General features: G+C 42.1%; 10 protein-coding genes, 1 long non-coding RNA gene, 78 other non-coding genes and 7 pseudogenes across 103 annotated transcripts in view; 7 read left to right on the top strand and 89 right to left on the bottom strand.

The window, feature by feature from the left end:
• Positions 1-15,965: 15,965 nt before the first annotated feature.
• taf1b (TATA box binding protein (Tbp)-associated factor, RNA polymerase I, B) lies at positions 15,966-23,913 on the bottom strand. Of its 2 annotated transcripts, none has more exons than XM_041958819.1 (15): positions 23,806-23,913; positions 23,016-23,114; positions 22,642-22,729; positions 22,023-22,120; positions 21,824-21,916; positions 21,105-21,216; positions 20,572-20,740; positions 20,311-20,410; positions 19,885-20,032; positions 19,580-19,754; positions 19,438-19,475; positions 19,236-19,323; positions 17,803-17,873; positions 17,107-17,335; positions 15,966-16,767 (listed from the first exon to the last, which is right to left on the bottom strand). In XM_041958819.1, exons 1-15 carry the CDS (start codon positions 23,821-23,823, stop codon positions 16,524-16,526), a joined length of 1,770 nt encoding a protein of 589 aa, XP_041814753.1. In that variant the 5' UTR covers positions 23,824-23,913; the 3' UTR covers positions 15,966-16,523. The 2 variants fall into 2 exon arrangements, with proteins under 2 accessions (XP_041814753.1, XP_041814754.1); XM_041958820.1 differs by having other exon boundaries at positions 19,885-19,972.
• Positions 23,914-25,732: 1,819 nt separating this feature from the next.
• Positions 25,733-37,883, top strand: LOC121622188 (disintegrin and metalloproteinase domain-containing protein 17-like). Its single transcript, XM_041959076.1, has 18 exons — positions 25,733-26,056; positions 27,388-27,520; positions 27,611-27,744; positions 27,831-27,919; positions 28,566-28,746; positions 29,294-29,424; positions 29,497-29,583; positions 29,676-29,786; positions 30,081-30,225; positions 30,317-30,408; positions 30,947-31,099; positions 31,198-31,397; positions 31,523-31,626; positions 31,722-31,856; positions 33,196-33,326; positions 33,418-33,585; positions 34,231-34,287; positions 34,499-37,883. The coding sequence occupies exons 1-18, from the start codon at positions 25,966-25,968 to the stop codon at positions 34,901-34,903; spliced, it is 2,547 nt and encodes an 848-aa protein (XP_041815010.1). The 5' UTR covers positions 25,733-25,965; the 3' UTR covers positions 34,904-37,883.
• Positions 37,884-38,377: 494 nt separating this feature from the next.
• Positions 38,378-46,250, bottom strand: LOC121622009 (cleavage and polyadenylation specificity factor subunit 3-like). Its single transcript, XM_041958777.1, has 18 exons — positions 46,082-46,250; positions 45,519-45,582; positions 45,328-45,425; positions 45,066-45,194; positions 44,621-44,798; positions 44,189-44,278; positions 43,928-44,078; positions 42,946-43,121; positions 42,685-42,843; positions 42,242-42,388; positions 41,881-42,033; positions 41,661-41,769; positions 41,454-41,552; positions 40,796-40,890; positions 40,280-40,367; positions 40,139-40,205; positions 39,476-39,572; positions 38,378-38,701 (listed from the first exon to the last, which is right to left on the bottom strand). Exons 1-18 carry the CDS (start codon positions 46,150-46,152, stop codon positions 38,582-38,584), a joined length of 2,091 nt encoding a protein of 696 aa, XP_041814711.1. The 5' UTR covers positions 46,153-46,250; the 3' UTR covers positions 38,378-38,581.
• Positions 46,251-47,195: 945 nt separating this feature from the next.
• On the bottom strand, positions 47,196-73,771 carry asap2b (ArfGAP with SH3 domain, ankyrin repeat and PH domain 2b). Its single transcript, XM_041958150.1, has 28 exons — positions 73,346-73,771; positions 64,920-64,992; positions 61,592-61,737; positions 61,329-61,403; positions 60,310-60,359; positions 59,631-59,760; positions 59,447-59,532; positions 58,987-59,062; positions 58,141-58,227; positions 57,723-57,826; positions 56,258-56,327; positions 55,419-55,506; positions 55,262-55,310; positions 55,009-55,175; positions 54,656-54,789; positions 54,422-54,516; positions 54,129-54,318; positions 53,893-53,978; positions 53,497-53,612; positions 52,936-53,003; positions 52,384-52,491; positions 52,070-52,304; positions 51,496-51,594; positions 50,092-50,365; positions 49,630-49,688; positions 49,309-49,373; positions 48,965-49,084; positions 47,196-48,842 (listed from the first exon to the last, which is right to left on the bottom strand). The coding sequence occupies exons 1-28, from the start codon at positions 73,469-73,471 to the stop codon at positions 48,768-48,770; spliced, it is 3,051 nt and encodes a 1,016-aa protein (XP_041814084.1). The 5' UTR covers positions 73,472-73,771; the 3' UTR covers positions 47,196-48,767.
• On the top strand, positions 66,260-71,769 carry LOC121621628. The gene is made up of 3 exons (XR_006007657.1): positions 66,260-66,433; positions 69,908-69,984; positions 71,083-71,769. It is a non-coding gene; the product is annotated as an uncharacterized LOC121621628 (long non-coding RNA).
• A 2,649-nt stretch (positions 73,772-76,420) lies between the features above and the next one.
• LOC121621625 (NACHT, LRR and PYD domains-containing protein 3-like) lies at positions 76,421-85,922 on the top strand. Of its 4 annotated transcripts, none has more exons than XM_041958146.1 (11): positions 76,421-76,605; positions 78,098-78,204; positions 78,317-78,448; positions 79,369-79,482; positions 79,685-79,763; positions 79,907-80,105; positions 80,351-82,142; positions 82,447-82,620; positions 84,018-84,191; positions 84,375-84,421; positions 84,625-85,922. In XM_041958146.1, the coding sequence occupies exons 1-11, from the start codon at positions 76,579-76,581 to the stop codon at positions 85,167-85,169; spliced, it is 3,390 nt and encodes a 1,129-aa protein (XP_041814080.1). In that variant the 5' UTR covers positions 76,421-76,578; the 3' UTR covers positions 85,170-85,922. The 4 variants fall into 4 exon arrangements, 3 of the variants coding, with proteins under 3 accessions (XP_041814080.1, XP_041814081.1, XP_041814082.1); XM_041958147.1 differs by having other exon boundaries at positions 77,899-78,204; XM_041958148.1 differs by having other exon boundaries at positions 76,421-78,006.
• A 125-nt stretch (positions 85,923-86,047) lies between these two features.
• LOC121621626 (NLR family CARD domain-containing protein 3-like) lies at positions 86,048-95,700 on the top strand. Its single transcript, XM_041958149.1, has 9 exons — positions 86,048-87,873; positions 87,986-88,102; positions 88,310-88,388; positions 90,999-91,203; positions 91,360-93,142; positions 93,238-93,411; positions 93,753-93,926; positions 94,103-94,149; positions 94,461-95,700. The coding sequence occupies exons 1-9, from the start codon at positions 87,785-87,787 to the stop codon at positions 95,009-95,011; spliced, it is 3,219 nt and encodes a 1,072-aa protein (XP_041814083.1). The 5' UTR covers positions 86,048-87,784; the 3' UTR covers positions 95,012-95,700.
• A 3,517-nt stretch (positions 95,701-99,217) lies between these two features.
• On the bottom strand, positions 99,218-99,290 carry trnaa-agc. The gene has a single exon. It is a non-coding gene; the product is annotated as a tRNA-Ala (tRNA).
• Positions 99,291-99,586: 296 nt separating this feature from the next.
• trnad-guc lies at positions 99,587-99,658 on the bottom strand. Its single transcript has one exon. It is a non-coding gene; the product is annotated as a tRNA-Asp (tRNA).
• Positions 99,659-113,270: 13,612 nt separating this feature from the next.
• On the bottom strand, positions 113,271-113,389 carry LOC121622495. The gene has a single exon (XR_006007694.1). It is a non-coding gene; the product is annotated as a 5S ribosomal RNA (ribosomal RNA).
• Positions 113,390-114,139: 750 nt separating this feature from the next.
• LOC121622494 lies at positions 114,140-114,258 on the bottom strand. The gene has a single exon (XR_006007693.1). It is a non-coding gene; the product is annotated as a 5S ribosomal RNA (ribosomal RNA).
• A 167-nt stretch (positions 114,259-114,425) lies between these two features.
• On the bottom strand, positions 114,426-114,544 carry LOC121622493. The gene has a single exon (XR_006007692.1). It is a non-coding gene; the product is annotated as a 5S ribosomal RNA (ribosomal RNA).
• Positions 114,545-115,590: 1,046 nt separating this feature from the next.
• Positions 115,591-115,709, bottom strand: LOC121622509. The gene has a single exon (XR_006007707.1). It is a non-coding gene; the product is annotated as a 5S ribosomal RNA (ribosomal RNA).
• Positions 115,710-115,876: 167 nt separating this feature from the next.
• Positions 115,877-115,995, bottom strand: LOC121622492. Its single transcript, XR_006007691.1, has one exon. It is a non-coding gene; the product is annotated as a 5S ribosomal RNA (ribosomal RNA).
• Positions 115,996-116,745: 750 nt separating this feature from the next.
• Positions 116,746-116,864, bottom strand: LOC121622491. Its single transcript, XR_006007690.1, has one exon. It is a non-coding gene; the product is annotated as a 5S ribosomal RNA (ribosomal RNA).
• A 167-nt stretch (positions 116,865-117,031) lies between these two features.
• On the bottom strand, positions 117,032-117,150 carry LOC121622595. Its single transcript, XR_006007781.1, has one exon. It is a non-coding gene; the product is annotated as a 5S ribosomal RNA (ribosomal RNA).
• Positions 117,151-117,900: 750 nt separating this feature from the next.
• Positions 117,901-118,019, bottom strand: LOC121622594. Its single transcript, XR_006007780.1, has one exon. It is a non-coding gene; the product is annotated as a 5S ribosomal RNA (ribosomal RNA).
• Positions 118,020-118,186: 167 nt separating this feature from the next.
• On the bottom strand, positions 118,187-118,305 carry LOC121622499. Its single transcript, XR_006007698.1, has one exon. It is a non-coding gene; the product is annotated as a 5S ribosomal RNA (ribosomal RNA).
• A 750-nt stretch (positions 118,306-119,055) lies between these two features.
• On the bottom strand, positions 119,056-119,174 carry LOC121622593. The gene has a single exon (XR_006007779.1). It is a non-coding gene; the product is annotated as a 5S ribosomal RNA (ribosomal RNA).
• A 167-nt stretch (positions 119,175-119,341) lies between these two features.
• Positions 119,342-119,460, bottom strand: LOC121622498. Its single transcript, XR_006007697.1, has one exon. It is a non-coding gene; the product is annotated as a 5S ribosomal RNA (ribosomal RNA).
• A 750-nt stretch (positions 119,461-120,210) lies between these two features.
• On the bottom strand, positions 120,211-120,329 carry LOC121622592. Its single transcript, XR_006007778.1, has one exon. It is a non-coding gene; the product is annotated as a 5S ribosomal RNA (ribosomal RNA).
• Positions 120,330-120,496: 167 nt separating this feature from the next.
• Positions 120,497-120,615, bottom strand: LOC121622497. The gene has a single exon (XR_006007696.1). It is a non-coding gene; the product is annotated as a 5S ribosomal RNA (ribosomal RNA).
• Positions 120,616-121,365: 750 nt separating this feature from the next.
• LOC121622591 lies at positions 121,366-121,484 on the bottom strand. The gene has a single exon (XR_006007777.1). It is a non-coding gene; the product is annotated as a 5S ribosomal RNA (ribosomal RNA).
• Positions 121,485-121,651: 167 nt separating this feature from the next.
• Positions 121,652-121,770, bottom strand: LOC121622589. Its single transcript, XR_006007775.1, has one exon. It is a non-coding gene; the product is annotated as a 5S ribosomal RNA (ribosomal RNA).
• Positions 121,771-122,816: 1,046 nt separating this feature from the next.
• On the bottom strand, positions 122,817-122,935 carry LOC121622588. Its single transcript, XR_006007774.1, has one exon. It is a non-coding gene; the product is annotated as a 5S ribosomal RNA (ribosomal RNA).
• A 167-nt stretch (positions 122,936-123,102) lies between these two features.
• On the bottom strand, positions 123,103-123,221 carry LOC121622587. Its single transcript, XR_006007773.1, has one exon. It is a non-coding gene; the product is annotated as a 5S ribosomal RNA (ribosomal RNA).
• Positions 123,222-123,971: 750 nt separating this feature from the next.
• LOC121622586 lies at positions 123,972-124,090 on the bottom strand. The gene has a single exon (XR_006007772.1). It is a non-coding gene; the product is annotated as a 5S ribosomal RNA (ribosomal RNA).
• A 167-nt stretch (positions 124,091-124,257) lies between these two features.
• LOC121622585 lies at positions 124,258-124,376 on the bottom strand. Its single transcript, XR_006007771.1, has one exon. It is a non-coding gene; the product is annotated as a 5S ribosomal RNA (ribosomal RNA).
• Positions 124,377-125,126: 750 nt separating this feature from the next.
• Positions 125,127-125,245, bottom strand: LOC121622584. Its single transcript, XR_006007770.1, has one exon. It is a non-coding gene; the product is annotated as a 5S ribosomal RNA (ribosomal RNA).
• Positions 125,246-125,412: 167 nt separating this feature from the next.
• On the bottom strand, positions 125,413-125,531 carry LOC121622511. The gene has a single exon (XR_006007709.1). It is a non-coding gene; the product is annotated as a 5S ribosomal RNA (ribosomal RNA).
• A 750-nt stretch (positions 125,532-126,281) lies between these two features.
• On the bottom strand, positions 126,282-126,400 carry LOC121622583. Its single transcript, XR_006007769.1, has one exon. It is a non-coding gene; the product is annotated as a 5S ribosomal RNA (ribosomal RNA).
• Positions 126,401-126,567: 167 nt separating this feature from the next.
• On the bottom strand, positions 126,568-126,686 carry LOC121622582. The gene has a single exon (XR_006007768.1). It is a non-coding gene; the product is annotated as a 5S ribosomal RNA (ribosomal RNA).
• Positions 126,687-127,436: 750 nt separating this feature from the next.
• Positions 127,437-127,555, bottom strand: LOC121622581. The gene has a single exon (XR_006007767.1). It is a non-coding gene; the product is annotated as a 5S ribosomal RNA (ribosomal RNA).
• Positions 127,556-127,722: 167 nt separating this feature from the next.
• On the bottom strand, positions 127,723-127,841 carry LOC121622580. The gene has a single exon (XR_006007766.1). It is a non-coding gene; the product is annotated as a 5S ribosomal RNA (ribosomal RNA).
• A 750-nt stretch (positions 127,842-128,591) lies between these two features.
• Positions 128,592-128,710, bottom strand: LOC121622577. The gene has a single exon (XR_006007764.1). It is a non-coding gene; the product is annotated as a 5S ribosomal RNA (ribosomal RNA).
• A 167-nt stretch (positions 128,711-128,877) lies between these two features.
• Positions 128,878-128,996, bottom strand: LOC121622556. The gene has a single exon (XR_006007743.1). It is a non-coding gene; the product is annotated as a 5S ribosomal RNA (ribosomal RNA).
• A 750-nt stretch (positions 128,997-129,746) lies between these two features.
• On the bottom strand, positions 129,747-129,865 carry LOC121622576. Its single transcript, XR_006007763.1, has one exon. It is a non-coding gene; the product is annotated as a 5S ribosomal RNA (ribosomal RNA).
• Positions 129,866-130,032: 167 nt separating this feature from the next.
• LOC121622575 lies at positions 130,033-130,151 on the bottom strand. The gene has a single exon (XR_006007762.1). It is a non-coding gene; the product is annotated as a 5S ribosomal RNA (ribosomal RNA).
• A 1,047-nt stretch (positions 130,152-131,198) lies between these two features.
• LOC121622574 lies at positions 131,199-131,317 on the bottom strand. Its single transcript, XR_006007761.1, has one exon. It is a non-coding gene; the product is annotated as a 5S ribosomal RNA (ribosomal RNA).
• A 167-nt stretch (positions 131,318-131,484) lies between these two features.
• Positions 131,485-131,603, bottom strand: LOC121622573. Its single transcript, XR_006007760.1, has one exon. It is a non-coding gene; the product is annotated as a 5S ribosomal RNA (ribosomal RNA).
• Positions 131,604-132,649: 1,046 nt separating this feature from the next.
• LOC121622572 lies at positions 132,650-132,768 on the bottom strand. The gene has a single exon (XR_006007759.1). It is a non-coding gene; the product is annotated as a 5S ribosomal RNA (ribosomal RNA).
• Positions 132,769-133,814: 1,046 nt separating this feature from the next.
• LOC121622571 lies at positions 133,815-133,933 on the bottom strand. Its single transcript, XR_006007758.1, has one exon. It is a non-coding gene; the product is annotated as a 5S ribosomal RNA (ribosomal RNA).
• A 167-nt stretch (positions 133,934-134,100) lies between these two features.
• On the bottom strand, positions 134,101-134,219 carry LOC121622507. The gene has a single exon (XR_006007705.1). It is a non-coding gene; the product is annotated as a 5S ribosomal RNA (ribosomal RNA).
• Positions 134,220-134,969: 750 nt separating this feature from the next.
• LOC121622570 lies at positions 134,970-135,088 on the bottom strand. The gene has a single exon (XR_006007757.1). It is a non-coding gene; the product is annotated as a 5S ribosomal RNA (ribosomal RNA).
• A 751-nt stretch (positions 135,089-135,839) lies between these two features.
• On the bottom strand, positions 135,840-136,000 carry LOC121622515 (annotated as a pseudogene).
• Positions 136,001-136,750: 750 nt separating this feature from the next.
• On the bottom strand, positions 136,751-136,869 carry LOC121622569. The gene has a single exon (XR_006007756.1). It is a non-coding gene; the product is annotated as a 5S ribosomal RNA (ribosomal RNA).
• Positions 136,870-137,036: 167 nt separating this feature from the next.
• Positions 137,037-137,155, bottom strand: LOC121622568. The gene has a single exon (XR_006007755.1). It is a non-coding gene; the product is annotated as a 5S ribosomal RNA (ribosomal RNA).
• Positions 137,156-138,202: 1,047 nt separating this feature from the next.
• Positions 138,203-138,321, bottom strand: LOC121622566. The gene has a single exon (XR_006007753.1). It is a non-coding gene; the product is annotated as a 5S ribosomal RNA (ribosomal RNA).
• A 750-nt stretch (positions 138,322-139,071) lies between these two features.
• LOC121622565 lies at positions 139,072-139,190 on the bottom strand. Its single transcript, XR_006007752.1, has one exon. It is a non-coding gene; the product is annotated as a 5S ribosomal RNA (ribosomal RNA).
• A 167-nt stretch (positions 139,191-139,357) lies between these two features.
• LOC121622564 lies at positions 139,358-139,476 on the bottom strand. Its single transcript, XR_006007751.1, has one exon. It is a non-coding gene; the product is annotated as a 5S ribosomal RNA (ribosomal RNA).
• Positions 139,477-140,522: 1,046 nt separating this feature from the next.
• On the bottom strand, positions 140,523-140,641 carry LOC121622563. Its single transcript, XR_006007750.1, has one exon. It is a non-coding gene; the product is annotated as a 5S ribosomal RNA (ribosomal RNA).
• A 167-nt stretch (positions 140,642-140,808) lies between these two features.
• Positions 140,809-140,927, bottom strand: LOC121622506. The gene has a single exon (XR_006007704.1). It is a non-coding gene; the product is annotated as a 5S ribosomal RNA (ribosomal RNA).
• A 750-nt stretch (positions 140,928-141,677) lies between these two features.
• Positions 141,678-141,796, bottom strand: LOC121622562. Its single transcript, XR_006007749.1, has one exon. It is a non-coding gene; the product is annotated as a 5S ribosomal RNA (ribosomal RNA).
• A 167-nt stretch (positions 141,797-141,963) lies between these two features.
• LOC121622561 lies at positions 141,964-142,082 on the bottom strand. Its single transcript, XR_006007748.1, has one exon. It is a non-coding gene; the product is annotated as a 5S ribosomal RNA (ribosomal RNA).
• Positions 142,083-142,832: 750 nt separating this feature from the next.
• On the bottom strand, positions 142,833-142,971 carry LOC121622514 (annotated as a pseudogene).
• A 750-nt stretch (positions 142,972-143,721) lies between these two features.
• LOC121622560 lies at positions 143,722-143,840 on the bottom strand. Its single transcript, XR_006007747.1, has one exon. It is a non-coding gene; the product is annotated as a 5S ribosomal RNA (ribosomal RNA).
• A 167-nt stretch (positions 143,841-144,007) lies between these two features.
• On the bottom strand, positions 144,008-144,126 carry LOC121622559. Its single transcript, XR_006007746.1, has one exon. It is a non-coding gene; the product is annotated as a 5S ribosomal RNA (ribosomal RNA).
• A 1,046-nt stretch (positions 144,127-145,172) lies between these two features.
• LOC121622558 lies at positions 145,173-145,291 on the bottom strand. The gene has a single exon (XR_006007745.1). It is a non-coding gene; the product is annotated as a 5S ribosomal RNA (ribosomal RNA).
• A 166-nt stretch (positions 145,292-145,457) lies between these two features.
• LOC121622510 lies at positions 145,458-145,576 on the bottom strand. Its single transcript, XR_006007708.1, has one exon. It is a non-coding gene; the product is annotated as a 5S ribosomal RNA (ribosomal RNA).
• A 167-nt stretch (positions 145,577-145,743) lies between these two features.
• On the bottom strand, positions 145,744-145,862 carry LOC121622557. The gene has a single exon (XR_006007744.1). It is a non-coding gene; the product is annotated as a 5S ribosomal RNA (ribosomal RNA).
• Positions 145,863-146,029: 167 nt separating this feature from the next.
• On the bottom strand, positions 146,030-146,138 carry LOC121622523 (annotated as a pseudogene).
• A 167-nt stretch (positions 146,139-146,305) lies between these two features.
• Positions 146,306-146,424, bottom strand: LOC121622505. Its single transcript, XR_006007703.1, has one exon. It is a non-coding gene; the product is annotated as a 5S ribosomal RNA (ribosomal RNA).
• A 750-nt stretch (positions 146,425-147,174) lies between these two features.
• On the bottom strand, positions 147,175-147,293 carry LOC121622555. Its single transcript, XR_006007742.1, has one exon. It is a non-coding gene; the product is annotated as a 5S ribosomal RNA (ribosomal RNA).
• A 167-nt stretch (positions 147,294-147,460) lies between these two features.
• On the bottom strand, positions 147,461-147,579 carry LOC121622554. Its single transcript, XR_006007741.1, has one exon. It is a non-coding gene; the product is annotated as a 5S ribosomal RNA (ribosomal RNA).
• Positions 147,580-147,746: 167 nt separating this feature from the next.
• On the bottom strand, positions 147,747-147,865 carry LOC121622553. Its single transcript, XR_006007740.1, has one exon. It is a non-coding gene; the product is annotated as a 5S ribosomal RNA (ribosomal RNA).
• A 167-nt stretch (positions 147,866-148,032) lies between these two features.
• On the bottom strand, positions 148,033-148,141 carry LOC121622520 (annotated as a pseudogene).
• Positions 148,142-148,957: 816 nt separating this feature from the next.
• LOC121622503 lies at positions 148,958-149,076 on the bottom strand. Its single transcript, XR_006007702.1, has one exon. It is a non-coding gene; the product is annotated as a 5S ribosomal RNA (ribosomal RNA).
• A 745-nt stretch (positions 149,077-149,821) lies between these two features.
• On the bottom strand, positions 149,822-149,940 carry LOC121622551. The gene has a single exon (XR_006007739.1). It is a non-coding gene; the product is annotated as a 5S ribosomal RNA (ribosomal RNA).
• Positions 149,941-150,107: 167 nt separating this feature from the next.
• Positions 150,108-150,226, bottom strand: LOC121622550. The gene has a single exon (XR_006007738.1). It is a non-coding gene; the product is annotated as a 5S ribosomal RNA (ribosomal RNA).
• A 167-nt stretch (positions 150,227-150,393) lies between these two features.
• LOC121622518 lies at positions 150,394-150,502 on the bottom strand (annotated as a pseudogene).
• Positions 150,503-150,669: 167 nt separating this feature from the next.
• On the bottom strand, positions 150,670-150,788 carry LOC121622543. Its single transcript, XR_006007731.1, has one exon. It is a non-coding gene; the product is annotated as a 5S ribosomal RNA (ribosomal RNA).
• Positions 150,789-150,955: 167 nt separating this feature from the next.
• On the bottom strand, positions 150,956-151,064 carry LOC121622522 (annotated as a pseudogene).
• A 167-nt stretch (positions 151,065-151,231) lies between these two features.
• LOC121622502 lies at positions 151,232-151,350 on the bottom strand. The gene has a single exon (XR_006007701.1). It is a non-coding gene; the product is annotated as a 5S ribosomal RNA (ribosomal RNA).
• Positions 151,351-152,100: 750 nt separating this feature from the next.
• Positions 152,101-152,219, bottom strand: LOC121622530. The gene has a single exon (XR_006007720.1). It is a non-coding gene; the product is annotated as a 5S ribosomal RNA (ribosomal RNA).
• A 167-nt stretch (positions 152,220-152,386) lies between these two features.
• On the bottom strand, positions 152,387-152,505 carry LOC121622519. Its single transcript, XR_006007713.1, has one exon. It is a non-coding gene; the product is annotated as a 5S ribosomal RNA (ribosomal RNA).
• Positions 152,506-152,672: 167 nt separating this feature from the next.
• LOC121622508 lies at positions 152,673-152,791 on the bottom strand. The gene has a single exon (XR_006007706.1). It is a non-coding gene; the product is annotated as a 5S ribosomal RNA (ribosomal RNA).
• A 167-nt stretch (positions 152,792-152,958) lies between these two features.
• On the bottom strand, positions 152,959-153,067 carry LOC121622517 (annotated as a pseudogene).
• A 167-nt stretch (positions 153,068-153,234) lies between these two features.
• LOC121622496 lies at positions 153,235-153,353 on the bottom strand. Its single transcript, XR_006007695.1, has one exon. It is a non-coding gene; the product is annotated as a 5S ribosomal RNA (ribosomal RNA).
• A 750-nt stretch (positions 153,354-154,103) lies between these two features.
• LOC121622490 lies at positions 154,104-154,222 on the bottom strand. Its single transcript, XR_006007689.1, has one exon. It is a non-coding gene; the product is annotated as a 5S ribosomal RNA (ribosomal RNA).
• Positions 154,223-154,972: 750 nt separating this feature from the next.
• LOC121622590 lies at positions 154,973-155,091 on the bottom strand. Its single transcript, XR_006007776.1, has one exon. It is a non-coding gene; the product is annotated as a 5S ribosomal RNA (ribosomal RNA).
• A 750-nt stretch (positions 155,092-155,841) lies between these two features.
• Positions 155,842-155,960, bottom strand: LOC121622501. Its single transcript, XR_006007700.1, has one exon. It is a non-coding gene; the product is annotated as a 5S ribosomal RNA (ribosomal RNA).
• Positions 155,961-156,778: 818 nt separating this feature from the next.
• trnay-gua lies at positions 156,779-156,866 on the bottom strand. The gene is given in 2 exon segments: positions 156,779-156,814; positions 156,830-156,866. It is a non-coding gene; the product is annotated as a tRNA-Tyr (tRNA).
• A 740-nt stretch (positions 156,867-157,606) lies between these two features.
• trnaa-agc lies at positions 157,607-157,679 on the top strand. Its single transcript has one exon. It is a non-coding gene; the product is annotated as a tRNA-Ala (tRNA).
• A 448-nt stretch (positions 157,680-158,127) lies between these two features.
• LOC121622513 lies at positions 158,128-158,246 on the bottom strand. The gene has a single exon (XR_006007711.1). It is a non-coding gene; the product is annotated as a 5S ribosomal RNA (ribosomal RNA).
• A 750-nt stretch (positions 158,247-158,996) lies between these two features.
• Positions 158,997-159,115, bottom strand: LOC121622579. The gene has a single exon (XR_006007765.1). It is a non-coding gene; the product is annotated as a 5S ribosomal RNA (ribosomal RNA).
• A 1,215-nt stretch (positions 159,116-160,330) lies between these two features.
• On the top strand, positions 160,331-160,403 carry trnaa-agc. Its single transcript has one exon. It is a non-coding gene; the product is annotated as a tRNA-Ala (tRNA).
• A 448-nt stretch (positions 160,404-160,851) lies between these two features.
• Positions 160,852-160,970, bottom strand: LOC121622512. Its single transcript, XR_006007710.1, has one exon. It is a non-coding gene; the product is annotated as a 5S ribosomal RNA (ribosomal RNA).
• Positions 160,971-161,720: 750 nt separating this feature from the next.
• Positions 161,721-161,839, bottom strand: LOC121622567. The gene has a single exon (XR_006007754.1). It is a non-coding gene; the product is annotated as a 5S ribosomal RNA (ribosomal RNA).
• A 750-nt stretch (positions 161,840-162,589) lies between these two features.
• Positions 162,590-162,708, bottom strand: LOC121622500. The gene has a single exon (XR_006007699.1). It is a non-coding gene; the product is annotated as a 5S ribosomal RNA (ribosomal RNA).
• An 819-nt stretch (positions 162,709-163,527) lies between these two features.
• On the bottom strand, positions 163,528-163,615 carry trnay-gua. Its single transcript is given in 2 exon segments — positions 163,528-163,563; positions 163,579-163,615. It is a non-coding gene; the product is annotated as a tRNA-Tyr (tRNA).
• Positions 163,616-164,351: 736 nt separating this feature from the next.
• On the top strand, positions 164,352-164,424 carry trnaa-agc. The gene has a single exon. It is a non-coding gene; the product is annotated as a tRNA-Ala (tRNA).
• Positions 164,425-164,872: 448 nt separating this feature from the next.
• LOC121622516 lies at positions 164,873-164,991 on the bottom strand. Its single transcript, XR_006007712.1, has one exon. It is a non-coding gene; the product is annotated as a 5S ribosomal RNA (ribosomal RNA).
• Positions 164,992-168,978: 3,987 nt separating this feature from the next.
• Positions 168,979-184,066, bottom strand: tmem214 (transmembrane protein 214). Its single transcript, XM_041958652.1, has 17 exons — positions 183,820-184,066; positions 178,769-178,962; positions 178,204-178,354; positions 177,893-178,027; positions 177,242-177,324; positions 176,959-177,064; positions 175,827-175,908; positions 175,451-175,552; positions 174,459-174,600; positions 173,817-173,908; positions 173,581-173,629; positions 173,232-173,339; positions 172,326-172,443; positions 172,148-172,244; positions 171,373-171,541; positions 171,037-171,188; positions 168,979-170,144 (listed from the first exon to the last, which is right to left on the bottom strand). Exons 1-17 carry the CDS (start codon positions 183,968-183,970, stop codon positions 170,018-170,020), a joined length of 2,058 nt encoding a protein of 685 aa, XP_041814586.1. The 5' UTR covers positions 183,971-184,066; the 3' UTR covers positions 168,979-170,017.
• Positions 184,067-185,437: 1,371 nt separating this feature from the next.
• On the bottom strand, positions 185,438-201,163 carry LOC121621705 (microtubule-associated protein RP/EB family member 3-like). 5 transcript variants are annotated; one of them, XM_041958276.1, is made up of 9 exons: positions 201,090-201,111; positions 197,599-197,791; positions 192,646-192,713; positions 191,505-191,629; positions 191,259-191,404; positions 190,319-190,478; positions 188,635-188,750; positions 187,852-188,004; positions 185,438-186,897 (listed from the first exon to the last, which is right to left on the bottom strand). In XM_041958276.1, exons 4-9 carry the CDS (start codon positions 191,623-191,625, stop codon positions 186,829-186,831), a joined length of 765 nt encoding a protein of 254 aa, XP_041814210.1. In that variant the 5' UTR covers positions 191,626-191,629; positions 192,646-192,713; positions 197,599-197,791; positions 201,090-201,111; the 3' UTR covers positions 185,438-186,828. The 5 variants fall into 5 exon arrangements, 4 of the variants coding, with proteins under 4 accessions (XP_041814210.1, XP_041814209.1, XP_041814212.1 ...); XM_041958275.1 differs by lacking the exon at positions 197,599-197,791 and having other exon boundaries at positions 201,090-201,163; XM_041958278.1 differs by lacking the exons at positions 197,599-197,791; positions 201,090-201,111 and adding an exon at positions 192,849-197,269.
• A 992-nt stretch (positions 201,164-202,155) lies between these two features.
• On the bottom strand, positions 202,156-227,424 carry LOC121621610 (dihydropyrimidinase-related protein 5-like). Its single transcript, XM_041958107.1, has 15 exons — positions 227,381-227,424; positions 217,900-218,014; positions 216,676-216,825; positions 210,176-210,334; positions 208,690-208,869; positions 208,358-208,426; positions 208,101-208,145; positions 207,929-208,004; positions 207,654-207,810; positions 207,360-207,501; positions 207,020-207,162; positions 206,691-206,898; positions 205,078-205,261; positions 204,887-204,961; positions 202,156-202,439 (listed from the first exon to the last, which is right to left on the bottom strand). The coding sequence occupies exons 2-15, from the start codon at positions 218,008-218,010 to the stop codon at positions 202,414-202,416; spliced, it is 1,725 nt and encodes a 574-aa protein (XP_041814041.1). The 5' UTR covers positions 218,011-218,014; positions 227,381-227,424; the 3' UTR covers positions 202,156-202,413.
• A 2,377-nt stretch (positions 227,425-229,801) lies between these two features.
• LOC121622317 (DNA (cytosine-5)-methyltransferase 3A-like) overlaps positions 229,802-257,752 on the bottom strand; it is a 55,923-nt gene continuing 27,972 nt past the window's right edge. For 3 of the 7 annotated variants that reach the window (XM_041959254.1, XM_041959260.1, XM_041959259.1), the window contains 18 exons: positions 247,793-247,996; positions 247,114-247,272; positions 246,991-247,041; positions 246,514-246,621; positions 245,415-245,562; positions 244,142-244,285; positions 243,234-243,278; positions 242,286-242,365; positions 241,053-241,165; positions 239,841-240,024; positions 238,444-238,528; positions 237,203-237,348; positions 237,027-237,117; positions 236,743-236,891; positions 236,301-236,386; positions 236,132-236,201; positions 235,532-235,650; positions 229,802-234,836 (listed from right to left, as the gene is read on the bottom strand). In XM_041959254.1, coding sequence (XP_041815188.1) covers positions 234,695-234,836; positions 235,532-235,650; positions 236,132-236,201; positions 236,301-236,386; positions 236,743-236,891; positions 237,027-237,117; positions 237,203-237,348; positions 238,444-238,528; positions 239,841-240,024; positions 241,053-241,165; positions 242,286-242,365; positions 243,234-243,278; positions 244,142-244,285; positions 245,415-245,562; positions 246,514-246,621; positions 246,991-247,041; positions 247,114-247,272; positions 247,793-247,996 — 2,124 coding nt within the window. In that variant the 3' untranslated portion in view covers positions 229,802-234,694. The remainder of the gene's footprint in view (positions 234,837-235,531; positions 235,651-236,131; positions 236,202-236,300; positions 236,387-236,742; positions 236,892-237,026; positions 237,118-237,202; positions 237,349-238,443; positions 238,529-239,840; positions 240,025-241,052; positions 241,166-242,285; positions 242,366-243,233; positions 243,279-244,141; positions 244,286-245,414; positions 245,563-246,513; positions 246,622-246,990; positions 247,042-247,113; positions 247,273-247,792; positions 247,997-257,752) is intronic. The other 4 variants (XM_041959255.1, XM_041959256.1, XM_041959257.1 and 1 more) reach the window with 4 other exon arrangements.

Here is a 257,752-nt window from a genome sequence, read left to right as displayed (position 1 = left end):
TGAGGTTGTGAAATAAAAAAAGGGAAAAGAAAAACACACAGGCAGTCCGTGCATAAAAAACGGTTTCCAGGCAGAAAACACTGCCAGACTTCTGCAGGAGGAAAAAGACAAAGCTCAGCTCAGACAGCTGTTTGCAGGATGAAGTCAGAGCAAAGAACCTGCAACAGACTCTCATCACAAACTCAGCTCACAATGAGATGTTGTCACAGACTTTCATGGTGTTACATGCCTGATTTTGGACACTTTTCTTTTTCAAAAATGTTTCACATTGGAATATGTAACTCGAGGGGCTGTAGATCAAGCCGCTGTGAAGTTTCAGCTAAGTTTAAGATGCTCTCCTTACTTCTGGTGCAACATCCACAAACCTCTTCCCATCTTACTGTTGATGTTTTAAAACTCAACAGAAAACTGTGTTGGGTCTGTTACCAACAGTGGGGTGTTATCAACACAAAATGAAGTTTTGCAAAATCATTAAAAAAAAGTGGAATTGCAACAATGTGTGTATTCATCACAGGGACAAGGTAAATCTGAGTTCTACTTACGTGAAGTTTGACAAGCGAAATTTGCGTTGTTGACCAATTTCAGACGACTTTGCAGAGTTGACCTCAGAGTGAACAGCGAGCCGGAGAGTCCAAAATGGAGCATGCTATCGTAGCGTATTAGCTGTGTGTCACTATCCAGTTTGTTGAAGTTACTCTGGATATAAACTGCTCCACAACAGAGGTCTGGTTTACGTACAGTTAGGAGACAAGCCGACATCATGGTAATACAGATTACATTGTGGAGACTTATTTTCCTGTTAGTTAGTTAGTGTAGATAGCTAGACAGACAGACAGACAGACAGACAGATACTTTAATAATCTCCAAAGACAAATTTACATTTGTTAGTGACAAAGCTAGCAAGCTTGCTATCTTACACTTATAAAGGTAGGTAGCTAGGAGAGCTAATGTGACTGACTAGCACAAGCGTGTTGCTTACTGACTAGTGTGTTAGCTGTTAGCTCACCAGCTACACCCGCCCACCGAAACAGAAATCTCGGACTAAAAAATTAAATGAATGAAGCAAAGAAATTCAGTCGCATTATCTGGCTACAAAATGATTGCTTGCACAAAAATAATCACTTACTAACCTCTACTGTTAGCAAAAGTTGCTACAGCTAACGTGACAGTCGTTGAATGTTTAGTGTATTTTTGACAATGCTTTCCTGTTGTCTATTTAGCATCACCACATCTCTCTGCTTGAAAAAGACATTTTGATGTCAATATGACTTTTATACACTAAATAAAAGAAAAGACAAATGAGAAAAGCTATGAAGAGTTTTGCTAGCTATAGCAGCAAAACGGTGTTGCTTACAAAGTATGTGCATCAATCAATCAGTTAATTTTATTTCAGACCTGTAGTCCACATGAAGAAGATAAAAGAGATATGTTTAATAAGGGCTAAGGACTTTAAAAGCATAATAAGATTAAGTTTAAATTAAATCTTTACTAATTTCTTAAATCATTACTACAACACAGAGACAATTACAATTATTCAGTGATTTTCTGGAATATAGAAAACTGGTGTAAAAGAAGAAGCCTGTCAGAGCGATTTGTATTGTCTCACCTCTGAACCTCACATGCTGTATTTATGGCTGATGATGTCTTTGTTCAAGGCAGAAGGAAGGAAAATTAACCAGCATCCTTCAATTATTTTAAATCACTGCAAACTGAGGTGATAATTGGCTGGCTGTTGTCACGGAAACAAGAGGGTGGGGTAGTACCTCCAACCTGAGCCCAACTACCAGGAATAGCAGAGTAGAAGAGAATAGAAAGCATAATAGAACTGTCTCGATTTGTGAGGTGTAATGTGAGGTTTAGATTTGAACAGTAAGGATGTTTTATAAAGTGCTATTTATCAGAAATGAAGACATTTTTGGGAAATGTAAACAACAAATTAGGTATTTTTTTAAATTGAGGACATGTTTGAAAAGTGTAGATCGTATATTGAGGAGTGAGAACATTTTTGGAAAGTTTGGATATTTAGCAAAGTCAGGACATTTTTGAAGAATGGGGCGATCTTAGAAAGCAGATTGAGGACATTTTTTGAAACAGAGGATCTTTTTGTAAAAAGTGAGGATGTTTTTGAAAAGGACATAAGTGGAAAATGAGGACATTTTAAAAAGGAAAACAGCTTGGAAAGTGAGGTTGTTTCTGAGAACTCGGAAGTACAGAACTACAAACGTGTGTGTTTCAAGGTTTGTTCTGCTGCTCATCATCAGTCTGTCAAGATAAGAGCTTCAGTTAATCACCACACAATGTGAAAACAACTGAAAGGCAGAAACAAATCCTTTGCTCTGGTTCGTGTGTGTGTGTGTGTGTGTGTGTGAGGTCAGGACCCTGCACATTACTGCGGGGTCAAAGGTCGTTCCTCTGTCGAGACTTCCAAGAATCAGACCTCCAGGAACTACAGCCTGCAGCACACACAGACTCACATTGCTCACGTTTACATTCAGCCGCTGTTTGAAAATTCATCTGCTGCACGTTTTTTGTTTCATGTTAAAGGTCCATACTGCTGTTTTTATGTTTTAGAGTTTAGCTCAAATCCCCACACAGACAGACAAGTTTATTCCTGTCTATTGTATCATGTCCACTAACCAAGAGAGGCTGTGTTTAAGTCCTCCTCAATGTCTTAAAATGTGTTTGTAGTCAGTTTAACATCCAGTTTCACACTTCGGTTAACTGCTAACAGAGCCTGAAGAATCAGTACTGTTGCTATGGTTACAGGTTAATAGACATGATTTGGACTAATTTAGGACTTGACAAAGGAAACCAGAGCCGTCCTTTCAGATCTGACCAGAACTTTTAGTCCCTGACTGGTTTAGACGTGACTGTTGACTTGAGTTCCAGAGTTGAATTCACAAGTTTTGCCCTGACTTTAGCTGTTGACACGAGTCCACAGAGTAAGTCCTGACTTGAGATTGACTGTAGTTCAAGATCTTGCGATTCCTTGAGCTTAGTCCTGAGTTTAACACTATTTCCCAAGTGTAGTGCCCAAGTTTTGTAACCAGAATTAAGTCCCAAGGTTAGCCCCTTTGTTTAGTCCTGGAATGCAGTCCCAGAGTTTAGTTCCTGAGTTTAGTTCCAAAGTTAAGTCGCTGAGTTCATCCCCCAGGTGGGGTCCCTTAGTTATGAGGGAGTCCCATCCCTCAATTTAGCCCCCAGGTGTGCATCCTGAGTTTGGTTTCTAAGTTTAGCCCCGAGTGTAGTTCTTGAGTTTACTGCCTGAGTTTAAGTCTGTAATTGTACCTGAGGGTAGTCCCAGAGTTTAGTTCCTGAGTTTAAACATTTTAAAGTTCAATTCCCAAGTGTAGCACCTGAGTTTAATTCTTCGTGCTTAGTCTCTAGACTTCAGTTTCTTAGTTCAGTTCCTGACTTTAGTCCTTGACTTAAGTCCTGTGTTTAATTCCTAAATTTAGTTTCTGTAACTGTCTGGTTGAAAAACTAAAGCGCCTGATCAGGGCAGCAGATGTGACTTCCCTCCAAAGCAAATAGCAACGACCTCACTGACCAGGGACACACCCACACTGAGTATGTATGTGTATATGTGTGTGCGTCTCTGTGAAGGGGGAGGGAGGGGGACGTCCAGGGTGGGTGGGGTCACTGGAATGTAGGTCAGGCTCTGTCCGCCATCGAGGACGTGGGTGGTGCAGCGAGCGTGCCATGGCTGCACGTTGAAACTCTGGAGAAGTTTTTTCTTTTCTTTCTACAGATGAAAATACTTGTACACTTTCTACACGTGATCCTGATCACTGTGCTGCTTGTGCTACGAACACAGCGCTCACTCTGCCTCTACATGTGTATCCAGACCCAGAGAGTCATGATATAAATATCTGCATCAGTTTACATGTCCTTCTACTATACTTGAGTATTTCCATTTTGCAGATCTCCTGTTTTTTCCTTCGTTACGCTTCAAGGGGAAATATTTCCTCTGCATTTATTTGACAGCTGGAGTTTTTACTTTACAGATTCATGTAAAAACATGGGTCAGCTTTTCAAGAATTCAAGAACCTCAAGACAGAAGACTGAAGATTTTTGAAAGTTCCCTTTCTCCTTTTCTTTTTGTCTCTTCACTTGTCTTCTTTCCTTTCTTTCCTCCTCCCTTTGCTTATTCTCACTTGTTCCCAACTTCCCTCTTTCCTTGTTTGTTATATCCTTTAGTCCTTCCTCCTTTTATCGTCTCTCTCTTTGTTGTCTTCCTTTCTTTTTACTCTGTTCCATTTTTCCTACTTTTTCTTTCTTTCACCCCATCCATCCTAAAGTCTTCTTTTTCCTTCACTTTATTTTTGCTTCTGCTTTATGCCCTCTCATTTCTTTCCCCTTTTGAAAGGTGAGACCATTTTGGAAAGTTCAGATATTTTGCAAAATGGGGACATTTTTGTAAAGTGAGGACATTTTGGGATACTGAGGACATTTTTGTAAATTGTGGGCATTTTTAGGTGTTAGGATATTTAAGGACAGAGGACCTTTTTGTGAAAGTGAGGAAGTATGGTTTATATTTCTATTCTTTATTCTTCTCTTTACTCGTCTTTTCCCTTCTTCATTTCCACCACTTTCTCAGACTTGTCACATGTTCATTAATGATTAAGATGAATGGAAGACACATTTGACTATTTTTTCACATGTGCTTTGTTCACATGAACCCATCTGTTTAACCTGATTTCAGTGAAAGGAATAATGGGATTTTTTCTTCTTTTTTTTTTTGCTGAGGCAGCTGATTCCAGACCAGCACTTAAGCATCAACAAACACTTCCTGTATCAGTCTGCCCTCATTTCCTGATGACAACTAATGTGTCATCAAAAAATCTTTTCCACAAATTCATCCAAAACCACACACACACACACTCACTCACACACAAACACACACATAGTGCTCTGCACAAAAGTAAATGATTCAATAAGCTGAAGAGAGAAAATCTGCATCAGTTACAATAAAATATATCACATCTATATCTCAAACTATGAAGGTTTTATGTTTCTTACAATATCTGACATACAGTTATAGCATTTCTCACTCCCACAAATCCATAGAAAAGCTTTTTACACTGAAAGTATTTATCTTTAAAAACTGCTTTTCTCCCGTACATTGAACACAAACACGAGTGAAACTGTAATTATTTAAAATATTTGACTCTGGAGAAATCAAAAGAACAGACTTAAAAAAATGTTGGAGTTTTCCTTTAAAGCCAGCATGTCAGCAAGTTAACATCTTAGCTCTGGAGGCTAGCAAATGCTAACTCTTTTATGGTTCTGTTCAGACGCCCACAGGTCTTGGTTCAGGTTAGAGAAAGATCCTGGTCTGCAGTGACTTAAGACACAATGTGTTTATTAACAGAAAATTAACCTTTCTGGTACAAAAGGTGAGAAATTAGACAAATTAGACATACATAGGTATAACACAATATACATGCAATAACACAAACCAGAACAAACAGAGGAATGATATTAATTTGGTACAGATTGTAATTGCTTGTCTCACATTCTGAACCAAAAACACACCAAACTGTGCCGGATCTGTCTGTGACGCTGTGGTCTGTATATGAACCCACTTCAGCCTTTTGTCAGAAGTTCAGCTTCTGTTTTTGAGGATCAAACATGTCTGCTGACGTGACTGAGGGCCCTGCACTGATGAATGACCATTTCCTGTCAGACACAAACAGGAAACAACCCTTTGTACTGATGTTGTGTGTATGTTCCCAGCTTACTTCACCTTGTTTCTAGTTCTATAATACTCTGCATAAATTATGGGTGCAACTTCCTCAGTGTTGGAGTGCAGGGTATTGGCAGGTATATGGAGCATGTACCAATTTTTCACTTCTAAATCTCCTCTGATGCGTATGATTCAGTGGTGTGTTGCAGCCAGTGTTTTTCCTAGGATGGCGAAGACATGGCCCTACTTACTCTGCCTGTGATTGGCAGGTACTCGTTAGCTTTGTTGGTTGACTTGGTTAGGTTTAGGATGAGGAGTGACAATCGGCTAGGGTGAGGGTAAGAATATCAGGGTAAACCGGTCAGGGGCAGAGTAGGCAGGGTGATGCTTGAATGCAAATGAAATTAATAGGAAATATGAGGCAAAGTACTCAAACAAAAATCACTATTTCCTATGTGCGATAACGTGAACTCAACCATTGCCTTACTTTACTACTTATATTGTCTACTTATATTGATGCTTCTTACTGTTGCACTATCCCCATTGCTGCTGTAACACTGCAAATGTCCCTGTTGTGGGATTAATACAGGATTATTTTACTTTATCTTTAAAAACCCTCTTGGATTAACTAGAAAATGCAGCGTCACAAAGCAGAAACAGGCTGTTTATCTGAGCTCATGTACTATAATAATGTACTATTTGGAGATACGTGGTTCTCACAGGACAGCAAGGCTACAAACATTTGATGATTCTATAGAATATGATGCATCGCTGTAGATTAAACTACCCAACAGTGTATAAAACAGTTAAAATGAACTCAAACTTCTACAGCAGTAAAATGCACCAAATACATTAATGCAGCATTAATGTTAATCCTGAAACATCAGATATAAAAGTAAAACACTTATTGCACAGTGAGTACTTTAAATGCAGGACTTTCACTTGCAGCGGAGTATGTTCAGTGAGTTATTAGTACTTTTACCAAAGTAAAGGATCTGAATACTTCCTCTTTGCCACAAATTGTAGTTTTACATTTCTATTTTCTATAAACTAGGTACATCATGCTAAGCAGGGAGCTTCAGAGCTTCCAGTCTTTATGCAAAGCTATGCTAACCACCAGGAGGCTGTGAAGTGACTTCATGCTAAATGCTGAACTCAGTAACCTCCACCTGCAGCACACATGTGACCAGAGAAAACCTGAAACTGCAGACGCTGCAGAGGGCGGGGCCAGAGGGCGGGGCTTAGCTACAGCAGCACGTGCCATCTTGTTTACAAACCTTCAGTCAGCACACACATGCAACACACACACGCACACACACAGATATTTCCTGCATGTTCAGCTGCAGCTCTTCATCAGCTCTTTCTACATTTTCACCAAGACAGTTTTGAGATGTCAAAAAGGGGCATTACCAATATTATACAATTTATTTTATATTTACTTAATTAAATACTTCTATGTGATTGTCTTAATTAATGGATCTATGATTTGTTTTTTCGTGAAGGTTATGAAGGTTAGATATTAGACTTATTATTGTCTTACTAAATTTTGTGGAGAAATATTATTTATTTTGCATTTTGCATTTCCCATCTAATTGTTAATTGAAAAAAGTCTGTTTTTTGTTCCTGCCATCATTGTTTTCTGCACATTTTTATATATATTTAGATGTTTTTTTTGTAATCAGTCATCAATGTGTTAATTGTCTCATGTTTGAGATGTTGTTTGAGATGTTGTGAATTTGATGCCTGCTGAAGCTGCATCACAAAAACGTTGTTTCCCTGATAAACTGCAGGAACTCTGAATACTGCATAATGTTGAGCCTCATTTTTTTCTAACATTCGTGTCAGCAGTGATTTCTCTCAGATTGAGGAACAATATCTGAAATATCTCATGAATCAATATTGTTGATGTTAAAGCTGACACATTTTTTAATTTTCATACATTTATTTTTATAATCAATTTGAGTTTTGTTTTGTCCAGAAGAAGAAATCACAAATATCTGCTTCTCACAAAAGTGTAAAAACAGTTTAGTTTTGGTTAATTAAATACATTTTTTATTCCTCCCACTGAGCTTAACATTACCTTTAAACCCAAAGGATCGACTTTATTTCAAACATGGAATAATGCTTTATTTAAATCATATGATGGGAACAGAAAACATTTAAAATTGTTGTTCACCCTGAAAATATTTGTTTTTTTAAAAGTTTCAGTGCGTTTGCAGTGATTTGGTTCAGTTAATTGTTAATCACATGAGTATGAACTGATCAAATGTGAATTTAACAGAGATACCAACGTGCATGATCCCTAAATGTACAAAAATGATTATTATATGTTGACAAAGTAGAAATATATTATCTTTTGGGACTTCTGAGTATTTCTGATGTTATGTCACACAGCAGCTGCAGTGTTGAAATGTTTCTACTGTACAAAACACAAAAAGTCTTGTTTTCTTTTCATCCCAAATATGTCTTAAATGATGTGATTTCTCTGATTTGCTCTCTCTACCTCAACGTATTTCCAAATTAAAATAAAGGTTGAACGATCGAATGAAGTATTTGGTGTCATTTAGGTGAAATATTCATCTTAACTATATTTTCCAAGCATTACTAAACCTTAAATTCTAATCAAACAATTTAAGTGATGATTTCAAGAACAAAATGTGTAATAAGTGATAAAGGCCGGTGAGTAATTAGTAATGTGTGAGCTTGAATTGATAAGAAAAGGAAAAGAAATGAGTACATTTCATTTGATAAAATCATTTATTAAAAACTTTAGGCTGCATAATTGTCCTGTGATTAAATTATTGATGAAAGATGATCTTTTAGAAAATAAAGAACAACAAAACAAAATTCTAAAATAAACATTTTTCACCATTAAACATCAGAATTTATTTTGATCAGCAGTGATCAGTGAATTATTCCTATTATTTAATTTTTATTTAATTTTGATGTGGTTTATTCAAAACAAAATATGAGTGTTTGTCAGGAATAAAACAGACTTATTTCCATCATTCAGTCTTTTCAGTCCGGTACCTGTTGAATCATTCAGTGTCTGACTTAAACAAATATTACAAAAAAGGAGCCACATGAACGAACTATAAAAGACATCAAAACATGGTGATTTTACACCACTACTGTTTTTACATTTGACCATCCATTATTAAGGTACAAAACCTCTCACAGGTGAGGGAGCATCAGCACAAAGAACTCACATTTAAGTAGTTTAAAAATATCAATTTTCAAAACAAAAGTTTGTTTGCTTTAGACAAAACTGGATGGAAAACTGCTGCTTTGAAGGAATGTTAATCCCATCAGAGACCCATATCATTTAAATATTTTTGTTTTATTTTTCTCATCACATTATTAGTGATTTATTTGGTTTCAGGATGGTGAAAATGGGAGAGAAATCTTCTGGAGAGCGACGGTATGCTTTTCAGGAACTCTCAGTGTGAAATCTGGACGTTTTCCAGAGTTACTTATCAGCAGTCTGACAGCTGCAGAATGAGCTTCTAAATTAGGAAACTACGTCAACATGGTTTGTTTTCTTGTTACTCGTGTTTTCTTTTCAGGGTCTGGAAAAAGAGCTGGCAGCATGTCGACTCTCTGAGTGTTGATTTGACATTTTCCAGTCGATGAAGGTTGTTTTCAGGCTTTCAGATTAAAGCTTTTTCACAGTTCAGCTTTATTAACATTATACAACAAAGGATTGCACAATGAAATGCAGCAGTAGCGCCAAACAGTAAGAGAGACAAAACAGAACAAAGCATATTCAGTCATACACACACACAAATATGTACAATATGTGCAATATCAGTGTAATACAGGTTATGATGCAAAAAGTTGAGGCAGCTATGGAAATGAGGTTCATGTAAAGACTCACCTTTGTCTACGTGATCGTTGTCTCTTCTCAGCAGCTTTTTAAAATTAAAAAAAAACAACGACATGACAGTCAGCAGAAAAGTCTCAGCAAAGATAACGAAGCGTGAACGGAAGAAACCCTACGAACTGAGAAACCTTTAAACGTTAAACGGTTGACTGAATCCTTGTGACAAACCTGAACTAATCTGCCGAGTCTGTGTCAAGTTTTATCCATTAACGTGTAATTTCTGTCACTAAAAACAATAATTAGTCGGTCAGTTTTTCACAGCAGCAAAAAAAGAGACAAAAAAATGCACAATAAGGGTTTCAACGTTTTTACATTAAGTATGTAGTGATTAATAATATGACTAATCACATAAATAGCTATTATATCATCTTTATCTATCATCTATCATCGTTATTGTTAGATGTAGTTCTAGTAGTATAAGTACCATATGCAGTCACTCCACCGGTTTACATGACTAAATAATTATACAAATAATTTTAATTTCTTTCTTTCAACAAACATAGTTTGCAACCCAGTGAAGCTGAAACTGTTGAAACAGTCTCTCAGTGTCTGGCCTCTTCTGCAACTTGTAAATTTCTCTTTGGAGATTAATAAAGTATCTATCTATCTATCTATCTATCCATCCATCCATCCATCCATCCATCCATCCATCCATCCAGCTTTTTCTGTCACTTATCACATGAACAACCTGAGGTCAACACCTCAGACTGTCTGATCGTGTACTCTGGTAACTTGGTATTTCCTGCTCTGTTTGCCTTCAAGTGTATAGAAACACTTACTTTCAGTCCTGGTTGGACGACACACAGAGTTTTGACGAAGTCTGAAGTGTAGACCTTTAGGACGAAGGTTGATGGCTGCCTTTATAGACGTCTCATCAGACTGGCAGCTCTTTATCTTCATCATTTAAGATGTTTATACTGTTCAGTTCAGCTGAAGAAAGACTCACTATTTTTCACTAACACACATCTAACAGTGAAGACTTACTGAGACTGTTGTGATATGAGGCAACAACTCCATGAGGCACCAGCAAATTGCTTTACAAAGCATTGTGGGATTCCTGCCATACAGGACTGACCAGTGATGTGGAAAACGGAGTGTTCGGAAGTCTAACATTTTTAATGGTATGCAAATAAGGGTGAAATTTGCCTGCTATGTAGTAATTTTAAGAAAAACTATGAATAAAAAGCGATGCATGGGTGGTAAAACGGGCTGGTCTTTCTTTTAAAGTATTTCTTTAATCCTTGTTTCTAGGATCCCTGTTTTCCAGGTCCAATAGAAGTTACCTGAATGTAACCCGAGTTCTGCACGTATAATCTGAAAGAATGTCAACATGGCAGCTGTGGAAAATATAATCGAAGCCTGATACAGCCTCACCATGTGTGATATGTCTGTTCAACGTTGCAGTGGTGAAGTCTTTGTGTGGTTCGACAAACAGTGTTAGCTCTGCTACATCAGAGGGACTCTGCATTCTTTGCATTCCTCTACGAAATTTCATTGGAACTGATGCAATTCAGGTCCCACGTCCTCAATGTTAGTCATGTGATGACAAATAAAATCAGAGCCTCCTTTAGTCGTGATGTCACTATTTTCTTTAGGAAACCGTTTGTAAAGCTCATTTAACACTTTATCTAAGACTACCTAGTGTGGTAGATACACCTGGACCCTCAAAGGGAGCGCTAAGGCTTTGCTAAGATCTTCATTCTGAACTGCTTTACTTTTGTATTTGGCATTCAGACATTTTATAACGCCTCGATATGGTTTCTAAGATTGCAAAGAAACTTCCTTTATTATCTGACGCCAACATCTGATCGACCCCAGTCAAAGACCCAAAAGGGGTTTTATATTTCCAGGCTTCAACAAATACGTCCAAGATGTGCGCTGACATTTCAAACTTAATTTACGTGTTTCCTATCGTATCGTACAACACTATCAAACTGTAATGTTAGCAAACAAGAGCTTGAATGCTAACGTTAGCTGTTGTCTAACAGTAGCTTAGTTACCTCGAAATATGGCCTGATGTCCTTCTGGATTTTCACTACTCACTGTCTTTTCAGTTGCTGATCAATCGGGAAGCAGCAAATTGATAATGATTTGTCAGATCTCCTACATTTATATGAGCTCAGCAGCACAACATTAACGTTTGATAACAGCATTTGAGCTCCCCACCCTGAGCGTGACACAGCCGCCGTGTGAATATGGTCTATGTCTGTTGTTTTTTTGGATATTTGTCGCTGTACAGCAGGTTACTACACTGGGTCAAATGTGTTGACAAGCAGCGCGTGTAGAGGAGATATGTGTGTTGATCACCGTTGCCAGTTGCCGCCTGCAGCATTGTCCAGACTGGTTTCCTGATCCGGCCTTTCTTGTTCTGTCGTTCCAGATCTTTCAGGTCCTTGTCTTATCTTGAAAAGGGACATTTTGTTCTTTCAGCTTCAAACTGGGCAAAAATGAGGTAAAATAAACACGTATGTAAAGTGACATAGCAGTAAACAGTGTTTAATGACCACCATGACCAACATAATGGTCACATACTATCAATTTGCTTTCACAATAGTTTTCAAAAGCATACAAACCTGCTACGTTCATGCTATCTATAAAATTGCACAATGTAAAAGTTCTGGTCTACCAGTGAATATGGATAAATGTTCCATTAGCTCAACTTATTCAAGGCAAACTTTACATTTAATACTACAGCACATCATCAAATTGTAACGCCACTTTCATGAAAAACACAAACTTCTGGATGTACTGTATAGTTCCGTAGGCTTGGAAATCATCAACATGGCTCACCTGTGGTAAAAGACTTTTGCAGCATCTCCCACACGGCAGGTCACGTCTCTCCAACCGACGTTAAATGAAATCTTCCCAACATTTGTACGAGGAATGCGTTGATGGCTGCTTCCCATTACGTCCCTTCAGCTGCTGTCATACCGATGCTAGCCAGCTAACTCCTGTCTCTTTGTGGCCTGATAAACAATAAACTCATGAAATTCAGTGCCCCTTTTTTTTCAAGCTTTAAGATGGAGGCCTTTGTGATGCAGGAGTGGGCGTGGTTTCATCTGAAGTAGGTTGGAAAAAGGGCACCGGGTGTCAGTCAGGGCTGGTTTTTGAATTGAGAGCATGCATCGGTGAGTGGGCCTGTCACCTAAAATGACCTATGTCTGTATTTATGTAATTATGGTTCAGCCTTACAAAAATATTTGGCACAGTTTGGGGGTCTGGAGGGGGTTGCAGACCTGCCATTGACGGACGGTGTGCTCCAGCTCTCGGGGGATCATATTGCTCAGCCTTCCTGGCTGATGTTTATGACAGGATGCTGGAGGAGGATTGTTCAACCATAGATCCATCCTGGTAGTGTTGATTGCCAACTGTAAAGAGGACAAAGAGGAGATTGGACAGTTTTTATGTCGCTCAGGTGTTGTGGACACAACTAAAAGAACAGAAAATAAAAGTAATATTGTGTGGTCAGATTATTAAGTTTTATATTCAGACCCTCTTTGTTCTCTCGGCTGCTGCAGTGTCCTCATTTTCCCTCTTGGGGTCAGTTAAGGTAACTGGATTTTTATCTCATTTAAAGATGAAAAGAAAACTGAAAAACAAATTAAATAAAATGTGTAAAAATGAGTGTAAACTGATCTCAAACATCTCATCATGGAACTGTCACTTCATTTCAGCTTCACACAGACGGGAGTCGTGGGGGTTTTGGCGGCTGCCATGTTCGGTCCTCCGTTATGTGCTGCGGCTGTTGCTAGGTAACTTCAGAGCGTTGGGCATGTTGCCATGGCGATACTATAGAGAGCAGCGTTACCTCGCGTCACCTCAGCCGAAGGAAACGGCACCGTGATGCTTTCACACGCGGCTGGTTGATTCTAACATCCAGACAGATTATTTTTACCGTGTCCTCAGATGACTCCTTCAGCAGCTCACCTCATGTGGCTTTAGAGAAGAAAACATTTTGTCCTGAATTGGCTTCAGAGACTGAGACTGAGGGAAAGATTCAGTTTTTCATTGCTGCATTATTCATGAAAATGCACATATACTATGTGTCTTTCTCATCATTTAATGCACATTTCCCCATCCAGACATCAGATCCTTTACTTCAGTTAAAGTACTGTAAAAATACAACAAGTCAGTAGTATATGCAATAAGTCCTGCATTGAAAATGTTACTTAGGGAAAACAATGTAAGTATAATCAGTAGAACATACTTAAAGGATTAAAAGTAGTGATTGCATTAAAATGTCCCCTGTGACTGCTCCACCATCATAAATGATCTCATTAGATTATTGTGACTCATGCATTCATGAAAAAGGAGGATTTTACTGTTGTAGTTGGTTGAGGTGGAGCTCATTTTGAGCTATTATGTAAAGGACTGTAACTAGCGAGAAATGTGGTCACAATTATCCAGAGCCAGAAGTGACACCTTCACAATGTTTGTTTAGTCCGACCGACAGTCCAATCCTCAACATAAGTTCAAATAATTAAAATAATTCAACGGAAAAGCAGCCAAACCTCACATTTGTGAAGCTGGAGCCATGAAGCCCCTCAGCTTTGTGGAGCTTTAGGGTGAGTTCAGGTCATTGTTTATCTATCCAGACTCAACTTAAATGTTCCGGTTTGCGCTGTCATCACATAGTGTCAGAGAAAAAAACTGTAAAAAGCCACCGTACAGCAGTAAACAGAAGACAGACACAGTTAGAGGCTAGCTGGTAAACATAGCAGAGCATTTAGCAGCTAACAAGCCAGACGTTTTGCTTAGGAATTGGTGGAGACCAAAATCAGAGGTAAAAGGGAGTGAGTACTGGACTTACATCCATCATTTGAGGCAAACATGGTTCAAATAAATGATCATGTTTTTCTGAACCTGTTGGATGAGGAAATAAACAACTGCTTGCTTACTAATTCAACATTTCAACTTAAATGTAGATGAGAAGTCAGTGTTATGCTCACTACTGACTGACTACTGCTGAAAACAAGTGGAGAAAAACATCAGTTATTGAAGGTTTAAAATAAAATTCTGCGGTTTAAACAAAGTTTGGAGAAAAAAAAACATGAGTTTCTGGAGCAGAATCTGATGAAAAACAACTACAGTGCAGTTTGAGGTGAAGCCAGATTTAGCCAAAGGTCAGCTGAGGTAAATTACCATCAGCTGCAGAAACAGGTTTGCTGTATCCTGAAAAGACTTTATGTGATATAAGTGAGACTGAAGTGAGACAGGTAAGTCCATTTAATGTTTTGTTGCTCATTTTTTGATGATTTAAGAGCTTTTCAGTGAAATGTCTTTCACTTCTGATGAGCTCTTGTTGCTAAATGATCATTAGAAACTTGAGAAAACCTTTGTTGTGGCTGAGTTTATTTATGGAATTTGAGACAAAGTTGTTTGTTTCAGTTCAGTTTACATCCGACAGATGTTTCACCACTGAAGCTGAGGCTGGTCACTTGTATGCGCATAAATAAGAATAAATCAATAAACAACATAATCCATGTTACTGTTCTGTGTATTTATACCTGTTGTTCGCTGCAGTGTGTTTAGTTTCTGTCAGCATGAATGAATCTGATGCTTCTCTCTGTGTCTGTCTCCCCCTGCTGCTCACTTTCCGTCACTGCAGCTCTCTGATGTTTCTTTGTCTTCAGCGTTTTCAGTGGATCTGATCAATTCAGCTGTAAAACAAAGACAAACCAGCAGGAGAAAAATAAAATAAAATAAACAAGAACAACTCTTCTCCCTCTGGAAAGAGTTAATATTAAGAATGATTGGTTACATATGCAGGAAGCTTCAGGACATAACTAATGATTATTTTCATTATCCAGTCATCTGCCAGTTATGTTTTCAATTAATTATTTTTCCCACTGAGATATTTCTTGGAAACAGATTTTCAACATTAAGCCATGACAAACACCAGCAATGTAAAATGTCAATGTCAAAGTGAAAGTGGTAACAAAAGAATCAACCTACACAAATGGGACTGCCACGGAAACAAGATTTCAAACTGAAGCAGTGAATCACTTACAGCCTCCACCAGCCGGTCAGGAGGGTCGAGGAGTCAGCAGTCGATGGGGGTATAAAACAGAGCTGTCAATGAAATAGGTTTTTCAACAATTGTGTCTTGGTCTTTTGCCCCCAAGGTGAACCTGGGTATTTCCTGTCCAAACTATAAATGAATTTTAAAAGATTAATTCATTGTTTAAAATGTCCAAAAACATACAAGAAAATTCCTGTCAATTTCTCACAATTGCTCAGTGTCATCTTTGTTTTGTCCAAAACCTAAAGAGGGCGTTAAAAATGATTCAAATGATGAATAGCAGTTATTAATTTGGACTTGTTTGCATTTATTAAACACCTGTGTACAATCTGGTACATTATTAGTAAAAAAAAAAAACAAACAAGAGCAGATTTTAGAGCAACTTTGAACACCAGTACTGCTGTAATATGGAGCACAATCCAATCAGAAAGCAGGACAGGCTTGGGTGGTGGACGTGGATGTCAGGGGCCAGCTGAAATCCAAACACACACCTGCTAATAGTACAGTATATTACCCTGCTAGCTCCCCACAGGCTAACAGTTAATGACTATTGTAAACGATGGGAGGCGTTAGCTCCCAGGTCGCTCAGTCGCCCCAATCACATTGGACTAATTTATGCAACTGAGTCGTGATATTTTTGTCATTTAACAGGAAGAAAATAGAGGAATTTTAGATATAAAAATACTCTAAAATGACATATTTAGCATGTAAAGGGAAATAAGTAAACATTTCAACACAGAGACACAAGATCAGGACTTGGAAAGTGTCTTTTTCATGTCATTGTGTCTTTGAGGCTCCAGCTGCTGCTGAAATCAAACTGTGACATCCACCTGAGACGGTGTCCATGTTAGCTTACTGTTTGTCCTCAGCCTCTGATTTGCAGTCAACTCATAGAACTTGAACAAGAGCTGATGTTAATTGAGGGGTATTCATCTCGTTTCTCCAGCCTCTTGTCTTCTCTGTGGCGTCCTGGGCTGATCTCTGGTCCTGGTCCTGGTCCGGGTCCGGGTCTTTTTGGGCATTTTGCTGCTGATGACTCGTCTCTCCACCCTCAGCACCTCCTCGTACAGGTACGCCGGCTTCACGTCCAGCAGGAAGCTGAAGAGCTGCAGCAGCCAGACGAACGTCCGAGGCAGCGTCGCCTCCACCTCCGAGTAATGACTGCTGCAGGTCCTGCAGAGAAGAAGAAGAAGAAATCAGGACATGAAGAGTCTCAACACCTGCAGGATCTCAAAGGTTGAGTGATGTTGAGGTAACAACACTGATGTATCAAAGATATCACTGATTTATGTTGATCTGTGTTACTTTTTGACTGAAAATAGCATTTTTATACATGTTGTTGTTAATTCAATTATAATAATGTTGATATTTCCACACAAAACAAAAAAAAAGATTAGAAATAATCAAATTCATCGTTCAGCCTGACTTTAAACACCACAAATGAGTCTGAGTCCAGGTTTCACCAGTTTAAATCTGTTTTTCCCATGCTGCTACCACTTACTGCCGACCTACCGGGGGTTGCAGGGTTTGAGTACTGGGTGCCAGTATGTGGCGTTTGAGGGAGTCAGGACGTTGTGTTTCAGGGTCACAAGCCCAGCCAGCTTTGTCTGGTGCAGACTGGGACCGTCCGCTCCATCCTCGTCCCCCCAGCAGAACCTGAAACTGGATGGCTCAACGCTCTCGACACCAGCCGGGCAAGAAGACAGCTTCTCAAAACAGATCTGCATCTGCTCTGCTATTCCTGAACAGACACAAACACAGCACTTGCTTTAGTTTCTGCAGAGGACCGGCACGTTTTAGTCCACTTACTAATAAGCATCTAGACTTTCATTCCTAGAGTTCCTGGTACATGTAGCTTTAAGTTAGCAGGCTAAAACGTAAAAAAAAATAAATATCAGTCAGTTTCTCAAAACATGTGAATGCATTACATGCAGCTGACTGGATATCTTCCACCGACTGTCAACAGACTGAGACAATTAATGAGTCAATAAGCTCACAGTGTAAGAATTTGTTCCAGCTTCTCTGTCTGAAAGAACTTTTTACAGTCTACATCCCCAGGAAGGAGGCAAAGCTACTGTGTGAGGTGAAAGGGGGAGATGTTTGCCCTGTGTTGACCAATGACACCTGCACCAGAAAAACAAAACAACAGGGAGGTGTTGCAGTTGTCTTGGGTTTGTCTCAGGGGGCACCACAGTATCAGATTCTTACTTTTCCTTTTTATCACAACAGATTTGTCTCTCTTGTTCATGTGAAGAGGTCGCTTTGCTTTCCACTGTTTCCTGCGGATGAGAGGGAGAGAAACAATAATCAATGGGCATTAATGATAAAAAATACTTTTTAAAGGTGAATGATTGTCAAACTCAATCACTCACAAGACAAACATCCCTGTAAAAAAGCTCCAAAACACCTTAATCACACACAAACAAACACACACACAAAACCTTAATATAATGATGGAAAATGCCTTAACACTATTTCAAAATAGTATGTCAATAGTATAATCATGGCATCCATACAGACATCCCTTTATTATAAACCCACTCCAGTTTATGAATTTAATGCCTCAAATTTCCTTCATTTCCTGTAACCCAGCAGAGTCCCCAGCACTAATTCAGGTATTTATGGATGCATACAACTCTGGGAATGTTAAAGGACTTATTAGCAAGTTATATCATGGCATCATTTCACTGAATAAGGACAATACAGACTATGTGAAACATCGATGGGAAAAGGAGTTGAACATCGTAATAACAGAGGACATGTGGCTTAAAACCCAGTCCTCTTCTACCAACTCCTGGATCTGGAGGGACTTCTGTTGGAAAAGTTTAATTCGTTTTTTTTATAACTCCCAAGCAGAAGTCTAAACAAACTGGAACACAACTGGCCTGCTGGAGAGACTGTGGAGAGACCGTGGCAGACCAGACTCATGTCTTCTGGTCCTGCCCTCCCATCCAGAATTTCTGGAGGGAAGTGGCTAGAATTATGTCAAAGGTTCTGGGTTTTGACATCGATGTATCATTTTCAACTCTTTATCTCGGAAATATTTCCCATGGACAGTTAAATAGAACAGATAATTACCTTTTCAAGGTTCTGCAGGCAGCAAGTAAGAAAGCCATTACGAGATGTTGGCTCCAGAAAAACGCCCCCACCAGTGATATCTTTGTTAATGTAGTAAAACAACTACATGTCCTTGAACAAATGGCATACTCAATCCGACTTCAAAAAGATCTGAAAAAAGGCAGTTGGACTGTTTATTTGGCCAATGAGTGACTCTGTTGTAAATGTGACAATGTTATGTGTCTTAAATGTATGTGATGCACACAAAGGATAATTTATCCTTTGGAGGTATTGACTATACCCCCGGACCCTGACTGTTTGTTCAGTTGTTATTTGCTTTATGGAAAAAATGAAAATACCAATAAATAAAGAGTTTCCAAAAAAAAAACATTTTAAAACTCACTCTCTCACTATTGTAACCATTGTAACTTCACTTTTTAATGCTCAAAAGCTGTGTAATCCTTTGAAATCTCAGACAATATTCAGCCAAATACTCCTGTGAACCACTAAACGTTTTCACAAAGAAAGTCGAGACGACGTGAAGAAATTCAGTGAATGACGTGTGAAGGCAGTTCGTATCTCACCTGGCGTCATTGTGGACGGCCCTCTGCTGAGCTCTGGTCAGGGCGGCCTGCAGCAGCTTGTACCACCTCCTCATGTTGAACATGTTTCCTGTCGCACAGAAGAAACTCAGTTTACATCATTTTTTCACTCGGCGCTACTGACAAACATAAAAAGACAAAAAAGGAGACGACAGTCAGATCAGCATGGAGGTGAAGAACTCACCTGTGTCGTCCTGGTCACCTATTTGATTGGATAAATCCCTAAAAGACACAAACCAAAGTGACTCTTCACATGTAGCCTGAAATCCAAATTCCTCCCCTCCTTCACTGAGTGGTTAAACCTTTCAGGAGGTCATTTCGTTTACCATTCAGTGTGGTCGTCCAGGCCGAAGATGAGCTTCATGGTGACGATGATGAGGGCAGCGGCCCGGACGTCGTAGTGTGGCAGGACGGGACGAGACAAGCGGTCGACCGTGTTGAGTGTTTGATCTGCCATACCGGCGCGCTCCATCAGCCTGCAGACCCAGAGGTGGAGCTCGTCTGGACAACAAGAGAGAACAGGAAAATAATCAATCCATCACAACTGTTGAGTTTAACTCAGTTTTAAAGGATTAATTTACAGTACTCACAGTGGCATCAGTAGTACTGTTAGTATTAATGGTGTTGTTACCGGGCAGGTTGACGTCGGTCAGGTAGCGCAGGCTGAGCAGAGCTGGGTGCAGCAGACTCTGGCGGCTGATTGGAGGAAAAGCAGGAAGCTGCAGAAACAGAACCAGATTCTTAGCCTCCTTATACACCGCCTGGTGGGACGGGACACTCTGTGGAAAAAAAAAAAAAATTCACACAATTTTAGCTTCACTTCAGTGCTGTTAGCTTTTCACTTACTGTGCAGTGTTTTATTTGACAGATTGTCTGTGTGTGTTCTGTGTATTATTCAGACTGAGTGCACAAGCTAAATGCTGTTCATCTCCACTGTGTTGACGGCAGAAATCTCAGAGACAGACTGGCCAGATAACACTCGATTTGGGTGAACTGACCCTTTAAATATGACTGATCACAGAAGTGACTCAGTATTAGGAGCTGATGGATTTCTGACCTCGACTCTGAAGATGAGAGCATCTTTGCCCTCAAGCTTCATCTCATCAGGAAGTTCCTCGTAGCTGTTCACATACGGGACGTGACCTTCATTCACCAACCTGAAACCAAACCCATCAACTAAATGTTCCAGGACTTGCATTGGAGAGCTTTGCATGGCATACTTCAATCTATTTTAAACAGTTTTCAGCCTTGTGCAGCAGGAATTCATTTAAAAACAGCTGATAATGTCTTTATTGAACATTGAAGTGTGTGTTGTTACCTGAGCAGGTCGCTGAGCGTCAGCGCCTCGCGGCTCCAGATCAGAGCGAGGTGGATCAGCGCCAAAGTCTTCTCCATGCTCATCAGACCGCGACTCTGTCTCATGCGCCTCGACAGGTAGCTGACGGCGTCCACTGAGCCTGAACACACTGACAGATCACAGGAGCTCCCTGTGGAGGAGAAGAGCTCCTGTTGAATGTTAGCAAATCACACTGGTTTTCATTTTAATCAATAAAACCAACACAGCTGCACATTTCCCCATGAAAATAGCATATAAAGTGGGTTTAAATAATATCAGAATTTCAACAAATAACACACATGTAATGCTAATTGCACAATAGACCTGCAGACATCATCGTGCAGTTCAGAGGAATTAGAGTGAACGAGTTTGTAAACATAAAGTCATACATGGTTCATTTCTTGTTTGGTTTCATATCACAGGAAACAAGACGTTGAAGTTTGTCACTCAGAAATTTCATAAAGCCGGCACAGTGTCCACTGAAGTCATCACACATTTAATCTGTTCTGTCTCACCAGCGTTTGATCCGGCGGTGCTGGGCGGGTTCGTCTCTACATCGGTGTCACTGGCAAACGTGATGGTCGACTCGGCTGCGCTGTCCGTGTCCGGGTCTCGGTCTGGACCTCCCTGAGACAGAGAGAGAGAGAGAGACACAGACAGGCTGGATTTAAACCCATCTAGAACACACCTTACATGACGATTACACAGGCCGAGCTGTGAATGCACTGACACAAAAAGCAAATAGAGAATTTAATACAATTATAAGAAAATTTTACAAAATAGACATACTTATTAGAATTTGGACTAAAATATCTGACAATAATCCAACCAATTGCCCTGTATGGTAGTGAAGGTCGGGATCCACTCAGTTATCAGGACTAGATGAGACCTACATGCCGAATTCTGTAGCTCCATATAAAACAGAAAAACACCAAGCAAAGCATGCAGGGAGGAACTTGTCCAATACTGTGTGCCTTTACTGGACTCTACTGTGTTTCCTGTCCATATTCTGTACATCGTCTCTCCAGCTGATCGCTTCACATCAGTTTCAGTCCAGTTCACTCGCTAAACTTTCATTCAATAATTTAAGATGATCAGCTTTATATTTCTTAATCGAGATGTTCAGTATTTACATCAAGTAGCTTGTAAAAAGTAAGATTGGTTGAATTTAGATGCTGCTATTTCTAACACAAACAGGGAACACTGTATATTTTTGTGCACTTTGTGAACTCACCACTTTAAACTTGGAGCTCCTCACTGGATCGTGGGTGTAGGCCTGTCGACTCTTCTGCAGGTAGAGTCTCCACAGCTGACATAAAACCTCATCCTGGACCAACACACTGAAATCAGTACAGCTTCTCATCAGGCAGTTTCTGCAGGCTTTCCTACTCTAACTTCGCCACCAGCGTTGATTAAAATCTTTAAAAACAGACCTTAAAGTGTGGATTGACACCCAGTTTGAGCAGAGCGTTGGCCTGGTTCCTCAGGATAAACTGGAAACCCTCACAGATCATCCACTCACGACCACGCACTGAAAAGATCATCCAAAACACCAAAACATTTTATTTAAAACAACAGACACAAAATATAAAAATCAACTTGGATTAAGTAGCAGAAATTCTGCTGCTGTCCATTTCTCCATCAGCTCACTTGAACGAATCATGCTTCTGTATATCTTCCGGTGGCTTAATTTAAAATAAGCTCCTTCAAAATTTGGATTAGAGCTAGTTATTATCTTAATATTCATTTGAACTATAAAATGTCACAAAATGTCAGTTTAACAGAGCTCATGGTGACGTCGAATATCTTGTTTTGCCCGCGATAATGAGTCATGGATGGATGGTGATGAGTCATTACTTGCAGCCCAACATTTCTTTTAATCACTTAACTTGAATAAATCTTTTCTTTTTCTGTCTGTTTTGAATATCTGAAGCCATCAGACTGATCTAAAACAAATCTCCTTTCAAAGTATGACAGAGTTTGATAGAAACATATTTTTAACCTAGTTTAGTTTGTGTTTTAAGACTTCAGAGGAGCGACAGAAACACCGACCGGGCCTCTTGGTTCTGGTCCCTCTGCTGATGTTGGAGATCCTGGAGGACCCGGGAGTGAAGGTGGAGTCCACCACCTCTCTGGTTCTCTGAGGACGTTTGGACACATTCACAGATTACAACAAGTTCCAATTCTCACAGATGTACAACGCTGCCACCTGTTGACACACAGCAGTGCTGCAGCCAGAGGGAAACTCAAGCAGCATATTCTCAGAACAGAGCAGTTTTAGAGATGAATATTTGTCGGGACTAAGTTTGAGCTTACAAACAGCTGCTGCTGGAAAGTGTGACCCTTTACCGTTCACATGAACCCATCAGATGTTTTCTGTAACAAGATCCATCAGATCAGCTGATGTGGTTGTTGTTGTCATTTACCTCGATGATGTTGTGGCAGGATCTGCAGTAGAAACGACCCTCGTCTGAAACGCCCCAATCCACCGCTGAACACTGAGCACAGGGCTCCCTGTACCCGGCCTCAACACACACACACACACACACACACACACACACACACACAGTCAATTTCAATCATTCAGGCAAAATGTCATGTGTTTCCTGTCAGCTAGAAAACTGTAAAACTACAGCAGACCTGCAAGAAGAGAAACATTTCAAACTTCTGTCATGTCAAGGAGGCGAGAAGAAAAACGAATACTAACTACTTTAATATTGAATTGAATACTAACACAACACATCAAGACTTCATGAATAAAATGAAAATGGACTCGATCCTTGCTTGATGGAAACTGCGAATAAAGCTTAAAAATGTCTTGAAAAGTTTTTTCTAAACTTAATAATTAGTTCGGCATACAAATTGCAGACTGTGTGACAACTTAACACCATTTAAACTGACTTTCAACAGTTAGCTGGGGTCCACAAAACTTACGTTAGAGTGATGGTCATGTGTCAAAATACGTTTTAGCTTGATGTATTAGAAAACATGCGCTGATTGTTAAATTGACTATTAATTCAGAAAAAATAATCTAATTGTGTCACATATTAGTTGCAATTTGTCTTATGAGCCAATTTCGACAATTTATTAAATGGAGTTTGGTATGGACCAACTAGCTAACTCCAAGTTCGCACTCGTTATTATATACAGGGACGTAACGTTATACTACCTACCAACTTTTTAGAAATATTTACAAAAATATGCAGCACAAATTACCGTATGCTCGTCGTCCATTTTCACTTAAAACAACCGTTTACTCTGGGATCTCCAAATTTTATTTTCGGACCGACCATAGACCCACATGTAGGCTTGTTTGGAATTCACTTCTTCTATCATTTCCGGTGGTTTGAATGTACTGCGGCACTCTCCTGCCACTCACAGTCCGAATTATGAACTACAAGTTATTCCACTGTATCTACTGCAGGAGGCAGTTACGCCTATCTGTAATTTGACAAATTAAATAGATGCATTATTTGTGTTATTTTTCTGACATAAAAAATTAACTTATCATTTTTTATAACATATTGCTAATAATAAGTTAACCTTTTTAAAATATTGTTTATTATCCTTAGTGTTATTACTGGGCACCATTATTACAGTGTATATTTTAAGCACATAACAGCATAATCCTTGTCTCGTTGTTTATGGCTTTTTAATTATATATTATCAATCTATCTATAAAAATAAAAGAGGTGTCAAAATAGCAGCACAAACACATTTCCTGTTGTCTGCACACAGTTATGAAGACAGGAAACGTGTCACCTCCACAGTTTAACACAATATGAAAGAAAATGAAATTACTCATACCTGTAGTGGAAGAAGTATGCAGACCATCTACTTAAGTACATGTAGTTAGTACACAGTGTAGAAATACTCTGCTACAATTAAATGTACTCTTGCATTCAAAATATACTTAAAGTACCTAGGTAGATAGATAGATAGATAGATAGATAGATAGATAGATAGATAGATAGATAGATTTTTTAACACACGCACACTCACTGTTGGATTCGAAAGTCTTCATGATTGGAATGATAATGTCATAGATTAAATGCTGTTGATTATATTTTGCATTATTGTGTATTATTAAAAGTGTAAGTATAACATGGAAATACTCAATCAAGACAAGTACCTCAAAGCTATACTTAATATACTCAAATATAATGATTCATCATAGGGTGTCAGTGTAGTGCCTCACTCTTATCATATTATTTATTGAAGGATAGCATACACTTTCTTTTGCTCTTTGCTCACCATCAGTGTTTTAGAGTTTTTCCGGTTGTATATCTCTTGTTGTAAAAGCGGATTTGGATGAGATCAGATGTTATAAATAGACCTGCCAGATGTCTCTCAGTTATTCTCTTACATAAGATGGACGACAGACATGCTTTGCTTTCACCTAATGTACTTTAATATTTGTTGTGCAACTTTAACTCCTTTTACAGACCACACTGTAGACGTGTCGTCAAAGAACAGATTTCTATGTTCTTGTACAGGAGCGTTTTGGATTCCAGCGTGTTTGTGAGGTTCGCGACAATACGAGCACAATACGGCGATAGATTTTCAAAATAAAGAAATCCATGCAAACTGGAAGTTACATTTTAAAACAACAGCATAATAAATACCAGCAATAAATCTTGAGTGTAAAACACTAAAATACAGCTGTACTCTTAGACTTCATGAGGGTTTGTTTCCACACCAGAATTTAGTTCCCCTATGACAATTGGGTCATTCATGGCAGCTCAAGTGTTTGTGTTGGGAGGCTTTGAATTTGTTATTTTTATTCAGTTATTAGTTTTGTGTTTCGTTGTTAAGGGGATTTGGACTCAATATTTAAAATGTTTATTTTTTTTTAGATATGTATTTATCAATCCAAAATCATTCTAGGCATGTATGTGTGTATGCATTTATTTATTTATATCCCCTGGAATAGTGAAGGTTTACTTTTTTTTTCTGGTTACTTTCTTCGTCAAAGATTGATTATTTCCTCACAGTTCTAAAACTCCATCTTTGTAGAGTAGAGGTATTACTTTTACTGTTTTATTTGCAAAATGTGACGCTTTTATTATGAAGACGTAAACTGTACTTCCGCTCTGCCTATCGCGGTTCCAGCTAGCTTGACTTTGCAGTTGTGTGTCTTCCTGGTTTTGCGGACTGGACGCGTTTTTCTGCTTGTTTCAAAACACAACAAAGACTTCGACTGGACGAGATTCACCCAACTTTCTGCAGAAATGTATTTGTAAACTCAAGTTTTTATCTTAAGTATTGTTAAAGTGTGAAATCCGATGCGTCGAGACTTTAAACTGAAACAAGCATCGACGACCTTTTTTCATTCAGTCCATCCTGTGGATTAAATACCCATCAGTCAAATCAAACATGAGACAAGCAGTCACATTTTTAACAGCTTTTATCGTTTTAACGGAGGCCGCCATTTCTCCGCCTGCAGATACAGAAGAGGAGCCGCACAGTAAGTATATATAACACTTTTTAATCAAGTTAGTTTGGATAAATGTCTGGGTTGGTGCTAGCTAAAGCAACAAGCCTGACTTCACTCCGCAGTCAAAGTTAATGTAAAATATATGGAAGCTCAAACGCGCCAGAATGAAATCCAAAAGTCCAGTAAAAAGTTAGGAATGATAGAAATAAAAAAAAAACTCAAATTGGGTCACAAGCAAGGCAAAATTTAGGATTAGGATTTTCTAAGTCATAATCACATGTCAAGATGTGATAGTAAACCATAATTATGCAATAATCGTGTGATAGTGAGTCATATTCATTCATACCTATGTAATAACATCTCAGAAGCCTATTAAGACCATAGTGTATAAATAAAACATAGTCAAAATCTAATTACTTTGACTTAATAGAGCATCTATTTAGTCAAAATAATGAGATTTTGAATCCAAACAGTCATTATTTTGAAATATAGAGTTCCAATTCTTATATCCCAAGGCTTAACGTCTTAGTAGTAGTTACCGCTTACATTCTGTGTTACTTACTACTAATTTACTATCTCATATCTCATTCTTTGTAAAAAATAATAATAATAATAATAATTGAAAGAAAGAAATAAAGTCAAACTATAGAGATACTAGCTCACGTCATACTATCTCAAAATTATGAGAAAGTGAGTTTTTAAGTCATAATTATGAGGAATTAAGATACTGACACCTGATAGTAAAATTACTACTTCCCAGCTCATATTTCATACTATGTCAGAATTAGGCAGTGTTAAGTGAAGAGTTTGCAAAATTATGAGCAAGGAACATATGAGATAGTCAAGACTTTTAAAAATTTCAAGAGTCACAATTTTGACTCACTAACTCAAGTGTTACTTGCTACTGTATCTCATGTCTTTACCTCAAAAATAAGAAGATAGTAAATCAAGATTATGAAGTATGTAACATAAATTTTCAAATGAAAGTGTTGAGTCTAAATTAATATAGTCTGATTCTAATTAGAAATTAGAAAAGAGGAGATATTATGAAAAAATGCATTTTAAAGCATAATTCTGACATAACTCAAAATGATGAGATAAGTGAAAAGTAGGGATATTAATTCAATCGGATTCAACTTCATGACTTCAGTCCCTCTGGATGTAAACTACAAAGAGGGCGACAAGTATTAAATGATAAATTATCAGCATGTTAAGTAACTTTTGCTACTGTGGCTGTGACGCTCCTGACAGATTATTTACATCCAGTCATCAATATTTTGATTGGTCAGGATCTAGCATGTAGTCTGGCCAAATGTCTGAGCCAATCACAGCATGACTTTATGACTCTGTTCCCTCTGCAGCGTCTCTCAGGTCCATGCTGGATGACTTTGACGTGCTGCCTTTGTCCAGCCTGCAGACTCACTCTGTTCGCCGACGTGACGTCCAAACTCAAACACATGTGGAGAAACTGCTCAGTTTTGACGCCCTGCAGAGGTCAGAGTCCATTTTCACACAGTTTTCATACAGTTTGGTGACTCAGGGAAACTCCAGAAGGCAACAGTGTGTATTTGTATGTTTGTGTAGGCAGTTCAGACTGTACCTGAGAACCAATGACGAGTTGTTCACAGAGGACTTCAGAGCAGTGATTGTAGACGAGGACGGACGAGAGCGAAGCTTCTCGGTCAACAGACACAACTACTTCACAGGACACGTCATAGGTAACAATCAGCAGGAAACCCAAAGAGCTTCAAACAGAACATGACAAGCAAAATAGTTCATTTATGTTTTGGTTTCTCTATTTCAGGGGAGGAAAACTCTCGCGTTCAGGCTCATATAGACGACCACGAGTTCTCAGCTCACATCCTGACTGATGAGGCTGAGTACAACATTGAGGTAAAACATACGCAAAGGAGAAGGAGACTTTTCATGAATACAACATTTTGACCTGCAAAGTTTGGCAAAAAAAATGAAAAAAAAAAAAAAAAAAAAAAAAAACAGGCTGAAGGTACACATGACAGATCCACCTACACTCTGAGGGTTTGCAGAATATGCATGAGCATAATCAGTATTGGCCAGACCTCCAACAAATGAAAGAGGGAATAAAGTAAATTACATTTTGTAATTCCTGGTATTTTTAAAAACATTTTTCCATAAAACACCAAAAAAAGTTGTTTCAGTTACTGATTCAGTGCTAATGTTCCTCAGGCTGCGCTCATTGCCAGTATAAACACTGATCATTATATACAATATGTAATGATCAATTAAACCAGACTAAGAGTCTAAAGACATGCTAGCAGCTCTGTGCTGCTCTGTGTTCTTTAAGCTAAATATTAACATCAACATTTGATCTTTAGAAAACTGATCGGGTCAGGGTTCGCTTCTTGTCATAGGGTTCTGCTTTTTCAATATGAGGATTTTCTGCTTGATGAAAAGTCAGAGGATCAATAAGTTTTCACAGTTCATCCTGAGTGGAACATGCACATTAGAACTGACCAACTGACAGATGTCTGATCTGTCTTCTTCCCTCCATTGTGTTCAGCCTCTGTGGAGGTTCACGTCGGCGCCCCCTGATGGTCGTCTGCTGATCTACCGCTCAGAGGACATCAGGAACCTCAGCCGGCTGCACCAGCCCTCAGTCTGTGGCTACGTGACCTCTGACCCCAGCCACCTCCTCCCTGACATCGTTAAAACGGCCGTGTTGGAGGAGCAAGAGGAGGAAGGTCAGTATATCCTAACACTGAACTCTGAGAAGTGGCTGTGTTGAGTTGTAGCTATCAGTACTGGTCTGTGCTAACCTGGTGACAAATACAGTGCATTTCCTGTTGCTGCTTGACAAAAAAAAACTCTACTCAATTCACCTGTAGAGCACTTTTAATATAAAATCAAGAGCTTTTAATATGAAATTAAGAGCTTTTAAAGTGAGAAACAGCTTTTAACTCACTGACTTAAATAATTCTAAACTACTGTGACTGTAACACAACACTTCGTGCAGTTGTTTCAAAGGAAAAGCTGTTTACTGTACTTTGCTGCTGTAAAGACTTTTATTTTGAAGCAGCTGCAGGAAGTGTTGAGTTTATATAAACAGCACACTAGCATAAAAACATTGCTATGGCAGTGAATTAAGGAAGCATTTCTGGTCACTTCAGCAGAAACAAATCTAAATCTTTCTTTTACATCTTGATATCGTGATGTTTGAATTAATTTATCAGTTCATTGTGTTTGTTATGTTTTTTACTGACTGGGTCTTATATGTCTGTATCCGGTCAGAGTCTGTGTTGAGAGGGAAACGTCAGGTACACGATCACCTGAAGAACACCTGTCCTCTGCTGCTGGTGGCCGACCATCGCTTCTTCAAACACATGGGCCGAGAAGAGGAGAGCACCACCCTCAACTACCTGGTCAGCACACAGTCCACACTTATAATTTCACCACCGTCGCCTCCACGTTCACCACCCTGACTGTGTTTTCAGATCGAACTGATTGATCGTGTGGACGACATCTACAGAAACACGTCGTGGGACGATGAGTTTATAGGTTACGGCGTTCAGATCCAACAGGTGAGGAGCATGATGGGACAGGAAGCTGAAACACGCAGACACATTTAGACTATGCGCGACACTGAAATGTTGAACTGCGTGTCTCATGTCAGATCATCATAGAGAAGAGTCCGACCCCCGTAGCTCCAGGAAAAAGTCACTTCAACATGAGAGGAAGTCCAGTGGAGGGAAGAGACGTCTGGGACGTCAAAAAGCTGCTGGAGGTAACACGTGACAGATGGACGAGCTTTAAAATGGCAGGAGCTGTGAATTTAATTCTAAAGCAGCTCAACTTTCAAACACGTTTGATCATAATCTAAAGCTTATAACCTTAAAAACATTCTCCAGGATTCAGCAGCAGCTCAAGCAGAGCTGTTGACAACACTCGTCGACAGTTTCACGTCAGATATTGTCCTAAGCTCTATGATTTGACAAGAAGAAATAAAGAATATTGTCAGACTTACTGTATCTTTTAAACCCTGAACGTCTCCTCTGAGATCTGTTCTGTGTCCCTGCAGCAGTTCAGTGTTGACATCGCAGAGAAAGCCTCCAACGTCTGCCTCGCTCACCTCTTCACCTACCAGGACTTTGATGAAGGCACTCTGGGTCTGGCCTACGTCGCCCCGTCCAAACTCGACATCCCTGGAGGTCTCTGCTCCAAAGGTAAAGTCCTGCTGCCTCATCACAGGCCCTAAATTTCCTTCAAACATCAGGTACAGTTTAAAAGAATGATTCTGGTGTTTTTGCTCTCAAGCCTGTCCTTCATCTTCAAACGAACAAAGAGCAATCTACCTCAACACAGGCCTCACCAGCACTAAGAACTATGGGAAAACCATCCTGACTAAGGTGGGTGGGTCTTCTGAAACTGTTCACACAGTGACATTTAGTTGGCATTCACAGTTTACTGAGCTCAAATCATTTCCTTATTGTTTATTCACCCCAAACAGCAGGAATACTGTACATTAGCCATTAGCTTGTAAGCAACGGCGTGCACTGAGGATGTGTGTAGCTGTTTGTGTTTAGTGCAACAATATAACCACAAGTGGAACAGCATCACATTAGGTGTGCATTGCACCAGGAGACCCGGTGTCTCACCAAGATTTCAGTTGCATTTCTTAAGTGTGCAAATGTCAAACTACCAACAATCAGACCTACAGCAGCCCTGTGTGAAATAGTGATGGGTGATATGTCCAAATTGTTCTATCACAGTATATTTACTTTAATATCACAGTTGATGTTTTCATTTTGAGGCGGTGTTTGATAAAAGCAGCTCATTTAAAGTTTGTCATGTGGATGGAAGAACTTGGTTGGACATGTTATAGTGAGGTTGCTCTTCTCTCAGCTCCTCTCAGAGATAATGATCAGTTCGGTGTCGTCTCCACAGGAAGCAGACCTGGTGACGACTCACGAGCTCGGTCATAACTTCGGAGCAGAGCACGACCCCGACAACATCCCGTACTGCGCCCCGCGGGAGGACCAGGGAGGGAAATACGTCATGTACCCCATCGCTGTGAGCGGTGACCACGTCAACAACAAGGTGGAGGCTCTTTTCTCGTTGATGCTCAGAGGTTTTACAGGTTAAGTCCTGTTTTATTTTGAACAGAATGATAAATTAGGTGCCTCCTGTTTGTCCAGCTGTTCTCTAACTGCAGCAAGCGCTCCATAGTGAAGCGTCTGAGGTCGAAGGCGCCGTCCTGCTTCAAGCAGAGGAACATCAACGTGTGCGGTAACTCTCGGGTGGAGCAGGGCGAGGAGTGTGACCCAGGACTGCTGCACATCAACTCAGACCGCTGCTGCACCACCGACTGCAGGCTGAGAGCTGGAGCTCAGTGCAGGTTAGAGACGCTACAAACCATCCAGCTGCTGCAGCTCTGCTCACAGTAAACATCTGCTGGGAACACATTTGGACAGCTGTTTAGCAGCAGGATTCATCCACCCAACAGTCTCTCTCTGTTTGCAGTGACAGGAACAGCGCCTGCTGTAAAAATTGCAGGTTCGAGTCTGAAGGTGAAGTCTGCCAGGAGCCCATCGATGCCACCTGTAAAGGACACTCATACTGCACAGGTCAGCTCACGGGTCAAAGGTCATGGGTTTGTCCTTATTACACGTTGTCTAGAGGCTTGGAGTGACAGACTGACCTGCCGCGTCTGTGTTGGCAGGAAACAGCAGCGAGTGTCCTCCCCCAGAAAACGCTCCAAATAAAACCGTGTGTCTGGACAGCGGCGAGTGTCTGAACGGGGAGTGTATTCCTTTCTGCCAGGCCGTCTTAAAGCTGCAGCCCTGCGCCTGCAACGGTACGATGCTTCACCCGCTAACCAGAGTTCAACCTTTAAATTCTCTGAAACTATGACTCTTTGTTTCAGACACAACAACACACACACACACACACACAGCCACACACTTAGAGGCAGACAATCACTTGTTTATATAGGCAGAATGTCAGGTTATATGTGTCGGGGGAATAACATGAACAGTTTTCCTTTAGAAACATTCCTGAGTTGTGCACCAGATGAACATTTCTTATTCAGTATATTATAGACAACACTCACTCTGCATTGACAGGAGAGCTTAACAGGAAAACACTGAGTAACACTGAGCTGCTGCACCACACAATAAATATTTAGCCCAGACAATAATTGTTAATACAGCTGACAGCTGAATTATCAAAGGAACATGCAGCTACTCACCCTATTTTTAATGACTGGAACATTAGCAGCACTGTGATAACATTACATCGCAGTCCAGTCCTGTTCAGCTGCTCCACAGTCAAACAATGACAAACCAGTTTATGACTTGGACAGATTTGCAAAAAACAAATTTTGGTCTGACTAATGCAGGAGCATTCAACTCAGAAGTGTAATCCAAACACATTCATGTGGGCGGCAGAGAAGAAATAGATTTGATGATGAAACAAACCTTAAAGTACATAATTAATCTAATAATATATTTATATTTATATACTATAAATAAATAGGTAAAACAAACAGGTAAAGTTCACAGAATCCTGCAGAAATCACATTCTGTTAAAACACTTTGTGCCAATCAAGAAGACATTTTTGGGAGGTTTATGATTAGAACTGATGAATGACAATTAGCTTTTAATCCAATATGAAATAATGTACAGAATCTGCTGTACAAGAGATAAAGTTAACATCAGACTGTCTTGAAAGTGGATTTTACAGAGTCATTCATCAAGGCTTTTTGGGATTGTTGCCAAAATTCAGAAGATTAGAGCATTTATCAAAGATTTTAGGGGTGAAATTTAATTTCCCTCCATTCATTCATGAATATGAAGATATATTACAGGATACAGTGAGGTGGAGTCTGTGGAGTTTTGCTTATTATTTCTCCACTACTACACGATTATTATATGAAAATGGAAAAGACAACAGCTGTAAGACTGAACAAATGAACTCTATCTGGTGTCAGATGGGGAGAATTAATAGAAGTTAAGAGAAGATACAAACATGGACCTTACCTGAAAACCTGGTTGGACTGTATGATGCTGATGAAGTGTTCAGGATCTGAAGATAAAAGGTGGCTGCACTCGATAGGGATGAACTGCATCGGTTGAGGTTGAGCTGGTTTGTTTTACATGTGAAGTGTCTTCATCTGTGTCTGCCCTCTTTGTAGAAACCAACTCATCGTGCAAAGTCTGCTGCCGGAGCAGCGGCGGCGTCTGCGCCCCCTACCAGGACGCAGCAGGCAGCTTCCTGTTCCTGCGTAAAGGCAAACCCTGCACTGTGGGCTTCTGCGACGGAGCGGTAAGTTTCATCGACGCTTCGCTTCTCCCGCTATCCGACGCACAGACGTGAAGCTGGACATTCAGCGTTCGGGTGGATGTTGTCTCTGCAGGGGAAGTGTATGAAGCAGGTTCAGGACGTGGTGGAGCGTCTGTGGGACTTCATCGACAAACTGGACATCAACACGTTTGGGAAGTTTCTGGCCGATAACATCGTGGGTTCAGTGGTGGCTTTCTCTCTGCTGTTCTGGGTCCCCTTCAGCATCCTGGTCCACTGCGTGGTGGGTCTTTGCACATTGTTTTATTGTTACACACATCGCAGTCATCAGATCCCATCAGTCATTTTTTTATATGATGGAGCTGCTTGGTGCCAAGTCCGAGTCAAAAGACGTCTTTCAGGAGGTCTTTCAGGTCTGGATGCTGGTCTGGACTTTACTTCATCCTCACTAGTTGAGTTGGGGGCCTTTTGATAAGCCTTGCAAAGTGCAAAGATACATTAAATTCCTAGAGTTTTAAAGGGAGTCTGGTCTGATTCATGAAGCTGCGTCTCGTTAATCCTCTCAGGCGTTTGTTGATCAAACATTATGAAATATGCTAACTGAGCTAAAACACAGTATTTGTTAACGCTGACATCCAGTTTCTGTTATTTAAGTTTTCAGTAATTTTATATTTGACTCACATCATTTAATGTTTTAAATGCAGAGCAGATGAGTTCAGTCTGACATTTCCTGTTTAATCAATGATCAACATTTGCTTTGTGAAACAGATCGAGTGAGTTCAGTTCAGGGGTTCATTCTCGATTGTCAGATTTCTGTGAGCACTAATGTTAATATCTGATGTCAGCGATGGCTGTTAATCAATGCGATTCTTCATTGTTAATACAGTTTTAGGATGTTTTCACCCTCTTCATCTATTTGTACTTTCAGGACAAGAAGCTGGATCAACAATATGAACAGACCACCAAGTCTCTGTTCTTCCCCAGTGTAAGTACATATTATATTAACAAAAGGATTAATTGATTAATTATTTCAGAATGAAAATAATCGTGAAGTTGACTAAATCAGCAATCAGCAACAAGTTTTAAATCTCCACAGGTTCTTTTTTTTAAGCTCTACTTAATGGAGTAAAACATATAAACCAGCAGTTTCTACTTTAATTGTGGCTCATACAAACTGTGACTGTTATTTTTCCCAGAATGCCGAGCTCCTGAGCAGCCTGGAGTCTGCATCTGTTCGGATCTTCAAACCTCCAAGCTTTCCCACCACCAACAATCCCGCTGGGCTGCGTTTCCAGCCGTCCGGCCCCCAGCAGACCAGCACCCCTCCGGTCTCCATCTCTGGCCCCAGCCCCAATCCGGCCCCCGGTGCCGGTCAACCCCCTCTGGACAGCCCCCGCATGGCCACCATCCAGGAGGACCCCAGCCTCGACTCGCACCTGGACGAGGAGGCCCTGGAGGAGGCGTTCGGGCGGCCGGCGGGTTCGGCTCAGCGCTCCTTCGAGGACCTGACGGAGAAAAGTGTGACGAGTCGCAGCGGGAAGGCGATGCTGCTCAGACTGCAGAGACAACATCAGATCGACACCAAGGAGACGCAGTGCTGAGAGGACACACCTGTCTACACCCGTCCACACCTGCAGACACCAGGCAGGTGGAGCTACTGCTCAGATTTCAGGTTATTGTATGTCCTCAAGAGTTTATGGAGAACAGATCAGAGGTCGATTTCAGGAATATACAAATGCAAAAATAATATTATAATAATATTTTTTGATTTATTTTTCGAATACGCCATCAATATTTTGAGATCCCTGACCGTCCTTAGAATAAAGAATACATTCAATTATTTTTCTAACATGTAGACTCATTAATACCAGACCTCTTCTCCTTATTGATGAGAATGTGCAGGCATCAAAAACATTAGAAGAACTTGACATACTGTTGGACCTAAAGGTGATGCAGGTGAAGAGGAGCAGTTCAACTCATTATCAGATTTGTAGTTAATTAAGCTCAAACATTAGTCAGCAGTCGTTTTTGGCGTGTTTATAACAATTAGCTATTAGCATAACAAGCTCTGTATCTCTGTTCTGCGTTGTCGGACTCAACTATTGGCTGAAATTAATTATTGAAAAATTATTTAATATTCATATTTATGGCCAATAATGTATGTGCCATAGATCTATTACGCATCCTTAAATCACGTGTCTGTCCTCATCACGGCTTCATCGTTAAATTACAATTAATAATGAACTTTTGTCTCATGGAGACTCCACAGTTCGTAACACAGCCTGTAGTCTTCTCTAAGCAGTTTACCTGAAGCTGTTGCTGTTAGGACTGCGTATCAGTACTGCATCAGTACCTCAGTACTTTAGGCTGTAGCAACAGATTTGCTTCCTGATGTTCACACTGTCAGTCACTGTACGTTGCCTTTCTGATGGCAGTAATCATCATTTATATTTTACAGACAACAAATGTTGAACCTTCAGGTATATTCAGGTGTTGAAATTAAAAGCTTTATGAATATTTAAAGGCCACTAGAGCTGCAATTTTACAGCGACTTTTCATTCAAAAAATGAAAACGATTTGATGGCTTCAGCTCCTTAAATACATGGTCATTTGCTGCTTTTTCTCCACTTAGTTATTCTAAATATAGTTGTAGTTCATTATTTATCTTTGTGTTTTGGACTGTTGAACGGACAAGACATTTAAAGACGGCCTTGGGCTTCAGGCATTTTTCATTGTTTTACAGAAGTAAGATTTAGAAAATAACTGTCAGATTTATTGGTTGTGAAAATGTTTAGTTGTAAAGGCCAAACTGCACTGAAAGTCAGTGACGCGTGTTTGTAAATGCACCAGCTGTTTTACGTCAAACTGACTTGATGCACTGTCTCTGAACTCATCTCCATTTTGGAAAAACAGAAACCAAAAACCCAGCCGGTTTAGATTAATGCTGCTGTAAACAACCTGTTTGCATTTGTAGCATACAAACAAATGGCTGATTATCCAGTTTCATAAAATCTAAACAATCTAGAGGGAGTTTGGTTGGAAAACCACAAATAGTCATTCCTCACATGCTCATGTGATAAGATTACAGTATTTTGGGAGGATATGCAGTAAGTTGGGAGATCAGCGAGGACAATCAGATAACAGAAGAAGTGATTAGAAGTGACTAATTTTTTAAAAGGTCATAATTAAAAACTGGTATAAAATTGCACACCTGAGCTGAGTAATGGGGGGGCAGAGGGGGATATTTAGTCTGCCGTCCCGGTTTGCCCCTCAAACACACTGTTTCTGTTCTAAGACTCAGCATCAACCGTTTTAATTCAGAGGGTCTCACTGGGAATTGAACCCCAAATCCCGACAGTGTTAGTGCCTTGCTCAAAACCTAGTCAGCTACTCAAGACTCTTTATATAATACACACATTCGTGCTGCAAATAATATTCATATCTAGCCTGGTGGTATATTTCTCTTAAATCCAGTTTGTGTATAAAATATGTGTTTAAAGCACTCTATGGAAGTCCATTCCTGCCAAGTGAAGTCAACGCTCCAAATACTCCGTTACAAGTACAGGTCCTGCTTTTAAAATTCTACTTAGGTAAAACAACAGAAGTATTATCAGCTAAGTGTACTTTAAGTATTAAAAGTGAAAGAACTGTAGAATGGCCCATTGCATTAGAATTTCACAGCTGATCATGTTTTGTATGAAAAATCAAAATTGTTAAAGAAATGCAGTAAAAAAAGTAGGATTTTTTAGAAATTGAGAGGGGTACATGTAAAAAGTAGCAAAATGGAATAATAATAAAAAGTATAAGTACCTCAAAATCTGTACTAGAGTAAATGCATTCAGTTATTTTCTATCAATTACTACGAGTGTTCTCAACATTTTATCCTTTTGTTTCTTTTCCTGGCTGATTTGGGCTTCCATATTTTTTTTAATATTTGTATGATGTAAGTTTGTAGTAAAACAATTTATTGCTTTTAGACAAGTGTAATTTTTGTTATGATGAACGCCAGAGTGAAATGTTTAACCTCAGTGAGAAAACTGAGGTATTTTCAGGTTTCACATCAACTTGTGTCACTGGGAGAACACTCTGCGGTACCACTGTTTTTATCAAGTGTCAGTTTTTTTGTGTCTTGTGTCATTTTATTTTTGAACTGTTGTTCAAAACCTTTGAATCTTTTAAGTGACAATCAGTCAGAACTCTGTGTGCCTTCTCTTCCTCTGTGGTATTAAAATGCACTACAGTCAGTATTTTTAATATTGTTTATTAGAGATATGTGTTGAGTGTGTGCACTTCTGTTGACTGTGATGTTTGTGGCTGTATGTTGTTCTATGCAGATGATCATGTGCCATATTCTGTCTTACGTTCACACTGTGTTAAGGTCACTACAGATTAATATTACAGTATTAATCCATTTTAATGTCTGAGTTGAATGTGTTTACTTTATGTCCATATGTTTTTCATGTCACTGTGTTTACCTGTCAGTCAGTCTGCTGTTTCAAAGTGAAATGTTTAACTGACTGTATTCATGTGATCAAACTCTGCCACTGAACGCTGATGAGAAATAAATCTATTCTTGAATAATTCACGTCCTGTGAGATGCTTCATCATCTGGTGTCATCAGTGTGGAAGAAACTATGATACTATGAGAAACTATGGTGTTTTTTTTTTTCAGAGGGGTTGACATCGATGTTAGCCTTGCAGAGCTCTTCATCTCGTCTAAAAAGATTCTCGTTACTTTGTCACAACAGGCCCAACTAAAAGTCCACTTACTAGCTTTGCAGAGCTTTCAAACATTATACCAGAGAACAGTTTGATCAGTTGATCCGTTATTTTCATATTTCATTTTTTTTGAGCTGCTGTTTCAAAAGAACAAACTTTTATGCTTAATACTGTTAGTATTAGAGCTGAAATGAGTAATCGATTAATCAAAATAAAAAATAATCAGAAACCCTAGTTAGTATTGATGTTTTACTAAAATCTGAGTTTGCTTTCAACCGTCACAGTTGAGGGAAGATGTCCAGTCTCAGATGAGATTTATCTTGGAGGGAACAGACTCCACTAAAACTCTCACTGGACAAATGTTTATTTTTCATTAAGTTTTGCCACGGTGTTCGTCTTACATAGAAATCAGTACAAAAACAATGAGCCGAAGATCGTTGGTCCGCCTCCTGAAAGTGATTCCTTTGGAATCAGGTTTTAAACAAAGAGTTTGACTTTGTTAAAGAACGCAAACAGAAGAACCATTCATGTCAAACTGTCCATGTCAGTTCACCATCACATTACTGATGACTCTGCTCCCTGCTGGTGACATCACAGGTGGGGCTGAGAGCGTCGTACAGCCGTTGGATGGTGACCTCCACCATCTCCCTCAGAGACTCGTCCTCTGCACACGACACCGACTGGAGGACAACAGAGGTCAGAGGTCAGCACACAGGTAAAGGACTACAGGGATAACATGCCTTTCCTACAAGTATTAAGGTAACTGGCTGACATGTTCCTTCATTACAATGAACACACAGACAGTAATTCATTTTGACTCAATCCCACAAACACACCATCCTGCTGCCCCGAATATTCACTAGACCAAATGTGGATTAATCTGAAAATAGTTCCCATCAAAACAATTATTTCATCCTGTTTGTTTGCTGCTCACTGTTTTAGGAAATTACTGAAGCTTTTTTAAACACAAAACTATATATTTGTGAGGTGTTATTTAAGAGTTACGTTTTCAGAAGGAACCAATGGGAATGGAGCTGAGACAGGAAGTCAGACAGCAGAGAAGTCAGACAGTATTGAGAGACGGACTAACATGTTGCTGGTTTGAGTATTTTCATGGGATTTGTCAACAACAAGACAGATAGATATTTACCATCCGACAGTTGGTAACATGTCAGTTGTAATCATGTCCTACAAAGGCCACCAAGAGAGGATAAACCCTTTTGAATTAGGTAACAACATAACTTTTACCATTTTTTACCCACTTGTGGCAAAGACCTCAGATCAGCAAAGTCATCTCATGTTTCCTCAATGACACATTTTTACTGGGGTGTAATGAACATTTCAGCCTCATGGGGGCGCCAGTGCATCAGTAGTTAGTAGTTACATCAACAGACAACTAAAGAGGACAGAAGATACCAATGAGAGGTCTCACTCGGCTCAGATGTTGTACTCACTCTGGTTTCTGGGTCGATGAACGCAGTGACTCCGTCCACCGTCACACTTAAGTTTTTACCATCTTTAAAGTTAACGCAGTCGTCTCCAAACATGTCGCTGCAACACACACAACAGATAACAGTAAAATTGTTGGTCTGCTACAAACCAAGCAGTCTTTCTCAGACTGAACTCAGTATCTCCACATCTCCTCATACTGTACGATAAGCAGTTTGACAAGCTCTTATTTTGAAATCTATTCAGGCAGCTTTCCTCCCTTTCCCTTCACTTCTTGAATAGATACATGTTGGCAAAAGCATGTTAATGATACGCAAAAATGGTGGCTCTTTTAATACTGTTTTTAAGAAAAGACAGTTGAAAATTCTGAGAGTAAATTTACATATAATAAATAAATATAGAACTGATGAAAACAGTCAGGATCTGAATTATTTAGTTGCCTCTGATGAAAAGACCTTCAACAGTATGATCTGCTTGGGGTCTGTTTGCATTAATATATATTGAGTGCCAGGTGGGTGGGGCTTCAGAAAGCATCACATTTAAAAAGGAAACTGAACTGACTTTAATATGAGCTGAAACTTTGTTGCATTGATGCAGTCAGACTCCACCCGACCGACACTGCTGACAGAGTAAAACAAACGTCCGCTAGGTGTGTGAACTGTACTTACTGCAGCATGAGCTCCAGCCTCTCTACGAACACCTCCATGTCGAACGTTTCTTTCTTCCCTTCAAAAACTGAAACAAACATCAAACATTAAAGGGTTGTTTCTGTCAGAGTCTTTCAAAAGTCTCACATTTTGTTTACTGACATTTCTGTGCATTGGGGTTGGACTGGACCTCCAGGACCACCGTAGTGACGGCATCAGCGTACATGTCGTTGAGCGGGTTAGCGATCCACTGTGGACAGAAAAATGAGTCTCAGTTCAGTTGAAACTTGATGTTACAAATAGTGTTCTATATAACGATTGGATGGATTGTGATGAAAGACGGACATTAAGACATTCATGTTCACCTCAGGATGAATAAAATAACTTGGTGTTCCTCTGACTTTTCACCCAAAACAAATGACATTCCCATCATCTTCAGCTGGACTTTGCGTTTACTGTTTGCTAATTAGCTAATGTTAGCATGCTAACACACTAAACTAAGATGGTGAACATGGTTAACAATGTGTTAGCATACTGATGTTAGCAAGTAGCTCAAAGCACCACTGTGTGTCAGCATGATTGCAGACTCTCATTCTTGTCACTAGTCTATAATAATAATAATAAATAATATCAACAACATATATATAATATAATAATAAGATCCTATTAGACACTCACCTCCAGCAGCACCATGCCGGCCTCGTGAACCAGAGTGATGCTCTTAAAGATCCTGATGGTGATCTTGGATGCTGCCTCCACCTGCTCCACATCTCCTGAAAACACACAAACACACAGCAGATTACACACTACAAGCACTGCAGGAGATGAACTTTATTTCCAAAGGTCCGATTCACAGGAGACACCGTCTTATCCTGTAAGGTTGTAAACGGAGTGTCTTGGGGCTACACTAAATAGATTACTGGTGGTTTCTATGCCGTTGACATTAAACCAAACTTGAACTTGGCAATGCTGGAAAAAGTAGCAAATAACAAATAACAAGTAACAAATATAGTGCAGTAAAAAGTACAGTATCTAAAGGAATAAAGATACAACATCAGCTAAAGTCCATGTCCCTTTAAATTGTGCTTAAGTCCAGCACTTGAGTAAATAATTTGTCATTTTCCATAGCTATTTATATCTTCTTCTTATATTTTAATGTGTATTTTAATTCAAGATTTATTTAGTTGCCTCAGTACAAGAACTTCATTATATAGATCATTACTCTACAGAAGACAAAAAACTTTAACTTGAACACATGAAAACAGAAGAAAACAAACAAGTGAGGAGGAGAAAAAATAAATATGAATATGTGCAGTGTTACGAGTTGTTGACTCACCTGCAAGGCTGCGTAGCTGGCTGACCAACAGAGAGATGGGTCCAGTGTATGGGATGGCCTGAGTCTGTGTCACTGTGCCCATAGACAGATCTGTGTAGTCTGAACAAACAGAGGGAGGAAAACCGTCAGGAAAACCACAGCACCTGAACACAACACACAGCGATGTGTTCAGGGACGCAGCAAAACAAAACATACACAGACACTTACTGGAGAGGTCGGAGGGCGTCACAATGTGATAGTTGAAGTTTCTCTTGATGAGGATCCCAGAGACCCTCTGACCCTGAACACACTTCCTGTCAGTCAGCGAGCCCATGACCTGCAGCAGAGCATGCTGGGAGTTAGCACCACCTCACAGCAGAGAGACAGCAGAGCGACAAAACCGATCTGATCTGAAAGAGTTTAAAGCACTTTGTAGATTCAGACGTACCTTTGCCAGTTTCTCTCCTCTGAAGTTGAGTGTGACGGCCTCAGTGTTTCGCGGGTTGTGGACTTCGATGTCAACCTCATCGTTGTCTTCATACTCGCGGATCAGAGCTGCTTTCAGACGGGCCATCTCATTCTGCTCGCCGTGGACCAGAATCTGGAGACACAAAAACAAATATCAGTGTATATGCCAGCCTCTCCACCTTTAAAGGATTCTTTACACTTTTTCAAGTCTGTCTTCAAACAATAGTCAGGTGTCCAGGTGTGTGTCTTGTTATAATCAGTCCTCCTGTTCAAAGTGACAGTCTATTGCTTTACTTTTGAACCCATGTTTGTGCATGTGTGTGTCTGGGTCATGTGATTACCACGTGGGGAGGTTTGAGCGCTCTGATGAACTCGCTGGTCTGCTGGTAGTCAGTGTGAGCAGAGAAGGAGATGTAGTCCACAGACATCTTCAGGGCGAGCTTCTGACCGGACATGGTGGTGATCTCATCAGGCTCCGTCATGATGTGCTGAGACACAAACAGTTATACCACTGTCACTTCATTCACAACGTACCGGAGTGTTTTAAAGGTCACACAAATGTTTCCAGGAGAAATCTTGCTGGTAGTCAAGTTTCTTCAACAAGGTTTCTTCAGGACATTTAAGAAATCAGCTTACAGGAGAAAGCTGACTATAACCGGGATATTTAAGTTTCTTTGTGTCTTCTGTACTTTGTTCTGTGTTAAACACTATCCTTCATGGCCATTTCCTGTTGTTTGCTGCTACAGCTTCCCAGCATGCTTCAGTTCCAGTCTGATGAGCTAACCTTGGCGAGCGTTCCCTCCACACAGTATCCAGCGATGATGACTCCGTTCCTCTTGTCGGTGCACCAGCTCTCAAACAGCTCTCTGGACAGACCGCTCTGCATCATACCAGGAGACGCCATCACGACGCTGGGGCCGATGTCGTCAAAGTGGTCCATGCTCTGAAACGCACAGAGGTGTGAAACACAACCCACATAATGCTGTTGGGGATCAAACCTGTGACGTCCCAGTGACAGGACGGCCTACGGAGTGGGCTCACTGACCTTGAGGTTGCTGATGTGCTTGAAGACGAAGGGGTTGTTGATGCTGATGGCCTTGCGGATCTTGTCGTTCATGGCGTTGATGTAAGTCTGGTAGACGGCCATGCACTTCCTGGCCAGAGATGAGGCGTAGTAGATGGGAATGTCGTGGAGCTCCGGGTGGTTCTGCCAGTACTCATCTTATTTACATAAACACACACAGAGTTCACTCAGTCAGTAGCAGAAAGTAACCAAGTACATCTACTCGACTACTGTATTTAAGTACAAATTCCCAGTACTTGTGCTCTACTTGAGTAAATTCCATTTTAAATAAATACCAATGGAGCGTCACACGACTACAACGTGATTGGTCTAATTAGCTACAAAACTGAAAACACCCATGAGGGTCAGTAACAATGGATCATATTTAATCAAATGTTATGTGCGTAAAATCAAAGTAAATACAGCTGTTATATAAATAATAATTAAATACATAAAGTAAAAAGTACAATAATCCCCTCTAAGGTGGAGTACAAGTATACAGTACCTCAAAATTGTAGTATTTGAGTAAATGTAATTAGTTTAGTTCCATCACTGTCTGCAAATAAAAAGTAGCTAGACAGGAAGGAGCTAACTACACAAGCTGGTTAGCTTGAGAATGACCATCTGGACAGCTAAAGCTTTATAATCGTTAATGTATTCAGAAATTTCAGAATTTGACTCTGATCAAAATTTATCTTCATAAGATAATTATTTTAAAACCGTACAGACACATCTGAGCCAGCAGAGTATAACTGAAGGACTGCTGGGATCAGACTGTTCTCCCCATGACGACCATGGACACTGAGCTCTCACCCGGTTGACTGAAAACATCAGAGCTCATTCAGACACTGTGAAGCTTGTCTAAATCTGGACTTTGACTTGGGACAGTACTCAGGCCTTGATGTCTCATAACATCAGTCAGGAGCACAGATTGAGAAAGGCCCACAGTGTCAGGTCATCTCACCCAGGATGAGCAGCAGCTCCTGTGCTCGACCCAGAGCGAAGACGGGGATCAGACAGCGACCCTCCCTGTTCACGATGTCATGAACGGTGTTACAGAAACGAGCCTCCCTCTCCTCTCGCTTCTCATGGATGTGAGTCCCGTAGGTTGACTCCTGACAGACACACAGAAAGACATGCTTTGGTCAGTTTTCCAATGGCCTCACATTCGACTTGGTGTTTCAATAAAGCTTAAATTTAAGTGAATCTCTGCAGCTGCACTCACAGTGATGAGGATGTCTGGTTTGACGCTGGGGATCTCTGCTGCCATCAGATGTCTGTCTTCTTGACGAGAGAAATCCCCTGTGTACAACAACTACACACACACACAGGCAAAGACGCATGCACAGACGATTAACCATTTAATGATAATGAGCAGAGAAAAGCAGAAAATCCACATCACTGTCGAAACTGACACCAGAAAAAGTTTTTCTGATCCAATTAATTTTTTTCAACTGACTCATCAATAATTCCACTGATTGTTTCAGCTCCAAAGTTATTCAAGCGAATTCTACACCTAATAATTCATCTGAACCAACAAGAGGGTGGGAAGAAAACCGGAACAGCAGATCAGGTTGTAAACAAGCTGGGGAGAACAACAAAAACACAGTGAAGTAAGAAGAACAGGGTGGATTTGGACGTGTTGTTTAGGACAAACCTTTACTCCAGCAATCTCGATCATGAACATGGCGGCTCCGAGGACGTGACCAGCGTGGTAACACCAGAACTTGATGCCGGCCACTTCCTTCACCTCGTGGAAGTTGATGGTTTCGATCTTCTCCATGCTCTCCTCCAGGTCCGTCTCGGTGTACAACATGTCGTCTGCTGAGATGTTACTGCAGCAAATATCACAGATCTGCATTACTACACATCATACAAACACTGAAACACTCCAGTTCATACAAGCATGAGTATATGATACAGAGCATACACCACATGCAGCATCACAGCAGCATTTTTATACATCATTTGCGCAGAAAAACACTGAACATAACACACCAAATACTAGCCTGGTAGGTCACCCTGTGCTGAAGTTAATGTTATCAACCCCCAGATACAGTAAATAATCTGAATAATCTTACACACTAGTCTATAACTCCTACCTGACTTTGACATAGTCTGACAGCAGCCAGCGGTAGATGGCCTTGGTCGCGTGAGTCATGAAGGTGCGTCCTTTAAAACTGGTCTTCTGCAGGAACCAGGGCAGAGCTCCACAGTGATCCAGGTGGAAGCTGAAAAGGAGGGGAGGGCAAGATGTCAGTCACAGAGGAGCTTGCAGCTATGCATCAACCCAGTTGGTTGGAGGAGGAACCTGAGTGTCGTTCTGTGGTTGCTGTGATGATAGATTAAATTTTCTGAACTCACTGGCTTATGAGCAGCAGGTCGATTTCAGCTGGATCGATCAGGTCAATGTACGGTAGAGCGTCCATTCCCTCTAGTCCAGGATGGATCCCACAGTCCAACTAAACCACAATACACACAGACATTTTTACACACTGGGGTGGCTCTGCAGACAGACCGATTTTAAACTTCACAAATGATGCGACAAACCATACCATAATCTTCCGTCCCTTGAACTCCAGGATGATGCATGATCGTCCCACCTCCTGTCCAGCTCCCCTGGACGCAAACACACAGCAGCACCATCACTTTCACCTCTAACTAACATCACATGTTTTAAGTTTTAGTCTTGAAGCTAAAACTCTTCCCCAAATAACATGAACCAACTAAACTCATCCATCCAACTCATCAAAACAAATATGGGGATTAGCCCAGTTCTCTGCAAGGATAAACCCCGAAAAATGTAAATTGAACTCTATTCCACTGACACTGACAAGCACCTGATTTCAAATAATCATCAAACATGTGTTGATAACTAAGTCTGTACATCTACAGCTGTTGCATTGCGTGCTGGTACATATGGTCCTTGCCGAAATGAGAAGTTGCCTTTAAGGATCGGTCAAAACTCTTAAAAGGATAATCTTAACTATGTTTTTGCTTTTGTCCATCTACAAAAGATCTAATAAAAAAAGGCTATTTATGAATGGAGTTTGATCTGAGAGCAGCAACCATCGAGGCTAGCTAGTAAAAATAAGAGAAAAATTGTATTTGAACTCACAGCGGCCGGATAAGCAGTTGGTCACTTTCCTCCGCAGGAACTGTTACGTCAGATTTACGTTTAGCAGCCATTTTTACTCTGATAAACCTGACAAATCGGTCATAAATACAAATTAATTCATCACTACTTTAGCTGCTACCCGCGTTTGCAGAAGTTTGGCTAACGCGTCACTTCCGGCTCCCTCTGAATTATCGGTCCGTCTAGTACAGCCGGCTATAACTTTTGTTCCACCTTTAGCAGTATGTTACATTTCTTGACGTGAGATTATGAAAGCCAATTTCTGCCGGACCAGAACAAGAAAAATAGAAATGATCAAAATAAATAATAAAAAACGTAATTATTCATTCTTAATTTTTTCCCTTTTTAAGCATAATTTTTCTTAGATTAAAAAAATCATCATCAGAATTACTCTAAATGTTGGTACTGTTTCATTTTCAACTTAAAATATTTGGTAGTTTTGAATTCTGACTTTTATCATATGCCTTTTGTGTCATTTGTATACATAATAACATGTAACATAGGATAGTAGCAGAGTATTTAAATATGTTTGTGTATATTTTATATAAATGTTTGTGTATATTCACCATATATGTACATAGTGGTATTTCATTTGAACCCATTTTGTAATTATCCTTTTTTTATTTATCTAATTATATTGTGTTATGCTTGGTTTTTATAAAGCACTTCATCATCACTGATTTGAGAAGTGCTACAAAAGTAAATCTTTATTAAACTCACTTCTTCTCTTTAAACGTTTTTTATTATTACTTCCTGACACAAACTGACCTCTGCAGCAATACAAACAAAATCAGAAAAGTTCACTTTTGGGGAAAAGCATGCGTTTTTCCACATCCGGTATGTTGTACCGCTTTTATTTGTTTGTTTTAGTTTTTTATCCATTTCTATTGCCGTGTTTATTTTGTCTGAGTTTATTAAATTGCTGTGCAACAATGTTTCAATTTTGATATACCTTTGTAAAGCACCTTGTAACTTTATTCTGAAATATGCTGTGTGAAAACATTAACAATGATGATGATGATGATAATGATAATGATGACTATTATGATTATAACTACTACTAAAAGGAGTAAGGTAGAGCTGAAACCCATAGACGAATTGCTTAATTGATCAACACAAACATACTAACAATTTTGATAACAGATTAATCGTTCAACTCATTTATGAAGCAAAAACTCCAACAAGCCTCTGGCTGAAGCTTCTCTAATGTGAGGATTTTCTCTGTTTAATATCACAGTAAACTGAATATCTTTGAGTTTTTGAACTATTGGTCAAACAAAATTAGACATCTGAATACATCATTTTGGACTCTGAATGATGAAAATAATTGTTATTTGAAGCCCTGGAGGAAAAAAATGAAAGGAAAGTAAGGGGATTAAGGGATCATGAAGACAAAAAATAGTGTGAAAATAAAAAGGAAAGATAGAAAGAGGGAAAGGTAGAGTGAGTGCATCATTGTCTGTCTGTAAAATTAGATGGCTCAATAAAAATACACATTGCCTGTGTGATAAAGGAGTGATTTCGATGCTTTTAATGGCACTATGTGTCATGAGAAAATAAGAGTACAATAAAATTGTGGACGTTCATATTTAATGCTCCTCTCACGGACAGTCATACAGTTTCCCTTCAGCCAACATGTTAAAATAATATTTTTTAATTCACGTTTCCATCAGTGTTTCCAGTCAAAATCCCGTTTGTAATGATAACATTCAGGTTTGATACCAGCAGCTGAGCACTCCCCTGACTCTGTCTAACAAGAGCATACACAAGACATGGCCAAAAGTATATGGACAGCTCCATATGTAACAGTTTAATATGTGACTGTGGCAACATGTTCATTGATGTGCTGCTCTAACAGCTTCCACTCTCCTGGTTTCAGTCCTTCCTCGATATGTTGAACCTGCTGCAGGGATCTGCTCCCATTCAGACACCATCAGTGAGCTCACAGTCTGTGTTCCAGTTCATCCTAAAGTTGTTGGAGGGGTTAAAGTCAAGACTCTCTGTGCATGCTAGTCAAGCTCTTCCATACCAAACTGGGAAAGCCATTTTTATGGAGCTGTGCACAGGGAGGATTGTAATGTTGAAGCAGCAAAACAGACAAATGCAAACGTTTGTCACAAAACTGAAAGAGCACAGTTTTGTAAAGTATCAGTGTTTGTCGGAGCATTAAGATTTCCTTTCATTGGATTTAAGCAGCTAAACCAGCAAAAATAGACCAAAAGTGAAGCTCTATGATGTTTCCATTCAGAGAAATATTCAAATTTATGATACATAATAATAATCTAAGATTCTGCTGGATCATTTTAAACAAATTCCCCTCAAATTCAGCCTGACACATTTGAGAATTTAAAATAAAGTTCTGTGAGCTTGAACAAGGCACGGACAAAACAGGTAGAGTTACAGGTGGGTCCTGCAGGTTTGACCTCTCATGTTTTAAATTTACAACATCTGACAGGAGACTGAATGAAGCTCTCAGGTGGAACAAAAAGGTGTTTTGTTTCAGGTGATTTGGTGTTGCAGTCTGACTCAGGTCTCAGGTCGTCTCCAGCCTCCTGGAAGATCACTTCGAGTCTTTGTCCTTAATGTCTCCATTCAGACTGAGCTGTGCTGGTGGAGAACGGGAAGTGAACAGTAGACAGGTGGGATTTATCTCCGTTCACACCTGAAGTCACTCTGTGATGAAGTGAACAAAGGTGACAGGAAACACTCCCCGCCTCGAAGGCGCTCCTTCAATGTGTCCAACCTGAAATGAAAAGAGAGAGAACAGCTGAGTACAAAATCAGCTAAAACAATGTCTGCGTTAAACCTACAGTCAGAGGGCAGTGATGATGTATTTCCTGTTCTAGAGGTGTAGCTGTCACTCACCCACCACTCGTTGTCCTCCTCCCCCTCCACCACGATCACCTCCCCCTCAGAGAACGTCAACTCATCTGGATTATCAGCAGAACAGTTGTAGATGGCCTTCACCCTCTGAGGCTTCTGTTTCTGCACACACACAGACACACACACACACACACACACACACACACACACACACATTTACAAAGAATTATATATACTGTATATGCAGTAAGGTTTCATTTATGTTGGTTTAATGACAATAAACTAAACCAAACTACATTAACAAAAATCTATTGCTGCTGACTGTATGTTACGCTCTGTGTTGACCTCTGACCTCTCTGTTGTTGCTGTTGTGTTTGGGGACTTACAGAGTAGGTGCTTCTGGGTTTGGGTGTTGGAGGAGAAGGACTATTAGGGGATTTGGCCTGTGACCCTACACAGAGAAAAAAAACAAAAAAATAGGAAACTGTTATTCTCAGGGTTATGAACAGAAACACATGACTTTACAATCTTCTTTATTACTTAAAGGACCAGTGTGTAGGATTTAGTGCCATCATTTAGTGAGAGGCTGATAGCTGGAAGTAGTTAAAAAGCAGTTTTTGGTCTGAGACTGAAAGGGTTAAGATAAGGGTTTGGGGCTGTTAACAAGGGTCCTCACAAGTACAGAATCTGTGAGGGTGTGTGAGTACCTTGTTTGTCCGCAAATGCAGTCCTGACAGGCGGTCTTTGTGGAGGACCTTTCACTGATCTGAAATCAGACAAAATAAAGTCCAATGATCAAACCTTCCGTTAAATAGAATGATTGTAATTTATTGTACATCCATTACAAACCAGTTCAGACACTACCAACCAGTAGAGACCAGGACTGACCAGTACTGACTGGTAACAGCTAGTGAAAACGAGTATGTACCAGTACAGACAACATAACAGATACAGTCAACAACAACCAGTAGAAAGATACATCAGCAGTAGTGATCTGTTCAGACCAGTACTGTCCCATACTGACAAGTCCAGACCAATACAGACCAGTTCAGAGCAGAACAGTCCAGTACTGAAACACAAAGACCAGTACCAAACAATTATGTCCGATACTAACAAGCACAGTCCAGTCCAGTATGATCTACTACAGTCCAGTGCAGATCAGTACATACCCTGTGGGTGATTTGGGGGACTTGGGTCCTGGTGGTGGCGGCGGTCTGCTGGTCTGGTGACTGGGGACCGGTGGAGGGAGGATTGGAGCTTTGAAGTGGGGTGGTGGTGGGATGGTGGGTGCTGGTGGGACTGGAGGCAGTGGGATGACTGAGGGGAGTCCTGCTGCTGGTGGGGGAGGAAGAGGAGGGAGGGGGGTATTCCTGGCTGACAGGGTCTTGGTCTCCAACATGCTGGTCCTCTTGCTTACTGGAGGAGGAGGAGCTACTGGGAGCACTGGGAGTGGAGGAGAGAAGAATTGATTTATATTTGTTTTATTAGAAAACATCTCATTAAAATCTAAAAACTGTACATTAAAGAGTTAGAAAGCTTTACAACATGAAACATAACACAAAATTTTATTTCACAGGAAGAGAATATAAAAGTAAAACCGTAAAACACCAATAAAAATCAGACTGAAATCAAATCACACTCCCCGTGGATTGTAGTTTAATTTAGTCCATAAATCGTCAGATTTTACTGACACAGACTGAACATTACTGAACAAAAGATGCTTCTTTAATAACAGCAGCAGGTCAAACAGATGACTGTCTGAGCAAGATTAATTATTGGCTGGTGGAGTAAAGTGTTCGACCAATCAGGAGCTCAAGTGTGTGGTTCTGTAGCTCATTGAATAAAACCTAAAACTTGTTAAATCATAAATTTTTGATATTATTGTTCAGTTTTTTTCATAAAAAATGCAAAACATTTAATCATAGCTCTGTTTTTTAAATGTTACATTATATTAAGTTTTTATCATGTTTTCTTTTCTTCTTGGCTGTAGTAAACCATACTGTACAGTGCCTGACAGTACTGGACTGGACTGGACTGGACTGGACTGGTCTGGACTGGACGGGACTGGACTGGACTGGTGTGGACTGGTCTGGACGGAACTGGACTGGTCTGGACTGGACTGGACTGGTCTGGTCTGGCCTGGACTGGACTGGTGTGGACTGGTGTGGACAGGACTGGACTGGACTGGACTGGACTGGACTGGACTGGTCTGGTCTGGTCTGGTCTGGTCCAGTCTGGTCCGTACTTGTTAATATTGGTTAAAACTGATCTGTACTAGTCTTTGCTGTTCAATGCTGTCAGGACTTGGCCATTTTGGACTGTAGTGGACTGTTTTGGACAGTACTGGAGTGTACTGGGCCAGTGAACTGTAGTGGACTATACTGGCCTGTATTGGACTGTAGTGGACTGTAGAGGACTCTACTGGACTGTAGTGGACTGTACTGGGCCACAGTGGACTCTAGTAGTACTCTTCAAAGTGCTGATGCTGTTTGTGTGTCCAACACTTTTCCGGAAGCTTTTCATTTGTTCATTTTGTAATGAGCAGTATGAAGCTGACAGGAAGTGACACTCACCATACATGGACGAGTTCCTCTCAGGGGTTTGAGGGTTGGGGGGGTCAGAGGACGACCGCTGTCTTCCTACCGTTTCCATGACAGCAGGTTTGCTTTGTCCTGAAAATACAGGCCGACAAAACATCTCAGCATTTCTGAATGTGACTTTTTAATCCAAGTGGAAAGACAAAAAACAGTAACGCAAGTCAGCTTTTTATACTGATCAACTCATTCATCAATGGTGGATTAATGAGTTGATGAATCCAACTGTCCAATAAAGGCAGTAATGCCCCTCCCCAAAACAAAAACTAAATTAGCTTCCAAAAATAGCTCTGTGGCTGTACTTAAACTCAGCAATGCTTTGAGCTAATTGCTAATAAAACCTGCTCACAATGACAATGGTAACATGCTGATGTTTAGCATCATTATTCATTAGATTTGCAGGTATGTGGTCATAAACCAAACATTTGGACAAATGAAAAAAAGATTTGTTGAGATCTGTTGCAATAATTGACCGTACGGTCCCTTTGGACCTAGAGGCTCAGACCAACCAAGATTTTCTAATTTTAGTCCTGCAGCTGAATCAGCCTCTGACCTCTGTTAGGTGCTCTGGGTGGCAGCGGGGGTGTTGGCCCCGGTGGCGGCAGGTTGAAGTCCAGCATGGTGCCGTAGGTCTCGTTGCTGATCATCATACTGGGGACCTGAGGCCTCTGTTTGTCCCGCACCAGGCAGGCAGCGTCCCGGGCCAATGCTGCCAGGTTGGGCTGCATGGGGCTGCTGCCCGCCACGAAGCAGCTGACTGGACGCTCCTCACGCCGGTTAGGGATGGGCTGCAGGAAGTACACTGTTACACACCCTAACCACCCTAACCACCATGTCAATATGTTGTTTAGTATAAAACCAGCTGACCTTGTCCTCCATCTCGTCTTCACTCTCATCCAGGTCCTCATTCTGGAGACGCCACTCGTACTCGACGTGAACATGGACGTTAAACTTTCCTGTCTGAGCCTGAGTCAGCTGAAACATATGAACACATGCAACAATGTTTTTAATACATGATGAATGAATACAGCTTGGTTCATAAAGCTCCATACAGGCTAATTCAAAAGCTGATAATAAAACAGCACTATACGTACGTACTACACTATGAGCATCACAAACGTCTACTAACTGTGTTGTTGCAGCAAGAGGAAACAACAAAAAATATCTGTCACAAAATAAGGTCCACATAATGACATTTCTGAGATATCAGGAGCACCTAATTCCAAAAAAGCCAGTAAGCGCACCTTTAAATTAAAACTACTTTATAACAAAAACCTCAAAAAGTGTATTCATTTTATCACATATATAATTACAATCATAAGATAATAGTGACTTATATTTAAATGAGATGAGTAAAACTCATCTAATCTTAGATAAAACAATAAACATAAGACAAATATATTCCATGATTTGTCTTACCAGTTCTTCACAGTGAGTGTGTCGGAGACGTTTAGCGATGTCCAGTGGCGTCTCTCCAGCTTCATTCGCTGTGGAGACAAATTCACGGTCAAATGAAGCATTTCACTGAAAACTGAGACACTGGAAGCACAAGCATAAATTCTGGAGTAGTGAACATTTTCTGCATTTTTTTCACTGTTCAAGGCTCTTTTAATTTCATTATCCTGTTGCGTCCTCCTCTTCTGCAATGGTATCATGTTTTTCTGGCTGGAGAAACCTACTGCTTATCTAGATGAACCAACTCCTAACAATCGTATAACGGTACAGTGGACGGAAAAAAGCATTCATTTTTATTTCCTGTTGGTAATTTTTTTTCAAAACTGAGTTAAGATTCGAAATGCATTTGGATTTATAGTCAGCTACTGACAGTTACAGGCAAATAAAATCCAGCAGTAATGCTATTTCAGTCCCTACCTAAAACTACTTAAAAATAACCTACTCCGTATTTGGTTCCACTTGTTTATGATATGATAAAAACTAATTTAGGCTATTCACATGGTGTAATATGAGGTGTGTTCTTACTGATGGACACTGAAGCTTTTCCTCTCAGCAGCAGTTTGAGACACTCGCTGTTGTCTGTCAGACAGCAGTAATGCAGCGCTGTGCTTCCTCTGGTCGTCTGCTTGTCCAGGTTACCACTGAAACACACACACACACACACACACACACACACACACACACACACACACAGATTTTACTATACACTTCTCTGCAACCCAACTACAGTCAAGTCAGGATGGCTGTGGTTAGATGGGCTGTGGATGGTGCAAATGAGCACGTCGTTCTCACATCCAAAAAAACTTCTACAGGTGTTTGATAAAAAGAATAATAAAATGAAACATCCACACACTGAAAAATATCATGCAAGAAGATATTAAATAAAATTTCAGATTTCAGATGAAACAAGACAGTGGTTACCTGTTTTGTGCGAGGAAGTCAACGATGTGGAGGGAGTTTCTGTCACCCATACGGACTGCCAGGTGTAGCACCGTCTCTCCAGGTTCCTAACAAACAGTAAAAACACCACCATCATATAAACTGACTCACTGGCTTCTTTTTAAAAACTAAAGAGATATCAGAAAAAATCAGCATGAGAAATGAATTCTGCGACAGTATCTGATTGACAGTGACAGAAGCAATCGGTGTAGTCGTACGTGTTCGTTGGGCTGTGGGCTGGCCTCCATCAGGTCCACCCCCTCAGCGTAGACCTGGATCAGAGACAGGATATCTCTGTTTCTGACGGCTTCGTACAGAACCTGCACTCTGGACGCAGCATCAGCACAAAGCCGCTGAGCGAAACGCTTCTCTGTGTACTTTGCTGTGATGTAGTCCTTCCTCATCTGCCTGCAAGACAACACCGAGGCGTTTAATCCTTTTTCACATTTGAGATTTTCTACCTTCTACGTAACCACTGTTTTCAGAAAACGCAGCCGTGGCTGTCACTCACATGTCACTGGTCGGATTAGGTTTGGTGACGTTCTGCGCAGACAGATCTGCCTCCATGATCTCGTTGAAGCTGGCATTTCCCACATTCTTTGCCAACTAAAACACAACATCAGATCAGGTGCTGCTCCTTTAATATTAACACTAAATGAGAAATATTTAACTAATGTAATAGACCAAAAGGGTAGGACTTTATAAGGAATTCTGGTACTCAGTAACAACAGTAAAGTGGACTCACCAGCAGCTCGGAGGTTCCTAGGACATCCAGGTCTAGACTCTGGATCCTAGAGTAGTGGACCCCCATCTCCCTGTGGATCCCCGAGCACTCGATACAGATCAGCACCCCGAGGTTGGTGGATAGCCAGGTGGGAGCTGGTGGTACGAGATGATGGTTTGTTCTTTCTAGGTTTTGTTTTCAGCTTCAACATCATGTAAATATTTTGGTGTCACTGTTCACACTCTGATGAAACACAGTCATTGGTTTGTCCGCTCCACAGTCGCAGCAGTTTTAGTATTAGCAGCAGTAGTGGCAGCAGAAGTAGCAGTAGTGGCTGTACTAGTCGTAGTACTAGCAGTAGCAGTCATACTGACCAGTAGCTCCACAGTCGCAGCAGCCGTCGTTGCCGCTCATCCTCTTCACCTCTCCTACGATGGCTTTGGTTAGCTCCTGCACGATGTTGTTCTCGCCTTCGTTCTGGTCGCCTTTAAACGCTTTGTTCAGCGCCTCCTCTTTACTGTTCTGCAGCACCGACACCCAGCTGGAAAAACAGTAGATCAGATTAGATGTTAAAACAGACGTCAAAGGCGAGGCAGACAACTGTGGGTCAAGCTTTCGACTACTTACATCTGACACTCGGTTTCATCCTCAGCTTGGAAGTGGTACGTTCGGTCATCTGAGGGGGGAAACAGACAGGAAATGAGACACTAGATATATATTTAGACAGGATACAAGACACAATAAACACGTTATCTTGATAGGCGAGTGTGCGCCTGCAGCTTACGTGAGAACAGATCGAAGCTCTTCTTCTCCTCTGGATTCCTCTTCACCTGGCAGGTGAGCAGGTTGAGTTTGGCTGGAGGTCTGTTAGCCTGAGAGACAAAAAGCAGGGAGGAAGGTGAGACGCAGCAGGAGAGGACGCCTGTCATTAAGACATTATGAAATGCATAATCGTATTTGGATTGGGTGGATTGGCACAACATATGGTCTCTGTATCCATTGTGACCTGATGACGAAACCTAATTACTTTGGCGGTCCCTTGACTTTTCCTCTGGCGCCACCATGAAGTCGCCTTGTGGTTTAGTCTCAACATTGGATGGGTTGTTACGAAGTTTGGTTCAGACATTGGTGTTCCCCTCAGGATTAATTGTAAGAACTTTGGTGACCCCTGTCTCGTCTTTAGATAGACGATGCATCTCAAATCTCTTATTTTACATTTCCTTGCTTGAACCAGAAGCAGAGACCAACAAGAGGTTCAAATCACAGACCCCCCCACCCAGCCCAGGATCTATCAGGGTCAGATTTGAATCCAAACTTGTCCTGTTCCCACCCTTCTCTCTGTCATCCTTTTCCTTATGCTCTTCCTTCTCCTCCTTTTTCTCTTCCTCTGCTGCTTGCTCTGTCCTGATTGGCCGTTTGACTCTTCATGTAAAAACTTCAAAATAAAAGAAAGGAACAAAAAGAAGGAAACAAATAAGAAACTAAATAAAAAACTAAAATTAGATCTTGTGTTTCCCCAATTGAAATCAAAAATAAAACCCAGAAGGAGACTTTTTATTGGCTGAGGAGGATGGAGCGTCTCATGCAGGTGGACCAATAGGAGAAGAGGATCTGGTGTCTTACCGTGCCGTGGCAGATGGTCAGGAAACCGTTCTTCACCGAGCACTTCCTCTTCTGCCAAACTTTCCTCAGTCTGTGGAAAGGACGCAAGTTATTGACAACACATCGCTTTATTGATCTTCTTGCAGTGGTAGAAGAAGTACTCAGATTTGTTGCAGTAAAAGAAGAAATACCCTGGCATTAAAATACTCCATTACATGTAAAAATGCTGAGTTCAAATTGTTACTCAAGTAAAAGTACAAAGGTTTTATCAGCAAAATGTACTTAAAAGTAAAAGTACTCATTATGCAGAATAGCTCTTTTCGCAGTGTTATTATATTATTCTGTTTTTATCACCAACGTATCCATATAAGAGCATTTTAATGTTGTAGTACATCAATGTGGAGTCAATTTTAGATACTTTGTACACGTCTGGGTGGATTAATAGTACAGTACTCATATTATATAAGCATATCAAATGTTTTATGTAAAAGTGGCCTGTAACTATAGCTGCCAAATAAATGTAGTGGAGTGAAAACTACAACATTTCTCTTCGAAATGTAGCAGAATTGAAGTATAAAGTAGCATGAAATGAAACACTCAGTATTTGAATAAATGTACTCAGTTACATTCTACCACTGTCTTTCTGTATAATTCCCATTAAATTATATAAATCAATCAGTCGTCCATGAAACTCTCCGACATCTTACATTATGCTACTGGACAACACACCGTGAAGAAAACCAATTAAAACTGAATCAGGACTTTGTGGAAGTTTAAAGTGGTTCAAAATGTTATATAATAACACACTATGCTAGTATGAGCAGTGCTAACGTTTAACATGTTAGCATGCTGTGTTACAGTCTGGCTAATTCTGAAGACAGCTCAGTGACTCTTTGAGAAAGATGAAAAGACATTTATTTATTGTGATAAAATATAAGGTTTAATCCTCTTCAGACCATCAACGTCTGCCCCACATTTCTTTCTACACTTTTGGAGACATCTCACACTGGAGCAAAGTGGTCCAAACTGGACCGCCACCGACCACTGAACTGTCAGACTGACCGACTCTCATTTCCATTCAGACTCTGCATAGCTAAAAGATAATTCACTGGGGAGTCACAGAATGCTAACAATTGACAAACTACTGTTAGCCCTGGTTAGCCATTAGCATTAGCTTTCTGTGTAACCACTTCCATACACTGGGGAACAGAAAATGAAAGAAAATGGCACACATAAAGGCTGTATTGTAGCAGCGGTGTGAACAAATCTGCCCCCTACAGGTTGGAGGTTGGTGTGAAAGATGATTCTCAGTCATCCAGGTCGTGGTTGTTCAAGGAGGGGTGAATAGGATCTCGTCCAAGTGACCTCTTCAGTTCTAACTGATTGGTGGTGAGTCCCAGTTATTTAACCCTTGTTGGGATGGTTGATATGAAAGCTCTACGGAAGTTTTTTTCCTGTGGATTTCTGGGATATTGAGTTTACTCACCCCTCACTTTTCTTGTAGAGGACTCCGGAGCGTTCGGTGCCGTGAGCCTTGTTGCCCTGCAGCTGATGGAGGCTGTAACCTGCATTCTGTTTGGCTTGAGCGTCCTGTGAACACACACCAACATTAGCCTCCATTTATGGTCTAAAGTCCTGCTAGCATCCTGTGGAGGTCCCACAGTGCTGGATGGGCCCCCCTGGGTGGACATGGAGCCACTGCATGTTACATGTGGTGGAAAGCACTGCAAGTACAATCTTCTCTACACTTCAGAGGGAAAATTTTACACTTTTTACTGCACTACATTTATTTCAAAATGCAAATTAGTAGTTACTTTGCACATTCAGATGTTAATACAAATTCACTCACAAATCTTCTTCCGTTCAATAATGAAATATATTGTAATAAGAGTAAGAACTCTCACCTCTTTCTGCTCAGACTGCAGGGAAGCTTTCAGGACGTCTCGGAGCTGACTCAGCTGTTTCCTCTCTCCATCTTGAGTCTGCTTAATCTGAACACCACAGAAGAAGAGACGGATATTCACTACAAATGATATAAACGCTGCTGGTGACTGCTGTCTACAGCTGAGAGCAGTGTTACAGATGTTTTATTCTATTTTTCAGTGGTGGAAAGTACGTTTACTCAAGTACTGTATTGAAGTACAAATTCAGTGTACTTAAATACTGTACTTCATATGAATATTTCCATTTTATGCTACTTTATACTTCTGCTCCACTACATCTCAGAAGCAAATGATGTACTATTACTCCGCTACTTTTGCCTGACAGCTTTAGTTACTAGCTACTTTTCAGATTATAATTTCTCATAACCCTCCAGTCCAGTGAAAACCATGTATCTCCTAATGTGTTGATATTGAATGTTTCTGTTGTTTCCTTTATGTGTTGAGAAACTTCTCCTCCTTCTTCTCCTCTTGGATCAGCTGGAAAATGCGTCGTCACAGAGCTGAAAACAGGTTGTTTCTCTGAGCTCATGAAACGTTTTGGAGATACTTGGTTCTCACAGGACAGCCATGCTGCAAACATACGATGATCTTAAAGAAAATGATGCATTGCTGTAGATTAAACTAGCCAACAGTATAAAAGGTAGTTCAAATGAGCTCAACCTTAAACCTCTACAGCAGTAGAATGCAGCATCCACATTAACACAGCAGTAATATTAATCCACAAATCAGATGACCCTTTAACTCCTCACTATAATCTACTATTAATAGCTTCTCTCGTCACGATGCACTAAATATCTCCGTCCTAACCGTCGTCAGGTCTGTAGCCAGTTTCTCTACGGAGGGTTTCAGACTCTCCACAGCCTTCAGTCCGTCCTGGAAAAAACTGAACCCAGAGAAAAAAATTCAGTGGAAAATACATCTAAATGTACACACTTTAAAAAGGAACTGCACAAAATGACCAGATAAACAACAAATCTCTTAATATCTCTCTTTGATGGCGTAGAAAAAAATTACACATTAAGAAAAATCAATGTGAAATGTTAATTACATGATGATAAAATATTTCATTTCTGTGTGCATTTTTTTCATTTAATTAAAAAACTATTATTATTTACTATGGATGTCAGATTCATATGAGGTTGTATAATTTAATGTTGTGATGTTTCTATGGAGAGCCTGAATAAGAAATTATTTCTGGTGATTATGACCAAAACATGCTTTTGGATTTTATATCATTCTTATTTTTTATTTCTGCAGAGTAACGTACTTGCACTGAGCGTGGAAATACTTGATGAGGTTCTGGAGGAAGTCGGCCCCTTTCTTCACTTTGATCTCGTTCACTTTTAGTAGATACTGCAGAGAGAAACCAGAGAGGAGGAAATAAAAACATTTCTCCAACCCTCCGATTTTTTCATTTCAAACTAATTAAGGAAGCGTTTGATGGACCTCACCTCGCACATCTGCAGCTGGAAGAGCCGCCTCTCCTTCTCCATCTCCTCGGCGATCTCTCCTCCACTGAACTCGGTGCGAATCATCCCGTGCTGCTTGGCGTGCTCCCTCTTCTCTTTCTCAATCTTCGCTCTGCAGAGGTCAAAGGTCGTGTCAAGAGCTGCATGAAAGCCAGAAATACTGTACAGATTGAGATCCCTTCGCTTGCAGAGGGAACAGATGAGGGGACGAAACGCTGTCCTCGTCTCTTTAGTTAGAATATAATGTTGGTATCACTCTGGTCTGATGGCATAAGTGCAGAGAAACACCTCCAGAAACCAGTGGTAGAAAGTAACTAAGCACTTACTTTCAAGTACTGCACTGAACTACAGTTTTGAGGTACTTGTACTTTCAATTTCAATCCCACTCCACCACATCTCAAAGGGAAATATTGTACTTTTTACTTCTCTATGTTTGTCAAACTAATGACGGTAATCATAAGCAACAAATAAATTTGTATAAAAATAATTATAGTTTATAATATATTGCACATATTAGTAATAGATCTTTGCTGCTATTATTATTAGTTTTCATAACTTAAGAGTGGTGAAACTGAACTAAACTCCGTCATGAACACTTCTCAGCAGCACAGGAGGTTTAGCTTTTGCTTTTTCATTAGTGACAGCATGTTTCTGTTCTTACAGCTTGGTTTCATAATCCTTCCAGGCTTTGTCGAACGGCTTCTTCAGATCCTGAAGGAGGAGGAGGAGACGTCACATGATTAGACTGAGCCCTGACCAATCACATCGCAGCACTGATTCAGCGAAGCGAACACAGAGCGAGGACTTTGCCCTGTGAGTCATTCGGGGAGTATTTCAAGATGATAACGTGTGTGAGCGTACTGATAAAAACCACAGACGGGTATTTGGTTAGAAAGAGAGCAGCATGAGGACAATCATTAAAAACCTTAAAATACTGACTTCTAGTGTTTTGCATTGACTGGAGCTTCATCACCATCAGGACCACAATTTATTCGGCAAATGAAATTAAACTGATGGCTATGTATGTGCCTAGTCGGACCATAAAATAAAAAATTATTAATTATGACACAAATACCAAAACATTCCCTTGTGTCAGCTTGTAAGTTGTGAGGATTTCCTGCATTTCTTTGTCTTCTGCGACAGTAAATTGAATCTCTGTTAGTTTAGATATCTGAAGACGTCACCTTGGAAATTTTACTGCAGTGACTCTGAGAGCTTAACACACTGCAGCGTCAGAAAACACAAGCAAATGGATGAAGCATTTTCACCGATTTCACAACACATGAAAAAAACCCTGCAAAGTGAGAAAACGCCAACTAGAGATGCGCAGTTAATTCAGCCTTTTACTGCTGATTACTTCGTTGTGTTTTCTGTATTTGCAGTGTTTTCTCACTTTCTCTCACGTGTTGTCATATTGGTGACATTGGTGGTTCGTCTCTTTGCATGGTTATTTCTTAAACTGCAGTTTGTTGAGCTCTCAGGGCCACCGTATTTATCTTTATTTTCTAACATCTTAAAGACCAAATGATTCACTGCGAAAATAATCAACAAATTCATCAGTAATGACAATAATCGTTAGCAGCAGCTGGATAATAAAGTCTAACATGATTCAGTTCTCTTTAAGTGAGACTGTGTGTGTGTTGGAAGTTTTCAGACTGTCGGAGGAAACTGAACACAGACCCCTTTCACTCCTTTCAGGTCTCCCTTCAGCAGACTGTCCAGAGGGAAGGTGATGATGTTGTTCATGTTCTGCATCTGAAAACAGGAAGTAAACACGACATGAGCAGAAACCTCCACAGCTCACAGCTCAAGTGTTTTGTGTAAAGTTCCTCCAACGGCCAGAGAGGAGAACCTGCAGCATCCACCCGGAAGAGTTTAGGATTTCAACTGAACGTTTTGATTCAGATCTTTGGCCCCATCGTGGCGTGAACTCGGACCCTCACCAGGTTTTTGAAGAGCCCCGTCAACTCTTTGGTGAAAACAGCAAACTTGAGGAAGGCCGAGCCGACCTCCGTGTCTTCCCTGCCAACTAAGTTGTCTCCGAATTTCTCCATGGACTGGATGTACTGCTCCTCATTTTCCACATGAGCTGCAACACACAGAGCACAGATTCAGTTCAGCAAACTGAATATTAGGCATCAGGAGTCCTCAACCGCAGAAAGAACTTTATTATTATCATTATCGTTATTATTTCCTTTATAGCTCCGCTTAAATGAAAGTTAGGCCGAGCATTTGCTGTCTTTGCCCTGAAACTTTGAATAGTTTACTTCTTATTATTTGAATATCAAAGTCTCACTTAAATTCTCTCACTGATGTTTTGCTGTTTTGTAAATTCTATTTTGTTGGCCCACTCATAATTCTACTTCCTTATTCTTTTTCTTGGATCTTTGTGTTGTTACCGATCAGAGTCAATGCACTGTTATTGTTCGTACAAAAACCTGTATCAAATTAAGAATCAAATCAATTTCCTTACTATGTATGTAAATCATATATCAATAACTGCATTTGGAAACAGCTAAAAAAATTTGGTTTTGCTAATGCACTCTATGTATATTGCAATATCCAGTTAAGCAAAGCAAATATGGATGAATGAATAACCCTTGGATTCCCTAATGAGATAAATATATAGAAAATATAACAGATGTCCAGTTAATATTCTTAATTCTCAAATTCTCTTTCATGAGTTCATTCAGGAAATGAAACGTTTTGTTCCGCCAACAGAATCTTTTTTTTTTTTCAAAACAAGAGCAAACAAGTTTTAGTTTTGCTAAATGTTTTTTTTTTAAAACTGTAACACACACACACACCAAACTAATTTTCAACCTTCACACTCTGGTTCATGTCGTCACGGGGGGGCCAAGGTCAGCGTATAAAGACGGACGAAGAAGAAACTGCTCGTCATCGTAGCTTTCGCTTTGTTTTTTTCACAACCTTGAACAGGATGATCTCTCTTTGTTCCTCTTCACTCTCAAACTGGTTATGTCGCAACAACCGCTGCACAACAGACCTAGTCCACATAGTTTGGGCCATACTGTGTATTAAAGTATTAATTCTGGTGTTGTTAGAGATCTCACAGTATTAAAATGTCAACCTGCTTTAGATTCTCCATGAATAATTACAGCTGCCATATCAGCGAATACACCTTCAAATAAGTCATGGTTGTGTCACATTTATAAATACATGTCACTACAAAACTACATTTCCTGACTTCTATATGTACTGTGTTTATAGCTGCACAAAGAGCTGAGTCAGTTACTGAATTAAATCATTTGTGGACATGATTTTTTGATTAACAGCGATGTTTACAGTTTGTGTTTGACCTGTAAACTTCATCTCTAACTGAGTGCAGCAGGCAGCTTGATGATGGAAATCCAGTTTTTGCTGAGACTACATCCGGTCCCAGTTGTGCTAGCAAGGATGTTGCCGGAGCCATAAGTTTTGTTTGTTTGTATAATGTCACCCAAGTTGCCAGGATATGTTTGTGCAATCAAACGGGTTGGCTAACTTCACGTTAGCTGTTGGTGTGAGAGCAGGACGGTGTTCCACCTCACAAACCCACCAAGAAAAACCTCCTGTATTCTGAAACCTAAACGATGGTGGCGGTATGGAGCTCAAAACTTAGATAAGACAAAAGAGGCTTATTGGGATCACAGCTCAGTCACAGCTACTTATTGTGCATGACGTTACCTGAGAAATCAAAATCAAAACAAATCAGAAACTACTTGCACCAAGACAGAGAAGAGACAATGAACCCTGCCAATTCGCCCGATGAATCTATGTCTCTGTATCTCTTTTAGCTCCATTTTTGGTCTCCACCAACTCTTAAGGGAAATATTTGTCTCTTTAGCCGCTAAATGCTCCACTATGTTCACCAACTCTTAAGGGAAATATTTGTCTCTTTAGCCGCTAAATGCTCCACTATGTTCACCAGCTATTCTCTAAGTGTGTCTGTCTGCTGCCGTGCAGATCGAGCACAATAGATTTTTACAGCTTTTTCTCAGAAAACGACGGTATGAGAGCGCTGAGGGTGAACCACGACAGCAAAGTTGTGAACTGAAAGATAAACAATGAGCCAAAACTGTTTATAAAACTGTGAAGCTGCTAAATCAGCTGACAACTTTCTGAAAGTTCAGCACCACCAGGGACACCCAACACGTTGTAATTTAATTCATTGTTAATATTCATTATAGCGGCTTTAAAATGTGAAAATTTAAAATATTTTTATAGTTATGTACCTAATCTATGGAGAAATAATATCATCGAGTTCTCATGGTGTTGTTTGTGATAATATTAGCTTGCTGTGTGTATGTTTGCATCTCATTGTGAAGAAGGCCACTGATCCCTGTTTGTTATCAGGTTTAAGCAGTTTTCACTGTAGATTGTTTTGATGATATCAGACTTTCCCTTTCTCAATCTGGGTGTTTTTTTTTTTTTGCATGATTTAGCCTCTTTGTCTTTCTGTGTCAGCAGGTATACAGTTAGTCGAGGCGGGCGTCTCTCCCTCAGCATGCTGGGACAGGAGAGCAGTATGACAGGAATGTTTAGAGGTGAGACTCCACCTGCCTGAACACAGATCCATCACACTGAACACACCACCAGCTGGGTGGTAACCACCGCTACCAACACATCATTTTCCAGGACGTTCCAGGACATTCTCAATGACCTGACATATGCATCAAAGTCTCATTGACTTTTATGTGCTTTCTAATAATATCAGTTCTGTGGGGGGCCTAATTTAAGTTACTAGAAAAGTGTTTCTGATGGACTCCCACAGCTCTCTTCATCAGCACCCCCCTGTTCACATTAGATTTCATTTAAGTATTTCAGCTGTTTTCTTTACAGTCTCTGCATGTATAAGAAATATGCTCATGCATCATTCTGAACCTTCATAATGTCAAAAATGTATTGACAGTGAAAAAAATCTAATTTTCATGGTTTTTGTCACTTTTTCTTATTTCTATTTGGAATAAACATGTCCAGTGTTTGGGGACTACGATTCCCATCATGCAGGCAGAAAAAACATTTGCATGGAGCCACTTTTTAGGATGTTTATCTTTCCATTTTGGTGAATCCAAATAAAATGATCCAATGAGATGAGACAAATGATGAAAAGGTGGAGCAACAAAGCAATTACAAAGAATATTTAACAACTGGACATTTTGTCTGAGCAGGCGAAGTTATTAGCAGACAGGAAGCGACAGGCAAAGCGAGGCTTTGTGGTGGGGAACTCTGGTGTTTTTGGACAGACTGAGGTGAGACTGTGACACTCACCCAGACCAGACGTGTTGATGGCCTTCACCGACTTCTTGATCTTGTACAGAACCGATCGGTCCACGTCCAGAGCCTGAGGAGGACAAACACGGTGAGGACAGAGTGACCAGACGCCACAGCTGGACGGTGTAAAACCTGTGCACACAACACTCAGCTGAACACACGCAGATTCAGATTTTTCTTGTTTCTAACACTGGCGATTCTTAACTGAGGTCCGGCAGCAGCTGTTTTTTTTTTCTTTTTAAGCTTTAAGCTTCTTACATTTTAGCCCACAACATCACACATCAGTGTATAGATTAATTTCCTTCCATCCAGGCAGTCGCTGGTTGAAACATGGTCAGCGAGAACAGCTAGCTGCCAGTCAACACCCACAAACCAGTGATTCTGCCCAAAAAAGCCCCAAAACATATATCTGTCACAGTAAAAACCTCAATGCTCAAATCAAGCTGCAGACAGTCGAATATAACGAGGTGTGAGTTCCCTGCAGGCCGACTCTGAGCAGCCACTGAACAGGAAACAGTGTTTCAGACAAAACGGCATCCAATCAAATCTAAATCCAACGGTCCTACAGAGTTTTTGTCCAATCACGTAGCTGTATGTAAATGAGTTTGCTGAGTGGTGGCAGCGCCTTCTCTGATCAGGTGATTTCATGCAAAGTCGTTCAGTCAATTGACACAAGATGACACTACACAGATCAGTGGAGCAGCATCTTTATTCTCGTTTGTATTTTTGAGTCCATTTTCTGCAGTTAAAAGATTTTCAACCATCAGTTATCACAGAAGCACCAATAATCAACTAAACAGAAGGCATGTCTCACGTGAAATGAAAATCTCTTGCTCACTTACGTTCTCCAAATGAAGACGTTTCTATAAAGATAAAATAGCTGCAAGAATCAATGGAAATCCTGCAGAAGACCCTTAAAACCTCATCACAGACCCCTAAAATCCCCTTAAGAACCCTGGAAACCATTCAAGGATTTCTGTAAACCCTTCAACACCTTCTGAAAATCCTTCCCTAAAGCAGGTCTGGGTGACGTATAAATACTGTCATGGTATCAAAACGATCAATTCAAAGAGGAATGCACACAGCAGTGTTCAGAAACTTTTTTTTTAACGAGTCGTCAGGAGTTCCGTAAGGTTGTGAAGTCACAACTAAACAGTCACTGCCCTCAGCCACCCAGCAAGATTATGGTTGTAAAAACAGTGGTGATGTGGTACACCTTGATAAGAGAACACTTGCAGATCTATTGTTTACATAAATGTAATATTTCTTTATTAATGTTGGCAACGGCCAGCCAGATGCTAAATATTATTTTTCTTATAATTTATGGTGAAGTAAAATGTCATGTAGGAGGGAAGAAAAGAGGAAAAGGAAAGTGGAACTAAAGTTTGTTCACCGTTGCACCGCGGTGCCCTTAGGTGGGGGACCCCCTCCCTCTCCTCTCAAACAGAGATTCGGAGAAGAAATGGTGGTTCACTCCTTCACTAACTCTCGTCCAAACTTCTGTTTTCCAGGTTGGTACACGGTAGAACTTAAACAAACTGTTCCCTCCTTGAATGTACTGTGACTTATTGTGACTGAAATGAGTTTTCTTCACGTGAGCTTTCTTCGCGTGTGTATCCGAGTTAACGAGCCGCGTTTATAAGCGCGAGGTACGAGCTGTGTAAACGATAGCGTTAGCGGCCATTTAACATGTGCATCCTGTGACTGTGTATGTGTGACTCGGTATGTTGGTGTTCTCACTCCCTGACATATTTCATTTCGGTTTCTGTGGCACTTTAATATGTTAAAGTTTACACTTACAGAGTACAGTTAATGTTGAATGAAAGAGAAAAAAAAAACATTTTTAGTAACTTGCACAGATGTTTAATGGAACGTAAATAAGGGTCTGGTCTGTGTTTAAAGACACTATAAGTTGGATGATGTTTCCCTGTGTGTGTGTGTGTCATTTCATGGTTTTGAAAGTCACTTGAATATTCATTTCAATGCCAAAAAGGGTTCAAGATTTAACTATTTTATTATAAATATATAAAAGGTGCATTTGAAGTTTGCACTTGAGTTGAAAACAAATACATAACCATATTTGTTAAAATATGGAGATTTTTGCACTAAAAGAAAGTGATGTATAAGTTAGTAAATTATTATTTAGTTATGTTATTTTTATGTGTTATTATGAAAGTTATTCTTTCTTTTCATGTGAGTTTGAGTGAGATGTTGTCGATGAAACTGTGAATAGCAGAGACAACGGTACTGAGACATTTAAATTGAGACATAACTATGCAGGGAAATGTTTATTATTCTGTTTATTATAATTGCTATGGTTATCCACACTGTGTTTGATGGAATAAATAAAAAACAGAGATTCGGAGAAGAAATGGTGGTTCACTCCTTCACTAACTCTCGTCCAAACTTCTGTTTTCCAGGATCCCATCCAGGATAGTGAAGGGCAGTGAACACCACTCAATTCATTTGTTACCTCGGTTACATTTACCTTTTGAAACCCGTAACAGTGACACAGTGAGAGCTGACCAATCAGAGCAGACTGGGCTTTTGGGGGCTTAAAGGGATTTAGACAAAGCATTTCAGACAGAGGGTGAACAGAGGGGCTGCAGCGAAGGACCGAAACTGAAAATGAGCATAATATTGGACCTCAATGACCAAACAGGCCTTTTACACTGCAGGGACCAAACAACGCATAAATCAAAGTGCGTCCATTGTCTCAGGTTGAGTTCCTGAAAAACTTTGGGCAGGAAAAACAAGTTCCACTCATTTATTGATACTGATTATTAAAAGTCATTACATATAAAAAAAGAAGTCTTTCATTGTCATCTGTCCTGCAACTGAAACTAAACGAATATGAAAATGATGAAGACTGTCTCCTTTAATAATGCATAGGCAGAACACTGGTTTGTAAGAACATTTTTCCTGAACCAAAGCCTCACAGGTTCCAAATGCAGAAAAAACTGCTAAAGCATTCGAATACGCAAAAATGCCTGTTCAGACACACAACGAACATTGAAGACCTCTGAAAATGCTTCAGTGACCCCAAAAACCTTTGAAAGAGACAGTTAGTGTCAGTGTAAACATCATCGTTTCTCTGGTTTTGGTTGGTTGTGATCTGAAGTAACCACACCCAACAGTGATGTCACAGTGTACTGACACACCACACTTTACATCACTGCACAAGGTGAGAAGTCTCACCACTAGAGGTCAGCAAAAACACAGCATTTAGCAGGTATTAACTCTTTTAAGAGCTCTGTATAGCGAAGATGCCCATGAAAACCTTTCACAGATTCTGGAGTTACTTCAACACCAGAGAGTGAATCAGCCTCTCTGCACTGCAACTGTCTTCAGAATGGCCGAGAATAAATACAAATTTAATTACTGTATATACTAATGACTAAACTACATACTGCTACTTGTTTTAAGAAATGTGCTGACGTGGATGATGCGTGTGTGCATTTCTTTCGTTATCAGCTTCATCATTTCTCTGAGGATGACCCTTGTGTATTAGACTGCATGTGTTAGAAAAAGTGCCTTCGTATGAATGAAAGCAGTGAAGTGGGTCAATGACTGTACGGCAACTTAAACGTTCTTCAACTCAGAAATACTTATTCAAACAAGACAAATGCCTCATTAACAATGTTGACAGAAACGGTGAAAAGCAGCAATACGTTGTGCAAATCTACAATGAACATACAGAAATCCCCATGAACACACTGTCAGCACCACAAACCAATGATGTATAGCACTGTAAACACGCCATTACACTGTCACAAGGACAAGAACACTAACAACACCATAGTTCCCATGAGCCTCAGCGGCCATCAAGCTGTGAGTAAATTAATGCAAGAATGAACTGATTCATCAATATTAATAAGCTCAACATTCAGACTCAGCCTCACAGGTCAGTCGAGTAGTTTTCAGCTCAGTGTCTCATAGTCTGTATTGATGGCTCAACCACAAGAGTTTCATGTCACCTGATGCAGTTGATGGGAAACAGGAACACGAGTCCCGCTCACTTAGCTCTTCTACACACTGTCAGCAGATGAATCAGCTTCAGGCCAGTGTTTCCTGCAGCAGCAGCAGCAGAGTCACAGCTCAGTGACTCAGTGTTTGAAACATGCAGAAAGTCCAGTAGCTCAGTTACTGTTTGACAGAAAGTCACAGACAACAAAGACACTGCAACAACAACCCTGATTCCAAAAGAGTCGAGACTGTGGGTGCAACAGAAATAAAAACAGAATGGAGTCAAAGAGTTCCCAAGCACATGGTATAATCACCTTTATACAATCATGTGTTCACAAAGTGGTGAACCTCGCTCCATCCTCGCTGTGAACCACTGAGCCTTTCCAGGATGCTCCTTTCACACCCAATCATGATGCTATCACCTGTTACCAATCAACCTGTTCACCTGTGGAATGATCCAAACAGGTGTTTTTGGAGCGTTCCACAACTTTCCCAGTCTTTAGCTGCTCCTGTCCCAACTTGTTTGAAACATTTTGCTGCATCAAATTCAGAATAAGCAGATATTTACAAACAACTTAGTAAGAACAATTCCTTTGCATTTTGTCTGATTCATTCAAATAAATAACTTTGTTTTATCATTGTTTGCAGGTAATTAAATAAATCACATAAACAATGAGCATGACTATCGCTAGGTTATTAAGCAAAAAGGCTGACTGCATAAAAAAATGATCCGGTAGCTTTGCAGTGGTGCCAGAAGCATCAAAGAAACACAAACCCCAGAAACTCTCCCGACAAAAACAGGTCCAAATAAGACAATGGACTTATCCTTAACCCCCCTAAAGAACTATAGGACGGCCCTGAAGAACCACAAATACCTTTCAGAGGCAGTCAGTGACATTTGAACATGTTTTGATGACCGATGACACCAGGAAGGACTAGATAGATAGATTCTGACAGTATATCCATTAAAAATACATTAAAAATATGCTGAATCAGCAAATATCTTGTCCTGTTTGCAGTGTTCCCATGGAGGCACAGACAACTATCACTGGATTACTTTGATACTGAAGAAAACATTCTCAGACAAGTTCTGCAGGTAGGAGCATTTCTTTCTGATTTTGAAGCTGATTTCTGGACTTTGATGGACACTTGAGATAATGATATCTCTGAAAAGTTTAACTCACGCTGAGAAGAAGCACAACTTTTGATGCTGATTGTGTCAAACATTCAAAATAATTGGCTCCATGCTCTGTGTCACTGCTGCAGCTCAATCTGCTGACCACGTTGGCGAGCGGTCAAAGCTGCCAAACTGCAATAACTAACTTCCTGTTGTTTTTACAAGACCTGCATGCTGGCCCCAGGGAGGCACCTCACACTTTGAACACCTCTGATCTGAAGTTTGCTCCACTGCAGCTTTGTGTTGTGTTAAGCTGTGTGGTTGTTCCTGTGATCTCTGGTTCCAATTAATACATTCTGTCACCTTTAGTAGTTATATGTGTATGGTTTCAATTCTGACCTTTATAGATGAATTACTTACTAGCAGTACACATAGTAAAGCAGAACTAACATATGGTTAATGTTACAGACCAAAATAACCAACACTGCAACACCACACATTGTATGTGCATCAGTTTGTTGGCTCTGTTGGGCCCATGGTCATCACAATCAGCTATTAGTATTTCTTTATGATACTATGAATATTTAATATTTGTTTTGCTTTAACAAGTAATTTCAGTAAACTAAAGTTCTAATTCAAATATGCGTTTATAAGGTACAAAAACCTGATGTGTTTAAATACAATTTGTTATTGCTAAATGGAGTCTCTTATGGAGAATATCACAGTAAAGTACTCTAAAGTTAGGCCATACGAATATTAAATTGTACTACTATTGTATAATTTCGATACAAATTACAATATCAGTATGTCCAAAACCAAACAGTTTAAGTGTGCCTGTGACTCTAAACTGAATCTCTTTGACTGTTGGTTAAACAAAATATTTGAAAATGTCACCTTGAACTTGGAAAAACTGTTACTAATATTTACTTTTACTATGTTTTCTTCTATTTTGAAAGTTGACTTTTAAATGTAATTTAATTCTTTATTAACTCAGAAGTCTTAATTTATGGTCAGAAGCAATTAATAATTTTTCCCCTTCCTTCCTGACAAATCACCATATCAATGTTTCTTTCCAAGAAACACACAGCCGGCTTAAGGACCCTGGAAAACCAATTGGGGGCCCTGAAACCTCACCAAGGCCTCCTGAAAACCACTCAAGAACCCTCACATTCCTCTCGGACTGGCTCCAGACCTCTGAATCGCTCCCTACATCTCATTACCTCCTCTGGCACTCAAGAAAAGTACAACAACCCCTGAAAATCAGACATTTTATGGACTAAATGATTAATCAATAACAGAAATAAATGCTCCAAAATGACACCTTTCTGATATGTTACTGAGGTGATAATGAGCTCATCTGTTTATAGTCACTATACTCACGTTTGAAAATGATCATGCTGATGGTGCTCACTGCAGCTTTGACTCACATGTCTGATTTCAGACAGACATGTTGGGACAAGATAAGAGGAGTTTTAAAACTGAACATAAGACGAGACGAGATGAAGTGAAAAAAATTAGAGAACGAGTGGAAAGACAAAAGGAAGAAGAGGTGGAGAGCGGATTTAGCGGATAGATGAAAGATCCAGTAGAGACACTATAAAAGGCCACAGAGGGAGAGACGGGTCTTGTTGGGACTCGATCAGACAGGTGAGGCTCTCATTGCCCCGGGTCTGCTGGGCGGGACGTCCCAGCATGCAACAAGAGAAGGAAGACACAACACACTGTCCAGACCTGTGCTTTCTACAAACCTCAAATCACAGTTTCAGGTGTGATTCTGAGCAAATCTCCAGAAAAATATAATTAGATTGTACTCAAAAGAATCAGTGTATTACTGACATACTGTATACAGTATATATATATATATATATATATATATATATATATATATATATATATATATATATATATATATATATATATATATATATATATATATAATATACACAAGACCTGGTATGTGACACCATGGCATTATTATAATTGTTTTTAAATTGACTTTTTCGTACCTAATAAAACCATACTGGAAACATAACTCCATTTTACTCAAAATTCTCTTTAAAACATACATTCATATTAAGCAAAAATTGTTTAGGCTGATACATGTACACAAGCACATGTTAAAATAGGTGACCACTAAGAAAAAGTGAACCTACATACACTTAATTAGAACTGGACAGTGTCTAAAAACAGCAGTCAAGTGCAATTAGGTGCAGCGAAGTGTATTTTATGAATATATATTTTATTATATATCAGCAACACAATATTGGCACCTCAAAAATATAATATTTTCAAGATATTACTCATGAGTGTACATGGAAATATACATAGTAGAGTAAAAGTGAAAGCAATTTGGTACATTGATGATTACGACTTCTATGTTCCATTATGAAAAGGAGGATAACACACAGTCCCCAAGGTCTCATAAAAACCCCTGAAAATACCCAAAGAACTACTGGAAACTCTGACCCTGAAAATCCCTTTTAGGGATCCAAGCCCTGTTTGCACCTTGTATTAACATGCATCTTGAGTGATCCAATCACAAGTGGACAGCTCGAAGTACTATGCAGTAGTGATAGTAGTAATAGTTGTAGTAACAATACTTTAGACAGTGGGGCTGAGTCACAACAGACTCCAGTCTTATCTACAGTTGCATCAAAAAATTCATGTTCCTGTGTTCACAACTTCACTGTGAGGCTCTTCAGGAGGCGACCTTTAACCTTTTACTACCGGTTCCTCCTATCAGTTCAGTTAACAAACATGCAAGATCATCGCTGCATTGCAAAACAAAAGAAGCAGCTCTAAACTCTTACAAAATGTTGAGCTGCAGAAAACTGCATTCAGAGCTGAACACAACTGCTGTTTCACCATGAGGAAGTCTCTGTTCCTCTTTTCAGTGAAAAACAGCCAAATTTGTTGGCTGTTGCTGCCTGGAAATGCGTTGATGTGGAGGGCAGAGACACCAAAACACACTTTACCTTCATTTAAACTCAAAGAAACACCTTGAAACTTGTTTTCTATCTGCAAAGACAAAGTTTGTGGTTTTTACAGGTGGAAACAAACTAAATTATCATTAAGCTGTAGTTTTTATCACAGGAAGTGGCAACAAAGCATTGCAGGTTTAAATGAAATGGGAACAAATGATAACTTCTGGGTGATTTTTATTAATTTTATAAGCAGTATTTTTATGAAACTGCTGACTTTTTTTGCTCAGTGGTGGCAGTTAACACACTTTATTTAACACAAAACCCTGATAAAGTTAAGTTTATATGCATCTCATTGTTTATTTCACTGGGCGGGCGCGTGTGCGTGCGTGCACGCGCATGTGCGTGTGTTTTCTTACCTCCTCCAGAGCCGCCACCGCGTTCCTACAGTGAGACATCCGAGTGGTGAAGCTCGAGGTGGTCGGAGCTTTGTAGTCCTCATTAGTCTCCGCAATAAACTCAGTCACACTGATCAGCTCCGGCATCTTGAGCTCCAAACACGACACAGTGTCCTAATAACGTTAAAAAATATATATCTCAAATGATCCGCAGTCAGACCCGCAGCCTCAGGTAGGAGAGCCACACCTGGACTGACTTAAAGTGTCACAAACAGCCACCAAAGATCCTCTCCCGTGTCCGGTCCTCGCCCCTCCCCATATCTGAAGCGTTAAATCAGATTTTTATTAAACTCCTGGTGAAGTTCTGAAGTTTTATTCCCATGATTCGTCCTGCAAAGACAGACGCAGACGGTCCCGTCGCCTTCCTCCTCCGTCCTCCCGCTGACTCCACCTGAGGAAACTGCACCGAGCAGGGCGGAGACGCAGAGAGAGCGGAGCGGCGGGAGCTCTCACTCTGCAGCGGTTTCCTGGGACCACAAACACACATCGAGTTCCTGTCTGTCGAAGTTAAACACTGCAAATGACTCAGTGCGTTTACTGAAGGACTGCACTTTTTTGAGCTGCCTGTACTCAGTGGTGGAATAAGTATTCAGATACTTCACTTTAGAAAAAGCATCAATACAGCACTTTGAAAGTACTCCACTACAAGTACAAGTCCTGCATTGAAAAACTAGTATCCTCAAAGTATAGAAAAATTACTCAACTATTTATCAAAAGTACAAGTACTCACAAGGCAGTAAAGTAACTAGTACCTAAAGCTGTTAGAAATCAAATCTAGCAGAGTAAAAAGTATATTTGCCTCTGAGATGTAGTGGAGTAATAGTACCAAGATGCATAAAAAAGGAAGCACAAGTACCTTGAATTTGTTCAGCACAGCGGCTGAATAAATGTACTCAGTTTCATTCCAATCCTGCTTGTACTTTACACTTTGCATTTATCAATTTTATTCTAATTACACACTTAAAGTACATTAAACATTTGTTTACAACTAAACAAATAATTATAGTGTAATATTATGTATTTTAAAAGTATTTGTCTTTTTTTAATTGCCTTTTTACCACAAAAAAATATGGACATGATCAATCAGTCATCAAAACAGATGCAGATTAATTTTCTGTCAATCTACTAATTTATTGATTAATTTATTTCGGCTCTACACAGACGCCTCACAGCAAGTCCTTTATTTTTAATTGTTGAGTGCTGTATCGTCTCAAACATTGACAATCTTTGACAAGTGCCTGGAGGTGGGGGGCAGGGCCAACAGTCGAAGCACACCTGACTATTACCTTTAATGTGGCTGCTCCTCTCTTCACCTCTCTCCTCTCTTTGAGGCATCAGTCTGCTGTGTTTGTGTCTAGTTTGCCTTCACAGACATCTGATGAAGAGAATAAAACAAAATGCAGCTGCAGTTTATCAGATAACACATCTGTTGGGGTTGTTTGTTGTTCATTTATTGATATGTTGTTATTTTTTATTCAGTTGTAGATTGTTATTTCAAGATTGCCAAAAGACTTGCCTATAGAGTTGACAGCTATTGTCTGCAGGGTTTGAATGAGTGAATAGAAAAAGTGGAATTCATTATGTGCTGGTCTGTAGCCACGAATCACACAAAATCTACACTTACACTTCCTCAGACAAGGTTTCAGCCTCTGTTTTCAATCATAATCCAGTTTATAGTGTGCATCCACCAGTCCAGCAGACAGCAGCTACACACCAGAGTCTCCTGGATGATTGTAGCTCAGGTGGAGCTCACGCAGATGGGAGGGGTTGCGGCTCAGAGGTTCGCAAATGCAGCATTGGTTCCTTGGTTGAGTGGATGTTTCCCCATTTCATGCTTAATCTTTTCAACACCTCCTCAGCCTCACTATGACTCTTATGTCTCTTATATATTTAGAAAGTTGGATGCTGACACATAGTTTATACTCATGGACAGTTAAAAATCCTCATCTCACCTCCAAAAATTCAGTGTATACCCCATAGTGGCACTAATTGTACCTTTTGTTAGAATTTTTTGTGGTCATTATATAGTGGGTGTGTTACCTGCCTGTTAGTCCTCCTGTGTCATGTTTAGACCTTTATGGTTTTACACAGCGACACGGAAACAGAACATCCCTGTAACCATAGTAACTCACTCTCACCTCCCTGCTTGAGATGATGCTGGGCTGCTGATGACTGCGATCACCCTGAGCAGCGTGCATGGGAATGATGAGATGTGCACTGAGGACATGAAAGGAAACAAGGATGTGAACAATTACATAAACTATTCCGAGCTGCAGGTCAGTCAGCATATATAGTGTACATGAACCCTTCAAATAACCACATACCAAATGATGTGAAATAAGTAGACGAGCAAGTGAAAACTCATGTCTAAATTGCTCATGTTATCAGAAACACACCGTCATCAAGCTGAATGAGTTGGATCAAACTCAATGTTCTATGAAACTGTTTGAAATACAAAGTCCAGGTAACATGAGGCACACTGAATTCTCCTGGAGTAACACTGAAGGCTGGAGCTGATCTTTCAGCAGCGTCATTAAAGACATGACATAAAGCCTTTACACACTCTGCATCAGAGGATAATTTATAGCTATATACATACGTACAGAGTGTGTGAGGACAGTGTGTTTGCTGACCGTGCTTGAAGACAGTGTTTGTGTGTCACCTTTTCATCTCTTTTTGGAATTGAACTGGCGCCCGCTCAAAATCAACATTTTGGTCATCCTTAGCTCCTATTAGCTGTCGGAGACCTGACTCTGCTGTGCGTTTGTGCAAATCATACATCATGTCATCATATTCTTCTTAAGCTGGCTGATTGCTGACTGCTGACTACTGACTGCTGACTGGTTACTGGTGACGCGGCTTTGCATCTGCATACATTTTAAATGTTGGACCTTTTTGCTTTTATTTTTCTGTATTTCTGCTGTGTTCTTATTGGATGCGAGGAAAGAGGAAGTGCTTTTCCCTGCTTTCCTCAGACTGTGGTTGCTGCTGGAACCACTGGTAAGTTTCGCTTCCCATTCTGACATTTATATTTTATTGTAATAAGCAGTTTTCTCTGTTTTATGTCTCCATTAGCTCAGCAAAGTTTTTAGCCAATCATTACTGCCTGCTTTTATCCTAAAAAGTCGGGGCTAGCCAGCTTTAGCTATTTATCTAAAAGCTGCTGCTAATCTGTACAAGGACTCAGCACTCCAATGAGAAAGACATGGTTATCTAAACAAGTAAGTTTGTGTTTATCAAGCCAAGAAATCTTTTTTATCCTATAAAACAAGCTAAAATATTACTGAAGTTTGAATATTTTCTCATATTTTTTCAGTTTCAAAAGACTACAGTGATTGATTCTCTGTCTGTTGTCATGAAAATAACTTTTAAAGGCTGTATATGTGAATAAATGACTTGTGGTTGTTGTAGTGAACATGTTAGTGTTAGATGGCCGATACACAGGTAATGGTAGCTAACAAGTCACAGCAGCAACACATACTGTACAGTTTCTCAGAGTACAAAGTACACAGGCTCGCATGTCAGCCTGTAGACTGTTAAAACCTTTGGATCTCAGCTAAACATCTTCCATGTTTGTGTAGAGATACATGAAAACAGACTTCTTCCTCTGGTGAGTAAAGCCACAGTAGTTTTTACTATGAAATTGTAATTTCGATGCACCGTTCCTAAGATGAGTTATTTGAGATATTTCTCTAAAAATTCAAAGTTTAATAAAGCATGCTTAGTCTGGCTGAACTGGCAGAATTTAGCTGAGACAACACTACAAGCAAAAAAATATTATTCTATTGAATAATTTAATATCTTAGTAAAATTAAAATTCAATGAAGTGGAAAATGTAATGACTCAAAGGGAAACATCATGTTTTCAATTCATCTGGGCTCAAAGGTACTCAAAGGTAGTAAATATATTTTTGATTAAAAACACACATTTTGCTGCTTAAATGAGGTTTAAGTGGAATTAAGTTTAATGTGACTGTAGAAAGGGGTTGGTCTTCCTGGTATCCATATCCATATTTCAATAAACTCACTATTTAATATAAGACATGGGGGTTTATAAACATAAGGCTGATTTGATCCATTTAATGTCATTTAATGGCAAATAAATGTGTAAGAGCAAAATCTGAATCATTCATAAAATGCAGAAAATGTTTCTAAATATTTGAAGCACCTTAAAAGTTCAGGCCAAGCTCATCATCAAATAATAGTAATTATAATACAAGTAATACCAGTACTAATACTATAGTGTTAATAATGCTATTACTAATAATGATGATAATAATATAATTGAGTTGGGGGTTGGCAGAGGAGCAGACTCAAAAAACGTTGGCTTTTGAAATATCTTTCGGTTGTTGGGGTTTCTTTAATGTGGAATGTTTCCGGGTACACAGCAAAAGAAAGTTTTTCATTCTGTGGTGAAGCTGTGTGGTGTCCCAGTACCAGAAAAAGGATTTCTTTTTTTTCTTCCATTTTTTCTCTTTGACACTTCCTCAGATTTAGTTCTGCTTAAATCCACAGAATCTCCATTCAAACAGAAGTGATGCTCCCTGGAAGAGTGATGGCTCAAACACGAACATGCTAGAAACTTCCTCTTCAAAATACTCAAGTTATTGGTCCATGCTCTAAGTATCTGTGACAAATTAGTGACAGTAATTAGAACTAATGTGTCCTGTGTTAAGCTTGTTGCCATGAATGAGCATGTTGTGTTCGTGTGAAGGTGAATCTACAGTATGCAATGAATCACATGGAGGACCGAGAGGAGGGGGTCCCTCCCCGTAAAACCACTCTGTGTGGGGAAACTGGCAGCCTGACCAAAGCTCAGAGGTGAGATGAAGATCTCAAACTGTCCATGACTCTTCTCCGTATCAGAGCTCAGCATTCGAATCACTCCACCATCGCTATTCACATTCAAAGCTCTGTGTGTGTTGTGTTGAAGCCCAGAACAGCAGCATGGACCAGACTTTCTCAGACCTGGACCTGAACCTGAACTCAGCGGTGTGTCCATCAAGAGTGAAGCGTCCATGGAGCATCCTTATAATTTTAAAGGGCAACATTCTTCTGAAACACAGTGAGTCATCATAATGTTCTGTGAAATGTTGATCTTGTTGGTCTTTTAGCAGTTTCCCTCTGCAGCTGAACTGGTGGTTGCCTGCTCATAGTCCATTTATCCATCCATCCATTCATTCATCCATTTTGTGCCAGTTATCTGGGTCTGGGTCATGTAGCAGCAGGCTAAGCAAGGTAGCCCTTTCAGTACATCCTCTCCCCTAGCCTTGTATTTAACGCCTTCACCATGGGGAGTAAATCAATCCACCATGGTACCATAGCCTCAATCTAGGAGGAGCTGATTCACATTCAGATGTAAGTCAGTCCAGTATGCACCCACACAATTTTCAGAGCCTCAAGCATCTCGGGGTACATTTCATCCAAACTCAGCTCCCCACCAACATCAACATTTCTAACAAGACCTGCAACAAATGGAAAGAAACAATGAAATCCAAACAGGAGTGGTACCCTGACTGAACCCCAACTAATATCTACATGTTCAAGTGCCAAGACTTGTCAGTGGTCTATTCCTCCGGGGATGGATTAGATTAGAATTAGTCTCCATAATAAAAAACAAATGGCCCAACCCAATGACCCAGTGCTGGAGCTGGCTTGACTGTAGGGAAAACCATGCATGTACTTCTCACACTGGATAAAGACAACCATCTGTGCATCAAGAAATTTCTGTAGAAGATAATGAAGCCTGGTAAGATAAATTGAGAAGGTTGCAGGTCTTCTACTCTTACTAAATTGTCTGCTAATTGAGCAGCGCAGCTAGTTCAGTTACTGCTTCAAGTTGAGCTACATTAACTGTAACAGTATCAACAATTTATCAGCTAACATACCCACAGAGGTTTGCATTTTGTTTAGAACGTCAGATTTTTGCCACCAAAACTAAGAATGAACACTGCACTTCATTGTCTATACATTTTTTTCTGACAGGATCCAGCAGCAAAGACGAGGCTGTTCTGTGCCCACCTGTGTGTCCATGAAGAGTGACCGCTCCAAGGGTACACCTATTTGCTTCAGAGATAAGGACAACTCTGCTAAGCAAAGGTAGGAATTTAAAACCAACAAGCTTATTATTTCTTTAACCCTCTCAAGGTTCACATCTATTACTTCTTAGTCTGCTGGTTTAGTTTCCCTTTTCACCACATCTTGTTAAATTTGGATTTGGAACAGGATTTATCGCGATTAAGAGAACTTCCTAACAAGGTATATGTGTGTTTGTTCATATAAATATTTTAAAACCCCACAGAGATCATGAGGAGAATTCAGATGTTCCCAGTGGTCAGTCTTCACAGCAGGATCAAACAGATCTGGACTCTGTATTTATGGTGTGTAAATGTTCAAGCGCAACTACTGCTACCACCCTGACAGACTGGTCTTATTATGCTTCACTCTTTAAACCAGCAGATTTTCAGTCTGTGACGAATGGTTGGATTTTTTGTAGTTTGACGTAGATATTTCTCTGTTTCAGCTGCTCGAGGACAAAATTGGCAGTTTTGTGAAAAATGAACTTAAGAGATTTCAGATTGCTCTGAGTCAGAAGGAGAACAAGCAGGTGTTGGATGGTGAGGATGAAGAGCAATGGAGCTGCAGAGAGGCATTTCTGAAGATAACACTGCACTTCCTAAGGAGAATGAAGCAGAACGATGTGGCTGACTGTCTGATGAGCAGTAAGATGAGTTTACCAACTTGAACATGATATATGTTGGAGAGGTCTATGCACCTATACCCTGTGGTTAATATGCAGCACAGATCTCCATCTATGAATTATTTCAGGCTGCACTGAGAAGCTGTGGAGCTCTGCTGATGAGCTGATTAGACTAAATGGAAGGAGAACATACATAAAACTGATACAAAGAATTACATCGTTGAGGTTTGCATCATCTATTTATTGATTTCTGTTTTGCTTCTGCAGGAAATCAGATGTGCAAGCATAAACTCAAATCCAACCTGAAGGAGAAGTTCCAGTGTGTGTTTGAAGGGATTGCTAAAACAGGAAATCCAACTCTTTTGCATCAGATCTACACGGAGCTCTACATCACAGAGGGAGGGACTGGAAAGGTCAATGATGAACATGAGGTCAGACAGATTGAATCAGCATTCAGGAAACCAGACAGACCAGAAACAACAATCAGATGTGAAGACATCTTTAAATCCCCACCTGGAAGAGATGAACCAATCAGAACAGTGATGACAAAGGGTGTGGCTGGCATTGGGAAAACAGTCTTAACACAGAAGTTTACCCTGGACTGGGCTGAAGGCAAAGCCAACCAGGACATACAGTTCACATTTCCATTCACTTTCAGAGAGCTGAATGTACTGAAGGAGAAAAAGTGCAGCTTGGTGGAACTTGTTCATCACTTCTTTACTGAAACCAGAGAAGCAGGAATCTGCAGGTTTGAAGATTTCCCAGTTTTGTTCATCTTTGACGGTCTGGATGAGTGTCGACTTCCTCTGGACTTCCACAACAATGAGATCCTGACTGATGTTACAGAGTCAACCTCAGTGGATGTGCTGCTGACAAACCTCATCAGGGGGAAACTGCTTCCCTCTGCTCGCCTCTGGATAACCACACGACCTGCAGCAGCCAATCAGATCCCTCCTGAGTGTGTTGACATGGTGACAGAAGTCACAGGGTTCACTGACCCACAGAAGGAGGAGTACTTCAGGAAGAGATTCACTGATGAAGAACAGGCCAGCAGAATCATCTCTCACATCAAGACATCACGAAGCCTCCACATCATGTGCCACATCCCAGTTTTCTGCTGGATCACTGCCACAGTTCTGGAGGATGTGTTGAAAACCAGAAAAGGAGGAGAGCTGCCCAAGACCCTGACTAAGATGTACATCCACTTTCTTGTGGTTCAGGTAAAACTGAAGAATGTCAAGTATGATGGAGGAGCTGCTCCACACTGGAATCCAGAGAGCAGGAAGATGATTGTGTCTCTGGGAAAACTGGCTTTTGAGCAGCTGCAGAAAGGCAACTTGATCTTCTATGAATCAGATCTGGCAGAGAGTGGCATCGATATCAGAGCAGCCTCAGTGTACTCAGGAGTATTCACACAGATCTTTAAAGAGGAGAGAGGACTGTACCAGGACAAGGTGTTCTGCTTTGTCCATCTGAGTGTTCAGGAGTTTCTGGCTGCTCTTCATGTCCATCTGACATTCATCAACTCTGATGTCAATCTGTTGTCAGAAGAACAGTCAACATCCTTGTGGTCTCAAGTGTTTGGAGGCAAATCTGAACCAAAACATCTCCAATGGCTTGCTGTGGACAAGTCCTTGCAGAGCCCAAATGGACACCTGGACTTGTTCCTCCGTTTCTTTCTTGGTCTTTCATTGGAGACCAATCAAACCCTCTTACAAGGCATTCTGACACAGGCAAGAAGTAGCTCAGAGATCAGTCAGACAACGGCTGAGTACATCAAAGGGAAGATCAGGGAGAATCTGTCTCCAGAAAGAAGCATCAATCTGTTCCACTGTCTGAATGAACTGAATGATTGTTCTCTAATTGAGGAGATCCAGCAGTACCTGAGTTCAGGCAGTCTCTCCACAGATAAACTGTCTCCTGCTCAGTGGTCTGCTCTGGTCTTCATCTTATTGTCATCAGAAAAAGATCTGGACGAGTTTGACCTGAAGAAATACTGTGCTTCAGAGGAGGCTCTTCTGAGGCTGCTGCCAGTGGTCAAAGCCTCCAAAAAGTCTGTGTAGGTTGATGAACAGTGGTTCAGCAGGTAGAGCTAGTTGTCTGTGGATTTCAAAGTTGGTGATTTAATCCCTAGCTTCTCCACTTGTATGAGTATGTTTGAACAAGACACTGAACCCCAGATTGCTCTTTATTGTGAGGTCAGTGTCTTGCATGGTAGCTTGGGTAAGCGAGAGACAAACTGTAAAGGGCTTTGGATAAATGCAACCCATTGCTAAGTACCAATATCAAATACCTTTATATCACATACTGGGGAAATAGAAATCATTTAAATTGCCATGTGGTTTTGGTTAATGTTTCCTCAGGCTCAGTGGCTGCAATCTGTCAGAGAGAAGCTGTGAAGCTCTGGCCTCAGTTGTCAGCTCCCCTTTCTCTCGTCTGAGAGAACTGGATCTGAGTGACAACGAGGTGCGGGATTCAGGAGTGAAGTTGCTTTCTGCTGGACTGGAGAGTCCACAATGTAAACTGCAAACCCTCAGGTCAGGATTCAGTTATTCGCTTGATGGCCATGGAATCTCTTTGATTCCATGTATGGTATGTTTTTTTCCATGTTCTTTTTATTCTTTTTTACACTGAATGCTATAGATTTCGGCAAATCTGGTATCAGGGCCCATTTTGACACTTTGCTTAGAAATTGCTGTACTAATTTGTTGTACCGGTTGCGTTGTGGTTCAAACATAATTGCTGCCTGGAATGTATTCACAGTCATAGCTTTTTCAGTTTGGTGCTACATTTATGCACAGGGGGGACAGTGGAGCACAGACAGCATTGCCTTGACGGGAGAATGGAGTTCACATTCTGAATATCAAGTGTGGTTAGGTTATGACAACAGAAGCTCTGGGTAAGACTGGTGAAAGATTGTGGTTTCGAAATGTTTGCTGAATTAATACGTTGTGTTTTGTGCACTGTTGACCATTTCTGTTTTAAATCAAGACCACAATCTTTCCCTAACCTTGACAAAATGCTACCAGTGCCTGAACATAACCATAAAAAAATAATAATGCTGTTGCTGCTATGAGCTGATACTGTATTTAAGATCAGGTCATTTTGGCAGGAAATCAACTAGAAAAGTCAGTGAACATTTTGACACGCATTCTGTGACAACATTCTGTGACTTGCCAGAGCTGTTAATGAACACAATTTCATGTTAACAAAATATTTAATCTAAGCAGTATTACATTTTGCTGTATGGTTCAAATTAGTTGCACGTAAACACAAATCCTGGAAGACAGGGTTGATCTGGGTGTGTGATAAAACATCCAACTGCATAAGCACCTTTCTATAAAATGTCCCCTGAGAGTCCTGCTCCAACCCTACACTGCCATCCACCTGCACTGCTGTCAGCTTCACCTCCATTAGAACTGGCTGGATGTTGTCAGAAGCACTGGCAAAATCGAATAGCATGACCACGCACTTGCCCCAGACTTGACCCAGGCAGGCGTAGATGCCTGGTATACTCAACTCCAAGCCAGGGCTGCTAGGCGAACTGGAGGGGGTCTAAGAGTGGCCTGACCATGGACCGGAGCATCTCCGGGGCAAGTCTCTCCAGGGTGTTCAGAATTTGTGAGGACAATGCCACTGGTCTGTTGTTCTTGAAGCCACTGGCATGTGGTATCTTTGGCACAAGAATAAGACGTCCTCCACAGGAAGTGAAGAGAAGCAATGCTTGCCCCTTTCTCATTTCCTCATTATTGGAGCAAGGCCTTGAATTCCAACTGTTCCAGGGAAGCTGCTCACTGGCCAGCAGGTCAGACTATAGTTGTACTGGGAAACTGCTGTATGTCCAGTGTGAGTGTGGTGAGGGTATACTGGTATTAGAAAAACATCTTTTGTGAATAATTTAGGTTACAGTATGTATGTGTATGTGTCTTTGCAGGCTGTCAGGCTGTCTGGTCACAGAGGAAGGCTGTGCTTTCCTGGCGTCAGCTCTGAGATATAACCCCTCCCATCTGAGAGAGCTGGACTTGAGCTACAATCATCCTGGAGACGCTGGAATGAAGCTGCTGTCTGCTGGACTGGAGGATCGTTGCTGGAAACTGGACGCTCTCAGGTTTGGGCAAACAATATGCATCCACACCTTGTTCTTCTGGTATACTAAAAATCTAGTCAGCAGCAGTTGAACAGCAGTCAGGACTCATGTTAGCTGGAAAATCATTCAGTGTTAAGGTTATTAAATGTTCTTTTTTCGATGTATAAATAGAAAAATGTGGTCTGACTGTGTTTCTGCCTCCAGGCTGGATAATTGCAGTGAAAAGAGGTTGACACCTGGCGTGAAGAAGTGTAAGTGTGAATTAATTTTACTTCATGAGAAAAGAACACTACATACTTAATTTCTGTCTAAATACAAATTTGATGGCTGTCATATCATCAAAAATCAAACTGAAAAGACAAAATAAAATGTGTCCTTACGATACTATGTGCAGTCAGTCTGTCTGTCTGATATGATAGTCTTCATCTGTGTTGTGTGTTGTTCTCTCTATCAGATTTCTGTCCACTCACACTGGACACAAACACTGCAAACCGACAACTTAAACTGTCTGACAACAACAGGAGGGTGAAACGGCTACCACACAAACAACCATATCCTGATCGTGCAGAAAGATTTAATTACTGCTGGCAGGTGCTGTGTAGAAATGATCTGACTGGTCGGTGTTACTGGGAGGTTGAGTGGAATGGACTGGTTGCTGTTGCAGTGACGTACCGACGAATCCACAGAAAAGGAAAGGATGGTGATTGCAGGCTCGGATGGAATGATCAGTCCTGGAGTCTGTACTGCTCAAAGAAATGTTACTCTGTTTGTCACAATAGCAGAGTAACACAGATCTCCCATCCTCCTTCGTCTAAGAGAGTAGCAGTGTATGTGGACTGTCCTGCTGGCACTCTGTCGTTCTACAGAGTCTCCTCTGACACACTGTTCCACCTCCACACCTTCAACACCACATTCACTGAACCTCTTTATCCTGCATTTGGTTTTGGGCTTGGTTCTGGATTTAAGTCCAGGTCTTCAGTGTCTTTGTGTGAGCTGTAGGAAGAACTCTTTGAGTAAAGAAAGACACAGCTGACTGAAAAGAGTGGCCGAAATTGATAAATTTGTGCAATTTCACATGCATGTGCAATAGACATTTTTATTAACATTGATTAACTACTTTTATTAGTAGAAGTAGTGAAATTGTTTCCTAAGAAATGTGTACAAAGTGTACTGACTTTGTATTTGTAGAGAGAAGTTGGAGGTTTTCACATTTAGTGGCCAGTGTACAGGATTTGGCTGTTTTTTGCTGTGTCTGCATGACTCGTGCTTGTTTTTCCTGCTATTTTTATGCATCAGGTCACAACTCTGCACTTGTCTTAAACATATTCATGTTGCCTTTTTATATTTTCATTTGTTCTGGTCCTATTCTTGGGCTGTGTTGTACATTCCTCTACCACAGTATGTTTTTTAATGAATAGGAGTAAAATCACCTGATTCAAATTGTATTTTATTTAGCCTTGTGTTTTCTATTATTTCATGATGAAGAAAAAAGTTGAACTAAATGAATAACAAAGTGGCAATGGAGGAATGAAGCTTTCTGACACACTGAACCATTTTGAAGCAGCTGAGCCAAACAGAATTCATTCTATCAAGTGTTGAACATAATTTAAATTCTGACATCTGCTGGTCGACATTTGCTTTTGCAACTATGTGAAGGAATCCAAATCGACACATTACCCAATGAGGAAAAATTACAATGGCTTAATCAATGTCATGTTTGGATATTTAGTTCATTAAATGAGAGAAACCCTTGATGTGTGTGTGTACATGTCCAAAAATGTGGTGAGGATGGTTTACTAGGATTAAATTTAGATGATTTGTGTCCCCCATTGGAAGCAGTTTACCTATACATTTAACTTTAAGCTAAATATGAAAGCTCTGGGGAGTTTTAGATGAAAAAAATAAGTTGCTCTCTTCCCTTGTGATCATGATTCATCTTAGAAAATTTAGACATTAAACATTAGAGCAACAAATACAAATTCAACTCAATACCATAAATCTAGAACAACTTATAGTTGTATTGATGGTCCTCAACTCAGATGATGTCTGGTTCACTATGCCAGTGTAGTCCTGTTGTTGGTCATAAGACGTCAAATACACTGACTGGGTCTCTGTCTTAGATACACAATATAAACACATATATATACATAAATAAAACAAACACATTGACAGCTCTCAACACCTGCAGAGCATCTGCATTAATAAGCTAACTGCTTCAGGCGGGTAAGGGAGAGGAAATAAAAAAAACAGAAATACACTTGTTGGACTGGTTTTGACGTCACTCTGACATTTTTTGGACTTTACCTCTGAAGTTATGAGGGTGTGACAGTGTCTTCAGATGAATTACACACAGACACCAGGACTGATGAGGAGGAAATGAGCAGCTTCTCTTCTCCCAGTGTATCCCCTACACATGAAGGTGAAAAGTGTTTGTAAGTTGACCTGAAGTCACCAGCAGGTGAGACTCCTACCAGAGAAATCTGTAAATGTTTGATGTCATTTTGAACACATTGTGCTGTGTCATAGTTTGGTTTTACAGTAAAAATGTGTCTTGATGCTGATTGGCTGTTGCATTTATGTTGTTTTCAAGTGCAAATATTGTTAGTAATGACTACCTGAGGTAAAAGACAATGATTTGCATGTATTATTGTTGGTGCTTACAAGTAGAAGCAACAGCAGTCTGATTCAGTGCAGATCATTAATGAAAAATGTGGAGAATGTCTGAACTGGCTGAACAGCTTGGATCAGCAAGCCAGGCATGTGTGCACCATGTTAGTGACAGTAGTGAGAACTAATGTATCCTGTGATGTGAAGCACGAAATGAATGAGTGCAGCTCTCTCAGCATGTTTTATTATTATTATTATTATTATTAGTCTTTTTATTGACCTTTGACTGAAAACATGATAACACACATCACAAACAAACAGTCTTGGCTCACAGATTCACATATACAACAGGCAAATGACTCAGGAATTATATTAAGTTAAAAAAAAAAAATGACCAAGTATCAGGAACTACAGGTATATTACATTGCATTACATGAATCCTCTTGTAAGAATAGAAGAAATATCCAAACCAATATATGACATGAAGGACACCCATATTCTGCAAACTATGTCATCTTTACAATGCAATTTACATGTCAAATAATCTAAAGATACATATTCAAGTATGTCCTTATGCCAATATGTTATAGATGGGACTTTGTCCATTATCCAATTCAAGTGAATGCATTTTCTTGCACAGAATGTTAACATTTTGTCAAGTTTTCTTTTATAGGAACTTTTGGTATCCCAAGTAACATGCATAATGGACCACACGCTACACTAATAGATACGACCTTATTCATTTCCTCACCTACAATCTGCCAGAAACGCTGCATTTTCCTACAGGACCACAAGCAATGACTGAGACTGCCAGTCTCTATTTTACCCTTGGGACACTGAGGGGAAAAGTCACTGTTAATCTTATGATGTTCGGAGGGAGATATGTGAGCTATGTGTAGAATCTTAAGTTGAATTGCTTACTCTGTTGCACACACTTAAGGTTTTTGCAGTCTCCGAAGCATTGTTCCATTCGTCATCTGTGATCTTTGCATTAAGTGGGCCCTGCTATGAATCAGTTTGAGGACAGGAAGGAGGCAGTGCCTCCCTCTAAAACCACTCTGTGTAGGAAACATGACATCCAGACCAATGTTCAGAGGTGAGATGATGATCTCCAATTGTCCGACACTCTTCTCTGTGTCAAAACTCATCGCTAAAATGACTCCACTATCATTATTCACACTCAAAGCTCTATGTATGTTGTGTTTAAGCCCAGAGCAGCAGCACAGAGCAGACTCTCCTGTTCCCAGCTTTTTATCAATGAAGAGTGATCAATCTATGTTGCACCCTTTGGTGTTCAAACCTGGACACCACTCTGTCAATCAAATGTGAGTATTTAAAACGAATAATATTCTCTAAACCTGTTGTGACCACAGATATACAGGTGAGTAAAAGAAAATGGCTCCAACATTTCATACAGTTTTCAAGCATTATTTTTTTTAAATCACTGGATATCAACTTCTGCTTCTAATAGAATACAATACATAATGCAACATGTTTCTTTTTATGTGTGTGTTTGTGTTTTGTCCAAACAGGATTCATCAGGATAACTTAGACATTCCCAGTGGTCAATCTGAGCTGCAGCATCAAACAGACCTGGTCTCCATATTTATGGTAGGTAGATATACAAGCAGAGGTACTGCTGCTGACTCCTAAAGCCAAAAAATCAGGTTTCCAAGAAGGATCAATAATGGGACATAAAGGGATGTTGAAATGGAGAATCTCAGATTGTTCATGATTTTTAACCAGAAGTTTTAAACAGATGCAGAACATAAAAAAGCAGGAAAAAAAACAGGCACAAGTGACGCAGACACAGCAGCTATAAAGGTGGCTAATAGTCAACAGCAGCCAAGATGCAGCCAAATCCTGTACACTGGTGATAAGCCCGTGGGGCTCAGGGTTTTCAGGACTCTAAAGCAGAACAAAAAACTCCAACAAAAGGCGAGCACGATGGCTGAATTTATTTAACAAAGGAAGTCTCTTTAAACAGGCAAAACAAAAGGCGCTTAGGATATCAATAAAACTAAAGGCTCTTAGGCTGACAAAAGGCAAAAATACAAGGATTAATGGCTCAAGAATAAATAGGTTCACAGGGAGCACAAGACACATGAAACAATCTGGCAGAGGACAAAGGGAGACAAGGACTATATATTAACTAGGTAACAATGAACAGGTGGAGACAATCAGACAGGCGAGAAGGACACCAGGAAGTCAAGGGTCTGAAAAGGGTCTGAGGAGAGTTAGGGTTTCACAATAAGAACAGACAGATCAGCAGACACGACGAGACATGACAACTGGCCACTAAATGTGAAAACCTCCAACTTCTGTCTACAAATACAAATTCAGTACACTTTGTACACAGGCTTAACTCCCAGTGTTTGAGTGAATTGATGGGAATCACCGTGAAAATGCAGCTAAATTCTGGTAGTAAGTTCAGTTAACGTGTCATTTGGTATTAAATCGAAGTTAGGTCAATCTTTCCAGGTTGTTTTTCATTTTTTTGGAAGAAACAAACCAGGTTGAGTTAGAATTGATGATTAAAAGTAAGAGAAATGTGAATATGATATTTTTAATGTTTGGCGATACATTTAAACATTTTATCTGCAGCTTCCCTCTTAAATCTGCATTTACACCGAATGTCAAGTGATATCTAGTTTCTGGAAAAGCCAGACACTCTGCTGTATGGAGTATTCAGATTGTGGACCAACAGAAGACAAGATTCAGGGTTTGTGATGTATAATAAAACATCATCTGCATACAAGATGATTTTATGATGAAATGATTGCAAGGTGGATGTCTGATTTCATAATGCCTGATGGATGTAGTTGGGGGTTCACTAAAAGTGAGAATAGTGATGGAGATAATGGTAATCTCTTTGTGGTGGTTTTGACTGATTCCCCCTGGTTGTAACAGATGTACAATGTTTTTATTGAGTTGGTGACACGTGGCCAAAGTGAACATTAAAAGATGGTCCCACCCTGCCCAACGCCTGTTGAGCATTGAGAGTTCATTGGTTGGTGGTTTATTCCCTTTTTTTTGCTGTTTGCAATTCAAATTGATGAACAATCTTGTGTTTTCTTCGAAATGTCAACAGTTACTCAAGACAAGCTGAGTGATAAAGTTTTGAATATGATTTCTATGTCAGTGCTAATTGATAATATGGGGAAGTATTCTGAATACCTTTCCGTTTACAACCAGCAACATATCTTCAATCCCCTGTGCCCTACCCCTTATCTCAAACCCATAGACAGATCTATTAATAATTAATAGCAAGTCCACAGTTGCACACATATAAATTCAAAATCTACAAATGATGATAAAATATGCAAACAAAATACAAATATGAGGAAAAAACAAAAATGAAAGCTCAGCATCACACATCGTAGCAAGTGTTAAGGGTTCACCAGATACCACTGGTCACACACAGGAGATGGTGCTATCACTGGAAGGACAAATTGCACAGATGGCAACCAAGCAGATTTTTAATGTAGAGGTGGAGGTGCTCAAAAGTGAGTTTTTGTAATGTTAAATATAATCTTAATGTCCCAATAAAATGGTGTTTGTTGACTAAGAGGCTACCTGCTTATTTAAGATGAAAATGTTTCTTGAATTGCCACCAGACTTTTTGGAGGTCAGTTCCCAGAGGCAGGGGAAAGCTGAGCAATGGAATAGGAGAGGCTATTGAACTACTGTATGTTTCAATGCCATTAGAGCCCAGGTTGGACCCCATTTGTCTTCAAATGTGGAAACCTAATATGGCAGTTAGTGAGGAAGAGCCTTCCTGAATCATTTTTGCTGTCAAGTGTTTTGAATACAGTTTTTGGTAAAAATATTGGAATCATTCGGGACAAATATGAAAACAGGGAGGCATCACCATCTTAATTATGTTAACCTGGCCAGCCAATGACATGTGCTGCAGTGAGATGTAAATTTTCTATCATGTATTAAAAACCTGTTACTGTGATGTGTTGCAGTCAATCTGAGGGTCTGAGGGTATTCTAAACGGAAATGGTTAGTACTACCAGGCAGGACTTAATGACATAGGTTTCATTTTGCTGTCACAGATAGATAGTGGTCAAACCTGAAGGCAAGAACCTGCTGGCTAATTATGATATTGCACTATGTATATGCAAGCTTTGTACAAAATGAATGGCCCTTGAGTCTGAGGCAGATTGTTCAACAAGTTTAAGCTGAACTGTAAGTCTACATTTGACTCTTTTCCAGATGCTTGAAAAGAACATTGTCAGTTTTGTGAAGAATGAGCTGAAAAGGCTCCAGGAGGTTCTGTGTCTGGATTACCCAGACTGGTTAGAGAGTCAAAGTGAGGACGAAGAGCTGAGGAGGAGCAGCAGAGAGGCATTTCTGAAGATCACACTGGACTTCCTGAGGAAAATGAAGCAGGAGGAGCTGGCTGACTGTCTACAGAGCAGTAAGAAAGTTTTCGCAAATTTAAGATGATGGAAAGAGGAAATGGAGGCAACATGGGGGAAGTTAAATTTCCAAAATCAGGTGGTCAAATGCTTACCTTTGTCAGATGTGCTAAAGCATCCATTTAATGATTTAACTTTTTACTTCTTTTTTTCAGAGACTAGTGCTCCAGTTTGCCAACATAAATTCAAATCTAACTTGAGAAAGAAATTTCAGTACACGTTTGAGGGAATCGCTAAAGCAGGAAATCCAACCCCTCTGAATCAGATCTACACAGAGCTCTACATCACAGAGGGAGGGACTGGAGAGGTCAATGATGAACATGAGATCAGACAGATTGAAACAGCATCCAGGAAACCAGACAGACCAGAAACAACAATCAGGTGTGAAGATATCTTTAAATCCTCACTTGGAAGAGATGAACCAATCAGAACAGTGACGACAAAGGGCGTGGCTGGCATTGGGAAAACAGTCTTAACACAGAAGTTTACCCTGGACTGGGCTGAAGGCAAAGCCAACCAGGACATACAGTTCACATTTCCATTCACTTTCAGAGAGCTGAATGTACTGAAGAAGAAAAAATGCAGCTTGGTGGAACTTGTTCATCACTTTTTTACTGAAACCAGAGAAGCAGGAATCTGCAGGTTTGAAGAGTTTCAGGTCTTGTTCATTTTTGACGGTCTGGATGAGTGTCGACTTCCTCTGGACTTCCACAACAATGAGATCCTGACTGATGTTACGGAGTCAACCTCAGTGGATGTGCTGCTGACAAACCTCATCAGGGGGAAACTGCTTCCCTCTGCCCGCCTCTGGATAACCACACGACCTGCAGCAGCCAATCAGATCCCTCCTGAGTGTGTTGACGTGGTGACAGAGGTCAGAGGGTTCACTGACCCACAGAAGGAGGAGTACTTCAGGAAGAGATTCTGTAATGAAGAACAGGCCAGCAGAATCATCTCTCACATCAAGACATCACGAAGCCTCCACATCATGTGCCACATCCCAGTTTTCTGCTGGATCACTGCCACAGTTCTGGACGATGTGTTGAAAACCAGAAATGAAGGACAGCTGCCCAAGACCCTGACTACAATGTATGTCCTCTTTCTTGTGGTTCAGTTAAAACTGAATAATGTCAAGTATGATGGAGGAGCTGCTCCACACTGGATGATGATTGTGTCTCTGGGAAAACTGGCTTTTGAGCAGCTGCAGAAAGGCAACTTGATCTTCTATGAATCAGATCTGGCAGAGAGTGGCATCGATATCAGAACAGCCTCAGTGTACTCAGGAGTATTCACACAGATTTTTAAAGAGGAGAGAGGACTGTACCAGGACAAGGTGTTCTGCTTTGTTCATCTGAGTGTTCAGGAGTTTCTGGCTGCTCTTCATGTCCATCTGACATTCATCAACTCTGATGTCAATCTGCTGTCAGAAGAACAGTCAACATCCCGGTGGACTATTAAAAACTTAAATACCAAAACTAGATCAACACACTTCTACTACACTGCTGTGGACAAGTCCTTGCAGAGCCCAAATGGACACCTGGACTTGTTCCTCCGCTTCCTCCTGGGTCTTTCACTGGAGACCAGTCAGAATCTCCTACGAGGTCTGTTGACACAATCAAGGAGAAGCTCACAAACCAACAAGAAAACAGCTGAATACATCAAGGAAATTATCAGGAGGAATCCCTCCGAAAGAAGCATCAATCTGTTCCACTGTCTGAATGAGTTGAATAATCTTTCTCTGGAAGAGGAGATCCAACAGTACCTGAGATCAGGAAGTCTCTCCACAGATAAACTGTCTCATGCTCAGTGGTCTGCTCTGGTCTTCATTTTACTGTCATCACAAAAAGACAGGGACGTGTTTGACCTGAAGAAATACTGTGCTTCAGAGGAGGCTCTTCTGAGGCTGCTGCCAGTGGTCAAAGCCTCCAGCAAATCTGTGTAGGAGGACACATCCATGATATACTAACTCATGAACTTTATATTTCATTGAGAACAAACAGAAACCTTTTTATTTGTCATAATTCTTTCTTCAGGCTTTGTGGCTGCAACCTGTCATGGAGAACCTGTCAAGCTCTCTCCTCAGTTCTCAGTTGTCAGTCCTCTTATCTGAGAGAACTGGACCTGAGTAACAATGACCTGCAGGATTCAGGAGTGAAACTGCTGTCTGCTGGACTGGAGAGTCCAGACTGTATACTGGAAACTCTCAGGTCAGTAGTAGGTGTTTCTGAAACACATGTGTATTTGCTGTATGAACTGCTTTAAATTCATAACAATCTAAGGAGTGATAGTGCATGCAAGATTTTTACACCTTCACAATTTTAAACATGTTTTTGTTTTTAACAGCAAAACTATTTTGTGGGAATAATAAGGGAATCAATTATTTTGTCTTTTTTCCACTGTTTTCTCCAGGTATGCCCATGATTGTTAGATCATTGAATAAAGCATGTTGATAGTGACCCTTTAGAATTAGTAGAATAAAATCACATCATTAAATCAACTGTTTCTTCTGGTAACTCGCATTTGCCTGGATTTTGTGAACTAATTCCAGTCTGTCAGGCTGTCTGGTCACAGAGGAAGGCTGTGCATCTCTGGCCTCAGCACTGAAGTCCAACCCCTCCCATCTGAGAGAGCTGGACCTGAGCTACAATCATCCAGGAGACGCAGGAGTGAAGCTGCTGTCTGCTGGACTGGAGGATCCTCACTGGAGACTTGACACTCTCAGGTATGGACAGACAACAAGAGCTCACACGCAGTTTCTAATATGCTGATAAGATGAGGAATACAGCTTCATGTTGAATAGCAGTTAGGACTACTGCTGAATAGAAATTCAAGGTAGGAAGATTATAAAGAACCCATGCTTCCACAATCAAAGAAAATATACTATGTTTCTTCCTCTAGGGTGGAAAACTGTGGGGAGCAGAGGCTGAAACCAGGTGTGAGGAAGTGTAAGTGTAATTTTGATTTATAGTAAAATAGCAAGCATTTTTTAAATTTTGCAATGAGGACCCGAAAACAACAAGGTATTGTATCGCTGTTACAATACTTTTCTGTACTTTTGTACACAGCAATTTTTCACCAAAATAAAATTTAGTTAAATTCCTCCTGACCTGCAGCCACCCCACTACCTTCACCAACCGTCATTTGACATTTTTACTTTTGCGTCAATGAACCTGATAACACTAAAATTTTGGAAAATAAATTCAGCAGTCGTATCTCATGATTACACACTGCTGTATTGTCTTGCTCTCTCCATCAGTTGCTTGTGAACTTGCACTGGACCCAAACACAGCATACAGAAAGCTCAAACTGTCTGAGGACAACAAGAATGTGACAACAGTGAGAGAGTATCAACCATACCCCGATCACCCAGAGAGATTTGACTGCTTCTGTCAGCTGCTGTGTACGAATGGTCTTACTGGTCGCTGTTACTGGGAGGTGGAGTGGAAAGGAGCGGTTCATATAGCAGTGACTTACAGAGGAATCAGAAGGAAAGGAAACAGTGCTGACTGCAGGTTTGGGATGAATAATCAGTCCTGGAGTCTGAGCTGCTCAGGTGGTGGTTACTCTGTCTGGCACAATTACAGCGTAACAGACCTCCCACTTCGTTCCTCCTCTGTCTCTAACAGAGTAGCAGTGTATGTGGACTGTCCTGCTGGCACTCTGAGCTTCTATAGTGTCTCCTCTGACACACTTTTCCACCTCTACACCTTAAAAACCACAGTCACTGAACCTCTTTATCCTGCGTTTGGGATTGGGATTGGGTTTGGCATTCGGTCATCTGGTTCTGTGTCTCTGTGTGAACTGTAGGAGGTAGGATCTAGTAAGAATGGGTTAACGCTGACCATCCAGCTCACAGTTTCCCCAGGAAATGTTTCAGAAGCAGAGCGTTTATGCCTCAGAAGCCACATTTACAGTGTTATTTTGGGCACCAAAAAAATACAAAAGTGAGGACAACAATATCATGAATTCGGCTGTATTAAAATACAGTGATGTGATTACAGAAAGCGGCACACCAACACACGCACACACTCATAAACAAACACTTTAATCTTTGTGATTATTTTGTGTTCTAATTTCAGTCTATCCTCTTTATTAATTGCTCATACTTAAGAGAAACTGTCAAAATATGATGTGGATTCGTAGAAAATACTTTTCCTGCTCCAGTCATCTGTATGTGTGCTTTTTATATCAATCTCTCACATATATTTTTATATTACCTTTAGTTTTCTCACTGAATCACATATTTTTTACTACTAATGAATGTACATACTCAATGTCTAATCTTTTGGTATATTACAATAAAGTGCAGAAAGTTGTGTTGCATGGTTATTGACTTTACATGTCTGATTTAACTATTGATGAGTGATGATGTATGAAAGCAGCTGTTCCTGTGTCTGCTTGTTTTGGCGTGCAGTGTTTTGTTGCGTCTACCAAAATAAGCAGTGATTTGATTGAGTGCCTGTTTCCTGACTCAGAAGATACACAAGTCACAAAATGACTTGAAATAAATTTCCTGATATTCAGTTCTGTTGTATTTTACGTTATGTCTCCTGAAACCTGGACTTTGAATTGGGCAACAAGACTTTCTGGATGTCGAAAATGAACACTATTGCCAGAATAAATGCTTGCATTGCATCTTTCTGCAAACCATGAGTATGTTGAAACTTTATGATTCCTTACATTCAAACCTTACATTTCAGTTTTTAATTGTATGTTGTGACAGTGCTGTGGTTAAAGTCCAGTTAGGTTTAGGCACAAAAATCATTTGGTTACTTGTCAATGTGATGCCCAGAACTTCAAGAGACTCAGACGCAAGGATCACATGAAGATTACAAGTCCAAAAATTAAAAAAATGTAATCAACTCAAGGTGACAAGCAGTACAGAAGGTCTGCCAAACAATAATCAAAATTCAAATATCAGAGATCAATCACTTCAAAGCAACAACGGGGACAACAAAGGCTGGAAGACAAAGACAATTTGGCAAAACAGGTCACCAGCTATAAGTACTCAGAGGACTGATTGGATAATTGAGGGCAGGTGATGCGTGAGACTGGCGGGAAAGTGAACAATGACAGGAAGTCAAACTTACTGGAATGCTTCAGGAAAGTTACAACAAAATGAAACAGGAAATGCAGTGAACACGAGTCTGCGTGCATCGTCTAAGCTACGCTCGATAAGTCATGTGCCTCGGGGTCATTGTTTGTGTCTTCAGAGAATTTAACAATTTTTTTCTGGAACATTCACTTGTTCCTGGTGTAAACAGAAGAAGAGAACTCCAAGCTGTGTTGATGATCTTCAGCTCAGATGATGTTTGATTCACTCGGACCTTCTGAGGCCTGTTCAGAAGTGACTGACGGCAACTGATGATAAACAGTTTGAGCAATTCAAAGCTGTCACAAAATATAACACACTGAAGTTGAAACTGTGTCATTGGATCTTAATGATCTAATAGGATTTATACTGTTAATGTCTAACTTCAGTTCTTTGTTCCAAAGATAACAGGTCCTCTGTTATTGCATATCTTTCAAGAACGCTTCAGTTTGTTGAGACTGTATGCGAATGTCCAAACCTTTGAAAACATTCTGGTGTGGGTTAAATATTTTCTTCTTTTTCTGGTGAGTTTCCTCATTTGTTGTCAGCAACAACAGTAGAGGTGACATGTCCACTTGTTTGTCCATTTGTTTTTGTATTTTTCTGGTCACTGAGTGCATTTTGCCAGTCACAACTTAAGAGACAATAATGTACGTAAACATTATGAGATGCTAGCATTGCATAAGGCAAATTTTATTAAGTATTTATATAGCATATATGATACAAAAAGGAAATTCAAAGAGTACATAAAAGCATATTCGTATGAAACAAAACACAAAAAATACAAATTATAAAAGGATAAATGAGATAATACATGAAAAAATATCTATATAAAACTAGAATGATAAACATGAAATACAGTGGATTTAAAAGATTTAATAAGCGTAATAGCACAAAAATTTAACATTTTTAAAAGACCCTGGGAAAGGCAGCGACAAACAGAACAGTTTTAAGGCTTGATTTAATAGAGCACAGGGTTGTGACAGCCCTCGAGTGTTCTGGAAGTTTATTCCAGAAATGCAGAGCATAAAAAGTGAAAGCAGCTTCTGCAGGTTTGGTTTTGACCCTGTGTTTTGGCCCCAAACCATGTTTTGCACTTTCTTAGTTTTAGTGAGGACTCTGGCATCAGCTTTCTGAATAAGTTGCAGCTGTTCTTTTACAGAGACGTGTGAAGACACAATTACAATAATAAAGCCTAATAAAAAACAAAAGCATGAACAAGTTTCTCCAAGTTTTGTTGAGATGGAAATTCCTTAAAAGACTTCCTATATTTTTACCCAAGCTGAAATCAGAATCTTTGTGATTCATATGAAATAAGTGTCATATTATAGAAACTACACTGTGAATCAATGTTAACAACCATAAATAAACAAAGAGTAAAATCTGTTTCTAGAACAACAAAGTTTAAACTTCAGATGCACCTCAGCATTTTATTCTCCACAGTAGCTCTGCAGTTTCAGTCAGACAGATTTTCTGACACTCAACACTTAAATCAGTCTACCGTCATTTGTAAGGCCTTGTCCACAGCACTCTGGTGCAGATATTTTAGTTTAGGTTTCTTTCTGAAGATTTTAGACCTCCTGGGTGTTGCTTGTTCTCCTGACGGCAGGGAGAGATCATAGTTTAATAGAAAATTTCACAGTGACTTGAAGCATGAGGCATAATGTATTTACTGAACTGACATTTAACCTTTAAAGAACCTCTCCCAAAGTGAATATAACCCTGGTAGTAGTTATGTCTTGCACTAAAACCTAATCAGGAAAACAAATTAGTACTAAGTGTAATTGGTAGGAGGAAGGTTGGAGACAGCTATCAGTGACTAGGAAATGAAAATAAACGCCTATTAAAGCCTTATCGGCTTATGAAAGAGAGAGAGCAGATGTCAATCCGGTCAGTCATGGTTTCAACTTTTAATGTCAATGTGAAAAAAATATTTTTTCATTGCCTTTTACATACAGCGGAGGGCGCTGCTGCTCCTTCAGTGGAGACACGCTCTGCACTCCTTGCACTCTTCTGCGAACACAACTTCCTTACCGTGAAATCTGAGAAATTTGAGGAGCAAATAAACCCTGGGAACAACATCAGTGCATCTTTAACAACAGGAAACGGAGCTCATGAAGACCGCCACTGTCTGCTCTGTGGGTCCGAATGGGACACTGCTGTGGAGTCAAGACTTCACAGCGCTGCGTTGTCCTCTGAAAGAAGACGCTGGTGTCAAAGAGAACTATTGTGGTGCAGTTCTGAACTGTGGGGAAAGAAAACACTGGACAGCGCCCGTGGTTCGATCCCGGGGAGGAATGGAGAGCAGCGAATTCTTGAGAAGAATTGATGTTCGAAGTAACCACTGAGCTATACCAGTGCGGTGAACGAGGAGAGAAACTGGCCTGATATACGTGAGCCTGTGAGTTCTGCAGAGTACAGCCAGCAATGCATACAGAGAGAGACTTGGTGGTCGTCCCCTGGATCAAACCGTGGGAGATGTCGAGTCCTTTCTGTCCCTCTGACGTGACCGGCTGTCTTTCATTGTGTTAAAGACTGTGGCGACCAACATGATTACATTGACTATCACTGTAATCCGAGTTTGACTTGCAGTTTGAATATGCCGTGTAGACGTGTCAATGGTCATTTATAAATATTGTGTTTGTGGACAGTCGAACGGCTAACGGTCAAACCACCCTGAACACACCGGATCTTAGTACTTGTACTTCCGAGTTAGTACTTGGACGGGAGACCGCCTGGGAATACCAGGTGCTGTAAACTTTTTCACATGTCTTTACACACAGCTGATAATCAGTAGATACCGCTTTGGAGTAAAAGAGCAGCTAGGAGCAGGTTACCATCTTAACCATTCGTGTTACATCCTGAACTTTTCCATGCAGCTCAAAAAATGACACCTTCTGGGTCTGGAAGTTAGAAAACATTGGAGGATGCGGGCATCGATCCCGCTACCTCTCGCATGCTAAGCGAGCGCTCTACCATTTGAGCTAATCCCCCATAATGCCATGCGAACATTGACGTCATCATATACACTTCATATGCATACATTTTGATCCGGTGTAATGTTGATCTGTCTGTACTTTTTCATTCCCTACATGACGCGTCCGGGGACCAAGAGATTGTCCACTGTCGTCCAAACCATGCCAATGAAACCGAAAAGCTTTAAAGTGGCCACCAGAACATACAATAATAGTTTACAACAGAAATATTTCGTAACTGTCTGTGGTTCTATCGCCAAGTGAAAACGTGCAAACAGCAATTGTAAAAATGTCCTTTATCGAAAGCAATAGAAACTCCCCGTCGGGGAATCGAACCCCGGTCTTCCGCGTGACAGGCGGAGATACTGTCCACTATACTAACGAGGAAAGCACAGTGTGTTTAAAAATATCGTAACCTATGTGTACGTATTGTAAAAGACTTAGTATATTCTTAAAAGTAGCATGTCTTGTGTGAATTTAAGCCACATATACGCTAGATACTCAAATGCAAATACCGTAACCTTTGAAATTAAATTATCGTCCCGCTGAAACATGCATTGTTCAGATCTACTCAAGTTACCTCAGACTAAATAAAAAACAATGTTCTTCATTAGCATTGGCTAATTGTGATAGAAAATTACAGCAACTTCTTTATTTAAATAATACCACAAAACAGAGATGGCCTTTTTGTGCTGCAGCTTTAATCAGCAGGATACATTTAAGCATCAAGCAATTTTACATTTTTCAAAACCAATTGCAGCTGTGCCGGACAACACCACATCTCAAGGGCTTCATGCACACCTGAGATTTGTTCACTTTTCATTGTTTCTTGCTTTGCAAAGGAAAAACACAAGGAAAAACACAAAGCTCAAATCATATCTTCAACAAGAACAGACTTAGCCACGATAATAGCCTTTGACACATTGCTGAGGTCGGTAGTACTGAACTCTTAGTGCGGGTCGGTAGTACTGAACTCTTGGTGCGGGTCGATAGTACTGAACTCGTGGTGCGGGTCGATAGTACTGAGCTCTTGGTGCGGGTCGATAGTACTGAACTCTTGGTGCGGGTCGATAGTGCTTAACTCTTGATGCGGATCTTGACCGCCATCTGCCTGCAAACCTTGTTAAAGAAGGGGGGAAAAAAATTGAGCTGAAGCAACTAATCAAATAATCAGCAGACATAAATCAACAGAATTTTGACAGTTATAACTTTTGCAATAATTTTTCAAGCCTAAATCAAACCAGTCTGAACCCTGAACGACCACCTCTGTTTGACTCCAGCTTGGTAGATAAAATGTAGTGTTTCATTCACTTAAAGAAACTCTGTAAACATAACCATAATTTCTAGGAGACAGGGTTCATCATCAGAACTTGGGATCTGGGAAATATTGATGGTTGCAATGTTTTATAGGTTTGAAGTCTTGTACTTGTTTTATTTATCTCATTGATATTAATCAGTAATTCGATAATCAAAAGTGCTTACCGTGAAAACGACCTGTGTGCTGAACAGACAAAAAGATGAAAATGATGTGAAATAAGAATTATATTTTTAGTCATATTTGAAAATATTTGTAATTAGTGCATAAATGAGTTTCTCTTTACTTAAAAAAAAAACACAGCTGAGATGCTAGGACTACATAAAAGATTTAGTAAAACAGAATTTAGTGAAGCTGAATTTAGCAACAGTCAGTGGTGAAAATGTTGTTTGTTGATCACAGACTAAAGTAGCATGCTATTTGTGTAAAGATCTATCTCTTGAAGTCAGCAAAGAATGTATGCACCCTTGTGATTTACCTCTCCATACCCGCCTGGCACCTCTAACTGCTCTCACAACCCCGCTGAATAAGCGTCCGATAAAACCCTCCCCGGGTTCAGCCATGAGGACGACCAGTGACAACACCAGAAAGATCATAACACACTTCATCCTGAAAAACAAAAACAGATCACAGTGTCCACATCCAGAATCATTCACTCTCTACATCTCTACATTAATTCATCCATGCAGGTCGTGGTACATATCCAGCGCCATAGCTTTTCACATCTCATTCTAAAGATTATTTATTTGATTAAAACAAGATTGCAACACAGTAAACTGCTACCATCACCTTACATTTGGGCTTCACTTTTTGTACATCCATATATTTGCATATATATATATTTTTTACTTTGATTTATTTATTTTTTCTGGGTATGTATACTCAATTGTATATGTTTAACATACATTTTATATTTCATTTTACTATGCATATGAAGCATATTTTGTACAAATGATTTTCTTTATGGACGTAGAGTCGGTTATATTTCATATTATCTCTTCATCCCTTTACGAATTTATCCAACAATATAACAAGCATAAATTCACATCATATGTCCTAATGACCGTATTTAGTAAAGCAAAGATAAGGAAGAATCAGCTTTTCACCTGATCGTCAGTCAAAAGGCTCCTGTGAAAGAAAGCAAAGTCAGAAGTTGTGGAATTCACAGTTGACGTGAATTTTTGAATATAGCAGTTGTGAAATACCTGTCTGGAGTGGGTGGAGCTGAAGTCAATTTCTCAATCATTCTATTTTTTTTAATCAGCTATTTTATTGTAGCATAAGTGGATTTTGTATTGTAAATTCCCTGTATATTATTGTTATTGTGAGCGCACGCAGGGGTCCTGTTCTTCAAACGCAGGTGAACTAATTCAAGCAAACATGCTGTCATCAGGCTAAAATACTTTACTGTTTGTTCTCATCAGCTAATGTGGTTCTTTGAAAGGTGTTTGAGGATTGATTTGTTATTCCTGAATGAGGTTAGCATGATTAACGGAACGCTCTTATTTTGTAATAAAATTTCATTAATTCATCCAACTTTATCACTGCTGTACAAGTCACAGTATGTATTCATTGCCAATTCCCAGACATATATCCCAAAGACTTGGGTTAAGAACTGTATAAAGAAGATTGTACATTCTTTCTTCCTTTCCCACTCATCGATCTTCAGAAAATAAAGCCAGTTTGTTGAAGTAGAGAATTGTGAACAGTGAAAATGTGTTTCTAATTGCATTTTGCATCACCCAGTTCTGTGCAGAGATGACAAGGTGTTGATCTAATCTCAACTTCCAGCATCACATCTACCAGTTCATGTTTTTCAAGTTGTGAGAAACACTTGCTGTGGAATAATTTCATCTGTTAGGATAAGACATACCAAAACAGAATAAAATGTTTCCTAAATCTCAAGAGCAATGCAGCCTCAAACTGGTGGTATAATGACAACATGTGACACATTGCCACATATAAAAGGCTTAAAAATGCACACTTTTCTAGATTTACCACTGTTTAGGGATTTGACTATTGCAAAAAAAGGGGAAAAATTGTAACTATGGTTGAGTATATCAGGGTTCTGTCAATAGCACAATAAAATATGTTAGAACATTTGAAAAGCTAGAGAGTGGTTTTGACTGTGGGAAGTGTGCAGACGGTCATCTTATCAGATGTCAAGTCACAGTGATTGTGTTAGAACATTTATCAGCAATAAGCACACTGACACTGCAAATAAATATTGTGAGATGCAAGTCAAAGTGAACTAATGATACACATGGGACAAGGCAGTGAGGGCTCAGTGGCACCTACAGTATAGTTCATTTAGATTAGAATCAAGCCAGAAAAGGGTACAGCCACACCAGGGGACAACATCCCAGATTTAGCTTACTTACAGTAAATGCACACAGCAAACTGTATACAAAGAAGTTGAATAAAAGCATAATTCAAAACTGCTATAAGTGTCAAAAATCATATTAAATATTCTGAGCCCATCCTCACGAGAAAAACAGCCAGGTTATCACGATCCATGTTAATGGATATTGCTGGTTATTTTGGGGCTGGAGCACCCACTGGCCAACATGAGGAGTCAGACACTTGCAAAGCAGCCACAGACATGGTCCTGGAGTCTGATGAGGAGCCATCTACCTCCTCAGCCACATGTTCGTTGCAGGAGTCCTCAGGCGTGTGTGTGTGTGTGTGTGTGTTGTTATGTGTGCATTTTTGCATTTTTTTTTTTTACTTTTGTAAACATTATAAATGCTGTGAATAACATGTATACTAATGACAATACAATTTTCTATTTGTTAGAAATGCCTCAGTTAGAAATCCCACCAAATCCTGTGCCTGAGGATGAGCCTCTGTCTGCTGACCCTGCTAACTAGCCTTCAGTTCTGAGTGACAGAATTCAGAGACAGCTGGTTTGTAGAGGACCAAGTGAGGTACCTGCTGACCTTGCTTTCCCCAGGAATGGTTCTTTTTATTTAAGATTATATATAGAGTTGCCTTATTTTGCTTTCTTCTGGGATATTATTCATCTGCTTTTTCTTTGTCCTAGTTACGTTTTTTTGTATTTATTAATATATTTAATAAAGTAATTCAAATAATGTATTGTATTGTTGTGTTGTTTGGGGGTAAGTCCTTTGTTTTTGGAGGTGTTTTTTTGGGGGGTGGGGGCGCCAAGGGATGGTTTGCCCAGGGCGCTAGTCAAGCCAGAACCGCCTCTGCATATTAGATATGTACTTGGCCTGTGACAAAGGTTACGGCTGCGTTGAGAAAACAAATGCACAGAATGAATTGAGACACCTGATTGATGAGTTTTTCCTTTATGTTCATTTTTGCAAAATAACATTTATTAATAATTCTTTCTTATGTATGCCAATAAATTTAAGAAAGCAGTAGATTTTTTTAAGAATTAAGAAAATTCTACAATTTCTATATCATTATTTCCAACTTCATGAAGAGGTGTTGTTCATCTGTAAACTAGTGTGTGCAGTGCACACATTCAAAATACTTCAACAGGTAGTGGATCAACAAAACAAACTGAAGGCAAATATCAGTTTGTTCATTTTAACAAAACTCTGCAGTGGTATACAGCCATTTTTTCTAGACCCTGATTTGGAGTGCTCCAGTTTTCCTGTGTTTCATTGTCATCAATGAGACACAGCTGAGGCCAGTGTACATTGGCATGATATGAAATTTTTAATTTTTATTCATTTCCCATTGATTGTATTTTGTCTTATACGCACCATTAACTCTATGACTCTTTTCTATTCATGCTATTGTTACAGTATGTTGTAGCATTTATTATTCCAATTATTATGAGTTACATAAGTTCATGTCAAGCAACACACACACACCCTCACAAACATACTTTTTTTTTTTTTACATGCAGAATCTTAATTTTGTTACTCATCTCAGATTATTTACACTAACTGGGAACTCTTTGTTGAGAGTAAAACATTTTTCATCTGAATTAAAATTTTAAATAAGACAATATAAAAATGTTTTGGAGTGCTACATTGCAAGTTTATTGTGAACTGACAATCGATCAAATTAATTCAAAGCTTCTCAATCCATCAAGTCAACACAAACATATTTTAAAGGAGTGGTTGCCACAGTTGATAGATACTTTTCTATCTTATGTTATGTTATGAAGAGCAAGAAGCATCACTTTTGATCCAAAACATTGCTTCAGAGTGGCTTCTTCAGCCTAGTGAAAACCAGGCCGCCCCGGGCTGTATTCCAGTGAACGTTTGTCCAGCTCCTGTAGCTGGTCTTCCATCCCACGTCTCCTGGTGACAAGCCTGGTGGAGGGAGAGAACACAGTAGTATGTTCAATTTTATGAACATATATGAGAAATATAGATTGAAATTATATCACCTTCACTGTAACAATTAAATACATTTTACTGTAATATTTATTGTAGCAGTAATAGCTTCGCAGTTGTAAAAAATAATAACAAATAGCACAGGTCCTTACCCATGGATCAGCCTGCCGACTAAATAAAAACAGACAAGAGAAGAAAACAATTAAATCCGAACTCTACTTTATATCACACATTACAAAAAAACAGTGTCAGTATTAGAATGACTGTTGTTTTGTAGGCCAGACAGCCCTGTAATAAATTTAGAACAAACACACTGTATAGTAGAGGATTATGTAGACATTCATTATATTTTGTGTATATTGGCAATTAATAAGTAATAGACATTATTTTAAGCTATGTATTATGTAACATTTATTTGAGAAAAAACTATTTTTCGTTTTTTTGTTGTAATAGTAAAAGTCCAGGTGTAATTAACAGCATTAATAATGTGTGAACATTTGCCATTAAAAGACAACTTATGTCATGGCTGTACCGTGGAGGGCTCCATTGAAAAGCAATCCAAAAATACACTCTCCAGGTTCAGCCATGAGGACGACCATGAACAGCACAAGAAAGACCACAGCGCACTTCATCCTACAAATAAAGTAATAAATAAACTGAATTTCAGAGAAAAAAGAAGGCTGTAACGTCATGATATACAAAAAACAATCTTAGCACATTTTCAAGATACTTTGTCTTGTTCAATATTGAAGTATTTAGCTCGTACCTTCCACTGATTCAGAGTCAAAGATGAAAGGTTGTTCTTGGACTGAGATGTGTGATGTAGATACATACAGGTGATGTGTCCACTGATTGGTAGCTGTGCCTGATTTTATATACAGCATGCTGGGCTGCATTCATGATGATTGTGTAATTTTAGGTCTATTACAGGAAGAGCAGACATAGACTCTCATAGCAATTGTACCACAAAGTACAAGTCAGTTCACACAGCTCCTCCCATCACCATCCACGCATTCAAGTTTCAGGCTCTCCCAAGCAGCTGAATGATTCAATTACACTCTCCAGCCATGAGGGCGACCAAGGACAGGACAAGAAATACCACAGCACGCTTCATCCTGTAAAGAAAAAAAAACTTGCAACCGTCAAACACAAGTTCTCACTGCATTTGGGCATGATGAGTGATTGTTTTGTTTTGTCACGGGTTTCAACAGACTAATGCTGAGCTCAGACAGAGGAGGAGACAGGAATATGTGCAATAAACCGTTTTAATGAAAGTTCAGGCAAGCAAACCAGTGATAAATGGTAACAAATGAACAGATTTCAAAGGTGCGAAGTTCAAGTAGTTCCAGATCCAGAGGGGTGAAGGGGATCCCAGGGTGAGCAGAGAGGCGAGATCTAAACGAGGTTCACAGGTGTGGGTTCCAGTGAGACGAGGTTTTCACTTAAGGTATTCACAGATTGGGTCCAGACGAGGGTTGAAGTGGCAGGATTTCCACTTGAGGTCTCAAAGGGAGAGCAGACAGGCAGGGCACAGACCAGAATAGGCGACAGGAATCACCTGAGCACAAATACACTAACTGATCAGGCAACTGAGCACAAAAGAGGGACAAGACTGAAGCACCAAGCACAAAAAAGGGAGACAAGTCAACAAATACTGGATGATTTCCTGGGGCTGATATACTGTGTAGTAAGGTAGGGTTTGATTGCTTCACTGAGCACACCTGTGCTCAATCAGAGAGGAGGCTGGCCCAACCTGTCGGCCACATCCTGCAGTAAGGTTTGGTGTGTCTGCATGCATATGTGTGAGCATGTCAGGTATGCACACATCTGTGTATGTGCGGTTTATTTGGTCTGAATGGGACAATGACTGTGGCATTTTTTTATCGGGCTGAGCAGCTTGATTATTATCTCATCACTTCCCCACTTTTATCTTGTCACTTCCTCTTCTCTTGCGAATTGAAAGAACTAGCAGTGAGAAAGTACCAAGACAGAAAGGAAAAATAGGGAAATTGTACTTTTTGCTCTTCTTCTTATACAACAGATGTCATTGAAAACATTCTTTAAGATTCCAACAAAAACAGGCTGTGGACTCATAAAATGATTGTTTAAAAGACATACATACATGTCCAAACTCAAGCATTTGAACATGAAAGCCATGAATCATGAAAGGAGTGGTGAGTCGCATTTTATTCCTGAAACTAAGATTGGGAATGTCTGTGTGATGGAAACTCAGGATGTAACAATAAATGACATGATGACAGCACTACTACAAGCTGGATGTGGATACGGAGGGTCATAGGTCAAACAGCTTCTCTGACGAGCTGTTCGGTTTTCCATAGCTCTCTCCACTGAAGAAGCAGCAGCACCCCCTGCTTTGTGTAAAGACATGTGAAAAAAGTAACCAAGTACAAACCAAGCCCGACCCTGATCAGCTTCTGAGATCAGGCGTGTTCAGGGTGGTATGGCCATCTCCCACGGTTTGTTCCAGGGGACGACCACAACCAGCTTGTTTTTGTTGAAATCTTAAAGAGTGTTTTCAATGACATCTGTTGTATAAGAAGAAGAGCAAAAAGTACAATTTCCCTATTTTTCTTTTCTGTCTTGGTACTTTCTCACTGCTAGTTCTTTCAATTCGCAAGAGAAGAGGAAGTGACAAGATAAAAGTGGGGAAGTGATGAGATAATAATCAAGCTGCTCAGCCCGATAAAAAAATGCCACAGTCATTGTCCCATTCAGACCAAATAAACCGCACATACACAGATGTGTGCATGCCTGACATGCTCACACATATGCATGCAGACACACCAAACCTCACAGGAAAAAAGAAGTAGTAAATGAGCTGCCTCAGGACTCCATGGTCCCAGGTTTTCTCACACTAACATCTGAGAGGATGAAGAGAGCCGTTACTTCTTTCATTGTGTCATCCAGTCATGAGTAGAGTATTCTGCTCCTCATCATAGTGGTGCAAGGATTGAAATACCAATGAGACCAAATACACTGGATGCGGTTCCTCTTTATGATGATGAAGAAGACAGGAATGAACATTAGATGAATCAGACCAACAGGCAAGAACATGGGCTAAAATGACAACCAGATAGATATTACTGTGTGTAGCTAAATTTTATCTGAACTGCTGTCTAATACTGTCGTCTAAGCACTCATGGACTTGGGCTAAACTGAAAACTACAATGTTGGGATATGATGAGAGAGCAGAGCTGACTTTGGTTTGCTGGTTGAAATTAGATCAATAACTGTGGAGATCTGCAGTCTCTTCTCCCTTTTTTCCCTTGTGTGCTCCTGTGTTTTCCCTCCTTTTGTCTCTTGTCTGTCTCTCCCTTGTCTGTCTCCTTTTATTGTGCTATTGACAGAACCCTGATATACTCCACCATAGTTACAATTTTTCCCCTTTTTTTGCAATAGTCAAATCCCTAAACAGTGGAAAATCAAGAAAATAGTGCATTTTTAGGCCTTTTATATGTGGCAATGTGGCACATGTTGTCATTATACCACCAATTTGAGGCTGCATTGCTCTTGAGATTTAAGATTATTTTAGTATGTCTTATCCTAACAGATGAAATTATTCCACAGTAACTGTTTCTCACAACTTGAAAAACATGAACTGGTAGATGTGATGCTGGAAGTTGAGATTAGATCAACACCTTGTCATATGTGCACAGAACTGGGTGATGCAAAATGCAATTAGCAACACATTTTCACTGTTCACAATTCTCTACTTCAACAAACTGGCTTTATTTTCTGAAGATCGATGAGTGGGAAAGGAAGAAAGAATGTACAATCTTCTTTATACAGTTCTTAACCCAAGTCTTTGGGATATATGTCTGGGAATTGGCAATGAATACATTCTGTGACTTGTACAGCAGCGATAAAGTTGGATGAATTAATGAAATTTTATTACAAAATAAGAGCGTTCCGTTAATCATGCTAACCTCATTCAGGAATAACAAATCAATCCTCAAACACCTTTCAAAGAACCACATTAGCTGATGAGAACAAACAGTAAAGTATTTTAGCCTGATGACAGCATGTTTGCTTGAATTAGTTTACCTGCGTTTGAAGAACAGGGCCCCTGCGTGCGCTCACAATAACAATAATATACAGGGAATTTACAATACAAAATCCACTTATGCTACAATAAAATAGCTGATTAAAAAAAATAGAATGATTGAGAAATTGACTTCAGCTCCACCCACTCCAGACAGGTATTTCACAACTGCTATATTCAAAAATTCAAGTCAACTGTGAATTCCACAACTTCTGACTTTGCTTTCTTTCACAGGAGCCTTTTGACTGACGATCAGGTGAAAAGCTGATTCTTCCTTATCTTTGCTTTACTAAATACGGTCATTAGGACATATGATGTGAATTTATGCTTGTTATATTGTTGGATAAATTCGTAAAGGGATGAAGAGATAATATGAAATATAACCACCTCTACGTCCATAAAGAAAATCATTTGTACAAAATATGCTTCATATGCATAGTAAAATGAAATATAAAATGTATGTTAAACATATACAATTGTGTATACATACCCAGAAAAAATAAATAAATCAAAGTAAAAAAAATATATATATGCAAATATATGGATGTACAAAAAGTGAAGCCCAAATGTAAGGTGATGGTAGCAGTTTACTGTGTTGCAATCTTGTTTTAATCAAATAAATAATCTTTAGAATGAGATGTGAAAAGCTATGGCGCTGGATATGTACCACGACCTGCATGGATGAATTAATGTAGAGATGTAGAGAGTGAATGATTCTGGATGTGGACACTGTGATCTGTTTTTGTTTTTCAGGATGAAGTGTGTTATGATCTTTCTGGTGTTGTCACTGGTCGTCCTCATGGCTGAACCCGGGGAGGGTTTTATCGGACGCTTATTCAGCGGGGTTGTGAGAGCAGTTAGAGGTGCCAGGCGGGTATGGAGAGGTAAATCACAAGGGTGCATACATTCTTTGCTGACTTCAAGAGATAGATCTTTACACAAATAGCATGCTACTTTAGTCTGTGATCAACAAACAACATTTTCACCACTGACTGACTGTGGCTAAATTCAGCTTCACTAAATTCTGTTTTACTAAATCTTTTATGTAGTCCTAGCATCTCAGCTGTGTTTTTTTTTTAAGTAAAGAGAAACTCATTTATGCACTAATTACAAATATTTTCAAATATGACTAAAAATATAATTCTTATTTCACATCATTTTCATCTTTTTGTCTGTTCAGCACACAGGTCGTTTTCACGGTAAGCACTTTTGATTATCGAATTACTGATTAATATCAATGAGATAAATAAAACAAGTACAAGACTTCAAACCTATAAAACATTGCAACCATCAATATTTCCCAGATCCCAAGTTGATTAAAACTTATTTTTTCCAACCAATAAAACCCTCTGATGATGAACCCTGTCTCCTAGAAATTATGGTTATGTTTACAGAGTTTCTTTAAGTGAATGAAACACTACATTTTATCTACCAAGCTGGAGTCAAACAGAGGTGGTCGTTCAGGGTTCAGACTGGTTTGATTTAGGCTTGAAAAATTATTGCAAAAGTTATAACTGTCAAAATTCTGTTGATTTATGTCTGCTGATTATTTGATTAGTTGCTTCAGCTCAATTTTTTTCCCCCCTTCTTTAACAAGGTTTGCAGGCAGATGGCGGTCAAGATCCGCATCAAGAGTTAAGCACTATCGACCCGCACCAAGAGTTCAGTACTATCGACCCGCACCAAGAGCTCAGTACTATCGACCCGCACCACGAGTTCAGTACTATCGACCCGCACCAAGAGTTCAGTACTACCGACCCGCACTAAGAGTTCAGTACTACCGACCTCAGCAATGTGTCAAAGGCTATTATCGTGGCTAAGTCTGTTCTTGTTGAAGATATGATTTGAGCTTTGTGTTTTTCCTTTGCAAAGCAAGAAACAACAAAAAGCGAACAAGCATGAAGCCCTTGAGATGTGGTGTTGCCCGGCACAGCTGCAATTGGTTTTTGAAAAATGTAAAATTGCTTGATGCTTAAATGTATCCTGCTGATTAAAGCTGCAGTGCAAAAAGGCCATCTCTGTTTTGTGGTATTATTTAAATAAAGAAGTTGCTGTAATTTCCTATCACAATTGCCAATGCTAATGAAGTACATTGTTTTTTATTTAGTCTGAGGTAACTTGAGAATAGATAGATAGATAGATATACTTTATTTATCCCAAGCTGGGAAATTGCAGTGCGGGACCGCAGGTCAGTCTCCGGGCAGCAGCACGGGTTTACACAGCGCAATCAGCTGTTCGCGCATGTAAACAATGCTCCCACTGCTGCCGTCCGCAAAGTTCCCAGTTACAAAAAGTAGGGAAAGTAAAAGAAAAACGCAGAGAAGGGTAGCAAAGTTAAGTCCAGCCATTGTCACAACTCTAACGAACAGGTTGTGATTGATCAGGAAAACAGAAATAAAAAGAATGAAAGGACAAATAAACGAAACTTAAAAAACATGACGGGAGCTGCTGCTACAGGCTGCCACCTGGGGTGGCGCCAAAGCGATGTGACTGATCTGAACAATGTATGTGTCAGTGGTATGATAGTTTAATTTCAAAGATTACGATATTTACATGCAGGCAGTGTTTTCATTTGAGTATCTAGCCTATATGTGGCTTAAATTCACACAAGACATGCAACTTTTAATCATATACTTTATCTTTTACAATACGTACACATAGCCTCGACATACGGTATCACCCTATGCCGATGTGCCAGATGAAAATTGATGTGACGAGAGGTTTAAGCACCTTCCTCGTTAGTATAGTGGACAGCAGGAACCGGGGTTCGATTCCCCGACAGGGAGTTTCTCTTGCTTTCGATAATGGCACTTTTTTACACATAATGACGTGGCGAAAGACACACAGACAGTTACGAAATATTTCTGTTGTAAACGGTTGTTGTATGTTCTGGTGGCCACTCTAAAGCTTTTTGGTTTCATTGGAATGGTTTGGACGACAGTAGACAATCTCTTGGTCCCCGGACGTGTTATGAAGGGAATTAAAAAGAGTACGGAACATTATTATAGGATAATTGAAATTTCACCCTCTGACAGATCCATATTACACATGAACACAGTTTCTTCAAATGCACCTGAAAAGGCAGAATCTCTATCATGTGATGTCAACATTAGCTTGGCATTATGGGGGATTGCCGGGGACCGAGAGACTGGCTCCCCTCCTCCAATCGCCTCTCCCCATTTCCATCTTTCCCGGGCCAATCGCGCATCGCCATTTCCATCTTTTGCCGGACGGCCAATCGAGGACTGCCATTTGCATCTTTCCCCCGGCCAATCGCGGACAACCATTTCCATCTTTCGGCCGACGGCCAATTGCGGCACCTAATTTCCATCATTCCCCCCGGCGAATTGCTGAGCCCCATTTCCATCTTTCGGCAGACGGCCAATCGCTGCTGGCTTCCGTCCAGTACAAAAATAAACCCGGCAGCCGGCCGCTCTGTTTACGTACGATGCCGCTTCAAGTCTCCCGGTCCGCTTCAGCTGCTCTCAAGTTTAATCCTCTGACATAAAGAGGTGAGTAGTATTAACCAAGCCCGATCCTGCACCCGAGATCGGACGATATCTGGTGTGTTCAGAGTGGTCTATTACACGGTCTGTCGTGTAATAGACATGTCCTGTATGGACACTGCAAGTCTGCATGCTCTAACAGGGCAAACCAATCCTTGCAGTTTGTACTCGCTCTTTACTCTCACCAAACACAGAGCTTTTGCCTCATTCCATGCTGAAAGGAGTGGCGAGTCGCATTTTATTCCCGTAACAAATTCTGTGAATGTCTGAGTGATGTCAATTCAGGATGTCACCATAATATCCAAGATGGCAACCTACTACACGCTGTTCTGCTTTCCAAGTCTGTCTCCACTGAAGGAGCAGCAGCGCCCTCTGCAGTGCGTAAAGACATGTGAAAAAGCCCTTTATTTTCTTTTTTCCGAGTTTTCAAGCTTTCCCACCTGTCACAATAATCACTTCTTTTACAAAATCGGATCTCCATTCCTTTTCCATGTCCGTTTTCCATCACTTTGTCCTTTTTTCCGGTCCGGGGCTCGTTCACCAGAGTGGTTGGCCCGTTGGTATTTTTCGCCAAAATTCCAAAAGCGAGAAAAAAGACGCATCAATTAAATAGCCGACGACTGCTGGGGGGCACTCTACTAACGAAAAAAACCGTCAAAATGTTTGTGCAGCAAAAGGACTACATGGATACGGAGGGTCATAGGTCAACCACCTTCTCTTACGAGCTGTTCTGCTTTCCACAGCTCTCCCCACTGAAGAAGCAGCAGCACCCTCTGCTGTGTGTTAAGACATGTGAAAAAGCTTACAGCACCTGGTATTCCCAGGCGGTCTCCCATCCAAGTACTAACCAAGCCCGACCCTGCTTAGCTTCCGAGATCGGACGAGATCGGGCGTGTTCAGGGTGGTATGGCCGTAAGCCACTGGGCTGCCCACAAACACAACTTTTATGTGTGAACATTAACACGGCTACATTTACGTCGATAGAAAAATCAGCATATTCAAGCTGTAAGTCAAGCTCTGATTTCAGCGATACTCAATGTAATCGTGGTGGTCGCAACACTCTTTAACACAATGAAAGACAGCCGGTCACGTCAGAGGGACAGAAAGGACTGGACATCTCCCACGGTTTGATCCAGGGGACGACCACAAGGATTTACGACAGTCAACACTTTCTCAAGCACAACTCTCTTTTCCTGATCTAGTTTCTCCATGTCCCTCAGACTCTTTTGCTTTTCTCTCTCCCTCCAGCTCTTCTCCTTGGCAAAATTAATACTTTATTTTCTTTATCCGAGTTTTCAAGCTTTCCCACCTGTCACAATAATCACTTCTTTTACAAAATCGGATCTCCATTCCTTTTCCATGTCCGTTTTCCATCACTTTGTCCTTTTTTCCGGTCCGGGGCTCGTTCAACAGAGTGGTCGGCCCGTTGGTATTTTTCGCCAAAATTCCAAAAGCGAGAAAAAAGACGCATCAATAAAATAGCCCACGACTGCTGGGGGGCACTCTAATAACGAAAACAACCGTCAAAATGTTTGTGCAGCAAAAGGACTACATGGATACGGAGGGTCATAGGTCAACCACCTTCTCTTACGAGCTGTTCTGCTTTCCACAGCTCTCCCCACTGAAGAAGCAGCAGCACCCTCTGCTGTGTGTTAAGGCATGTGAAAAAGCTTACAGCACCTGGTATTCCCAGGCGGTCTCCCATCCAAGTACTAACCAAGCCCGACCCTGCTTAGCTTCCGAGATCGGACGAGATCGGGCGTGTTCAGGGTGGTATGGCCGTAAGCCACTGGGCTGCCCACAAACACAACTTTTATGTGTGACCACAAAAGGACTACATGGATACGGAGGGTCATAGGTCAACCACCTTCTCTTCCGAGCTGTTCTGCTTTCCACAGCTCTCCCCACTGAAGAAGCAGCAGCACCCTCTGCTGTGTGTTAAGACATGTGAAAAAGCTTACAGCACCTGGTATTCCCAGGCGGTCTCCCATCCAAGTACTAACCAAGCCCGACCCTGCTTAGCTTCCGAGATCGGACGAGATCGGGCGTGTTCAGGGTGGTATGGCCGTAAGCCACTGGGCTGCCCACAAACACAACTTTTATGTGTGAACATTAACACGGCTACATTTACGTCGATAGAAAAATCAGCATATTCAAGCTGTAAGTCAAGCTCTGATTTCAGCGATACTCAATGTAATCGTGGTGGTCGCAACACTCTTTAACACAATGAAAGACAGCCGGTCACGTCAGAGGGACAGAAAGGACTGGACATCTCCCACGGTTTGATCCAGGGGACGACCACAAGGATTTACGACAGTCAACACTTTCTCAAGCACAACTCTCGTTTCCTGATCTAGTTTCTCCATGTCCACTGGGCTGCCCACAAACACAACTTTTATGTGTGAACATTAACACGGCTACATTTACGTCGATAGAAAAATCAGCATATTCAAGCTGTAAGTCAAGCTCTGATTTCAGCGATACTCAATGTAATCGTGGTGGTCGCAACACTCTTTAACACAATGAAAGACAGCCGGTCACGTCAGAGGGACAGAAAGGACTGGACATCTCCCACGGTTTGATCCAGGGGACGACCACAAGGATTTACGACAGTCAACACTTTCTCAAGCACAACTCTCTTTTCCTGATCTAGTTTCTCCATGTCCCTCAGACTCTTTTGCTTTTCTCTCTCCCTCCAGCTCTTCTCCTTGGCAAAATTAATACTTTATTTTCTTTATCCGAGTTTTCAAGCTTTCCCACCTGTCACAATAATCACTTCTTTTACAAAATCGGATCTCCATTCCTTTTCCATGTCCGTTTTCCATCACTTTGTCCTTTTTTCCGGTCCGGGGCTCGTTCAACAGAGTGGTCGGCCCGTTGGTATTTTTCGCCAAAATTCCAAAAGCGAGAAAAAAGACGCATCAATAAAATAGCCCACGACTGCTGGGGGGCACTCTAATAACGAAAACAACCGTCAAAATGTTTGTGCAGCAAAAGGACTACATGGATACGGAGGGTCATAGGTCAACCACCTTCTCTTACGAGCTGTTCTGCTTTCCACAGCTCTCCCCACTGAAGAAGCAGCAGGACCCTCTGCTGTGTGTTAAGACATGTGAAAAAGCTTACAGCACCTGGTATTCCCAGGCGGTCTCCCATCCAAGTACTAACCAAGCCCGACCCTGCTTAGCTTCCGAGATCGGACGAGATCGGGCGTGTTCAGGGTGGTATGGCCGCAAGCCACTGGGCTGCCCACAAACACAACTTTTATGTGTGACCACAAAAGGACTACATGGATACGGAGGGTCATAGGTCAACCACCTTCTCTTACGAGCTGTTCTGCTTTCCACAGCTCTCCCCACTGAAGAAGCAGCAGCACCCTCTGCTGTGTGTTAAGACATGTGAAAAAGCTTACAGCACCTGGTATTCCCAGGCGGTCTCCCATCCAAGTACTAACCAAGCCCGACCCTGCTTAGCTTCCGAGATCGGACGAGATCGGGCGTGTTCAGGGTGGTATGGCCGTAAGCCACTGGGCTGCCCACAAACACAACTTTTATGTGTGAACATTAACACGGCTACATTTACGTCGATAGAAAAATCAGCATATTCAAGCTGTAAGTCAAGCTCTGATTTCAGCGATACTCAATGTAATCGTGGTGGTCGCAACACTCTTTAACACAATGAAAGACAGCCGGTCACGTCAGAGGGACAGAAAGGACTGGACATCTCCCACGGTTTGATCCAGGGGACGACCACAAGGATTTACGACAGTCAACACTTTCTCAAGCACAACTCTCTTTTCCTGATCTAGTTTCTCCATGTCCCTCAGACTCTTTTGCTTTTCTCTCTCCCTCCAGCTCTTCTCCTTGGCAAAATTAACACTTTATTTTCTTTATCCGAGTTTTCAAGCTTTCCCACCTGTCACAATAATCACTTCTTTTACAAAATCGGATCTCCATTCCTTTTCCATGTCCATTTTCCATCACTTTGTCCTTTTTTCCGGTCCGGGGCTCGTTCAACAGAGTGGTCGGCCCGTTGGTATTTTTCGCCAAAATTCCAAAAGCGAGAAAAAAGACGCATCAATAAAATAGCCCACGACTGTTGGGGGGCACTCTACTAACGAAAACAACCGTCAAAATGTTTGTGCAGCAAAAGGACTACATGGATACGGAGGGTCATAGGTCAACCACCTTCTCTTACGAGCTGTTCTGCTTTCCACAGCTCTCCCCACTGAAGAAGCAGCAGCACCCTCTGCTGTGTGTTAAGACATGTGAAAAAGCTTACAGCACCTGGTATTCCCAGGCGGTCTCCCATCCAAGTACTAACCAAGCCCGACCCTGCTTAGCTTCCGAGATCGGACGAGATCGGGCGTGTTCAGGGTGGTATGGCCGTAAGCCACTGGGCTGCCCACAAACACAACTTTTATGTGTGACCACAAAAGGACTACATGGATACGGAGGGTCATAGGTCAACCACCTTCTCTTACGAGCTGTTCTGCTTTCCACAGCTCTCCCCACTGAAGAAGCAGCAGCACCCTCTGCTGTGTGTTAAGACATGTGAAAAAGCTTACAGCACCTGGTATTCCCAGGCGGTCTCCCATCCAAGTACTAACCAAGCCCGACCCTGCTTAGCTTCCGAGATCGGACGAGATCGGGCGTGTTCAGGGTGGTATGGCCGTAAGCCACTGGGCTGCCCACAAACACAACTTTTATGTGTGAACATTAACACGGCTACATTTACGTCGATAGAAAAATCAGCATATTCAAGCTGTAAGTCAAGCTCTGATTTCAGCGATACTCAATGTAATCGTGGTGGTCGCAACACTCTTTAACACAATGAAAGACAGCCGGTCACGTCAGAGGGACAGAAAGGACTGGACATCTCCCACGGTTTGATCCAGGGGACGACCACAAGGATTTACGACAGTCAACACTTTCTCAAGCACAACTCTCTTTTCCTGATCTAGTTTCTCCATGTCCCTCAGACTCTTTTGCTTTTCTCTCTCCCTCCAGCTCTTCTCCTTGGCAAAATTAATACTTTATTTTCTTTATCCGAGTTTTCAAGCTTTCCCACCTGTCACAATAATCACTTCTTTTACAAAATCGGATCTCCATTCCTTTTCCATGTCCGTTTTCCATCACTTTGTCCTTTTTTCCGGTCCGGGGCTCGTTCAACAGAGTGGTCGGCCCGTTGGTATTTTTCGCCAAAATTCCAAAAGCGAGAAAAAAGACGCATCAATAAAATAGCCCACGACTGCTGGGGGGCACTCTAATAACGAAAACAACCGTCAAAATGTTTGTGCAGCAAAAGGACTACATGGATACGGAGGGTCATAGGTCAACCACCTTCTCTTACGAGCTGTTCTGCTTTCCACAGCTCTCCCCACTGAAGAAGCAGCAGCACCCTCTGCTGTGTGTTAAGGCATGTGAAAAAGCTTACAGCACCTGGTATTCCCAGGCGGTCTCCCATCCAAGTACTAACCAAGCCCGACCCTGCTTAGCTTCCGAGATCGGACGAGATCGGGCGTGTTCAGGGTGGTATGGCCGTAAGCCACTGGGCTGCCCACAAACACAACTTTTATGTGTGACCACAAAAGGACTACATGGATACGGAGGGTCATAGGTCAACCACCTTCTCTTCCGAGCTGTTCTGCTTTCCACAGCTCTCCCCACTGAAGAAGCAGCAGCACCCTCTGCTGTGTGTTAAGACATGTGAAAAAGCTTACAGCACCTGGTATTCCCAGGCGGTCTCCCATCCAAGTACTAACCAAGCCCGACCCTGCTTAGCTTCCGAGATCGGACGAGATCGGGCGTGTTCAGGGTGGTATGGCCGTAAACCACTGGGCTGCCCACAAACACAACTTTTATGTGTGAACATTAACACGGCTACATTTACGTCGATAGAAAAATCAGCATATTCAAGCTGTAAGTCAAGCTCTGATTTCAGCGATACTCAATGTAATCGTGGTGGTCGCAACACTCTTTAACACAATGAAAGACAGCCGGTCACGTCAGAGGGACAGAAAGGACTGGACATCTCCCACGGTTTGATCCAGGGGACGACCACAAGGATTTACGACAGTCAACACTTTCTCAAGCACAACTCTCTTTTCCTGATCTAGTTTCTCCATGTCCCTCAGACTCTTTTGCTTTTCTCTCTCCCTCCAGCTCTTCTCCTTGGCAAAATTAATACTTTATTTTCTTTATCCGAGTTTTCAAGCTTTCCCACCTGTCACAATAATCACTTCTTTTACAAAATCGGATCTCCATTCCTTTTCCATGTCCGTTTTCCATCACTTTGTCCTTTTTTCCGGTCCGGGGCTCGTTCAACAGAGTGGTCGGCCCGTTGGTATTTTTCGCCAAAATTCCAAAAGCGAGAAAAAAGACGCATCAATAAAATAGCCCACGACTGCTGGGGGGCACTCTAATAACGAAAACAACCGTCAAAATGTTTGTGCAGCAAAAGGACTACATGGATACGGAGGGTCATAGGTCAACCACCTTCTCTTACGAGCTGTTCTGCTTTCCACAGCTCTCCCCACTGAAGAAGCAGCAGCACCCTCTGCTGTGTGTTAAGGCATGTGAAAAAGCTTACAGCACCTGGTATTCCCAGGCGGTCTCCCATCCAAGTACTAACCAAGCCCGACCCTGCTTAGCTTCCGAGATCGGACGAGATCGGGCGTGTTCAGGGTGGTATGGCCGTAAGCCACTGGGCTGCCCACAAACACAACTTTTATGTGTGACCACAAAAGGACTACATGGATACGGAGGGTCATAGGTCAACCACCTTCTCTTCCGAGCTGTTCTGCTTTCCACAGCTCTCCCCACTGAAGAAGCAGCAGCACCCTCTGCTGTGTGTTAAGACATGTGAAAAAGCTTACAGCACCTGGTATTCCCAGGCGGTCTCCCATCCAAGTACTAACCAAGCCCGACCCTGCTTAGCTTCCGAGATCGGACGAGATCGGGCGTGTTCAGGGTGGTATGGCCGTAAACCACTGGGCTGCCCACAAACACAACTTTTATGTGTGAACATTAACACGGCTACATTTACGTCGATAGAAAAATCAGCATATTCAAGCTGTAAGTCAAGCTCTGATTTCAGCGATACTCAATGTAATCGTGGTGGTCGCAACACTCTTTAACACAATGAAAGACAGCCGGTCACGTCAGAGGGACAGAAAGGACTGGACATCTCCCACGGTTTGATCCAGGGGACGACCACAAGGATTTACGACAGTCAACACTTTCTCAAGCACAACTCTCTTTTCCTGATCTAGTTTCTCCATGTCCCTCAGACTCTTTTGCTTTTCTCTCTCCCTCCAGCTCTTCTCCTTGGCAAAATTAATACTTTATTTTCTTTATCCGAGTTTTCAAGCTTTCCCACCTGTCACAATAATCACTTCTTTTACAAAATCGGATCTCCATTCCTTTTCCATGTCCGTTTTCCATCACTTTGTCCTTTTTTCCGGTCCGGGGCTCGTTCAACAGAGTGGTCGGCCCGTTGGTATTTTTCGCCAAAATTCCAAAAGCGAGAAAAAAGACGCATCAATAAAATAGCCCACGACTGCTGGGGGGCACTCTAATAACGAAAACAACCGTCAAAATGTTTGTGCAGCAAAAGGACTACATGGATACGGAGGGTCATAGGTCAACCACCTTCTCTTACGAGCTGTTCTGCTTTCCACAGCTCTCCCCACTGAAGAAGCAGCAGCACCCTCTGCTGTGTGTTAAGGCATGTGAAAAAGCTTACAGCACCTGGTATTCCCAGGCGGTCTCCCATCCAAGTACTAACCAAGCCCGACCCTGCTTAGCTTCCGAGATCGGACGAGATCGGGCGTGTTCAGGGTGGTATGGCCGTAAGCCACTGGGCTGCCCACAAACACAACTTTTATGTGTGACCACAAAAGGACTACATGGATACGGAGGGTCATAGGTCAACCACCTTCTCTTCCGAGCTGTTCTGCTTTCCACAGCTCTCCCCACTGAAGAAGCAGCAGCACCCTCTGCTGTGTGTTAAGACATGTGAAAAAGCTTACAGCACCTGGTATTCCCAGGCGGTCTCCCATCCAAGTACTAACCAAGCCCGACCCTGCTTAGCTTCCGAGATCGGACGAGATCGGGCGTGTTCAGGGTGGTATGGCCGTAAACCACTGGGCTGCCCACAAACACAACTTTTATGTGTGAACATTAACACGGCTACATTTACGTCGATAGAAAAATCAGCATATTCAAGCTGTAAGTCAAGCTCTGATTTCAGCGATACTCAATGTAATCGTGGTGGTCGCAACACTCTTTAACACAATGAAAGACAGCCGGTCACGTCAGAGGGACAGAAAGGACTGGACATCTCCCACGGTTTGATCCAGGGGACGACCACAAGGATTTACGACAGTCAACACTTTCTCAAGCACAACTCTCTTTTCCTGATCTAGTTTCTCCATGTCCCTCAGACTCTTTTGCTTTTCTCTCTCCCTCCAGCTCTTCTCCTTGGCAAAATTAATACTTTATTTTCTTTATCCGAGTTTTCAAGCTTTCCCACCTGTCACAATAATCACTTCTTTTACAAAATCGGATCTCCATTCCTTTTCCATGTCCGTTTTCCATCACTTTGTCCTTTTTTCCGGTCCGGGGCTCGTTCAACAGAGTGGTCGGCCCGTTGGTATTTTTCGCCAAAATTCCAAAAGCGAGAAAAAAGACGCATCAATAAAATAGCCCACGACTGCTGGGGGGCACTCTAATAACGAAAACAACCGTCAAAATGTTTGTGCAGCAAAAGGACTACATGGATACGGAGGGTCATAGGTCAACCACCTTCTCTTACGAGCTGTTCTGCTTTCCACAGCTCTCCCCACTGAAGAAGCAGCAGCACCCTCTGCTGTGTGTTAAGGCATGTGAAAAAGCTTACAGCACCTGGTATTCCCAGGCGGTCTCCCATCCAAGTACTAACCAAGCCCGACCCTGCTTAGCTTCCGAGATCGGACGAGATCGGGCGTGTTCAGGGTGGTATGGCCGTAAGCCACTGGGCTGCCCACAAACACAACTTTTATGTGTGACCACAAAAGGACTACATGGATAAGGAGGGTCATAGGTCAACCACCTTCTCTTACGAGCTGTTCTGCTTTCCACAGCTCTCCCCACTGAAGAAGCAGCAGCACCCTCTGCTGTGTGTTAAGACATGTGAAAAAGCTTACAGCACCTGGTATTCCCAGGCGGTCTCCCATCCAAGTACTAACCAAGCCCGACCCTGCTTAGCTTCCGAGATCGGACGAGATCGGGCGTGTTCAGGGTGGTATGGCCGTAAGCCACTGGGCTGCCCACAAACACAACTTTTATGTGTGAACATTAACACGGCTACATTTACGTCGATAGAAAAATCAGCATATTCAAGCTGTAAGTCAAGCTCTGATTTCAGCGATACTCAATGTAATCGTGGTGGTCGCAACACTCTTTAACACAATGAAAGACAGCCGGTCACGTCAGAGGGACAGAAAGGACTGGACATCTCCCACGGTTTGATCCAGGGGACGACCACAAGGATTTACGACAGTCAACACTTTCTCAAGCACAACTCTCGTTTCCTGATCTAGTTTCTCCATGTCCACTGGGCTGCCCACAAACACAACTTTTATGTGTGAACATTAACACGGCTACATTTACGTCGATCGAAAAATCAGCATATTCAAGCTGTAAGTCAAGCTCTGATTTCAGCGATACTCAATGTAATCGTGGTGGTCGCAACACTCTTTAACACAATGAAAGACAGCCGGTCACGTCAGAGGGACAGAAAGGACTGGACATCTCCCACGGTTTGATCCAGGGGACGACCACAAGGATTTACGACAGTCAACACTTTCTCAAGCACAACTCTCTTTTCCTGATCTAGTTTCTCCATGTCCCTCAGACTCTTTTGCTTTTCTCTCTCCCTCCAGCTCTTCTCCTTGGCAAAATTAATACTTTATTTTCTTTATCCGAGTTTTCAAGCTTTCCCACCTGTCACAATAATCACTTCTTTTACAAAATCGGATCTCCATTCCTTTTCCATGTCCATTTTCCATCACTTTGTCCTTTTTTCCGGTCCGGGGCTCGTTCAACAGAGTGGTCGGCCCGTTGGTATTTTTCGCCAAAATTCCAAAAGCGAGAAAAAAGACGCATCAATAAAATAGCCCACGACTGCTGGGGGGCACTCTAATAACGAAAACAACCGTCAAAATGTTTGTGCAGCAAAAGGACTACATGGATACGGAGGGTCATAGGTCAACCACCTTCTCTTACGAGCTGTTCTGCTTTCCACAGCTCTCCCCACTGAAGAAGCAGCAGCACCCTCTGCTGTGTGTTAAGGCATGTGAAAAAGCTTACAGCACCTGGTATTCCCAGGCGGTCTCCCATCCAAGTACTAACCAAGCCCGACCCTGCTTAGCTTCCGAGATCGGACGAGATCGGGCGTGTTCAGGGTGGTATGGCCGTAAGCCACTGGGCTGCCCACAAACACAACTTTTATGTGTGACCACAAAAGGACTACATGGATACGGAGGGTCATAGGTCAACCACCTTCTCTTCCGAGCTGTTCTGCTTTCCACAGCTCTCCCCACTGAAGAAGCAGCAGCACCCTCTGCTGTGTGTTAAGACATGTGAAAAAGCTTACAGCACCTGGTATTCCCAGGCGGTCTCCCATCCAAGTACTAACCAAGCCCGACCCTGCTTAGCTTCCGAGATCGGACGAGATCGGGCGTGTTCAGGGTGGTATGGCCGTAAGCCACTGGGCTGCCCACAAACACAACTTTTATGTGTGAACATTAACACGGCTACATTTACGTCGATAGAAAAATCAGCATATTCAAGCTGTAAGTCAAGCTCTGATTTCAGCGATACTCAATGTAATCGTGGTGGTCGCAACACTCTTTAACACAATGAAAGACAGCCGGTCACGTCAGAGGGACAGAAAGGACTGGACATCTCCCACGGTTTGATCCAGGGGACGACCACAAGGATTTACGACAGTCAACACTTTCTCAAGCACAACTCTCTTTTCCTGATCTAGTTTCTCCATGTCCCTCAGACTCTTTTGCTTTTCTCTCTCCCTCCAGCTCTTCTCCTTGGCAAAATTAATACTTTATTTTCTTTATCCGAGTTTTCAAGCTTTCCCACCTGTCACAATAATCACTTCTTTTACAAAATCGGATCTCCATTCCTTTTCCATGTCCGTTTTCCATCACTTTGTCCTTTTTTCCGGTCCGGGACTCGTTCACCAGAGTGGTTGGCCCGTTGGTATTTTTCGCCAAAATTCCAAAAGCGAGAAAAAAGACGCATCAATAAAATAGCCCACGACTGCTGGGGGGCACTCTACTAACGAAAACAACCGTCAAAATGTTTGTGCAGCAAAAGGACTACATGGATACGGAGGGTCATAGGTCAACCACCTTCTCTTACGAGCTGTTCTGCTTTCCACAGCTCTCCCCACTGAAGAAGCAGCAGCACCCTCTGCTGTGTGTTAAGGCATGTGAAAAAGCTTACAGCACCTGGTATTCCCAGGCGGTCTCCCATCCAAGTACTAACCAAGCCCGACCCTGCTTAGCTTCCGAGATCGGACGAGATCGGGCGTGTTCAGGGTGGTATGGCCGTAAGCCACTGGGCTGCCCACAAACACAACTTTTATGTGTGACCACAAAAGGACTACATGGATACGGAGGGTCATAGGTCAACCACCTTCTCTTACGAGCTGTTCTGCTTTCCACAGCTCTCCCCACTGAAGAAGCAGCAGCACCCTCTGCTGTGTGTTAAGACATGTGAAAAAGCTTACAGCACCTGGTATTCCCAGGCGGTCTCCCATCCAAGTACTAACCAAGCCCGACCCTGCTTAGCTTCCGAGATCGGACGAGATCGGGCGTGTTCAGGGTGGTATGGCCGTAAGCCACTGGGCTGCCCACAAACACAACTTTTATGTGTGAACATTAACACGGCTACATTTACGTCGATAGAAAAATCAGCATATTCAAGCTGTAAGTCAAGCTCTGATTTCAGCGATACTCAATGTAATCGTGGTGGTCGCAACACTCTTTAACACAATGAAAGACAGCCGGTCACGTCAGAGGGACAGAAAGGACTGGACATCTCCCACGGTTTGATCCAGGGGACGACCACAAGGATTTACGACAGTCAACACTTTCTCAAGCACAACTCTCTTTTCCTGATCTAGTTTCTCCATGTCCCTCAGACTCTTTTGCTTTTCTCTCTCCCTCCAGCTCTTCTCCTTGGCAAAATTAATACTTTATTTTCTTTATCCGAGTTTTCAAGCTTTCCCACCTGTCACAATAATCACTTCTTTTACAAAATCGGATCTCCATTCCTTTTCCATGTCCATTTTCCATCACTTTGTCCTTTTTTCCGGTCCGGGGCTCGTTCAACAGAGTGGTCGGCCCGTTGGTATTTTTCGCCAAAATTCCAAAAGCGAGAAAAAAGACGCATCAATAAAATAGCCCACGACTGCTGGGGGGCACTCTAATAACGAAAACAACCGTCAAAATGTTTGTGCAGCAAAAGGACTACATGGATACGGAGGGTCATAGGTCAACCACCTTCTCTTACGAGCTGTTCTGCTTTCCACAGCTCTCCCCACTGAAGAAGCAGCAGCACCCTCTGCTGTGTGTTAAGGCATGTGAAAAAGCTTACAGCACCTGGTATTCCCAGGCGGTCTCCCATCCAAGTACTAACCAAGCCCGACCCTGCTTAGCTTCCGAGATCGGACGAGATCGGGCGTGTTCAGGGTGGTATGGCCGTAAGCCACTGGGCTGCCCACAAACACAACTTTTATGTGTGACCACAAAAGGACTACATGGATACGGAGGGTCATAGGTCAACCACCTTCTCTTCCGAGCTGTTCTGCTTTCCACAGCTCTCCCCACTGAAGAAGCAGCAGCACCCTCTGCTGTGTGTTAAGACATGTGAAAAAGCTTACAGCACCTGGTATTCCCAGGCGGTCTCCCATCCAAGTACTAACCAAGCCCGACCCTGCTTAGCTTCCGAGATCGGACGAGATCGGGCGTGTTCAGGGTGGTATGGCCGAAAGCCACTGGGATGCCCACAAACACAACTTTTATGTGTGAACATTAACACGGCTACATTTACGTCGATAGAAAAATCAGCATATTCAAGCTGTAAGTCAAGCTCTGATTTCAGCGATACTCAATGTAATCGTGGTGGTCGCAACACTCTTTAACACAATGAAAGACAGCCGGTCACGTCAGAGGGACAGAAAGGACTGGACATCTCCCACGGTTTGATCCAGGGGACGACCACAAGGATTTACGACAGTCAACACTTTCTCAAGCACAACTCTCTTTTCCTGATCTAGTTTCTCCATGTCCCTCAGACTCTTTTGCTTTTCTCTCTCCCTCCAGCTCTTCTCCTTGGCAAAATTAATACTTTATTTTCTTTATCCGAGTTTTCAAGCTTTCCCACCTGTCACAATAATCACTTCTTTTACAAAATCGGATCTCCATTCCTTTTCCATGTCCATTTTCCATCACTTTGTCCTTTTTTCCGGTCCGGGGCTCGTTCAACAGAGTGGTCGGCCCGTTGGTATTTTTCGCCAAAATTCCAAAAGCGAGAAAAAAGACGCATCAATAAAATAGCCCACGACTGCTGGGGGGCACTCTAATAACGAAAACAACCGTCAAAATGTTTGTGCAGCAAAAGGACTACATGGATACGGAGGGTCATAGGTCAACCACCTTCTCTTACGAGCTGTTCTGCTTTCCACAGCTCTCCCCACTGAAGAAGCAGCAGCACCCTCTGCTGTGTGTTAAGGCATGTGAAAAAGCTTACAGCACCTGGTATTCCCAGGCGGTCTCCCATCCAAGTACTAACCAAGCCCGACCCTGCTTAGCTTCCGAGATCGGACGAGATCGGGCGTGTTCAGGGTGGTATGGCCGTAAGCCACTGGGCTGCCCACAAACACAACTTTTATGTGTGACCACAAAAGGACTACATGGATACGGAGGGTCATAGGTCAACCACCTTCTCTTCCGAGCTGTTCTGCTTTCCACAGCTCTCCCCACTGAAGAAGCAGCAGGACCCTCTGCTGTGTGTTAAGACATGTGAAAAAGCTTACAGCACCTGGTATTCCCAGGCGGTCTCCCATCCAAGTACTAACCAAGCCCGACCCTGCTTAGCTTCCGAGATCGGACGAGATCGGGCGTGTTCAGGGTGGTATGGCCGTAAGCCACTGGGATGCCCACAAACACAACTTTTATGTGTGAACATTAACACGGCTACATTTACGTCGATAGAAAAATCAGCATATTCAAGCTGTAAGTCAAGCTCTGATTTCAGCGATACTCAATGTAATCGTGGTGGTCGCAACACTCTTTAACACAATGAAAGACAGCCGGTCACGTCAGAGGGACAGAAAGGACTGGACATCTCCCACGGTTTGATCCAGGGGACGACCACAAGGATTTACGACAGTCAACACTTTCTCAAGCACAACTCTCTTTTCCTGATCTAGTTTCTCCATGTCCCTCAGACTCTTTTGCTTTTCTCTCTCCCTCCAGCTCTTCTCCTTGGCAAAATTAACACTTTATTTTCTTTATCCGAGTTTTCAAGCTTTCCCACCTGTCACAATAATCACTTCTTTTACAAAATCGGATCTCCATTCCTTTTCCATGTCCATTTTCCATCACTTTGTCCTTTTTTCCGGTCCGGGGCTCGTTCAACAGAGTGGTCGGCCCGTTGGTATTTTTCGCCAAAATTCCAAAAGCGAGAAAAAAGACGCATCAATAAAATAGCCCACGACTGCTGGGGGGCACTCTAATAACGAAAACAACCGTCAAAATGTTTGTGCAGCAAAAGGACTACATGGATACGGAGGGTCATAGGTCAACCACCTTCTCTTACGAGCTGTTCTGCTTTCCACAGCTCTCCCCACTGAAGAAGCAGCAGCACCCTCTGCTGTGTGTTAAGGCATGTGAAAAAGCTTACAGCACCTGGTATTCCCAGGCGGTCTCCCATCCAAGTACTAACCAAGCCCGACCCTGCTTAGCTTCCGAGATCGGACGAGATCGGGCGTGTTCAGGGTGGTATGGCCGTAAGCCACTGGGCTGCCCACAAACACAACTTTTATGTGTGACCACAAAAGGACTACATGGATACGGAGGGTCATAGGTCAACCACCTTCTCTTACGAGCTGTTCTGCTTTCCACAGCTCTCCCCACTGAAGAAGCAGCAGCACCCTCTGCTGTGTGTTAAGACATGTGAAAAAGCTTACAGCACCTGGTATTCCCAGGCGGTCTCCCATCCAAGTACTAACCAAGCCCGACCCTGCTTAGCTTCCGAGATCGGACGAGATCGGGCGTGTTCAGGGTGGTATGGCCGTAAGCCACTGGGCTGCCCACAAACACAACTTTTATGTGTGAACATTAACACGGCTACATTTACGTCGATAGAAAAATCAGCATATTCAAGCTGTAAGTCAAGCTCTGATTTCAGCGATACTCAATGTAATCGTGGTGGTCGCAACACTCTTTAACACAATGAAAGACAGCCGGTCACGTCAGAGGGACAGAAAGGACTGGACATCTCCCACGGTTTGATCCAGGGGACGACCACAAGGATTTACGACAGTCAACACTTTCTCAAGCACAACTCTCTTTTCCTGATCTAGTTTCTCCATGTCCCTCAGACTCTTTTGCTTTTCTCTCTCCCTCCAGCTCTTCTCCTTGGCAAAATTAATACTTTATTTTCTTTATCCGAGTTTTCAAGCTTTCCCACCTGTCACAATAATCACTTCTTTTACAAAATCGGATCTCCATTCCTTTTCCATGTCCGTTTTCCATCACTTTGTCCTTTTTTCCGGTCCGGGGCTCGTTCAACAGAGTGGTCGGCCCGTTGGTATTTTTCGCCAAAATTCCAAAAGCGAGAAAAAAGACGCATCAATAAAATAGCCCACGACTGCTGGGGGGCACTCTAATAACGAAAACAACCGTCAAAATGTTTGTGCAGCAAAAGGACTACATGGATACGGAGGGTCATAGGTCAACCACCTTCTCTTACGAGCTGTTCTGCTTTCCACAGCTCTCCCCACTGAAGAAGCAGCAGCACCCTCTGCTGTGTGTTAAGGCATGTGAAAAAGCTTACAGCACCTGGTATTCCCAGGCGGTCTCCCATCCAAGTACTAACCAAGCCCGACCCTGCTTAGCTTCCGAGATCGGACGAGATCGGGCGTGTTCAGGGTGGTATGGCCGTAAGCCACTGGGCTGCCCACAAACACAACTTTTATGTGTGACCACAAAAGGACTACATGGATACGGAGGGTCATAGGTCAACCACCTTCTCTTCCGAGCTGTTCTGCTTTCCACAGCTCTCCCCACTGAAGAAGCAGCAGCACCCTCTGCTGTGTGTTAAGACATGTGAAAAAGCTTACAGCACCTGGTATTCCCAGGCGGTCTCCCATCCAAGTACTAACCAAGCCCGACCCTGCTTAGCTTCCGAGATCGGACGAGATCGGGCGCGTTCAGGGTGGTATGGCCGTAAGCCACTGGGCTGCCCACAAACACAACTTTTATGTGTGAACATTAACACGGCTACATTTACGTCGATAGAAAAATCAGCATATTCAAGCTGTAAGTCAAGCTCTGATTTCAGCGATACTCAATGTAATCGTGGTGGTCGCAACACTCTTTAACACAATGAAAGACAGCCGGTCACGTCAGAGGGACAGAAAGGACTGGACATCTCCCACGGTTTGATCCAGGGGACGACCACAAGGATTTACGACAGTCAACACTTTCTCAAGCACAACTCTCTTTTCCTGATCTAGTTTCTCCATGTCCCTCAGACTCTTTTGCTTTTCTCTCTCCCTCCAGCTCTTCTCCTTGGCAAAATTAATACTTTATTTTCTTTATCCGAGTTTTCAAGCTTTCCCACCTGTCACAATAATCACTTCTTTTACAAAATCGGATCTCCATTCCTTTTCCATGTCCGTTTTCCATCACTTTGTCCTTTTTTCCGGTCCGGGGCTCGTTCAACAGAGTGGTCGGCCCGTTGGTATTTTTCGCCAAAATTCCAAAAGCGAGAAAAAAGACGCATCAATAAAATAGCCCACGACTGCTGGGGGGCACTCTAATAACGAAAACAACCGTCAAAATGTTTGTGCAGCAAAAGGACTACATGGATACGGAGGGTCATAGGTCAACCACCTTCTCTTACGAGCTGTTCTGCTTTCCACAGCTCTCCCCACTGAAGAAGCAGCAGCACCCTCTGCTGTGTGTTAAGGCATGTGAAAAAGCTTACAGCACCTGGTATTCCCAGGCGGTCTCCCATCCAAGTACTAACCAAGCCCGACCCTGCTTAGCTTCCGAGATCGGACGAGATCGGGCGTGTTCAGGGTGGTATGGCCGTAAGCCACTGGGCAGACCACAAACACAACTTTTATGTGTGACCACAAAAGGACTACATGGATACGGAGGGTCATAGGTCAACCACCTTCTCTTCCGAGCTGTTCTGCTTTCCACAGCTCTCCCCACTGAAGAAGCAGCAGCACCCTCTGCTGTGTGTTAAGACATGTGAAAAAGCTTACAGCACCTGGTATTCCCAGGCGGTCTCCCATCCAAGTACTAACCAAGCCCGACCCTGCTTAGCTTCCGAGATCGGACGAGATCGGGCGTGTTCAGGGTGGTATGGCCGTAAGCCACTGGGCTGCCCACAAACACAACTTTTATGTGTGAACATTAACACGGCTACATTTACGTCGATAGAAAAATCAGCATATTCAAGCTGTAAGTCAAGCTCTGATTTCAGCGATACTCAATGTAATCGTGGTGGTCGCAACACTCTTTAACACAATGAAAGACAGCCGGTCACGTCAGAGGGACAGAAAGGACTGGACATCTCCCACGGTTTGATCCAGGGGACGACCACAAGGATTTACGATAGTCAACACTTTCTCAAGCACAACTCTCGTTTCCTGATCTAGTTTCTCCATGTCCACTGGGCTGCCCACAAACACAACTTTTATGTGTGAACATTAACACGGCTACATTTACGTCGATAGAAAAATCAGCATATTCAAGCTGTAAGTCAAGCTCTGATTTCAGCGATACTCAATGTAATCGTGGTGGTCGCAACACTCTTTAACACAATGAAAGACAGCCGGTCACGTCAGAGGGACAGAAAGGACTGGACATCTCCCACGGTTTGATCCAGGGGACGACCACAAGGATTTACGACAGTCAACACTTTCTCAAGCACAACTCTCTTTTCCTGATCTAGTTTCTCCATGTCCCTCAGACTCTTTTGCTTTTCTCTCTCCCTCCAGCTCTTCTCCTTGGCAAAATTAATACTTTATTTTCTTTATCCGAGTTTTCAAGCTTTCCCACCTGTCACAATAATCACTTCTTTTACAAAATCGGATCTCCATTCCTTTTCCATGTCCGTTTTCCATCACTTTGTCCTTTTTTTCCGGTCCGGGGCTCGTTCAACAGAGTGGTCGGCCCGTTGGTATTTTTCGCCAAAATTCCAAAAGCGAGAAAAAAGACGCATCAATAAAATAGCCCACGACTGCTGGGGGGCACTCTAATAACGAAAACAACCGTCAAAATGTTTGTGCAGCAAAAGGACTACATGGATACGGAGGGTCATAGGTCAACCACCTTCTCTTACGAGCTGTTCTGCTTTCCACAGCTCTCCCCACTGAAGAAGCAGCAGCACCCTCTGCTGTGTGTTAAGGCATGTGAAAAAGCTTACAGCACCTGGTATTCCCAGGCGGTCTCCCATCCAAGTACTAACCAAGCCCGACCCTGCTTAGCTTCCGAGATCGGACGAGATCGGGCGTGTTCAGGGTGGTATGGCCGTAAGCCACTGGGCTGCCCACAAACACAACTTTTATGTGTGACCACAAAAGGACTACATGGATACGGAGGGTCATAGGTCAACCACCTTCTCTTCCGAGCTGTTCTGCTTTCCACAGCTCTCCCCACTGAAGAAGCAGCAGCACCCTCTGCTGTGTGTTAAGACATGTGAAAAAGCTTACAGCACCTGGTATTCCCAGGCGGTCTCCCATCCAAGTACTAACCAAGCCCGACCCTGCTTAGCTTCCGAGATCGGACGAGATCGGGCGTGTTCAGGGTGGTATGGCCGTAAGCCACTGGGCTGCCCACAAACACAACTTTTATGTGTGAACATTAACACGGCTACATTTACGTCGATAGAAAAATCAGCATATTCAAGCTGTAAGTCAAGCTCTGATTTCAGCGATACTCAATGTAATCGTGGTGGTCGCAACACTCTTTAACACAATGAAAGACAGCCGGTCACGTCAGAGGGACAGAAAGGACTGGACATCTCCCACGGTTTGATCCAGGGGACGACCACAAGGATTTACGATAGTCAACACTTTCTCAAGCACAACTCTCGTTTCCTGATCTAGTTTCTCCATGTCCACTGGGCTGCCCACAAACACAACTTTTATGTGTGAACATTAACACGGCTACATTTACGTCGATAGAAAAATCAGCATATTCAAGCTGTAAGTCAAGCTCTGATTTCAGCGATACTCAATGTAATCGTGGTGGTCGCAACACTCTTTAACACAATGAAAGACAGCCGGTCACGTCAGAGGGACAGAAAGGACTGGACATCTCCCACGGTTTGATCCAGGGGACGACCACAAGGATTTACGACAGTCAACACTTTGTCAAGCACAACTCTCTTTTCCTGATCTAGTTTCTCCATGTCCCTCAGACTCTTTTGCTTTTCTCTCTCCCTCCAGCTCTTCTCCTTGGCAAAATTAATACTTTATTTTCTTTATCCGAGTTTTCAAGCTTTCCCACCTGTCACAATAATCACTTCTTTTACAAAATCGGATCTCCATTCCTTTTCCATGTCCGTTTTCCATCACTTTGTCCTTTTTTCCGGTCCGGGGCTCGTTCAACAGAGTGGTCGGCCCGTTGGTATTTTTCGCCAAAATTCCAAAAGCGAGAAAAAAGACGCATCAATAAAATAGCCCACGACTGCTGGGGGGCACTCTAATAACGAAAACAACCGTCAAAATGTTTGTGCAGCAAAAGGACTACATGGATACGGAGGGTCATAGGTCAACCACCTTCTCTTACGAGCTGTTCTGCTTTCCACAGCTCTCCCCACTGAAGAAGCAGCAGCACCCTCTGCTGTGTGTTAAGGCATGTGAAAAAGCTTACAGCACCTGGTATTCCCAGGCGGTCTCCCATCCAAGTACTAACCAAGCCCGACCCTGCTTAGCTTCCGAGATCGGACGAGATCGGGCGTGTTCAGGGTGGTATGGCCGTAAGCCACTGGGCTGCCCACAAACACAACTTTTATGTGTGAACATTAACACGGCTACATTTACGTCGATAGAAAAATCAGCATATTCAAGCTGTAAGTCAAGCTCTGATTTCAGCGATACTCAATGTAATCGTGGTGGTCGCAACACTCTTTAACACAATGAAAGACAGCCGGTCACGTCAGAGGGACAGAAAGGACTGGACATCTCCCACGGTTTAATCCAGGGGACGACCACAAGGATTTACGACAGTCAACACTTTGTCAAGCACAACTCTCGTTTCCTGATCTAGTTTCTCCATGTCCACTGGGCTGCCCACAAACACAACTTTTATGTGTGAACATTAACACGGCTACATTTACGTCGATAGAAAAATCAGCATATTCAAGCTGTAAGTCAAGCTCTGATTTCAGCGATACTCAATGTAATCGTGGTGGTCGCAACACTCTTTAACACAATGAAAGACAGCCGGTCACGTCAGAGGGACAGAAAGGACTGGACATCTCCCACGGTTTGATCCAGGGGACGACCACAAGGATTTACGACAGTCAACACTTTCTCAAGCACAACTCTCTTTTCCTGATCTAGTTTCTCCATGTCCCTCAGACTCTTTTGCTTTTCTCTCTCCCTCCAGCTCTTCTCCTTGGCAAAATTAATACTTTATTTTCTTTATCCGAGTTTTCAAGCTTTCCCACCTGTCACAATAATCACTTCTTTTACAAAATCGGATCTCCATTCCTTTTCCATGTCCGTTTTCCATCACTTTGTCCTTTTTTCCGGTCCGGGGCTCGTTCAACAGAGTGGTCGGCCCGTTGGTATTTTTCGCCAAAATTCCAAAAGCGAGAAAAAAGACGCATCAATAAAATAGCCCACGACTGCTGGGGGGCACTCTAATAACGAAAACAACCGTCAAAATGTTTGTGCAGCAAAAGGACTACATGGATACGGAGGGTCATAGGTCAACCACCTTCTCTTACGAGCTGTTCTGCTTTCCACAGCTCTCCCCACTGAAGAAGCAGCAGCACCCTCTGCTGTGTGTTAAGGCATGTGAAAAAGCTTACAGCACCTGGTATTCCCAGGCGGTCTCCCATCCAAGTACTAACCAAGCCCGACCCTGCTTAGCTTCCGAGATCGGACGAGATCGGGCGTGTTCAGGGTGGTATGGCCGTAAGCCACTGGGCTGCCCACAAACACAACTTTTATGTGTGACCACAAAAGGACTACATGGATACGGAGGGTCATAGGTCAACCACCTTCTCTTCCGAGCTGTTCTGCTTTCCACAGCTCTCTCCACTGAAGAAGCAGCAGCACCCTCTGCTGTGTGTTAAGACATGTGAAAAAGCTTACAGCACCTGGTATTCCCAGGCGGTCTCCCATCCAAGTACTAACCAAGCCCGACCCTGCTTAGCTTCCGAGATCGGACGAGATCGGGCGTGTTCAGGGTGGTATGGCCGCAAGCCACTGGGCTGCCCACAAACACAACTTTTATGTGTGAACATTAACACGGCTACATTTACGTCGATAGAAAAATCAGCATATTCAAGCTGTAAGTCAAGCTCTGATTTCAGCGATACTCAATGTAATCGTGGTGGTCGCAACACTCTTTAACACAATGAAAGACAGCCGGTCACGTCAGAGGGACAGAAAGGACTGGACATCTCCCACGGTTTGATCCAGGGGACGACCACAAGGATTTACGACAGTCAACACTTTCTCAAGCACAACTCTCTTTTCCTGATCTAGTTTCTCCATGTCCCTCAGACTCTTTTGCTTTTCTCTCTCCCTCCAGCTCTTCTCCTTGGCAAAATTAATACTTTATTTTCTTTATCCGAGTTTTCAAGCTTTCCCACCTGTCACAATAATCACTTCTTTTACAAAATCGGATCTCCATTCCTTTTCCATGTCCGTTTTCCATCACTTTGTCCTTTTTTCCGGTCCGGGGCTCGTTCAACAGAGTGGTTGGCCCGTTGGTATTTTTCGCCAAAATTCCAAAAGCGAGAAAAAAGACGCATCAATAAAATAGCCCACGACTGCTGGGGGGCACTCTAATAACGAAAACAACCGTCAAAATGTTTGTGCAGCAAAAGGACTACATGGATACGGAGGGTCATAGGTCAACCACCTTCTCTTACGAGCTGTTCTGCTTTCCACAGCTCTCCCCACTGAAGAAGCAGCAGCACCCTCTGCTGTGTGTTAAGGCATGTGAAAAAGCTTACAGCACCTGGTATTCCCAGGCGGTCTCCCATCCAAGTACTAACCAAGCCCGACCCTGCTTAGCTTCCGAGATCGGACGAGATCGGGCGTGTTCAGGGTGGTATGGCCGTAAGCCACTGGGCTGCCCACAAACACAACTTTTATGTGTGAACATTAACACGGCTACATTTACGTCGATAGAAAAATCAGCATATTCAAGCTGTAAGTCAAGCTCTGATTTCAGCGATACTCAATGTAATCGTGGTGGTCGCAACACTCTTTAACACAATGAAAGACAGCCGGTCACGTCAGAGGGACAGAAAGGACTGGACATCTCCCACGGTTTGATCCAGGGGACGACCACAAGGATTTACGACAGTCAACACTTTCTCAAGCACAACTCTCTTTTCCTGATCTAGTTTCTCCATGTCCCTCAGACTCTTTTGCTTTTCTCTCTCCCTCCAGCTCTTCTCCTTGGCAAAATTAATACTTTATTTTCTTTATCCGAGTTTTCAAGCTTTCCCACCTGTCACAATAATCACTTCTTTTACAAAATCGGATCTCCATTCCTTTTCCATGTCCGTTTTCCATCACTTTGTCCTTTTTTTCCGGTCCGGGGCTCGTTCAACAGAGTGGTCGGCCCGTTGGTATTTTTCGCCAAAATTCCAAAAGCGAGAAAAAAGACGCATCAATAAAATAGCCCACGACTGCTGGGGGGCACTCTAATAACGAAAACAACCGTCAAAATGTTTGTGCAGCAAAAGGACTACATGGATACGGAGGGTCATAGGTCAACCACCTTCTCTTACGAGCTGTTCTGCTTTCCACAGCTCTCCCCACTGAAGAAGCAGCAGCACCCTCTGCTGTGTGTTAAGGCATGTGAAAAAGCTTACAGCACCTGGTATTCCCAGGCGGTCTCCCATCCAAGTACTAACCAAGCCCGACCCTGCTTAGCTTCCGAGATCGGACGAGATCGGGCGTGTTCAGGGTGCTTAGCTTCCGAGATCGGACGAGATCGGGCGTGTTCAGGGTGGTATGGCCGTAAACCACTGGGCTGCCCACAAACACAACTTTTATGTGTGAACATTAACACGGCTACATTTACGTCGATAGAAAAATCAGCATATTCAAGCTGTAAGTCAAGCTCTGATTTCAGCGATACTCAATGTAATCGTGGTGGTCGCAACACTCTTTAACACAATGAAAGACAGCCGGTCACGTCAGAGGGACAGAAAGGACTGGACATCTCCCACGGTTTGATCCAGGGGACGACCACAAGGATTTACGACAGTCAACACTTTCTCAAGCACAACTCTCTTTTCCTGATCTAGTTTCTCCATGTCCCTCAGACTCTTTTGCTTTTCTCTCTCCCTCCAGCTCTTCTCCTTGGCAAAATTAATACTTTATTTTCTTTATCCGAGTTTTCAAGCTTTCCCACCTGTCACAATAATCACTTCTTTTACAAAATCGGATCTCCATTCCTTTTCCATGTCCGTTTTCCATCACTTTGTCCTTTTTTCCGGTCCGGGGCTCGTTCAACAGAGTGGTCGGCCCGTTGGTATTTTTCGCCAAAATTCCAAAAGCGAGAAAAAAGACGCATCAATAAAATAGCCCACGACTGCTGGGGGGCACTCTAATAACGAAAACAACCGTCAAAATGTTTGTGCAGCAAAAGGACTACATGGATACGGAGGGTCATAGGTCAACCACCTTCTCTTACGAGCTGTTCTGCTTTCCACAGCTCTCCCCACTGAAGAAGCAGCAGCACCCTCTGCTGTGTGTTAAGGCATGTGAAAAAGCTTACAGCACCTGGTATTCCCAGGCGGTCTCCCATCCAAGTACTAACCAAGCCCGACCCTGCTTAGCTTCCGAGATCGGACGAGATCGGGCGTGTTCAGGGTGGTATGGCCGTAAGCCACTGGGCTGCCCACAAACACAACTTTTATGTGTGACCACAAAAGGACTACATGGATACGGAGGGTCATAGGTCAACCACCTTCTCTTACGAGCTGTTCTGCTTTCCACAGCTCTCCCCACTGAAGAAGCAGCAGCACCCTCTGCTGTGTGTTAAGACATGTGAAAAAGCTTACAGCACCTGGTATTCCCAGGCGGTCTCCCATCCAAGTACTAACCAAGCCCGACCCTGCTTAGCTTCCGAGATCGGACGAGATCGGGCGTGTTCAGGGTGGTATGGCCGTAAGCCACTGGGCTGCCCACAAACACAACTTTTATGTGTGAACATTAACACGGCTACATTTACGTCGATAGAAAAATCAGCATATTCAAGCTGTAAGTCAAGCTCTGATTTCAGCGATACTCAATGTAATCGTGGTGGTCGCAACACTCTTTAACACAATGAAAGACAGCCGGTCACGTCAGAGGGACAGAAAGGACTGGACATCTCCCACGGTTTGATCCAGGGGACGACCACAAGGATTTACGATAGTCAACACTTTCTCAAGCACAACTCTCGTTTCCTGATCTAGTTTCTCCATGTCCACTGGGCTGCCCACAAACACAACTTTTATGTGTGAACATTAACACGGCTACATTTACGTCGATAGAAAAATCAGCATATTCAAGCTGTAAGTCAAGCTCTGATTTCAGCGATACTCAATGTAATCGTGGTGGTCGCAACACTCTTTAACACAATGAAAGACAGCCGGTCACGTCAGAGGGACAGAAAGGACTGGACATCTCCCACGGTTTGATCCAGGGGACGACCACAAGGATTTACGACAGTCAACACTTTCTCAAGCACAACTCTCTTTTCCTGATCTAGTTTCTCCATGTCCCTCAGACTCTTTTGCTTTTCTCTCTCCCTCCAGCTCTTCTCCTTGGCAAAATTAATACTTTATTTTCTTTATCCGAGTTTTCAAGCTTTCCCACCTGTCACAATAATCACTTCTTTTACAAAATCGGATCTCCATTCCTTTTCCATGTCCGTTTTCCATCACTTTGTCCTTTTTTCCGGTCCGGGGCTCGTTCAACAGAGTGGTCGGCCCGTTGGTATTTTTCGCCAAAATTCCAAAAGCGAGAAAAAAGACGCATCAATAAAATAGCCCACGACTGCTGGGGGGCACTCTAATAACGAAAACAACCGTCAAAATGTTTGTGCAGCAAAAGGACTACATGGATACGGAGGGTCATAGGTCAACCACCTTCTCTTACGAGCTGTTCTGCTTTCCACAGCTCTCCCCACTGAAGAAGCAGCAGCACCCTCTGCTGTGTGTTAAGGACATGTGAAAAAGCTTACAGCACCTGGTATTCCCAGGCGGTCTCCCATCCAAGTACTAACCAAGCCCGACCCTGCTTAGCTTCCGAGATCGGACGAGATCGGGCGTGTTCAGGGTGGTATGGCCGTAAGCCACTGGGCTGCCCACAAACACAACTTTTATGTGTGAACATTAACACGGCTACATTTACGTCGATAGAAAAATCAGCATATTCAAGCTGTAAGTCAAGCTCTGATTTCAGCGATACTCAATGTAATCGTGGTGGTCGCAACACTCTTTAACACAATGAAAGACAGCCGGTCACGTCAGAGGGACAGAAAGGACTGGACATCTCCCACGGTTTGATCCAGGGGACGACCACAAGGATTTACGACAGTCAACACTTTCTCAAGCACAACTCTCTTTTCCTGATCTAGTTTCTCCATGTCCCTCAGACTCTTTTGCTTTTCTCTCTCCCTCCAGCTCTTCTCCTTGGCAAAATTAATACTTTATTTTCTTTATCCGAGTTTTCAAGCTTTCCCACCTGTCACAATAATCACTTCTTTTACAAAATCGGATCTCCATTCCTTTTCCATGTCCGTTTTCCATCACTTTGTCCTTTTTTCCGGTCCGGGGCTCGTTCAACAGAGTGGTCGGCCCGTTGGTATTTTTCGCCAAAATTCCAAAAGCGAGAAAAAAGACGCATCAATAAAATAGCCCACGACTGCTGGGGGGCACTCTAATAACGAAAACAACCGTCAAAATGTTTGTGCAGCAAAAGGACTACATGGATACGGAGGGTCATAGGTCAACCACCTTCTCTTACGAGCTGTTCTGCTTTCCACAGCTCTCCCCACTGAAGAAGCAGCAGCACCCTCTGCTGTGTGTTAAGACATGTGAAAAAGCTTACAGCACCTGGTATTCCCAGGCGGTCTCCCATCCAAGTACTAACCAAGCCCGACCCTGCTTAGCTTCCGAGATCGGACGAGATCGGGCGTGTTCAGGGTGGTATGGCCGTAAGCCACTGGGCTGCCCACAAACACAACTTTTATGTGTGACCACAAAAGGACTACATGGATAAGGAGGGTCATAGGTCAACCACCTTCTCTTCCGAGCTGTTCTGCTTTCCACAGCTCTCCCCACTGAAGAAGCAGCAGCACCCTCTGCTGTGTGTTAAGACATGTGAAAAAGCTTACAGCACCTGGTATTCCCAGGCGGTCTCCCATCCAAGTACTAACCAAGCCCGACCCTGCTTAGCTTCCGAGATCGGACGAGATCGGGCGTGTTCAGGGTGGTATGGCCGTAAGCCACTGGGCTGCCCACAAACACAACTTTTATGTGTGAACATTAACACGGCTACATTTACGTCGATAGAAAAATCAGCATATTCAAGCTGTAAGTCAAGCTCTGATTTCAGCGATACTCAATGTAATCGTGGTGGTCGCAACACTCTTTAACACAATGAAAGACAGCCGGTCACGTCAGAGGGACAGAAAGGACTGGACATCTCCCACGGTTTGATCCAGGGGACGACCACAAGGATTTACGATAGTCAACACTTTCTCAAGCACAACTCTCGTTTCCTGATCTAGTTTCTCCATGTCCACTGGGCTGCCCACAAACACAACTTTTATGTGTGAACATTAACACGGCTACATTTACGTCGATAGAAAAATCAGCATATTCAAGCTGTAAGTCAAGCTCTGATTTCAGCGATACTCAATGTAATCGTGGTGGTCGCAACACTCTTTAACACAATGAAAGACAGCCGGTCACGTCAGAGGGACAGAAAGGACTGGACATCTCCCACGGTTTGATCCAGGGGACGACCACAAGGATTTACGACAGTCAACACTTTCTCAAGCACAACTCTCTTTTCCTGATCTAGTTTCTCCATGTCCCTCAGACTCTTTTGCTTTTCTCTCTCCCTCCAGCTCTTCTCCTTGGCAAAATTAATACTTTATTTTCTTTATCCGAGTTTTCAAGCTTTCCCACCTGTCACAATAATCACTTCTTTTACAAAATCGGATCTCCATTCCTTTTCCATGTCCGTTTTCCATCACTTTGTCCTTTTTTCCGGTCCGGGGCTCGTTCACCAGAGTGGTCGGCCCGTTGGTATTTTTCGCCAAAATTCCAAAAGCGAGAAAAAAGACGCATCAATAAAATAGCCCACGACTGCTGGGGGGCACTCTAATAACGAAAACAACCGTCAAAATGTTTGTGCAGCAAAAGGACTACATGGATACGGAGGGTCATAGGTCAACCACCTTCTCTTACGAGCTGTTCTGCTTTCCACAGCTCTCCCCACTGAAGAAGCAGCAGCACCCTCTGCTGTGTGTTAAGGCATGTGAAAAAGCTTACAGCACCTGGTATTCCCAGGCGGTCTCCCATCCAAGTACTAACCAAGCCCGACCCTGCTTAGCTTCCGAGATCGGACGAGATCGGGCGTGTTCAGGGTGGTATGGCCGTAAGCCACTGGGCTGTCCACAAACACAACTTTTATGTGTGACCACAAAAGGACTACATGGATACGGAGGGTCATAGGTCAACCACCTTCTCTTCCGAGCTGTTCTGCTTTCCACAGCTCTCCCCACTGAAGAAGCAGCAGCACCCTCTGCTGTGTGTTAAGACATGTGAAAAAGCTTACAGCACCTGGTATTCCCAGGCGGTCTCCCATCCAAGTACTAACCAAGCCCGACCCTGCTTAGCTTCCGAGATCGGACGAGATCGGGCGTGTTCAGGGTGGTATGGCCGCAAGCCACTGGGCTGCCCACAAACACAACTTTTATGTGTGAACATTAACACGGCTACATTTACGTCGATAGAAAAATCAGCATATTCAAGCTGTAAGTCAAGCTCTGATTTCAGCGATACTCAATGTAATCGTGGTGGTCGCAACACTCTTTAACACAATGAAAGACAGCCGGTCACGTCAGAGGGACAGAAAGGACTGGACATCTCCCACGGTTTGATCCAGGGGACGACCACAAGGATTTACGACAGTCAACACTTTCTCAAGCACAACTCTCTTTTCCTGATCTAGTTTCTCCATGTCCCTCAGACTCTTTTGCTTTTCTCTCTCCCTCCAGCTCTTCTCCTTGGCAAAATTAATACTTTATTTTCTTTATCCGAGTTTTCAAGCTTTCCCACCTGTCACAATAATCACTTCTTTTACAAAATCGGATCTCCATTCCTTTTCCATGTCCGTTTTCCATCACTTTGTCCTTTTTTCCGGTCCGGGGCTCGTTCAACAGAGTGGTCGGCCCGTTGGTATTTTTCGCCAAAATTCCAAAAGCGAGAAAAAAGACGCATCAATAAAATAGCCCACGACTGCTGGGGGGCACTCTAATAACGAAAACAACCGTCAAAATGTTTGTGCAGCAAAAGGACTACATGGATACGGAGGGTCATAGGTCAACCACCTTCTCTTACGAGCTGTTCTGCTTTCCACAGCTCTCCCCACTGAAGAAGCAGCAGCACCCTCTGCTGTGTGTTAAGGCATGTGAAAAAGCTTACAGCACCTGGTATTCCCAGGCGGTCTCCCATCCAAGTACTAACCAAGCCCGACCCTGCTTAGCTTCCGAGATCGGACGAGATCGGGCGTGTTCAGGGTGGTATGGCCGTAAGCCACTGGGCTGCCCACAAACACAACTTTTATGTGTGACCACAAAAGGACTACATGGATACGGAGGGTCATAGGTCAACCACCTTCTCTTCCGAGCTGTTCTGCTTTCCACAGCTCTCCCCACTGAAGAAGCAGCAGCACCCTCTGCTGTGTGTTAAGACATGTGAAAAAGCTTACAGCACCTGGTATTCCCAGGCGGTCTCCCATCCAAGTACTAACCAAGCCCGACCCTGCTTAGCTTCCGAGATCGGACGAGATCGGGCGTGTTCAGGGTGGTATGGCCGTAAGCCACTGGGCTGCCCACAAACACAACTTTTATGTGTGAACATTAACACGGCTACATTTACGTCGATAGAAAAATCAGCATATTCAAGCTGTAAGTCAAGCTCTGATTTCAGCGATACTCAATGTAATCGTGGTGGTCGCAACACTCTTTAACACAATGAAAGACAGCCGGTCACGTCAGAGGGACAGAAAGGACTGGACATCTCCCACGGTTTGATCCAGGGGACGACCACAAGGATTTACGACAGTCAACACTTTCTCAAGCACAACTCTCTTTTCCTGATCTAGTTTCTCCATGTCCCTCAGACTCTTTTGCTTTTCTCTCTCCCTCCAGCTCTTCTCCTTGGCAAAATTAATACTTTATTTTCTTTATCCGAGTTTTCAAGCTTTCCCACCTGTCACAATAATCACTTCTTTTACAAAATCGGATCTCCATTCCTTTTCCATGTCCGTTTTCCATCACTTTGTCCTTTTTTCCGGTCCGGGGCTCGTTCAACAGAGTGGTCGGCCCGTTGGTATTTTTCGCCAAAATTCCAAAAGCGAGAAAAAAGACGCATCAATAAAATAGCCCACGACTGCTGGGGGGCACTCTACTAACGAAAACAACCGTCAAAATGTTTGTGCAGCAAAAGGACTACATGGATACGGAGGGTCATAGGTCAACCACCTTCTCTTACGAGCTGTTCTGCTTTCCACAGCTCTCCCCACTGAAGAAGCAGCAGCACCCTCTGCTGTGTGTTAAGACATGTGAAAAAGCTTACAGCACCTGGTATTCCCAGGCGGTCTCCCATCCAAGTACTAACCAAGCCCGACCCTGCTTAGCTTCCGAGATCGGACGAGATCGGACGAGATCGGACGAGATCGGGCGTGTTCAGGGTGGTATGGCCGTAAGCCACTGGGCTGCCCACAAACACAACTTTTATGTGTGAACATTAACACGGCTACATTTACGTCGATAGAAAAATCAGCATATTCAAGCTGTAAGTCAAGCTCTGATTTCAGCGATACTCAATGTAATCGTGGTGGTCGCAACACTCTTTAACACAATGAAAGACAGCCGGTCACGTCAGAGGGACAGAAAGGACTGGACATCTCCCACGGTTTGATCCAGGGGACGACCACAAGGATTTACGACAGTCAACACTTTGTCAAGCACAACTCTCTTTTCCTGATCTAGTTTCTCCATGTCCCTCAGACTCTTTTGCTTTTCTCTCTCCCTCCAGCTCTTCTCCTTGGCAAAATTAATACTTTATTTTCTTTATCCGAGTTTTCAAGCTTTCCCACCTGTCACAATAATCACTTCTTTTACAAAATCGGATCTCCATTCCTTTTCCATGTCCGTTTTCCATCACTTTGTCCTTTTTTCCGGTCCGGGGCTCGTTCACCAGAGTGGTTGGCCCGTTGGTATTTTTCGCCAAAATTCCAAAAGCGAGAAAAAAGACGCATCAATAAAATAGCCCACGACTGCTGGGGGGCACTCTAATAACGAAAACAACCGTCAAAATGTTTGTGCAGCAAAAGGACTACATGGATACGGAGGGTCATAGGTCAACCACCTTCTCTTACGAGCTGTTCTGCTTTCCACAGCTCTCCCCACTGAAGAAGCAGCAGCACCCTCTGCTGTGTGTTAAGGCATGTGAAAAAGCTTACAGCACCTGGTATTCCCAGGCGGTCTCCCATCCAAGTACTAACCAAGCCCGACCCTGCTTAGCTTCCGAGATCGGACGAGATCGGGCGTGTTCAGGGTGGTATGGCCGTAAGCCACTGGGCTGCCCACAAACACAACTTTTATGTGTGACCACAAAAGGACTACATGGATACGGAGGGTCATAGGTCAACCACCTTCTCTTCCGAGCTGTTCTGCTTTCCACAGCTCTCCCCACTGAAGAAGCAGCAGCACCCTCTGCTGTGTGTTAAGACATGTGAAAAAGCTTACAGCACCTGGTATTCCCAGGCGGTCTCCCATCCAAGTACTAACCAAGCCCGACCCTGCTTAGCTTCCGAGATCGGACGAGATCGGGCGTGTTCAGGGTGGTATGGCCGTAAGCCACTGGGCTGCCCACAAACACAACTTTTATGTGTGAACATTAACACGGCTACATTTACGTCGATAGAAAAATCAGCATATTCAAGCTGTAAGTCAAGCTCTGATTTCAGCGATACTCAATGTAATCGTGGTGGTCGCAACACTCTTTAACACAATGAAAGACAGCCGGTCACGTCAGAGGGACAGAAAGGACTGGACATCTCCCACGGTTTGATCCAGGGGACGACCACAAGGATTTACGATAGTCAACACTTTCTCAAGCACAACTCTCGTTTCCTGATCTAGTTTCTCCATGTCCACTGGGCTGCCCACAAACACAACTTTTATGTGTGAACATTAACACGGCTACATTTACGTCGATAGAAAAATCAGCATATTCAAGCTGTAAGTCAAGCTCTGATTTCAGCGATACTCAATGTAATCGTGGTGGTCGCAACACTCTTTAACACAATGAAAGACAGCCGGTCACGTCAGAGGGACAGAAAGGACTGGACATCTCCCACGGTTTGATCCAGGGGACGACCACAAGGATTTACGACAGTCAACACTTTCTCAAGCACAACTCTCTTTTCCTGATCTAGTTTCTCCATGTCCCTCAGACTCTTTTGCTTTTCTCTCTCCCTCCAGCTCTTCTCCTTGGCAAAATTAATACTTTATTTTCTTTCTCCGAGTTTTCAAGCTTTCCCACCTGTCACAATAATCACTTCTTTTACAAAATCGGATCTCCATTCCTTTTCCATGTCCGTTTTCCATCACTTTGTCCTTTTTTCCGGTCCGGGGCTCGTTCAACAGAGTGGTCGGCCCGTTGGTATTTTTCGCCAAAATTCCAAAAGCGAGAAAAAAGACGCATCAATAAAATAGCCCACGACTGCTGGGGGGCACTCTACTAACGAAAACAACCGTCAAAATGTTTGTGCAGCAAAAGGACTACATGGATACGGAGGGTCATAGGTCAACCACCTTCTCTTACGAGCTGTTCTGCTTTCCACAGCTCTCCCCACTGAAGAAGCAGCAGCACCCTCTGCTGTGTGTTAAGACATGTGAAAAAGCTTACAGCACCTGGTATTCCCAGGCGGTCTCCCATCCAAGTACTAACCAAGCCCGACCCTGCTTAGCTTCCGAGATCGGACGAGATCGGGCGTGTTCAGGGTGGTATGGCCGTAAGCCACTGGGCAGTCCACAAACACAACTTTTATGTGTGACCACAAAAGGACTACATGGATACGGAGGGTCATAGGTCAACCACCTTCTCTTACGAGCTGTTCTGCTTTCCACAGCTCTCCCACTGAAGAAGCAGCAGGACCCTCTGCTGTGTGTTAAGACATGTGAAAAAGCTTACAGCACCTGGTATTCCCAGGCGGTCTCCCATCCAAGTACTAACCAAGCCCAACCCTGCTTAGCTTCCGAGATCGGACGAAATCGGGCGTGTTCAGGGTGGTATGGCCGTAAGCCACTGGGCAGTCCACAAACACAACTTTTATGTGTGACCACAAAAGGACTACATGGATAAGGAGGGTCATAGGTCAACCACCTTCTCTTACGAGCTGTTCTGCTTTCCACAGCTCTCTCCACTGAAGAAGCAGCAGCACCCTCTGCTGTGTGTTAAGACATGTGAAAAAGCTTACAGCACCTGGTATTCCCAGGCGGTCTCCCATCCAAGTACTAACCAAGCCCGACCCTGCTTAGCTTCCGAGATCGGACGAGATCGGGCGTGTTCAGGGTGGTATGGCCGTAAGCCACTGGGCTGCCCACAAACACAACTTTTATGTGTGACCACAAAAGGACTACATGGATACGGAGGGTCATAGGTCAACCACCTTCTCTTACGAGCTGTTCTGCTTTCCACAGCTCTCCCCACTGAAGAAGCAGCAGCACCCTCTGCTGTGTGTTAAGACATGTGAAAAAGCTTACAGCACCTGGTATTCCCAGGCGGTCTCCGAACCAAGTACTAACCAAGCCCGACCCTGCTTAGCTTCCGAGATCGGACGTGTTCAGGGTGGTATGGCCGCAAGCCACTGGGATGCCCACAAACACAACTTTTATGTGTGACCACAAAAGGACTACATGGATAAGGAGGGTCATAGGTCAACCACCTTCTCTTACGAGCTGTTCTGCTTTCCACAGCTCTCTCCACTGAAGAAGCAGCAGCACCCTCTGCTGTGTGTTAAGACATGTGAAAAAGCTTACAGCACCTGGTATTCCCAGGCGGTCTCCCATCCAAGTACTAACCAAGCCCGACCCTGCTTAGCTTCCGAGATCGGACGAGATCGGGCGTGTTCAGGGTGGTATGGCCGCAAGCCACTGGGATGCCCACAAACACAACTTTTATGTGTGAACATTAACACGGCTACATTTACGTCGATAGAAAAATCAGCATATTCAAGCTGTAAGTCAAGCTCTGATTTCAGCGATACTCAATGTAATCGTGGTGGTCGCAACACTCTTTAACACAATGAAAGACAGCCGGTCACGTCAGAGGGACAGAAAGGACTGGACATCTCCCACGGTTTGATCCAGGGGACGACCACAAGGATTTACGACAGTCAACACTTTCTCAAGCACAACTCTCTTTTCCTGATCTAGTTTCTCCATGTCCCTCAGACTCTTTTGCTTTTCTCTCTCCCTCCAGCTCTTCTCCTTGGCAAAATTAATACTTTATTTTCTTTATCCGAGTTTTCAAGCTTTCCCACCTGTCACAATAATCACTTCTTTTACAAAATCGGATCTCCATTCCTTTTCCATGTCCATTTTCCATCACTTTGTCCTTTTTTCCGGTCCGGGGCTCGTTCACCAGAGTGGTTGGCCCGTTGGTATTTTTCGCCAAAATTCCAAAAGCGAGAAAAAAGACGCATCAATAAAATAGCCCACGACTGCTGGGGGGCACTCTACTAACGAAAACAACCGTCAAAATGTTTGTGCAGCAAAAGGACTACATGGATACGGAGGGTCATAGGTCAACCACCGTCTCTTACGAGCTGGTCTGCTTTCCACAGCTCTCTCCACTGAAGAAGCAGCAGCACCCTCTGCTGTGTGTTAAGACATGTGAAAAAGCTTACAGCACCTGGTATTCCCAGGCGGTCTCCCATCCAAGTACTAACCAAGCCCGACCCTGCTTAGCTTCCGAGATCGGACGAGATCGGGCGTGTTCAGGGTGGTATGGCCGTAAGCCACTGGGCAGTCCACAAACACAACTTTTATGTGTGACCACAAAAGGACTACATGGATACGGAGGGTCATAGGTCAACCACCTTCTCGTACGAGCTGTTCTGCTTTCCACAGCTCTCTCCACTGAAGAAGCAGCAGCACCCTCTGCTGTGTGTTAAGACATGTGAAAAAGCTTACAGCACCTGGTATTCCCAGGCGGTCTCCCATCCAAGTACTAACCAAGCCCGACCCTGCTTAGCTTCCGAGATCGGACGAGATCGGGCGTGTTCAGGGTGGTATGGCCGTAAGCCACTGGGCAGTCCACAAACACAACTTTTATGTGTGACCACAAAAGGACTACATGGATAAGGAGGGTCATAGGTCAACCACCTTCTCTTACGAGCTGTTCTGCTTTCCACAGCTCTCTCCACTGAAGAAGCAGCAGCACCCTCTGCTGTGTGTTAAGACATGTGAAAAAGCTTACAGCACCTGGTATTCCCAGGCGGTCTCCCATCCAAGTACTAACCAAGCCCGACCCTGCTTAGCTTCCGAGATCGGACGAGATCGGGCGTGTTCAGGGTGGTATGGCCGTAAGCCACTGGGCTGCCCACAAACACAACTTTTATGTGTGACCACAAAAGGACTACATGGATAAGGAGGGTCATAGGTCAACCACCTTCTCTTACGAGCTGTTCTGCTTTCCACAGCTCTCCCCACTGAAGAAGCAGCAGCACCCTCTGCTGTGTGTTAAGACATGTGAAAAAGCTTACAGCACCTGGTATTCCCAGGCGGTCTCCCATCCAAGTACTAACCAAGCCCGACCCTGCTTAGCTTCCGAGATCGGACGTGTTCAGGGTGGTATGGCCGCAAGCCACTGGGATGCCCACAAACACAACTTTTATGTGTAACCACAAAAGGACTCCATGGATAAGGAGGGTCATAGGTCAACCACCTACCACAACTTTTATGTGTGAACATTAACACGGCTACATTTACGTCGATAGAAAAATCAGCATATTCAAGCTGTAAGTCAAGCTCTGATTTCAGCGATACTCAATGTAATCGTGGTGGTCGCAACACTCTTTAACACAATGAAAGACAGCCGGTCACGTCAGAGGGACAGAAAGGACTGGACATCTCCCACGGTTTGATCCAGGGGACGACCACAAGGATTTACGACAGTCAACACTTTCTCAAGCACAACTCTCTTTTCCTGATCTAGTTTCTCCATGTCCCTCAGACTCTTTTGCTTTTCTCTCTCCCTCCAGCTCTTCTCCTTGGCAAAATTAATACTTTATTTTCTTTATCCGAGTTTTCAAGCTTTCCCACCTGTCACAATAATCACTTCTTTTACAAAATCGGATCTCCATTCCTTTTCCATGTCCATTTTCCATCACTTTGTCCTTTTTTCCGGTCCGGGGCTCGTTCACCAGAGTGGTTGGCCCGTTGGTATTTTTCGCCAAAATTCCAAAAGCGAGAAAAAAGACGCATCAATAAAATAGCCCACGACTGCTGGGGGGCACTCTACTAACGAAAACAACCGTCAAAATGTTTGTGCAGCAAAATGACTACATGGATACGGAGGGTCATAGGTCAACCACCGTCTCTTACGAGCTGGTCTGCTTTCCACAGCTCTCTCCACTGAAGAAGCAGCAGCACCCTCTGCTGTGTGTTAAGACATGTGAAAAAGCTTACAGCACCTGGTATTCCCAGGCGGTCTCCCATCCAAGTACTAACCAAGCCCGACCCTGCTTAGCTTCCGAGATCGGACGAGATCGGGCGTGTTCAGGGTGGTATGGCCGCAAGCCACTGGGATGCCCACAAACACAACTTTTATGTGTGAACATTAACACGGCTACATTTACGTCGATAGAAAAATCAGCATATTCAAGCTGTAAGTCAAGCTCTGATTTCAGCGATACTCAATGTAATCGTGGTGGTCGCAACACTCTTTAACACAATGAAAGACAGCCGGTCACGTCAGAGGGACAGAAAGGACTGGACATCTCCCACGGTTTGATCCAGGGGACGACCACAAGGATTTACGACAGTCAACACTTTCTCAAGCACAACTCTCTTTTCCTGATCTAGTTTCTCCATGTCCCTCAGACTCTTTTGCTTTTCTCTCTCCCTCCAGCTCTTCTCCTTGGCAAAATTAATACTTTATTTTCTTTATCCGAGTTTTCAAGCTTTCCCACCTGTCACAATAATCACTTCTTTTACAAAATCGGATCTCCATTCCTTTTCCATGTCCATTTTCCATCACGTTGTCCTTTTTTCCGGTCCGGGGCTCGTTCACCAGAGTGGTTGGCCCGTTGGTATTTTTCGCCAAAATTCCAAAAGCGAGAAAAAAGACGCATCAATAAAATAGCCCAAGTGGGGGGCACTCTACTAACGAAAACAACCGTCAAAATGTTTGTGCAGCAAAAGGACTACATGGATACGGAGGGTCATAGGTCAACCACCTTCTCTGACGAGCTGTTCTGCTTACCACAGCTCTCTCCACTGAAGAAGCAGCAGCACCCTCTGCTGTGTGTTAAGACATGTGAAAAAGCTTACAGCACCTGGTATTCCCAGGCGGTCTCCCATCCAAGTACTAACCAAGCCCGACCCTGCTTAGCTTCCGAGATCGGACGAGATCGGGCGTGTTCAGGGTGGTATGGCCGTAAGCCACTGGGCAGTCCACAAACACAACTTTTATGTGTGACCACAAAAGGACTACATGGATACGGAGGGTCATAGGTGAACCACCTTCTCGTACGAGCTGTTCTGCTTTCCACAGCTCTCTCCACTGAAGAAGCAGCAGCACCCTCTGCTGTGTGTTAAGACATGTGAAAAAGCTTACAGCACCTGGTATTCCCAGGCGGTCTCCCATCCAAGTACTAACCAAGCCCGACCCTGCTTAGCTTCCGAGATCGGACGAGATCGGGCGTGTTCAGGGTGGTATGGCCGTAAGCCACTGGGCAGTCCACAAACACAACTTTTATGTGTGACCACAAAAGGACTACATGGATACGGAGGGTCATAGGTCAACCACCTTCTCTTACGAGCTGTTCTGCTTTCCACAGCTCTCCCCACTGAAGAAGCAGCAGCACCCTCTGCTGTGTGTTAAGACATGTGAAAAAGCTTACAGCACCTGGTATTCCCAGGCGGTCTCCCATCCAAGTACTAACCAAGCCCGACCCTGCTTAGCTTCCGAGATCGGACGTGTTCAGGGTGGTATGGCCGCAAGCCACTGGGATGCCCACAAACACAACTTTTATGTGTGACCACAAAAGGACTACATGGATAAGGAGGGTCATAGGTCAACCACCTTCTCTTACGAGCTGTTCTGCTTTCCACAGCTCTCTCCACTGAAGAAGCAGCAGCACCCTCTGCTGTGTGTTAAGACATGTGAAAAAGCTTACAGCACCTGGTATTCCCAGGCGGTCTCCCATCCAAGTACTAACCAAGCCCGACCCTGCTTAGCTTCCGAGATCGGACGAGATCGGGCGTGTTCAGGGTGGTATGGCCGTAAGCCACTGGGCAGTCCACAAACACAACTTTTATGTGTGACCACAAAAGGACTACATGGATAAGGAGGGTCATAGGTCAACCACCTTCTCTTACGAGCTGTTCTGCTTTCCACAGCTCTCTCCACTGAAGAAGCAGCAGCACCCTCTGCTGTGTGTTAAGACATGTGAAAAAGCTTACAGCACCTGGTATTCCCAGGCGGTCTCCGAACCAAGTACTAACCAAGCCCGACCCTGCTTAGCTTCCGAGATCGGACGTGTTCAGGGTGGTATGGCCGCAAGCCACTGGGATGTCCACAAACACAACTTTTATGTGTGACCACAAAAGGACTACATGGATAAGGAGGGTCATAGGTCAACCACCTTCTCTTACGAGCTGTTCTGCTTTCCACAGCTCTCTCCACTGAAGAAGCAGCAGCACCCTCTGCTGTGTGTTAAGACATGTGAAAAAGCTTACAGCACCTGGTATTCCCAGGCGGTCTCCCATCCAAGTACTAACCAAGCCCGACCCTGCTTAGCTTCCGAGATCGGACGAGATCGGGCGTGTTCAGGGTGGTATGGCCGCAAGCCACTGGGATGCCCACAAACACAACTTTTATGTGTGAACATTAACACGGCTACATTTACGTCGATCGAAAAATCAGCATATTCAAGCTGTAAGTCAAGCTCTGATTTCAGCGATACTCAATGTAATCGTGGTGGTCGCAACACTCTTTAACACAATGAAAGACAGCCGGTCACGTCAGAGGGACAGAAAGGACTGGACATCTCCCACGGTTTGATCCAGGGGACGACCACAAGGATTTACGACAGTCAACACTTTCTCAAGCACAACTCTCTTTTCCTGATCTAGTTTCTCCATGTCCCTCAGACTCTTTTGCTTTTCTCTCTCCCTCCAGCTCTTCTCCTTGGCAAAATTAATACTTTATTTTCTTTATCCGAGTTTTCAAGCTTTCCCACCTGTCACAATAATCACTTCTTTTACAAAATCGGATCTCCATTCCTTTTCCATGTCCATTTTCCATCACTTTGTCCTTTTTTCCGGTCCGGGGCTCGTTCACCAGAGTGGTTGGCCCGTTGGTATTTTTCGCCAAAATTCCAAAAGCGAGAAAAAAGACGCATCAATAAAATAGCCCACGACTGCTGGGGGGCACTCTACTAACGAAAACAACCGTCAAAATGTTTGTGCAGCAAAAGGACTACATGGATACGGAGGGTCATAGGTCAACCACCGTCTCTTACGAGCTGGTCTGCTTTCCACAGCTCTCTCCACTGAAGAAGCAGCAGCACCCTCTGCTGTGTGTTAAGACATGTGAAAAAGCTTACAGCACCTGGTATTCCCAGGCGGTCTCCCATCCAAGTACTAACCAAGCCCGACCCTGCTTAGCTTCCGAGATCGGACGAGATCGGGCGTGTTCAGGGTGGTATGGCCGTAAGCCACTGGGCAGTCCACAAACACAACTTTTATGTGTGACCACAAAAGGACTACATGGATACGGAGGGTCATAGGTCAACCACCTTCTCGTACGAGCTGTTCTGCTTTCCACAGCTCTCTCCACTGAAGAAGCAGCAGCACCCTCTGCTGTGTGTTAAGACATGTGAAAAAGCTTACAGCACCTGGTATTCCCAGGCGGTCTCCCATCCAAGTACTAACCAAGCCCGACCCTGCTTAGCTTCCGAGATCGGACGAGATCGGGCGTGTTCAGGGTGGTATGGCCGTAAGCCACTGGGCAGTCCACAAACACAACTTTTATGTGTGACCACAAAAGGACTACATGGATAAGGAGGGTCATAGGTCAACCACCTTCTCTTACGAGCTGTTCTGCTTTCCACAGCTCTCTCCACTGAAGAAGCAGCAGCACCCTCTGCTGTGTGTTAAGACATGTGAAAAAGCTTACAGCACCTGGTATTCCCAGGCGGTCTCCCATCCAAGTACTAACCAAGCCCGACCCTGCTTAGCTTCCGAGATCGGACGAGATCGGGCGTGTTCAGGGTGGTATGGCCGTAAGCCACTGGGCAGTCCACAAACACAACTTTTATGTGTGACCACAAAAGGACTACATGGATAAGGAGGGTCATAGGTCAACCACCTTCTCTTACGAGCTGTTCTGCTTTCCACAGCTCTCTCCACTGAAGAAGCAGCAGCACCCTCTGCTGTGTGTTAAGACATGTGAAAAAGCTTACAGCACCTGGTATTCCCAGGCGGTCTCCCATCCAAGTACTAACCAAGCCCGACCCTGCTTAGCTTCCGAGATCGGACGTGTTCAGGGTGGTATGGCCGCAAGCCACTGGGATGCCCACAAACACAACTTTTATGTGTGACCACAAAAGGACTACATGGATAAGGAGGGTCATAGGTCAACCACCTTCTCTTACGAGCTGTTCTGCTTTCCACAGCTCTCTCCACTGAAGAAGCAGCAGCACCCTCTGCTGTGTGTTAAGACATGTGAAAAAGCTTACAGCACCTGGTATTCCCAGGCGGTCTCCCATCCAAGTACTAACCAAGCCCGACCCTGCTTAGCTTCCGAGATCGGACGAGATCGGGCGTGTTCAGGGTGGTATGGCCGTAAGCCACTGGGCAGTCCACAAACACAACTTTTATGTGTGAACATTAACACGGCTACATTTACGTCGATAGAAAAATCAGCATATTCAAGCTGTAAGTCAAGCTCTGATTTCAGCGATACTCAATGTAATCGTGGTGGTCGCAACACTCTTTAACACAATGAAAGACAGCCGGTCACGTCAGAGGGACAGAAAGGACTGGACATCTCCCACGGTTTGATCCAGGGGACGACCACAAGGATTTACGACAGTCAACACTTTCTCAAGCACAACTCTCTTTTCCTGATCTAGTTTCTCCATGTCCCTCAGACTCTTTACCTTTTCTCTCTCCCTCCAGCTCTTCTCCTTGGCAAAATTAATACTTTATTTTCTTTATCCGAGTTTTCAAGCTTTCCCACCTGTCACAATAATCACTGCTTTGACAAAATCGGATCTCCATTCCTTTTCCATGTCCGTTTTCCATCACTTTGTCCTTTTTTCCGGTCCGGGGCTCGTTCACCAGAGTGGTCGGCCCGTTGGTATTTTTCGCCAAAATTCCAAAAGTGAGAAAAAAGACGCATCAATAAAATAGCCCTTGACTGCTGGGGGGCACTCTACTAACGAAAACAACCGTCAAAATGTTTGTGCAGCAAAAGGACTACATGGATACGGAGAGTCATAGGTCAAACAGCTTCTCTGACGAGCTGTTCTGCTTTCCACAGCTCTCTCCACTGAAGAAGCAGCAGCACCCTCTGCTGTGTGTTAAGACATGTGAAAAAGCTTACAGCACCTGGTATTCCCAGGCGGTCTCCCATCCAAGTACTAACCAAGCCCGACCCTGCTTAGCTTCCGAGATCGGATGAGATCGGGCGTGTTCAGGGTGGTATGGCCGTAAGCCACTGGGCTGCCCACAAACACAACTTTTATGTGTGAACATTAACACGGCTACATTTACGTCGATAGAAAAATCAGCATATTCAAGCTGTAAGTCAAGCTCTGATTACAGCGATACTCAATGTAATCGTGGTGGTCGCAACACTCTTTAACACAATGAAAGACAGCCGGTCACGTCAGAGGGACAGAAAGGACTGGACATCTCCCACGGTTTGATCCAGGGGACGACCACAAGGATTTACGACAGTCAACACTTTCTCAAGCACAACTCTCTTTTCCTGATCTAGTTTCTCCATGTCCCTCAGACTCTTTTGCTTTTCTCTCTCCCTCCAGCTCTTCTCCTTGGCAAAATTAATACTTTATTTTCTTTATCCGAGTTTTCAAGCTTTCCCACCTGTCACAATAATCACTTCTTTTACAAAATCGGATCTCCATTCCTTTTCCATGTCCATTTTCCATCACTTTGTCCTTTTGTCCGGTCCGGGGCTCGTTCACCAGAGTGGTTGGCCCGTTGGTATTTTTCGCCAAAATTCCAAAAGCGAGAAAAAAGACGCATCAATAAAATAGCCCACGACTGCTGGGGGGCACTCTACTAACGAAAACAACCGTCAAAATGTTTGTGCAGCAAAAGGACTACATGGATACGGAGGGTCATAGGTCAACCACCGTCTCTTACGAGCTGTTCTGCTTTCCACAGCTCTCTCCACTGAAGAAGCAGCAGCACCCTCTGCTGTGTGTTAAGACATGTGAAAAAGCTTACAGCACCTGGTATTCCCAGGCGGTCTCCCATCCAAGTACTAACCAAGCCCGACCCTGCTTAGCTTCCGAGATCGGACGAGATCGGGCGTGTTCAGGGTGGTATGGCCGTAAGCCACTGGGCTGCCCACAAACACAACTTTTATGTGTGACCATTAACACGGCTACATTTACGTCGATAGAAAAATCAGCATATTCAAGCTGTAAGTCAAGCTCTGATTACAGCCATACTCAATGTAATCGTGGTGGTCGCAACACTCTTTAACACAATGAAAGACAGCCGGTCACGTCAGAGGGACAGAAAGGACTGGACATCTCCCACGGTTTGATCCAGGGGACGACCACAAGGATTTACGACAGTCAACACTTTCTCGAGCACAACTCTCTTTTCCTGATCTAGTTTCTCCATGTCCCTCAGACTCTTTTCCTTTTCTCTCTCCCTCCAGCTCTTCTCCTTGGCAAAATTAATACTTTATTTTCTTTATCCGAGTTTTCAAGCTTTCCCACCTGTCACAATAATCACTGCTTTGACAAAATCGGATCTCCATTCCTTTTCCATGTCCGTTTTCCATCACTTTGTCCTTTTTTCCGGTCCGGGGCTCGTTCACCAGAGTGGTCGGCCCGTTGGTATTTTTCGCCAAAATTCCAAAAGTGAGAAAAAAGACGCATCAATAAAATAGCCCTTGACTGCTGGGGGGCACTCTACTAACGAAAACAACCGTCAAAATGTTTGTGCAGCAAAAGGACTACATGGATACGGAGAGACATAGGTCAAACAGCTTCTCTGACGAGCTGTTCTGCTTTCCACAGCTCTCTCCACTGAAGAAGCAGCAGCACCCTCTGCTGTGTGTTATGACATGTGCAAAAGCTTACAGCACCTGGTATTCCCAGGCGGTCTCCCATCCAAGTACTAACCAAGCCCGACCCTGCTTAGCTTCCGAGATCGGACGAGATCGGGCGTGTTCAGGGTGGTATGGCCGCAAGCCACTGGGCTGCCCACAAACACAACTTTTATGTGTGACCATTAACACGGCTACATTTACGTCGATAGAAAAATCAGCATATTCAAGCTGTAAGTCAAGCTCTGATTACAGCCATACTCAATGTAATCGTGGTGGTCGCAACACTCTTTAACACAATGAAAGACAGCCGGTCACGTCAGAGGGACAGAAAGGACTGGACATCTCCCACGGTTTGATCCAGGGGACGACCACAAGGATTTACGACAGTCAACACTTTCTCAAGCACAACTCTCTTTTCCTGATCTAGTTTCTCCATGTCCCTCAGACTCTTTTCCTTTTCTCTCTCCCTCCAGCTCTTCTCCTTGGCAAAATTAATACTTTATTTTCTTTATCCGAGTTTTCAAGCTTTCCCAACTGTCCGGGGCTCGTTCACCAGAGTGGTCGGCCCGTTGGTATTTTTCGCCAAAATTACAAAAATAGCGGAAACGATGTGCCCCTTAAAACAGCCCACGACTGCTGGGGGACACTACTAACGCGAAAAAACTCTACAAAAATGAACAAAAAAAGAAAGGAGGACACCAGACGCTCCACACGCTCTGCTCCAACACGCTTCCCGGTTCACACACTGTTGGCGCACGCGCTGCTCGGAGTGGTATGGCCGTAAGCGACAACACTCTCCACAAATGCAGTATTTATAAATGTCCATCATCATTGTCAGGAAAATGTTTAAAGATTAGCGCATTTGTTGCATATTTTGATAAAGAGGCGTATTTTCAATAGTGCACGAAGCATTTCCGGTGGCATTTGTCCTGTTATAGCTTGCACATTTACAAAAACTACCTCCTTCGAGCCGGATTTGAACCAGCGACCTAAGGATGTCTTGCATTGTACTCTACAGTCCTCCGCTCTACCAACTGAGCTATCGAAGGGGACAAAGGGCTGAACCGGACTCCAAATCGAACTGAACACAGCACAGAACGAACCTATTTCCTTTTCCGTGTCCGTTTTCCATCAATTTGTCCTTCTTTCCGGTCCGGGGCTCGTTCACTAGATTGGTCAGTCCGTTCATATTTTTCGCCAAAATACCAAAAACAACGAAAAAGACGTACCCCCAAAACAGCCCACGACTGCTGGGGGACACTCCACTAACAAAAACAACCGTCAAAACAACATTTATAAATGACCAAACCTACGTAGTTGAGCTGTTCTTGCCAGAAGACGATATACGACAGTCAACACTTTTTCAAGCACAAGTCTCTCTCTATATGCACTGCAGGCTGTAATCTGCAGAACTCACAGGCTCACGTATATCGGGCCAGTTTCTCTCCTCGTCCACCGCGCTGGTATAGCTCAGTGGTTACTTCGAACAACAATTCTTCTCAAGAGTTCACTGCTCTCCATCCCTCCCTGGGATCGAACCACGGGCGCTGTCCAGTGTTCTCTTTCCCCACAATTCAGAACTGCACCACAATAGTTCACTTTGACCCCAACGCCTTCTTTCAGAGGACAACGCAGCGCTATGACGTGAAGTAAGAAGTGACACTGATGCAGCGCAGTCTTTTCTGTACGGTGTAGTCGCAGCCAACAGTGAACCAAAGAAAGGGCAAAAATGATCTTCTCACAGCGGTCCGTAGCAGGATGCGTATGTGTCACGACAGCAAAGCATCATGGGGGATTAGCTCAAATGGTAGAGCGCTCGCTTAGCATGCGAGAGGTAGCGGGATCGATGCCCGCATCCTCCAATTCTTTACCTGGCAACACCCACAGCAGCAGGCCGGAAGCATCTGCAGTCTCGCAGACTACACCACACACGTCTTGAGCTCTTTCTCTACACCCAACCCAGCAGTTTGGCTGCAGAAACCAAACCCTCTCGAGCGTCTGTCGTGTAATAGACGTGTCCTGTATAGACGCTGCAAGTCTGCATGCTATATCAAGGCAAACCAGTCCTTGCAGTTTGTACTTGCTCTTTCCTCTCTCCAAACATGGAGCTGTCGCCTCATTCCATGCTGAAAGGAGTGGCGAGTGGCATTTTATTCCCGAAAATAATTTTGTGAATGTCGGAGTGATGTCAATTCAGGATGTCACCATAATAGCCAAGATGGCAACCAACTACACGCTGTTCTGCTTGCTACAGCTCTCTCCAAAGAAGAGGCAGCAGCACCCTCTGCTGTGTGTTAAGACATGTGAAAAAGCTTACAGCACCTGGTATTCCCAGGCGGTCTCCCATCCAAGTACTAACCAAGCCCGACCTTGCTTAGCTTCCGAGATCGGACGAGATCGGGCGTGTTCAGGGTGGTATGGCCGTAAGCCACTGGGCTGCCCACAAACACAACTTTTATGTGTGACCATTAACACGGCTACATTTACGTCGATAGAAAAATCAGCATATTCAAGCTGTAAGTCAAGCTCTGATTACAGCGATACTCAATGTAATCGTGGTGGTCGCAACACTCTTTAACACAATGAAAGACAGCCGGTCACGTCAGAGGGACAGAAAGGACTGGACATCTCCCACGGTTTGATCCAGGGGACGACCACAAGGATTTACGACAGTCAACACTTTCTCAAGCACAACTCTCTTTTCCTGATCTAGTTTCTCCATGTCCCTCAGACTCTTTTCCTTTTCTCTCTCCCTCCAGCTCTTCTCCTTGGCAAAATTAATACTTTATTTTCTTTATCCGAGTTTTCAAGCTTTCCCACCTGTCACAATAATCACTGCTTTGACAAAATTGGATCTCCATTCCTTTTCCATGTCCGTTTTCCATCACTTTGTCCTTTTTTCCGGTCCGGGGCTCGTTCACCAGAGTGGTCGGCCCGTTGGTATTTTTCGCCAAAATTCCAAAAGTGAGAAAAAAGACGCATCAATAAAATAGCCCTTGACTGCTGGGGGGCACTCTACTAACGAAAACAACCGTCAAAATGTTTGTGCAGCAAAAGGACTACATGGATACGGAGAGTCATAGGTCAAACAGCTTCTCTGACGAGCTGTTCTGCTTTCCACAGCTCTCTCCACTGAAGAAGCAGCAGCACCCTCTGCTGTGTGTTAAGACATGTGAAAAAGCTTACAGCACCTGGTATTCCCAGGCGGTCTCCCATCCAAGTACTAACCAAGCCCGACCCTGCTTAGCTTCCGAGATCGGACGAGATCGGGCGTGTTCAGGGTGGTATGGCCGTAAGCCACTGGGCTGCCCACAAACACAACTTTTATGTGTGACCATTAACACGGCTACATTTACGTCGATAGAAAAATCAGCATATTCAAGCTGTAAGTCAAGCTCTGATTACAGCCATACTCAATGTAATCGTGGTGGTCGCAACACTCTTTAACACAATGAAAGACAGCCGGTCACGTCAGAGGGACAGAAAGGACTGGACATCTCCCACGGTTTGATCCAGGGGACGACCACAAGGATTTACGACAGTCAACACTTTCTCAAGCACAACTCTCTTTTCCTGATCTAGTTTCTCCATGTCCCTCAGACTCTTTTCCTTTTCTCTCTCCCTCCAGCTCTTCTCCTTGGCAAAATTAATACTTTATTTTCTTTATCCGAGTTTTCAAGCTTTCCCACCTGTCACAATAATCACTGCTTTGACAAAATCGGATCTCCATTCCTTTTCCATGTCCGTTTTCCATCACTTTGTCCTTTTTTCCGGTCCGGGGCTCGTTCACCAGAGTGGTCGGCCCGTTGGTATTTTTCGCCAAAATTCCAAAAGTGAGAAAAAAGACGCATCAATAAAATAGCCCTTGACTGCTGGGGGGGCTCGTTCACTAGATTGGTCAGTCCGTTCATATTTTTCGCCAAAATACCAAAAACAACGAAAAAGACGTACCCCCAAAACAGCCCACGACTGCTGGGGGACACTCCACTAACAAAAACAACCGTCAAAACACAACATTTATAAATGACCAAACCTACGTAGTTGAGCTGTTCTTGCCAGAAGACGATATACGACAGTCAACACTTTTTCAAGCACAAGTCTCTCTCTATATGCACTGCAGGCTGTAATCTGCAGAACTCACAGGCTCACGTATATCGGGCCAGTTTCTCTCCTCGTCCACCGCGCTGGTATAGCTCAGTGGTTACTTCGAACAACAATTCTTCTCAAGAATTCACTGCTCTCCATCCCTCCCTGGGATCGAACCACGGGCGCTGTCCAGTGTTTTCTTTCCCCACAATTCAGAACTGCACCACAATAGTTCACTTTGACCCCAACGCCTTCTTTCAGAGGACAACGCAGCGCTATGACGTGAAGTAAGAAGTGACACTGATGCAGCGCAGTCTTTTCTGTACGGTGTAGTCGCAGCCAACAGTGAACCAAAGAAAGGGCAAAAATGATCTTCTCACAGCGGTCCGTAGCAGGATGCGTATGTGTCACGACAGCAAAGCATCATGGGGGATTAGCTCAAATGGTAGAGCGCTCGCTTAGCATGCGAGAGGTAGCGGGATCGATGCCCGCATCCTCCAATTCTTTACCTGGCAACACCCACAGCAGCAGGCCGGAAGCATCTGCAGTCTCGCAGACTACACCACACACGTCTTGAGCTCTTTCTCTACACCCAACCCAGCAGTTTGGCTGCAGAAACCAAACCCTCTCGAGCGTCTGTCGTGTAATAGACGTGTCCTGTATAGACGCTGCAAGTCTGCATGCTATATCAAGGCAAACCAGTCCTTGCAGTTTGTACTTGCTCTTTCCTCTCTCCAAACATGGAGCTGTCGCCTCATTCCATGCTGAAAGGAGTGGCGAGTGGCATTTTATTCCCGAAAATAATTTTGTGAATGTCGGAGTGATGTCAATTCAGGATGTCACCATAATAGCCAAGATGGCAACCAACTACACGCTGTTCTGCTTGCTACAGCTCTCTCCAAAGAAGAGGCAGCAGCACCCTCTGCTGTGTGTTAAGACATGTGAAAAAGCTTACAGCACCTGGTATTCCCAGGCGGTCTCCCATCCAAGTACTAACCAAGCCCGACCTTGCTTAGCTTCCGAGATCGGACGAGATCGGGCGTGTTCAGGGTGGTATGGCCGTAAGCCACTGGGCTGCCCACAAACACAACTTTTATGTGTGACCATTAACACGGCTACATTTACGTCGATAGAAAAATCAGCATATTCAAGCTGTAAGTCAAGCTCTGATTTCAGCGATACTCAATGTAATCGTGGTGGTCGCAACACTCTTTAACACAATGAAAGACAGCCGGTCACGTCAGAGGGACAGAAAGGACTGGACATCTCCCACGGTTTGATCCAGGGGACGACCACAAGGATTTACGACAGTCAACACTTTCTCAAGCACAACTCTCTTTTCCTGATCTAGTTTCTCCATGTCCCTCAGACTCTTTTCCTTTTCTCTCTCCCTCCAGCTCTTCTCCTTGGCAAAATTAATACTTTATTTTCTTTATCCGAGTTTTCAAGCTTTCCCACCTGTCACAATAATCACTGCTTTGACAAAATCGGATCTCCATTCCTTTTCCATGTCCGTTTTCCATCATTTTGTCCTTTTTTCCGGTCCGGGGCTCGTTCACCAGAGTGGTCGGCCCGTTGGTATTTTTCGCCAAAATTCCAAAAGTGAGAAAAAAGACGCATCAATAAAATAGCCCTTGACTGCTGGGGGGCACTCTACTAACGAAAACAACCATCAAAATGTTTGTGCAGCAAAAGGACTACATGGATACGGAGAGTCATAGGTCAAACAGCTTCTCTGACGAGCTGTTCTGCTTTCCACAGCTCTCTCCACTGAAGAAGCAGCAGCACCCTCTGCTGTGTGTTAAGACATGTGAAAAAGCTTACAGCACCTGGTATTCCCAGGCGGTCTCCCATCCAAGTACTAACCAAGCCCGACCCTGCTTAGCTTCCGAGATCGGACGAGATCGGGCGTGTTCAGGGTGGTATGGCCGTAAGCCACTGGGCTGCCCACAAACACAACTTTTATGTGTGACCATTAACACGGCTACATTTACGTCGATAGAAAAATCAGCATATTCAAGCTGTAAGTCAAGCTCTGATTACAGCCATACTCAATGTAATCGTGGTGGTCGCAACACTCTTTAACACAATGAAAGACAGCCGGTCACGTCAGAGGGACAGAAAGGACTGGACATCTCCCACGGTTTGATCCAGGGGACGACCACAAGGATTTACGACAGTCAACACTTTCTCGAGCACAACTCTCTTTTCCTGATCTAGTTTCTCCATGTCCCTCAGACTCTTTTCCTTTTCTCTCTCCCTCCAGCTCTTCTCCTTGGCAAAATTAATACTTTATTTTCTTTATCCGAGTTTTCAAGCTTTCCCACCTGTCACAATAATCACTGCTTTTACAAAATCGGATCTCCATTCCTTTTCCATGTCCGTTTTCCATCACTTTGTCCTTTTTTCCGGTCCGGGGCTCGTTCACCAGAGTGGTCGGCCCGTTGGTATTTTTCGCCAAAATTCCAAAAGTGAGAAAAAAGACGCATCAATAAAATAGCCCTTGACTGCTGGGGGGCACTCTACTAACGAAAACAACCGTCAAAATGTTTGTGCAGCAAAAGGACTACATGGATACGGAGAGACATAGGTCAAACAGCTTCTCTGACGAGCTGTTCTGCTTTCCACAGCTCTCTCCACTGAAGAAGCAGCAGCACCCTCTGCTGTGTGTTATGACATGTGCAAAAGCTTACAGCACCTGGTATTCCCAGGCGGTCTCCCATCCAAGTACTAACCAAGCCCGACCCTGCTTAGCTTCCGAGATCGGACGAGATCGGGCGTGTTCAGGGTGGTATGGCCGCAAGCCACTGGGCTGCCCACAAACACAACTTTTATGTGTGACCATTAACACGGCTACATTTACGTCGATAGAAAAATCAGCATATTCAAGCTGTAAGTCAAGCTCTGATTACAGCCATACTCAATGTAATCGTGGTGGTCGCAACACTCTTTAACACAATGAAAGACAGCCGGTCACGTCAGAGGGACAGAAAGGACTGGACATCTCCCACGGTTTGATCCAGGGGACGACCACAAGGATTTACGACAGTCAACACTTTCTCAAGCACAACTCTCTTTTCCTGATCTAGTTTCTCCATGTCCCTCAGACTCTTTTCCTTTTCTCTCTCCCTCCAGCTCTTCTCCTTGGCAAAATTAATACTTTATTTTCTTTTTTCCGAGTTTTCAAGCTTTCCCACCTGTCCGGGGCTCGTTCACCAGAGTGGTCGGCCCGTTGGTATTTTTCGCCAAAATTACAAAAATAACGGAAACGATGTGCCCCTTAAAACAGCCCACGACTGCTGGGGGAGACTGCTAACGCGAAAAAACTCTACAAAAACGAACAAAAAAAGAAAGGAGGACACCAGACGCTCCACACGCTCTGCTCCAACACGCTTCCCGGTTCACACACTGTTGGCGCACGCGCTGCTCGGAGTGGTATGGCCGTAAGCGACAACACTCTCCACAAATGCAGTATTTATAAATGTCCATCATCATTGTCAGGAAAATGTTTAAAGATTAGCGCATTTGTTGCATATTTTGATAAAGAGGCGTATTTTCAATAGTGCACGAAGCATTTCCGGTGGCATTTGTCCTGTTATAGCTTGCACATTTACAAAAACTACCTCCTTCGAGCCGGATTTGAACCAGCGACCTAAGGATGTCTTGCATTGTACTCTACAGTCCTCCGCTCTACCAACTGAGCTATCGAAGGGGACAAAGGGCTGAACCGGACTCCAAATCGAACTGAACACAGCACAGAACGAACCTATTTCCTTTTCCGTGTCCGTTTTCCATCAATTTGTCCTTCTTTCCGGTCCGGGGCTCGTTCACTAGATTGGTCAGTCCGTTCATATTTTTCGCCAAAATACCAAAAACAACGAAAAAGACGTACCCCCAAAACAGCCCACGACTGCTGGGGGACACTCTACTAACAAAAACAACCGTCAAACATTTATAAAGGACCAAACCTACGTAGTTGAGCTGTTCTTGCCAGAAGACGATATACGACAGTCAACACTTTTTCAAGCACAAGTCTCTCTCTATATGCACTGCAGGCTGTAATCTGCAGAACTCACAGGCTCACGTATATCGGGCCAGTTTCTCTCCTCGTCCACCGCGCTGGTATAGCTCAGTGGTTACTTCGAACAACAATTCTTCTCAAGAGTTCACTGCTCTCCATCCCTCCCTGGGATCGAACCACGGGCGCTGTCCAGTGTTCTCTTTCCCCACAATTCAGAACTGCACCACAATAGTTCACTTTGACCCCAACGCCTTCATTCAGAGGACAACGCAGCGCTATGACGTGAAGTAAGAAGTGACACTGATGCAGCGCAGTCTTTTCTGTACGGTGTAGTCGCAGCCAACAGTGAACCAAAGAAAGGGCAAAAATGATCTTCTCACAGCGGTCCGTAGCAGCATGCGTATGTGTCACGACAGCAAAGCATCATGGGGGATTAGCTCAAATGGTAGAGCGCTCGCTTAGCATGCGAGAGGTAGCGGGATCGATGCCCGCATCCTCCAATTCTTTACCTGGCAACACCCACAGCAGCAGGCCGGAAGCATCTGCAGTCTCGCAGACTACACCACACACGTCTTGAGCTCTTTCTCTACACCCAACCCAGCAGTTTGGCTGCAGAAACCAAACCCTCTCGAGCGTCTGTCGTGTAATAGACGTGTCCTGTATAGACGCTGCAAGTCTGCATGCTATATCAAGGCAAACCAGTCCTTGCAGTTTGTACTTGCTCTTTCCTCTCTCCAAACATGGAGCTGTCGCCTCATTCCATGCTGAAAGGAGTGGCGAGTGGCATTTTATTCCCGAAAATAATTTTGTGAATGTCGGAGTGATGTCAATTCAGGATGTCACCATAACAGCCAAGATGGCAACCAACTACACGCTGTTCTGCTTGCTACAGCTCTCTCCAAAGAAGAGGCAGCAGCACCCTCTGCTGTGTGTTAAGACATGTGAAAAAGCTTACAGCACCTGGTATTCCCAGGCGGTCTCCCATCCAAGTACTAACCAAGCCTGACCCTGCTTAGCTTCCGAGATCGGACGAGATCGGGCGTGTTCAGGGTGGTATGGCCGAACAGAACGAACAGAACTCTATATGCACTGCAGGCTGTAATCTGCAGAACTCACAGGCTTAGCATGCGAGAGGTAGCGGGATCGATGCCCGCATCCTCCAATTCTTTACCTGGCAACCCCCACAGCAGCAGGCCGGAAGCATCTGCAGTCTCGCAGACTCCACCACACACGTCTTGAGCTCTTTCTCTACACCCAACCCAGCAGTTGGGCTGCAGAAACCAAACCCTCCCGAGCGTCTGTCGTGTAATAGACGCTGGATGCATGCTATATCAAGGCAAACCAGTCCTTGCAGTTTTTACTCGCTCTTTCCTCTCGCCAAACATGGAGCTTTCACCTCATTCCATGCGGAAAGGAGTGGCGAGTCGCATTTTATTCCCGTAACTAATTTTGTGAATGTCTGAGTGATGTAAATTCAGGATGTCACAATAATAGCCAAGGAGGCAACCAACTACACGCTGTTCTGCTTTCCAAAGCCGTCTCCACTGAAGGAACAGCCGTGCCCGCTGCTGTGCATATAGACAAGTGAAAAAGCTAACAGCACCTGGTATTCCCAGGCACTGTTAGCTTTGCCTATCATTTTCCCTATCAAGAGTTTCAATCTGTCTGCTCGTACTTTTGTCAGTGTTTCATGATACAGGTTCAGGAGGCTAATGGGCCTGTACAATTCCTTACCTGGCAACCCCCACAACAGCAGGCCCGAAGCGTCTTTCGTCTTGCAGACGCTTCGCTATGCGTCGCTCTATGAGTTAAGCCATCTCTGTGCAACTGACCTTCTGGAGACTAAATAAAGAACAGCGATTTTATCTTAATCAACACAAACAGGGACAGTAATTAACAGCAACACTATCTGCACCGACATGCACTGTGACAGCAACGTTGTGCAATGACAGTAATGCAGATTTAATGTTCGTCATATAGCGTAAAAGCCTAAAGAAACTTGTCCTAGGTCGTCGACAAAATCAAATACTAAGTAAGTAAGTATAAAAATAAGTTTGCCAGCAGCAGCTCACCTCCTTATGTTGGCGGATGAAACTTGAAAGTAGCAGAAGTGGATTGGCGGACTTGAGGCGGCTACAGACGTAAACACTGCAGCCAGCTCCCGTTGCCGGGTTGATTTTCGTACGGTAGCGGAGCAGGCAGTGATTGGCCAGGGTAGAAAGATGTAAATGGCGAGCTGCGATTGGCAGGGGAAAAAGATGAAAATGAGGCTCTGCGGTTGGCTGTCGGCCAAAAGATGGAAATGGGGCTCCGCGATTGGTCAGGGGAAAAAAATTGAAATGGCAGCCCTGGATTGGCCAGTTCACTGATCATTTTCAAACATATAATTGAAAATTTTGCGAGCCATCCCAAACAGGAACGCATCACAAAACAAATTTAACTGAACTCCTTGTCACCTCAGTCAAACTGACTAAATGCAACAGTGGGTGCATTGTCTTTAGTAAGTTTTGTTTTGCTTGCAGTTTTTGTAGGTTGCATCCAAAAGTTTTTTAAAAATGTAAAAATAAAAACGATTTACCTCATTCAGCTGGTACATGAGCAGGGGTACTGTGCTCTCTCCTTTTCTCTTCACCCTCTACACATCAGACGTCAGGCACAACACTGACAGCCACCACTTCCAGAAGTTCTCCGATGATAAAGCCATTGTTGGACGTATATCACAGGGGAACAAACTGGAATCCAGAGAAGTCATCACCAACTTTGTCAACTGCTGTGGACTGAACCACCAACACATCAACGCCAGCAAGACCAAGTCGTATCTCATCCTGTCTGGGTTTATTTCTCCATAGGAACCTGCTCACTTGCCATTATCCCTTACGTAACTTATAGCAGTATCTTCTGTGGATCCCGACAGGTGTTCTGGCTCAAATGTCAGTGCACAGAGAAAAATGGGGGATCACCACAAAAGTAGAGCACTTGCTTAGCATGCTAGAGCTAGAGGTAACGATGCCCGCATCCCCTAAAACATTTGTCTCTCAAACTCCACAACAACAGGCCCAAACTATCTGCAGTCTTGCAGACCCCATGACACAACCGCTGAGATCCTTTCCTAAACCTCACAAAATTGTTTTGGTGCCCGAATCCTCCAAGCTATCTAATTTATGGACGTTTTACACCTCCTTTATCCATTCAACAGCTACAACTAAAGGTTTCACTCTCTCACACAAACACACTCAGCAAAAAAGGCCTGAGTTTTTGCTTCATTTTACGAACAACAACAATAAGAATTATTAGCACGTGCATTGGTTAGTTATTACTCACAAATTCCTGGGGTGGCAAAGGTTTAGGAACTGGGTGAGGCCTAAGGAAAGGAACGATGAATGTAGTTTCAGGCTGGGTGACAGCAACAGTTCAAACGACGTGATCGTTGAGCGGGAGACAGTTACTCTTCAATCCAGTCTAAAGAGTGTTTCCTGGTCTTCAGTGTACACTGCAGCTTTCTCAGTCACTTTACTCATCTCAAAGCTCCTTTAATTCTCATTCCAACTTCGTTTGAGTTTTTAATTAGCTGGCACATTAACATATACTAACCGCACATTGTAATATTAGCTGCTACTACTTCGAAAGAGGTGCTAAATTCGCTAGCGCGCTAATACGCTAATCACGATTAGCTCGACTTTGACGCACATCTTCGTGAAGCAGTAACGTTGCAAATGCACACAAACGGAGGTATTTACCTTATGCAGGTTGAAACAAACCCGTTACCCGTTGGTGGAACGTCGCATCCACCAAGGTAAGTGGCACAGTTAGTGCCCCCTGAAGGCTCTTACCTCTCTCCTGCGTCTATATCTTCTCTCACCAACCCCTGCCTTCACTCTACGAGGTCGCCTTTACATCCCGCCCCTCTACCTTTTCGATAGGGCGGACAAGTTGAAAACAACCAATGCAATTAACAAAATGTAAAGATAGGCAACCTGACGTCCTCTGGGACTAGGTTGTGAGCTAGCCACGCAACTCTTATGTCTACGGTCAACAAACTTGTTTGAATTTCAATCAACTTTATTAAGGCAATGACAAAATTTGTTTATCAGCCTATGGCCTTTTTTACTTTACTGTGAACTGTAATTAAACGCTCAAATTAACTTATTTTAATGTAATACTTTCATCTCCACAGAGTAATTTGTCGAAAATGGCATGTCAGGGCTAAACAACACTGAATTTAGTTTCCAGTCCTGTAATGTTTTTACCTCCTGACCTGCATACAGTATTCCTTTTAGGATGATGTCAAATAATAACTACTCTTTACATTCTGTGTTTTCAACTGCTAGGTCAGGTAATCTGATTACAATCTGATGCAGTAGCATCCTCAATTATCTAATTACATGTCGTACCCTACACTTCCTGTTCCTCACTGAGACTTGTTTTAAATTTGTACCTAGGTTAACTGGCAGTGGAGGGGGTATTGCAGATGTTTTTCAGAATCATTTTAGTTTTTGTTCTATTATCAGTTTTGAAATTTTAACTTTTGAAATTGTGTGGCATGACCCCATTTGTTGCCAAAACATTTATTGACCCCCTATTAAATATGGGTTTTCTTGATTAATTCTGCAAGTTACTGTTCTATTTCCTTATAGTTGGTGACTTTAACATTCACATTTCACACCTCAAATGGTAGAGCGCTGGTTTAGCATGCAAGAGGTAGTGGGATTGATGCCTGCATCCTCCAACTCTTTACCTCTCAACCTCCATGACAACAAACCTGAACTGTCTGCCTTGCAACGTTGTAATTTATATGATGGAAGCTATATTCTTGGGGTTCAGTTTTCATTCAGTTCATTTTTGACTGTAGAGCAGTTGACAAAAAAACACCATAAAGGCTGTTCAGGAGCTTTCCATCATACTGCATGTTCTTGATCAGCACAGCGAGTTTGCAGAGTCATTGTGGAATTATAGATGTTCAAATTTCCACTCTGCTTGAAAGGGACTTTGTGGTGACAATATTTTCTAAATTGTTTTTTTTTTACTTGAGAGAAATAGATTGACCAACTGGTGAATGGGATTGAAGCCTTTATTATAAATCATTTACATTACAAAGTAAGACATTAGTCATTGCCGTGTCCATCCAAACATCCTGTTTATCGGGAAGGGTTAGTGAATCAGCTGCTCAGAAACAACCACATTGCTGCTTTCAGCTCAGGTGTTGAGCTACTGATGGCAAACGAAAGCGCACATGAGACAGCAGACAGATGATGAAGCAGCAAAGACAAGACGAGGAGATATGCAGGACAAACAACACAGCAGGTAGAGTTCTTGTTCTTCTGGACCTTTTGGACTGATGTGAGACGTATATTCTGTCCACTTAAAATCTTCTTAAGGAGCCAATCCACCGGCAGATGTGACCCTTTCCCTGCACTATCTTTAATGTTGAAGGCTTTATATTGTGAGCTGCCCACTGGACAGCATCTAGGGTCTGATGAAGGCTTTACTGAGCCTGACACACACACACACACACACACACACACACACACACACAACCATACTGCATCTGATCCGACTTCATAGCAAGCTGAACCAAATGTGAGAGATAAAGTGGTCCTCAAGTTAACTGATAAGGTCTTCAGTGGCTTGGGGAAGTCTGGAATATGTGTTTTGGTCTTTTCCCTGCTTCCCTGTTTTCACATAACACTTTTTTCTGTATTTTAAATAAAAATGGTTTATAAATCATCTACAAACCTACATTTTCTATAAATTACACAATTTGTTTAATCCAAAGGTTAAAGCAACAGCTGAAATTTGCAATAGAAAACAGGGATAGAGAGAGAGATACGACCTCTGCATCCAGCAGTGACAAAGGATTGGTAGAAAAAAACATCTATACAACAGCAAACTGATTTAAAAATTTAGCCAAAACAAGAGATAGAAGGGTCCTTTTGAGTGAGCATTTGTATGTCTAATCCCCACAGTGTCCAATCACGGCTTGAGAGGGGAGTCAACGCACCGAAAGGCAGCCACAGATTGGGTCAGTGTGTGTGGGTAAATGACTCTGTGTGTGTATACTGTGTGTGTGTAAATTAGTCAGCATCTGCGATGTTATCATGCCCGTGTCAGCAGCTCCTGAGCCCACGTCTTGATTGCTGAGGTTGTGTGTTGGAGCAGCTGCCACGTCGAGTTGGTGAAGGACAAAGCATGGCCCTGCAGACAGGACACGGACACCTCACCGCTGCAGGAAAAACAAGCAAAACAAAAAAAAGTTTGCTCTTACACTTACTGGTTAAAAAATTGAAGTCACTCAATGCAGCTTTTTGATTTGGATACAAAGATTGGGATGCACCAGGTATTTGTAAATCCATTACATGTAAAGTCCCTCTTAGTAATCACTGCCTAGTTTCATATATGTTGTCTACCAATAAAACATTAGAAATGTTTGCACTAGTGATCTATAAATTAAATATTAAATTTAACTGCCAATCCTATTTTATATAAACTCCTACTACAGTTTGCTGTAGACCAAGAAGACATTCAAATTGCTTGTTTTGTCCGAATAACTTTCCAAAACCCCAAATGTTTCGAATACAATTGTAAAAACAAACAAAAAAAAATCACATTTGAGAAGCTCAAACAAGAGGTTTTTGTTGGTGTATTTGTTTTAAAAATTACTGGCACTATCAAATAAATCTCATCAATTGCCAATAAGGTCGTGTCGATTCAGCAGAATTAATTGACAAATTATTTCAGCTATAATTCAAACATATGGGCAGAAATGTGTGTTTCAGAATGAGTAGTATGTGTCTAATTTAACTGCACTGTCATCAAACTCTGTTACTTGTTATTTTTGTGAAATACAACTGAAATTCCTCTTGGTTTATGTTAAACATTATTAAAACAGTATTTTGATCAAGTGTCAGATCAGAACATATTCTACATGACCTCATAAATCTCTACTAAGTAAACACTTACTTTATAACTATGCGAAGAACTCACAAGCAGCTGGTGCAACTGGTTCCTGACACTCTTTTTAGTGCCAGATGCAAATGTAACCTGGCCACCTCACATTCAGAGAAATATGGATTCAAAATTAAAGCCAGGTGAAAAAGATGCCTCAAGGTACTGACTTGCAGGAGTCCTGTAGGTTGGTCCATGCTCGTTGTAGCAGGTCAGAAATGCACGCCAGTGCTGGCAGAATGTAGTTCTGATGGAGGAAGAGTAGGAGCTCCTTTAAATATGCTAATACCTGGAACACACTGTCTGGAGTGTTGGTGTTCACCTGGCAAAGATACAGACAATGAAGACACTAGTCAGTGATAGTCAGTGACATAAAACACAACTGTTCCATCTTGTTAGCTCTAACTCTTTGATTCAAGAGAAATTATTTGATATGTCTCATCAAGACTTGACCTGATCAAAGAGCAGGAGGTGGCAGTTTTACATCCATTTGTGTACAGACTTACCCATTCTATGGCCTGGGGTGTCTTTTCTTTCACCCAGAGAATAAACTGTGTGGTGTTTTCAGAGACGAAGATGGCTGCTGTTTTTGCCTTTTCCAAACCTTGTTCCATTAGTGGCCCCATAACCCGCACACACTCAGAGTAATAATGAGGAGTGTTTGTCTCCAACCAGCTACAGAAGATACAAAAATACACAAAATACAGACACAGTTTCAATGATTTATTTACATGAACAGTGATTACAAATCACAACAACACCACCACTAACTATGATCTCAATGCTAAAACATATAAATTAATTAATGTCTCTCTGACAGTGTCAACAAAAATTGTAACATTATAACTATCAAAAAACTGCACAGGATTGCATTAGGTGTACCTTACAAAGTGGCCACTGAGTGTATTATTTTTGTTTTATTTTATTACATTACTGTGGGGCACCAAACATGTTAAAAGAAAAAGTATAAGGATTGAAACATCACTTAAAAATGTTTCTGCTAACACTGAGCGAGTAAAGCAGATAGTGAACAAACTGCTTTGTGAATCCAAAGCTCGATACAGAGCTATTTGTATACTTTGGTTTGACTGGCCTCTGGTCAGACAGAGTGTACAAAAGTCTACGGGGACACATTCTGCCAACATCTGGCTCATGCTGGAAAGTATTTTGGTTAGTTTGTCAGAGGAGAAGGCTACTAATGTATGTTCTATTGGTCAAAGGCTGGCATCACATATGCATATGTTAGGACTTCAACTTAAATGTTTGAGGGTGAGGTCATACCTGAAGCCCTGTTTGGTGTAGACTGTTATTTTGCTCCAGGCCTGCTGAGATACAGCTGTGACCCCAGAGTTGCGAAGATGCCTGGCTGTGGTGGAATCTGAAACACACAACACACATTGTCAGACATCAAAAACAAACATGACGACTCATGACGGTGATGAGTGAACAGGACTCGCACCTGTGAAGGAGCCGTGGGATCTGATGTCATGAGCGATGAAGCCGGCAACAAACACAAGCAGAACCATGAGCAGCTTGAACCAGGGGAAGCCACGACCACGCATCTTTACCTGCAGATTCTGAAGACAGAAGAGAAAAAAATGAGCAAAAAACTTTACTGGGACATTACTTGAAAATCTGAGTGCTAGGTAAATTCATAGTATATATTCTACAGGTGTTTCTTCCTGATGTGGTTAATAAATACATAAACCCCTTAATTGCAAGTCAAATTAAAAGACTATATGCATCCATGTGACGAGACATGGTAGTAGTTAGGTGCTTCATAGTACTGAGATACACTGTTTTCCAAACATCTTATTGTTAAACATTAAACTAGAGGACTAGAAACTAGTTTTCCTCCACCAACCGGTCAAGTTGCAGTTTACACCCATGACCATCCAGATTAAAATTAACCCAGTGATTCATTCCCAGTGAGAAACATGCTGTCTTCACAGACTATTTCTCCAGAGGAGTACAGAGGATTGATATAGAGCTTCATCACATGGTGGAACAACAATCACCTGAAGCTCAATGGCAGCACAGCCAATGATCTTGGGGTGGACAACAGTTTCAAGTTGGACACCCAATATTAGTGCCACCAATGGACAGAAAGATGTTCCTGCAGAACATTATGATCTCACAGTGAAGCTGACCTTTGGCCTTCTGGATATAAAATGTCATTATTTCATAATTTTGTCCTTGGAGTCATTTGTGTCACATTTTGTCAAATGAATTCTTGCGCTATTGTCAAAAATGTTGTGTTTTGTGAGGTCAGAGTGACCTTTGACCTTCGGCCACGGTCTGTCACCCATATGGAGGCATTAAAAATTGCTTTGTGGCTCTGTTCTTGCAGTACTGTCTGTCTCACCTGGCACAGGCTATTGCACTCCTGAAGGTCCTGAGATTCAACATTGTCTCTCATCTCCTCATTGGTCACTCTGAAAGACTGGATTGTTTCTTCAAGGTTCTTCCGGAGCTAAAGAAGGAAATTAAAGCACAACTAGTCAAAAACCAGATGATACCATGAAGATACCATGAAGGAGAGTTCATACTTTCTTAAGTCTGCTTCCTGCATCACACTGACCTTAAATATATTAATAAAACCGTGACTCTCTGTGTCGGCAGGAGCTAAAACACTTCCTAATGCTCTAATTAAACCATCTCCAGGGAGCTGAGTTTGGTTTATGAACCATCAGACCTCACGGCAGGACTCGTACCTTTGGTGGCAGGATATTCCAGGACTTCAATAAATGGTTCAACAGCAGACTGTAATAGAAAAAGAGAGAGCATGTGAGCCTATCTATCAGTATATTAATGGCTGAAATCCAGAAACATCACACAAGCCTGTATTACATACAGTTCAATTTTGACATGTGCTTCTGCCACAGAGCATCGCTGTTTTCTTTCGTCTTCTCACAGTTTAGAAGAAAACAATAAAACGTGTATAACTCACCTGGACTGGGGTAAGTGTTTGGTATAGAGCTGCCTCCACACTCCTAGACTTTGCACATCCACACACAAACACTCCGTCATACTGCTGAGCAGCTGCGAAAAAAACGAGCGAGAGGAAGAAAGAGAGACAGAAAGATTCAATTTTTCAGTTTCTGATTCAATTCTGCTCATTTTTTATATTATACAATTGTCCATAATGCCTTCTTTAAGCTCATAGAGGAAAGCTAGCCAGTAAAGGACACATAGCAGATCAAGACCTGAGAAGAATATGTCTTGTAGCTATATTGCATAAGTACTGGTACAGCTGTTAAATTAAATGGCAGACCAGGAAATGCTGTAGTTTGTCAGCAGCAATATTTGGACAGTAAACCTATGGAATGAAGCTGCTGGCTTGTGGTTATAAATGTTGTGTAAGTGTTTGAGACCTGACTTTCCCTGCAAGCCTAACCATTTGCTTTCTTGGCTGTTTATGACATGGTCACCATAATGAAGGAATAACAACCTACTGTGTGATAAGTCACTTGTCATTATGAGTTATGCTGCTGCACTGAGCTAAACTACACTCAGATTTCAGCAGTTATTACATAGAAAAGTTCACTTAAAAGTCTACCACACATGAAGTGTATGTGTCCATGTGTCTTACCTCTCTCTTCATGTCATCTGGACAGTGTGGTGTGGCTCTGGACAGAAATGACGGCAGGTATGTGTGTAATGTGCTCTCGGGTTTGGCTCCAAATGCAAGGACCTTCAGTCGAGGGTATAGACGCCTCAGCTGCTCCTGCAGACTGAACACAAGCAATTATTTTTGTTTGTAGTAACCATCAAACTGCTCAGCTCCTAGGCCGGACATTCCCTGAAGCACACTGGCCCAACTACGGATGGTAACTCAGAGTTGTCGGAGCATCACTAACGTTGCCTATTGGATACAGGAGGTGCCACTTGGGTTTACTGTCTTTGGCCAACTGTTGTATTGAATCTCAACCTGAGTATTTCTATTTGCTTCCTGGGATCCTAAATACTCATTCATTGGTAGATGAACTATGGGTTGTGAATTGAGCATGAACTGCATCCTTGGTTAAGGCCTAATTATCATCACGTATTTTCCACGCTTTGTCTGTCCACACTGACATATGTTAGTTAACATTAATTTTACACGAAAGTGCAAATGTTAAACAATAATAGGCTAATTAGGCCCAAATAAATGGGTTTATTTCTTTATTTGAATTTCCCCCCTACAGTGTCTGCTTAGAACAGCCATGTCCAAACTATTCCATAAAGGGCCGTGTGGCTGCAGGTTTTTCGTTCCAACCAAGGAGGAGCGCACCAGGCTGGACTAATTTAATCAGCTGATCTCACTTTTCAGCTGATAACTAAGGGATCCCTTGATGTTGATTGGTTGGCCTGGTGTGCTCCTCCTTGGCTGGAACGAAAGCCTGCAGCCACACAGCCCTTTATGGAATAGTTTGGACATGCCTGGCTTAGAAAAATTCTCGCCTATGGACAAATGTCGTTGAGGACCCCGGCTCCATACCCAATTATTCCTACACTACGTGGTCATGCTGTACACATGGGATTATTCAACAAAGAATCAAAAGAAACTGACATAACTGGGTGTTTGCACTGGGTTACATTTACCTTGATGACAGGGCATTCTTGGGCATGAAGGCAAAATCCAGTAAAGGAAAGAACTCTTTAGGGCCCATGATGCCAAATCCCTTTGTCAGGTTTGCATGAAGTCTAGGAAAAGAAGAACATTAAACACAAAATTTAAGAGTCAAGGTATAGTTTAATTTAGTCAAACATAATACACTGTTAAGAAAGAATTCATAGCAACTACTCACAAAATTCATTCAAATGAAAGGCAAGATCATAGATGGACAATAACAATAGTGTTGTTGTCACTACAGGTTTCAAGTGTCATTGCTTAATATGTGGTAGTCACAGGTGTAATGAAAAAAAACTGTTGTATTTTACATAACATACATTACACATAATTCTCAGAAAGACTTACAGGAGAAGTCTCTCCAGATATGCAATGGCATAAGAAGACAATGACTTCACTCCGAGCACAGGAAGCATGATACCCAGCCACACTGAAACACAAATAAAGAACTTCATTCATCACACAGGAACTTTTAGTGCTGGCATTTAATGTGTCAACAGTTGGCCTTTTCAGCGTTTAATTCTAAAATGCCTAGAGCAAGTACAGCTGCAAAACATGCTTTTCGTTCTTGTATGTTTCATTATTTAAGTAACACGGTGAAACAACAAAACAAAGATACCTAATGTGGTGAAAACTGAAGCAGCATGAAGGATGCATGAGCTCTGCAGGCATTGTTCTGTCGACTATCACAGGAAAACAAATCATCCCTTTGATACCTCACTGTTACGTAGGTCTTAAATGTTAAATGCACTCAGTTATAATTTTGTGACCTTCATTGTTGCCATTTTAGATATCATTCTTTCCCCACACCCACTGCATATCGCACTGGAAATATTTCAATATCAGATCTAGTCTAATCATATCAAAATCTTTTAAAATTCTTAATAACAAGATCAAAGTGTTCCCAAACAGGGTTTTCTTCACATTTTAGAGAGACTATCTTGGTGTTTTATTCTGATTAAATACACCAAAATCAAGATAATATGCAGAACAATTTGCATTTGCAGCTTTGTAAACTGCTTCAGAATGAGTCGAACTGTGTCTTTCTTTGCCTTGGGTGAGTCAAACGATACTGAATAGTCTTATTTTGCAGATCAAGGTTGTTATGTAATTTTCCAAGAATATTCATCCTTCCATGCCCACGTAGTAACGCCCACCTTTCTCCCACAGCCTCACCAAATACCAGGCAAAGACCTGGAGCAGCAGCTGAATTTTTGAAGTTATCATGTGTTTACGCTCACAGATGGCTGCAAGAGGATGTGTTAACTGCTCTAATGTGCACTGTTGCTTCATTAACCCCAACCCAGAATTTCAGTCAGGACATGTTGTTGGGAAAGTGGGAGAAAGGGGAGACACAGACTAGGACTAATACAGTGCAGAGGATGACAAAATACTGTGTCTACAAATCTAAAGGAGTTTGCTTTGTAGTTGTGTGAGAATGTGTAGAAATTCTTTGGGTAAATGTTTGACTGTCTATTACCTCTTAATCCCTGGCTCAGGTCATAAAATCCAGCTTGGCCAAGAGCCCACATGATGGTCAAACACTTGACTGGACGATTTTGAACTGACCGCAATAACTCCAAATACTAGAAGGGGAGAGCAAGATATTTCAACATACTATTGCAAAATTATAGCAAAAGACAAATTCCCAGGACACTGGACAGTAGAACTGAGACAGACGAAAGAAACCAGTTTTTAGAAATGAACACAACTGCACATTCAGAGCAGACAAGGGCAGTGAAGCAGAAACTAGAGTCACTCACCTCTGGCAGGTTTTGGGTGGCTATTTTGGGTTTGTCCTGTAGGATTGTCTGAATGCAAACTCTGTAGCCATGCAGAGGTTCTCCTGGAAAAAAAGAGAGAAAAAGCTGTTGGGTGTTTTTCAAGGTGTGCTTTATGTCTGTTCTGCAACTTTGACCCTGGTGATCCTCATATACTCTGACCATGAGCAAATCAAGGGTAAATACTGATTTCATGAGGAGTCCTGGTGGCCTTCGGTCTAAGATGCTGACCATGTAATTCGAATGCATCCTGGTTCAAGTCCAGCTGGACCTTTATTGAATATCATCCCCCTTTTTCCTCTCTAACCTAATTTCCTACTCACTACTTTCTGCTGTCAAATTAAGGCAAAAAGGTCCCATAAAATACTTTAAAAATATACACAGATTTAACAGTCACTGAGCATTTCATTACCAAAATCAACAGCAGTAGTGAGGCAGGTGACTTACAACACAAAGCTCAAAATCTGGTCAACAATTAACTGTAAATACCTACACTGGAAACAACATTGAAGATACGAGGGAGACAACAGAGATCCTGTGACACGACAATAATTTCAACTCACATTACTGCATCACTTATGTATTAGTCCACAGCACTAACCAACCTCCCATGTGAGCTAACACCTACAGTACCTGACTGTCTGTCCAGCTCCCTGAGCATAGTATAAACACAGTGGTCAAAGAAATCTGGCAGAACGTCACTGCAGCGTCCGATGAGGCCTTTGATCACACCCTTCAGCTCTTTTCCTATAAGGCAGTATGGGTAGTCTGGGAAGAAGAAGACAGAAAAAAAAGTGTACCTTAAATATGTGCTGTCTTATGATTATCGTGTCAGTGCCCTGCAGAAACCTTTAATACGACATAGTAAATTAGGGTATTGAAAGAACACAATATTTTCTTTTTGATCTTGCTTTAAAACAAAGTTAAGTCTGAGTTCGACTGACCGTGAGCATAGCTGCTCATTGTGGGCTCGGTCTCTGGTGCAGTCAGTTTGAGGTTGAGGTATCCTGCCAGGTCTTTGACCCACACTGATGGGTTTTCTGGAAACAAGGTCTGACTGCGAGCCAACTGCTGCTTCAGGTCCCCAACATCCAACTAAAAAGAGTACAAAACAGAGAAATCATTAAGGCTGTATACTCAGAAACAACACGTCCATTATGCAAAGATGAGACTGCATTTCAGCATGTGATATGATTTGAAGATGCTGCACTGGTGTGTGTTTGTATGAACGTATCGATGGCTTTTAGAGGTTTTAAAAAGCTGACACAGACCAGACAATATTTCCGAGGATGTTACATTTTTAGTTTTAATCTTAAATTTTAGCAAAAAATGTTGTTTTATGGGGAGAAAAGCACACATAGAATCTTCAGAAAAGTTCAGTGATTCAGTGAAATTAAACTGTTCAGCTTTGTTTAAGCCTTTAAATTCTAAACAAATTTACATGTCCCAATTTCTCAACAACCAGTAAGTTTTAAAAAGACTGCCGATACAATGAGAAAAAGTACTCACGGCTCTGAAGGCTTCCTCGAGGGTCTTGTGAGTTGCAGGGGCAACTGTATTGCTGGAGTGTGATTTCTTGGATGGTTTACTTGACGAGGGCTTCTTATTTTCAGGATCGGCCGGCGGGGGAACCTGTTCCTTGTTCTGTTTCTTTCCCATCTTCTCAAAGCCGTCAAACAGAGTCTCTGACATCTTCAGGGGTGCTGAAGGAAACAAGGCAGCAGCGGTTAGACACTCCTCTGTACAGATATGAGCCTGTTTTCAAACTTCTTTGGTCGTCTGTAACACTTTCTTATATCCACCCTGTGTCCTGAAAATCAAGTTAATCCACGAAACCACAGCATTCCCCTCCCCTCACATTCACTGCGTCCACCCTCCCTCTAAGGCTTGCATAATGGGCTGTTATTATCCCAGACAATATTCATGCAACACTCATTACAATTCACAAAGGAACAGAGTTAAGCACCAGCAGCATTCCACTGCGTGTTACTCATTAAGACCCCATTTGTAAACAAACTTTGTACACTTCAACTGAGTTCTTATCATATTCTCCATAACTTAAATCTTTCTTATCCCCAGGATGTAAAATCCTCTGAAAAAGATAAGGCTAGTGTCATTCTACGATTCATTTATTGTCAAACAAATCCCATGACAAGACCAAAATCAACGTGTTAGTCCGTCAATACTGTCTGACTTTCCTTCCCTGTTTGCGGCTCTCACTCTTTCCTCATACCTAAATTAAACTGGTGATAAACATACACTTGCTTTTTTTAGATTACTTATTTCCCAACACAACTGCGTATAGCTGTCTTTAGTAAACTTTATTTTAACTGTAGGAAATTGTGCATTTGCTTGGGGCTATTTTCAGATGCAGATTAATACACATGTTGTACTGTAGTAAGCAGCAAGAAAGTGTATTTGACTGAGTGACTGACTATGTGATTGAGTCAAAATAAACTACAGCACGTATGTTCATTGTAACTAAGAAATATTTCACCCGGTGCAACCAATGGCTCTTTAATTCGTTTTTAATAGTTTTTGGGCAATAATGGAGGTCTATGGCACAGAGGAAAAAGCTAGATCAGGCTTATAGGGTCATATTATTGTTGGTTGTGGTGTTTGTTTTCAAAGGATGTTTTTTAAAGTAAGATAATATAGAACATTGCTAGCTTTATCCAGTGAAACTCTCATTGAAACCCATACAATTAATATTAAAATTATTTCAGAGTATGCTGCTCCATTAGGCTCTAATCCTTACTCATTCAGTAAAGATATCCGTAGAGGTCCACATGGCTGCACACAAGAATCCCGGTCAGACCCACCCACAGACTTGAGTTGCTGCTGACAGATGTCACCAGTTGTTCACTAATCATTCAGCTGCACATGTTGCTGACAAACCTAAATCTATATCGAGTCTGTGTATGTGTGTGCACAACACAGGGCTGTGAAGCAAAGCAGGGACTTCACTACTGACTCTATCACCATAACTCAAATGTTGGTAAGATAGGATCATTTTTCTGAAATAAATTTATCACAGCAGGCAGACTGAATTCTTGAGTAACATTTCAGAGTCATTCCCCATTAAAATATATGTTACTCAAATAGGTAAATGACAACATGTAATACAAATGTGCTGTGGCACAGGGCAACAACAACAAATCAATCAACAACAAAGTGTCAACACAGGACTATCATTTTCCTTGAAAATGAGACCATGCACAATGGTTTTCCTTTACACATCACTTTAAGGCAATCTTAATGACTTTTTAAAGCTCTAAATGGTTTAGCTGTTTATATATATATAAAATTAGCCACAGAAATCCATGTGTTTCCATCCACACAAACACAAATGGATGGAAACCCATCTATAGATGCAAAAATTGCCACTGTATGACTCTACACCTGTCACCTGTCAGTGATGATGTAAAATGATGATGTTCATCGGTGTCTAAAGTCTAAATTTATAGTATTGGTCACTATAGAGCACATATGTCAAAGTCAAGGCCCGCGGGCCAGATGCGGCCCGCAAATGATTTATATGTGGCCCCCCAGATGATATTTGATTAGTATTAGAACTGGCCGCAGCCGCCCGCTGGTGTTTTGCACGCACCAATACTACATTCCCCACAATGCAACGGTAGCCCGCGGACTCACTGCAGCGCAGCAAACGGGCCTCGGCTTCATTATTCATCAGCAGCCAGAACAGATAACTAACTTTCAGTTACCCACTCCCCAAAAAGGAAAGTATTGTTTTGTCTGTGTCCTATAGATTTTTGTATTTTAATTTATTTTATTTATTTAGATTTATTTTTCAGTTGGACTCAGGGAAAAATGCAGATAAGAGCCATGAGAAGGAATACAACTGATTTGATTTTTTTATTTCTATTGTTTTTGAAGGACATTTATTGTTTTTGTCTGTGTGCCTGTTCAAGAATATTGGATTGTTCATTTAATCATTAAATAATATTCATTGTTAGATCTTAGTTTAATAGGCTATGTGCAATCATTAAAATATGTTTTAATAAACATTGAAACAGTCCGGCCCTCGGCTTGTAGCAAATCTGTTTCTTTGGCCCTCTGTGTATTTGACTTGGACATCCCTGCTATAGAGCAAACCAATCAGTGTCTAGTATATAAGGAGAAGTTAATGAATGAACGATTGAATGAGTGAATAACTTTGGACACTGTCCTGGCATCTGGGAACAGAGGGTCGTGGTGTCATGGTGGGGTGTAATCTGAGTAGATGTACCACACATGGGCGTCTTACAGGGTGGGTGGACTCTGGATTCTCGCACCAGCAGAAGATTAGCTGACAGGATGCTTCACAAAAAAGATACAGAGCCACGGACATTTTTAAGTAAACTAGACCCAAGGCTGAAGGGCAGAGCCTAAAAAAAATTGTATATTCTTCTTTGTTGTCTGATGAAGTGATTTACGGAGATGGATCTTGGCTAAACGATAATATGTCTAGTCTCACCTCTTAAAAAGTCCTTTGAGTAAAATCAAACATTATATAAGCAACGTTTTTTCTTTCTGGTGTTGCCTTGTGAGGACACACAACCCACACAGATTGCTCTAACAGATACAAAAGCCTCAAGCCGAACTTGAGGCATGAGATTATTTTTGAACATGCCAAAACCACAGACTCAACAGTCTCATGATTCAAGTATGGAAGTCTCTAAAGGAATAAATTGAGATTTGGCTTGTTAAGTTCAATATTAAGTGTCTTTAAGTGTTCAGCATTAATCTAATTATTTGCAGAGCCTGGTAATACTGAAGGACACTTCAGGGGAAAGAACAACCCTGTTTTTACTGTGTGAATCACAATATAGATTAAATACTTCACATAAATATTATGCTGATTAGAGAGCTTACATACCAAAAACAGAAGTTATATCTTGTCGAGAAAACCTTTACACCACATCACTGACAGTCACAGTCACTGTGACCGAACAGACTTTGGACGGGCTGATACACTGATAAAACTGGTGCATTCACAAACAGTAGTGGTAGAGTGAGATCAAATCTCTCTGTCACCCATTTTTGAAGTCACAGCCATACCTGTGGAGAGGGTGCGGTAGTTTCCTGCATGAAAAGTACGGTAAATATAAAACTGACTAATCCATCATATATGTGTAATTATGTTATACTGCGCTTTTAAGGAATCATAACACAGTAATTTACCAGAGCTAATATAGTTAATATCATGTTTTCCATTGGCAGATGAACCTGCTGGTGTCACTGGAGCAAAAATGAGCTGATGGGCCTTATTAACCACCAGTTTCTCCAGCTCTCTGAGTAATGTGCAGTTTTTCTATACTAGAATACTACCTGGCCCCAAGTTTTGCTGTATGGTCATTTGATTAAACATGCATTACTTCAGGATTTCGTAACATGTGATAACAAAACTGATGGAAATCCTGAAAATGAATTTTAACACAGGGTCCACTCTTCAAGACAGGGTTTCAAAATCAGGTAATAAACCATGTCACACCATTATCATGTCCTTTTCATGTGACATGGCCCCTGGAGACAGTCTAACTTCCCTATGCTGCGTGTGGCCCTAAGACCCAAGCCTATTCATTCTTACTGGAGATGATGGCTTCAAAAAAAGCTGGGGACTGTTGCTACTCAAAGGAATAAATAGCATATTTGTTGGGGACTATTTTCAGCAGCGAATGAGACCAGTAAATGTCCCAAGTTCATTATAATGAAGTAACACGTCAACCAGTATAATATGTTTTATAATAGTCTTTGGGCAACAGTGGAGGAACAAATTATACTGGGCTGTGGTAACATAAACAATAAGTGACTCATCAATTAAATGTTTTGGTTTGTTCTCTTCATTAGATTTGCTGACAGGAAGAGAAATACAGAATGCTATATACTTATACATTAATAAACCATGCAAAATGAGATGCATGGGGTAACCACACTGACCACTCAGAACAGTGACAGCTGTTCCTGTAGGAAACTCCTAATTAATAAGCCTAACGTAATATAGTTGAGCTTGAATGTAAAACACCCTGGAGACGCATTTAAAAGAGCAAAGACAAATAGGTCACAGAAACATTAAATACATGCTTCAGAGATGCGGCTCCTCGGTGATGACGTTGCCTGTGTTGACACACTGCTTGAAAGGGTGCTAGCACGCTAACTGCACAAGTCAAGCTGGTTGGCTAGCAGTTCATTCTAACTGCATGTGGCAGGAACACATAGTCCAGAGAGGCCAATTAGATATAATTGTGTCCACAGATAGGGTTGAGCCACGTAGAGAAACTGGTAAACCCCCTAACGAGTCAACAAAATATAGTGGTAGGAAGTAGTGTTACTGCGCGATGCTATGCTATAGTGGCTAGCTTGTCAAATCAGATACTGTTAGCTACTAGCCACCGTCTTTTCCACCAGCGCCAAAAAGTAAATGTTAAACAGGACAGTTTAGTTCGTAGGAACAGCTGAACAGCTTTCTCCAACCCATTCCTTTCAGCTGAACCTCTGAAATTAGGTAAATGGGTCACACAGCAGCTAACAGCGGTCGATACAGGGCCATGTTCACTTACGTCTGGATGGCTGGTTAGATTCGCCCAGGGCTTTCCTTCCCCCGCTGCCAGTTTTCTTGTCAGTCGGGTTCTTCCCTCCTCCTGAGCTGTTGTTTTTCTTCCCTTTCTTCACTACCTCCCATTTGCCAGCCGAGCTATTATTTGAAGCCATGTCTCTGCTCCAGACGGGGTGTTATTAATTCGGGGTACCGTGACTTCCTTGCTACTTCCTCCCTGCTCAAAGACACACGACGGCAGTCAACTGCTCTGATCATTTAACCGTCCGCGTGCCACGTCTCTTTGTCGGCATGACGTCAGAGTGATGCGTTTGGACCGTTAGTTTCATTTCTCGGTGGGAGCTGGACATGTACATACAGGTCTGAGCTGTTATTAAAAATATCTTAAAGATTTACCTCAAGTTTAGAATCAGTTTAAATGTCATTATGTTAATGTCAAAATTGCGCGTATTTCCACACAGTGATGTGTGAAATATGAATCAGTTTTCTCAAAGTACATTTAAAAATGGCTCCTGTTTTAATTTGAACCAGCATTTATTAATAAACTCAAAACACTAAAACACTAACAAATCATCACAGCCAAATCTATAAGATGTAATGTACCTACAGCTGAAAGTTCATTAGAAATTAATTATCTGATTGACCAAAAAACAATATATATATATATATATTTTTAGTCCTAAAATAATCTTTAAATCAGCCCTACACTGACAAGCATATCAGTCATGCACCACCAGAGTGTTTGGATGTGTCCGTCATTGTAAATATCTATTTTTAATGATTTCAAAGCCAACAAAAAGCAAGAGGTTTGGTTAAAGAGCTAAATTTTGCCCAAAAATTCAAAAGGGGCTTCATACATTTGGACATACACAAATAATACAGTCAGCCTAGACCAAGCCTCAAGCCTCACCAACAGTAAGTAAAATACAGAAACTCAGTTTTTGAATTTTTTGCTCATTCAAGCCCTCAAGTCTATTCTGGATGTAAACTGGATCTGAGAAGTGAAAACAAAACACTGGCAAGAAAAACTGACTGATGAAGAGCAGGTTATTGTGAGTTTCCATTTGTATGGTTGTCCAACACATTTAAACTCTTGCACTACAAATGTATTATTTGAATTAGCTCTCTGTTGTGTGCTCCATCACTGTCGAGTGCCAGGTCCAGTTAAACCATGGACCTGCTGCAGTGTTCTGCCTGGCCGCCATCTGTGTGACAGACGGTGAGTTTTGGCTGCAGTGTGTCTCAAAAGAGGCACTTAGTGTCGCTCAAATGAGTCACTTAGCGTTTGGCACAAACCTCCTGGATCCGTCTCAAGGCCTCGTCCAGTTGCTCTGAGTGGACGCTCTAACCACTGACCACAGTGGACTTCCCACTGGGTCAGCATGTTAATCTTCGGAGTCAGTTGTAATTTTGTACCTCTCCCTTGGACCAATGTTTTTTAAGTGCAAATTATTTTTTAGGCAACATGACTTAACATCCTTATGGTTTCATGGTAAGTGTGTGTGTGTGTATGTTTCTGTTGTTAAGTTTTTTCCAGAACTATTTGCATTGGGAATAACAATAAATGAGAAAAACAGTAGCAACATGGCAGATATCACACACAACAACAAGGTTTGTCAGTTTTCTTGAAACTCAGAGCTTTATTTCATTCCAGCAGTAAGTCCAAATGATGCAAGTTTATCACATGGTGATAACGGTGAGAGAGGGTTTGATACTTTGTTCTCTCGCTGGTCCAACTACTGTCAATCACACTTGGCCTGGCTGTCAATCACAATAAACCACACCCATAGTGCCTTGGCAACCACTGTGGTGTTTTAACGGTTTGCAACAAAACTCAATTAAGTAGCAACAGAAAGATAATGATAGCAGCTACAACGTTTAACTCAATTAACACAGTCAAACATTAGTATTAAGTAGTGTCTGTCTGTAGTCTTACTCTTTTTTTAACATTTGTTCATTCATAGAATTAAAAGCCTGACATTTGTCTGATAAATAAATTTTACACTGACACCTCTGACATGGCCATTGAGGAATTCAATGTTAAAAAAAAACAAACCTCTTTTAAACAAATCTACAAAATATAAAATAGCATATTTCTGTATCTTTCTGGCTATAGCCAGTCACTGCATGTTGGCATTTGGATCATTTCCATCGGTTTGTTTCGCTACATTTAGTGCAAGACCTTCAATTTCCCCAAATCCAAAACAGCTTTTTTTCAGAAACTGTATAGAGCACACAAAAAAAGACAAATAAATAAAGACATAAATAGATAATGCTGTCTCATAAACAAGCTGTCAAAACAGTTTCATGAGCAAACCCTCCCTGGTGGGACAACTTGGTGAATAAGAGCATACTCTGTGGGGCTTTTACCTTGGAATGATGACTTCCTTTATGCATGTACATGTGAGCAGTTCAAAGTCTGTGATATGTCTGCGGGCTAAATGTACGTTCATATGTTTCATCATATGCAATATGTTCAAAATACTGTATAAGTGCAGGCTTTTTTCCTAAAGTCCTTAGGAACCATTTATAATCTCACCTTGTGAAATTTACAGCTCAAATATCCTAAAACTCCAAAACTCCAAATCCAAAAACAATGTGTGGCTTCATTTATAAACTCTGCATGAACCCTGATGCAAGTCTGTGTGGTCACCATCAAAGTGCACAGTGAGAGAAAGTGACGTGCCTCTTAAGACAGACTGATAGCACTGATGGCTCCAGGCTGTCAGTGCTGGATCCATGTAATTTCATTGCTATTCACCTTAAACCTTTCACAGACTAGCAGGCTAAACTAGCCCTGCAGGGTAACTGTCCCCTCTGGTAACAGGTTAGAATAAGACAAGTAGGCCAGGTCTGGCTGCTGGGCCCTGGTCCAGACAGGTCTGGGTTAAGTGTCCTTTGCTAGTAAGAGTTTGGGAAGATAGGCTGTGCAACAAAGTCGTCATGGATATGGACAGCTGCAGACGGGGGGGGGGGATAGGATGGTGAAGGTGATGAAAAGAGGAGGAAGAGTTCAGAACTCCTCCTGGTCTCCCTGTGCCCCTTCACCAATCTCTTCATCCTCTGGTGGTGCAAATCCGTCCTGCAAAAGACGACTGAGGTCAGTGTATGGCAGGATAAGCAGTTTGGTTTAGTGGATTTTGATTTTAACTTTCCCTCCTTCTGGAGTTTGTATATGTCCAAGTTGCTCTTGAAAAAGCATTTCTAGACAGATCACAACCTGGACAGTGAATCTTCACAGAAAATTAAATTAATATTTGTTCCACAGCACTTCAAACTACGGTGTTGTGTGTGATTTAAGAGCTGAATCTAAACCTCAGACAGTCTGGACTAACAACAAATCAATCGCTATGTTTACATGTATTTGAATAACCGAGCTACACACAGCTTTCTGCAGCAACCTTATCTTTTAAAAGTAATGTAAAAGAAATGAACCAGGTTTTAGTTATCTTGGGAAGGGAATTTGAGAAACCTGATTTCCCCTGAAGAAAGCAGATTTCTTTGCCATGCATGCCCATGGCTGAGTTTCTAATTGTCATTTGACATGTGCATGATAAAGACTTCAGTCAGGGAAAGTGTAAGGATACATCATTACATTCAGAAGATTTAGCCTTTTATTTCTAAAAAAAACTATTAACATTTATTGAAAATAAATGACACTCACTTGTTTGTGGCTATGTGCAAAATTCAGACACATTCACAATGCAAATAAGTATGATATAATTCTAAAGTCAGGTCACAGGTACAGGAGTAGTCTAATAACTGACCTTCTGCATACAGTAAACAGGTAACCACGATGCACATAAGCACCTGTTACCTACGGGACCCCACGTCTCTGAGTAACCTGGTGTTTTGTGTATATCCAATGTATTTTCCAACATACACTAGTGAGTCAATGACTGAGCCAACTGTAAAGTTGGCATACACACACTCATACACATATCTGATCTGTGCTCCTATTATTGCATATAAGTAAAACCCAGAAATATTTTCCATCTGCATGCATGAGCTCCATGTGTGATATGTCTGTGTTTACCTCTGTAGCATACAGTTTATCCATGATTTTGCCAAGGACTTCGTTGTTCTCATTTTCATGTTCCTGGCAAATAAGCTCAATGTCTCTCAGCTTTCCAAAGTAGAAGTCTCTCTCCTTCTCCAGTCCCTCTACAGTCAGCTTCATATCCAGCAGCTGTGAGCAAAGACAGTCATAAAGACAATTCATATGCCTACTAAAGAAATTAGGCACAAGGTTGTATGAATAAATGTGAGCATGCATCAAAACAGCACAGCAAAGTTTTTAGGGCAAACAACAGCAGGTTAAAAATAACAAAGCAGGTTAAAACCTAAACCAGCCGCAGTCTGATCTGTCAACTTCATCTCAGTAAGTTATGGAATATATGTTGTATTACAGAATCAAATAAAGCTACCTAATTTATGTTATTAATAGACTTTAAAATTATCAACAACCTGTAACAATGTGAGAATAAACCGAGTCAATCCAAAAATCCCTGCAACCTGTTTCATCATGGTACAGGCCGGGCACAGTGACCTTGTGTTATTTTATTATGAGAGAGCACTGCTGGGCCACCAGCACCCATTTGGTATTCTCAGCATGATGATGCTTGTGCCAAGAAGGGTTCTCAAAGTGAAACAATTTTGCAATTTTGGGGAACTTCCAAACTACCAACACCTTCAAGGACATTGAGAGCTACCATTAATCACGGAAATGTGTGAGACCTAAGGAGGTAAATGCTGGAGTGTCAAGGCAGGAAACTACAGGGCGTTCAGTTCATGACTGAACAGATCACAGCGGTTGTACCTGCTGGTTGAGCTCTATGAGCTCTGCATCTCCTCCATTGCGGGCTGATGCTACGTTGATCTGCCTCTGGGGGGTGGGAACAGTCTTCGGTACTGTGGGAGATGTTCTCATGGGGCCTGTTAGAGAGAAACACACACAGAGACACACGTTTATATATCTGCATTTGCTTGGATGGACGTGTTTGGTTTGTGTTGTTTTCAGTCAGCTGACCATGGTCTGTGTGAGACAACAGATTTGCTCCATTTACACAATGCAGCTGTGTACAGTGGGATTGTAATAGCTCATGTTTTACTACCATTGTACACATGTGTGCAAAAGTGATCCAAAGCATCTTTTCATGCTTTAAGTCTTTCAATTTTTTATTCATGGGTATAAATGCATGCTTATATAATAGGCGTGTGGGTACTGTCAAACACTTTGTGCACAGAAGTACTGTGGCTGAACTGATGCAGTATGGAGACGGATGAATTGCTGTTGCTCTAGTGATGCCGATCTGCAGTCGGTGTAGAAAAACATCCTTAATTCTCTTACTCTAAGATAAACTGACCTGTAGCTTTAAAAATCCTAGGACTGGCTAAAATGTTCTCAATTTGCCAAAGTTCTCTCAGCCTCAAGCCCTTCCAAATTGCAAATGTTTTTCGGGAATTTAGACGTACAAAAGAAAACATACACACACATGCACAAACACAAACAGATTCATCCTTAACAGTAAGTCTTTGCAGCATGCTTTAATTTTATTATCTCAAAGCAGTGATTTTGCAGGTTTTAGCCCCAAAACACACATGTATGCTTCACATCACTGCAAGAAATGTTTGAGTAGTGTCCTGTTTAGATTTGTGTTGCCTCTCACCACAGTTTATATACTGTGTATTAAACTATAAAAAATGTGATTATGCTTGTTCAACATTTTGTAGCTGCGCACAACAACAGATATATAATCAGAGCTCCTAATACCACCCACTGTCATGTCTCGTCAGATCTGTTAAGTGTTTTTGTTCACGAGCGTCATGTCTTGTCTTACACTTCCTGTTTTATTGTGAAACCTAACTCTCCTCTCGTTTCAGGCCCCTTGACTTCCCGGTGTGTTTCCCGCCTGTCTGATTGTCTACCCCGCCCTAATTGTCTCCACCTGTTCATTGTTACCTTGTGTATATATAGTCCGCGTCTCCCTTTGTCCTGTGCCAGATTGTCCTTGCCATTTGAGCCCTTTTTGAGTTTTGAAATTGACCTTCTAAATTATCCTTAGCGTCTTTTGTTTGTACTTTGTTGCCATACGTTGTATGTGCTGTTGTTATTTATCCTGAGCGCCTTTTGTTAATAAATTACTTCTTTATTTTGTAACTTCGCTGATTGTGTCTGAGTCTTGCATTTGAGTCCTGAAACCTCGCGCCTCCGGGTCCTGTCACCCACAACCTGCAATAACAGACCAATCTAAGTAACTCACAGTTTGAAGGTAAGACGCTCTGCAAGCACTGATAAGCACACACACACAAGCCTGATGAAGGAGATGTTACCTGATCGAGAGGGTCTTTTAGGTTTGTGGAGAATGGGTTCACCTGGGTTAGAGGTGGGGATGTGTTTGCATGAAGAGGTGAGAGTAATGAAATGAAGCTTTGGAGTTCACACACAGCTGATTATGTCTGACACACCAAAGTGTGTGTGCGTGTACGTGCGTGTATTGTACCTGTGTTGGGTGGAGGTGGTGTTCCTTCCTGGCCCTGCCGTGTCAGTACAGGGTCGTATTCTTTCCCATCATAGTTGGCATCAAAAAACTTTTTAAACCACTGAAGGAACTCAAAGTTGTCCTGGAACTTCCTCTTCACCAGCCTCTCCACAGGGATGATCTGAGATGCAGGAGACAGAGAGAGAGGAGGACAGAGATATAAAGCGTTGAGGAAGGATTTTGTGGAACTGCTGTGGTCTATATATGTTATTTAAACAGCAGCAGATATTACATCTAAAAGAAAATCTAATTCTTGAAATCCTTGAAAAACCACTGCAGTGGGTGCAGAGGAACACGCTTATGGAGGCTAAGGATCACTGCATGAAATTACAAAATACAGTAACAGAATTTGGGGATAACATGATAATTACAAACTATTATTTTGGGGCATCCCAGTGGCCATCTTTAAGATGCTGACCATGTAATCACAACATCCCCTGCTTAAGTCCGGCCTCCTCTCACTCCCCTTATTTCTGTCACTTCTTCGTTGACTCCAATCAAAATAAAGGCAGAAATACTTAACGAAACAATTAAAATAAGAAACTATCCGCAGTTTAATTTCCATTAAAAACAATAGAATTTATTTTGGAACTCCTCAGCTATGCAGCACATGCTGCTAGAGGTGTCTGACGACAGAACTGCAGCATGAAGAAGGATCACTAATGATGAAAGGATCAAGTGATGAAAGGAGTGTCATAGAGCATTTTCCCCACATACATTTATTGGTATCACAGTAATGGGACTACCTGGCGAGAGTAATTTGAGTCTTGCTGGTGCTTCTTAAAGATTCCTTTCCTTTCCTATACTTACATAATCCAGGGATAAGATTTGTTTAATCAAATCTAGTCAGAATGTGTGTGTGTGTCTGTGTGTGTGTGTCTGTGTGAGTGTGTGTTCTCACCTTGTCCACATTCATTCTCTTGAATGCAGCCTGTAAGACCTTGAAATTGTGGATGTATTCATGTTCCAACTTAGCACCGAACTTCACTTTCTTCAACAATATGCACCCTGGAAACAGCATGTCCATGTACTGACAGTAAGCAGCACCTAGGGAAAAGAATCACACAAATATTCACTTTTAGACGTTAATAAGCATTGTGAATGTAATTACTAATTAAAGCTTGGCATAAAAAAAGTGTGTGTTCACCTGAACCCAGCTGCTCGATCTTTGTGTAGGTGAGCTGTAGAGAGTCGTTAACCCATGCCAACATGTCATGGCGACTCAGGTTCTCTATGGTCATAGAGGTGGAGTAGACATTCACCGCCATCCTCCTGCCACACAAAAACACACAGACACACAAGCACATGCACTCAGATATTACATGCAACAGCTGAATGATTGATTTCTGAAGGCTGATAAATACTTTTAGCTTACAGTTGTGAACAGTCATATATAAGGTATATGTTTGATTAACGTACATATGCAACTATATTTGTAAATTCCAGATAAAAGAAAGGATAAAAACAATGTACAGCCATACTTAACTATACATAAACAAGAACATGTGTGTATATTGCTTGCATTGTTCTTAAATATGAGATACAGTCAAAATAGTCAAAACAAAATTCTTTCCAATCTGTTATTTGATTACTCTTTTCTTGTTTTTCAGGTAAGAGTGTCCATGGCACATTTGTGTAGCCTGAATGTCTCTTCAAGTTATAGCCTTGCATCTCTTGCATTGCTTTATGTTAAGTTGTGTCAGGCTGTGATGGGATGAGTGGAGCTGGATGACTTCTGTCTCAGTCCACACTAAATGTCTCTTACTGAACAGAATGACTGCATTTGAGGAAAAGCAAGGTTTTAGTGATGCATTGTATAATTAATAAAGCTGTGGTGAACATATGACAAAAATAATTTCAACTGAAAAATATTTTAAGATATAACAGCAACAAAGTTGAAAGAAAATGAAAGAAAATTACAGAATTATTATAGAATCATGTGAACCTCTTATCTATTGTAATACTCACTGCATTGGTACAATAAGAGAAGAGTCATATACTGCATTTTATGTTATGGTTGGGTATTTAATGCCATTTTACTTTTGTATTATTTTTAAATTGTCTGCTTTTATTTGCCTCATTGCAGACCTTAAATGTTTTAACCCTACTTCAACCATGAAAAGCACTCTAAAAATAAAGTTTAATATCAATATTAAAGATACTTGAGTATTTATACTAATGCTGCTACTGAATAAGGCATCTTATCCAAAAAAGTTAATATGTGAGATTTGGTGCTTAACTGCTTTATGTCAAGGCAAAAAATAAAAAACAAACGTTCACACACTCACCTGCGATGGGTGTGTGTTGGGTGTGAACTGTTCAAATCAGGTTGTGGTGGACCACCTTAAAGAAAGACCTGGAGACAGAACGATAGTTACGCATGTAACTACGGTTCTATGAATCCTGGATGACCGCCAGAGGCGGTGCTTTAAGCACTGAATGACTCCGTCTCGCGCATGCGCAGGTCGAGAAGTAATACCAACAAAGTCACCTGTGAGCGACCCCCTGATGACCTCGGACAGGCTATAACTTCTGGTGTCGCCAGGGGATCTGTTCCTGCAGAATCTTCTCGCGAAGCCACAAGGATTCTGAGTGACTGAACGCTCTGGCGGTCATCCAGGATTCATAGAACCGTAGTTACATGCGTAACTATCGTTCTATTTCATCCTTCCTGACCGCCAGAGGCGGTGCTTTAAGCACTGGATGACCAATACCAACAAAGTCACGAGGAATCCGAAATACAGACCTTATTGACTGGAAGCAGAAGAACTTGGTAGGAGGACCACACCCAGTGGGTGAGGAGAGGCAATGTTTACTCGATAGAACCTTGCAAAAGTGCTCGGCGATGCCCACGAGGCTGCTGGACATATTGCCTCCAGAGGCACTCCTCTCAGTGCAGCCCATGATGTGGAGACGCTCCTCACAGAGTGGCAACTCACGCCAGATGGCAGGGGATGACCACCCGTCTTATATGCGTGACAAATGGCTTCCACGATCCAGTGAGCCAGACGCTGTTTGGAGAGAGGGCAACCTTTTCTTGGACCGCCGAAGCACACGAAAAGCTGGTCCGACTGGCGTATACCCACAGTATTGTCCACATAGGCCCTCAGAGCACGCACAGGACACAACAGCACCGACTTCCCATCCCCTTCCCCTACTGGCGGGTCAAACCGAGCCAGCTGGATAGGCTGATTAAGGTGCGAGTTTGACAAAACCTTAGGCAAGAATGCAGGATTCGCCATAAGGTGACCCCTGAACCGTCTGAGTTCCACCGTAGGCAAGAACTGCTGATTGACAGAGCATGAAGCTCGCTAACACGTTTTGCCGAGGTGATAGCGAGTAGGAAGGCAGTCTTCACTGACAACCACCGTAGGGCTGCCTGTGCCTGGGGCTCAAAGGGTGGCGAGCACAGAGCATCCAGCACCAGAGGCAGGTCCCATGCTGGAGCTCTCGGCAGTCGTGGGGGACGTAGTCTCAGAGCCCCCTTCAAGAAGAGGGCCACCAACCTGTGACATCCCACCGTGTTGTTATTGACTAAACATGCCGGGATGAAATGGCGGCTACGTACACCTTCAGGGTAGAGGGTGACCGACCGCTATCCAGGAGGGACTGCAAAAACTCCAAAATAATAGGCACAGAGCAGTGCACAAGGTCCTCATGCCTTCCTAAACACCACCCAGAGAACAGCCGCCGCCTGTTCTCATACTGTGCCCGGGTAGACGGTGCTCTGGCGTTCAGGACAGTATTGCGGATGGTGCCTATACACTCATTCAGCAGTGGATCAGACCCTGCAGAGGCCAGACCCACAGCTGAAGACGGCGAGGGTTGGGATGCCACACCCAGCCCCCCAGGTGAGACAGGAGGTCCTTCCTGTCGGGGAGGCGCCATGGTGAGCCGTGACAGAGCCTGTAAAGGAGAGGAAACCACGTCCGCCCCGGCCAGAAGGGGGCCACCAGCAGCAGTCTGCGGCCCCGCTGAAGAACCCTCTGCAGCGTTGCCATAATCAGAGGGAATCAGAGGGTTGCGGCAGCTGTCAACTTGCCCAGGAGGCGTAGATACTGCACGTAGGGCAACCACTTGCCCTGCCGGAAGAGGGGAAGGAGGCGGAGGATGTCGTCCACCCACCGAAGTGATGGGTAAGCCTTCATCCAGAGCCAGACCGAGGAAGGTTATACTTTGGGAAGGTGTCAGACAGCTCTTGCTGATGTTCACCCTGAGACCCAGCCAGGCCACGTGAGCCAGAAGAGCAGCCGTATCCCGCACCACTTGAGACTGGGAAGGTGCACACACCAGCCAGTCGTCTAGATAGGGAAGGATCTTTATGCCCCGTGATTGCAGGGGAGAGAGGGCTGCTGCCACACAGCGGGTGAACACCCATGGGGAGAGGGAGAGACCAAAGGGTAGCACTCTGAACTGAAAATGACGGCCTTGAAAGGCAAACCGGAGGAATTGCCTGTCGTGAGGTATGATGGGAACATGAAAATAGGCATCCTTCAGGTCGATGGAAGTAAACCACTCCCCTCTGGCAACCACATGCATAACCTCTGCAATGGTGAGCATGTGAAATGGCATGACCTTCAGGAATCTGTTGAGGCCCCTGAGATCGAGGATGGGGCAAAATCCGCCATCTTTCTTCTCCACCAGAAAGTACGTCGAGTAGTATCCCCCGGGCTGTGACAGGGGATCTACTGGCTCGATGGCACCCTTGACCAGGAGGGCGGACAGCTCTTGGTGCAAGGCTAAGGCTTTTGCCGGGTCGCTTATGATGGTCATTCTGACCCGGCTGAAGGCAGGGGGCCAGCGTCTGAACTGCAGTTTGTACCCCTGGGCTAGGATGGACACCACCCAGGGGTCCGAGGTGTAAGCAGCCCAATAACTGAGCTGTTGCTGGGAAAAGCAGCCGACAACCGGCCCCGGAACTTCAGTTCCTGGCCCCCCGGCCTTTGGAGGCTCTGGGGGGGCGCCCGTTAACATCCAAGGCCGGAGGCTGACTAGAAGGCTGCCAAACAGGGGCCCGGACATCCTGAGCTGCCCGCCGAGCGGGCTGCTGCACTGACCGTTGCACCGCTCGCTGCACTGGCCGCTGAGGCCTCTGGTAGCTACCAGAGCCAGCCTGTGGCTGAGAGCGGCGCTGCACAACCGCTGAAGAACCTCTAGGTCGAGCGGGGGGGGGGGGGGGGGGCACACTCCTGTGGAGACCTGAGAGCTGCTGTCTGGTCTGTCTCCAGTGCCTCTAAAGCGGCCGACCCAAACAACTCTCCTGGCTCCACCGGGATGCTGCGAAGGGTCCTTCTGCATGCCTCTGAGAGGGGTGACTGAGCCAGCCAAACCTGCCGGCGAGCCTGGACCAGGGTGGACATCACACGCCCTAGCTCCCTGGTCATCAGGGCGAAGGCCTGCAGAGACGCATTACTAAAATTATGAGCTGATGTGTCCTGTGTAGTCTCTTGAAGGCAGGCTGAGAGGGCGAGCATGAGGTGAGACATTGAGTTCCCGATGCGGCCCATACGAGCCGCTGCATCATAGGCCTTAGAAAGTAAATCATCAGTGATGCAACACTGGGGTGAAGGACACCTCACATTCGGCCTCAAGGCCTCATCAGGATCCCATAATCCCCAAACTCAGTGGCTGAAACTGCCGTTGAGAGGATGTCATCCTCTGGACCAGACAAGGTCAAGGTCATGAAGCTGCAATTCATGAAGGGGTCCTCTGACAGCCCCTCCTTCAGGTGCTCGAGGCCAAGACATGAGGGGCAAAGGTCATGTTCGTCCTCAGGCTGCAGAGGCGCCATACAGGCGGTAAAGGAGTGAGAATTCATTGTAATAGGTACGATCAAGTTGCAATTGCTAACTCTAAATCAAAAGAGATGCTACAAAGTAAGAGGTCCTTGCCAAAACAATCACATTAGCTCGAGCGAAAGCACTGCTGCTAACCGTAATGAGACCGAAGAAAAAAACACACCTATGCTGGGAGAGGGAGCGAAACCACAGCCGTCACCAACAGGTCGCTCCTGCAAGATTACTAGCCAAAACAGGTACAAACAAAGTTGCCACCAAATAATAAAGTTAGCTTAGCGGACACACTGCGGCTAACTGTAAAGATAACAGAGCACAACTACGCCGGGAGAGGGAGCGAAAACACAACCGTCACCAACAAGTCGTCACTGTAAGCTACTAAACAAAACGGGTGCAACCAAGTTGCTGCCAAATAATAAAGTTAGCTTAAGCGGATACACTGCGGTTAACTGTAAAGATAACAGAGCACAACTACGCCGGGAGAGGGAGCGAAAACACTACCGTCACCAACAAGTCGTCACTGTAAGCTACTAAACAAAACGGGTGCAACCAAGTTGCTGCCAAATAATAAAGTTAGTTTAAGTGGACACACTGCGGCTAACTGAAAAGATAACGGAGCATAACTAAGCCGGGAGAGGGAGCGAAAACACTGCCGTCACCAACAAGTCGTAACTGTAAAGCTACTAAATAAAACAGGTGCAACCAAAGTTGCTACAAAATAATAAAGTTAGCTTAAGCGGACACACTGCGGCTAACTGTAAGGGTAACAGAGCACAACTAAGCCGGGGGAGGGAACGAAAACACTGCCGTCACCAACAAAGCACAATATGTGTCTGATTAGTGGTACTTTACCAGTCGGATCCAACCGTGTGATGCAGGATAATCCGAAGGAAGGAGCACCTCACTGCCCGGGGCGATGCCGGTGAAACCGCACACACCGCCTCCCGGAGGGACAGCTTGCCGCAGCCCTTAGAGGGCGAGCACCTCGCAGCTCCGACCAGCAATGAGCGGTCACAAGGCTACCGGCAGCAAGCTGCACAGACTTACTTCCAGCTGCTGTACGTAACGGTGATAACTAGCCCCAAGCTAATGCTATGACCGTAGTACACCTGCGAAGCGAGAAGAAAAAAGGAACAGATCCTCTGGCGACACCGGAAGTTATAGCCTGTCCGAGGTCGTCAGGGGGTCACTCACGGGTGACTTTGTTGGTATTACTTCTCGACCTGCGCATGCGCGAGACGGAGTCATTCAGTGCTTAAAGCACCGCCTCTGGCGGTCAGGAAGGATGAAATAGAAACCAGTATTGTGTGGGCTATTAGTCCAGGTACTGTGAAGATAATGTTACATCAAAGTTACTTTACTGGCAACTCTAAAACTCTGAATATTCCTCAGAGGTAACTTATGCTTGTCTTTGTTTATCCCCTTTAAATATAACTTCCTCTGTACCTGTGTTTCTGTTGAATCCTCAGAATGGTTTGGTGTCCGGCTCCAGATCATCTCCACAGGGTTACAAGGAGAGACTCCATAGATAAACCAGCATTCAGTCACTAGTTCACCTGCTAGGCCACTAATCTCTGCTCAGTTAATCCTTTTAGCCAAGGTCCAACATGATGTAACCCGTCATCGATTACAAAGGCAACTGAGATCACCAGCAGCATCCAGCAAGCAGAAAAACCAACACAGTTCTGATTCATCATGCTGACAGCTTGAGACAAGGAACAATCCAACAATAACAAAGCATTTTCTGTGAACTGACTGCCTCCAAAATAAACACCATACAGGATGTTGTGCAGAACAATCACTTCCTGACTGCAGGCCTTCACAGAGGTAACAGAGTCCACCAGGCAAATGCTGCTAATTTGGTTGTAGTTGTGGCTGGTGAAACTACCAATTATGCCAGTCTTTTGGTGGGTGAATACAGAAAACCTAATTTGTAAGTTAGAAAGTCAGTAAAGGCTTTATTTTATTTTACTACTCAACTGTCTGGTCCACTTCTGAACCAAACTGCGCACATTAGTACAAACAACTATCTGTCCAAGGCCTCTGTAGATATTTGACAAAAATTCCATTAGTAGCAATAACTAGCGAAGCAAACTAGCAAACTAGCAAGCAAAAATGACAAATGTAAGTTCTAGCCACTAAAATGTGATTCTTATGTGTTGAACAAAAACAAGATGTTAAAGACATCAAGACTCTGGGAACATGTGAAGACCATTTTCAAACAATAAATAGATATACTGATAAAGAGGTATTTGACAAGTTAACTGCTGATGAAAATAATCATTAGTTACAGCCCTAGTTCGAAGAACAATGCTTTCCAGACAAACAACACGTGCTTGGCTTTGTTTAAATTGTTAAAGAAACGTGTACAGTTGACTCATAGTTGTCTATTATAATACATTTATTAATTCCACAGACCAAGAGGATAGTGTCAGTGATTTATAAGATGCATGATTACAATTGAATGTGACAGTGTAACTATAGTGCTGGACTTTCCCAACTGACGGACACTATTTGCAGAACATTATCCAGATCTTCAATACATCACAATACTTGTTTTTTGCATCTGACCCCTTATTATAGTACAAGTCTGTAGTAATAATAAACGCTAATTATTGCAATTTCCTCCTGTTCCCACTATCAAATTAAGGCACACAAATGAATATAAAAATCTGTCTTGAAATTGTCACTGCTGATTACCTTAATGGATTGAGGTGTATTTTAAGGAATCTTAACAATAACACTCTCGATTTATGGTTTTTACTTTGTTTAAATACTTTTGGACACTAATCACTTCTTTTACATCTCAACTAGACATTGTTTATTCCCTTCTATAGTATGTGACAGTTGTTTTAGACTGCTTATTTTACTGTAACTAGAGCTGAAATAACGAGTTAAGTGACAGAAAATGTATTGGCAACTATTTTGATGATGAAATCAATTAACTGCTATTGCATAAGTGTTTTTTTAAGCAAACATGCCATTCTACAGTTCCAGCTAGATTTTTATATACTTTGTTTATACATGTATATGCATTTTTTGCCTATTGGTTTTAATATATTCTCATTTAAATATTTGAATATCTGTTTATACATTTGCTGTGTGTGTAGCGTAGAGGTGGCTGCAACTGCAATTCATTGTGCAATCCTGTATTGTATAATGACAATAAAGCTAAACCTTGAACCTTATTAACACTGTACTACTGCCACATCAGCTATACTAACAGCTTTAAAGGATAACTTTCGTTTTTACAACCTGGACTTTATTTGTAGCATTTAATACGACCATTTAGACGCCCAGACAACTTTGGTGGCATTTGGAGTCGTTTTGAAGAAATTAGCCCCAGAAGAGCGGCGTATATCCGTATAATGCGAGTAATTGAGGCACCCGTGCGTAGCCTCTATAAACGCATAATCTGCGGCGAAACTCGTTCATATTCCAATATTTTGTTATGATATGCTGGTGCTATTCCCCTCTGAGCCCGTGGTGGCATGTTATCAACATCCAGTGTCTCTAAACAACTACTTCTGACGTGGATGACGTCATTTTCGAGCGCCGCGCGCTGCGAGCAGCCAGCCACAACACGGCTAACTCTGCGGCGGTCGGCTAGTTTAGCTGTAGTTTGCGACTGTTATTTTTCACAAAATGGATGAATATTTTTCCGACTCTGAGGTGGTGGACGATGATTTTGTTTACGATGGACGTCCTCACCATTTTGAGCCACAGTACACGGACGAGGAGCTCGTTGAAAGGAGGACGCGGAGGCAGAGAGAGGAACAGCTGGCCAAACAACAACAAACGGCTGCGCGTCCACGAGTAGACGGTAACTGGTGGTGGACAATGTTAATCGATGACAACAGATGAGGATATGTTCATCGATGACAACAGAGGAGGATGTGTCAATAAACGTCTGTATCACAACACTGGAGGATTTCTGCGCAATGATAAACCGGGCTGTGGTGGAGACGTTTCTTGTAATTTCTAGACCTTTCTTAAAGTATACATAGATGTTTGACACATTAACTGAAAAATGTCTGAAATTAGGCACATTTTTTTCATTTACCAATGTTATCGATCCCTAGGAAAGGTTTATATGGTCATAAACCGCTCTGTTATCCGTATGAACAGTTCATAGTTTATTATTTTTCTGAAGTTACACTAAATATTATCAAAAGGCAGCAGTTAGTAAACATGTTTATACTGATCCTAACACAGATTTACAAAATACGCATGAAGGAGAAATATCTTTATAATGACTGAATTAGTTATGCATATTTTTAAGTGAGCCTTCTTGACTTTATTGGTTATAAAGAATCTGAAAGAGTCTTTCCAAACCTGTTTTTACTTTCAAATAAAGACAGTTCGTTTACACGCTAATAAACTGCTTTGGATTGGCAGCTCTTGTGCATTAGAGAAAACAGGTACTATATCGTTATACTGCTCGTTTGAAAAGTATGTTAAGACTTATGTGTTTTACTGTGACTAAACTTTACAGCCTGGTGCCAGCCGGTTTAACGGGTCAGCCTGGACATTTCTGACAGTTGACGCTACGGTGCGGCGGGCACTGCTGCCACTGTGTGACTGTATTGTAACGCTGCTAGCTCCTAGCTAACTAGTTACACTGCTAACGTTGGTCGCGACTTGCTGTTGTTGTTGAATTCAAGGACTTTCCACACGGTTTTGTTTCACACCACGGACGTTACCGAACTAAAAATACATCCAAGTACGACTGAAAACGAGACTTTCTTTAGCCTGTCGTTACCCCCCTCTGAAGGCCTTTTCGATAATACACACGTACAGTTCCAATGACAGCACAACTGTCACCTACGGGATGACATAAGTATTTCTATGAGACGTAAATTAAACAAGCCGTTAAATAAACTGATTTCAACCGTAAAGAAGCAGATTTTAAGTTAAGTTAAGTTAATAATACTCACTGAAGTGCGACAGCGTCCCTCTCACAACCGTCCTGATATACCTAGAGCTGGGCTTTTCCGTTGCTATAACCCCGGCTGTTGCCTCAGCAAGCTGCGCGAGACCGCTACGCACATAAACCACTGGCTATGCGCATGCGCAAAAGAGTTGCAGGATTGTTTTATTAGTTTTAGTGAAACTGGTGTCCCGTGAGCAGCCATGATGGAGAAATGCTACGACGGCCGGACTGCGGCCCACGTTTGGTGATTAAAGGCTGCTGTGCTTCTCCCTCCTTCTCAGTTTCAGCTTCTCACCCACTTTCAATGAAAGTTCAAATAAAATTTAAAAAGATAAACATTCTAAATGTCAGCAGAGGTACAAAATGGGACGTTTTCACTCACTTTTTTTTCAGTAAAAGTACCTTTTTTCTTATATAAAACAGGCTACAACAGGGTGAAAATACTGTTACGACTAAAAGTCCTGCATAAAACTTCAAAAGTGTTCGCATCTAAATATACATTAGTTATGAAGAGTGACCAATTTCCAAAAAAATATATTATTTTAGTGATTATAATTATTGATGCATTGATTTTTCCATCAAATTAGTGTTGTAGATATATAGGTGGAGTTTATTTTAACTACTTTATGTACTCCCAGTTAGCTTCATCCATATTACATCATAATTCATTAGTTGATTTATATTTTGTATTAATAATCTTATGTGGCAAAGTAATTAGTAAGTAAAGCTAAATGTAGTGTGAGCACTGCAATATTTTCCTCTGAGATGTAGAAGTATTAAGAAGCATGAAATAAAAGTACCACAGTACTTCCAAGTTGTATTTTAAGTGAAGCAGTTGAGGAGTTGTACTTCCCCGGCATGTCAGTGAGTGTATGTTTAATATTTGCTTCATATTTAGGCCATATGATTCAGCACAGTAGGTCAACAAAGCTGACATAGATGAGCCAAAGGATGTTTTTCTATTGCACCTGTCAGTTTGTCGATTAATAAATTGCACTGGCATTTTAGAAAGATCAGATGAGGCACAGGAAGAATCAACATGTTATTTTTTCACTTTATTCTTTCACCATTACTCTTGTGGTAAGAAACAAGCAGCCACTTACAGATTCAACAGGTTAACTGTCAAACACAACGAGAATCTACAAACACACGTAGCCACTGATCAGTCGCAGTGCCTTCAAAACAACAAAACCATCCAACAATAAAAGTAACGCCATCGTAGGTAATTGTAAAAAACAGCACCAGTTGTGAGCCTGTGGCGTTCAGGAGAGATTTCACGTCTCAGTGTGGTGCTCTTCATGCATGGGTGTGGGTGTGGCATGGGTGATTCACATTGGCACATTTACTCTTTCAACTAAAAAAAACAAACATTCTAAATATACAGTTCACAGACAAGAAGACATGATGACGTATAAATATAATACTGCTAGGCAGGAATGAGACATCATCAGGAGGTGAGAAGGTCAGTGGTTATCATCAGCCTGTGCAGCTCAATCTTCCTGCTTTGTGGAGACACTGCTCTAATAACAATCCCTTTTTATTTCCGGATAAGTAGGAGTTTGCATTCAACATGCAGTCTGTGAGAGGCTACTGAAACTCAACATGATTTTTCTTCTTTCTTACTTGCTGGACCCTCCATGGACAATCTGGGGCCTCATTTATCAATTGTGCGTATGGACAATTTGTAACAGAGACCTTTTGGACATCCTACTGCACTGTGCCCGGAAATGTATACTGGCCTTGTGGATCACCGATAAGGCTCCCACTCTCGTTCAATGGTGACAAGCTGTGATGAGTATTACCCCACTCGAAGCCTTCTCTACAGCGTTGAAGGATAAACCTTTCTTATTTTATCGGACCTGGGATCCATTCTTTGATTAATGGGGTGCATCTATATCCTGTAGGATGAGGTCTGGGCTTGTAGGTCTGGCCTGGTCTAAGGCTGTAGTAGAGCCATAATTTGATGCGGTATTGTTATGTAGTACATCTTATGCTGTCCTTGCTGGACTTGCACCCCCAGAGCTCGCAATCTATGTATTTATTTAATCGTGGGCTGTTTTCTTTTCTTTTCTTTTTAATTTAATTTACTATTATTCTCATTTTGTTGTATTCTGTACCTTTATGCCGAGCGATTGCCTGTATTTTGAGCACTGGTGCTAGTACTATGATTGTTTACTGTCCCTGTCAAGCCTGCTTTGCGCAAAAATAAAAATTATGTTGAAAAAAAAAGAAAAAAAAAAGTACTTGCCAAATTAGATACACACGGCCTACTATTGGACAATTTATACATAGGATCCAGTTTTTACAGGTGACTTTCATTTCAATCTAACAATGATCTTTTGCTGAACTCTCACATATATCCCTCTCCATATAACATCCTGGCTCTCCTGCTCAATTTTCTTCACTGGCTAGTTGCTTACTTGGTCTGTCTGTCGTTTGGTGCTGGAGGGGTGGTGTACAATGGGTTTAGGGGGCTTTATTGCTGGGAAAAGGGTTACTGAAAGCAGCCATAGTAGAACAAAACAGGAAGGTCGTGGGCTGTAAAACTAATAAGCTGAAAGCTCAAACATTTTGCAGTGATGTTATGAAGCTTGTTTTACGCACATTTTGATAAATGAGACCCCTGGTGTTGTCAGAAGTCCAGCAGGTTCTGTTTTCACTCAGAAGGCTCTAATCTCCGGTGAACGAGAAGGCACTGCATTCAGCTTTACTGATGTAAATTACATCAAGCGTTTTTCTTGCGTCCTGTATTATCAGTAGCAAAGTCACAGAAAGCTTCTCCTTCTTGTTATCCACTCTGTGATCTTTAAATCACATTCTCTTCCTCCTCCCTTTAAGAACTCAAACTGACTCCTCTTCAGTCTTCTGGCACTTTGAAAGGTCTACAGATACCATGTTTCCATGACAGAAATACCTACATTTAGCAGGACCAGTAGTGGGACCAGATTTATAACCCCTGGTCAGCCCATAGGTTGTAGACTTCTGTAGCTCAGTCTATAGATCCAGGTGAGGCAGGGACGTTTCTGGAATATGTGAGTGTCATTTCAGTTGGGAGTAGGCAGTGAAAATATAAGGATGGACAGGGTCATTCTGACTCTATTTAGAGAGTGTAAGTGTAAGATCGCACGGTGTTCGAAGCAGTTGGATTTCACCACCACACAGCACAGTTCATCCATTGGAAATAAAAACACTGTTAGAGGAACCCACAGTGCGCAGGAAGTCGAGCACAGTGGGTGTTTAATCACAAACAGAATCCACACACAACTTCGTATGAGTCTAAAGCTATGGTGTCTACAGTGTACTGTATGTTTGTGTGTGTGTGACAGGGGTATAATAGATACTTCACTGAATCCAGTTCAAATATTTTTAAATAATTCGGTCGACATCACTTCAGTTGAAACCATCAAAAACTGTACTGGTTTTGATCTTTCACAGTTTGTTTAGTTTGCGTTTTTCCACAGGATACGAGCAGGGTGATAATGAACAGACTTTATCAATGTTAGTATGATCAGCTTGAATTTGGCAAAACGTTTTAAATTCATAGAAAGCCCTTCACTCTTTTGTAATTAATCAGGTCAGTCGCTTCAATTAAGACACAAATTAGATTTGTGAAAGTCACTTTGGCAGATCACTGATCATCAGTTACGTTTTCACCAATCACAGAGACGTGCTTGAATTACTTTCCCTTCTTAACTTTAATCTTGTGATTGAAAATCAGTGCAGTTTTCCTGGTCGTTCAGAATCATACAAAACAAGGAGGGGTGGACGGTTGAAGCTCCTGCACCAGCGATTACCAGATACCACTGGAGCGACCGCCGGGAGGGGCCAGGATCCGAGCCGAGGATCTCTTCGGGATATGGTCATCAACCTGAGACCCTGAGAGAACAACAGCAGTACTTCCTTCAGTTTGACCACATAAACATCACCAAAACTACACTTCTTGAGGGTTTTTACTAAACAACCACACTGTTATTAGTTATATTTCAGCCTACCTGAGAGGCTAAAGGAGGACTCATGGAGGTCTCGGACTCCCTGGTGCACCCGCATACCATGGGGCCCTTTGTTAGATGCATCTCCATCGATGGGGCCCAGACCGAGCTCCTTCTTCATAGTGTTTGCTACCTTGGCCACATCACCAGAGTAGGGATCCCTGACAACCCCTTTATGAGCCTGGCTCTGAAACAGAGGTGAAAGTAAAGAATAAATACACAACGCACACATAGATAGAAGCTAAATAAATATTAGAAATTGGATTTTTCATAAACTTTTCAGAACATGAGCACAAAGTCTATCATCTGGTGTTCTTGGCTCAAGGGGGTATTAAATAACAGATACAATATAAGCAGTAAATGGAGATGACAACAAAATATGACCTGACAGTTATGGTTCTAATCATCAGGAGCATCCTGAAGAGTAGACTAGAGCTCATAGTTTTTGGCTTTTACAGACTCTGAGTAAAAAAATGTCGATATTTCTTAAAAGGAGCACACCAGTTTAAACTGACATTTCTGTTGCGCAACAGTCCATAAGACTGCATTAAAAAGACTCCCTCATCTTTGGTTTTTGGTTAGATGAAGTTAGATCTGTGGTGAACACAAGCTGAAGAGACTTTCCTGTTTTATGTCAGTAAATACCCTCTCATGAATTTTGAAGCTTCTACATGTCTTAAAAGGCAGCAACAAGTGGCTGAATAAGACTACAGACATCGTCGAGGACATTAAACGTTATCATGCTGAAACTGGAAACAATCACCTAATCACAAGTCCCTGTTTACAGCCTTGTTATTTTTATACTTGTGCTCTTGCAAACTTTTATATCCCAAACCTTCCAACTACTAGATTTATCAGTTTATAGTAAAGTGTGTGTAGTATAGTGATGAAAAGTCATGTGACTGTGGTGTAGTTCATTTAGAGCCTAACATTAGAGCTTTTTACTTCTAGTGATTGAATTTACGCTTCAATGATAAAACAAACATGTGCGTATCCAAAACTTTTGTTTGCCACAGAGCTTATTTCTGCAATAATCTAAAATCCAATGGAAAAATCTCATTGGCTTTTCGTCAAGGGAATCAGGGCAAGGTTAATTTTTCGGGTAGTCTATAAAAATCTGCCATCCCTGCAGCACTCTATGCTTTCTAAACAACAATCCTAAGATTAAATCATAGGAGGAGATCTATCTGTAATTCTGGGATATATAAAAACTTGACTTGATACCCAGCACATAAATTCACAAAGAATAGAAAAGAAACTCCCATAAAATAGCAGTATAAACCATCCAGTGTATCTACAACAGAACAGAACCAAACCCTGCAGAGCCTGGATGGAGGAGGTTTTTGCAGAGAGCAGCAGCAGAAAAACAGCGTCAGCGTGCAAAGAGAGCAAAAGCATTAAATCCTTTATATAGTCTGTCAAATCAGTGCAGTTAGACACAGTATGATGGGTGTGTTTGCAGTAGGTTCGCTGCCAGCTGACTCAGCATAGCACAGCATGAGCCCTGGTGTACAGACAGAACTACATAACATTTTGAGAAACTTTTAGCAATCCGATAACATTTTTAATGACTGGAGGACAGAAACACAGATGCGAAAGAATGAAAGTGAACAAACCTTTTCTCTCTGCACCATCTTCTTGTAGAGGTAGTCAGGGAATGTGCGCTGCGGGTAGAACTTTCCGGAGCCCTCGGCGCACATGAACACACCGTTCTCACACACCAAACGTCCTCGACTGATGGTGACCAGGGGAACACCGTGGCAGCGCACCCCCTCGTACAGGTTGAAGTCGCCGCCCTGCACCTGAGTGCTCACAGAGATCGTCCTGCGCAGACAGAGCGGCCATTTAACATCAGTGTGTTCACTCTGCACTAAATCAAACACCAACGATGATTAATCTGTGTCTGTGAGTCACAGCTTCATGTATATATAATATAACTGCATACCTTGTTGCATCTGGGTCCCAGACCACCACATCAGCGTCAGCCCCGGGGATGATACGACCCTTGCGTGGGTACAGGTTGTAAATCTTTGCAGCATTAGAGCTCGTCACTGCCACAAAACGATTCTCATCCATTTTTCCTGTAACCTGCAGGTATAGATGCATTAAAACATGTAAGGGAAATGACAGTTATAATACTTAACAAATAAATAAAGATATTTTGCAGTAAATTTAGTGAGGCTTGACTTGGTTGCTTGATTTAGACACTGCTTTTGACTTTATTACTGCAAATACACACCTGCTTGCAGGTTTGTATGTGTGTGTGTGTGTTTGTGTGTACGTACCACTCCCCTCTCCCAGATGACACTCATCCTGTCCTGGACTCCAGCCACTCCATGAGGGATTTTTGTGAAGTCCTCCTTGCCCAAAGCTCTCTGCTTGGTGCTAAATGGACGATGCTCTGATGCCACAACGCTCAGGGTGTCACTGGAAACAGGATATGCATATTCAGTTTAGTTGGTTGGTCGGTTAGCTTTACTGACAATACAAATATAAATTATCACTAATCATTCACCTCCAGTATGCTAAAAAATATGGAGCACTTTTACAATACATCAATGTCTTTAAGGAGCACGTACTTGCCCAGCAGGCCCATGAGGTAGCTGGGCGTGTTGGGGTCGAGGCGGAGAGGAGGAACGATGACGTGGGCAGCAGCGTGAGCCCAGTCCTGGTGGTAATAATGCATCCCATTCAGCACCGCATGAGCTACTGTGGTCTCTGCATGGACCACCTTACCTGCACAGACAGAAAACAAAAGAGGAAAGTGGCTTCTTACAAGAAGATCATCTTCATCTCCTTTATATCACCACCACTGTCAAAATCTACATGCGAGTCTTGCTTTCTTGCAACCCACCTTGCATCTTAGCAGCAGCAATCATATCTCCAGCAGACATACTGGACACATTCACCAGGTAGATCGGGCAGCGAGCCTGCAGTCACAAGTGCATTCATTCATTTATCAATAATGTGCAGACACCTGCCAGCACAAAGACAGGATATTAAAATTTGATTTCGTGTCTGTTTACCCTGTTGGCGATGGTGACAGCTCTGTGAGTAGCCTCAGACTCCAGCTGCGAACAAAAAGAGAGACAGAATCACAAAATTAGAAGCTTAAAAGGACTCATCAGATGTTTATGCATTAGGTCTTTCTCATGAACTGCAATATATGCATGTCAGGGTCAGCTTAATTATCTTTGCAACATTCTATTGTAGACCAATTTGTGAGGGAAGCTGGATCAATATGTAATGGAAAATGGAGAAATAACCCCTGACTGAAATTTACCTCTTCTGGTCGACTGATCTCAATACCCTCCGGTCCACTGATGCCCAAATCCAGAGCCTCTTTAGCACTCTGACAACACACACACACACACATACATTTCAACATAAGTTAATTTTTTAATTGTTTCTTTAATATTATATATATATATTTATATATATATTTATATATATACTGATGGTCAGAGCGCCTAAAATGTCTCTACTTAAGTGTCAAAAATAGCTAATGTTAAGGCACACTATTACAATAACTGTGCTGAACATCTGTTGGAAAATGGAAAACATGGAGGAAGCAAACATTTTGTGTGGTTATTTGAGTGTCTGTGGGACATGCACCTCCGCCACCAGCTCTCCGTTCTCAGCGTGGACGCGTGCGATGGCCCCGATGTCCTTACAGGTCTGCAGCGTCTGGTAGAGCTCAGAGTCCCTCAGCATCATCATGTCTTTGTAGGCCATGAACATCTGGAATGAGTTCACTCCATGCTCCCTCACCAGGGTCTCCATCTCATTACGCACCTGATCACAGGACAAAGGTCAGGGGTCAAGAATGTGAATGGATTCTGGAAGCTGTGAGGACTGAGACAGTTTTGGTTTATACTGAAGAGCATTAGCCAGTGTGAATGTGGGCATAGAGGGAAAGAGACACTGTGTGTAAGTGGTGTGTGTGTGTGTGTGTGTTATATGGGGCATGAAATGAGCTTGGAGAGTAGCCAGAATGAGATCACATTGCATTCACATTGGTGAATATCACAGCCCCGCAGAGGAAAATCCATTTAAATCAATCAAAACGCATAAACAGAAACTACATGCTGTTCAGCAGTAAAAGGGATCATCATAATTCAAATGAAGGAGAATACTTTGTCACTTGTCACTGTATATGTAGCATCATCGTTCATTTAAAAGGCCATTATACCATTGAACCGACTTGATGCAGCACGCATGAGCCATACTGTCATCAGGAAGGATGCACAAAACCAAAGCTACTGACTAAATAAGCTTCAGGTCAGTTGTCAAGGTCAGTGGATATACAACCATTTTTTGAAAATGACAATACAGGTTCTACTTCCATACCTGCAGTAGCAATACTTACATCATATTAAGAGCTGATGACTGAAGAGTTAATAGTCAGTTTGAAAGTATGATCTATTACAAACACTGACAGGGTATTATGAAAGGAAACTGTAAAAACAGCAACATGATGCCATTAGCTGAAATGATGAACTGATCATCAGTCATTGCAAACTGAACATCTCTGGGTTTTGTATTGTTGGCCGGACAAAACCAGACATCTGAAAACACAATTTTGGGCTCTTTGCTCTTTGCAAATGGGCATTTAAAAATATTTTCTGATGTTTAATAGACCAAACGATTGATCAATTAATCAGAAATAACTGTTTACTTTATTGAGCCAATAATCCTCAGTTGCAGCCCTAGTCGTTATTACAAGGATGTTAATAACAGCTAGATTTTAGACTATGTGGCATCAAACATTTTGCTATGTAAAATAAGATGTGGCACATGCACAAAGTCAGCAGATGATACAGCACAGATATTAAAGCCAAAGGCTGAATGAGGCACGTTGACTCATAGAATCTGCCTAATGTGCCCAGTGAGCATGTGTGTTAACCCACTTCCTGTAAGGTTTAATCTAGGTCATCACACATTTCACCCATAAATGAAAATGGTTTGGCCGCATTATTATTCATTCAGCAAGGATAAAAGCTTGAGGCGCAAAACAGCAAAGAATGATGTCTGGTTTGAAAAGATGAAGATATAAATGGAGGTGTTTCCATGCTCTTCACTGGTCCTCTTTGGCTCTTACCTTTGGTCCCCACCAGGTCACCCCAACGTGCAGAGCATAGTCGCAGCACACCTTGGCGTCGGCCAGAGCTCGACAGCTCTCATAGGCGTCCAGCAGGGAGCAGTGTTGCTCAGGCAGGACCAGAGCCATCACCATGGTGGTACCACCCATCAGGGCCGCCTGGGTGAGGTGAGGGGGTGAGGAGAGGTGAGTTAGGAAGGAAGGAAGGAGGGAGAGAGAAAATGGGAGGAAGAGGAAAGAGAGACTGATTAGAAAGGAGAACAATGATTTCACTGTAAGGCACATAGACACTGTTTGTCCTGCTGACAATAAGCAACAGTCGTTCCTTATGAACTCCTTTCTCATCTTCATAAGGTCTACTTGTTAGGAGCATAAAGACTGATGCACAAAGACTGACTTGGCTATTGACATACAAAACATTTAAGCCTGCTAGTTACCATTTACTAGCTAGAAATTAACTTACAGCATTTCTTTTCTTTCTTTTGCTATTTGGTGTAAAATTTATTTGAAATCTGTTGTTTCGTACATGTGTTACCAGGATGTGGCAGGAAATGAATGATGAAGAGAGGGAGAAAGTGGAGAAAGCTAGAGAGAAGACACAGAGAAGAATGAGAGCAAGGAAGGATGGAAGAAGAGGATGACAGGCTTAAAAACTGATGAAGTGAAGGGAGTGGTCTGCAGCAACTTCATATCAGTCAGCTGAATGGTGAATGCACTTTCGTGTAGCCATGACAACAGATACTGCTCAGCCATGTCTGTCGCATGTCCCCACTCTCCTCCTCCTCTCTTCATCCAAAACTGCACTGACAATCATCCATCCAATATCCTCTAACGGAGTCTAACAGGGATATTGCACGGAGGATTTATGGGAAAACAGGCACAAATCATTTATGAAACAGGAAATGAACAGAGAGGGATAAAAACATGTACAGTAACAGGTCCTGTCCCTGCACCACACAGTCTTTCTTCAATACATTTTCATTTCAGTTAAACTAAAAACCGAAACACATGTTCACTATCAAAATAACATTGGTTCTCTATCAATTCTATGAGCTAGCCTGAATAAAATGTGACTGAATATGAAAATAACTCTGATTTATGTATCAGCGAGGAGTCATTCCTCCAGACGTGTTGTAGACAGGGGTGGGGGCATCTGCTTTTGAGTGACAGCTCCACCAGCCAATGAGCTATCAAGCTACCGATCACCATAGTAACCAGTCTGAATCATCTGCAGCGTCAGCATCTAAGATCTGTGCATATGTGTGTGCATGAGGAGTGAAGTGTCATTGATCACTGTCATTGTGTGTGTGTGTGTGTGTGTGTGTGTGTGTGTGTGTGTGTGTGTGTCTGTGAGAGAGAGGACATGGACACAGCTGGGGATTTGGGATTTACACTGTCTGCCTGCATGGCCTTAATTAAAATTTACTGCCAGTGCACTTCTCAAAAAAGAGGGATTGTGCGATCACAAAAGGAGAAAGAAACTAAACCAAAGAGCTGTGCAGGAGAAAGCCCATGTAAGATAAGATGAGATAAGATAACATAAGATAAGATATACTTTTATCTTATGTGTATGTGTATGTGCATGTACATGTGAATATGTGTGTGTATGTGCATGTGTGAATATGTATTGTATGTGCATGAGTGTGTATGGTATATTCAGCATTAGAACTGTGCATTTTCCTTAGTGTGAGGGTTACAGAGGTCAGTATCAGACTTTTCTCTGCCAAGCAGGAATAAAGAAACTTTCTGCAGGATGAAATGTCTGCTTCCTCTTTTTAGGCTGCATCTGTGACTACAGCCGCCAAATAAACATCTAATTTTAGACTGTTCAGAATTACAACTCTGCTAAAGAGATCTAAGAAGTACCAAATCGTCAGTGACAGGCAGGTATCGTTTGTAATCCATAACTGCTCTGATGAAACTGTTTATAACTGGTGCTGCTGATGAAATCCCTCATTTAACACACTGTAGAAACCAGACCAACCAGGCAGTTTTTAGACATTTCACTTGTTAAAATCTTTTCACCCAAATCCATCATCACACAGGTTTGTGTGCAGATGACCTCCCCTCTTACCTACAGAATTCTATTTTATAAGATTAAGAATTTGTCAAAATACCACATCTGACAAAATTACTGTAAAATTTTATCATATAAAAAACTGTCATCATCTACTATTTTACTTTATTTAGCTGCTACATAATATAAACATCACATGTTAATATAAACATCAGCTGTGCATTGTTCACCTGTCATTATGCAGCTGCAGTGAGTAAGCATGTTGCATTATTTTGCCTTTACTGTAACAGAAACAGAACAGATTTGCTGTTGTTTGTAAGGAAACAGACTTTGTTGTCATCGTGTTAGACAGACAAAAATGGGGGAAAATATTTCCATACATATGGTGTAGCTGATTCTATGAGCAGACTGTTTATCTTGTTATAATACACTACACCATCATATCATCTACACTGGTACGTCCTGTATTTCCCCTTATGGTTTCTTAAATATATCACTGGTCCTTGACAACATAGCTTAAGTGGATGTGACACATAAACCCCAAACAGTGTTTTAACGTGAACCCCCCACTCTATTAAAGATCCCCAACCCATGCTGTGAAGATAATCCCCTGACAAGAAAGCAAAACAGGCGAGAGAGGGGGAGAGATGGAGGAGAGAGTGAACATGTACATCTGTTGTGTTGCTGTGTTGGTGTTGGCAGCAGAATGTGAAGCATACACACAAATCCCTGCTTCAACAACGAAACAAAACAACCAGTATAGAATCATATGGATAGAAAACTCTTCAGTAACTAACAATAATTTATCAAGCAAAAACACTAAACTCTCACTCTGTTTTATATCACTGAAAATTGAAACATTTGGGGGTATTAAACTATTAGACAGGCAAAACAAGCAATTTGAAGTAGAGCTAAAATGATTGGTCTAATATTAAATCAGTCCACTGAAAGAACATTTATAACTAAAACTACCTGCTATGTTCATAATTGATTAATAATTTAAACGAAACAGCAAGAAAACTGGTTCCAACTTCTTAAATGTGAGTATTTGCTTGTTTTCTTTGTCCTCTGTTGTAATAAACTTGATATCTTTGGGTTTTGCACTGCTGGTTAAGACAAAACAGACATCTGAAAATAAAACCTTGAGCCTCAGGAACTTGTGACCATTTCCTCGTTGAAATGAGAAAATAACTGTCGGATTAATGGATTAATCGATAATGATAATAAAGATTAGTTGCAAATGGTTATTTGAAAAAATACTTGAGATTAATTGTGAAGGGAAATAATTATTAGTTCCAGCCTAAGTTTCCAGTCAACAGTGAAAATAACTTGTTTTATAGTTCAATAATTTCAGGATCGCCAAAAGTGACTAATGACAACACTGAAATTAGATCAAGTGAGTACAAAAAAAGCGACATTCACTATGTGTATAAGAGAGGGGAAGAGAGAGGGAAGGAGAGGGGGAGAGCCAGTGTGTGACTGAGACATGGCTGATCTGAGAGGATGAGAGGATCTCTGCATGTTGGCTATCGGTGTCAGACAGATTACCACTGCAGCTCTCTGATCAGCCTCTATCAGCACCTGTCACACCTCACATTACAGCTGAACACCTCACCTTCTTTCATCCCCTCCTCCTCCTCCTCCTCCTCCTCCTCCTCACCTCCCTCTGCCTCTCCTGCCTGCAGAGACATTAAGATCTCTGCAGCGTGAGCTGGGAGAGATACAGAGCTGTCTACTAATATTTTAACTGAGTATTTGTCCTTGATGAAAAAAAACAGATCTGATCCAGTGCACTCAATCTGAAATTCTAATTTGATGCATCTGATTGACAGTAGACTGACTGTGGATCACAGTGAGAGAGGATCAAACTTATATAAGCAATGTGCAAGTACAGTATACTTTATTCAGTTTGTAGTTAATATTCAAAATGTTGCTGCAGAGTTATGGGAGCTTCAGGTTGTATTTTGGAGTTTAAATGGTTTAAATGATGTTGTAAACTTCATTGAGTAAAACATCTACTTTTTTCCTGAAGACATCTTCAATGTGTATCTCTGATCTGATCTGATATCTGTTAGCATTAAGCGTACATGTAGTACAGCTCACTGGACATCAACGTCAGAAGAACAAATGCACAGGCAGGCCTGTATCTACACTGCATGTTCTTTCTTTCAAGTTTCTGCCAGTCGACCCTGTTATATAAATCGCCCTGCTGTGAGTCTGTACTGGGGGGAGTAGTGAGTGAGGCGGAAGGGGGTGAAGCAGAGGAAACAGTGGAAAGGGAGGATGAAGGAAGGGAAGCGTGAGAGGGAGCAGACTGTTACAAAACGGTGAGAGGGAGGGAAGAGGATGCGGAGGGAAATAGTTTTGGGGTTCATCGCAATTGCACATGAGCCGTTGCCACGGTAACGCAGTCACCATAGAGACCACACAATACTATCACGGAATGCCTGCACACACACACATTTGTTCCATCTGATTTCCACACTGAGAGAGGGGGTTAGTTGCCATGGCAGCGAGGTCAGTGGGTAGGGGCTGGAGATTGGGGGGTTGCTGGGGTAAAGCTGGCATATGGTTGATTCCATCCCCTCCACCAAATTCCTCTCACCCCACTTCAGCTGGCATACCATTAGACTCAGACCTCATTTCACTGAGCTACAGCAGTGACAAGACCGCACAGTTTACCACACATTTACCATAAAATCCTCCATATGCACTGATGGTGTTTCCAAGAAGAAAGACACTAGAGAAGCTTCTCCAACAATAAGCAAACATGCAGAACTGTGGATGGACGGATGGACTCATCATGATGAGCAAAAAGTATTTTGCTTCAGTATTGAAAGGTCTCTCATTAAATGGTCTAGCAGGTGTAAATTACAATGCAGTTATTATCTCGCTCATTAACATCAAATGACATTTGACTTGCTTCAGGGTCACATATATGTACGCATGCATACTGTACACACATATGTTTACACCTATGTATACTTTTACACTCTCACATTTTCTCCTGCATTTACATGAGAGTGCATAGACATACACATACATGTGAAACAATGTTTATCTGCACTGTCCCTCTTAAATAAATTAACAACAGTGTCTCAGCAAGCTGTATGAGGGGCTTGAGGCAAGAGAAAAATGTGTTGACAGTTTCAGTGTTTTTATTGGCTACAATCAACCACCACTGGTATAATTTGTTGTAGCTAATCATCATTGCTTATCATCATTGCTAAGAGTTAGCCAAAACACATGACAAATATATATGGCCAGTTTAGGTCAAATTATGTACCAAATATTCTACACAGCATGAGCAAAATAATTTCTTCTATAGATATAATATTTAGATCATCATCATCTGTCACAATAATCTAAATATTATTAGGTTAACTTCTCTCTGTCAGACATATTAAAATAATAATAATAATAACAATAAAAATAACAAGCCCTACACTTTTTATCTGATAATATTTCTGTAAGAAATAAGTTAATAAGTTTGAGATTATGCTTGATGCAAATGTATCTTGTATAATACTACCACCAACACAGGCTGGGAGTTTAATTTATGGGAACTAATTGCCCTACTTTGACTATACAAATCTCAAGATGATAGCAGATGGAACAAAAATGTTTCCCCGGACTTAAAACATGTTCTCTTTGGCTTTACTAAATTGAAACCCAAGCACTCTTCAGGCACTCATTATCCTCTCCAATTAAAGTAAGGTCCCTCATCTTCTGGAAACCAAGCGGTGTAGAGATCATTTCGTAAACGTGATGAATTACTCGACGTAATTCACCAAGCAAATCATAATCACAAGAAGGAACATTGGTGCTAAACGTGTGATTGCTGTTATCTGACTGTTTCAGACAAGGCTACAAAATGGATTTCCACATTTAGTACAACAACTGCCACGCCCTCGTACACCCAGTTGATGCCCATGACTTAAACCCCCCAGGGATAAAAAAAAACTGTCAGGCAACAAGAACAAAAACAGCTCACAACATCCTCCAACAAATACTGCTACAGGCAACAATTACACTGCCTCTTTGAATTTTTAAGTCTCCTAATAATCAATTCACCCTCGCTGCTCTGAGTCTCAGGGGATCAGTGAAGAATATGCAAAACATCCACAAGAACTGAACTAATAAATCCAGTATGAGGACTGAACAGCTGTGTGTGTGTAAAAAGAGTCTTTGCTTTCAAACTTGTGACAGCTGTTTGGATTTACTTCCTATAGGACCAGTGTGAGAACATGTGTGGTCATTAGTATTGACGGATGTATGAAGCTGAAAGCAGGCTGAAGATTTAGGTATAGAAAAGACACAGAGTGAGAGCGAGAGAAGGTATGTCTTTGTGTGACAGCTGTCTCTGGTTTCTAAATGTGTTTAATCACAGGCATGCCTCGTCATAACACAGTCCTCTGTGCATGTGTGTATGTGTGTGTGTGTGTGTATATGTGTGTGTGTGTGTGTGTGTGTGTGTGTGTACCTTGGTCCCACTGTAGAAGTCATCTTGAATGGTTGCGTTCATGAAAGTATCCTGCAGATGTATGCTGGTGTCTATTCCGCCCGGCAACACCAGCTTTCCAGAGGCATCAATCACCTTAGCACCGCCCGGTATCATCAGTTCCTTTCCAACCTGCCACAGAGAACACAACCACACAAATAACACAGCTTTATTGCATGTATGCATTTTGTCCTGACAACATGCATCCAAACCACTCGATATATAATGACTATAAAGGGCTACAAACAACAGTGGTGTTTTGCTTATTGTCCAGTGCAGCAAATTGTGAACAGATGCTGAATGGCAAATCAAAGGTTCTTAGGCTAGGACAGAGGTTTTACATGGAACATAATACCACAGCAAGTGTTTGATTCAGATTTTTATGCATGGTCCAGTCTGAAATATCTCAACAACCACTAGATGAATTGCCATGAAATATGGTACACAGATTAATCACCTACTCAGGATGAATCCTGACAACTTTGGTGATCCCATAACTTTTGTCTTGCACTACCATCAGGCCAAACATGTAATTTGACCAATTTGATCAATTTAGAAGATGGTTAAAAGATGTGGCTAGGAGACCTGCAAAAGCAATGCTTGATACCATGACTGAGCAGAAGGTGTTGCGTTTATTCTATTCCCAACACCAAAAACAAATTCTATCTGATGAAAAGAGCAGATTAGGCTGTGCAGTAGACCTCACCGTAAGCTGAACATCAACACCATCACCTAGGACACCTGCGTCTGCTCAAACGTTGCTATGTAAAGTCTCATTGCATATAATGTCATAATCTTCATGGAAACATTCCATTGTATATACAGTAGTCTGAGCTTTCCAGGATTCTGAGTCAAATGCATCCTCTTCACATGAACCAACGCTTATTTCCATGACAACACTCTGTGAGCTAATTATAGCCCTCACAATCATGAAGTACGGTCACAGAGTTCACTGAGCGGCTCATCCTGTCCATGTTGTATTACTGTGAAATGAGTAACAGTAACAGCTGAGGATACACTGGACAGTCAACGTATGGGTCAAAATGTTTGTGTGTGTGTGTGTGTGTGTGTGTGTGGGCACGTGATAGATATGTGAAGAGAAATAAATGGAGTAGCACATGTTTTAACATGCGTGGGACTTTGTGAGAATGCATGGACCTGAGTAAAATTGTATTTGTACAGCATGTGTTTGTAAATGTGGTCTACCTGCTGAATTATGCCGTTCTCGATGTAGACATCTGCTTCCTGGGTGAAGTCATCGTTGACCACCTTCCCTCCCTTGATGAGGATACGCATCGAGCCCATGTTGGCAGCCATAGTCCTACCAGGGGAACAAAAAAGGCATTTGACATGAATATTACATAAGAAAGAAGTAGATCATAACGTTGACACTGTTAACACAGAGCCTGAGTTCTGTACAGGCAGCCTCTTGCGGGAAAAAAGGGAGAATGCTGCTGCATGACTCATTTGGCAGGTTGGAGTGGCAGCTCAACTGGAAACCACTAAATTCACAGCTCTGAACGCTCCTTCCACAGGACTGTCCACTGTATCTGCGCACAAATGCATTTCACTATAATGATATGATGTGTTTCCTTTGTCACAGAAGTTATATGCATATAACCTCCAAGAATACAATTTCACTAACTGAAAAATAAAGATCAAACACAAAAAAAAACACACATTACCAAAACATATGGGGACAATCATCCATTATTACAGCAGTCTGCTTGTAACGTATTTTCTGCTGAGTTACAGTTTCTGACACACATTCTGTCTTTTTATCTCGGGTAACAGAAAATGTCCTCCAAGCTTTTAGTCAGCTCAGTCTATGAAATATTAAGAGGTGAGCAGAGGATCTATAATTTACAAATCTATGAAAGTATCTGTGGGAATATGACAGTTTTGCAGAATACTGCATGGACTGATGGACAATAGAGTCTTACATACCTGCTTAGTTACTTAGTTACAAGTTAAAATACTAAGGGCCTGATGATTTCTGCACTGCAGAAAACACGTTCAGAATCACAGACCTTGATAATAAAGATGGAATCAACTTTAAAATGTAAAATATCACCAAAATGTGGGTGCAATTTATAAAGTCTTTTCTAAAGATGAATGAACAGAAAAAACTATGCTGCCATGTTTTGGTCTTACACACACACAGAATCATATCGAAGTCCTCTGAGATGCAAAACATGAGTTCATTGAAGATTTCTAGCTGTATGCACAGAGTCAGATATTCTGTCGGACAAAAAATCTAAAAGCTATGTCTGTTTCTGGACAATGCCCCCCAATTAAACATAATGTAGGCTAATTGTCTTCCTTAAATATTTATGTTTATTATCATTCTGATGTATCATAAAAAAAAGCATCTCATTAAATGCCAAATAACAGATTTGGTTTAACTTAACTGCTGGAATATCACTATCATTCATTTCCCACAGAGCAAAAAATCCATGCATGCGAGTACAAATTATATCTATGTGTTAAACAAATGCAACGGTTAGAAATTTGACATCCAAAACTTTAATTAGATCTGGTTATTGATCACAAACAGCAGCGAATCAGAAACGCCAAACAAGTAGCATTCTTATTAACTGTTTCAAAGGAAAACAGGAGCGGCCTACTGAGGAAAAAAGGGTTCTAGAAAAAAGCTGATGAGCATGCAGGCTGTCCTATACCTTAACTTTTGAAAGAAATAAGCTTAAGCCCTGTGCTTGGTGGATCTCCGCCAGTTTCTTCACTGGTGGTTGCAGAGAAGTTAGTTTCAGCTGTAGTGTGCCTGAGTGCGTGCAAGTGATTGTAGTGCTTGGACTGAGTTTAACTGATATGTTGCTTGTGGTTTGCTGCACAACAAGGCCCGTTTAAGCCAAAGACTCATGACCAGACGAAAGTGTTTCAGAGCTCTGCATGCAGGGAGACATTGCAGCTGTGTAACCTCCCCCATCTCAGCTGGAATCAAGGCGGCTGATGGCGTTGCTGTGACTCAGCCTGTCAGGTGGCAGGTGTCTGGTTTTAGAAGAGTGTTGGAGTGTGTGTCTGGATGCTAAAAGCTGATGCAACAGCAGAAAATCTCTCAGAAATATTGCCTTCAGCTCCCCCCACCATTCTCTGAATGTCTGCCCCCCTTGACAAACAGTACTCTAATGGATACAACTGTCTAGAGGTGAGATGTTTAGTCAATTAATTGATTGACAGGAATCTAACTGACAATAGTTTGATAATCAATTAATTGTTTAAGTAATTGTTTCAGCAAATATTTCAAACCGTGTGGGGACTGGCTGCATGTGAGAGTAAACCGGATATTTTGGGGTTTTGGACTGCTGGCGATTTGAAGGCGCCAGCTTAGGCTTCAGTAAACCCACATTTTTCACTTTTTTTGAAGATGAAGGTGAATTTTATTGACCATGCAGTGTCTTTGATTTTGAAACATGGATCTAATTAACCTGATTTCAAGGATTTCTACTGTATGTTGCACAATAAGCACTTTTTAAATGAATGCCTGGTGGTGTCTAAGAGCATTTCATGTCCCTGCCCCCCTGCTTTGCCAGAGATAATGATAACTTCTGGCAATGATAATTTCAGGTTGTGTTAGTTACAGCATATGTGGCACTCAGTTTGTGTGCTTGTGAAATTTTCATAGATTACTATTCAAAGCATTTTTAAAATTACACATTTTCAATTACAGTATTAAAGCTGAGTCTTGTGGTTTGGGATTTTAAGACAATCTGCAGTATTGTCTGCTTGCTCTATCGAATGATCTGCGAATGAGTGGAATTTTACTTCCAAGGATAAGAAAAATCTACTGTCTACCTCACTGTTTGAATGTGAGGCTTCAGTTTCACCTCCAAATACCTATAATAAATAAAATAAATTCTGAATGATTATGGCATATAGTAAGTGAAGAGATGTGTAGAGTCTTTGTTATACTTATAAATCTACCTATTTCAAAATATACTGCACATGAAAAGTGTATTTTGCCAGATGGGTTTAACCAGTTATTGGTCCAGTGTGTTTCAGATGATTATTGAAACAGAAAAGGCAGCTTGTGCAGATCTAATGGGACCAACAAACTGAGAGGTTCTTCTACAAACATCCTTCTGTGTGTATGTGTATTCTGCATGGATGGCTGTATGCAATGTGTTTGATGGCAGGATACAATAGCCTCCCAGTCACACAGAATCAACTCAAAGAGATGGAGGAGAATAAAGAGAGGAAGAAGAGACAGAGGAGGGGAACGACAGGAGAAGAAAGAGAACAGTGAACAGAATAATGAGGGGAGAAAAAAAAGCTAGAGCCTGAAATTTGTACCCCAACCAGATGAGGCTAAAATGGGTCCAAAGAGGAGGAGAAAGATTAGACAGAAATTTTCACTTCAACAAATACTTTAGGTTTTGGTTTTGCTGTTAGTCAAGTTACTTTTTAAGTAATATCAACATGCAGTCGATGCCACAATATTCCACATATGTGTGGTAGATCAATGGTTAGTGCTCCAGTGTGATAGTAGAGTGATGGCAAGCTCTGTGTTGACGATATTTAATGTTCTAGACACAGAAGTGAAGCTCAATTTCAGAGCCATTTCTGAAATACACAGCGATTAAAGAGGAGAATAATACAATTTTTGTACGGTCTGGCTTTGCTTTGATGAGCCTATTGCTTCAGCACGGAACAGAAATCATTTGGCACCAGGTCAGACTCCAGCCGAGCTCAGAGAAAACTGATCAGGAAAGAAGGGTGACAAGGAGAAAAAGAGAGACGGAGAGGAATGAGATGACAATCAGAAGGGGATGATGTAGTGATGAAAGATAAAGTGATGGAGGTAAACATGGTGATGGAGGGAGCAGGGGGAGGGAGGGGAGCAGCATGGAAAGTAGTGCCCTAAAGGCCTGGCAGCCACAATAAAAGATTGGTTTCCCAGGAGATTGGAATTGGAGTGCTTTCAGTGGAAAAGCCTACAAAGACACACACACACAGTCACACACACACAAACACACACACACGCACACAAACAACTGCATGCCATGTTATGGTGAAGCATACTAAAACACCAAGACTGATTTAACTGTTGAAGTGGACATTAAAAAAATATGTTCCTTCCCCCGTTTGGGTGATTTCAAATTAAAGCTAAACCTTCTTCACCTTCTGGTCTTTAACTGTAGTGCCCCCATCAGGCCAATCAGTGTAATAAAAGTGTTTTCTTTGTTGTAGATCAGGGATGTCAAAGTCAAAATACACAGAGGGAAAAGGAACAGATTTGCTACAAGCCGAGGGCCGGACTGGTTCAATGTTTATTAAAACATATTTTATTGATTGCACATAGCCTATTAAACTAAGATCTAACACAATGTATATTATTTAATGATTAAATGAACAATCCAATATTCTTTTATGGCTCTGTCAGTAATTTCAAGTGTAAACATTTTTCAACAAAAACAAACTTCCTTCAAAGAAAAAAAGTCCTGTGCATTAAATGAATAAAGCTATATTTTCTTATGGCTCTGTCAGTAATTAAGGGAAAACATTTTCAACAGGCAAGTTGAGTTCAACTGAAAAATAAATCTAAATAAATTAAAATACGAAAATCTATAGGACACAGACAAAACAATACTTTCCTTTTTGGGGAGTGGGTAACTGAAAGTTAGTTATCTGTTCTGGCTGCTGATGAATAATGAAGCCGAGGCCCGTTTGCCGCGCTGCAGTGAGTTCGCGGGCTACCGTTGCATTGTGGGGAATGTAGTATTGGTGCGTGCAAAACACCAGCGGGCGGCTGCGGCCAGTTCTAATACTAATCAAATATCATCCGGGGGGCCGCATATAAATCATTTGCGGGCCGCATCTGGCCCGCGGGCCTTGACTTTGACATATGTGTTGTAGATGGTAAACAATCTTTTTCCAGCCACCAATTCACAAATCCAATAGAAACTGACACCATACTGGAAACATCAGGGGATCACAGTTCCAGCACCCCTGGAGCCAAATCAACGGTCAGACTGAGTTTGCAATCAGTCAATAAATACAGTCAGACCCAAACCTGTTTATAGCAAAAAACACAATGAAAAATGCAACAAATGGCATCCGGTGTTTGGTCTGTTATTGTTGTTTGGTCCCTGATGTAGTGATGTTCAAAACTCACCACAGTGCAATGGTCATTGCAATGGACAGAGAGATGGACAGTGAGACAGGGGCATCTACATGAAATTCTGGCCTCTATCACTGATATTTAAAGGCTGAAGCTGCTGTTGTCACTATTTTCCAGACAGCTCCGTCCAAACCCACACAGCTGACTGACTGTGTGTGGGATTGGGAACGCTGACTAAACAGACCTCTGCACTGGACACTGGGAGCTTTGTGTGTCAGTGAGGACTGTAAAGTCCAAGGAAATTAAAGTCAACTTACATAACTGACATTCTGGACAGTGACACCTTTAATACCCACAAACTCCCACAGTAAGGCCTCTAGCTGCACAACGGAAGGAAGCATAAAAATCATCATGCCCATTGCATATGGCTGACCGGCGACTGCAGTTTTGGTGTGTCGGGCACTGCTGGCTCTAACCAGTACTTATCAGTGGCTGATTCAGCATGATAAATCAACATCAGACACAGTCTGACCTGTCTGACTGGCTATTCAGCTTTGTGATTTCAGCTTACTTTCCACACTAAATGCCGAAATTTTCTTCGATTAAAAGAAGTCCTGTTTGTCCTTATATAAGGTCTTTTGGATTAGAAACACAGCCTGTTTCCTGAAGAAGTGGGCCAACTTGAAGTAATGTGATTCGACTTGAGGCGAGATGTAACATGAGGTGACAGAGGAGACACTATAGGACATAAGGCAAAATGAGGTGTTATGAGGTGCTGTGACGTGATGTGACGTGAGGCGACATGAGGAGCGAACTGTCGGTTTTTGTCACAGCTACTTCTTTGAGTCGGCTTGGTGTGTTAGTGTGCTTAGATTACTGCTGCACAACAACCACATGTCTGCCAAATGCAAGACTGGTGATTGCTGATTTATCCACTGACCATCCAAAGATGACTTTTCAACCCAGATGGATTAAAAACGACACAGCAACTATCCACTTCATGGTCTGTAGTGTTTGCGTGGCCTCACTAACTGCATCCACTAATTCCAACTCCAAAGACCACCATGCTGAAAAGCACAGATCTATTTTAGACTTCTTCACTGCAGGTCTACTGTGTGTGTGTGTGTGTGTGTGTGTGTTCAATTTCTGCTGTGTCATAGCAGGTATGACAGACAGACAGAAAAAGGGACAGTGCCACACCAGGCAGCAGTTCTCACTCACGTTCTGACCAGCTGCTTCAACACACACACACACACATATGCACACACATGCAATGCACATGTATGCAATCAGTTCCCACATGCACAAACACACATGATGCTCACAATTACACACACTGAGACACACCCTGGTTTCTCTCCTCGCTGCATGCAGACAGTATTTTAATGGGGTGTTAATTAATAATGAATAAGGAGCAGCAGGCAAATTTAGTCTAGACTCCCAAAGTCACAATGTCACACACACACACACACACATACATACATACATGTTTTCATAACAACATGGTCATACCAGACAAGCAGCCATTTCACAGTTTGCATTGAAAAATCTGCACACTACTATTTCTACATCATAAACAATTCAGTACAAGAAGAGGAGATTTTGTTGCTTTCATTGAGGAATAAAATGATTTCTGCAGCGTTACTGTCACTAATGAAACACTAAAACTATGGTTAGAAAACATCTACTATGCATTGAGCTGCAGCTAATTATTATTTTCATTGTTGATTAATCTGTAAATTACTTTCTAAATGAATCAATTAGTTGTTTGGGGTATGAAATGTCAGAAAATGGTGAAAAATGTCAACCAGTGTTTCCCAGAGCCCAAGATGATGTGCCCAGTTGTCATGCTTTGTCCACAACCCAAGGATATTCAGCTCACTGTCGTAGAGGAGTAAAGTAGCCAGAAAATATGCACTTTTTTTTGTGGTGCAGAAAAGTCAAATCTATTTTGAGAAGAAAGCTTGCATGTTTAGAAACAGCTTAAATGTGACATAGTAGCTGCTGACATCCTCAGATGTCTGTTTCTGGGCGAGTGCAGGCTACATGTGTGGTATGGAAGTGCATGAATGTACGTGTGTGTGTGTGTGTGTGTGTGTGTGTGTGTGTCTTGATGCGTGCTGTAAATGAGAAGAACGGAGTAGACGGACAGCTGCTGACTCCTGCTTCATCAAGAGCGTAATCGCCACAGGGAGAGACGGTGTACTGTGTGTGTGTGTGTGTGTTTGTGTGCAGTAGATCTATTTAAAAGGCTAGAACAAATGTGCATTGGACAACTTTATAACCAATTGGAGATAAAAATAGACATTAAACACAAAGACATCCACACACACACACACACACACGGGATGAGGTTTGAAGAGTTGTGGGTGCTACGTGAGGTTCATGGATGAATAAGCCATTAGTGAATCATACACAGATAAACAGGCAATAACAACAGCGGCCACATAACCAACTAGGCCAGCACTCAGGATTAGGGGCATCTCTGTCTCTTCACACGCACTCTGATCATGTTGTAATCATATGCTTTTGTGAAAAATATTCAGGCCTGTCATCTTTTTGTTACTCCATCTTCTTCTCTTCTTAACCTTGACCCTCCTCTGTTACAGGCCAACTGAAGAACTAACCATAAAAGAACTTCTATTATTTTTGCAGATTTTTTTTTGTCACACCCTCATGCAGGTAAGCCGAGGCGAGGGAGAATCCAGAGTTTAAACTTCTCTCCACACAATGGCTTCAGTCACTTTTCATACATGCAACATGCGCCGCCATGAATGCCTTTGAGGACTGTCTAAGAGTGTGCACCCTTGTCCCCATCTGCATGATTCATTGGGTACGCCTTGTCTATGACAGCAGGCTTTTGACCACGCCTTTGAGTGTTGGCCATTCAGAACAGCTGTTAATAATTTTGCCTTCAGACGTGGTCAAATGACATGTACTGCAATCTTGTTTGTTTCAAGCAAACTCAAGCTTTAGTCACACCTACTCGAGATTTCTTTGTCATTCATTGAAATAACTGTCTATACTGTATATATTGTAGTTTCAAAAAAGAGGTCAGAGCCACAGCTGCAACAACTAATCGATTACTTGTCGACTGTTCAATTAATGACTAGCTATTCTGATAATCATAAAATCAGTTTGAGTAACAAAAAGGTCAAAATCCTTTGATCCCAGCCTCTTAAATGTGGATATTTTCTGCTTTTTTTATCACATTAAACTGAATATTTTTAATGTGGACAAAACAAGAAATTTGAGGATGTAATCTTGGGACTAATTGATGTTTTTCACCATTTTCTGACATCTCAGAGACCAAGCAACCCATTCATTAATTGAGACAATAATTGACAGATTGATCAACGATTAAAATAATTGTTAGTTTCAGGCCTCAGAGGCATAAATATAGGACTGGCAAATAGTCAATACACAGAAGACAGACATTGATTAATTGTTTTAGGTATAATATCCATGCATCTATGATCTGAACCTTTTATTTCTTTCTTATCCTATCCACTCACATCTACAGCCACTTCAGAATCTCAGTAGCCTAACCTGCATGTCTTTGGACTGTGGGAGGAAACACACAGGGGACAACATGCAATCTCGAGACAGAAAGATCAACCTTCTCGCTCATTATATCAACATGCTGCGTTTATCAAATCAGTGAATCAAAATATTTTCTAATTACAACCTCTCAAATGTGAGGATTAGCTAGTGGAACATACCATGTGTAGGCAAATAGGTTACGTCATCTAATTAGGATGCTTTCTAATATATTCAATTCTTTCTGCTGCACTGAGGACCCCTAGAGCCCCTTAAAGCCCCCTTAAGGATCCTTAAACCAAATGATGGAGACCTCAACAAACCCTGATCCACGAAACCAGAGCTGGTCTGCATGCAAAACCCTTCATACTGAATCGAAGAGAAAAGGAGGTAAAACAGGAGATCAAATCACCTTTTCACTTCGCATGATGTTCTCAGCCACACACACACACACACACACACACCAGCAGGCTCGTTTGTATGCATGACGACTCCAGACCTTCCTCTTCATCATCACTGTGACTCAATATATTTGGTAGAACAGAGAATAACCTATAAACGAATGACGGACTTACATAACGACCAACACACAAACGCACACACACACACACAGCCTTATTGCACTGATGGCACGCCAAATACACACACACACTCATATCTCACCCATATTTCGTCGCCGAAAGGCACACGATGTTAGCTTGCAATATACAGCTGCTAGTCTTCAATTTAATCTCCGGATTTGTATTGAATTCAGACAATTTCATTCAAAAAAGGTACGCATTGATTAATTTCCAGTCAAATGTAAACGACAATCACATCATTGGGTAACTGAAAATTTAAAATAACACCCAGAACAGTTTGATATTAGGCTAACGTTAACGTAGCAAGTAAGAAAAAGCGTTAACATTAGAAGGCTGCGGTTATCAACGTTAGACGAGATATAACAGACACATACAGATTTTCAACGGTCAAAATAATAATAATAATGACGGATTTCTTCCATTCTTGTCAAACAGAAAAAGAGACCCTGACATCTTCATTTATTTCCAACATTTTTTGGCTTCTTACCCTTTTTTCCCAGATTCCCGGATCCTCCTCCACAGGAGCCTCTCTCTCTGTTGCCCAGCACCAGCCGAGTGCGCGCGGACAGCTGGCACAGCGCGAGCCGCAGATGCTTCGATGCCGACAGTCCGGCAGCAGCCAATCGAGAGCCGCTCGAACCTGAGCAACAGAAAAACAGACCAATAGGAGGTGGAGAAGCGGTCGCAGTTGACAGGGGCGTGTGCTGCCTTCACCACTGTCGGAAATCTTTTGCTGAGTACCTGAAGATATGATCATCCAACTACTTGCGTTAAATGTTCAAAGACTACATCTAATCGGTGAGGTGAACTGTAAACGCAAGCCATGATAAATTATTGTTGTATCTGAGGAGAAACTGTATTATTGTGATAAATACTGTATATTCAGACTGAAAGATTGAGTCAGTCTTAATATTTGATGCATTGGTTGACAAAGCTACCTTACCACAAAGTCCTTCACTAGCTGTTCTGGAGCTTTTGATCATATCCCATGATCCTCCCAAGGAGATTAAGTTGCTCAGCATATAGTCATCAATATAAACAATGCTGGTATAGCTGTGACTCTAACAAGTCACTCTCCTATCTCACTAAGAACTGTACTACTTGACTCATTATTTCTGCACATATATGCTACATACTGTAATTGCACCATTTTATTAACTGAGGTGTAGACATGTACAGTATATACTTTTTAATTTTGATGCCATGTTATTTTATTGTATTTATTTCGATTAAATAGTTACCTGTTTTTTTGTTGTTCTTTTTGTTCTCATCTTTGTTAATCACTTCTGTAGCTGTAACATGTAGATGTCCAAAAGGGGTCAATACAATTTTATCTTAGAATTTAGAGGATGAATAAGTCCTGCAACTCTCCAATATCCCAAATGAACCCATATCAGTAACTCTTGCCCAAGCTCTATGAGAAGACAATAAAAAATTCCTCAAATTCGAGCATTGCAAGCAAGCATATTCAATACGGTTTTCTGTAAGTTAAATGAAATAAAATACATCTAAATCTCTGTCAAAAAAAAATTCAAGCCAGGTGGCTAAAAATATATAAATGCATCCTTCACTTTGCATAAAATAGTCGAAAATATTGAATTCCCCCAATTTCATTTCTGATGATGTGAAGTGATGAAAACATGAGCAAGCCCACACCCCTGATGGAAAGCAGCTACATTTTCTCTCTTTTGTGATGCTGCTGCATCACAAAATAAAGGCTGTCCTGATTGATCTCCGAGATGAAACACTACACCACAAAGAAGGAATCCTCTTAAGCCACAGCATCCGGTTTGGTATCATTTCTGACCCAGAGCACTTGAATGCCTCACTTCCACTCAAAAGAGCTTCCAAGGAGCACTTGAAGGCAACAATATGGGGCTGAAGGACCACAGTATGGAGACCAGAGACTTCTCGCTGGCAGCATAGCTGAATGGTGCTGTGGTGGGAATTAAGGAGGTGAGCAGTGTGAACAGACAAGTGTCAACTGTCTGCATATGAAAACTCAGCATTTCTGGACAGACACAAGAGCTGATGACATACTGAATATTTGAGTGTGATAGCATGATGTGATAAATAATTTGTTACATGAAGTAGGTAATGAGCAGTTTATTAGCTACTGCCTATGGCATTTAATTACTTTTTAAGACTAATTTGGACTTTGGCATAATTAATAGGGACCATTTATACCCTGACTTCATACATCATAAAGCAGGTGGGGCTCAATGACACACAGGAGCTCACAGGTTTAGTCTTCAGCACCCTGCTAGCTGAGTAAAAAATGATGTGTGCATAATTGCACTTGCACTGTACTTACATGGTTATCTGTTTTGGGAGAATTGGAGCCTTGCAACTTCACACTTCCTGCTCCACAAAACTGCAAAGTTGACAACAGAGTCGGGATATCTGTATCCATAAGGGCTGCCTAAACCTAAACCTGTCCTGTCAGTTTTGATGTGATTAGAACATTTCTAAGCAGTTTGGCAAAAGAGAAATTAATGGTGGCAAGTTTTTAACATATTTCAATCCATTCTGTCTTTCAACATACTGGAAACAATGGACGTGACATGAGGGGTGTGAAAAATGTGACTTCTAAATCAATGTTTTATTTGTTATTAAAAATAGCCAGAGGTAGGCCACCTCCTGCTGTCCTCCACAATCTCTCACAAGTCAACAAACTGTCACTTGCGAGAGTTTGATCTGTTCTGCAGACACACACACACACACACACACACACACACACACACACACACACACACACACACACACACACACTAACAGCAGACGTGGAAAATGCTGAGTGATTTGATGTCAGCAAATGTTGCTGAGCCTCAATGGAGAGGGAACTGTCATGGAAGACAGCTAAATCTGAGTGACATGAACGTAGATAACACTGAGCCTCCAGGCTAAATCACAAGAAACAGTCTTTTTTTATTCACGTTTCATTTCTTACATTGTTCAAGTACAAAGTTAAAATGCCTTTTTAATTAGTTCATATTCATACAAGAGTAAAATAATAATAGTGCCTTTTCATTACTACGACAAACTTAAATACAGTCATTGTAAAGACAAATTGATTTATATTCCTAACAATATATTTTTCTTATTTTCAGATAAAATTTTAGCACCTTTTGAAACACCTCCTCCTTTTCCTAAAAGCTCATCTTTCATTTAGTCCATGAGATGAGTGTCTGAATGCGCCACAGCATTGTATCTGTAGGTGTTGTGCATGTATCTCTGCGTCTGAGCGGCGTTCGCTCTGTGTGTTTATAACATTGTTTTGGGTGTATGTGTTAATAAGTGTATCAGTGTTGAAAACAACGCGTCACTCAGCCTAAAAGCTGTCGACAGGCGAACAGAAACATCATCACCGCGTCACCCATCACTTAAAAATATCAACTCCATCCCTCTCGCTTTTGTCCGACTGCTCTCTCAAACAGGTAGACGTTGAAATAACACCGCCTGACGACAAGAGCTGAAACTCTGCCCACGTTCTGAACCAGCGGTTTCCAGCTTTTCATGCCTGTGAGTCTTTGAAATGAAGCTGGTTGTAAGCCCTCGTCACAGGTTGTGTATGTCGATGAACAACCCGGATGAGTCTTCTGTGATAGTAAACTGAACTGAAACTTGAGGGAAGTGATAAGGATCTGACACGACTTCCTGTCATTTTTTTAAACCAAATTTTTAAAATAATCGTTACCTGCAGCCTTAAATAAAACTACCCAACATTTCCCAAGAAATCAGAAAATGTGAATTTCGTGTGGCAGGCGCCTTTTCTTTCTTCTTTCTGGTTTTATTGATGATTTTGCGGTCATGAGGCCCTGACGCGATCCCTGATTATTGGTCATGAATTCTGGCTTTTTTTTCTTGCAGCTCTATGTTTGGTGTTATTTCAACTCGCTCTTGTTTGAGAGTGTCCTTTTAGCTCATCGGTTCAACAATTTCTTCTGGCATCCTTGGATACAATAGAACAAGTCACTATACTAACTGTAATATATGCTTTCTCTAGCCTCTCTCTCTCCCTCTAGGCTGAGACTGAACTGAACTGAGCACCAACCTGGAACAGTACACACACACAATAACAGATTATTATTGTAATTATTATTATTACCATTATTATTATGATCATTACTCCCTAATCTAACATGGAATCGGAGATTACACTGACTGACTGACATGCAGCACCTGGGGGTCGGGGGTGGGAGGGGGAGTTTGGGAGCACCAAGCGACGCAGGGTGACGGTGTCACACCCGAAGGCGCCGTGGAAAGCCTGATGGCAACAGGCGGCCGGCAAAAACACAGTGTGTATGCATGTATGTGGATTTATGATGTGTTTTGTAGAGAAAGGAGTTTGGAGAAGCCTTTGCACTGTGTTTCCAGCAAGTGTGTGTGTGTGTGTGTGTGTTTGTGTGTGTGTGTAACCTGCAAAGAGCACTGTAAAAAAGAGCAGAGTTAGTTTAAAAAGCACCTGAAGGTTGGTTGTATAAACAGAGAGTAAACATGATGGAAAAAACTTTGAAACCTGCTGGTTTATTGTTGGTTTTTGTTGCTGTTTGTGCATGTGTGTATGTGTGTGTGTATATATATGTGTGTGTGTTTGTGTGTGTCAGCACAGACTGTGTCCAGTTGTTAGCTGGTATCTGAGGAAGGTCAGAGGATCGGAAGGCTTCCTGGAAAAAGATGGTCATCTGAGGACCAAGAGCACCAGACTGAACGAGATGTTTTCTCTAACGAGAGCCCTGTGTAAATAAAAACACCAGCACACACACACACACTGCCTAGAGTCTCGGGAACATCTAATTGATTACAAGCCACATTGTTCACTTGCTTATTCCCATTCAAGGTCACAGAGCGGCTGAGTTGATCCCAGCATGCACTGGGTAAAAGGCAGAAGACACACCTACGACAGGTGGTACAACTGTATCTGTGTGATATAAGAAGTATTTATTATTTATACAGGGCTATCTGTTTCAGTTGTAGGAAGTAGAAAACCAGCATAGTGTCTAGATTAAAGGTCTGCATCTGGTTTCAGTGGATGTCGCTGTGATAACTGGAGGACATTTTGGATCCCTATGAAGCAAAGTAGGAGCGTAACGGCGAGGGCTGGTGGATTGTGACTACTTCACTTTTCCTCCAGATGAAAAATGGCAACATTGAGACAGAGACACCAGAGAAGCTGAATTGTAACTGAAACATTTCAGGTTTAATCCCCCACTGACTTCCTTTGACTTTAAAAGCTGCTGTGAGCAAGACACTGAACTCCTAGCAAGTCCATTGGTGTTTCAGTTTAATGTTTGTCAGAGGCAGTGCTGCTCTGGAGGCAGAAATAATCTCACTGGATGAATTAAAACCTGTTGGGAGCTCAAGCATCATCCCTCTGCTTGTTGGAAATAATACAGACATGGGTATGAGCAAATGGGCACTTCAGTGGTGTTTGAGGGACAGGAAGGTGGTGGACATATTCAAGATGTTTTCAAAACAAAACCAATAAAATAAAAGGGCATGTATTTGGTTATAGAAAATGAAGCTGTCATCTCCAATCCCTTCGAATAGGCCACAAACTGATGTTGGCTGGCGTTCATGATCTTGGCAGGTCTCTGACTGCCTTTCCCAGGTAGCTATAGAGACTGTGCATAGTGCATCACACATAATGAAAGCCACTCTCATGATGGGTAAAAACAAACTGAGCCACACCAAAGTTAACCAAGCTACATAGAAAGACTACCTTATATCGTCATTTCACAGTATAACTGCTTTTCTGGACTTTGTTTAAGCATTATTTGAACAGAAAGTACATCGACATAACGACCACTGCAGGCTTAAATAGTGTCCTTTTTCACTGAGGTTTGGTACAGTATTATGACATCTATCTATCAGGCAAGTGACATAAGTATTAAAGTGACAGACAGTACTATTCCAATTTTGCACCATTAAGATCAACATCACAGTCATTTAAGCAACACCTAACAGTATTAAATGCACTACAAGAGCACTTTTACGCATGTTACTGAGGAGGTATTGCATATCAGCATGAGGAAATGAACCAATTCCTAAAATGCTACTAGTGTACAGTATATCACAGCATATTCACCAAAGCATTAGCGTAACCTAGATGTACAATCACTGCCTAAAATACTGCAAAAACCACCAAGAAATAATAAAAACAGCATATGTGTTTAAGTGCTTGTTGTACGGAAACCTAATAGTGGATGTAGGTCCTGACAACTAAGAGCCATGCAGCAATATTCTATATTTTTCATATATGTGAGAACGGTCTGAGGATGACTAGGTACTGAGTATAAAGCTGACTTTATTCTCTCTTCTCTCTATTCAATTTTTCTTATCCAGTGACTACTAACACTAACTCTGTGGAACACAAAGGATTGTTTTACCTCAACATGAGTGTGTGTCCTTGTTGTGCACGCTCTTTCTCCCGGTTTGCCCACTAGAGGGCGCTCCAAACCCTGAAGTTGACACTTGCAAGGTTTTTCCATTATGATGAATATATATATATATTCATATTCCTCTTGTGCCAATGTGTGATTTTGTCCCATGCATATATGTCTGAGTATTTAAGAGCCCAAAGACTAGCAATGCTATTATTGGAAGCTAATGGAGACTCCATAAACAACAGGCACTAAGCAGAGGCAGGGTAACAAACATGAACCAAGGAAAAAAATAAGCCCAGACTTCTGTGGCATCTCCAAAAAGTCACTCTTTTATTTCAGTATTTCATATTACGGGGCATCACTGACATCATTTCAGCCAAAAATGGTCTGCCTCAGTGTAAGATGAGGACCTTTTTGGGTGTTACTTTGCCCCTCCCTCACAAAAAACGTGCTTTTGGCTCGGCCCACTGAGGTTTAACTCAACTGCTAAAATGATTTGTACCTCCAGAGCAGCTTTTACAGTCTGATTCAGTTGTAGTTGTGTTAAAAAAGGCTTCACGTGATTCTATCTGAACGCAGGTGCCTTTTTTTTCTTTCGGACGCCCTCTTTGCACACCCTCACTAAATTCACCTGTGTTGCCTGGCGTTGCCTCCACCTGCTCCTAAGCATTTGTTTGAACTCGATTAGAGATGCAAACCTGTAGCGACTGAAACAACCAGAGACCGTTCAGTCTCCAAGAGCACCAAAAACTTTAAAAGTGTATTAAAGTGGCACCATTTGGACTCTGTCACTGACTGACCAGCACCACGAGCATTAACTGGGGTGTGTGTGTGCGTGTGTGTGTGTGTGTGTGTGTGTTCATTGCACTGTAATACACCAGCGGCACTGTCCCTACGTATGAATACAGTTAAGTGTTACGGTTCAGAGGGATTCATTGGTGTGTTGATGTATTCAGAGAGCTCTTAAAAACAGAAAGTTGGAGCTTCTTTGTCAGTGTTGCGCCCCCTGGAGGATTTGAACTCCAGCTGCTATGACACAGTAAAGCCAGAAGACACCAGTTTCAAGGTCGGACAGGAAGTTGTGTGTGAACAAATACAGTACAGAGACCCTTCACCACTGTGTATGTGTGTGTGTGTGTGTGTGTGTGTGTGTGTGTAATCAGCACGGTAGCACCAGGGGACTAAGTTCAGCCAGTGGTCTACATGGGATCTGGGGAAGCAGTCCTTTACAGTGTGTGTGTATGTGTGTGCGTGTGTTGTCCGGTCATCTGTGTCATCCAACCTTCATGTACTAGCTGTGTACTGTGTGTAGTTATCTGTGTGTGTCTGTCATCATGTTCTGTTTATGCGTGTACAGTATGTGTGTGTGTGTGTGTGTGTGTGTGACAGAGAGAGAGAGTTGGTGGTGTGTGTGACTAGTTGCAGGCGAAGTACTCCTTCAGCGGGGCGAAGAGGTGCCTGATGACGGGGACGCTCCAGGAACGTCCCAGCAGCCTTTGCCTGGCCAGACGACTCATGTTGGACACGTCGGTGTAGTGGACGGGGAAGCCAAACACCCTGCGAACACACACCACGTTCAGTTATTTTAGTGTGACGTGTGTGAAGTACAGCTGAAACAAGCAGCCAATTCATCAAAAGTCGACAGAAATTAATCAGCTACTGCTGTGATAATAATTGTAATAACAATTTTCTGAATCTGAAGACGATATTTGGGACTGTGGGAAAGTGTGACAGGCATCGCTGTGGTGATGTGGGGACATGAAATTTTAAAAATAGGTAAACTGTTTTGGTCAAAATTAGTAAAATGCCTGAAAGCACGAATTCTGACTTATCTTTAGCCTCTGATATACGTTTGATTTTGGTTGTTTTAACAGGGAACTCTCCCAAAAAGACAAGAGGCTCCAGTTTGTATGTCTGGGTTGGGCTGCTTTATCAGTTGCTTCATAAAGGACAAGTTTGTAAAGAGACTCAGATAACACACACACACACACACACACACAGGTAGGACACACTGTCATGGAATCAGCACCTATTTACACCTAACAGATGTAAATATACAGTTAATTAAGTACAACAATGAGATGCAGAGCAAACAAAGTCACTGTGGTAAATTAGAAATACAAAGTAAATCCAAATCAACTTCACAAAGAAAACAGAAACACACACACGTTTTAATTAGTTAACTCGAGGACATGCATACGAGGTAAAATTAGAGGGACACACACACAGAGCAGAGACACACAACACTGTACCTTTCCATCTCGGTACACCAGAGGATGTCCTCCTTGTTGTCCATGAAGACGGGGAAATGCTCGTCTTTCCCCTGCTTCACAGAGTTGGAGCGTGTCGTTATCGTACGCAACTTCTCAAACTGGAATTAACATCCAGAGCCAAACACACACAAACACACAAGCACAGACAGACACACACACACAAATCCTTTTTTAATCCTAAAGCTATTCTCCTTTTGTACACTCTGATTTAAAGAAGTTTAGTCATCGTTAACTGACTTTTTCTCTTTTTTGTAGAGCAGAAGTGCAACAGTATCAGCAGGAAAATGTAGTAAAATTAACAAAAAAGACATTAATGATTAATTAATGGTATATTTTTGCAGAATTAGACAGAAACGAGTTCATTGATGCTCAAAGGAGAAATACATACTCTAATTTCCTACATTGAATTTCCATAAATGCCAGACATCAACTTACACACAAAGTTAGACTGAAAACGTTCCACCTTTGGCTTTACTCGCTGTCGAACCCTCAGTCTCGCTTACCACTAGTCAAAAAGCTTGATAGCACGCGATCGTCAGCACAAACACACAAGCATACAGGCGCTCACGGGGCGGATACCTTGGCTGTGCGTCCGTGCTCGAGGCACTCCTGTAGGTCCAGCTTGTCGTTCGTCATGGGACTCAGAGGTCTGGCACGGGCAAAAGGGGGAGAAAAACATGAAGTGGCTGGAGTAAATCACCTTCGATAATAACGACGGTGTGTGTCTTTTTGTGTGTGTGTCTATCACCTGGACATGCCTGGCAGGTTGCCCCAGAAATAGCGAGCGCGGTGGGCAGCAGAGACCTCCTTGGCATCGATCATCACTGGGTTACACTGCAGAGGAGCAGCAGGGTTACTTCCTGTTTCACCGAATATGAACATCTTCTGTCTGAGGAGGAGACTCCGACTGTCCTGTCGCTCTGTCAGTGTTATTGTGTGAGATCTTACTGATGTGAGTTTTCCTGACATCTTTAGATAAAACACATTACGCTGAAGCACTCTCGTGTTTTCTGTGTTTCTTGCTTGCTGCAGGTACTTTTTGGGTAAGTACCTATTAAAACCGAAAGTGGGTGGTTTACATTTCCTGACAAGGCTGCAAATCTTCTCTCTCATTGCTTATATTTGTGTGATTCACTGGAATCTGTATTTATATGCATATATTTCATAACTCTGTTCATGTGGTGTGTTACCTCTAAAAAGCGGGAGATGTCCCGTTTGTCACTAACTCCCATAGCGACCACGTTCTCAAACAGCCAGAAGAACGGCCGCTCGTCGCCCGGCTTAGGTCGAGCCTCGTGCAGCAGACGGTAAAACTCGAAAAACAACCGGCCGGTTCCCTCTGCGGGAGGAGAGAGGGCTCAGACAATCATCGGAGCCTCTGCGCATGTGTAGCTTTAACGTTAAAATGCATTCAAAGAAAAATCTTCATAATAATAATTTAAACCCCAGCAGATTAAATTTGAGCTCTTCTTACCGTAAAGGCCTTTTCTTGCAGGGTTGACTATGGAGAGGTCGTTGCAGGGGCTTCCTCCTATCACCAGATCAAATGGTCCCCACTCTTCGATCTTACAGGCAAAACGCAGCACGAGTTAACATCGGCGCAGAGAAAGTTCGCTGGAGCATTTAATCATGTTGTATTTGCACACTTACATGTTTGTGTGTTACGTTGCGTACGTCGCCCACGTACATGATGCGGCCGTGGTGTCGAACCATGCCGACAGTGATGGAGTCCTCACACACCTCTGATGCCACGTATTTGTCAACCTGGATGCCCAAATCCTTCAGCACCAACAGACCTGGGCGCACACACATATTCATTTGTCATTACGGCTGTGGGCGAGTGGTGGCCTGAAGGTTAGAGAAGCGGGCTTGTCAGATCAGCAGGATAGATCTGTGTGGGCGAAGGGAAAGGTCAGCTCCCCCCTCACTACCACGACTGGGGCGCCTTTTATTGAGACCTCACGTATTGTGGAGCTGCTCAGCGACGAGCACATAAGACTGGCAGTACTGGGAAGCTTCCAGGTGTGAACGTGGTGTAATTGTGTGAGTGTGAACACGCTGCTATGGAAAAGAGAGCCTGGTTAAATAAAACTGTGGAAGCGTTCAGTGCGAAATCACTGATGTTGACAACTCCTTTATTCAAACAATGAGACCTAAAATGTTTATTTTCCTCAGTCTGAGTGTGTTTCTGTTACGGTCTCACACACACATGCAGGCGAGCTCGCTCACACACATTTCTAGAGCTGAAAGGATTAGTTGAATAATTGCTGAGTGAAGTGACCGAAAACGAGTCAGCAGCAATTTTTAATGGATGAACAATTTCAGTAATTTACCCGATAAATGCTCCAGTTCCTGCCTCTCTCTCTTTTTTGTTTTCTGTCGGTGTTAATTGAATATTTTTGGACTGTTTGTTGGACAAAACTAACAATTCAAAGATGTCACCGTGAGTTCTGGGAACTTGTCCTGCAGCATTTTCACTGTTTTCTGACATTTTATAGACTAAACTCTTAATAAACTAAAAAATGAAAACCCAAGACACAGAGTCTGTAGCCAGTCAGTGGCTCTGACTATTAAGTATTGAGCAAGTATTGGACAAATGAAAATGAGGCTAAATTAAAGTTAACAGATTAGTTAAAGGCAGAAGGAGTAAAATTTTCCTGGAAAACAATGAGTAGATTCATACAGAAATAATGTCGCTCATGAGCCACTAAGTGTGTCTGCAGAGAACTACATTTTCTTATTTTTGCTGTGTTTGGGATGTTTCTGAGCATCCGGAGGAGAACATGAATGTCTGTGCAAACCTTCACACCAGTCCAGAACACGACAGACCAGCTGACATCGCAATCAATCAACAGATTAAGAGTTGATGAAAATATACAGTACATAAGCACCTGTGGCAATGCCGTCAAACAGGGAGAGAACTCTGATTGGTTTCCTCTTCTCTGCTGCGACTGGAGGATACAACTTGGCTGGCTCCTAAAAGAGTTAAAAGGAAGAAGAGACACTGATGAGAACAGGATGAGATCGACACGAAGCTTTACAGTAAGCAGAGAGAGCGAAGTGGGCAAAGAAGCACATGACACATCGGCTTTATTTATGACGACAATCTGGTCTTTCTGCAGAAGTCAGGCTGAAAAGCATCAATAATTGAATGCGAACACGGTCTGTTTTGATGTGTATTAGCCTTCATGGATAATTTAAATGGGACAAGCCCCTGCAGCAGAACCCCGCTGATCCCCAGATATCGATGTTTCTCGTTTAACTGTGATGAATTTCTAGCAAGGTTAGGATTAGATATAACGCGGTCAATATATCAAATTTACTGCACCTAATTGACTTACAGTGTGTTGTCTGGGCTGAAGTGAAATGATTGAGTTGTACAGATCGCTGTTACAGGGATCAGGGTTGATGTAATGGGTAGCTGCGGAAGGAATATGAGTGTGGCATAGCACAAAAACACAGATCAATATAGAAGTAGTGGAGTCAGGAGTGTGTACCAGGGATGATATGCACACACATTAGTAAATAATAAAAAAAAAAAACGGACAGAGAGGTAATTACATCTCTTTTATTTTCAAGTTCTCTAATCATCATTTCATGCTGCTTTTATACTTCTACTCCACCACATTTTGGAGGCAAATATTGCTCTTTGTACTCCATTACATTTATTTGACAGCTTTACTCTGCAGATGATTAATAAAACATGTAAACCAACTCATAAATTATGATATATTATTAAAGGTGAGGTAGCCAGCAGTATATAAAGAAACTGAAATTAGTGCCACCTTCACCAGCTGCAACACTGAAGTGATTTACACTTGAATGCATCCCAAATTATTATCTGGTGCTATATATTATTATGAAATGGGCCATTCTGCATAATGAGTACTTTTACTTTTGGTACTTTAAGTATATTTTAATGCTAGTGTATGCTAGAGTATTTTTTATGTAGTACTGCTAAATTAACTCATATAAAAGACCTGAATACTTCTTCCAAACTGGAAATCTACCTCTGTTTCTCCTCTCTACACTGTAATACAGTCAAATCATTACAACAATGCCCCTATAAATACATTTAAAAACACTTAAAAACCTTATGATTATTCTAGGGACACACTCCATATTTCAGTCGGTTTTATGTGCGCTGATGTAGTTTATCAATTATTATAAATACACCTATAAAGACAATTGTAAACTCTTTTCCATTCTAATTATAATCATGACCATCATTTAATCTGTATCATGCATAAAGAGTAGAAATTCAATAAAAGGAAACTGTCACACTTACGAATTCCTGTTCGTGGTTGTTGGCGAAGAAGTGCTGTAGTCTGCAGGGCCAGTCGTCCCGCCGTCGCAGCAACCCGTAGGTGTTCCGGGGGCCGCACATGTAGCAGTTCCAGGGGTCTTCTTTGATGGCCGCCGCCGCCGAGCCGGCTCCTACCAACAGATCCACGCACTCCACACAGAAACACCTGCAGACGCACACGCATTCCTTGCGTTTGCTTTCTTTGTACAAATGTGAATTGATTTTCATGTAGACTTATTCTGTGCATCACCTGCAGCTGTTGTGGGTTAAACATGTTCAAATTAATGACATGTGGCCAGTCTGACTGATCAATATTGATCTTCCTCAGTTGCAGTTTTGGGATGATGTTTATCATGTTTATCATGACAGCAGTGGTAGAAAGAAACTGTGACAAAGTGAGTCAAGTACTGTACTTAACTACAAATTTGGCATTCTTGTACTTTCCTTGAGTATTTTGATTTTATGCTACATTATACTTGACCTCTACTACCTTCATGAGCTGCAACATTTGTGATGCTTAGACATGAATGCATCACTAATTCAGTCATTCAGTAATCATTATACTTGCGGTGCTTTAAGTATAATTTAATGCTTTTGATTTTTTTTTTTAATTCTTAAGTAAGATTTTGAATATATTTGTGTTTTGGACAGTCGGTCAGACAAATCAAACAATCTAGAGACGTCACCTCAGGCTCGAGGAAGTTGTGTTGGACATTTTCATATTTTTTCATCTTTTATAGACAAAACAAATAATCAATTTATGTAAAAAAAAGAACAATCTTGAAAAGGTCATTAGTTGCAGCCGTAGTCTTTATGTAGAAGTGCTTGGTGCATGCTTTTTTATGCTTCTGTACTTTTACTTAAGTATTATTTTGAATGCTTTAACTTGTAACTGAGTATTTGTAAGATCCGAGTACTTTTTCCACCAGTATCTGCTGTGCTGAGCTGGTGCATGTTCGCAGTGACCAGGTCAGAGTCTTGATGCCAAAATAAACTGTAAATTCATGTAAATAAATATGCTCCTCACGAGTTGGCTGAGTCGACTGCCAATAAAAGGAGCCATAAATCACATTTGACATTTATGGGCAAATTGTTTCTGTTGATGTGAAATCCAAAACCCTGTCCTGGCCACAAAAAGAACCAACTGCTGCTCGCCAGTCCAAAAACTCAACAGTGTGCACACATTGTACTGACCTACAGCAGTTGTTGTTGCCACACATGAGCACTTCCCTGCCTCCACAGCAGATGGTGCAGTAGGACTGGTAGCCGTCGTCGTCGTACTGGTAGGCACACTCCAGGAACGAGTTCTGCACAGAATGAGGAGGCAGAGAGGGAGGGGGTGTCCGTCATCAGTCAGTCTTGTGTGTTTTTCATGTGTCTGTGCAGGTGGGTTTTGTGTAATGATATGATTCACTGGAGAAATGCAACTTCCACAGATATCTGTTAGTCTAACATGATGTTTAACTTACTCTTCAAGCTAAACTGTCAAACATTCTCCGCTTCCAGCTTCTCAAACGTGAGGACTTGAAACTTTTTTTCTGTTTTGTACCGTTTTGAACTTGGGTTTTGGACTGTTGGTTGAACAAATCAATTAATCTGTAGACTACGATTTCCCAAAACAAACTGTGGACCCCCAAAATGTGGACCACAGCACACTTTTCCACTTTGCGTCAGTCCATCTCTAGATGTTGATGATAGAGGGTTTTGGTTTTGCATGGTACAGTCTTTACTTGCATTTGTGGATGCAATGACAAACTGTTGACCGACAATGGTTTTCTAAAGTGTGCCAGAGCCCATGTCGTAATATCTTTATACAGTCATGTTTCTTTAACGCAGTGTTGCCCGATGAATCAAAGGTCACGGACAAGTGCAGAGATATTGTGTTGAGAAACGTTCTTCTCAAATTGCCCATGCAGTTGTTCACAAAGTGGTGAACCTCGCTCCATCCTCGCTTGTGAACAACTGAGCCTTTCCAGGATGCTCCTTTCACACCCAATCATGATACTATCACCTGTTACCAATCAACCTGTTTACCTGTGGAATGATCCAAACAGGTGTTTTTGGAGCGTTCCACAACTTTCACAGTCTTTAGTTGCTCCTGTCCCAACTTGTTTAAGACAGGTTGCTGCATCAAATTCAATCAAATCAAATCAATGAAGCGGATGAGGTCAAACATCAAATATATTGACTTTGTGATGTTTTCAGTTGAGTAAATGTCAGAAAGGATCAGCAAATGATCACATTATGCTTTATATATGCTTTAAAAAGCACCCCAACATTAATGTAATGAACTGAACAGTCTCCTCTGAGAATTTTGTTAAATGACCTCATGAAATGACCACATTATCATTACACGATTCCACAATAATAACAATAATATTGAATTATTGCTCAACCCACAGTGGGTTTCTCTGGGATGTTTCTTACCTTGCAGCCCTGGCACATTGCTCCTACGAAGAGAGGATGCTCCAGAGAGACGTTGAGGCTTCCACAGGAGATGCAGATATCTGAACAAACACAGACCACACAGACATGCTCACAATATTATATTTAACATTGAGTTTAGCCCATTAAAGCAGGAATTTAAACCTACAACAAGTAAGACTTTCGCTGCCTGTTCACCCAAAACGACCACAATGTGCTCACGATCAGTAAAGACTGGATAATTACTTGGCCAGGTGCTGTGATTTATAACGTTACATTAATTTTCCAGTTTGTAATCTATTGTGGATGCCCGGGCCTTCGCTGCAGTCAACCTATGAATTATTATTGCTGCATAAATGAATCAGCTAAATGCCAAAAATGTAAACAAGAACAAGAATTGGATTCCAGAGATGTTTTGCTCTGAGCTACAGAAACACTTCACAGTGGAAAACTGCACACTGAGCGACCTCGAGGCTTCATTTAAGATTCAAGCAATTTAATTTAGGTGTAACTGATGTAAAATGCAAAATATTTACCCTGACTGACCTCACTGACCACGTTTCTGCATTTAACAGAAATGTAACCACCAATAATGTTATAACAGCGTAATAAACAGTGTCAAGACGCAACCACAAAGGATGATTGCATCTGAGGGCTAACATTTTATTAAATAACGATGCAGGTCTTATATTTTATAGTTTGTCACCTTTCCAAACCATTTAGAGGGATATTTCATTGTGGAGTTGTTGAGCAGCTGTTAAAGTATTACTTGCTACTGGGAGCAGGTGATAAAAATGAGCTTTTCCTCGCAGATATTCAGTGTTAAACAAACTATATGACACATTTCTGGAAGCCAAAGACATCCCCTTCCAGAAGACATAATCAATGCATCACTTCTTTATTTCAAGTCTACATTTGAGGTTGATGCTTGAAAAAATCTGAGCCGTTTACCTTCTATGTTCCTGGTCTTCTTTTTGATCTCAAATATGAGCCTCTCTGGAACACAAAACACACACACAACACATCAACACGCCGTTGTGAGTACGAACATGCAGAGACAGCTCAGAAAAAGGCAGAGAATTTGTATAAACAACATACAGTTAGTATCTTGCAAAAGTCTTGTATCTCCAAAATGTAAATGTTATACATACAAATAAAAAATGCCTTTTTGAGTTTTTCTTGTAAAAATTGTCTATTTCTGATATGATATTCTGGCTGTTTCTCTGTAGGAAAACAGTAGCATCAGCTGTGACAAAAACAAATGCAGCAATCAATAAGAAAATCTTGGCTTGTGCAACTATACTATGCAATATTACATAGTTTTTTCACCCCTTAAATATAATTTACTCACATATTTTCTCCTGTGCAATAGTACAAATACACTGTATTGTACTATCCATATCTTCCTCATGTGGAATACGAAATTTTCCATGATGACACTGAGCCATCCTTCTCAAGACAATACAATTCTTATCCTCTTTTTGCATCTAAAGTGCACATATGTAGTTTCCTTTTTATTCTCTATTTGTTTCATTTCTACATCTCTCCTCTTTATTCTTGCTGTCTGTAACAACTAAATTTCCCCGTCGTGGGATCAATAATCTTATCTTCGGCCTCTGTGCAGCAGTGTAGTTCAGACTGGTGCTGGTCAAATATAAGAAGAATAAAAAATGACGAAAAAAAAATGAACTCTTAACAACTTAAAAGCTCTTTGCATTTATTTCAACGTGTTTCTCTCAGTGGAAAAGGTCACTCACTCCTCCACTTGCACAACATTTCCAAATAAACTTACAGAAAAGTCGTAGGTTCATTTCTGAAAATAAGCAGCTTCAGCTGAAATTGCACGTTAGCATGTTTACCTCTGGTCCCTTCGTCGATCACCTCTCTGATCTTTGCTTTTTCAGCTGCGTTCTTGCGCGGTTTCTTGGCAGGTGGAGGCGTGTACGCCGCCTCAGGTTCGGCCCACATCTCCGGGTACACTTCCTTATATGGATTCTGCTCGCCTGTGGGGATAATTGACATCGCCTTCAGTGGTTTTTAACATCATACGAGAGAAAGATTCAGAATGAGCTCAGCTTTCAAAGACGTTGAAGAAATAATACACTGGAACTGGTTTGAAGTGTGGAGTGAAGCTGTTGAAGCTGCTTTCAAACACAGTAGAACAAACTTCTTTACACCATGAGTTCCAGCTCCTACCTAGGAGACTCAGGGTCCCCAGAACCAGGCTGAACCACTACAAAAACTATTTAGATAGATAGATATACTTTATTTATCCCAAGCTAGGAAATTGCAGTGCAGCGGCAGCATTACACACAGTGAAATAAGTGAAAAATTGTAAAATAAGACTATAAAGAACAGCGAGCAGTAAAAAATTATATACATAATAATAAAATAGCAAAATAGCAAACAGTAGTAATGAAAAGTATTGCACAAAAAAAGAATATCTACAGCAAATGGCAGTGTGTAATTCCTGCCAACATCCATCAGACTGCTAAACAACCAACAGTGCCTCTAAGATACATGGTGCAATAATCTCCAATCCGAGCCATATAATCTGTTTATATCTCTCTTGTATATAGGTGTGTATATGTATGTATGTATATACATATGTGTGTATATATGTATATATACATGTGTGTGTATTTATATATTTTTAATATACTTTTGTATATATATATATATATTTACTTCTGTGAAGTATGTCGCTGCTGTACTTTCTCTCTTTTCTGTTTACACCTGTAAACTGCAGCTGGACTGAGTCCAGGAAAAATTTCCCCACGGGGACATAAAAGTACATCTTATCTTATCTTATCTTATCTTGGTCACTTTCAGGAACACCTTGAATGCTATCAATCAAAGACTGTCTGAAAGTCTGTGTCGTTATCCCACTTGAACAATTATCATGTCTCACTCCTCTCTCTTTAATGGCCACCAACCATGTTCGGCCGTTCAGAGCAGCTATGAGCACTTTTGCCTTTAGATGCTTTGTGTGAACTAGTTATTTTCAAGGAGACGCCGGCCTGTACCGTTGATGCACCTGAGAGATTTGCTGTATGTGATCAAAATATGATGTACAGTGTGTGTTTTAGACAGTTACCCCCATGAATTATAAATGAACAAACGCGCGTTTACCCTCTGGAGGGTCCAGTGATTGCGGACCACTGGGTAGAAAGCCGGTCATGGCCCATTCGATCATCTGAGTGGTTTGAATCTCCACCCCGTCTGCGTCATCGCTCGCATCACAGGAAGGAACTGGCCTCCCCGCCCGTACGCTGGCGACCTACACACAAAATAAACACACAAACAGTTGGTGCAAAGTCCTGCTACAATGGTGGAAACCTCACACATACAACACAAAGAGTAAAAACAAACAAATAAGAAAAGATATTTAAGATTCAAGATCGTCTTTATTGTCACTGAGCATCACATGTCAAAGAAATTTGCATTTATAAAGAAAGAATAAGAAAGATAAGAAAATAAAATAAAGATACTAGAATAAAATAAACTAACATGCAGATAAAAATATACGCAAAGAACAAATGATAACCCATCGTGACTTCGTAGAACAAGTCAACGACCACGTGTTCTGTAGTACTTTCAAGAAAAAAAAAAAAAAGCACTGCCAGATCGAAAAATAAGCCATAAAAATATGCGATTGAAACTGACGTACCTGCGTGTTACCACTTATAAATGGTGGGCAGAGCGAGATGAGAACAACACCTCCACAAATGCAAAATACCAGCCAGTTTCAATACTAATCTGCAGATAGTGTTACATAAGAAAGGAATGAGTAACATACGACCTTTAGTCACGTACGTTTATATTTTGGTCTTTTAGATGTTGGCTTTGATCCAGAGATGATGGCTCCTCTGCCAGAGGCCATGAGACCGGCTGAGTCTGTTGATGCTTTTAAGATGCACCTGAAGACCCACTTTTATCCTCTGGCTCTGAAGGGGTTTTTTACCTGTTTTTATCTTTATCTGATGCTTTGGGTTCAAACTTGTTTGTATTTTATTATTGCTTTATTTCCACAACATCCGTGACGCACATATATGACCTTTCTTATACGTTTGTCTTTGCGGAGCACTTTGGTGCAAAATCTGTTTGCTTTTTAAAGTGAAATATAAATGAATAAAGTTGAAACTAGAGAAATAGATCAGCCATCAAAAATGACAGAATACCACACACTCCCTGACGTTAAGAAGCAGAGTTCAAACGGTGGGGTTGTTACCTGCAGAGCCTCAAAGATGGCTTTCCGGTACATGGACTGTTTGTTGTAGGTGGGCTGGTGGAAGGCAGATGAGAAAGAGCTCAGAGGCATCAGCTTCTCCACACAAACCTGCAAAAACAAAGAAATTATGATGCATTGAATCAAGGTTAAAAGAAAAAACAAGGCCTTGAAATCCTGAACTAAGGTGATTGTGTGTGTACATACATTTTTAGGAAAGATGGCTCAAAAGGCAAGGGCTTTGTTGCAAGATAAGTAAAAATTAAGAGTTGAATCAACACTGATAAACTGAGCTGTGAAGAATAATATTTTATTTAAAAAGATTACGAAGCCTTAACTGGGACAGTATTCTGGCGTGTGTAAAAACTTGAAATTGGAACGGTGGGGTGTTGAAGACATTAATCTCCTGCCTTAAGGCCAAATTACTTCCCTAAAAATTGTGGCTATAACAACAACAGGCGTTCTCTCTTTCTCTCTTACTCGTTGTGGGAGGACTTTGGATCCCCTTTCTGAGCATCTGATGTGTCTCTGCTGGGGATTAAACACACATTACACTCGTAATCAATCGGTTTATCTAAGGGGTTCCTCAATAAAACCACTCACCACAGAGAACTTGCCGTCTCCAAACCACATCACCCAGCGGGTGCCATCTGCAGCTCGACTTCGGCCGCTCATCCACCAGGAAACGATCCGGCCGGGCCACCAGGAGAAGCCTCGCAGCTTCCCAAACACCAGCGTGCCGATGCCAAAACCCCTGCCGTCCTGTTAGCTCACAGAAAACAAGGTGGCTGTCAAGACAAAGACGTCGTCCAGCTAAAGCATTTTACACTGAATGTTAGTTTGTTGGATGTAATGAAGGAAAATCACTTTTTCAAGGCCACAAGTGCACAAACACGACATTTCAGTCAGCGTTGCAGTGTTGTGACTTTCATCATCAAGGTCATCAGACTGAAATGTGTACGTTTCCATCGTGCAGAGTGTTGTACTTTTCATTTAGAACATCAGCCATTTGTCTTTGGACCTCGACCAAACGGTGCTTTAAGCACAATTTATTGGTTCGGTGCCTCAAAGTTCATCAATATTTGAGTTTGCAGAAAGTAAAGCAATGAGTGAAAGATGTTATTTCGATATTCTTTAGCTTTTATCTTGTGTGCGTATGAGGCTTGAAGAAAATCTTTTGTGTCTTCAGCTCTTAACATACACTATTGTTTTATTAGCTGCTTTAAAAAATCAAGATGGGAGACTCAATAAAGTCATTTCAAAGACTCGTGCGTAAATTTACCTGGTACTCCATCTCCCTGGGTGTGGCCTGTTCTCCCCTGGCAACCGGCTCCGGTGTCACGGCGACTGTTGGGGAGGCGGGGTCTGTGTGTTGTTGTGAAGGGGGAGGGGCTGGGCTGGCTGGCTCCTCATCTTTAGGAGAGTCTCCCTCTGATAGGTCGTCCATCATGTTCATCTCTGCCTCTCTGTACGCCCGCCGCTCTGCCTGTGAAGCCAGAACAGCGTCCAGGGTCAAAAGATGAGTGACCAGAAGCACGCAGCGGTACCTTTAAAGGATATTTTAACACGTGTCTATATTATTGAGGCTTGCTGCATTGTATATTTATTCCTGCACAACGGCTGGACCTGTTCTGAAATCTCGTTGACTTCATGCTAAGTGCAAACCACGTTATCTACAGCAGGCAGGGCTACAACTGGACGAGCACTCAAGTTTAGTTACTAGGTAATAATTCTTCATGGATCCACTATGAATACAAATTTACACAAAAAGAAAAAAAACAAATGAATAAAACACGATACACAACACACAGACTTTATATGGTGTTTCACTTTCATTTGAAATGGTAAATATTGATTCGGTAAACGGTGGAAATGATTTCTTAAATAAACTCTTCCCATGAGAACGGTGCATTTATTTGACCTCATCTGTGCAGAATTAGAAGACGAACAGATTTCCTTGTTATTTCACTAACAGCACCAGCACCACGTCTGCCGGATTCACCATTTATGGCTGACTTTTTGTCAAATTTTCCTTCGGGGAAAATGCCTCCACATACTCTCCACAGCCTCCTCCACCAGCGCTGATACGATTAGATAACACACATTACTCATTCAGCTCTTTCATCAAGCAAAAACACAAAACAGTTTCACCTTCTCCTCTGCTCTTCTATATTTTCACATTATTATAAACCGCGTACCATGAATGCCCTTTAGTTAAAGAACAAGGCAAATGGAACTATTAATGAATGAAAAAAAATACATTTTTAGCTGGATCACCTATGCTACCCAAGCAAATACCACCATAACTGGTACAACTACTTCTTCTACTATCAATCAATCAATAAATCAATCAAACTTTATTTGTACTGCACCTTTTGTAGAGGTTAGTGCAATCCAAAGTGCTGATAATACGACAATACAAACGTCAACAGTGAAGCAATTTGAGATTAATTTACATAAGATAATAAATAAAACGGAAACAATAGATTAAGATTAATAAATAAAACAATAAAACAGATAAATCACTAAAACATTTTAAAACATGAATACAATGAAATCAATGATTAAGTAAAGCATTCTAATCAAAAGCCAGGATGAAGACAGTAATAATAATACTGTTATTTATTCTGCATGTGAGTGCTGCATCCAAGCCCACATTCACATCGATTCAGATTATGGGACAGAGAGCAGAACACTGTAATTCAGTATGATAAAATGGTGGCGCATCTACAACATAAGGCCTCCCTAGATTTTGTGTTTTAGTCGCTATTTACCCTCAACTTTCATTTATTTAAAAAACTTTGCTACTATCTAGCAAAAACAACAAAGTTTGATGTAATTTAATCTCATCTAAAATCAAACTGCATCACAACTTGTCATTTTAAAAGCAGCGTAGCTACTGTAACGTGCATGTATGTGTGTCATGTGCTGTATGAGTTGAAAGGCAGAGTTTCAGCACTGAATGGTCGTTTTGTCTACTATCACATCAGCTACAATCCTTCCTCACACTATGACACTGCGTGATGCTGCCTCCTCATCGCCTTGTGCGTCTCCTCAAAAGTCACTCATCTATCATAACCTTTCTGTTGTATTCCTGTCGGTCTGCAGGCAAACACTGTCCCTCAAGGAGGTCCTGTAATTGATGTTTTATGTGGGTCTTTGGAGCTGAGGTGGTGGCTGCTCCAGATCAAGGCCTCACTGCCCCGGGCCGTAGGAACAATCCTTTAATTGTTCCTCTAAACAGGAAGTGAGTGCTGAGAAAGGGTGCGGTGGGGATGCAGTTCAATGGGTTCAGCTCAGGAGGGAGAGAGAGACAGAGAGAAGACAAAGAGGGGGAGAGAGAGTAAATAGGATTATATTATGAAACTGAGGAATATAATTTAAACAGAAAGAAAGTGGAGCATGTTTGGTGGAAGACAGAGAGGAGACACAGGACAGGAGGTTAGCTTTTCAGCTTTCTACTTTATTACTGACTGCTACACTACAATAGAGATTTAACCTAAAGTTTATCACGCTTATGGAAGCTTTTCTTAATATCACTCTATAAAAATACACCACTACAAGCAAGTTAGTCTCACTTTTAACTTTTTATACAATTAACATTGCAAAAGCTTTAGCAACAAAATGTACTTGAAGGACTCATTTGGGAGATAATCTTATTCACTTTCTGACTTTAAGTTATATGAGAAGCACTCTCATGTCTTTCCCTCATGTATAACACCAGGAGCCGGTTAGCTTAGCATAAGGACTGGAAATAAGGGGAAACAGCTACCTTTCATCTGTCAAATGATACTAGCACCTCTAAAGCTCACTGATTGATAGGTTGTACATTGTTTGTTTGATCTGTACAAAAACAGAAGCGTAAAAGTGAAACGTTATGTGCAGCCCCACTTCTTGACCAGGAGAACCCCCCCAATGAAACCGCAACCTGACACCTTCACACTGTCACACACAAAAAAAACAAGACGTAGCATGTTAAGTATTGAGGTTTACAGGTGCTAGCAGGCAGGCTAGATGTTTCCCCTTGTTTCCAGTCTTTATGCTAAGCTAAACTACACAGACACACTCTGTAGCTAAATATTTACCAGAAAGACATGAGAGTGGTATCAATCTTCCCCATCTAACACTCACTAAAAAAGAGAATAAATGTATTTTCCAAACTGTTGGACCATTCCTTTAAAGCATTAAAAGTAAAAGTACTGATTCAACAGCAGAATGCCCCCTGTCAGAGAGTTATATTTTATTATTGGATTATTATTACTGATACTTCACTGTGTATAAAGCATTTTAATGCTTTAGCTGGTTGACATGGAGCTATTTTTTACTACTTTATATGCTGTTGGGTGGTTTAATCTGCATCATGCATCATATTTTGAAGCTGATCCGCTGTTTTGTGTGTTGAATCTTGACCTTTAAAGTAAGTAGCTCTCATAGCTGTGACACAGCTGTAGTGGAGCGAAAGTACAATTATAGCTACAGTATAACTATAACAACAAGTGACTCCAAATTATGTGTAAGTACAGTACTACAGTAACCTTTGATACGCAGCACTAACCACCTCAGACAAACCAAACAAACAGGAAATCGAAGCTAAAAGTCACAGCCCTGTTGGCACTGAGTGACTGACAAGCATTGACGGTGCTGTCCAGTGTACGACGATGAGCACTCCACTTCAAAAGAGACAATTTTAAAAATACTCATGACCTCACTGGCTACTAAAATGCAAGAATCTCACTGGCCCAGATGTAAAATCCCACGACTCCTCCAGAGCATTTCCATGACCTAAAAACATTCTTCCTTTTTGGTTTTTAACACTGGAGAGAACAATCTGGCTTCCACTCTCGCTGGGCTGAAAACCAGCGTCTAACGTAATGAACGTGAGACGGTTCGGTGGGAACTCATTCAGCTCAACTCCTCCAGAAAAAAACAGAAGGGAAGAAGCACACATGGGAAGAAGAGGAGGGAGGACGGCGTAAATTCAAGTGGAAGAGACAGTAAAAGTGAGAGCGTTGGGTCGTGACAGTTCTCTCCTCTGTTCGACCCCAAGGTCGCGCTTCCCCGCTCCTGTTGACCTTTGACCTCATAAAATCCTAATCAGCCTGTTACACGGATCGTAGCCAGACCACACACACAAACACACTGACATCGCACACACACACATACATGTGCACTGTAAGGGAAACTCCATATGTCGTCACTAGTTTGTAAAACATCTGGGATGCTTCAGCAAAAAGATTTTTACTTCCTACAACTGAACTCAAGTGTCGCTGCGTCCCAAAGCTGCAACATTCAAACTGTAATCGGGGTTTGATGTGGTCGATGGACACTTTTCTGACAGAAAGCGACGCACAGAGGAAACGGAGTAGCTGCTCGCAGCTGGAACACATTTAAATTAATTGTGGTTGGTGGCGAGAAGCTCGAGAAACATCTCGAAAAACAAAACATAAATATTCAATCTTAAAGGAGACATTTGCTGTGTATTTGTTTAGTTTAATTGAAAGTGACATCCCAAAGTTTGATTTATATCTACCATTGCTTGTTAATATAAGAATGCATTCAGTACTGTGAAAACAGTGTACTCTCAAGATTAGTTTGCATTATTTGCTGTGTAGTATTAGTGTATAGCATGGATTCGGTACATGCTGTTTGTCTGTATTCTGCTTTGATTTATATTGCTTTTAAACGTTCATGCTGCATGTGTTTCACATTTTTTGAACAGCTAAATAAAACAGCTGCTTTTGTTAATGTTTTCCAGATATTTAAATTATTAATGCATTTATTACCTATTCCACATATCGTTTTTAACATTACAGTCTTTGCTGTGTGATTTGTTTTGCTGGTTTTTGTCTGCATTTTTCTGACCTTGGTGGAAAAGCTGCTGCACACAATGCCTTTGCAGGGATAAATAAAATTGTATTAAATGAAGTTGAATTGAACACATCTATTCTCATATTCTCACCTACACTTTTAACTGATGTATGAGTAAATATCACATCTTTCTACATCAAATAAGGAATTTTCCTGCACCAATAATTTGTACCCTTCGTTGTTGTTGTGGTCGCGAAGGAAACTTGCTAATTTCTGCCAGCATCTGGACCGGATCATCTCATTACAAGGCTTGGACCTGACTCGTGTTGCTGCGAGATATCAGCCAAAATCCTGCTTACTGGATGAAAGTATGTTTGTTGCCTGGCAACATTCGCTGATTGAACAACCCATCAGGAAGCTTTGCTGCTTTCAGGGATGCAGATGACTCACTGATGACAGACGAATCTGTACTCATCTGCTCAGGTTTGAAAGCAACACTCCGGTCTGAAATAAAATAAAGGGTCAGATTCATGCAACTAAAGAGGGGTCCTCAAAAGAAAACCCCAAAAGCTTCCTGCTTTACTTGATTATAGTATCACTTCTGTCTGATTGCATTTAAACAGTAAAAGAATGATTAACTACACCAGAAAAGTAGAATTATTCAATGTGAATAACACAAACTAAATGCAGACAGTTACAAAAAGAGTGTCTGCACTGAAGTGTGACTAATTTTAATTTCTCACTAATTTCTTTTCAAAGGTTTGTCATTAGATGAAAAAATAAAGAGTGTCTTGTTAAATACTGTGAAGTCCATTTCCATGAATATTCTGTAAAATGAGTTGGAGAACGGAGCAAATTCACTTCAGCGAGCGAGATTTTAAATTACCTACTAACCCATAAAAAGTACAGTAATTAGGCCAGTTGACAGCATTTTAAGTGGGAGGCTTCCACTCTGCCGGGCCTCATTCAAAGCTTCAACGGCGCAGAACATCTTCTTGGTGGAACGTTCCGTCTGCTCCCAAAGTTCAACACACGACCGTGTACCTTTAATGTAATGTTTACTTCCTGTTCGGAGCAGCTAAATTCAGGCTGGTGCGGGTAATCTGCTGCAGGTAGGAAACAGCGTAAAGACAATTAAAACCACACACGTCAACCAAAGTGTTCGAGCATCTAACTGACATTGATTAATTGATCATGACACACAAGACATCCTGGTGCTGAGCTAAAAACACACTGTCCACCAGCATTTTACATATTACAACCACTTGGCGATTGATTCAGATCCTTTACTCTCTGCGCACATCAGAAGCTCCTATATTTGACAGTTTGCCCTCAAACTCATACAGCAAATAGTTTTAATTTGACACCACGGTGGCGCCCCAGTAGCTCACCTGGAGGAGCATGTACCATGTATTCAGGTTGAGTCCTTACTGCCCTTTGCTGCATATCAGCCCCTCTCTCCCTGGCATTTCATGTCTCTCTCCAGCTGCACTATCATAATAAAATACATCATAAATGCCAAAAAAAAGTCTTAAAATGTAAACATCATAAAGAGTACAGGAGACTTAATAGCAAGAAAACTGAATGACATTTGTGCATCAGCTTAAAATGTGTGCGAAAGGCCTGATGTGCCATGAAACAGCTTTTTCCAGTGTATTTGTACTACAGCCCAACAATACTGGATACTGACACTGGTATTTGAGAAAAATCATGATGTGTTCATTAACTATAGTTATTGAAGAATTATATCCAACATATAACTTGAGTTGAAGATTCTACAGTTGAAACATATCCTATCTTTGCTATTTCTGTTCTATGACATCTCGTTTCTTATTGGCTAATGCATGCAAAATATATCTATGAGCAGCTAAAATGAGTGGATATTATCAGTCATGCAAATGTATTGATCAGGCTCCAGCTTGCACCACTGAAATGCAGATGTTGTGCATGTAGTATGAAACGTGTAGAGGTATAAGAGTTTGTGCTGGTTACGTAAAAATAATAATGCAGTAAAATTAGCGTGATCTTCAAATTCAAAGCGTGCACAAAAAAGCAGCAGGCCTGTGAGGGACACATAAAGGCAGGACGGGGCAGAGAGGCAGAGAGCGGTTGTAACGCTGTGAGTTACGACTTTGAACTTTGGCGAACCCCTTGGCCTGGTCAGTGTTTTCACTCTTAGTGCCGCCCCCCTTGACCTCCGACCCCTCACCCCACGACCTCGCCAATGAGCCATTTCTTAAACCACGCCCCCTTTATGAGCGTGACTGACCCTGACCTCGAGATGAACCCGACGTGGCTCAACAAACACAGAGAGTACAATTAAGACAGCAGTTAAGACCCTCTCTCACATTGTCAACAGGCAGCAAACCGAGTGACTGCTCTTTCATTAGCATCGATCACAGCCGTGGGACATGAAGGAAACAATCAGCGGTTTTCCATGAAGCTCTCCTGAGCTCTCTTACAATGAAACGGACCAAACAACATCTGGCTGATGAATGTTAAAGGACAATACTGACATGTTTGACCTGAGTGGAGTGTAATAATTTGGTGGCTTTGAGTTGTTTTCCAGTCATTAACATTGGGAAGCTGTTCGCATGCTGTGGGAAACTGGGAAATGCCTGAACTCGTAATCCAACCAAAGTCAACGGCATAAAACTGATAAAACAAACGTCTGTCTGACACCTGATGCTGCCACTGCAGCATAATAAAGCTGGTAATTTGGTGCCATTTTCCAATTATTACCAAATTTTTATGATGAGTCGAACAAGTTTTCAAAAACAGCAGAACAAGTAAACAGAAAAAAGCAACAACAAAAACGATGTCGTCTGTTTAAGGATAATCACACTCCGATGTTAACCCCGCAGCTTCATCATTTGATGGCTCGGTGATAATATTTTGGGTTTTTTCTGGTTATCGCTTTTCTGCATGAATAGAAAAGTGGAAAACCCTTCAAAATATTACACCTCTCCTCCACAAACAAACAAGCAAAAAGACAAAAATGGTTTGCCGCTTGCTTCTGGACAACACCAGTATACCAAACCTGATGTGAACCAGCAGCTGGTGTGGGTTTGCATTGTTTTACGATTATAGCAGAGGCACTAGATGTTTCACAGACTGTTAACAGTACTACGAAAAGTTGCAAACACATTTTTGTTTTGTTTTTGTTTTGCAAAAAACAAAATGCAAATTATTATAATAATAAATATTTTCCTGTATTTGACTCCCACAGGGGGTCAGAAGACAAATTAGAGGGTTTTTAGGGTGATTAAAGTATTACAATCTTTGTGTTTTGTTGCAAATAAATTAATGATTTTACTTTCTTGTTACTTTAAAACAATGAAAAAATGGCCACAATATGCGGATATACTTAATGAAACCGTTCATGATGGGTCACAAGTTTAGGGTTTTTTTTTTTTTGTAAAAAAAAAAAAAAGGGCAGGGACTCTGTCTCACACCCAGCAGGACAATGCTATGCTACTTTCAGGGAGCATTCAGATGAATGTGGCCCTCACAGATTCTCTCATGAGCTGAGTTATAATGGCTGATATCATTGAACATGTCATTTTGTCAGAGCCACCCCAAAAGGTGGGCGAGTGTTAGCTGGTCAGCATATTAAGGACTGACGTGCATGTCTTTGCAAACAAACAAACAAACAAACTAGGGAGTAAAGAGAAAGCAGACAAAAACGGACTCTGTCCAGTCTAATCAAACTGACTTTCACATGTTTTACTGCTGAGATCTCCCATGTGTTCAAGCGCTTGGCATAAAGCCACCAGAAAACATTAAAAAGCTGAATTAACCGCTATGTTACTTCAGCTAACAAAAGGAAACCCTGCTAGCCAACATAAAAACAAACTTGCCATGAAATAACTTCTTGGTGGCAGAAACAGCTTGTAACACTTCATGTTTTCAAAGAAAAGCTCAACAGACTTCACACATTTGCATACTCGGCAACACGTGCACACACACAGAGAGGGAAAAAAGTTAAATCACTTACAGACCGGACATGGCAGCTCTGTAACTGCAACCCTTCCTCCCTGGCTCTCTTCCTCTCTGTCATTTTCTTCGTCTGCCTCTCTCTCACCTCCTCCTCTTTCTCCTACACTTTCCTCTCTGAGCGTCTCCTCGGACACGCTCGCCCTCGAGTCGTCTTTACCCTCTGCCTCTGCTGATTGGCCAGGAGCAAAGTGTGTGATTTACTGGCTCCATCGCCAAACAGATGTTTAGGTGAATTTCAACCACACTCACACACACACACACACACACACACACACACACACACACACACACACACGTGCACAGTGAGTGGTGGTGTAGAGTTATGTCTGGTAGCCCCAGGGGTTTAAGGGTGATGATGACACACACTCTCTCTCTCTCTCACACACACACACACACAAATCCAAGCTAGTGTTTCCATGTGTGTGCATCTGAGATGTGTACATGCACTGAGGTCAAAGGTTAGGTAAGCCTCAGAGTTGACAAGGCAACGGGATGTGTTCGGGTCAGGACCTCACGTACGCACAAACACGTACGCGCAGCACACACACAAAAGGACACATTACTGTGAAATGCGGTTACACAGCGAGTCACAGGAGACAGTTTAGAGTTACAGAAAGAAAAATAAAGCGAAGCTGACATAATGTCTATATACTGCATGTATGAAACACGAGGAACTCTAACTCTTTTCAGTTAGTACGAAGTCCAGTAAAAATTACTCACAGCTGCATTGATTTAGCCCTGACCCGAATGTTTTAGCCCACTAGAGGGCAGAAGAATTCCAAACCAAGCTGAAACTTATAAAAGTTCTTCTGGCTAATATGTTAGCAATCATGGCTAAGGTGTTAGCAAACAACTGTCTATAGGGAATGGGAATCGCAGAACGTTCTGGAGCGGTGCTGCCATGTTTGGAGGATAGCGTACTAGCTGTCATTATGTGTCACTGTCAGCGTTCATTTCTCGTCCGTCGTCCGTCCATAGTTCATCATCGTAATGTAATAAAGTACATGTGAAAGACAGATGCCCATATAAGGAGAAGCTCTCGACAGAAAAAACAAAACTGAATCAGTTAATGATAGGGCGGGGTTAATGTTATACTAACTGATTGCTAACAAATCGTCAGCTAATCGTCGGTATTGAGCGAAATTGAGCAAAATGAATCATTAGCGGTTTGTGTTTTGAACCTTATTCTGCTTCGCGTTAGTTCAACACTTCCTTTTGACACCTACAGCCAGCAGATGGCGCTCTTACCCTTGTAGATAATGTGACATTTATGACAGTAACTATCACTTTATGTAGCTCTCACTGTGTAACACATAATGTGCTATAGCCTACTGAGCGAATAAAATGTCTCATTTTAATGACCCACCTCTACCTAAAGGAGAGAAACTATTAAAGCTGTAGTCACACATTCACTCTGTTCTTCAGTCCTGCACTA

Source organism: Chelmon rostratus, chromosome 18 (assembly GCF_017976325.1).
Source record: "Chelmon rostratus isolate fCheRos1 chromosome 18, fCheRos1.pri, whole genome shotgun sequence".
Classification (NCBI taxonomy): domain Eukaryota; kingdom Metazoa; phylum Chordata; class Actinopteri; order Chaetodontiformes; family Chaetodontidae; genus Chelmon; species Chelmon rostratus.
This window is presented reverse-complemented; position numbering and strand designations above follow the sequence as displayed.

Coding starts and splice junctions, on each gene's coding strand:
- taf1b (XM_041958819.1), bottom strand. Junction 20,411..20,571: donor ACGCTCAGCGACCTGCTCAG/GTAACAACACAC, acceptor GTTTGGTTTCAG/GTTGGTGAATGAAGGTCACG. Junction 20,033..20,310: donor CTCTCATCTTCAGAGTCGAG/GTCAGAAATCCA, acceptor TTTTTTCCACAG/AGTGTCCCGTCCCACCAGGC.
- LOC121622188 (XM_041959076.1), top strand. CDS start 25,966: ATGAGACAAGCAGTCACATTTTTAACAGCTTTTATCGTTTTAACGGAG. Junction 31,627..31,721: donor AGGACACTCATACTGCACAG/GTCAGCTCACGG, acceptor CTGTGTTGGCAG/GAAACAGCAGCGAGTGTCCT. Junction 34,288..34,498: donor AGTCTCTGTTCTTCCCCAGT/GTAAGTACATAT, acceptor TATTTTTCCCAG/AATGCCGAGCTCCTGAGCAG.
- LOC121622009 (XM_041958777.1), bottom strand. CDS start 46,152: ATGGCTGCTAAACGTAAATCTGACGTAACAGTTCCTGCGGAGGAAAGT. Junction 44,079..44,188: donor AACCAGACATCCTCATCACT/GTGAGTGCAGCT, acceptor TGTGTCTGTCAG/GAGTCAACCTACGGGACTCA. Junction 42,844..42,945: donor AGCACATCAGCAACCTCAAG/GTCAGTGAGCCC, acceptor TGTGCGTTTCAG/AGCATGGACCACTTTGACGA.
- asap2b (XM_041958150.1), bottom strand. CDS start 73,471: ATGCCGGAGCTGATCAGTGTGACTGAGTTTATTGCGGAGACTAATGAG. Junction 57,827..58,140: donor TGCAGTCTGAGCAGAAAGAG/GTGAGAGTTCTT, acceptor GTGTGTTCACAG/GACGCTCAAGCCAAACAGAA. Junction 54,790..55,008: donor CTGCGACTGTGGAGCTACTG/GTCAGTATGACT, acceptor TCGTACCACCAG/CTCCCACCTGGCTATCCACC.
- LOC121621625 (XM_041958146.1), top strand. CDS start 76,579: ATGAGAAAGACATGGTTATCTAAACAA. Junction 79,483..79,684: donor GACAACTCTGCTAAGCAAAG/GTAGGAATTTAA, acceptor AAAACCCCACAG/AGATCATGAGGAGAATTCAG. Junction 84,192..84,374: donor TGGAAACTGGACGCTCTCAG/GTTTGGGCAAAC, acceptor TTCTGCCTCCAG/GCTGGATAATTGCAGTGAAA.
- LOC121621626 (XM_041958149.1), top strand. CDS start 87,785: ATGAATCAGTTTGAGGACAGGAAGGAGGCAGTGCCTCCCTCTAAAACC. Junction 93,927..94,102: donor TGGAGACTTGACACTCTCAG/GTATGGACAGAC, acceptor TTCTTCCTCTAG/GGTGGAAAACTGTGGGGAGC. Junction 94,150..94,460: donor GAAACCAGGTGTGAGGAAGT/GTAAGTGTAATT, acceptor TCTCTCCATCAG/TTGCTTGTGAACTTGCACTG.
- tmem214 (XM_041958652.1), bottom strand. CDS start 183,970: ATGGCTTCAAATAATAGCTCGGCTGGCAAATGGGAGGTAGTGAAGAAA. Junction 175,909..176,958: donor CCTGAGCCAGGGATTAAGAG/GTAATAGACAGT, acceptor TTTGTGTTTCAG/TGTGGCTGGGTATCATGCTT. Junction 174,601..175,450: donor AAGAATGCCCTGTCATCAAG/GTAAATGTAACC, acceptor GCTTGTGTTCAG/TCTGCAGGAGCAGCTGAGGC.
- LOC121621705 (XM_041958275.1), bottom strand. CDS start 191,625: ATGGCGGTGAATGTCTACTCCACCTCTATGACCATAGAGAACCTGAGT. Junction 191,405..191,504: donor GATCGAGCAGCTGGGTTCAG/GTGAACACACAC, acceptor TCTTTTCCCTAG/GTGCTGCTTACTGTCAGTAC. Junction 188,751..190,318: donor ACCACCTCCACCCAACACAG/GTACAATACACG, acceptor TCTCTCTAACAG/GCCCCATGAGAACATCTCCC.
- LOC121621610 (XM_041958107.1), bottom strand. CDS start 218,010: ATGGCTGCCAACATGGGCTCGATGCGTATCCTCATCAAGGGAGGGAAG. Junction 208,427..208,689: donor ACGGAGAGCTGGTGGCGGAG/GTGCATGTCCCA, acceptor GTGTGTTGTCAG/AGTGCTAAAGAGGCTCTGGA. Junction 202,440..204,886: donor TCCCGGCGGTCGCTCCAGTG/GTATCTGGTAAT, acceptor TGTTTTTTTTAG/TTGAAAGAGTAAATGTGCCA.